Raw genomic sequence first — 264,000 nt, forward strand, 5'->3', positions numbered from 1 at the left:
GTTATATGTAAAAAAGTAAAATAAAATAAAATAAAATTAGTTTTGAAGCCTTTTCCCCCAGTAACGTGTAGTTTAAAGGTAAAATTGTTCTGAGTCCCTCAGCAGTGCAGCCTGTGCTGGGCAGTCGGGACCACTTGGGAAAAGGCCAGGGCGCAGGTGGTGTGGCCCAGGATGCCCCGGGCAAGGGCAGTCCGTGACCCTGGCCGAGACCCTGGCTTCTCCCACTGCCCTGGAGACCGAGAGGTCCCAGGACAGGCCCGTGCCACAGCAGGTGCAGCTCTGTGGGTCCTCGGGTATTCCACGCCCCTGGGCCGGGCAGAGATGCCTGGCCAGGGCCTGGTGGGCACGCTGGCCCCAGCCAAGGCCAGGGAGTCAGCAGCTCCAGGTCCTCCTCATAGTGCCTCCCCATTGGCCGTGGAGGCACAGCTGCCCCTTGGCCCCCCATGCTGGGTCCCATGGAGGGGTGCACGGGAAGGAGCTCCTGTGGGTAGTGGTCTTCTCACTATCCCACTGCCTGGTGAAGCCCTTGTTGAAATCCGAAACTCTATCACCTGCTGTCTGACCAGCTTTCCCGGTGGGTTTGCCTCAAGTTTGCTCCTTGAGCCCACGAAGGAAAAGGAGCCAAGGCAGGGAGGGCCCCTCCCGCAGCGCTTCCCTCCCCCAGCGCATCAGCATCATCTCCACGGGAGCCGCCTGACTGGGGGCCTGTCTGCAGGTACCGGCCCTTTGGCAAGCTCCCGTTGCTGGAGAGAGGGGTTCTTCATTGTTTGTTACAATGAAGAAAGTAAACCGGAACTGCCGAAAGATAAAACAATGACATGGTTCTAAAAGGCTCCCCATGAAAACCGGCAGCACCTGGGACTCGCTTGGCAGTTTCTGCGGGGGCGTCTGGGAGCCTGTGGGTGAGGAGGGCTCCTGCGGGTCCCGGGAGGACCAGGGGCCCGCTGTGCAGAGGCTGTGCGGACAGTGTGGTCCACGCCGAACGCCTGACGTCTCTCTGGGAGTCTGGGCCTCTGGTATGTGCCAGGCAGAGGGCGGCTGTGTGAAGAGCCTCCAGCAAAATCCCTGGGTGCCAGGTCTCTGTGGAGCTTCCCTGGTTGACACACTTCAGTGCGCTGTCCCAGATGCCTCGGGGGAGGAGTGAGGCGTGTCCTGTGTGACCGCCACCTGGAGAGGGCTCCTGGAGAGGGCTCCTGGCGCGAGCCTGGTTTCCTCTGGACTTTGCCCGCCACTTTCCTCCTCCGCTGATTTTCTGGGCGCCCCTGTATTGTAACAAAGCAAAGGCTTGAGTACAACCGCCCGCCCAGGTGCGAGTCCTCCCCACCAGTCAGCACACCTGGGGAGGGTCAGGTTCGGCCTGTCTCTGAGGAATGGTGTCAAGGTGGCCCGGGTTTGCTGTGTGCTCTCCTCCCTGGTTATCTTGCCCCACCTCCTGCACGCAGGAGTAGGTCAGAGTGTTTCCTGGAGTGAAAGGCTCTCTGTCAATTCCCGCGGCAGGGCAGGGAAGGGAGGGCACCCGGCCCAGGCAAAGCCAGGGAGTACAGGTGGGAGTCTGGGCCAGGCTCACTAGGACTATCGGCTCTTAGGAAAGATGGTGACACACGGCGGTGGGCACTGGCGACTTCACATTTCATGCAGAACTATTATCCTGGGGTCTCTTCATCTTCCTGGGGGTTCCCCAGATCTCCCCCGGGGCTGGCTCTCTGACTTCCTGCACTGCTGGCCTTTCTCTGGGTTCTCTCTTGTTTGGGTGGAGCACATCCTCTCAGCTTCCTGAGAAAAGGTGCCTGCTCAAGACCTCACTTGTCCAAAAATGCCTTTCCTGCCCTGGCTGGTGTGGCTCAGTGGGTTGAGCACCAGCCTGTGGACCTGTGTTTGGTTCGATTCCCAGCCAGGGCACATGTGTGGCTTGAAGGCCGGATCTCTTTTAGGGGTTGCGCGAGAGGCAACTGATAGATGTTTGTCTCCCTGTCTTTATTCTTCCCTTCCCCTCTAAGAATATATAAATAAAATCTTCGAACATGTCTTTCCTTTACCCCGATACTTGACTGATATTCCACATGGGTTTAGTTAGAGGCAGGAAGAAATTTTCCTCAGAATTTTGAAAGTATTGTTCTCTTTCATCCAACACAGTTTTATTGAGAACCCAACGTGTGCCCGGCACCGCCTCCCAGCACTGGAGATGCCTCAGCGAGCGCAGAGACTGGGGCGCACAGAGACCAAGTCTGGAGCGCTTGCGGTCCAGCCTGCGCCGGGCTTGCGGCGTAGCTGCTGACTCCGGACCCTTTGTATGACCTTCTCCCTCTCCGCGGGCTTGTAGGGTCTTGTCTTTGTTCCGCGTGTTCTGAAATTTCGCCCTGTTGTGCCTAGTCTGGGTTCCCTTTCATCCCTTTCGCTGGGTCCTTGGTGGGCTCCTTTGCTCTGTGGGCTCACGCCCTGCAGCCCACACGTCGTTGTTGAATATCTGTGGGTGACTCGACGCCCGACCGACCTTTCCGGGCCGTCCTTTCCTATTTCATTCTCCTCTGATTCCTCCGTATCTTGTTGCTCCTTCTGGGAGATTTTCTCCAGTTTCTTTCCCAACCCTTCCAGTCTTTTTACTCCCTGGATAGCTTTTTGAAATAAATATATCCTATTGATTATGTGTTACAGTTGTCCCATTCTCCCCCTTTATTCCCCTTCGTCCTGCACACCCCCTCCCACCGCATATAAGTTCTTTGGCTTCTCCATTCCTCATACTATTCTTAACCTCCCCCTGTGTATTGTGTACCTGACATTTATGCTTCTTATTTCCTGTACCCTTCCCGCCACCCCACTGATAACACTCCATGTGATCCCCATTTCTGATTCTGTTCCTGTACTAGTTGTTTGCTTAGTTTGTTTTTGTTTTTCTTTTTAGGTTTGGTTGTTGATAGTTGTGTTTATTGTCATGTTATTGTTCATATTTTCGATCACCTTCTTTTTCTTAGATAAGTCCCTTTAATATTTCATATAATAAGGGCTTGGTGATGATGAACTCCTTTAACTTGACCTTATCTGGGAAGCACTTTATCTGCCCTTCCATTCCGAATGATAGCTTTGCTGGGTAGAGTAATCTTGGATGTAGATCCTTGCCTTTCATGACTTGGAATACTTCTTTCCAGCCCCTTCTTGCCTGTAAGGTTTCTTTTGAGAAATCAGTTGATAGCCTAATGGGAACTCCTTTGTAGGTAACTGTCTTCTTTTCTCTTGCTGCTTTTAAGATTCTCTCCTTACCATAGCCTTCACTTTTTCCTCTGTTTTGTGACCATACTCAACCAATTCTGTGAGCATCCTGATTACCAGTGTTTTGAACTGTGCATCTGATAGGTTGGCTATCTCTTCATCACTTAGTTGTATTTTTTCTGGAGCTTTGATCTGTTCTTTCATTTGGGCCATTTTTTTAATCTCGTGCCTGTTATGTAGTAAGGGGCGGAGCCTTAGGTATTTGCCAGGGCGGGGTAACCCACATTGCTGCGTTGTGGCGCTGTTTGTGGGGGAGGGGGAGTCTGAGAGGGAACAGTGCTGCTTGCTCCACTCTCAGCCGGCTTTCAGTCACTTCCTCCACTACCCACAAGCAAGTTGGGCCCTTCTGGTGCTGATTCCCAGGTGAGTGGGCTTGTGTACGTTCTAGGCCCCTGTAGGTCTCTCCCATGAACTCTCCTGGGAGGCCAGGAGTTTCTCCTGCTGCTCCAACCCCCACAGGTGTTTTCAGTCAGAGGTTTTGAGGCTTCATTTCCCCGCACTGGGACCCTGGGTTGCGTGGTCTGTCTCGTTCCCCAGTTGTTCCTCTTGATTTGTCTACATGCAAACATGGAGCCACTAGGTCCACCAGCTGCCACCTCGCCCAGTCCGCCTTGCCGTGTGTCCTCTCTGCCCCGGCTGCCCGTCTCTATCCCTCCTACCAGTCTGGACGAATGTTTCTTAACTCCTTGGTTGTTGGACTTCCACACAGTTCAATGTTCTGGGAGTTCTAGTTGTTTTTTGTTTTTAAATTTGTTATTGTCCTTCTTTTGGTTGTGGGAGGAGGCACAGTGTGTCTACCTATGCTTCCATCTTGGCTGGAAGTCTTTCTTGGACAGTTTTTATGCTCCGAGAATTCTTTTTCATTTTCTGAAGTTCCTTACAAAGATGTCATGGACGCAGTCTCTACGTATCTGAGAATAACAGCGTCTGTTTTAAAGTTCCCACCTCCTTGCACAGTCTTTTCCCCAGCATGGCTTTTTCCTGTCAGTTTGTTTTGGCCTCAAAAACTAACAGGTAGAGGCTTTTCTCAGATGTATGCATGACCCTTGGTTGTCCGCTTATGATTAAGAGTTGGGGGCAAACAAAAAAAAAAGAAAAAATCTCTTTGGAAGATCTGGGCACATGGATTTTAGGACTTCTAGACTTCGGGGTTCATTGTAGGGCAATCTGCGTGGGGTGGGTCATTTGTTGGGGACACTCTTATGCTCGTATCTTGGGAATTGTCAATTTTGTTACAGAACAGACCCGGGGGGTGGGGGTGAATGATATACTATTACCAAATGGACCCACCCTTGTGCTCCGGGGGTCACCCACCCTGTACTAGGTTCTCCTTGCCCACCACCAGGAAAAAACATCTCTCAATGCCAGAGATTGGTGAAAAGGAAAGGGATTATGTATTTAAGGAGTTATACAAACTTAAGAGTAATGACTTAATGTCTTCATTGAGATCCCCAAGTCCTTTAGAACACCCTCAAATGCACAGTCCTTCCTTCCCCCTCTGCCCCGTCCAGGGTACCATATCTCAGAAAAAGAAATAGAAGTCCATGGTTCTCTGCCCAAGCCTCGTGGCCCCAAAAAGACCACACCTGGCTGCTGCACTCGGGTTTAAATCCCAGCGCCAATCTTCCTCTGCAGCCCCATTTCGGACTCCTCCCACAATTGGCCCCAGCTGCCAGCATTCCCGTATTCTTCCAGCCTTACTGGGCTGCCATTGTAAGTCCAGTCAGGTGTGGCCCTGTGGTGTGGAGCCAATCATCTCCAAGCTCTTACGCAGGCTCTGTAACCAGGGGGAGTTGCCTCCCACTTACATCATGGGGTGAAGTCACTCCCATGCCCCTGGCTCAAAGCACGGGCACAGCTGTTTAACACATCTATGAGACCAGTTAAAGGTTATAGACATGTTAAATGACCGTTCTAGAGGTTATCTGCAAAACCGTTGCTATTCAAAACAACTCTCAATGGCCCTGCTCCATGTGTCCCATCCCCCAGCTCAGACTTGTGGGGGTGAGGACATCATACACACACACACTTATATTTATATTTATATTTTATTTTTCTAGTATTTCCTGGACACCGAGTTCTGGACCCCATTACAAATCCCTATTTGGCTCCCCCCCTCCCCCCGTCCAGCTGCACCCTGTTACAGTTTCTCCAGGAAAGATCTTTCAAAATTTCTGTGTGGAGCCCTGGCTGGTGTGGCTCAGTGGATTGGGTGCAGGCTGAGAACCAAAGGGTCGCTGATTCAATTCCTAGTCAGGGCACAGGCCTGTCTGCAGGCCAGGTCCCCAGTGGGGGGGCACATAAGAGGCAACCACACATTGATATTTCTCTTTCTCCTTCCCTTCCCCTCTCTCTAAAAATAAATAAATAAAATATTTGAAAATAAAAAGAGAAAGCCATATTTAGAAAAATAAATTTCTGCGTGGAGAGCAAGGATTTGGCTGTCAGTGTTCTGGGGGCCTAGCAGAGGGAAGGGGGGGCAGCATTCAGTAACCACATGCTCACTTAATCCCGTTCTCAAGAGACGACTTGGGACCTTAATTTGGCCAGTACCCCCTGTATACAGAAGCTCTTTGTTTTCCAGAGAATAACCCTTCGGTTCTCTGCTAGGATGAGGCCCCTAGATTTGCCAGGGCGTGTGTGGGGTGAACTCCAAGGAGTGGGACTGCGGGGTGGAAAGGTACATTTTAGATTTGTATCCGTTGTTCTCTATTGAGCTGGCATCAGTTTACACTGTCCCGGGCAACACGACGGTATCTGTTTCCTCATACGTTGTCAACAGTTGCCAACCTCTCCAATTCTGGGAAAAGGGGAAAACAGTTCCTCTATCTACTTTAATTACATTGTTCTTGAGTTTGAGACTGAGAGTCTTTTCCTGGCTGAGACGTTTCCATTCATTCACCGTCGGCCTTGCCGGCGTCCCGCGCCCTCTGGACTGGTGTCTGTCTCTGACTGCCAGGTGCCCATTACTGGTTCCAGTTTCTTGTCTGTTGCTTTTGCTTATAGTGGTTTATCAGGAAATGTTTTTTTTTTTTAAAACAAAGCAAACACTTGTTTTTGATGCAAAGGTGATTCAGAGAATTTATATAAAGTGGGAGGGGACATTGGAGCAGGGAGCTTCCAGCATGGATTGCTTGTTTCTATGTCCTTGGCTTTTTTTCCCTACTGGGTTATTTTTCTTTATAATTGATTTAAAGAGGCATTTTTATTAGGGATGTTACTCCCTTGCTAATATGTGTTACAAATATTTTTGCCAAGTTTATTGTCTTTTTAAATGATGTTTTATACCATGCAAAATGCGGAAGAAAAGTATCCTATGGCTTCTGAGTTTTGGCCTATATTTAGAAAAGCCTTCCCCATTTCAAGAATAAAAATAGATTTATTCAAGTAGTTTCTTTTTGGGTTCTTATGGTTAACTTTTATATTTAAATCTTTGCTCCATCTGGAGTTTATTTTGGAATGAGGAGGGAAGTAGGAATCTATATTTATTTTATTATAAATGGCTAGTTGTTTCAATACCTTTTATTAAATTAGCCCATGGCCATCTTTATCACATGTCCATTTTTACTGGGGTCTAATCTGTACTCTTGTATTCCAAAATCTCTTCTTAAAGATTTTATTTATTTGTTTGTAGAGAGGGGGAAGGGAAGGAGAAAGAGGGAGAGAAACATCAATGTGTGGTTGCTTCTCACGCGCCCCCTACTGGGGACTTGGTCCGCCCTGACTGGGAATCAAACCGGCGACCTGTTGGTTCGCAGACTGGCGCTCCAATGCACTGAGACACACCATCCAGGGCAATCCAGTTCTCTTTTTAGGTACGTGTTCAATCCACTAAATAGCTGCTGAGCACCCATCACCTACAAAGCATTGCTCTATATAAGACATGGTTAAAGGACAATAAATTGTTCAACGTCCAAATTCATATTTTCTTGCCCAGTAAACAGACCTAGAGCCACAACAAATATCCAGTTGGCAGTTTTTTAAATTGACTTTAGAGAGACAGGAAAACATGGATTTGTTGTTCTATTTGTCGATGTACTCATTGGTTGACTCTTGACTGTGCCCTGAACAAGGATCAAATCTGCAACCTCGGCGTGTCGGACAGTGCCCTGACCAGCTCAGCTACCCAGCCAGGGCCTCCCGTTGAAAATTTTTATGCTGTTAAAGTCTTTCCAACAAATGCAATATTCTACCCTATTAAACTGAAGTGTGGTCCTAAAGGACAATTACAACAGTGCTCTGTTTTTTGGGGAGGGGGAACTGGAATGGGCTGAGACCAAGGAAATGACTGAATAGTGGGCATGCTAAATATTTACTTGGAAGCCAAATACATAAAATAAATAAGGGGCTGAGCCCCCCCTCCCCATAAGCTGGAAGCAGAGATGAGTGAAGGCCTAGCAGTGGGAGCCGCAGGCAGAGCGGAAGCTCAGGGGTAAGGGATGAGCAGAGAAAGCACGAAGCACATGTATTCGGCATGTGAGCTGCGATCATGCGGAGCCAACAATCCGGGAGGCACGATCCATGGTACAGTTAAGCATTAACGCAAAGTGCTAACAGCTAGAGACCGTGTCTCAAAGGAGGTGAGCCATTCATTCAGCAGATGCATACTGAGCACCTGCTGGAGGTCAGGCCCCATCTACTGAAAAGATACAAAATGCTGAACAGGAAAGACAGGGCCCCTGCCCTGGCTGGTGTGGCTCAGTGGATTGAGTGTTGGCCTGCAGACCAAAGGGTTGCTGGTTTGATTCCCAGTCAGGGCTCCTGCCTGGGTTGAGGGCCAGGTCCCCAGTAGGGGGTGTGCAAGAGGCAACCACACATTGATGTTTCTGTCCCTCTCTTTTCTTCCTCCCCTCCCCTCCCTTCTATCTAAAAATAAATTAATGAAATCTTTAAAAAAATAAAAAAGACAGCTTCCGCTATGGGGGAAGGTGGATGAAAATGTGTGTTAGAAATTGCAGTAAGTGCTACAGAAAACAAATGAGTGGCATACTTTAGACTTGGGGTGCCAGGGAAAGACCCCCTGAGGAAGCAGCCTGCAGGGTGGAACCTGCGGGATGAACGGGCAGAGGAAAGAGCACACCAGGCTGCAGGGACTTTGGTTCCAGTTTAGAGGACAAGGCCGCTTTCTGTCCCCTCCAATGACGAGGGAGGGGGAGGGAAGCCTAGCTTATGCCAAGGCACGGAAGCACAGGTGTGGCAGGTATGAGGAACCACAGGGTCACAGCTCAGTAAAGGAGCATGCAGGAATGGAAACACCAGGAAGGGAAAGGGAAAAACAAAAAGATGAAAATATGAGGAAGACGGAAAAGGAGAAAACTCGAAATAAATTCAGTGTGTGTTGTGCGTGTGACCCGACTCCAAGATACGCTCGGGCCTCCCCACTCTAGGAACGGACGGAGGAGGAGGAGGCACGGGTCCTCTCAGCGAGCCCAGAGCCTCGCAGGGTGAATGCCATCAGTGGTCCGTCCCTTGGAGAGCTCGTCTCCCCACAGAGAGCACCCTGTGCTGTCTGAGACTAGATCTGTTTAACACCACCAACTACATTTTTATTTTCCCAAATACCAACTCCTAAAAGGGATTTTTAAGGGAACAAATGCATCTTACTTCCGCTCACAGGCCCCCAGACATGACCCGCAGGGGCCCGTGGCTGGAGACCACGCAGCTCTCCCGCGGCTTCCCAGCCCCGTGGCTGAGGCCTGTGTCTGGTCCCCGCTGCGCGGGGAGCACCAGCTCTCCTCTGCAATCTCCTCTCTCTCTCTCTCCTGCTTTTGGTTCTCAGACACAATGGGGTGGACGTTCCCACGCCCTTCAATTCGAATGCCTGTGCTCTCTCTGAAGAGACAAAAAAACACAACATTTACTGGGCTGCTTCGACAGGCTGGCATTGAACTGCTAGCTGGGGGAGCTTAACAACGAAAATCGAAGCCGGCCCAAGTTCTGGCTACAGAAAGTGATGTCCTACTGGGGGTGCGGCTCGAAGGATACTCTAATCATCCAGCCGGTTCTGTGTCCATGAGGGACAGTGTCACATCCTTGGGACAACCGATTCTCTCATTTTCTCCCTATGTTTTCTCCTCTGTCACTGTGGGTTGGAGCCCCCGTTTCTGCCTTCTCTCTGCGTTCTAAGAACATTGAAATAACACGCATGGAGTTGTGTTGGTATGACGGGGCGGGAGTTGGCTGCGTTTTGAGGCTGGGACCCTGGAGTTGGGGCGACAGAGGTTTTGTTTTTAATTGTTGAACGAGAGCAATTCTGTCGACAACCACCAGCCCCACAGCAAACTCCCAGCGCGACTGCCCACCATTTCTTCTCTGCTGCGTCCACTCCTTGTTGGCATGTTTATAGGGCATGGGGGAGGCGGGAGGCAACGCAGGGTGGGCGTCTGCCTGGGCCATAGGGTGGGCAAGGCACTCTGGAGCCTGGTCCCAGGGGACACAAGAGGGACTCATTACAAGGACATGGTGGAGAAATTCGTTTTCAAAACAAGAGGTGTCTTTCCTTTGATCCTAGAAGCAAAGTGTTAGAACAGGTTCAGAAGAGACAAAAACGCAGGTAAAACTTGGAAATTAAGGAGGTTCTTGTCTTAGGGCGGAAACCCCCAGACTGGTTCTCAGCGCCCCGAGCGTCCTGGTAACTTTTTTGGGTCACTCCTAGACCAACCGAATACTAGCAGGTCCATATACTAGGTGAGGTGAAACCACCTAATAAGTATTTATTCCTAATAATTTGGTAGCTGTTTGAGCCATAAGTTGGGCACTATACAGAATGTGCTCGTTTTGATTCCACAGCACACACTCGTTTAAAGTGTATAATTCAGGGGTTTTTAGTATATTCAGAATTGTGCAACTACCCACACAATCAACAGAACATTTCCGTCACCCCAAAAGAAGCCCTGTACCCAAGCAGTCAGCCGTCCTTCCCCTTCCCCTACCACCTCTAGGCAACCACGCACCGGTTTCCTTCTCTGCACACTTGCCTGTTCTTGCCATTTCTCCTAAACGGAGTCGCACAGTCTGGGGCCTGCTGTGTCTGCCTCCTGTCACTCGGCCCTGAGTTCTCGAGGTGTCCCACGCTGCACGCAGCTGCGTCAGGGAACAGTATCCGAGTGTGTGGAGACTGCACTCTGTGCGCCTGCCCGTCAGTCCGGGGACACTGTGTACGTTTCTGCTTTGCGGCTACTATGACAGATGCTGCCGTGGACACTCGCGTACCCGTTTTTGTGTGGACACGTGCTCGCCCCTCCCGGGTGCACACCTAACAGGGGCATGGCTGGGGCGTATGGGAACTGTTTGAACATCTGAGGAATGCCAGGCTGCCGTCCAAAGCGGAGGCACTGTTTTACATTCCTAATGGTGGTGAAGGAGGGCCTGAAGTTTTCCACGTCCTCACCGCCCGTGACAGCCAGCCTGGCGGGTGGTTTGCATTCCCCTGATGACTAATGAAGCTGAGCATCTTTTCATGTGCTTACTGGCCATTTGTGTATATTCTTTGGAGAAATGTCTGTTTAGATCCTTGCCCATTTTAAAATTAGGTTATTTGTTTTTGGAGCTGTAGGAGTTCTTTAAATATTCTACATACAAGTACTTTATCAGGTATGTGATTTACAAAAATTTTACCCTATTCTGTGGGTTGCCTCTTCTAGTTTTGAGTTAAAAAACCCTTTGAATTAAAAAAAAATACGTTTGCTTCACTTAAGTTGCTATTCTTTCCCTTTTAGCAGTTTATAGTACAAAAATGAGTATTTCTAAAATTTTACTCCAAGATGTTTCTCTTTTGAGACCTGAATTCAAATTTTGTCTCTCTAACACTCAGCTCTAGATAGTAACTTTCACGAGTCACTTCATTACTCTGACACTTCTTTTCCTCATTCCTGAAGAAGGGGTGGCGGTTCCCACTTGATCAGGCTGTTCGTGAAATCAGAGCACAGCGCTCACACAGCAGGCTCTCACAAGATGCGCTGCATGTGAACACCTCGAGAGATCCTTAACAAGCGCCTGTATTTCACGATATGTGTGAAATACTGAGTATTGTGTCCACTTAATAATGATTATTTAAGAAGGAATAAGATGTTTGGTACATGATCAATTTTTTCTAAAAACGTAGATACTTTAGCAATCGTGGTGGTGTGCCAGCTTTACTGCTCTGCAAGTCTGAGGCAGAGAGCAGGAGTGGGGTGTATCAAGGACACTGTGTTTTGGGACGTTTTCCAAGTTTGTCTTCAAGTCCCACAGTGGTCTGGTGAGGAAGTACTGAATCACGATGCAATTGTAGAACAAGCGCATCCCACCAGATAAATCCGAGGGGCTGGTTACTTTATGTATGAGTCAGTAGAAGTTTCAAATGCAGCTCCTGAAGACGCCCATCTATGCCTGGTTATCGTAAGGTCATTGCGGCAAACACGTCTCCTCCTCAAAGTTACAAACAAACAAACATGCTTTTCAGTATCTTAATGGATTAATCTCTGAATACGAAAAATTCAGAGGTTATTCAATAAATTCAACCTAAGGTGAATATTCTGTATGTATTAAATTGCAAAAAAAATTAAATGCTTTTCTAGCTAACTTTCTGGATGGTCCCACGGTTCCTACTCATTCCCTCGGGGATGGTACCCCAGCTCTCAACACGGCCTCTCAGCCAAGATTGCCAAATACATGCTGGCAATGCAGCCTTCTTTCTGGGCTTGATTATTCAACAGTCTCCCGGACATTTCCTCTAATGCCCAGCATGTTCAAAAATGCACTCCTGATCTTCCTTTCAAAACTTGCTCCTCCCCAGGCTTCTCATCCCAGGTAATGGCATTTCCACCCTCTGGCTGCTTGTGCCTACTCTGGAGTCTTTCTCTTTTTTTATTTAAGACTATACACACACACACACACACACACACACATATATATATACACACACACACACATATATATAAAGATTTTTATTTATTTATTTTTAAGAGAGAGGGGAAGGGAAGGAGAAATAGAGGGAGAGAAATATCAAGTGTGGTTGCCTCTCATACACCCCCAACTGGGGACCTGGCCGACAACCTGGTGTGTGCCCTGACTGGGAATTGAACCAGTGACCATTTGGTACACAGGCCAGCACTCAATCCACTGAGCCACACCAGCCAGGGGTATTTATTTAGTTTTAGAGAGAGGGGAAGGGAGGAAGAAAGAGAGGAACAGAACATCAATCAGTTATCTGTTGCACGCCCCCAACTGGGGACCTGGTGGGAATCGAACCCGTGACCTTGCAGTTTGTAGGGATGATGCCCAACCCACTGGGCCACACAAGTCAGGGCTCTGGCTCATTCTTGATGCCCCCCTTTCTCTCACAAATCACATCTAATCTGCTGGGAAATCCTCTTGGCTTTACCTTCAGAACACATCTAGGATTCTCTAACCTCGCTCAATCTCCACTGCTACCACGCTGAGTCCAAGCCTCCGTCGCCTCTGGCCTGGGTACTGCAGTTAGCCTCCCCAGTGGCCCTTCCGATCCTGCTTCCTGCCATCTACTCTCGGATCAGCAAACAAACAGATGTTAAACCCTGCAGTGGCTTCCCTGCTCCCTCTGCTGCAGTGGCGCCGGCAGACTCGCCGTTCCTGGAACATGCATGGGCATGGCATGCCCACGTCCTAGGCCCTGCTGCAGCTCTTTCCCCAGGTAGGCCAGGGTCACACCCTCACTTCTTTCAAGTCTTTGCTGAAATGTCACCTTCCCATTGAGGCTTATCTTGATCACCATGATTTAAACTGCAAACTACCCAAACGCGCCCAAGCCCCCTCACCTTGCGCTCCCGCTTTTCCTTGCACAGTCTCAACCTGGGTTGCTTATTTGTGTTTATTGTTATCCTCTGTCTCCTCCTTGCGAGAATACAAACTCCATGTCGGAGGGATTTGTTTACTGATGCCTCCCACAGGCTAGAAGGTTGTTCACCAAGTGCATGCACAGATCGATTGTGTACGAAGCATTTTATTCCTTCTTAAATAATCATTACGTGAGAGTGGCGCATGTGGGCACTCAAACATTTGAAGATACAAAGAATGGGAATGAGGTCCCTCACGTCTGTGAGCGTGCCTACCATCTGGTTGAAAGGCAGCATGTACACACGAAAAGATAAATATCAGTACATGACAATTAGCATGTGCTGATAAATACCAAGGGAAGGTAATGGCTTAGGACATTACACATGACACCTGAAAGCTCAGAGAAGTGCCACAGAAGTCTAGAGAGGTAATTTTTAAATTTGGGGAGAAGATGGTCACACCTCTTTGAAGATCTGATGAAAGCTATAGACTCCAAAAATATAATGAACAGGTATACAAACTTTTGAATATAACTACAAAGAGTTTAAACACTTTCTAAAGCCGGCCATATGTCCTGAATTGAGAATCCTTGGTTTCAAACATGGTTTTATCACCTAGGGCAGGGGCGTCAAACTCATTTTCACTGGGGGCCACATCAGCCTTGCGGTTGCCTTCAAAGGGCCAAATGTAATGTTAGGACTGTATAATGTAACTACTCCCTAACAGTTAAGCGAGAGCTTGGCACGGCCGCTGGGTAGAAACAGGGTGCTGGGCGGGATAAAACAAGGTGGGGGGCCGGATTCAGCCCATGGGCCTTGTTTGCCACCTGTGACCTAGGGTTTGGGAACAGCTTGGAGGAGATGGCACTTACACGAGTTCGGAAGAACCGGCTGGGAAGGGGACAGCAGAAGCAAGGAGGTTCTTTTCAAGCAAGAGGAAGCTAAGGGCGAGGGTGGTGCACAGTGACTGGCGGCCAGGGGCTCTGCAACATGTGAGCACTGGCTGACAGCTGCTGGGTGTGTGACTTAAACCATATGGCTATCGCAGGTGGTTGAAAGTTTCCGGATGCACGAGCACAATGTCTGAAGTATTGTTTTAAGAAAATTATTTTGGGCCCTGGCTGGTGTGGCTCAGGTGATTGAGTGCTGGCCTGTGAACCAAAAGGTTGCCGGTTTGATTCCCAGTCAGGGCACATACCTGCGTTGTGGGCCAGGTCCCCAGTGGGGGGCATGCAGGAGGCAACCAATGTATCTCTCTTTCTCTTTCTCCCTCCCTTCCTCTCTCTCTAAAAATAAATAAATAAAATCTTTAAAAAAAAAGAAAATAATTTGGAACTTGTTTATAAGAGCAAAGCTGAGAGAAAAAGTGAAATAGAGGAAATCATTCGTAAAGCCATTATATAATACTTCAAGTTCAAATAATAGGAAGGGAAACCGATAAAGTTTAGAAAGGAATGAATTTGAGGCACAAATCCAGTTAGAAACTCCCGGTATGAAACTAAAAATCAGAAATGAACTTCAGGTCAAGTCCAGTTATACAAATTCAGGTGTTATTTACTGAATCGTTAAGTGTGGAGTGGTAAAAAAGTACAAGGGAAAAAGTATTAAGATGAGAGATTATTCAAAGGCTTTGGATGGGACAAAGTGAACGGTCTATTTTAATTGTTATCAAAATAAAATGTTAAAGTTATACAGAATAAAACCCTAATAGAATATAGGTATTATGGGTAATTGAAAGTTGTTGTTGAGGGCTAATAAATTGTTTTGTTTTAATGTTTGCTTGCTGAGTTATTTTTTTTCTCCAAAAAGTATTATGATGCTTTTTCCCCCTTGATAATAAGGGAACACAGCTGAATTATTTTTAGATGATTCAGGATGTCAGTATCCCTCAAAGTGATCATTATAGATACATGTTTTCAATGTAAAATAACACAGTTACATAAACTGGGCTAAATCCATGGTGACCACAGAAGACATCCTGGTATTTTAAAAGACTCCTGATGTCTATTTGACTCTTAGGCAAATGCAGATAACATCAAAACAAAACCAATTTAAAGTATTTTAGAGATCTATTAATTAAGTAGAATATTAGTGTTTTTTGCCAACATGTACAAAGGATAAGGGGTGTTAGTGTCAAATGCACTATTACATCATTGGCAGTTTCCACTGGCATCTACCTGCTTTGTGATACATAAGATGATTATAATTTAGACTCCTCTTACTTTAGAACTCACCTCCCTCCCCTTCCTAGGATGTGAACTTAAGGGATAATAGTTCATTCTAGCTGTAACAAATGTTGCCCCGCCCCCATCCCGGCATTCCATCAGAATGTTTCTGCCACTTAAGAAACTTTCTTATTCTAGGGCAACAGGCCAGGAAGCTCAGGTATAAATTACTGTTTCACCTTCAACACGTGTGCTTGTCCTTAGATACCTAGACATAGTACAGTACAGTATATTCACAACTATGTCTGGGAAACAATTTTGCGGATTTCTCTTGAGCCTTTAAAAAAAAAATCAGTGGCCTCTAAATTTATTAAGGGCTCTTAATAAGCGACTGAGCAAGAGACGTGAATCCTGCTTAGATTTCCTCTGGTTCCCGTACCCTCCCCCTTTAAACACCTTGGTGAAGACAAACTTCACAGAAGTGGCGACACAACCTACCTTTCTTAAAATCAGCAAACGCTCACTGTTACAGGTATTCAGATATCTGACTTGCAAACACATGTGCTGTGTGCATATATACACTACTCTCCCGCTACCTCCCCTGAAAACCATGGTGAAGCGCAAAAATCAGGTCCCCAAGGTATCTTGTTGGAAACTGACACAGGTCGGTGCCGAGGGGAACCCGACCGTCGCCCTGGATGCCCGAGGAGAGGCCTCAAGGGAAGGGCACCGCTCTCACTCCCTCCCCAAGGCAGAAGAACACTGGGGCTCCAGCGCTCCTCTCGCGGCAGAAGGGGGCGGCGTCCGAGGCTGCTCTGTTCCCCAGATCCTCCGGGTCTCGGGGCTCCTCGGGGCACAGCCGCACAGGGCCAACCTCCAGGATGCCGACCGCAGCCCGGTGGCGCCTTCCCTCACGCTACTCTAGCCAGGCCAGGGCGGTAGACGCCGGCGCAAGACTACCCCGCCCCGGGGCGGAGCCGGCCTTACCTGCACCGCCTCAAGACAGACTCAGGCCGCGCCCAGGGGAGGAGCCTGAGGACGCCCCGCCGCGTGGAGCGCCAGGTGAGCACGCCTGCGCAGTCGGGCCGTAAACAAGCCCGCCCCTTCCCCTCAGCCTGCCTCTGCCGGGCGGGCTCGCGGGTGGGAGGGGCCACGACGAAAGGGCGGGGGGAGAGCGCCAGCCCGGGACGGCGCCTGCGCGGTGGGCGTGATCCGGGCACTCAGGGCAGGATGAACGCTGCTTTCCAAGATGGCGGCGGAGGGAGGAGGGAAGGAGATGAACGAGATTAAGACCCAATTCACCACCCGGGAAGGTCTGTACAAGCTGCTGCCGCACTCGGAGTACAGCCGGCCCAACCGGGTGCCCTTCAACTCGCAGGGATCCAACCCAGTCCGCGTCTCCTTCGTAAACCTCAACGACCAGTCTGGCAACGGCGACCGCCTCTGCTTCAATGTGGGCCGGGAGCTCTACTTCTATATCTACAAGGGGGTCCGCAAGGTACCGACCCGGGCGTCCCCGGGGCCGCCGCGGCGTGGGCAGAAGCCGGGAGTAGGGCGGTGACAGCGGGGACCTGGTTTGGCCGATCGGGGCGGCCTTCGTGCTTACTTTGGAGTGGGCCGGTAACTCCACTGGGGCGCTGCCGAGGAAGGGGGATTCCGGAGAGCGGGGTGGGGGCGGCGCGGGGGGCCGTGGGGAGCGGGGATCCGTCCCGGAGACGCCCAGGCCGGCCGCGTCCCCATCTGGCGTGTCCGTCGGGATCTGACACGGCCAGGGAGCGGGCCTGCGAGTCCCCGGAAGAGGTAGGGTGGCGGTGTGGTCGCTGAGGCGGCTTCGCCTCCCGGGAGGATCGGGAGTCTCGCTCTGGGTTAGAGAACGGGCGGCGGGGGAAGGAAACAGGGGGCGTGAGACTAGGTCGGAAAGGACCTGCCCCGCATCCAGGCCGCTACCCCTGCCTCCACCCTTGCCGCCGCTCTGACACTTCCCGGGAGCCGCTCCTGTTGGCGTTAACACTCGCTGTTCGCGAAAACGCCGAAGGCGGCTGCTGTCACTGTCTCCGCCGGGGAGCCTCCCTCTGGTCCCCGAGAGTCCGGGACGGCTAGTTTCTGCGGCGTGAGGTCGAAGGGACGCGCTCCGGGCACAAGGCTGGTCCTGAGGGTTCCGTGGGAGCGTGCCCAGGCCCCTAGTCCCGGACGCGGCGGGCGGGCCTTCCACGCCCCGTGCCGGGAACCGGTCGTGGCGGGCGACTTTACGGTGGTTCTGCAAAGCACGTAATCATCCTTTAAACACATCTCTTTGAAAGAAGCGCTTATTAGAGCTCTTCTTTCATTAGCAACATGACTTGGTTCTCTTTGAGATCTGTGGTCTTCGACTCTACTCCCGGGAGAGTGAGGGAGTGGACGCGCCTGCAGCACCGAGGCTTGGGCAAGGGTGGGAACGGATTCATACCTGCTTGGCCAGTGTGCAGATAAAGGGCAGGTATGGAAGCGTGAGCATTCTCCAAGATTTAACATATCCGGAACGGTCGAGAATGACGGTGGTACCTAACTGTAGCAGGTCGTCTCATGCGTTCAAGGGGAATCTTCGTGGTTGTGCTTGTAAGTGTACCACTGTGTCTGAGGTGTGCTGTTCCAAGTTACCGACAGTAGCTCGCCTGGCTTTATTTGCTCTCTTTCGGGACTGGAAGAGTGTGAAGTCATTGGTGGTCTGGGAGCAGAAGTTTTAGCCCTAGTCCCACCTTTGTCACGGACTTGTCGGGTGACCTTGGATATTTAACTTCCGTCTGCACCTCTTTAAAAAGAGAACGTTGCAGTTCGCACATTGTAATTTATAATATGAGGGCTGTAATGAACTTTGAAGCTCCGAGACACTCAGTGGGTATAAAATATAGTGAAAATAAGCAGCAAGGCTAACTGTCACACAGGAAGCTGCTGTCCTGACATTGATGCCAGGACTGAATGGATCAGCTTTTTTTCTGGAAATAATTTTAGAATTTTAAGTTAGTAAAGTCTGCTTATGTAAAATAAGTAAGTGCATAAAAAGAAAATGTATTAGCCGTTGTTAGTGTGGGTGTTACCTTTTAAAACAAGTCTCCTTTGAAAGTATGTTGTTTCTGAAGCGTCCTAGTGGGAAGCCGTGTGTGTGGATCCCATAGCTCCGCTTTGCCTCATAGAAGCAGGTCTCTTGCCGCCAAGTATTGACGTAGTGTTTTCTGCTAGTGGAATGCTGTTCCATACACGGTAAGACTAAGAAAGCTTTTCAGAATTACACTAGAAAATTATTTTAAACAAGACAATCGTAAACACGTAAATTTGCCTTTAGCCCCGTAATTAATTTAAGCACTTTAATTTTTTTGTAAAATTTCATTTTGACATAGTAATGTCTTGTAATACATTTGCATTAGGTGGTAGACATTTCAATTCTCATCTAGGCATTGTAATTCAAATTTTTTTTCCATAAATGAATTTGCACTTATTATTTCTGAGTATAAATGGTGTTTATGTGACTATTTTCTGATTTTAAAATAGAGGAGATAGTGTTCCTTAATTAGAAACTAAACTTTATTTTTGGGGGTTAGGAGTTGGTCATTTTGACTATTTTTTTTTTTCATTTTTTTCCCTTGGAGCATAAAAGTTTTACAACAATTGTTCAGATCACTTAGAAATTAAAATTTGCATGAATACATTCAACTTAAATCTGTGTGTAAAATAAATGATCACAGGTCTCTTAAGCCCCAGCTGGGTGGCTTGTTTGGTTGGAGTGTTGTCCTGTACCCCAAAAGGTTGTGGGCTCCATTCCTGGTCGGGGCACATGCCTGGATTGTGGGTTCGATCCCCAGTCGGGCCACGTATGGGAGGCACGTGATTTATGTTTTTCTCTGTCTCCAAAAATCAATAAAAACATATCCTCTGATGAGGATTTTTTTTTAAAGGTCTGGTAAAAAAACTTCCTGAAGGGAGGTATGGAGTCATGTGGAATGGAGTGGACGAGGAGCCCCGAAGTGGAATCTCAGTCCTTTTAAACCGTGCAGATGGTGTTCTAGAGCGAGACAGGACTCGGAGTGCACGCGTGTCACCCCTCAGAGAACAGCAAGGCTGGCGCGTGTGCGGACCCGTGCCCCCGGGTTTTCTCGTGGTGAGGGAAACGAGGTCCAGAAAGGAATCTACAGAACGCTCTCAGAGAGAAGGGACGGAGCAGGCTTCTTCATCACACAGAGGCCAGGTACTCCGACAGAACTTGCCCCAGCGTTTTGCCACATGGTGCCTCACTGAATCTTGATAGTGGTCCTGTGAGGAGAGGACAGCATCTTTTCACAGCTGAAGTTCAAAATGGGGTTTCTGATGGGAGGAGATGTAGTTTTTGTGAATTTGTGTTGCTTAACTAAAGATAATGTGAACACTGATTTTTTTAAAAAAAATATTTATTTATTTTTAGAGAAGGGGAGGGAGGGAGAGAAACATCCATGTGTGATTGCCTTTCGTGCGTGCCCTCCCGGGGACCTGGCCTGCAACCCCGGCATGTGCCCTAGACTGGGAATCGAACCAGTGACCCTTTGGTTCTCAGGCAGGCACTCAATCCACTGAGCCACACCAGCCAGGGCTGAACACCGATTTAATACTGACACGAATCGTTTTCACAAAGATTTGAGTAACTACTATGGTAATAATTATAGTAGGTAAGGTGATGTGGAGTACCCATGAATCAGTAGAACCCTGTGTCTCCCAAAGAACTTTCAGCTACTACCTTTCAGGCCTCTGTGTAGCATAGTTTGTTTTCCTCTTTAAAAAAGAGGTTGTTTTAGGATAAAGACGCCAAAGGTAGCTGGACTGATTGAACCAACCCTTTCATTTTATGCAGATGGGTTTTACATAAATGTGAATGGCTGCCATCTAGTTCTCAGCCTGAACATCACTTCCGTCACTTCCATCATCACTTCCGCAGCAAACCCTTATTTGCATTCCCAGGCTGGGTCAGTAGTTTTCCCTGTTACCTGTTCTCAGAGCATCCTGGACTTTGCCTTTCTAGCACTTTTTAAAATTTCTGATTCTTTGGGTGATAATCTCTTTCTTCCTTCTGACTGTCTCTTCCATAAACACAGCTCCCTTAGAAGAGACCATGTCTTTTCTGCCTTCTTTGTCTTCCTAGTGCCCAGCAGAGTGTCCAGCACAGAGTAGGTCCCTACTGTTTACTTCTTGAGTAAATGATTGACTAAAACATTCATGTCCATCTATGTCCTACTTTAAAAAGATCTTTAGAAGCTGAAAAACCTATTTAATTTTGGGCCCAAAAGTAACACGTGTTTTTAGTAGCTCACATCATTTTAAAGACATTGAAAATTACTGTTAATAGGTTATAAATTTAACTTTCTTATAACTGGGAAGTTGTGTAGCAAGTGACAGTGAAGTAATGGAGAGGGACAAAATTGCTCAGGTTACTTACATCTCCTGTCAAACCATGTTACCTACCAGATCTTCATAATAACAAACAACTTTGTAAAGCTATACATACACAGAATTACTTGACATTCAAGTCAGAGAGTCTTACGCCCCACCTCCTGTCTAGATTTCAGGCTACAATGTGCTGTCCAGAGTGGTATTGAAACAGTTGCTGCAATAGGTGGGGCACGGAATTAGACGGCTTACAAGGCCTTTTCACCTGTTAATGTTGTATGATTCTGTGTTCAATAATTTTTGAACTGTTTATTTATTTTTAGACAGAGGGGAAGGAAGGGAGAAAGAGACAAAGAGAAACATTGACGCAGGAGAGAAACATCAACTGGTTGCCTCTCACGCGCCCCCAACTGGGGACCTGGCCCACAACCCAGGCATGTGCCCTGACTGAGAATCGAACAGTCGACCCTTTGGTTCACAGGCCAGCAGTCAAACCACTGAGCCACACCAGCCAGGGCTCAGTAATTTTTGAATGAACGTAATTCATTTTTCTATTGGGAAGATATCTTCATGTCTCGTATTCATTGTCTACTGGAGTAGGAATTGGGAATTGTGGAGTGTTGTGAAAGCAAGTGGAACGCGTTGTGATTCTAGGTGGTCTTTATGCTGAAAAAAGCTTTGTACTCCCCGTACTGAGATGAAGTTGGGGCCAGAAGAGTCCATTAATAACAGCAAAAATGTTTTTAGAGCCAGAGTTATCCGGGAAGGTAGTGGTTTGACTTGGGAGAGAGGTGATGGTCACTCTGTATGAAAGATACTCTGGCGAGGGCTGCAGGACCGCCTGGTGGTGCCTGAGGAATTCACGCTTTGTGTGGGAGGGTGAACTGGACGGCTTCTAAAGGCCCCCCCGCCCCCAGGCTAGCTTTAGATACCGGACTGCTCCAGAGAAGGTCACGTTCTTCACACCTTTCTCCCCATTTGTAATTTTCACACCCCCTGCTCCCCATTTACAGTGTTGAAAGAGGCTTAGAAGTCTAGAACTTTTTTATATCAAATTTACTTGGAGAAATTTTGTACTTTAGTACGATACGTGTGAAATTGAGTGGAAACCTATACTTTTTCCCCATTAAGGACTGCTTATTGAGTTTTGAAATATTAGTAAAAATTTAATTATTTGACTGTAGAATCTCATATACTGAGGGAAAAGCATCTTAATTTCGCACGTACAGCAGGCTTGAAAAACTCATGTGATACCTTAGTTCTCTTGACCTGGAAGCAGAGGGTGGTGATGAGATTTCGAAAGGCTCCATGGGTGGATATTGGCAATAGTGAGAACCTCCCAGAATATGTCAGTAAATCCATGGGATAGTCATGAATGTCATTCTTTAATAAGCAGATATTTGTGGGGCACGCCTACCACATACGAGTTACTGTTCTAGATGCTGGGTGTAGACAAAGTCCCCACCCTCAGCCTGTCACCTATATTCATTATCGATGAGTTCATCTAGTGACTTACTTTAAGTGTTTGTGCTCTGGTAGGAAACTTGAGCAAGAATCAGAACATAGTGGATTTTGTCACTGACTAGTCTGGCCAAATGCCTAAAACAAATGCCTTGTTTTAAAAATAAATGTGAAGAGTTTTGTAGTCTGGTATTTGATGTCTTAGAGAACAATCTTATTTATATTTAATGATGTTAGTTTGTGCAGAAATATGAAGTATGACCCTGTTTGGTTATTTAGGAGTAGACATCAAAAATAGAAATAACTTTAATTCTCAATTTTAATTTTCAGGACATTTTTAAATTGCCTGAGAATGTTAGTGACAAGTTACCTTATCCTCTAAGAGTGTAAACACTTGGCATCTGTTTTCTTTTTCCCTAAATATTTTATTTATTCATTTTTAGAGGGGAAGGGAGGGAAAAAGGGAGAGAAACATCAGTGTGTGGTTGCCTATCGTGCGCCCCCTCACTGGGGACCTGGCCTGCAACCCAGGCATGTGCCCTGACTAGGAATGGAACCAGTGACCCCTTGCTTCACAGGCCAGCACTCAGTCCACTGAGCCACACCAGCCAGGGCATGTTTTCAATAATAAAGTAGAAGGAATGTCTTGGTTTAAAAAAAAAATCCTCACTCATCAAGTGTCTGTTGTTAGTTACAAGGCACTGCTGTCTGCTGTGGATAACTTGAAGACAAATTAAGACATTGCAGGTCCATAAGGAGCTTGCCTGTTTGTGCTGATGGTTGTGAGAGTGGAAGCCTGTGCTCTGCATGTGGCACAAGCAATGCAAGTGTCAAGTGGAATTAAGGAGTAAAGGTGAAGTATTTCTCCACCTGGTAGGAGAAGAATGTTGGGCTGGATTTCACATAGATGACTTGCCCTGAAATGATGTGTCCAGGTCACATACTTGTAAATTTTAAAACTTGTGGCCTTACGTTTCTAATTGCAGACATGCTTCATCTTCATTTCTTATTGAGCTTTAGTTGGCAATTACTCTTGTCGTTTAGCATTTTTTAACATCGTAGCTTCTCTATCATTGGTTGTGACTTGAGTAATGTTTTGCATTGTAAATTGTATTTTGTAATGCGGATTTTTAAAAAGTTGGGTAGATTGTACTAAAAGCATGCCAAATCAATCTGTGCTATACTTTATCTTGTTTTGTAGCAGTCAGAAAGTGGAATTAAAACTATAGATTTCATAAGAAAGAAGCAACAAATTCATGAGGAATGAATTTATAAGGTTTTTATATTTTAAAAGTAAGAATAGGAGTAATTTAACATGTCCTCAATAACTGTGCCGTAGGCCAACCCTGTGACCCGGAGCTGGCTCACAGGCGGCTCCCTGCTGTGCTCTGCTTCCCTCGCTGTAGCGCTCCTTGCTCACTGTGATCTGCGTCCCAGAGGCCCTGTCCTGTCTTAGTGTTTCATTTAGTAAACGTTCATTGGTTTTGTGAGCAGCAGTGCACTAGACCAGGAAATCAGAGGATGAGACATGATGCCTGCCCTTGAGAGGATTGCCATGTAGCCAAGGAGCCAAGACAGTCACACGCCCATTCATCCCATCAAGACTGATTGACCGCCTGCTCTATATTGTTGTTGGGGCAGAACCTCTGCCATCGAGGAGTGCATAGTCTGGTGGACTAATAAATGACTTATTCAGCTAACATGCATCGGACTTGTAGACCCAAAGACAGATCAGACTTAGTCCCTGGCCTCCGGTGCCTGCAGTCCAGTGGTGAGATGTGCAGATGGTATCTGTTATTTTCAGCAATATTCACTTACTAGGGCTTTTTAATCTGAATAGAATTTGGGGGGTATTATGTCAGTCTAGATGGGAAGAAATACATCTTTATTTTACAACCTCTACTTGAATTTTAACATGTCCTCCAATTGTGAATATAGGCAACCAGTCACAGTAGTAACAGACCGTGACTTTCTCACCAGTGAAAATCACAGGTGTTTGCATGTCACATGACGGTTTTTGCAGATGTAGCAGATATCATCTACACTCATCACTGCTTTGAAATTACAGTCATTCATGGGGCTGCTACTAGAGCTTGTTATTCTTTATGTGAAGTAAACCTTTTTAAATCCTAAATTTATTTAATACAGTGTAGCTGAATTTTAATATGATTGATCTCCTTCATAATCTTTTATATTTAAAAACATTATTGTGAGGAGTCCATGGTCTAGGAAGTGTGAACACCCTGATTGGATAAATCTTGGCTTCCTTTTTTTTTAAAGAATTTATTTAGCCCTGGCTGGTGTGGCTCAGTGGATTGAGCGCCAGCCTGCGAACCAAGGAATCGCCAGTTAAATTCCTGGTCAGGGCACACACCTGGGTTGCAGGCTGGGTCCCCGGTGGGGGGCATGTGAGAGGCAACCACACCTGGATGTTTCTCTCCCTCTCTTCCTCTCTCCCTTCCCCTGTGTCTAAAAATGAATAAATAGATAATCTTAAAAAATTAATTAATTTTTCTGATTATTAAAGCTTTATAATCACCCACCAGGGACCCAGCCCACAACCCAGGTGTGTGTCCTGGCTGGGATCAACTGGTGACCCTTTGGATCACAGGCTGGCGCACAACCCACTGAACCACACCAGCCAGGGTGGCTTCCTTGGTTTAGGAAGGAAGGTGTGAGTGCATGGAAGAAGGGTTGCTGGTTTCCCATCCGCCATGAAGAGGCCTCTGTGGCCCCTGTGGTGGTTTTATTACTTAGCATCTATGATCTAGAACTCTAAGTTGGCCATGCCGTGCGCTTGTGTTCTCTCTCTTCCTGCTCTCCTTTTTTGCCCATTCTGCTTCACAAGACTCACAGTGTTCCATTGGGTCCAGATAGTGGATGATTACAATGTAACATTTGTCTCCCTTGCAGTGGGAACTTAGAGAGACTTTAACAAGGTGACATTGGAACTGAGTTGTGCTGGGTGGCCTAAAGGGTAGAGCAGCAGTTCTCAATCTTCTTCCTGGCACACATAAACTAGTTATTACAATTCTGTGGCACACCAAAAAATATATTCTATTTTTTGCTCGCCTGACAAAAAAATAGGTATGATTTTGATTCATTCACACTGGACAACTGTTGTTGTATTGGCCGTTGTCATTTTTAAATTTGACAACCTAAGGTTAAAGAGGTCAGTGCCCCTGACAAGTCAGGTATTGCATGTTCTAAACATTCTTGCAGCATACCCATTGAAAATCGCTGGCATAGAGGATTCTAAACCAGGAGACTGAGAAGCCCAAGGCCTAAGAACATGGCCTTTCTCAGCTCCTTCTGCAGGCTGCGAGCTGCTCTGGGAGGGCTAAGGGTTGTGGGAGGCTTGCCGGGCAGGGCCTCCTACCCCAGTGGCAGTTGCTTACAGGATGCAGTCGTTTACTGCCTCCTAGCTGCCAGAGCTCTTAGTGCGGTCTGAATTTTCTAATGGATTTTCTTCCTTTTGGTACTTCTGAGATGCTGTACTGCAGTAGTGTGTCTGCCTCCTTTAGGGTTCCTAGTGCATTGTCCTCTTTCAGGACCCAAGTCGGGAGATCGTATCGCCACCACCCTCACAGGACTTTCATCTCTTCTCAGTGACCTTCGCTCCTGCCGGACTGTCACTCTTCGAGCACATGTCTGTCTTATATGCTGTGATTAATCATTGTAACCACCGACCCCTTGCACTCCTCTGTTCTAACCCTGGCTAAATCTAGTCCTACAGTAAACGTTATTTCCTTCATCTCACAAAAGAGGGGGAACCCTTTCTGCTCACCCCCCACATTCCCTGTGGGTCCTCTGCCCAGGGTACTGTTCCATTTCTAAGCTACTTCTTAGAGCTGAGCTCCTCAAGTTTTCTGGACGCTCAGAATGTGGCCCACAGACCAGCACCGTCAGCATGTCACCTGAGGGCTTTGGAAGCACAGAGCGTGGACCTACTCCAGACTTCGCCAGTTGGAAGCCGTGCTCTCAGAGCCTCCCCGCTTGGTCCCTGCGCTCACCAGAGTCATTGGTCTTTGTTAGCGCTCTCTGATTTTTCACTGCCCCTTCATGCTTATTCCAGTCAGGTTATCGGACGTCCCTGCCATCTGTTTTAAGTGTACAAATTCCGTGGATTTTAGGGAATTTACGAAGTTGCACAACTGTTACCATAATCCAGCTTTGGAGCAGAAGGGATTGTTTTTAAATTTAGTTTTGTGTAAGTTTCATTTATGCTAGCCAGTCAGTTCCAGAGGTCTGCTGTGCTTACAGCATCGTGTTGAGCTGCCAAATGGTTCTCTGCCCTTCGCCATTGTTAAGAGGGTAGATCTCAGGCTAAGTGTTCTTACCACGCCAAACAAAACCAAAGGGACACGGGGAAAACTTTGAGAGGTGTCAGGTATGCCTGTTACCTTGATCGTGGTACACGTTTAATATGTGCAGCTCTTGGTGTATCAGTTATACTTCAGTAAATACTGTATTTAATTACATAAAACATTTAAGTGGTTCCAGCCTCATACTAGAAAACTGTCAGAGAGATCTCACTTCCATTTCTGTCTGCTCCCTCTAATCATTTTATCTGTTTCTGACTCATCCTTTTATTGTTACAAGAACAAGATGATATTTGAGCAGGAATTTGAAGGAATTGAGGGAGCGTGCTGTGTATGGTATTTTGTATCTTGTTTTTTTTCCGCTTAACGATACACGAGTATATTGGAGATCTTTCCATATTAGTAAGTGGAGCGCTTCTTCGTGCTTTCTTTTAATTGCTTTATATTCCATCCTGTGGATGTATCATAATTCATTTCAGTAGGTGATTCTTGATTGTTAATTTTTTATACAGGTGGTGCTGCAGTAAGTAACTTCACATGCAACTATTTTGCAGAGGGACAGGTGTGTCTGTAGGGTTCATTTGCAGGGCAGGCGCTGCTGGGCCCTGTGTGATTGATGGGTGTCATCAAATCGCCCTCCGCTGGGGGGGGGGGGCGTGGTTTGCACTCTGACAGAGCGCCTGCCGTACTGCAGCCTCACCCAGAGGGTGTCATGGGACTTCTGCCTTTGATCTGTTAGGTGAGAAACCAGTGTGGTTTTTGCTCGTTTTCCCCTAGTAACAAAGGAGGTTAATCATCTTTCTGCATACTAAGAGTGAAATGTATTTCTTTGTCTGTGAACTGTTTTATATCCCTTGTCCATTTTTCTGTTGAATTGTTGGATATCCTGATTTTTTAAAAAGGAGCTCTTTATGGATTAGGGAAATCAGCCCTTTGCTATACGAATTACAGATGATGTTTTTCTTCCCAGTTTGTCTTCTGTGTTGTGACTTTGCTGGGGGGGGGGTGTATGTGTGTGTTTTGTTTTTCTTTTAAGATTTTATTTATTTTCAGAGAGAAGGCAAGGGAGGAGAAAGAGAGGGAAATATTGATGTGAGAGAGAAACATCGATGGGTTGCCTCTCCCACATCCCCAACCATGGACCTGGCCCTCAACCCAGGCATGTGCCCTGACCAGGAATTGAACCGGAAACCTTTCAGTTTGTGGGATGATGACCAACCCACTGAGCCACACCATTCAGGGTTGTATGTGTTTTTGCCATGAAGAATTTTCTTATTTTTTGTAGTTAAATTCGTAAGTTAAAATTTTCTTTTATAAACTTACGGGTAATTTTGAGCCACAGCTTTACCGTTTAGGTGTTAACCAATTGACATTGTCTCCAAGGTTTAAATAACAGGGAAAAGATTTACATTTTAATATTTGAGATTAGGTTTAACAATTTTTTTGGAAGCAAGAGATGAACATTAGAATGTGCTGTGAAAGGAGCTGTTGGACAGTGACTTACTAGTGCTTTTTATGGTTTAGCAAACCTTGAATATGTATTATGTTAGGAGTGTTTTGCTTTGCAAATAACAGGAAACCCATCTCAAACTAGTTTAAACTTTAAAGGGGATGTGTTGGCTTATGTCACTGAAAGTTCCAGAGGCAATGTGGGCTTCAGGTGTGGTTTGGTGGGGGTGCCAGCCCTGTTTTGCTGAGATTTGCTTGGTTTTGTTTTCCACTGTGTGTCAGTCATCCTGGCTTAGGTGGCGTTATGGTGGGAGACACGGACCAGAATGAGAGCCAGTATCCAGGATGAGAATGAAAAGTTCTTCTTGTTACTTTCTTGGAAGAATAAGGAAGACTGTTACATAGAAGCCCCCAGCAAACCTCCTTCTTTGATTCATTGCCCCAGATTGGATTCCCCACCCATTCCCGTGGCCAAGGAAACATTATGCACTGGCTGCCCCAGTCCTGGCCAACCCACACCTTTTTCAAGGGGATTGGATTACCCAGCACCCTGACCGCTCTGGAGCAGTGGGTGGATGCCAGGCAGGAGAGTAGATCCGTGGGCAGGTAGATGCTGGGTAGGCAACTGAGACGGGCACACCGTCCTGAGGGCCTAGCACTGGGTTAGTACTGGGGACTCAGACATAATAGACACAGCTCTTTGCTCAGGAAGAGCTTGTGGTGAGATGAGTCAGAGAGTGGGATACAGGGTGCTACTGGCACGTGGGGCATGGCCTGGGCTGCACGGTGGTCCCGCACGGTTTGGAAACCTCTTCTCTTGGCTCTTGCTGTTTGACCACTGCGAATGTCCTCCCAAAAGTTGTGGAATTTGTAGTGTGACTCTCTGTCACCCCCCTTACCCTGTGAATCTAGAGGGTGGAAACCATCTCACCCATCAATGTCCCTCGTGGTTCCTGTGCCTGGTAGGCACGTTGTGTTTGATTTACATGAATGAGTTGGTTGAGATTATAGTCCTCTAAGGGCTTCCCTGAGTAAGTTAATCTTTCACATCCCTATCCCGGCCTGCATATGGTCAGTGTTAGTTACCAGCTCACAGGGATGGTGTTGGCGGTGCCATTTGCATTGGTTGAAAGGCTCTTAGCCATTCATCTCAGCCTCAGATCTTGTACTGTGCAGAGTTTGGGGTTCTCCCGGGAGGAGGCTGTGTCTAGTGTCTTTTTTGCCTCACCTGGAGCTGGCTTTGTTCAGAAGCTACGTCGTCCTTATCCTGGTGTCCTGGAAAAAAGTGCCCCCTCCTCTTTCCGCTTAATTGTAGGGATTGCACAACTCCTCGCATTGCTCTTTCTCCCTCTGTGTTTTGGAATAGGTGTACATGTAGTTAGCAAAACTGAGGGCAGTCCCAGCTCAGCTCGTTAAAGAATGGTGGGCGTTATGCTCAGGACGTTCCCTGATGTGGCAGTTTGTACTTCCCAGAGAGCTCAGGTCGCGGGGCACAGGTTGAGCTGGAAAAGCTTCGCAGAGTCCCACTGCCAGACTGCGCAGTGCAGCCCTAGACCAGGTGCAGGCCCATTTGCCACTCCCTTGGCGTCCTTTGGAGCTTCTGCCCTTAGACCCATGCCACCTTTCCCTTTCTTTCTCATGACTGTGCACGGACTTCCTGGCCGCCTCTGCTCGTTGACGGCTGTGGTACCTGCCTCCCAGCCTTCCTTTCCACTGGAGTTCTGCTCTCCTCTCACATGGTTTCATGTGCACCCACGGCCCATCAGCGCCATGGCTTCCGTCAGTGACTTCCTCTAGTTCACCTCTGGCTCTCTCTCTCCCCCATGGTGGATCTTCTCCGCTCATGTGGCTTCAGCTCCAAAATTGCTAATTCAGGTAGAAACAGTTGTCCCTCTGCTCCCATGTGACCTTGGCTCCCACTGCTCTAATTTCTCCGGGACACTGGGTACTCAGCCTCATGCTGCCAGGTCCACTGGCCACCACGAGGCCCACACTTCCTTGACCTGTCAGCAGCATCTGACACCGCTGATCATTTTCTCTTTACTGAAACACTCCTCGTTGTGACACTTTAATCTCGACTTTCTACCTTTCTGGCCCACATCTCTCAGGCCATTCACGAGTTCCGCCTTTGCCTGTTCTTCTCCTCCACCTAGTCCTCACTGGATTTCCTTACGACAGCGCTGCTCCCTTTCCTGCTCCCGTTGTCAGTCTCACTGTGTCTTTGTCCTCTGTGCCTAAAACCACTGATGCCATTTCTCCCCGTCAAGGAAAAGCTGTTATTGCATCAAGTTAATCCAGTGGGTATTAAAGCTGGAATTCATTAGCAGGGCAATTAAAAGTGAAGCTACATGTGCCCAGCAGAGCTCTGCCACTGCCTTCCAGACAGTGACTTCGGCCAGTCCCTTCCTCTTCTGTTGCCATTTGCTTTTTGGACCATCTAGCTAGGGTCATGGGTCCTGGGCATCACTGCGTTGGAACTGTGACTGTCGTTCCCTGCAGGACCTGCTCCAGAGCCAGTGGGGCACTCAGGTTTCTGCCGCCCTCCGCTGCTGGGCTCAGTCACCAGCTTTGGCTTGAGCTTCTCATTCATATTTTAACTTTTTCTTGAACTGACTTTGCAAGAGTTTGTCAATTAAAATATTTTAAAATGGATTTTAAGGGAGAGAGAGGGGGAAAACATTGATTTGTTGTTCCACCTATTGATGTAGTCATTGGTCGATGCTTGTGTGTGCCCTGACTGGGGATCCAGCCCACACCCTTGGTGTAGCAGGACAGAGTTCTAACCAGCTGAGCAACCTGGCCAGGGCCTTAACATTTTGTTCAAAGAATCAACTACTGGTTGTTTTTTTTTTTCTGGTTTGTTAATACCTGTGTTATCTTTATTATTATTTCTTTAGGTTTCCTCTGTTCCTTTTCTAGCTTTCTGAATGGAAAACAGGTTTTCAGCTTTTCATATGAATAATGTGCTCAAGGCTGTAGAAGTCCCGCTAGGTATTGCGTTAGCAGCCTCCATGTGTTGGATACACAGTGATGTCATTGTCATCGGGATCTAAATATTTTATTTCCATCTGTATTCCCTTGAATTTCTAGGCAGATTTTTTAAGATTTTCTATTCATGGTGTTTAATACTGTTCTTTTAAAAAATTTTTTTTGTTTGTTTTTTTAGAGAGGGGGAGGGAGGGAGAGAAACATCAGTGTGTGGTTGCCTCTCACCCCTGCCCCCCACCCCGGGACCTGGCCTGCAACCTAGGCATGTGCCCTGACTGGGAATCGAACCAGCGACCTTTTGGTTCACAGGCCGACACTCAGTCCACTGAGCCACACCAGCCAGGGCTAATTTTGTTCTTGAAAAACTTATTTGCATTATATAGTCATAGAGTGTTTTTTAAAATCAGGTATTTAAAATATGATAAGGCTTTTTCTGTGTGACCTAGTTAAAATGTTCTGTGTATTTAAAAAAAAAATCCTCACCTGAGGATTTGTGTAACGGGGAAGGGGGAAAGAGAGAGAAACACTAATTGATCGGTTGCCTCCAGTATGCGCCCGCAGGGATGAAACCCGCAACCCAGGCACGTGCCCTGACTGGCAGTCGAACCCACAACCTTTTGGTGTATGGGTCAGTGCTCCAACCCACGGAGCCACACCAACCAGGGCGTATGTGTGCTTCACCTAGTCTTTAATGCCCTTCACATTGTCCATTGCTCTGCAGTTTCTATGGCTGCTTTATTTATCAGTTCTGGATAGGTGTGTTGAAAATCTCACTGATTGTGAACTTACCCATTTCTTTGTCACTTTTAGCTTTGTATTAAATTCAGAATCGTTAATCTTTTTTAAAATTTAATTTAACTTTATTATTACTTTTTATTCTTACCTGAGGGCTTTTTATTTTATTGCTTTTAGAGAAAGAGGGAGGGAGAGAGAGAAACATCGATTAGTTGCCTCCTGTACATGTCCCTACTGGGTATAGGACCCACGACCTAGGTGTGTTCCCTGACTGGAAATTGAACCTGCCACCCTTTAGTTATAGGACGATGTTCCAACCAACTGAGCCACACAGGCCACAGTTTTTTTTTTAATTAAAGTTTTTTCTTCATTGACTTTAGAGAGACAGGAAGATAGAGAGGGAGAGAGAGAAATATCAATTTGTTGTTCCCCTTATTTATGCACTCATTGGTTGATACTTGTTCGTGCCCTGATGGGGGATCCAACCCACAACCTTGGTGTATCAGGATGACACTCTTACCAACTGAGCTACCTGGCCAGGGCTGAATCCATCTTTGTTGTATATTGTTCTTTGTGTTGGTATATTTTTCATTATCTCTGTTTTTGCCCAAAATTCTATTTTGAAGATTGGAAAATCAGTTTATTTTTGTTAGTATTTGCATGGAACATGTCTCTATTCCTTATTTTCAACGTACTTATGTAGTTTCATTTTCCGCGTGTCTTTCAGGTCCTCTTAAATGTTTTCATTGTTATTCCTGTGCTTCCCGCCCCCCACTTGCACTCCCCCAGGAATTCCTGTTGCCTTCATCTCCAGAGTTTGTCTTGGATGTGTCTGGTTCTGTTGTCACTGCCCTCCCCCATCCCACCTGGACCCCGTGCAGCCCTCTGCCTGGTCTCTGGCTTTGCTGTTGCTGCCTTCTCATTTATTCTCTGCCTAGTAGCCAGAGTCATCTTTAAAAACGTGCATCTGGTGTTCACCCCCAGGCTTGATATCTTTCCATGGCTCTTGTTGCTTTTAGCATTAGAAACAGTTATTAACATGGCCGCCTAGGCCCTGCAGGAGCTGGCCCTTGCTTATTACCTTACTAGCCTCTCTTAGCTTCGCTACATCTTTCTCACTCACTGGCTTCCTTCTCATTCTTCTGACAAGCCTTACCCTTCTTGCCACGGACTCTTCTTATGTGCTGTTTTCTTCGCCTCCCCTCTCTTCACGTGTTTCATTCCTGCTCCTTCAATTCAAAGCTTAGCTCATCTAACATTTTTGTCTAAGCCTCTTATCCGGACCCCTGGTCTAGGTCACGTCTCCTGTTAGCCTCTGGTACATGTCCGCTCTCTAGTACATGTCATGATAGTGATAAAATAATGGAATTTGAAATTTAATGTCCCTCTCTCCCCACCCCCTGAACTGGATTACAAACTCAGGGAGGCTGATCTTATCTGATCCATTGCTGAACTCCTTTCATCTAGCTCAGTGCCTTTAATGTGTTATAGGCATGCTGTGAATATTTGAATGACTGGACGAATGTATAAGTGACTTTGACGTTTGTTTAGTAACAGTGGGTAGATTACTATGGTGAGCATATTGTCTTGAGTGTAGTTAGTAATTGATTAAATATTTCAGAGGATCAGCCTCTGATCTTTCTCATTTCTGTCCTGAGATAATGTACTTAAATAATAGAAGCTGTTATGTGTACCCCATTTCTTTGTACCCTCCCCCTCTCCGCCTTCTCTATACATATTTCCCACACATACATCTTACCTTAGCACTGGCAACAGGGAGATGCAAGAAAGAAAGCTGAGAAAGCTGTTGAGTTGAAAAGGTTTTCTCAGGAGGAAAGCCTGCTAACTATTTAAATCACCAGTAAGGTTGGCACATGGGAATATTTCTTTCACCAGTGTCAGTGTAAAGGAAAGACCCCTCCCCCCTTAAAGAGTAGGTGTATTTATGGTAAAAACTTTGGAAAAACCTTACCTCCCACAGCTTTTCATGTTTTGGTGTTTTTCCTGCCAATCTTTTTTTTTCTTCTGGCTGCCAGCCCTTTTTTGGCAGTTGGTTACACCTTCTAAAATAACGTGGGTTCCTCGTGCCTGATAGCGTGCCTGGCGCCACTGCGATGCTCGTGTTCAGAGAGTAACTCCAAGTATGTGTTTTCTTTTCAGTGTGAAAACCTGCAGCTTCCTGATTAAGTCTCTACATAAGCATTGCTTTTGTCGAAGGTGTGCATGACCTGAGAGTAGTTGAGCTGACATGAAGGTGCGATTTTTTGTTTACCTGTGTTAATGAGCCTATTAGATCACTGCAGAAAGCTGCTTGGGCTAAATACTTTGGAGTCACCTGTGAGTTCTTTTTTTCTCAGTCTACATTCACTTCCTCAGTAAAGCCCGTTGGCTCTAACTTAAAATACATGCAGAGTCGGATCACCTCCCGTCTCCATGTCCTAGTCCCGGGAGGCCTCTGCTCACCTGGCCCTCGCAGTGGTCTCCACGGGGCTCCCCGCTTCTGCCCTTGCTGCTCACTGTGTCCTGGAGCAGCCAGTGACCTCTTAAACCACACGGGTCAGGTTGGTTTCCCTCACGGCTCACACCTCTCTGATGCTTTTCTATGTCACGTGGGGTGAGCTCTGGTTCCGTTTGGAGGGTCTAGTGCCCTCTCTCTCCCCGCAGCCCAGGGCACCTTGCTTCTGCTCTTTCTCCTTCTGCCTCCATTCTGGCCGCTGTGGCAGCCTTCAGGGCCGCGGGTATGCCCTTGCGCCTGACGGGAACCCTTTCCCTGGGTCGCCACAGGGCTGCCCCTCGCTGCTTCACAGCTCTGCCCACGTGGGACTCTGCCAGCACAGCTGTCTGTCACCCCGCCCGGAAAGGCGTCACCATCAGCCCGCCACCTCAGCCCCTCGCTTCCCTGGCTTGCCTGGCATTTCTCCATCGTCCTCACCTCCTCCGAAGCTCCCTGACTGCTTGGAGGCTGGCAGTCTCCCTGCTGACGTCCCGTGGGCCCCGCTGAGACCCGCCGCAGTGCCTGGCCCGTGGGTAGAGCGCAGGCAGTGCCGCTGAGTGGGTGGTGGAAGGAGTGGCTGAGTGACAGGTCTCCATTTAGGACTTAGGTTTTCTGGCTTCTCCTGGACAGGTCTGATTTCTTAGGTCACCGATTCCCGCGGCTCAAAACTCAAAGGGCACGACAGAGTTGTTTCTCATAACGCTGCCTGTCCTCAGAAGTAACTAGTGTTAAGTTCTCATGTATTTTTCCGGACCGGCCTGTGGTGTTGCAAAATCACAGATGTAGTTCTCCCTCCATTAAAACAAAATGCCCATTTTAACGTTTGCGCTGTTTCGTACCTTGTTTTTAGCATGTATCGTAACGTGTTTGAAAATAGTCTGTCAGTGTGTGAAGACCTTAATTTTGTTAGGGGTGCATGATGCCCCATCGCCTGGCGGCAGCACCACAGCCCCCCCGTGGACGGTCGTCCACTCCGTCTGCGGCCCACCTTCTGCTCTCGCCAACCCCGCTGCAGCCAGTGCCCGTGCCTGGGCGTCCTGCTGCCCAGCGGCTCGTGTGTCTGAGGGAGGGGTCGTTGCACGTTCCTGGGAGGGAGGTTCCTGGGAGGGAGGTGCCGGGCGGGCGTGTCTGCGGCTTTGAGAGGCGAGGTGGGGTTGCCTTCCACAGCTTGCACCCACCTGTGCTTGCGGCACAGCACGCTGTTGCTTCCTCTCGGCCCATTTGCCAGCTCAAACTGCTGCCCGCCGCAGCTCTGTGTTTCTCCCTCTGCGAGTTACGTGTCATTTCTTATCTTTAAGAGCTCTTTGTATTTCTATTCTGTGAGTTGTTCGTGCACTGTACCCATTTCTACTGGGATTTTGGCTTGTTTGTTCGTTTTTAGAGAGAGGGGGTGGGAGGGAGAAAGAGAGGGAGAGAAACGTTGATGTGCCAGATACATTGGTTGGTTGCCTCCTGCACACCCCTAACAGGGGACCTGGTCTGCAACCCAGCCACGCGCCCCGACCGGGGATGGAATTGGAGACCTTTCAGTGCCCAGACCCGCGCTCAGTCCACTGAGCACACCAGCCAGGGCTTTTTCCCCTACTGACTTGTAGGAATTCTCTTTTATGTGAATTAGTCCTTAATCCATAATCTGAGTTGCAGGCATTTGGTTCTGTTTGTCGGTTGACTTATGGTTTTGCTTGTGGTGATTTTTCTAGGTAGAAATTTTGTTTTATTTTTTATAGAAAAATGTATTAACTTTTCCTCATCGCTGTGGGTTTGGGGTTATGCTTAACCCTCCTAACTTAATTTTTAAGTGTGATCATGGTTTCTTCTTGTACTCCTGAGGTTTCGTTGTTTGCGTTTGCTCTCTTTTTGATACTGCGCAGATTTATTCTGGTGTAAGATGTGAGGTGGGGTTTCAGACCTCCCCTTCCCTTTTTGTGGGGAGCAAGCAGTCAGGACTCCTTGATCTCTCGTGTCTCGCATGGGGATAATCTGTGAGCAGTTTTCTGCTGAGCGTTGTGGTGGAGACCAGTGGGCCACGTCTGGTATATTTTTCGGTATAAGTTGTGGTTATCTTAGCAGTGCTAACTAAAAAGAGCGGATGAAATGCAGTGTACTGGTGAACATTGTTTTGAAACAGTGTTTGGGTTTTAAACAGATTTCCTGGAGTTTTCATTTGCTAAACAGAGATTGATAAGATCAGTAATCATGGATGCAATGACAGCTAGTTAACACCCAGCGCTGCACCTGAGGAGCATGTTTAGTACATTATGTAAAATTAAAGAAAGAAGTTCTCCTCTCTCATCCGAGCGACTCCCGGTTGAGGCCTCTTCCCTTGACTAGTGCCAGCTGGTAAAGAGGTGGGCTTCATGGGCGTGATGCTCAGGAGGCTGTGTTTCTTCTGCCTCGTAGGTGCCCTGTGTGGGCTGTCCTCTTGCAGAAGGACAGCTCTTGTCTGTAGTGATGGAGGGTGTTTGAGGACCACCCGCACCAGAATCAAGATGGTCGGTCTCTCACCGCGTTTGCTTTCCCCCATTTCCACGCCACGCAGCCTGGTCCTACCTGGGGTCCCATTTCTGCTGCAGCGCCGTTTTCACCACAAGCCTAACTTTCCCAAGATTTGTGACGGCTCACGCTCCTAAAGCATCAGACCCAAGCTGACCGTACCAGTGGCCTCTTCAAAACCTCTCTGTCCCCATTTCTGTGATGAACGAGGTGGCCAAGTGGACACTTGCGGCCCCTGCACACTAGTTCTGTGTGTCTGCTAGACTCAGTTTCAAGTGCCACCGCACACCTGTGCCTATACCATTGCTGAAAGGCCGGCTGCTCACGTGCAGGGAAGCCGTCTGGCTTCCTTCTCTTCCCCGCGGCAGTGCTTGTCTGGCGTGCGGCCCTCGCCCAGCACCGCCGCTGCAGTGTCTGCTCGGCACTGGTGGAGGTGCAGGGCCTGGGCCTGCTGCTGGCCAGCGGACGAGAACTGGGGTGCGCGCAGCCCAGAGTGTGCTCGCCTTGCCAGCCACGTGACTCTGAGGCACCAGCGATGGAGACCTACTGCTTCAGTGGGTCTGGTTCAGGGCTCTCCCCGCAGGACACTCTCAGCAAGTGCTCAGTGATTTTTTAATTTGTAGATTTTATTAATAGCCATTGATTATTGATTAATTTGCATATCATCCCAGCTACTATTTATTCAACACTTACTGTGTGCTGGGCACTAAACTAGGTGCTTTCACAAACACAAACCCTCTCTTGGAGCTGGTGCTGACATTTCCCACTTTGTACAGATAGGCGAGGGGAGGCTCGGAGGGGCAGAGCAGCTTGCCAGCGCTGCACAGCTGCGAAGTGTCAGTCAGTGTCCCCCTGGCATTCCACACTGCCTTCCGTGTGGACCCTGGGTTCTGAGCACACGTGGTGTGCGCCCGGCACATGGTGGGGGGACAGGTGACTGTGACACCCACTTTTCCAGATTTCTCCCGTCGTCTTAACCCGTTCACTAAGTGCAACCTTTCAGCTTTTTTAGAAATGGAAACACAAATAATTTAGTTCCTTTTCTTTTTTCTTTTTTTTTTTTGCCGTACCAACAGTTGGTTTTTATTTTAAGAAAATATTAATTTAAAAAGACTTCTAAGAAATTCAATAGGATTCCCAGAAATGATATTTCTGAGATCTATGACATTTGAAACATAATTATAAAAGGCTAAAAACCAAAGGATTCATTCCTACTTTTTCCTTTTTAAAAGAATCCAGACACTTTGCAACATCAGGAAGTTCAGCATGCTCGGCATCCCCAGCGCAGCCTCAGTCTTGCTCCTCATGTGCGCGGAGCACCGCTGTCGACGGGTTTCTTAGGGTTTTCCTCCAGGTCCGTCTTGATTGCTCCAGACTCAGACAATTTCCATTCCAAGTCATCTCTCGTCAGGTTCATGCCACCAAACACTAGAGGTCCAATAAACTGAGCCTTGATATCACCTTCCAGGTAAACAAATATCGTGGGCAGACTCCTATCAGGATGGTTGGGTATGCAGGTTGTCGAAATGGCTTTGATGAACTTGGCGTCAGGAAACTTCCTGGCAAGTCCACTCAAGTGCTGGTTTATCAGGGCACAGAGGGGAATCCCTTGTTTGTAAAGGTGCAAGATCACCCATAAGCCCTGTCCAGCTTTGGTAACTTCCTGAACATAATCCTTTCCTGAGATCTCCAAAACTTCTCCAAATTTACTCTTCAGTTTAGTTGCTTTCCACTCAGCCAGTCTCTGCTGCCTGTACATTTCAATAGCTCGTTCATCTTCCTCATTAAATTTGTCTTCATTTTCCTCCAATTCTTCCAAAGTCATATCTTCATAAGTTTTCACAACTGACTGCTGAAGGATTCGCTGTTCTTCCTCTTCCGCCTCCTTTTCCAGTTCATTCAAACTTTTCTTTGAGGGCAAGATGCCCTTTTTGCGTAAGATGTCATTCCACTCAGTGTCTGCGTTGGGGTCCTGCATCTTGTCTCAATTGCTCAAGCCTAGCCGGTCACGGCGCCCGGGCCCCTCGGTTCTCTTCTCTAGTTCCTTTTCTTAATACTCATTTATTTACAGTACATCAGAGAAGGGGGCACTTTAAGGGCATCATCCACCCTCCACGTTCTCACGTGTCCAGCCGCCATGCTGCATGTGCCCCTCAGCACGTTTCTCAGAAGCTCACTTGTACTTGTGATGAGGTACAGACTGGCATGCTAGACATCTCTGGCCTCTGGACTTCCCTTTACAACCTAAGGAATGACGCGGCGCTGGATTTAGTGAAGTCTGAAGCGGCTGGGAGAAGTACCTAATTGTGCTGGCCTGCCCTTGGTCCTGCTGTGTCAAAGAGACGTGGACGGGTGTCAGCCAGTTGAGCGCTGCTTTGACCCAGGTGACCGTCATCACGTCTGGTGAGAGAGGGCCCCTCGTCTAGGCTCTGCGTGCTTCCCCCGACCTTTCTGACCTTACCCCCTTCTCACTTTCAGATGCCTCCCCCCATATGTATTTATTTTACACGCGTGTTTGGACAGGCAACTAAATACAAAAATGTAGTTGTTTTAAAGGTCTGTGAGGAATCCGGCACTTGTTTTCATGCATTGAACGAACATAGACTGAAGCTACTGACTTCACAAGGGCAGTAGGTAATACTTACAGAGCACTTTGTATTCTGGTCACTCTGCACCTCTGAACTCCTTACCCTTAAGCACTGTCAGAACTGCTTTATTGCTGCAGCCCCTCCTGTCTGCTGGGACGCGTTCTGCAACCCCCAGTGGATGCCTGAAACGTGGATCATACCAATCCTACATACACTGTGTTTTTTCCTGTGCACACGTACTCACGGTGAGTTTTGTTTATAAGTTAGGCCCAGTAAGAGTAACAACATTAACTAAGAACAGTTCTAACAATATGCTGCAATATAAGTTACGTGACTGATGTGGGGGAACTGGAGAGATGAATCATGTCTCAGGTGGGACAGCACAGGACAGCGTGAGATTTCATCATACTCCTCAGAACAGCACGCAAGTTCAAACTTATGAATTATTTATTTCTGGGTTTTTCCATTTAATATTTTTGGACCATGGTTGACTATGGGCAACTGAAACTTCAAAAGCGAAACTGTGGGTAGGGGTGACTGCGGCACCCCATTTTCCTATTTTGTGGAAGCAGTAGTGTGGAAAGGCAAGCAACCCTCCAAGCCCACAGGGCTAGGAGTGACAGATGTGGGTGACCTGTTCTCCTGAGTACTCCTCAAGGTGTGTATGGTACAGGGTTGCAACTGGGGCTTTCTCTGACACACATCATGTACACTCTGGAAATGGCACAGTATTGGGTGTTTTTGTTTTCCTGGGGCAGGCCTGTGTGGAGGATGGGATTGACACCTGAGTTCACACACGGCTGAATTCAGGGCCTTTAGAGATGTAAAGCCTTTGAGTTGTTGGCCAGGGACTCAGGCAGTCCAAGAGTGTCCTGTGGTGCCAGCAGGTGGCCTTCTAGGAGAGACGGTCCTGGGCTTGAGTGCCAGCCTCACAGTGCCTTTCTCAGCCCGGCTTGCACTGGGACAGGCCCTGGCGGGTCTCCGTGCTTGGCTCTGCTCGTCCTCCCCAGGCCCTCGCGTGTGTTGTGGCTGGTTACGCCTGACATGCACGTATGTGGTTTCAAGTCCGAGAACTTGGTGAGAACAGCACAAGTACTTGGACTTGCCGTGGACAAATTTGGGTGCTCTGGAGAAAATTTGGGTGTTGTGTTATGTTTGCCTCTTCAAATGTAAAGACAAATCTAGTTGCAGTAGGCTGTGTGGAGGAGAGATCAGGTGATCTTCCCACACTACTCTAAAGTATGCCTTCTCGTCTAGCCACAGGTGCTGCTTAAGGCACCTGCTGGCATGCCTTGGTCTTGGACAGGCCGAGCTGCTGGCCTGCGTTTCTTAGCCCCGCTGTCTATGCAGCCTTGCTTGTAACCGCTGTCTGTGTCTGCCATCCCTCTCACGTCTGCGTGTAAAACCGGCAGGCATCCCTGCCGGCCAGAGTTCCATTAGTAGGCATTTGGCCCCACTGCAGAGGAAGATTTTCTGGGAGGCAGTCAGGAGTTCGGGAAAGAGCTGTGGGAGTGGGCTGTGGCCTCAGTTCCTCAGGACACAGCCAGCTGGAGACCTTTGAGTTATCAAAGGTGAGCACCTTCTCTCTGCGGTTCTGCCCGCGCCCTCCGCAGCCTGGAGACACTGCCAGCGGCTGGAGCACACCGTGAACTTTGGTTTATGCTAAGCTTAATGAGTTTTGCAAGGTCTTCTGTGTTTTAGGTTATAAATAGTATGGTTTCAAGTTCTGAGAACTAGCTGCTGTTGTCTGATGTAGAAACAAGAAGACCACAGGCGAGATTCAGAAAGGAGAGAGGAGACTGAGAAGCAGGGCTTTGGGTCCGGTTACTCTGGTGCTTCTCCTGTGTACACTGGGTACCGTGCACTTAACAGGGGGGGAGACCAGAGCTTCCAGGTTAGTTGCACTGTGAATTGATTGTCTGATTTTGGGCAGTTTACTTCTTTGGTCTTAAATTGCAGCATCTTGAGAGCAAATGTGCCTGTCTTTTTTTTTAGGTTCCTCTCCAGCTTTACTTGTCCTCTGATTCCAGGAATTGTAGACCATTGTGTAAGACATACATCGCCTAACTCTTCACACTGGGGAATGGATTGCTTCTCCAGTCCCCTTCTTCATGCATAGCTTTCTATTTAACTTTTTAAGTTAGTAATTGCAAGTTTTTAATTATGTATGTTTTATTACATGAGCTAATGAATGCTAAGTGCTTAGATTATGGTTGATTTCAGCCTTCGCTGTGGAGCTTCTCATTCAGTTCCAGGCCGACGGCCTGCTAACCTACATTCAAAATACAGTCTGTCCCAGCTGAAACTATAAATACAGCACCCTCCCCGCTGAGCCTGATCTTTTATTTCAGACCTCAAGAGTTTAACATTTAAATGCAAAAATATTACTGAATATAGAAATACAAGTTGTACTGTGTAACTCCTTTAGCTATTTCTTCTGGATTGAGGATAATTTAGAATTGATTCTCCTAGAATTTCTCAGAAAACATGGACTTGATGATAAATTCTCAGTTCAATTCTGTGAGAAAGATGTGGATTCAATTTTTGATCTACCTTGGAGGGAAATTGGGAGGCAAACTTGGAACAGATTGGATTTCTCCAAGAGGGCTCTGGGAAGAGTCACCTTTGTCTGCCACTGTAGCAAATGAGGAGCACACAGTGGGCGCGTCTGACGCTGTTGGACCATTTGAAGGGTGAGACAACTGAACCAGCCATGGCCGTGTGTGTCCCCTGAATGGCTGGCTCCTTAAAAGCATTTTCCTGTCTTTTGTCATCACACTGAGTGACATTACTGGTGCCACGGAAACAGCAAGAACCGACCTCAGTGGTCCCAGTTCATGTGGAGTGTCACCTGTTGGCCAGACGTCACCCCTCGCACGTATGTACTTGTGGAGCAGCAAGCTTCCTCCTTTGGTGAATCTCACTGTGCAGGAGCCACCCAGCTGCCCCGCCCCGGGCGAGGCCTTGCCCTGCTTTAGAACTACTAGGGTAATTCAGTAGAGTTTTTGCCCTGTGGTTTTTTCTTTTCTCTTTTTCTTTTCAAGATTTTATTTATTTATTTTTAGAGAGAAGGGAAAGGAGGGAGAAAGAGAGGGAGAGAAACATGAATGTGTGGTTGTCCCTCATGTGGCCCCCACTGGGGACCTGGCCTGCAACCCAGGCCTGTGCCCTGACTGGGAGTCAAACCGGCGACCCCATGGTTCGCAGCCCGTGCTCAATCTACTGAGCTACACTAGCCAGGGCTCTTTTTTCTTTTTCTATCAAAAAAATTACACAAGTAAAATATAATTATTGGTGAAGAGGTAGAAATTAAGATAGGCACAAAATTGGCACTTAAATACTACCCCACCTTTTAATAACCACTTTTAATACTTTGGTGAATATCTTTTCAAATTATTTTCTTCACAAATATATACATATAAGTGAATATATGGTCCAAACAGAATTACGCTTTTTTAATTATGGGAAACTTCCAACTTCCACAAAGTAGAGAGAGTGGTGTAACGAACTCCCACGTACCTGTTTCCCGACTTCACCAGGGGTCTCCTTTCCTGCTAGTTCACCCGAGGTGTATACTTTAAAGCAAATCCCAAACATTGTAGCTTTTCTTCTGTATTTTTTTCTATATACATGAACTGTTCTTGAAAAATAAAACTACATTTTCATATGTAAAAAGTTTACATTAGAATACGATCTGGTTTTTGACAGATTCTATATAAATATCCTTTACCATTGGTCTCTTGATTTGTAAGGATCTTTTTATTAACTTGTTTTGCTTTATTCTTTCTACAAGACGTTCAAAATAACAATATTCTGGTATGATCACAGTATGAATACAGTTTTAAGATTTCGTGATTCTTTTTGTCTTTAGAATCCCATTTTTATTATTGCATTTTTCATTTAATGATACAGTAAATGATATAGTAAAATAAGTACATATCTTCATTTTAAGTGGTTACATGATATACTTATCCATTTCCTTCTTAGAACACATAGGATGTTAGTAATGTTTTGTTATAAACAGAGCTGAATTGACTGTCTTTGTACATGTGTTTGCTCATTAAACTTTTTTAACATGTAAGATAACATACACACGGGACTGTGTATGAGTTTAAAGTGCTATTAATTTGTCACAAAGTAGAATCAACCTCTGATTAAGAAATGGCATTCCTGGCCACCCAGAGTCTCCCCTGGGGCCCCTTCCCCACACTTCTCAAGAGTGACCACTGTCCTCACTTCCAGCATCGCAGATGACTTGTCCTTATTTTTGAATTCTATATAAACAGCCCTGGCTGGTGTGGCTCAGTGGATTGAGCACTGGCCTGCAGACCAGAGGGTTACTGGTTTGATTCCCAGTCGGGGCACATGTCTGGGTTGTGGGCCAGGTCCCCCGGGGGCGGGCACACGAGAGGCAACCACACATTGATGTTTCTCTCCCTTTGTCCTTCCCTTCTCCTCTCTCTAAAAATAAATAAATAAAATCTTTAAAAAAATAAATAGCATTATTTAGCATGTGCTTCTCAAGATTATGTCTGAGACCATCTGCATCTGCTCTCAGCGCCTGTGCCCCGTGAGGAGGACTCTGCCTGTAGCCCACTATGCATCAGGCCTGCTGCAAATGGACGTTTGTGTCAGGCCAGTCTGCAGCTATTACAAATAGTTCACACACTTGAAAAGTATTTTCTAAACATAAATTCCTAGGAGTTGAATTTTTGTCTGAAGGAAAGGCGGCTTTTGCTATAAGTTGCCAAATTGCTGTGCACACAGGCTGTGCCAGCGCATGCTCCCACGGGAGTTGGGTGAGGCTGCCCTTCCGCATTCCTGTGTGCGCCCACCGCGCCCGTCCACGTTTTGAAACTGGTGCTGTTGCGTTCCCAGTGCTGTACAGTGCTTGAAACCTTCCAGGTGCCTGCAAGGGCTTGTAGCTCTCATGGGGGGAAACGCCAGAGGTGTCCGAGTGGCTCTCCTGCAGTGGCCTCCAAAGCTGTTGTGCCCTGGAGCAGGCTGGGTTAGTTGGGGGGCGGGACGGGTGAGACAAAGGACTAGCAGCACGAGTCCTCGCGAGTGGGGCGGTGGTGTTCTAAGGCTGTATGTGAAGGAGAATCCAAAGCTTTCTTCGGAGCGTTTCAGGCGGCTCAGCTCTACTCCTCTTGTTGTTTTGAGGCCGCTGCCTTCAGTGGAGGCCTGGCCAGGGCAGAGACTAACTGAATTACACAGGCTGAAGCCAGCGTTCAGGCCGCCGTTCAGTAGCTGATCTCCCTTCATTGTGTAAGACAAGTTTAATGTTCTCTCTGCCTCTCTTGCTTTCTTTTGGAAAATACGGCAATGTACTGGCTCCAAAATGCTGTCATTCGGTGTAAAATTACTGGTACACATTGGTGTCGCTTTTTGAAATTTTCTGTGTTACAGATTCAGTAGTTCATTATCCCAACTGAAGTTGGGTGACTGAGAAGAAGGCAGTGACAGCTTGCTGTGGTTACAAGCACAGTTCTGGGCTCTGAAACCTGGAGCAGATCACCACCCCTCCCCAGGTCTCGGTTTCTCTGCAGGATGAGGAAAGGGGCCAGGCAATGGTGGGCTTCCCGCTTCGAACAGGAGTTCTTCTGCTGATTGTTGCTTATGTCTCTCGTTTCTCAACAACTCGAACATCAGCTCTGTGCTGCGCCACACGGCGTCAGCGCGTGAACTGCCTGCATTTGGGGAGCAGTAGCATTGTTCAGAATTGCATAGGTGCCGCCCTGCCCGAGCGGCCTACAGCTCGCTGGGCGTGTCGCAGCACTTTCAGAGGGTCATGGAGTCCCCACCCCTACCCCTCTTGGCGCAACTGTGAAAAATTATTTTCTAAGAATATCAAGTGAGTGTCTTCTGCAGAAATGAAAGCATCTTGCCTCTTCTTCCTTTGGAGATGTTGGTGTTCCTTTAGGGGTAGGAATGCATGGTTCTGTGCATATTTAACAGGAGGGCTTAATAAAAACAGGTCATTTGAATATGTCAGCGTTTTAATGTGGTGAGATCTGGTGCTAGGGTGAGTGCGCGCCGACCTTATCTGGCGTTCGTTCAGTGTTTCTTTAGTGGGGAAGTCAGTGTGTCACCAGCCTGAACGAAGCCCGTGACAGCCCTGTGGCATCTCGTCTTGTGATAGACTTGCCCTGGACGTGGAGTGGGGCGCAAGGAAATGAAGAGACAGCAAAGATTTTGGAGTTTAGCAGCTTCTAAGTTCATTTTCTGAAAGTTTCTCCGAGGGACGAGGAGTAGATCTTGTGTAATGAACAGTTTTAAGTCGCAGGCTGCTGTGGGAAGAAATGACCCATGGCCGCAGCAAGAGCCTGTTACTTGGGTGCGGCCCCAGAGGAGGCTCTCTGAGTGGCCCTGCAGGTGGTGGCTCTGAAGAGCTCATGGAAGGCACCTTGCGTGGTTTGTAACGGGTGCCTCTTTCCATCGTGGGATGATGTGAAGGTGGCCCCTGATGTCCCATCTCAGCCTTTGCCTGGGTGCTGAGGCTCTTGGCTTTGTCCTCCTCCTCTGTCCCTCGTGGAGGCCCTGCCCCTCTTCTCAGGACCTGGCACATGAGCAGTGGGCACCCCTCCTAGGCTCAGAGCCTCTCAAAGGGACCCGGGATGATTGCTCTGTGTGAGGGGTGGGCCTGCTGTGTTTCTGAGAAAGGAGGAGGGAAGGGAAGATGGGGTCTTGTTTCAGAAATTATATTGGAAGGAAAACATGCCCTGCACTGGGATTTTGCTGTTGTCTGCAGGAAGTTTAGGGTAGAAAGAAATACTCCTGTTTCTCCTCATTTCTGTTTCTTTGTGAGTATTAATGAATGATGAGAATTCAAAGCCTGTATGATAAGCAGCAAATCCTTATGATTTCAGAAGGAGACGTACAAGTTTAAAAGAGGCGAACTAATTTTTCTCAAGTGCCAGGCATCATGCTTGGGATTTTTAATTTTACTCCAGTTTAATAAAAAGGGCTCTGCGAGGTAACTGCATGGTGAAGGTGGTCTGGAATCTGGGCCAGACAGCGAGGCTGGGATATTTGGCTCCCGCTTCAGCAGGCCTGGGAACGTGGGGTCACACATGGTAGCACAGCAGGAGGTGTCAGGGTCATGTCAGCGTGGGGTGCAGTGGAGGGGCGGGGCCCGGACTCCACATAGCACGAGCAATCCTCCCAGCCTCTCCATCCATTCTTAAGGTGGGTGTGGCTGGGGGTGGGACAGCCTCGGAGTGGGAGGTGCTTTGTGAACCCAGAAGTGACTTACTTCTGTCTGCTGAGGAGGGTTGTTGCCCTTCACCAGTGGGTACCCGCAAAAGCAATCCTTGTCAGTTAGGGTCTTGGTCACCAAAAGGATTATATGTTTGCTTTTGTATATATCTGGCTGTTTGTCTCTTTTGGTTCCTAACACTTTTCTTTCCCTCCACTTGCAGAATTGTTTCATGTCTACCGTAGCTATTAATGAGACTGCCTACATGCCAGGCCTAAGATAAGTTTCTGTCCTTTCAGACCCTGAAACTGTGCAACTGATTGACTTGTTTTTTTCCTACTGGGATTAGCGATCTCAAACCTAAGTGACTTCTTAACACCCATGATACCTTTTTTATTTATTTTTGTAAAAGAGTTTATTTACCTATAGAGAGGGAAAGGGAGGGAGAAAGAGAGGGGGAGAAACAACAATGTGTGGTTGCCTCTCACATGCCCCCTCCTGGGGACCCAGCCCACAACCCAGGCATGTGCCCTGGCTGGGAATCGAATGGGTGACCCTTTGGTTCACAAGCCGGTGATGGAGCCACACCAGCCAGGGCCACCCCTGATACCTGTTTTAAAAATAAGGGTCAGACTCTTTACATGTTGTTTGTATCAGTTGTGCAGGGTTTGGGGGTGTAACTATTGAATTGAAGAAACTGAGAAGGGTGGGCTGGTTGTGTGTCTCAGAGTAGACTGGTGGTGTTTCTGTTTCCAGGACAGGAGTCCTGGAGTGGACGCGAGAACCTGAGAGGTGTTGTACAGCCTGTCGCTACCTGTTACGGGGCCGACCTGCGTGTGACGTGGGCAGTGAGATGGTTTAAAGTTGCTGCTGGTGTTTTTGTCATGAGGCCCGAGTTATTTTTCATTGTGTTGAAGAAGATTTTGGTAAAACAGTACTTGAACTGTGTTCACACAGTGAACACATCTTAGCTCTGAGTGGTCAGAGCCTCGTTTCGTTCGGCCTGTGATTTGGAAGTACAGGCCCTGGAAGCTGCAGCCTAACTGGGTGACAAGTGTCCCTGAGAAAGACTGTGGAGCAGCCTTTGGGGTGTGGCTGACTGTGGATCCCGAGTCTGAAGGAGGACTGCCCTGGGCCCTTCTCTCTGAGGAGGTGAGCCCCCAACCCCTTGTTCGCTCTGGACTCTAGCCCTGGTTGTCTGGGAGGAGGGCACAGGACGGCCAGTGGGCAGCACGACCCAGTCCCTCTGGGTTTTCGGTGACACGTTGGAGCTTCGGGCACGGGGCGCCAGCCTGCTCGGCGGAGGCTATGTCACCCCCAGCGGATTGCAGGAGGGTTTGAGAGGGACAGTGACCTGAGGCTTCATGAAGATGGGCCTGGCAGAGTGTGTGGGATGAATTGGGTATGAGTAGAAATGGGTGGGAGGAGCTTGGTGCCGAGCCCAGGAGGCCTGTGTGGGGCCAGGGAAGGGCCGGCCTGGGGAGGGCTCGGAAGCTGTCATTTGGTAAGAGTGCCGTACAGGGGCCCACTGAGGCAGGAGACTTCTAAGCTTGGGTGGTGGGGCGGGGGCACTTAGGAGGAAAGCACGGTGTCTTCTGGTGTGGACGGGTGAGCTTCTGGCCTGGGCTGGGTACTTGGTGGCCATTAGATAGGCCAGGCAGAGGACTCTTGCCGGTTCTGTGGGACTGGTTCTCTCTGAGGGACTTCTCGGATGAGGAAAGAGAATGAGGAGTTTTGGGAAAGTAAAGCCCACCTTTATTACCTACTTTGCACCCATGTATCATAATCTGATGTGCTCTTCTTGAAAGAGATCTTTCTGAGATACTTTCCGTGCTACAGCAAAGGCTTCTGGGTCCTCCGGAGGGTCAGGTGGCAGATTCCCTTGAAGAGGGCTCAACACAGGCCCACCAAGCCTGCAGCAGCCCTTTCCTGTTGGTGGGCTAGACCTTCCCGGGTTCAAGGCCCTCTCTGCCCTCCTGTTGGCTCAGCAGCGCAGCTGTGGCTGGCAGCCCAGGTCTGGGGCGAAGGCGGAGCTGGAACAGGAGGTCTCTTCTGCAGATCTTCGTGGTGTGGACAGGTGGGTGCTCGCTGGTGCCGTGCTCTACCCACCAAGCTGACTCCGCATAGCAGCAGTGTTTGTCCTGAAGAGAATTCCAGGGCTTTTAAGGGTTAAAAGTCCAAGGAAAAGAGAAACACGACATTTTAAAGTTTCTACTTTACTAATTGAGGAGTTTGGCAGTTGGCTCTGTTTCTGTAGTAGGAATCTTAAACCATCATTTAAAATTTTTCTGTGAAGTTGAGAATAAGACACTGACAAATTATTTGTAATTACTAACTCCTTATGCAGAAACTAATGAGCATAATGATAAAATTTAATCTTACTATTGAAAAAATTCAAAACAATTGCAGTTTCATTCATGCAACAGATATTGAGCATGTATGACGTAGTGGATACTCTGCTGGGACTGAACAAGCAAATACAATCTAATTCTTAAAGTCGGTAAATATTTTAATACATGTTTTGGTATAAATTCATACTTAAAGAATTCAGATGATTGGTGCTAATTAGGATACAGAGACGTTTTTAAAAATCCCACAGTGTCTGAAACCCTTTTATGCAGAATCCACCAAAGAGCCGAAAAACAAAAGCTAATTTTGTGAAACAATACAGTGGTTACTGTTTAATAAACAAGTTCTCCTTAAAGGAGTTTTTATTGGAATCTTTTATCATAATTGTAATTTTTATTGTAATGGATGATAGCACACATAATACTGTAATCACTTACGTGGTTAAGACTGCATTTCTCAGACAAATTAAATACTTGAGAGTTGAGATAAAGGAGCCGACACAGAGAATGGTGGGTGGGAAAATGCTCGCCTGGGAGTGGCAGGACTTAGACTGACAGGTGAGAGTCCTGGAAACGGGGCGAAGGAGACCCTCCCACCCAGGAGGGTGGACTAATGAAGCCAGAAAAGAGGGCTGCCTGCCTGCACCAAACTCCTGCCGTGTAGTGTTGAGGGCAAGTGGAGGGTGGGGCAAGACCCTGTAGAGCCGTGGAGCCCTTGAGCCCTGAATTCCTCCGCAGGTTTCTCAGCTGTCGAATGCGGGTAGTGTTCCTGCCGACTTGGAGGGGTGCTGCGAGGTTAAATGACATGATGAGTGTGAAGTTGCTGGTGCATAGAAGGTGTCCTGTAGACAAAGTTGGTGTTGTTAGGGAGGAAGGAAGGGGCCAAGCCACAGAGGGCGGGATTGCTAGGTATGGCATCCTGCTCTAATGTGATGATGGAAATCAGGAAGCCACTTGACTCCAAGATGACAGGGATGAATGAATAGTGGCAGCTACCATTTGAGTGCTTCTACATACTCTGTGCTTTCTGTCCACTATCTGCGGGCCTCACCGCTGCCCTGCAGGGAAGCTAGGGGTAGGGGAGGTTGAGCACCTTGCACAAGGTCACCTGGCCACCGAGAGTCTCCGGGAGGGGAGAGGCAAGGCTCAGAGCAAGGCCTGCCCCATGCCAGAGTCTGGGCTCTTCCTCCTACCGGACTGCCTATTCCTGGGAAGCCGCCGTAGGGGGTGGGGGCTGCTGACCCCATGGGGAAGAGGGTGGCTGGCTCAGGGAGTTACTCCTGCTGCTAAAAAGGTATGTGAGTTCAGAGTGCATGTGGGCACACCCCCAGTCCCCCAAAAATGAGGAGGAAGAGGCAATAGGGCAGTAGCACATCACGGAAAAAGAGAGGCTAGTGACTGGCCTCAGAGGAAAGAGGACAAGACGAGTCCCAGATGTGTGAGCTGGCTCCCGAGAGCTCATGTGTCAGTGGCGGGGTCCGTGGGTTTCTCAGAAGTACGGCTTCTTGTGGGTGCACACCTGGCAGTCACTCAGGCCTCACAGTGACCCTCGCTTGGCGTAGGCAGCATGCTGCCGGGCCAGACTTCTGCTGTCCCAGTAGATCCACGCCGCTGGGGTTGGGGGCAGGGACCTCACCTAGAGGTGCTGGGGTGCCCCTGCGCCCAGGCCAGCCTTTGTTCCTCCCTGCTCCTCCCACCCGTGTCCTGGGGCCAGTTTTTTTACATTTCCAGCCTATCTGGACTGATTAAAAATCTTGTAAAATAAAAAAAGAATTACTAGGAAAACAAACTGAAAAGACACACAGAGTGCAGACTGTTTTTTAAATTAAAATCAGTAGATAAAAAATCACTCCCTCAGACTGCTGTAAAGCTTATTCGCAGGACTGATTTTAATTTTGACTGTAGACTGTTAAACTGTTCACGGACTGGTTCACTGGGAGAGCAGTTATTTAGGAAGAAAGATTGGTGAGCAAATTTGTAAACAGGATGTTTTCAGAATATTTACATGATTTAAGAGTAAAAATAGCCTTTCTGTTGGCATTTAAAATACTTGAGGTGTTTGCTCACAAGTGCTCTAATTACAGATGACATCTTTCCCATGAGGTTCCGCATTCGGGGCGGGGGCGGAGACTGAATACGGGGTGGGCAAAAGGAGGTTTACGGCTGTGCGCATGGAAAATAGAACAATAATTAATAAATAATTCAAGAGTAAAGTCTGTGTTTTGCATACTCACAACCGGAAACCGGCTTTTGCCCACCCCTGTACACTAAGAACGGAAGCTAAGGGATCCACAGGTCTGAACTAGGAGCAGTACTTGGAAAAATAGGTGCTTTTACTTCCTCTGTTGCTTCTGAGAACTATCGTACATTCTTTTGCTCATTGCATTTATGTTAGTATGTTTTCTCTGTTAATTTTTGGCTTACTTTTTAAGTAGATTTTTATATTTCAGTGTGTAACGTTAGATATATTTTTTCAGGGTAAGTTCCTTAAGCAAACTTTAAAAGTCTCCAGAGTTGCATATGCCAACATAGAAACCATGATACAGTTTAATTTGCTCATATTTCAAATTTGAGTTTTGTCTCTAGCTGCCAGTGTACCTTGTTTTGTATTTTGAGCTACTTTAACTTTTTTTTGCCAATGCCTTCCTTGTTTTGAGGTGATTTGCTGCCCCTCCTTGGTGGGGAGGGGGCGCTGTCCAGTGTCAGGGGCTCCTTTCTTGTTCTGTGGCTTCTACCACTTGCGTTGCCCCTGCCCCTTTGCCCAGCACTTACTCCCTCCCCACTGGTGGTCCCCCACCCCCGAGTCAGGACTGCCTTTTGTTCTGCCTCTTGCTATGTACTGCACGCCTCTCCAGGCTCTCCTCACGCACGCCAGACAGCCCCAGGAGGCTGGTGGAGCAGATTCTCGTCTCTGTTGACCCAAGGTGAGGCCAGGGAGGGTCCCGGTGCCTTGAGCTCCACCTTGCACCACTCAGGGCCCTGCTTCCAACGGCTCAGGTTACGCGTTTGCTCACAGATGCCTGTAATTTTGAGGTCCTCTTTTCTTCTCAGTATTTACGTTTGTTATCTGGCAAGTCAAACGTTGGAACACTCAGTGCACAGGCCTCCTTTTGAAGGAAGAGACCCTCAGAACCTGCACAGGGCCAGGCGGTTGGTAGGGAAGAGCTGCATGCCCCTGAGCGGTGTGCAGACCCAAGGGTGTTTAAAGGGTGCAGTCGGCAGTGGTAGTTTTCTCCCCCTGTGATTTTCAAATGTGTGGTGTGGGGGGGGGTTCTCTGTTTCCACAATAACAGCCCAGCACACGGGCTTGCACAGGACATTTCCCACGAAGAAAAGACTCCTGCTTTGAAAGGAGGGAGGCGCCTTGAAAAGGCACATTTTAGCCCACGTCAAAGTCATTCTCTTCTACCTTTGGTGTGTGTGGCTGCGTGTTTTCCCCATGTCCCCTTTACGGTCAACAGGCTTTGGTTTCAAATCCAGCCCTGCCACGTGCTGGGTAGATATGATGATTTTGGCTGAGTTATTTAACCTCCTGAAACTTGTTTTCTCACCTGTGAAATGGGGCAGGATTACCAACTCTGAAGGGTCATTGTAAGGGTGAGAGATGATGCAGGTGCTGCACTCGAGTGAGTGCGGGCTGCAAGCGCAGAGCCGCCTGCGAGAGGTGCGGGAGGGGCCGGCCGGGAGGCTGCTCGCACAGCGGGTCTCAGCACAGTGGGGCAGCGTCCGATCACCCAGGAGGCTTGCAGCAGAGTCTGGGCCCACCCCCATGGTTTCTGAGTTATTTGGTCTAGGGTGGGGCTTGAGAATTTGCGTTTCTGAGTTTCCAGGTGATGCTGCTGCGGCCACTGCTGGTCTGGGGACCACACTTTGAGAACTACTGGGCTACAGGTAACTCACCAACGAGCGTTTAGGTGCAATAGAGCTTTTATGTGGTCAGAGGTACTCTCTTAGAAAATGCTTCGATTGCATTTCGCAACTACTGCATTTAGTATCTCAAGGATTTTTCCTCCTGAGGTCCAGGAATCTGACTAGTTAAACATATTTGAAGTAAGGTGTGCAAGTAACAGTGATAAACATTGTATGGACAGTCTGACAGTGTCAGATTGGCCAAGGTATGTGTAAGTGCTTTGATAAAATGCTAAAACCCGAAACAGTATTGTAAATACCCTTATTTTTAAGATGGAACATCAGAGTGGAGTATAAAGAAGTGTGACTTAGAGCTCTCGTCTCAATGTGCTGTTTACTGTGTGTGTTTTTCTCTTTCTCCTCCAGGCTGCTGACTTGAGTAAACCAATAGATAAAAGGATATACAAAGGAACACAGCCTACTTGTCATGACTTCAACCACCTCACAGCCACAGCAGAAAGTGTCTCTCTCCTAGTGGGCTTTTCCGCAGGCCAAGTCCAGCTTATAGACCCCATCAAAAAAGAAACTAGCAAACTATTTAATGAGGAAGTAAGTAGCACCCGTCTTAGCTGTTAAGAACCCCTTTAAAAATCACATGTCCTTGCCAAGGGGAGCGGGCCTTTCCTTATACACTGAGCGAGGCCCGCTTCCCACGCCCCAGCTGTCCTGCCCAGCACCGCCCCGCTCTCAGTGGCAAACGCACTTGTGGACTTGACTCGTTCTTCCCGGGGGAACTGTTGTGTGTGCTTTTCATGGAGCGTGCTCAGGCTCAGGTATCTGTAGCAGGTGCTTTAACACTGTTACAGTGGAGGTAGGGGTGAGACTATGACTTGATATTTGTAATTTGAATAAGAAAACACAGAATTCCAGAGTTGGTTCACATTGCCAGAAATTCTCATGCAGACCGAAGAACTTGAAGACATCTCCTTTGGCGGCTCCCATGGTACTTAAAGCTTTTTTCGTGGGGGTGTTTGACAGGCCTTTGGCTGAGGAGCAATTACTCTGCTCCTGGAAGTGTTTACTGTAAGTCACCTTTGATGCAGTCAGAGGTCCTGGCACTTGACACTGGATCACACAAGCTAGCCTTTGCCGGTGCTGCAGTGTGTGGGGGGGTCCGGTCTCCTCAGTTTCCTTCCGGAAGGGCCCGAGGGACCTGAGCTGTCTGTTCGGGACACGTCGAGACTGTGATGCGCGGCAGGTGGACGTTGCCAAATAGGTTATGTCTGTGACAGCAGTTGCGGTGGCTTTTCGGCCCCACGCATTGCTGCGACATGCTCCGTGTTCTCCCTTCTGCGTCTCAGTATGGCTCTTGCAGCCTGTGGGGAAGGTGACGCAGGCTGGCTGAGCTACAGGTGCCGGGTCCCTCTCTGCTGTGACCTCAGCCCTGACCTGACAAGGGCCAGGCCACGTGGGACCCCTCTTCTTATGAAGGGCAAGTGGTTCTGCACTGTGACATGGTCTTAATGCCGTTCACTCAGAGCGGAAGCACATTACAGATTCTAGTTTTTAAGAAATAATTTTGTCTGTCTTGACAAATTGCAGCAGAAATTCCAATTCTCCTGCAGCCAATGTGGCCTGTGCTGTCCACACATGTCCAGTGCCGTCCGGGGTGCTGCTGCATGCCTGTGCCTGGGGCTTGGTGACAGCAGCTGGACATGCCGCCGCCTCTTCTAGTCCATCTGGGCTACTGGAAACGAAACTTGCCATTGGGACTGACAGACTGTAGAGGAAAAGAATTTAATTCTGCTTTCTGTTTAAAAACAATAAACAGAAAATTATTGTTTTCCTCCCTATTTTATTAATATCACCCGAGAAAGTGATTTCTAAGTTAGCTGGATGATGTCCCTGGATGGGTTTTTTTTTGGATGTGGGAGACTGGAGTCACAGAACCAGCCCTGTCTGCACTGTTGGCGGAGGTGGGGAACGTGGACTCACTGCAGGTTTCGTTTGTAGTGAGGTGGGGGCGTGTTCCTGAGGGAGAGGCGCTGGAACCCTTAAACAGGGCCAAGAGGCTGCTCGCCCCAAGGATGGCACGGAACGCCACTTGGAGAGTGAAGCATTTGTGTGTCGCTGCAGGGGGAGGGAGGGGCCCCAGAGCACGCTATGAGTCCGCCAGACCCGTCCCTCCCTCTGGACACCTGGACGCTGCAGGCTAAGAAGCACCTCATTGCTCTCAGTGACTGAAGCATGAGTTAGCTCATACTCTTTCTACGTTTGGAAAGTGGCCATTCAGAAGCCAGGACTGTGCAGAGTGTGACGCCAACGTGGCACTTAGAGCTCAGGGCTAGGATGGACTGTCCTTCCCAGGAAGGTCATTTCCTGGCTGTGTGGGTGACATCGTCATCAGGTGTCGGCCAGGAGGACTAAGAGCAAGGCTGGCGAGTTTCTCAGAGAGCTCCAGGAAGGGTGCTTGGCACAGTCCTCACACTCTGCGTGGGTGTGCAAGTCAGAGGGTGCGAGCTCTTTTCACGTTCCCTCTGTTTGGGAGTGTGGGCAGCTGTCCCCGTCTTACAGGTGAGCACCAGTCAAAGAGAAGGTAAGTGAATTGCCTGGATCAAGTGCACCTTGGTGATAGACTTGAAAGCAGAAATTAATTGCACAGGCTCTTACTGGTCCTGGACGCAAGCCCCCATGTGTCTGCAGGTGGGCGGGCCCCTGCCCCCCAGGGCTCTCGTTCAGGAGGACGGCGGCAGGCAGTGCCGGGCGCGTGTCAGCGCCGTGCACACACACAGTGCCTGGGACCTGTGGTGACTGTTCTTCAGGGTGTGTCAAATTTTGTACAACAAATCCACGGTGAAGCTCGGTGGCAGAAGCCCGTGGAGGCTTCCAGAAGGTGACATTTGATACCTGGGTCTTGAAAGACACTGAGGAGTTGGAGGGTGAGAAAGGCCTTTGGGCTGGAGGAAAGCCCATGGCATGTGGAGGAGCAGCACGTGGGCCTTGGAGTGGCAGGGGTCACACCTGGACAGGTGACCTGCAGCCAGCTCATGCAAGCCCTTTTGTGATATGCAGACAGACTCAGGTCTGACCCTGGAGGCTGTGGGGGAACCTTTGGGCTTTTCCTCAAGAGAGTGACAGGATCAAATGTGTTTTTTAGAGCTCTTGTCAGCACTTGTGGAAGGTGGAGTGGAATGAAGAAAGAGAGAATGAAGGTAGCAAGACCAGTGAGGAGGCTCTAGTAACTGTCCAGGTGAGAGCTGAGGGCTTGGACTAGAGTTGTGGCCACTTTTTCATTCATCTGATAGACCTCAATTACCTGCCATGTGCCTTGCACTGGGCCTGCAGTGGCAGACGACCCCTACCCTGCAACACACACTCACACCCACGCATTGCAAATGGCCACGTCCAATGTGAAAGGAGACAGTGGGCCTGCGAGAGAAACGTGGAGGCCTTAACCGGGGAGGGGAGCTCCTCGGAGGGAGTGGTGTGCTTTACACTGAGCCTCTGGGAGGAGGCAGCCAACCAGGTAAGGAACCGGGGCTCCAGCAGGAAGGGTAGTAGGTTCAGGCTCGGGGCTGGGAAAGAACTTGAGGCCGAGAGAGCTGAGAAAGGACAACGTGCCCGGGGAGAGTGGCGTGAACTGGGGGCCGTGCCACTCGGTGTCAGGCATAGGGCTGTGTCTTCGCCCAAGCTGGCAGGTCCCCTAGAAGGGAGCAGGAGCATGAGGCAGTCGGGTGGCACTTTTGAAATCACCCTGGCTGCTGCTTGGAGCTGAATCAGGAAGGGAGAGGGGGAGAGAGGAGCAGACCATGGGTTCCTGGTGATCACTGGACCGCACTGGCTAGGAGAGGGAAGGAGTGTGTGTAGGGGATGGAAGGAGAGATCAGTGGCCCCTCGGAGCTTGTTAACCGGGACAGGCCGGGGGAGGCGAGCGTGAGGGGGCTGTCAGCGTGTAACTAGCAGTCCCATCCCTGAGGCTGGAAGGAGGGTCTGTGGGGAAAGTGTGGTAGGAGCAGCCACAGGGCCGGGGCCCAGCCTGCTTGTCTCTGAGAGCCTGGCCAGTGTGCTGTCCTGTCTCCGAAGGCGCTCCTAGAGCAGTCAGCTGATCACCGAGAAGGGGCGGGCTCAGCCAGGGGTGCAGCACCAGGTGCCCTGCCTCTGACTGCTGGCTGAGGGGCCTGTCACTGGCTGTCCTCCTCGACACCCTCCTGTGCACGGGGTGCAGGCAAGATGCTAGCGCATGGCCGGGAGTGTGGGCCCTGGTGAGTGCTGGGTCAGGTTCCAGCAAAGGGGGAGACTCAACTTCTTGGGAGACAAGATACTGGCATTCTTGAAGGAGAAATAGAATCAATTTTCCAGGATGACAAGGTAAGAGTGGGCAGCCAGGCAGAACCCACAGGCGTGAGGCTGAGGATGGGGCTGCTCATCACGACCGTGGTGTCGATCTGTCGGTCCTTCTGTCTGTCTCACCAGAGCTCTCTCGGCTGCCGTAGCACAGGTGCGGAGCACACACATGCCCCAGTAATGACTATTCTGACCGTTGCCTCCTTTCTGGAGGTGCCTGGTGCGCGAGAACACAGCGTGTATTTGGGCAAGCGCCTGACGTGGTTCTGTGGGTTCCGAAAAGCCACCTGAGGTTAAAGGTAGATGGGAAGTTCTATGTGGGAATGAATCGAGTGTATCTTAACTTTCCCCCATGAATTAAAAAATAAAAGAAATTAAAACGCCTGCTTATAAAAACACTGGGGCCTAGAGAAGTACCAAGAAGAGGGAGAACATCACCTGTAACTCGCAGTGCTTACTGTTAGCTTTATTTCTTTGTAAGACTAAGGTTCACATCTTCCAGCAGAGGTGCTGCGGCCTTCACCTCCCAGTCTGGCCGCTGAGCAGTTGACTGCTCCTGACAGTCCCAGTCCCCTGGAGATCTGGGCTGCTGGGCCCATGTCGGCCCAGGGGGAAGGAAGTACCCAGTCTTTTCTGGCCTCCCTCGGTGAGAGCTGGCGGTAGAACCCCTGGGCCTCTGTGAAGGGGTGGGGACCTGAGCACCTCGGACAGGTGGCCAGACCGTGGAGCCACCCATGGGGAGAGCTCCCTGGACAGGAGGGTGGCCTGTCAGCCTCTGGCCTTGAGTGTGGCACTCCGAGGGGGGAGGGGTTCACTTCTTATGTCTAGTGGTTATGGTGTGTTGGGGAGGAGAGGTTACAGGGCCCGTTCCTGTATGATGATAAACAGCCTTGTTCATTTTTATACAAACTCATTATCTCAGAGTAGTAGCCATAGAATAGGAACTTCAGAGGATTTTCCAGTATGTTGTGATTATTGGGTAAGATGTAAAATCTAAAAAGAACTCGTCATCTTGGCTTCTTTCATGACTGACCTGTGATGAGACACTCTGTCCTTGACTTTCGCTCTCCTTGTCACAGGTTTGGGGCCGGGGCCAGCTCTTCGAGTAGCCTCTTCAGCTCAAGTCCCACTCAAGGGCATGGAGGAGACCTGGCTTCTGGTCCCTGTTGCCAGCCCAAGGCTTTGAATTCTTTCACCGCACCAGCTACGGGCTCCTCCTGTGCCTGTGCCCTGGGGTGGGGGTGGGGCCGTATTCTGTCCAGTTCTGTCACAGAAGAGCAGTTCTGTGCATCCTGGTAATTTTTTGTTGTTGCCTTTTTTAACCAATGGAAGGAAATGAGCAGATAATGTTGTACTCCTTAAAGTTTTAGCATTGGTGAAAGTGACATCTGCTCCTCTCGTCCCTGGCTGTGGAGTCGCCTCTCCTCCTGGCGCCCGCGGGAAGCCGCTGCCCCGCACTGCCCGGCACTGCCCCGCACTGCCCCGCACTGCCCCGCAGTGCTGGTTCTGCTGGTGGTTGCATTATTGGCTTTTCCAGCTGCTGTGGGTTTTGAATTGTTTGCTTTAGTTTCTTTTGTTATAGATTAATAGCTACATTTAAAAATGCATACTCACTCCTCCCAAAATAACTTCTTCCTGCTCGTCATGTCGTCACAGTGAAAGAGAAGGAAACCTAGTGTTTCGGAAAGCTTTGCGCAGTGGTGACGCTTCAGTGTGGTCTCAGGTTTTGTTCTTGCTTCCTTTTGACGGGTTCAGTGTGGTCGAGTCTTCTCTGCCCATGTCGTCAGTATTGGTGGTGCGGGCGCACGTGCGGTCCTTGCGGGGTTCCTGTCCGAAGGGGGGCAGTTTCTGCGGTACTCAGAGCAGGGTGCAGGGGGCCATGGCTGAAGGCTGGGGGGAGGTGTGGGCGTGGGGCCCCCCCCCCCGAAGGGGCGGCGTTGGTACAGAAAGGTCCAGATCTTGTTTTTGGTTTTTATGAAAGTGATTATAGAAACAGGCCTTGCGGCATTTTGGGATTTGACTCTCCTGATTGGAAAGCCCAGTGGCTGTGCCGTGACCTCACAGAGGTCTCAGCTGCTCCGTCTCTCCCGCTGCCCCCCAGCCCCTCCCTGCCCTGTGTCCCCACACCTTGCAGGGCTCCTTCCCATGGCTGTCCTCCCCTCTACTTCTCCCTCCTTCAGATCCCTCCCTGGCCTCCTCCTAAGCCCAGACTTGCTTCCCGGCCTGCCTACCTGCCTACCTGCCCACCTGGGGCACTCCCTCTCTAAGACTCTCATCCAGTCCCCTGACCAAGGGACATTTTGATGCCCAGAGCAGAGCTCCTGGCTTCTCCACCCTGCCCTCTCCTCATGGATTTCTGGGCCCTTTTCTCTGCTTTTTCTCCTGCTCCTTGTAAGTGGGGATTTAGAGTCTCACTCTCATTTTCTTCCTTGTTCCCCCTTCTTCGTTGGAGCTGTCAGGATGCCAGAGATCTGGCTCTTGGCTGTGCTTCGTCTTCCACTCCCTTTCATCAGCTGCCCACGAGGTGAGGGCGCTTGGATTTCTCCCCAGCTCAGTCACCTCGCCCTGTCCTTTTCTGTCACTGCCTGCCCATCACTCAGGCTCGGAACGATGGACTCCCATCGCCCCTTCCTCCACTGCCTCCTCACCACAAGGCCTGCCACCCAGCCACAAGTCAAGTTTCACAGCCGCAGACCATTGTCCTGGCTCTTAACTGGTTCCACTCCACTGCCACCTTCCATGTTGTGAGACTGCAGGGATCCCCGTCTGGTGGTTTCTCTTCAGGAGGCCTGGCACCCCGCTGTGTGCTACAGACCTCCCATAGGGCAGGTGTCAGCCACCTGGGCAGTTTTAACTCTTCTCCTGGCCACAGTCCATCAGTGAAACGTAGGCGAGAGTGAGATTTTCTTTTATCCAACATAACCAAAATACGATTTCAACATGCAGTGGAGTCGACATGAACGCGGGTACTCCAGCTTCCATCATGTTCTAGTCTGCAGAGTCCCACGTGTTCACACTCTGCACAGGTCACTAAAGGCCAGGGACATTTCAGGTGCCTGGGGCCAAGGAGTTGGACAGCACAGGGCTTCAACCTGAGCCGCTTAGCCTGGGACTGCAGGGCCCCGAGACTGAGCTCACAATTCCAGACCTGATTCTCTGCCCCTGTTCAGGTGCTCCAGCCAGGACAGGGGCGCGGTCCTCTCGCCCAGGGGCTCCTATGCTGGTCCCTTCTGTCTCTCCGGGTATCCAGTGCCTGCTTCCTTGGAATCCTTGTAGGAGCTGTTCCCTACGCAGGACGCCTTGCCCGCGTCCTCTCAGCCTGCTGCCTGCCACTGTCCCATCTGCACACAGCCCTCCTCACTGCCCCGGAAAGGCCTTTCTGGGCCTCCTGTTTGAGCCTGAAATCACTGCAGCACCTCCAGCCTGCGCTTTGTCGCCCCACCCCTACCCCGTGGTTGGTTCTCCCTGAGATTTGTGAATTTCCCTGGCTGCTCACCCCTCTAGAAGGCAAATGTCACACAAAGAGGGTATCGGTTCAGTCAGCACTGCTTCAGTGCCTGGCCTGGGGTTTGCATCCAGTAAGGAGCGGAGGGACGGCTCTGTGAATGGATACATGAGTACAGTCATCTCTTGGGATCTGTGGGGCATTGGTTCCTGGACCTCACTCAGTTACCAAGTTCCTCGGACACTCGGGCCCCTTACGTCAAGTGGTGTGGAATGGGCGTGCAGCCCACGCACACCTCCCACAGACATGAGGTCCCCGCTAGGTTCCTTGTAACACCTAGCATGGTGCACAGGCTGCGTCAGTCGTCGCTGTGCCGTTTGGTGTAGGGAATGGTGACAAGACAACTCCACGTCCCGGTACAGACGCAGCCAGCAACCCCTGCAGGCCGGGCGACACGGTCCACGCGGTGAGCAACCACAGAGCGTTTTGTTCAGCTGTTTCCACCTGTACTCAGTCACCTCCTTGGATGTGGGAGGCCTGCTGTGCATGGGTTGGGGGTGGGGGCGTGACTGGGACTTCAGGCCAGTTTCCCGACCTCGCTGAGCCTGTTCCCAGTGGGTGAGATGGCAGTGATACCTGCCTTCCTCCAGGGAAACCGACACCCGTTAACATTGCTGATGTGGACAGAATTGCATCCTCCACGGAAGGTGATTTTTTAATACCGACACGAATTATAAAGGCATATACCTTTCCACCTAGCTCCTGCACTGGGACTCACCCTGCAGGTGTGTCCATACACGTGGAAATTGCTGTGGGTGCGGGTTGTTGGCGGCTGCCTCCTTGTCTGCCAGCGAGGCTCTCACACTACAGGTGTTCGAATCACTGTGTGCTCTGTGCAGGGAGAGGAACGGGCCGTCTCTCTGGCCGTGCTGACATCCTCCTGGCCGAGAGCTCGGTGTGCGCTCTGGTGTGAGACACCAGGGTGGGTGTGGCCGCCTTGCCCTTGAGGGATGGCACTGCAGTGCCTGGGGGCAGTGCTACTGAGGCTTCCTCCTGTACACTTTGTTTCAGCTTGGAATGTGTTACCTGTCCAAAACAAATGAACGCGGGCCTTGCAGGGTTTTTGCAAAGATTAAGGAGCATGTGCAGAGCTTGTGCGTGGCCTGGCACGCAGAGGAGGGCCTCGGGCTAGATGTTATGCTGCTGTCCTGACGTGGCTGCGTGTGCCCCAATGTGGGTGAGACTTCGACACCCCCAGGTGACCCATACTTGTCCCTGTGCTGGAGCACCTGACCAGGCAGGGGACACCAATGGTGTGGAACAAGGAGGAACCCGCGGTTTGGTTTGCGGGTGCTTACGCCGTGTGCCAGTTCCCGGTGCTGAATGTGTGGGCAGGGCTTCTGTCTGTGGGGTGCCCCTACGTGTCCGCCTGGAGCGGTCTCGGTGCCCCGTGTCTGTGCGCTCTGTCCCCGGAGCACTGGCCTTGCTGACTTCATCGTGGTGTGTGGTGGCTCTTCACCCCTCAGAGTCGCAGCGCACTGCCGTTGGCACCTGGCAGTGCCGCAGGTGCACGTTCTAAGGGATTGCATTGTGTTTCTTTAAGCCAGAAACAAGACTTCCTGCTCACTGTGGTGCTGGAAGTTTCTGTGTCTGTCCTGAACATGTAATGTTCACACGTGTAATGGTGGAGTGGTCTCAGGAGAGTGGGTGTGACTTGGTTGTGGTGATGTGGGGGGTGTAGGACTGAGAGCCACGGTACCGGAAGGAGGCCCGGGTCTGCTTTCGTAGCCGCCTGACCGGACCCCCCATGGAGGGTGAGCGAGGTGACCCTTAGACCTGGGCTGGCAGGCCAGTCACCTTTGTAGAGGTCAGTCACTAGGCAGGCAGGGGATTAAAATGTGAGCTCTGGTCCCAAGGCTTCTTGCCTTGTCTCTGTTAAAGTGAGGGCCAGCCATGCTGTCCTGTGGCTGTGGCACTGTGGAGCGGCAAGCCACGACCCCTGCTGTTGACTAACCTTTGCCCAGCCCGCAGCCCCCAGGCCCCCAGGCCTACCTGCTATACACCGTCAGGTCCCCCACTCCTCTCCAGCTGGGGGTTTACTGGCCACTTACCTTCTGGGGTCTGATTTTTCGCAACAGCTTGTGTGGTCACTGATCTCTTGGAAACGACTCAGATGTTTCATTTTCAGTGAAAGTGCAGTGTGCACAGCAGATGCACACCGCTGTGCTGAGGAGGGAAGGCGCCCTGCATGCAGCGGGGTTCAGGAGCCCCGTCCACTTAGGTGAAGCACCGGCAGTGGGGGATGTTTGGCAATTGGAGTGTCTGAGGAGAACTTGGGGACTTAAGGATGGTCTCTGCTGGTATGATTTGGGGACCAGGCAGCCTCGAGAGGGCCAGCCTGTGGAGGCCACCATGCCGTGGCCTTGGCAAGGTTGGCCATCATGGAAGGCGCTGGTGCCTTTGGGTGGATTTTACTTTTGGCCTTTTGTTTTTTTGGTTTAGAGGGAAGACTTCCCTAGTCTGTGCCTGTGAGAGACGTAGGCAGTCAGGGTGCCCACAGTTAGCATGGGGTGGAGTGACGTTGATGGGCCTGTATTGAGTGAGTCCCCTATCTCTCTCTCAGCACTGCCTGCTCCAAAGGAGACATGGAAGGATGGCCTGCGGAGGGGCCGCAGGGTGCAGGCCAGGAGGAGAGCTCCCTGCTCCAGGGCCATGTTGAAGTCCTGTGAGCGGCCGACAGGGGCCTCCCCACTTAGGAACAGCCCACGCAGGGACCGGTGAGGTCTGCACGTGACTGACGGTGACGAGAAAGTGCAGGAACCGGGAGGCGTAGCTGCCCCAGCGTGGGGACTGACAGGCCCGGACCCTGTTGGCCGGGAGAGAGGGCAGTGCTCGGGGCCCTCCCTGTCCAGTGCATCCTGGGGCCTCACACTGGGGGCGGTCGTGACCGTTATCACACACGTGTCCAGAGTGCTCTTCGCTGGCCAGACCGGCCGCAGGAGAGCGTTGTGCCCGGGGACTCATCCCGTCACCCAGCAGCAGCCCGGCTTTCTGCTGGGACAGAGACCGCCAAGCTTCCCATTGTGATAACGTGTTCTCCTTTGTCTTCACAGAGACTAATAGACAAGTCACGAGTAACCTGTGTCAAATGGGTTCCCGGCTCGGAAAGCCTTTTCCTAGTAGCCCATGCAAGTGGGAACATGTACCTGTATAATGTGGAGCACACTTGTGGCACCACAGCCCCCCACTACCAGCTCCTGAAGCAGGGCGAGAGCTTCGCCGTGCACACTTGCAAGAGCAAATCCACGAGGAACCCTCTCCTCAAGTGGACGGTGGGCGAGGGGGCCCTCAACGAGTTTGCTTTCTCCCCAGATGGCAAGTTCTTGGCGTGCGTGAGCCAGGACGGGTTTCTGCGGGTGTTCAACTTTGACTCTGTGGAGCTGCACGGCACGATGAAAAGCTACTTTGGAGGCTTGCTGTGCGTGTGCTGGAGCCCGGACGGCAAGTACCTCGTGACAGGGGGCGAGGACGACCTGGTGACGGTCTGGTCTTTCGTAGACGGCCGAGTCATAGCGCGAGGCCACGGGCACAAGTCCTGGGTCAGTGTGGTGGCGTTTGACCCCTATACCACCAGTGTAGAAGAAGGAGACCCCATGGAGTTCAGTGGCAGCGACGAGGACTTCCAGGACCTGCTCCACTTTGGTAGAGACCGAGCAAACAGTACCCAGTCCAGGCTGTCCAAACGGAACTCCACAGAGAGCCGCCCTGTCAGCGTTACGTACCGATTCGGCTCCGTGGGCCAGGACACGCAGCTCTGCTTGTGGGACCTCACGGAAGACATCCTTTTCCCTCACCAACCCCTGTCGAGGGCGCGGACACACACAAATGTCATGAACGCCACTAGCCCTCCGGCTGGGAGCACCGGGAACAGTGTCACAACACCCGGCAGCTCGGCACCCCCCCCTCTGCCACGGTCCAACAGCCTCCCACATTCCACCGTCTCCAGCGCCGGCAGCAAGAGCAGCGTCGCCGACGGGGCCATCGCATCTGGGGTCAGCAAGTTCGCAACACTCTCCCTGCATGACCGGAAGGACCGGCACCATGAGAAAGACCACAAACGGAACCACAGCATGGGGCACGTCTCCAGCAAGAGCAGCGACAGACTGAACCTGGTTCCCAGAACCAGGACGGACCCAGCCAAGACCCTGGGGACACCTCTGTGTCCTCGGATGGAAGACGTGCCCTTGTTAGAGCCGCTCATCTGTAAAAAGATAGCACACGAACGCCTGACCGTGCTGATTTTCCTTGAAGACTGTGTGGTCACTGCCTGTCAGGAGGGGTTTGTTTGCACATGGGGGAGGCCTGGGAAGGGGGTCAGCTTGAACCCTTAACGCTGCACCGTACGGAGACTCGGTGGGTAGCAACTTTTTCCTGCGGGCGGGGCGGGTGTACCATGGATGAATGACACTTCTTCTTAATGTAAATCTAAATGCATCAGAGCCATAATTTTGGATACTGCATGCCATGTAATTCTGAATCATTTGATAATTCACCTTAGGACGTTTAAAAAAATATAATCCAACTAATTGCCAGCCAAGTCAGTCACCCTCCTGGGAGTGAATAGAGTCCCGAGGTTAGTGCTCCTGTCGTAGACTCTTTGGTTTTAGGGAAATCATGGCAGTGTGGGAACAAGGACGTGAGGGCGACAGTTACAGTGTCCGCTTCACCCGGAGCACCTTCGCTTACATCCTCAGTTAGAGCTGCGTGCGCCTGGCGAGCGCGCGTGTGCGGCCCGACGGCCGCTGGTCGCCATTTCTAGTCAAGTTTTTTTATCTTAATCATAAAGTGTTTAGGAACCTATGAAATTTAACTTTAGGAACAAAGCGTTCAGCAGGGTTGATTGATATTATTTTTACATTGTTCTGGCAATCCACAGAAAGAGAAGAGCCTTAATTTTTAAAACCCATTTTAGTCATTTTATGACAATTAAAATTGTTTAATAAACATCTTTTTTCAAAGAAGCAGTTTGTACCACTTTGATTGAGATTCTGTGCACGGAACAAACACCCACGTTCCTCGGAGCTGCATGGTTCACAGGAGCCGCGGGCCGAGGCCCCTGCAGGCGTCCGAAGTGCCTCTGCCACATAAGCCAAGACCGTTACGTCCCACACACTTTGCTTATGCTTTTTTCCAACGAGGAAAAGGTGGTTTTATTTTCTTTTGTTTTGGGGCAGGTTTTGTGGGGGGTTTTTGTTTCTTGCGGGGGAGGATTTGGTCAAAAAGGCACATGGCTATAGGCCCTCCCCAGCTTTGTTTGTACGGACTGACAGACCCCAAGGTCCTGGCTGGTTTCACCCCGGAGGGGGAGCCTGGGTGCAGGTCCCCTGGTCTTGCTGCCGGTGCAGGCATCCAGGGGTGGTTCAGGGATTGTTCTTGGGTCACCAGTGCTGGCCTGGCCCTCGGGCTCTGTCCTCACCCCAGGCCCAGGGCCTGTGGTGGTTGGGGGCAGGGTGTGGACTCCCCTCCCCGCCCCCCGTCCAGTGTCATACCCGTGGGAAACCACAGTGTTGGATCCGGAGTCTGTAGGACCCTTGCCAGCGGTGGAGGAGTGTCTAATCCCGGTTTTCACACGAAATGGATGGCTCTCTGAGCTGTGTGTTTTATGTCAAGATGATGGTTATCCTGTTTGTTAACTTATTTTGGTCAATTAGGTTTGTTTTGTTTTGCACACTTTTGTAATTAAATATAGAGATACTGATGACGTATGCTGGTTTGCGTAGTGAATGTGGCTCAGCCAGGTGAAGACCTGAATGGTCAGAGAGCTGTGGGGGACCCTGGCTGATGGGGCAGCAGCTCCAAGCCCCCAGTGCAATGCGCCCCGAAGGCCTGGCCTCTCTTGGGCCTGCTCCCCGCTCCACCACCAGGCTCCTTAGTTCGGATGGTGCCCTGTTCCCGTCCTGTCTGCCAGTAAAACAGGGTCCTTTGTTCCTACACGCTGACCGCGCTGAGGCAGCAGGGACAGCAGCCGGTGGGCGTTTGGCTTTACAGGCTCTGCTGGGCCGTCAGAGGGAGAGACAGCGAGCAGCCCTGCACACGCAGCTGTGCGCCCGCTGTCACAGCAGTTCCCTTCCAGCCGCTTCTGAGGCCTTGAGTGCCCAGTTTCCAAATTCAAGACTTTGCACTTGGCCTGGGTGGAGAGTGGCGGCTCCCAGGTAAGTGGCCCTCACGGGGCAGCTGCAGTGCCCTCGTAGCTCTCGCGCAGTCCACTGTGTGACACACACGTGACACTGACAGGCGACCTACCAGAGAGGCAGGCAGTGCGGGAGGTAGGGCAGGTAGGGGGTGTTAACTGTTTACTTAAAAAACAAGCTCTGAGGTGTGGGGCTTGGTCACAGCCTTGCTCTTTCACCTTCTGGCGGGGGGAGTGTCCTCTCTCTGCTGGGGCCCCTGCTGGGGGTTGGGTGCTGGGAAGGCCCAGGCTGGCTCCCTGACACCACCCGGGGAGCAGCCAGCCAGTAGAGTGCTTGGCCTGCAGTCAGGAGGACAGAGCGCAAGGTGTTCTCCAAGGGCTGAGCTGCGAGGAGGGCGATGGCTCCTGCCTACTGGCTCCTGCGGCCCTGGGGGAGAGGAAGGGAGCTAGGAGCAGGAGCTCAGGTCGCACTGGCTGTGGGTGGGGGGGGCACCAAAAGGAACCTGGGGAGCATTTTCCTGGTGTTCTCTTCTAACCTTACGCTTCGTCATTGAAATTTTTCAGAGTGTTCAGCTTGAACATTAGCTTGAGCAGAAATGTCTTTTCAGACCAGCCCTCTCGAAGCCGAGCTGTGGGCCAGAGGAGGCCGCTTCTCGGTCCACGCAGCTTCTCCATCCTGCACTGGAGTGACGGTGAGAAGCACAGACAGGAGCAGAGCTGGGGTGGCACGGACCCCGTGCCCTCCCGGCCTGTGTGCCGCCTGTGCTCCCGACAGCTGGGCCTCAGTGAGCAGCTCTAAACCCACTGGCCAGGCAGGGCCGGGGACTCACCTGACACGGCTGGGGACGGGGCCTGGGGAAAGCCTGGCCTTTTACAGGGGCGGCACGTGTGTAAGAGGGAGCAGGCAGCCGCTTTTCAAATAACCAGTGACTCTAGGTCCTGCAGTTACTTAAACAGTAGCTAAGAGTCTTAATTTTGTCTTTTGTGCTGCTTGACCCTTCTGGCGTTTTTGGAGTGTTCTGTGAGGCACTGGCTCGGGACTCAGGGTGTATGTTTGAGGGCGGAGGAGTGGACGCGTGCAGGAACCAGGAGGAAGCAAACATGCAGACACTCGCAGTTTCTGTGGCGTGTGCACATGTCCCTCCCAGGGGACTCGTGTTGGGCTCCACTGGGTGGCTTCACAGCCGAGCCCGAGACGGCAGATAGCCTGGCAGCCATTTCTCCCAGGCTCCTCCCCTCCTGGGGGCACTTCCTGAGCTGGTAAGAAATCGTCAGGTATGGCATTTGCACTGGAGTTGGTGAAGCCTTTAGGTCCGGGGGCTGCACCTGTGTTCCAGGTTCTGGTCACCTCTGCCTGGGAGGGAGCGTGTGATCTCTTTGTTGGCGAAGCTCAAAGTGTGAGGGAAGCCGCCTGTCAGGAGGGGCTGGGGAAGGCCGGCTGGGGCTCCAGGGCCCCATTCTGTGCCCTGTCTGAAGAGGGGCTAGAAGCAGAGTTTGACTTCGGGATTTGCAGGAAAGATGCGGGAGCACTTGGTTGAGGGCACCAGTGTGGGTGGCCCAGGGGAATCTGTGGGCTTCTGGCTGTACGGTCCCCTTGTGCCCAGTGGGGCTCCTCTTCCTCAGCCGGGAGCCTGTGCGTGCCTGTGAGGAACCTGGGGCCTGCCGGGGAGCCTGTCATCACAGGGCTCAGGGCTCGGCAGTCAGGAGCCAAAGTCCGGGGCTCCCTGAAAGCCCAGAGCCCGCCTGACAGGTGTGAATTCGCCCTCGTGGAAGGAACCCCGTGGGTGTCGGCTTGCCCCTTGTGTCACAGGAACTGCGTCACATTCGAATCTCTGTCTCGCAATTGAAAGTGTACGAGAAAGTATGCTTGCGTTTTTATTTCTGTATACCTAAGTTTATTAAAGATTGATATGTTAAGTGACACTGTATAAAATTGCATATTTACTTTTAGTGAATATCAAAAATTACTTACACGTATATTGTTTTTTCATATTTTCACCTCACTTCTTGACAACTTGAATAAATTTTATAAAGAGCCTTCCTAAAATGAAATGTTGGTAAATTAAGTTCTGAAGTGCTGCAGTAATTAACGGGGCTCTGACACCAGTGTGTCCCTTTGTAATTTTAAGAAAATCACATCTGTTCCCTGTCTTGGTTTTTGCTGTGCCCACTGTCACAGCTGGAGACTCACTGCACGCCTGGCACTCCGAGCTCCGCTGTGGTTGCCCCGCATGCTGACATTAAATACGGCACGTGGGTGACTTGTAAGTGCAGATAATTTTCAGCGGTCACTTTGATGTGTAAGCTTTATGAAATCTCAATGGTTGGAGCCAAGAAGGAAGAGCTTTTACCTGCTGTAAAATTAAGAGCCTTCCTAACGTTTAGAGGGCAGACAGACACAGGAATTGCTGCCTCTTATTACTGCTGCTGAGTGTCTTGGAAGCCTGGCCTGAAATGTCTGTCCTGAGTGGCAGGGGTACGCGGTGTTTTGTGTGACCCTCACCTGTGCCCCGTCCAGTCAGGGGAAGGACGGTGGACTGACTGCGGCCGAGCCGCAGCGCGAGGCCGTGCTGGCTGCCGGCTGGCCGCTGTGCTGGGCAGACTTGGCGTCCCGGGTGTTGGGCTCCAGCATTCTTTAGGCCTCCAGCCAGCAGCGGGGAGATGGAGGGAAGCCACCCGGCTGCTATGGAGCCTTTTCCTGGGAGATTTCCGTTTGCTCAGGGCCTTGGAACCACTACCGTGTTGTCCTGCCCAAGGCTCCTTTCCTGTGCGGAAGGAGCTTCCCAAGAAGGACCGTGGGGCCTCCACATAGGGAGGGGAGAACTGTCCCTGCAGGTGAGTGATCTGAGCGGCCCTCTGCACCTCCGCCCGAGTGCTTCAAGGCAAGATGTCCAGGCCTGGACTGCGCGTCCCAGGCCTGGAGGCTGTGGGAGGTAAAGGTGAGACAGAGTCCCTGCAGGCCCAGGTGCTTCCGCATCATTGTCCCATCCCTGCTGTTTCATGACCTGTCTGAGCCTGGAGCAGGGCAGGCCAGGCCTTCCCTCTGGGTGGGCACCCCCTCCCAGTGGTATGGCATCTTCCTGCCTATGCTGCCCTCTGAGCTTCCAGTGCTGGCGTAGGCACCTGCCTTCCACTCGGAGCTGCCAAGGCAGACACTGCGCCCTCTGACACACCACGGCGGGGCCCCTGCTTTGCCTCAGCACCGTGCACACCGTGAGCCCGAAACACTGCCAGGTTGGCAGCAAGTTCAAAAGACACACACGCATCCTTCTGATCTTTTAAAAATAGTTTGTACCTTGAAAAATTGTAAGTCCGTTCTTCCATGTGTGGCTGTCTGTGAAAAGAAGCAGGTGGCTCTGGACCAGTGGCCTCAGCGCCCCTGCAGCGGAGGCCAGCACGGGCAGATGCCCCGAAGGGACTCAAGCTGGGACGGCTTTGGGAGGACACAGGGGGGCTTCGTCTCTCCGACCTGCTGAGCAGAGGGTTCAGAGCCACAGGCGGTCACCCAGGCCAAGCGTCTGCCTGCTGGGAACAGTTCTTGGAGCCCTCAGCCAGCCATGCCTGAGTCTTTCCCAGAAGTCTGGAGAGAGCGCGATTGATTTCTCCGTGTGACTTTGCTTTATAGTGGCCAGGCCCAGTGGCCTCTGTGGGGAAATGTGCCACTTTCAGTGCGACTTGTCAGTGGGCAGGGCTGGCAGAGGGCCACGGTCAGCTCACAGCAGGAGCCAAGGCCCCAGGCCCACTACGGAGGGCAGGTCTGGGGCTGGGAGGGCCCTGATGCTCAGGAATGGCCCAGAGCGAGCCCCCGGGAGGGGCCCCCTCTCCTCTGAGCCCTACAGCCTCATAGGGACTTTTCTAAATCTGGCTCATCTGCTCGGGGGACCGGCCTCACGCACCACAGAAGGGAATGGCAGTGGCCCTGCCAAGGCGCGCTCAGTGATCTGCGTGGCGGGAGTGGTGGGGTTCTTGTGAAGAATTGGGCAAGGGAAGGGTGTCCACAGCTGGGAGCGTTCCAGGAGGAAGTCAGCCTGGTGGCATTTCTCACCATTTTTGTACCGTCTCTTAAGAGGCATCACTTTACAAATGACATTTTCTCAGTCTTCCAAAGAGGTGAGGCCATGTTGGGGAGCACCTGGCTCAGAGCCTAGAGCCAGTCTCCAGGTGGGCTGCTCTGTGGAAGGTGCTGGAGCCGGGGGCCAGCCTTCCAGGTGAGCCCCATCCAGGTGACCGTACAGCCCCTCAGCCCTCTTGGCCAGCTCCCTGCACGGCACTTTGTCGGCAGCATGGTCTGTCCCAAGGCTGGCGTGCACGCCACTTGTGTCTGAGGCAGGGAGGGTGGCTGTGACCAGAGCCCCGTGTGACTAGGTGAGTTCACATGCAGCCCAGACTTGCCACCTCACCGCACTGCCACCCCTCAGCACCCCCGCAAGGTGCTGAGGGCTCACATGGTTATAGGTGCGTCAGAGAAGGCCTGGGCCAGCAGGGGGGGCTGTCTGCGACCTCCTTGACCTCCGCAGTGCCCACCAGCAGACATGTTCCTTCGTTCTGTGTTGTTTTTCAACTAAGATGTTATTTTTCTTATAAAATAACATTACTCTCCCTGGACAGGTAGCTCAGTTGGTTAGAGCATTGTCTTGGTACACCAAGGTTGGGGGTTCGATTCCCTATCAGGGCACATACAAGCATCCACCAAAGAACACATAGATAAGTGGAACAACAAATCGATGTTTTTCTCTGAAGTCAATAAACAAAAATTAAACATATCTTATTTCTGTGAAACAAGGCTTAATTTTATTAGCTTACTATTATACATAACCAAACCCAAACTAGGTAAGAGCTGGTATTGCATCACTTAATTTTTTAATATCATTTAATTTTCAAGTGAAATCTCCATAGGTAACTGGAGAACAGGACGGCTTACTGAATATTAGGTCCAAGATATGGCGCTATTCCTGTAATAAGCTTCTTCCCCAGGGGCTGCTAGGATATGACGCAGGGTCTCAGCTGGAGACATCTTTGGTTTGGTTGACATTTGTACATCTCTCAATGTGCCAGCTCTCTGGGGTCTGGTGGACAGACCAGCAGCGACCACGACCCACCAGCTGAGGACAGCTGGGAAGGGCAAGGCTGTCTCGTCGGGTCTCCTCCGCAGCTGGGCCGTGATGCCCACCCTTCCCGTAAACAGTAACTGGAGAGACTACTGGGCAACAGACCCTCCACGCTGAAAATGGGCCCCACGCTGTTCCCACGTGTGTCCAGCAGGCTTCCTCTTAGGATTCTGGGGGGTCCTTTGACGAGGCTGTGTTTCCATCGTCCCGGTCCCCACCCACCCAGTAACCTCTGCAGCACAGGCTCACAGGGATCGGGAGACTCTGCCTCCGTCGATGGCAGTGTTTCCCCAGTGCCTGCGTTGCCCACCTCAGCGAAGCGACTCTATCTGGAAGAACAGACAGGTGGTGGGTCTGGTGCTCCCACTCGTTCCAGGGCCCGCCGGGGTCCTGGCCTGGGTGCCGGTGCTCAGCCGACCCGAGACTGCTAGCCCCAGCTTGCCCTCTCCTCACCCTTTGCCGACCGGCAGATGCCTCACTGAGGCCGCTTGCTTCAGACCCTCTGTGACGTCCCCGACCCACGCTCGCATGTGGTGCCAGCAGACACCAGGCTTGGGGGCTGGTGCCCGTGGGCCCCAGGGCAGGGAGCTTGGTCAGGGCCAGTCCTTGTTCCCCCATTTTGTCAACTCGCTCTACTCTGGCAGGGGTGCGCCTTGACCAAGCACCATGGGGTCCTTTGGGCCTTCTCACCCGTGGGCCACATCCAGGCCAGCGCTCCAGGGAGTTGGTCCCAGGGGCGTTCTGCTGTAGGGCCCAGTTCTGAAGTACTGTTCTCCAGGACTGACATTGAAGGGCTGGCCCTGCTCCCTGGCAGGCAGTGGCCAAGCTCATGTAGGGTGGAGCTCGGTGTGCCCAGATGGCCTGCGGGGTCTCTTTCGAACCTGGGCCTCAGGGAAGTGGCATGGGGGCCGGGGGCTGTCCGCTGCTGTCGCTGCTGGGGTCAGGCAGGGCACTAGCCAACACGCCACAGGAGGAGAGCGTTGACTCCATGCAGAAAAGGGTCGGCTGTAGCCCCGAGCATTGGGTGTCTCGTATGGGGCAGGTGGTCATCTAGTAGGCACAGTTGTCCCCACTGATCTCAGGACCCAGGAAGCTGGTGTCCATGTCCCCTGTGTGTCTGCGTACCCACCCGCCCTCAGGACCACAAGAAAAGGGGCCGAGGCCCCCAGGGCCCATGACCCCTCAGAGCTGGAGGAAGTCCAAGGTGGGCGGGGTCTGGGCGGGACAGTCGGGAGCCTCCCTGGCCCAGGTCCAGAGGTGCTGCACGCGCCCCTCAGGCCTCGCACAAGAAGCCTGCGACTCTGCCGTTGGTCATTTTACATTGACTGCACAGTGGGTTAGCTCAACTATGAAAGCTCGTTTCTCCATTTAGTTGTTAAACGTGGTGCTAGAATTTTACTTTTCACTAAACTGGATGGCATTGCCTGGTGCTGGGCATGCTGGTCTGATGCTGCCTCACTGACTGGGGCAGGGCGTGTCCTCCTCGGGCATGGCAAGGCCTTGCAGTCGGGAGGGCTGCAAAGGGGCACAGACCCCGTGGGCATAGAGAGAGGGCTGCCTCTGGGTCTGTCCCCAGGCTAGGCTGCTGTCTCCATTGCTTTCCCCTCATTGGGGGAGGAGTGGGCCCCCACCTGCAGCCTTGACAGCTGGGCACCCCATAGATCGTGGTGACCTCATCCTCTTGAGAGCATCACCAAGACCTTGCAGGCACGCCTGGCCTGCAGGCAGAGCCTGCTGGTGCTGAGGGGTCTTCCTCGTCAAGGGGCAGTGGAACGCCACCCCCCACCAGTTGCAAGTCTGCACTGGTCTGGGCAGGTGTGAGTCCCATGGGGCAGCGGCTCCTGGTCGGTGTGGCCCAGCCCAGGGGCTCCGCTGCTCCCCTCCACTCGCTCCCTGGGTCCTGGTCCTGATCCAGCTGAGAGGAACAGATGCAGGGACAGTGCGCTCCCTGCCTCCCTCCAGCTGCTGCAGGTCCCGCCCAGGGTCTCACCTGTCAGGTGCCCCACACGTGCCCAGTGTGTGGAGCTGAGGCCCAGGCGCCTCCTGTGCACGGCTCTAGCGGCAGCAGCATTGCTCTGGGTGGCCTCAGCATGTTCCAGACCGGACGTTCATGGCTCCAGAGCCGCTCCAGCGGCCTTAGAACCACAAACGAGTGTCAGGTCCACTGTCTGCGTTCCAGCGAGTGCTTTCCACTGTTCGAGGTGGAGCGCTCACACCTGTATTGCCGGGGAGCACCCTCGCCTCTCAGAGGACTCCCCCAAAGGGACAGACTGATGGACTACACCAACACCCATGCCCAGGGCCCACACCCCATGGCCAGACCCTTCTTTCCCACCTGCTGGGCCTGAAGCTGGTGCGCCCCCCAGCCAGAGAAAGCGAGAGCCCCAAGAAGAAGCCACTGCTGGACTCTGTCAAGGGAGTGGCTCCAGCTCTGGGGAGCTGGGGGTGCAGTGCCCTGGGGGCTCTCCCAGGCCCTGAGCTGTGGCCTTTGCAGAAGGCAGTGAAGGGCCCCTGGCAGGTGCTCCTTGCCTTCGGGCTGATGATGTCCCAAGGAACCCAGGCCCTGAGAGGTGCGTCGTCCCCCAGCCCGCCCGCCCGCCCAAAGCCCGGCAGAGGGCTGGGTCCTGGACCCTGGGCCCAGTCGGGCAGGAGTGTCAGGGAGGGTCTGGACAGGAATTTGGCAGGTGAACGCTGGTTCCAAAGCAAAGAAGTCAGTTCTGATCTCAAGAAACCACCGGAGGGGTGTGTGGCTGTGACTCTGCCATGGCCCAGGTTTGGCTGGATGACAGAACCGTTTTGTCTGCAGGGCTTGTCACCACACACCAGCCAGTTCTCCAGGTGGGACTGTAGTGGAGTGACCCCACCGCCACTCGAAAACTCTCTCCCCAGCCGTGGCCTGGCGGGAGCAACGGTGATTTTGCACTTCAGCCACGAGCAGTGGCAGATGTCACCAGAGTCACGAGCAGAAGAGTCACTCGGGAGGTGGGGGCCTCAGCTCACCCAAAGGAGTTGTTTCCACTTTAAATCATTCTTTTGAGGCTGCGGCAAAAAAATAAGAAATGAGACTTTCTTGCTTTTTACTCTGAAATTCAACATAATTGAACTCTCACATACCCACGAACAATATACATACATACATAGCGTACAAGACCCGGCTGTCACGAGCGGCTCTTCTTTGGTTCCGCACGGGGTTCTTCCCTCCGTGGGGCGCGCTCCCGGAGCTGCCGCTGTCGGCCTGAGGCGTGTATGTGGTGCAGGAAGACACACTGCAATCGTAGATTTTTAAAACCACTGTAGTTTAATGCTGTTAAAGAAAATCACTCTGAATACGGGTGTGAAGACTCCCTTTTAATTCCCTGACATTGGTTTGAACACTGTCTTTCCAGTGCGGCCACCTCTGTGATCGTGCATGAAACAATGTAACCCCACCCTCGGAGGGAGGGCTCACTTCCCTAGCAGCTTCCACCAGCTGAGGGTGGTGGCTCCAACTCACAACCGGGGTGGACATCAGACCCCTCTTGAATGTGCCCTCTGTTCGTCTTCTGTGAATGGGCTCAGTGTCCGGTGCCATTTGTTGTTGACATAATCTCTGGTCTGCGGTTACTTGTCCTTTGCACCCCACGCTCCTTGGCGCTGTTCCCCTCGGTCTGATCGGAGACGCCGTTCAAGAGCACGCACATGTGTGGCGGCCGCTGGTCGTTTTCTCCCTGCAGCTGCTGGGCCGTGAGTCCGTCCTTTGTCCCTGAGAGCCCGCGACCACACGTCGCGCGATCTCTCCAGGGAGTGTGGCAGCGCTTTGCTGACTGCGCGGTGGTGAGAAATGGCCGATGGATGACACCGCACTTCCTCTGGCTGGAACCCACTCACGCGCAGTCTGAGCCGAGGTCGTGCCCCCGCCGGCTTGAATCGCGACCATGTGCAGCCCCCAACCCATTTTTAAAAATCAGATGCAGTTGGACCCTTTGAAGTTGTTTTTATTTAGTGAGACTTTAAACTACATCCACATCTTAAGTGGTTTCAGGCCAGCAAAGGGGAGCACACACCTTTCGACTGTTACCACCGGTGGGACCGCAGCACCAGGGTGATGGTACCATTCCAGAGCCCTGCCCATCAGCCCCAATCTCCATCGTCCTCGGAGCCCTGGTCACGGCAAGTCCCTCAGCAGCCTGGGCTCGGAGGGCTGCTGCTCACAGAGCTCCAGCTGCTGGCGGTGCCCCCAGATCACAGCACTTCATAGTGGGGTGAGCCTCCCGGGTAGGTGACTGCAAAATACCAAGACACGCCGTTGTCTTAAGTGAATGAGTCAGAATTCGTATTGTACACGTTCAGAATGACCTCCATGCTAACAGGAAATATTAGCCCCGGTCAGAGTTTGGCATCTGGCATCTCTTAGCCCCAGTCCTGGGTGCAGCTGCTCTCACACAGAATCCCACCCACGCTTGCCCGAGAGACCTCCTGGGAAGCCACGGTGGTTTCTGAAGAGCAGAAAGTCGAGCCTGGAGTTCTCCCTCCTGGGCTCCTCCTTGCCCTGTGCACGTCTGTGCTATCTGCAGGAAGTGCCAGGTGGGACTCTGCCTGGCTCCACAACAGTTCCCTGGCGTTAAAACTCAAGCTCACGCGGTCAAATGACCCAGCCATGCCCCTTTATCAAGATTTTGTTTATTTTCAGAGAAAGAGAGGGAGAGAAACATCAGTGTGTGGTTGCCTCTCACACACCCACAACCAGGGACCCGGCCTGCCACCCAGGCATGTGCCCTGACTGGGGATCGAACTGGTGACCCTTTGGTTCACAGGCCGGCGCTCAATCCACTGAGCCACATCAGTCAGTGCCAAACCTTTATTTCTGTGGCTCTGTTCCTAAGATTGGTTCCTGGCTGAGTGGTCCACGATGGTTTCCAAAGTCAGACTGCATCAGAACTGTCCCTCCCTCGGACGCCGTGGAAGGAGGCAGGTAAAGTCAGCAAACCTCATATGACCCGCATTGGCTTTTCCTGCCTGCCGTGAGCCGCCTTCCGCTTTAGGGGTTGGCGAGTGCATGCCCACATGGGGTGGGTCTCAGGGCAGCTGAGGGGAGGCAGGAGACCCGGGGAGCAGAGTCTAGCTCAGCTCTGCGCCCCTGCAGCTGCGCTGCGCCTGGCCGGAGAGCCCACGCCCGGGTGTGCCCTCCCCGTCAGGGCAGCAGGGCCTGGGCACCGGGGCAGCGCCGTCTCCGCCCTTCCTGTGTGGAGCAGGTTCGCAGTACCAGCACCACAGTCGGAGCCAGGTCCCTGGCCTGGGCTGTCTGCTCTCTGCTGCTGCCCCAAGCCTGCTCCCACCCCGCTCAGCCCAGCTTTCCTCTCCGGCTGGGCGTGGGGTGCCGGAGCACGGCAGGTGCCCCGTGAACACGTGTGAGCGGCGTGTTTGACAGGTGGTGGTGGAGTTCTGCGGAGGTGGTCCAGGTGCTCTGGGAGCAACCTAATAGTGTCGTCCAGAGAGGCTTACTGCTTCAGTGGCCTTACCGCCTCCTTCCTAGCCTTTCCAGCTGGGAGGGCCGAGGCCCTGCCAGGGCTCTGCAGGCTGGCTGAGGGGCGCGCTGGCTCCCCTATCTCCCAGGGGAGCTAGGCCGAGGTGTCTGGTGAGCCTCAGAGCATTTCATCCCAGAGACCGACGGGAACCCACAAGGTTGGTGGACAGCTCAAGTCCCTCTCGGGCCCGGCTCGCCCCAGAGAGCCCCCGCCCCACCGCCTCCTCCGTGGAGGTGATGGCTGTTGGAGAGCCAGGGCCAGTGATTTCCTGCGGAGCAGCATCCACAGGTTTGTTCTCCCAAAAAGGTACAGACTTTAAAGCTTTCTTCTTCAAGTGCTACATACTTGAAAGGCTAACAATTTTCCTAAATGCACCCATTCTCATGTCTTACATGTGCCCTGAGAGCCTCTTTGGGGCTTGTCTCTGGTGGGCCCACCCCACTGGACTCACGTGGGCCCCAGCCTGCAGGACCCTCTTCCGGCCCAGGCAGCTGCTCACACCACCTCTGGGCATCTCACTGGCCCTTCCCGTCGCCGGGCTCAGCACCTCCTGTCCCTGGCCTCCTGCCTGTCTATGAAACCGTCTCAATCCCACATGACCTGGAACTGCCTGGCCCTTTGCGGGGGCAGGACAGTGTCCCACCACAGTGTCCCTGGGGGCCCCACCGATGTCTTGAGTGAGTCTAAAGGAAGCTCTTTCCAGCCCTTCCGCAAGTGTCCCCAGGTCTGCATGTCCCTGAAAGTCTTGAACCTGCCCTTCCTGGGCATCACGGCCCCCACGTGGCGGCCCCTGCTGTGTCTATAGTCAGAGCCCTCCATCTGCCCTGGGTCTGGGAAGTGCTGGGTCCAGCCTGCCCTCCCGTGGCTGCCACGGCCCCCCTCCTGCAGCCCCACTGCCCTGTCACTCTGGTTCTGCTTCACCACCTGTTGGGTGGATGGAAGTGGTGGCCACAGGAGAGCCCATTGTGGGGACTGGTCACAGACCTGCCTTAAAAGAGGGAACAGGAAGATGAAAACCAAGCCCAGGAGATTTGCTGTTAGCGTTGGGAGCTGGAGGAGGTGAGAAAGAGAAGGAACACTCAGTGGTTCGGTTACACCCAACCAAGAGGGGCTCCACGGGCCTGTCCCCGCCGGCAGCCTAGCCAGCACCCCATACCCCTGGTGCCGCCACTGCTCTGCAGCACCCACCCCGCCTCCACAGGGCAGTTTCTTTTCATGCCCAACTTACGCCGGCACCCCAGAAACAAAGCTCAGCGCGCCCACAGCCCGTCAGGAAGCAGCATTCTCTACTCTCAGGAGCGCAAAGTGATGTGGCCACTGCGCATCCAGCGCCACCGTGCCTGCCAAGACTCCCTGGTCAGCACCGAGGGCACCAAGCTCCAGGCCTGGGCTTGCTCCTCGTGGCGCCTCCAGGGAAGCAAAATCAAGCCACACAAAAGGCTTCCCTGCAAGCTCAGTCCCCATGATGTGCTCCCAAAGCTACAAGACAGGCCGGGCAGTCGCCGAGGGCGCGTCGGTTGGAAGGAAACAGTGTGGCAACGGCCCTTTAATGAAAGTCAGCGCTTGTGCACTGCGGGGACACGGTCAGGGGAGGTGCCCAGACCACACGCAGAGCCCGTGGCGAAGCCCTGCCGAAGTCACACACAACAGACGCTAACTTGTTTGGATTCATATAAAAAAGTACAAAATATTTCCAGCCCCAAATTCTTAGCTTATGAAAGTGAAGTGGAACCTCGAATGAGGTGGTTTTACAAACATGTCAGAGCAGGCCGCGCAGCTCTGCAGTTCCCGGACCCAGGGCCGGGGGTGGGCTGGCGGCTCCACCGTGGGTGCCGTTGGTGTGCAGGCTGTGCGCTCCCAGCGCCAGGTGTTGGGGGACCACGGGCCCGCCCAGGAGCCCCGGTGATCGGGCTGGCCGCCGCTCAGCATCCCCCGCCTCTCCTCTCTATGGTAGGCAGGCGGCACTGTTTCAGGTTAGGCTTGACCTCCTTCTGCGGATCTGTCTGGGAAGGAAACGGCCGCCGCTCAGTGCAGGCCAGCGTGGCGGCAGCTGCGCTCAGGGGAGCCCGTGAGGCAGGCGCTACCTTCTGGTTTGCACCCCCGCATTTCAGGGGCCTCAGCCCTGGGACCATCCCGCTCCCTCTGTGTCCAAACACTGAAGGCAGCGCCAGTCTGGAGGACGACAGGCTGGTCACCCCAGAGAGTTTCAGTCGGGGCAGTTCGGTCAGGCTGGCCAGTCCCGGCCTCCTGGGCCGGTCCTCCTCCTGCTTCAGGGGCTGCGGCTGAAACAAGACTCGGGTCAGCGGAGAGACAAGAGGCTCTTTGGCGCCACTTCTGCCTGATGCAACTTCTTGCTTAGGAGGTGCTACCAGACAACACAGGGTTCCCCCGGGCACCCCGAGGTGAGGCAGCCGCCCACTGCAGCCACAGCGGGAGGCGGGGCTCCACGCTGCAGGCTCCCGAGTGCGGGTCTGGGCCTCTGTGCGGCCTCTGGGCCTGCCCACCAGCCCAACCTGGGGGCCGCCTCCTGCCCAACGCCCAGGTCAGCCAGACCTGCTGCCACCTGCTTCGGTGCGGCTGGTGAACTAGGACTAGCTTTTACCTTTTCACGTGAGTGTTTCTACTTGTGGACTGTGTCTGTGCAGACTGTGTGGGCCGGCCTCTGACTGCAGGCGAGGCCCTGGTGGGGACCAGCAAGGTGACATGGTCAGACAAACGTCCGAGCAGCCAGGAGGGGTGGCTGAGTAGGGACAGCAGTTGGGGGCAAATGAGGGAGGCTCAGGCCAGGGGATGGGCGTCTGCAATTTGGGGCCCAAGCAGTTGAAGGGAGCTGCTGGCACCCCGGGGAAGGCATGGAGGGGAAAGCAGTGTGGGTGGCAGGCTGGGGGATCAGTCCTGGGGAGCCGACCGCAGGCGGGTGGGGCCTGGGCAGCAGCTGGGTTGCAGGGGTGCCTGCCCCTCAGCGCCCAGCCCACAGTGACGCTCCGCACGTGCTGCGATGGAGGGCACTGACTGCTGGGGTTGCACCAGCATCACAGGCGTGGGTGCCAGCCCACAGTCGTAAAACTGGGGGACCCAGCACACGGCACGGGAAACGGGGGGTTACTGCAGGGCGACGCCTGAGTGTGAGCCACCTCTGTGTCGGCAGAGTGGTGTGTTCCACCGCGGCTGCCAGGCTCACAGGCTCGGGCCGAGTGGGGACGGCTGGGGGACCAGGGCCAGGGCTGAGCTTCTCTGTGCCCCGCGCGAGGGTCTCTCTGAGGGCATGGGAGTGGCATCTGGGGGGCGCTCTGGCACAGAGCCTGGCCCTGGGCTGGAAGAACCCCACCTCCGCTCTCCCGGCCTGCTCACACAGAGGTCCTTGTCCCTTAGCCAGTGGGGCAGAAAGGGTGGGGCCCGTGGAGCCCAGAGCCCTGGAGCCTGCATCCAGCCTGCTGTCGGCCCTACTCAGAGACACAGGCCTCCTGAGGCGGCTGGTCCTGCCACAGCGGCCTGCCAGCTGGCCGACTCCCTCCGTACCTGCTTTCGGCTCTCCTTGGAAATCTGCCACTTGTTGCTGAGCGGGTCAGCGGCCACGGGCCACTCAGGGAAGATGGCTTTTCTGTGGCCGCCCAGAGCCTGCTTCTCCACTGCCCTACGGGGAAGGACAAGAGAGCGACTGCCACTGAGAGCCACCCGCATAGCGCCTGCCTTTCTGTCTCCGGGTGTGTCTGCCCTGTGCGCGGCCACTACCTCCGCTCTTCCCTGAGAGCTTCTCAAGGACATTTTCACCTTATTGTCTCGGCCCCTCAGTCTCTGGGCTGGGAGCAGAGGGAACTCTGAACCGTGGGTGTGGCCCTGCCACAGGCCTGCCCCCTGCTGGGACTCAAGGTCAGGGTCAGAGGTCAGCTCCACAGTCACACGCAGGAGTGGCCGGAGTTGTGGGATCAGACACCGTGGGCATGCACTTCCCACTCTGGGTACACAAGATGCCCGCTCAGGCCTCACGGCCAGCTTACCCCGCTCGCCCTGGGGCGTGCACCCCCCCCCCCTCATCGTAACAAGGGAGCACTCTGGATATTTCAGAAAAGGGCGGGTCAGACGGGGAGAGCTCTTTGGGGCCCCTCTGGCCTGCCCGCCCCAGTCTCCTGAGCACCCACCTCTGCTCTCGGAAGTAGGGGTGCTGCAGGGCCTGGTGGGCCGTGATTCTCTCGTCGGGATCATAGGCCACCATGGCGTGCAGCAGGGAGAGGCATTGTGGGGACAGACTGGCTGTCAGTAGAGGTATCCCTGATCCCTTTTTAAAAGGAAAATCAAAACTCATAGCTCTCGACCTGTATTGGGAGCCCAATAACAACAAGCGGGCACACTGTTACTGAGAGCACGTGGCCCCTTGTCACCACGACTACAGGGCCCTGCACTGGGGGACCGGCCGCGACCTGGGGGGCCCAGCTGCGCAGCACCCAAACCACAGCACGTGCCACACAAGAGTGGCCCCATGGGGACCGTGGGCTTTGGGCACAGTGCCGGGTCCTCGTGCTGGCAGATGCGCCGTTTGGGTGCCGACGGCGGAGAGGCTGTGCAGGGGGATCTCTGTGTCCCCCCGCCCCCCGGTTTTGCTGCGAGCCCGAAACCGCTCTAATGCGTGCAGTCTTGTATTTTTAAAGGGGGGCCATGGTGAAGCCTGTGGCGTGGTGAATGGAAGTGAAACGCCCTTCCTCAGCCGGACTGACACCACGCTTCCACCGGAGACGGGCAGAAGGAAGTCTCCCAACAGCTGTCCCCCCCTCGCCTTCCTCAGTCGCAGGGCTGCTGGGCGCCGCCCACCCCTCAGGGCACGGGCCCCTGGGAGCCCCACTCCCTGGCTCCTCTTCCCCTTTGACCAGCTCAGTGCCCTAGCATCCTGGCCAGTGTCAGGGTGTCCGCGAGGTGGGGCCGCCACTCGCAGCCCTCCCGCACGGGCCGGGCCAGGGACCTCGCCCACCCAAAGGCCCTGTGCTGTGTCAGTGCCCAGGCTGCTGCCCTCGGCAGGGTGGCAGGGGCTGTTCTGTGATGCTCGCGGCACAGCAACGCTCTATGCCCCTGGGGCCCCGAGGGGCTCACAGCCCCTTCAGCTGCAGGGGGGACCCCAGTGGACTGAGGGGCCCCGCCCCTGCCCCCCGGCTGCCCCACAGGACCCTTGGGGGCGCAGGGCACTTACTGCTTGAACTTGGTGAGGGTCTTTGTGGGAGGGGTGCCCATGACGTCGTGGATCTTTGAGATCTGGTCCAGCTCGTTGGCACCAGGGAAGAGGGGCTGCAGGCTGTAGGAACGTGACGGGGCTGTGGTTAGGACCGTCCCCTCCATCCTGGTCATTCTTAACCCCACAGCCCTGGGACACCTGTCCAAAGTAATTCACAGCCTTGGAGCATGAGAGAGGGCGGTCTCTGGGCACTTTGACTTCAGTGAAATTGGGAGTCTGCTTTCCAAAAGTAAGTCAATTACCGGTCCGAATGATCTCGAATCAGAGGTGTGCACACACGTCTGGACTGATCGAGCAGCCAGCGGGGGAGGCGGGAGGAGGCCTGGGCCCCACCCGTGCTGGGCCTTCCCCCTCTGGTGTGCATCGCCCCCAGACGGCAAGCAAGCACGCCTCCACGCCCGCCCGCCCGCTGTGAGCCGTTAAGGACCCGGCTCGGGCTGCTTCAAGCTGACATCCAGCCGACCTCCTCCCTTCTTGCCACGTCCTGTCCCTGGGTGAAGCCCAAAGGCCAGGTTGTGGGGCTGGGAGGACCGTGAGGCCCAGGGCCACCGCTCACACCCCCATGGCAGGACCCACAGGTGGTGGTAACACATTTCTGCTCAGTTCCTAACTTGGCAGTCGGTCATTTCACTGATGAAGCCGAAGGCAGAGTCCCAGGGCTGGGGGTGCCAGGGGAAGAAGGGACTGATGGCGTTCTGTCCTCCGGTACCAGCAACCAAGGAAATGTGCTGACAGGAAGTACATTTTCTATTCAGTGAAAAGCAGGCACAGCCCCAGGACAACTGTGACATCGGCACCCAGCAGCCCCGTGACTGAGGAAGGCACGGAGGTAAAGGGAGGGCCCAGGTAAGGCCTCACCATGGCCTGCCTCAGCGCGCCGGCACCGCGGCCCTACCTGGCGATCTCGTAGAAGACACAGCCGGCGCTCCACAGGTCCATCTTGTAGCTGTAGAAGCCATCGGTGAGCAGGCACTCCGGGGCCCGGTACCAGCGGGTGGAGATGTATTCCGTGTACGGTTGCTTGGAGTAGACGCTCCGGCAGGACCCGAAGTCCCCCAGCTTCAGGACATCCTGCTGCAAGAGGGGAGGAGGCAGGGGCCGTGCGGCCTGTCGGGGGGCTGTTGCGCTATGGGCCACCCCGGTAGTCACGCCCTGGGGGATCACTAGCACCTGCCTGGCTTGTAAAATACAAATTCCTGGCTTTCTATTTATAAGCATCCGGAGGTGCCCCTAACAGGTAAGGAGGCGGGGCTTCTATTCAGCAGAGCGTGTTGACAGATATTCTGGCTGTGCTTTATGAAGCTTTCCAAACAAACAGCTACAGGCCCTGGAAAATGTGAAGTCACAGTGCGAGGCTGCGAATGCTCTGTGGTCAGCTGCCGCATCACCTGCCCCGCGGCAGCTCAGGCTGGCTCACCCCCGTGGGCTCTTCGGAGCAGGTCGGGCAGACCAGGGAAGCAGGTTTCGGGCTATTCCTGCTGTCCTCTTTACCCCTCACATTTAGGTAATAAGACGCAGGCTGTCAATGACTGAAGCCTCTGGCATTCGCAGCCACGGCAAACATTTAGCTCGGCGCAGCCCTGAGCTGGATGGCCCAGAGAGCCCCATGGGCCTCGCCTCCGTGCCCACTCCCCAGTGTGACGCGTGGGGCTTGCAGCAGAAAGGGTGAGGCGTGTCACGAGGCAAGAGCAGCGCCGTCTGAAGAGACAGAGCGAGCATCGGGGCTGGGTCCGGAGCTGTGGGACAGGGCGCCTCAAGTAACGGGGGCTCCTCTGTTAAGGGCTCTGATGGGAAAAGGAGACCACATGCACGTTCCGATGGGCAATGTCCACAGAGAGATGGAAACTCTAAGAAAGAGTTAGAAGGAAACGCTAGAAATTTTTTTTTTAATTAACAAAAATAAAACATGACTTTGCTGGGCTCCTCGCCAGACAACACACAGCTGAGGAAAGAGTCAGGGAGACAGGCCACCAGCAACTCCCCGCACTGACGAGCACAGAGAAATAACCGGCAGGAACAGAAGAGAATGGCCAGCGACTGGGGGCAGTTTCAAAAGGCGAGGCCCACGGCCTGCAGCACGGCTGAGTCCCAGAAGAGTGACGCTCAGGGGCAGAAGCCAGACCAAAAAAACTGCATTCTAGCTACTTCTATCTATAGAACGTTCTAGAAAATGAAAACTAATCCAGTCACTCTGTGTCTGGAACAAGGGCTGGGGCAGGGGGCCCCTGCGGGCTGTCCCCTCACCACGGTGACGGTCGTGGTGACGGCTTCATGGGTGGACGCACAGGCCGAAGTTGCCCCCTGTTCACTTAAACGTGCCGGGTCCACGTGGCTTTGGGGGCGCAGCCCGGAGCCCGGACCCCGACTCTCCCCCTTTTAGGTCCCGAGCGTTTAGGATGACAATGTGAATGGAGTTTGGTTTTGTGCATAGTCTGCAGCAGGCGCCCGAGGTTACTTTCTTCCACTTGTACAGCCGTCGATGACATTTATTAAATAAACCATTTTTCCCAACTGGGAGGGAAAAAGAAAGAAAAACTGGAGCAGACCCCGTATCCAGGTATCTGGGGTTGAAAGTGCACCCAGTGAAAGCTGTCCATTCCGCCTTTATCCCGATACCCATTTTTCACATAAAAGCCCTTACCTTTATTAATATATTTTCTGGTTTCACATCTCTATGAAATATTCCATTTCTGCATTCAATATAAAAGGAAGGACAGAATTAATTGTGCCTCACTTACTCAAGTTCTTTCAATTGCACTTCCTGTGACGCCCGCGCCCGGCGCTGTTGGGGGCCGCCGCGCCCAGGGCGTACCTGTGCATGTGGTCCAGGGCCTGGCACAGCTGGTACATGTAGCGCGTGACCTTGTTTTCCGACAGCGGGAGTCTTCTCCCTGTGCAGCCAGGAAAGGGCCCGGCACCGTTACCAATGGTACTTAGGCCCTTTTTGGAAATGAAAACCAGAATCCATTCTTACTTAGTAACATGTAAAAGTCTAACTTCCTCTGTGAGAAGCCACGTGAGGTAGTCTTATAGGAAACATGGAGTGTGCCTACAAAGCGAGCCGTTTACATTCTCCCCGCCGGCGGGGCTCTGCCTGGCGCGACAGTGCCCGTGTGCCCTTCGCTGTGGGAGCAGCGTTGGGTAAGACCCCGGGGGCAGCCTGGTCTGACGCACCTGCCTGGGGCCTGGGGGCTTCCCCCAGGATGCCGCCCCTCGGACTGCTGACTAGGGGGCATCAGGAGTCCCTCGGGAACCCAGAGTTTTCCTGGGCCCCGGTCTGGACGGAGAGGTCCACTTAGAGGGGACAGACTGCCGCCATCTGCCAGCAGTGCCTTGTTTCGGTCCCAGAAGACCAATGGCTTCTCTGCTGTCCCGGGCCCCCGGCTCTGACCAGGGGCTGCCTGCCGCCCCCCTGGGCTGACACAGGCAAGCAGCACCTGAGCTCGCACCTAGCCTGCTCCCCAGGCCCCCCACCCTGCCCTGCATGCTTGTGGGACATGCTCAACTCTGACCTCACGCCAGCACCCTCCTTATCCTAGATCCAAGACTTGTCACTGCTCACTCAGTGTTAATGGCACAGGCATGTACTTTAAGCTATTACTTTTTAAATCTGTAAAATAACCATTCTCATCTACTAACCCCGAAAACCAGGAGCACATCCCATCGGCATTGTTGGCCCTGCGTTTCCCCTTTGGTCCCAGTGGAGTTGCCCGCTCCTTCCTCCTAGGCGCCCCTGCCCCTCTGCAGCCCTGGGCGGGGGCCCGGTGCTGCCCCTGCCCCAGAACCCCTGCCTGATGGAGCGAAGCTGCTGGGGAAACAGGCGCCCCGTCTACTTCAACATCCCGACCAAGTTCAGTTTTACCAAGCCCTCTCATCAAGAAGAGTCTAAAGGCTGCCACAGGCAACACTAGTAACATGGCAAATTTTAAGTGAAGATGATGATAACCTATGGCCTTTGCTGTCTGTCCCCACTGAGGGACTGTGGCTGCCAGCATGACCTGCTATTTGACAGAGTCATCCCACACACCCCCTCCCGCCAGAGACCATGGTCCCCAGGCCTGCGCCTGGCTTGGCTGGCTAGGCTTGGAGGTGCCCACGGGGACCACCACAGTGCCCACGGCACCGCACGCACGCTCACCCCCAGTGTCTCCAAAGGACGCCGTTCTGAGAGGCGTGCAGGTGGAAGTTGGGCCCAGTGTGGAGCCTGAGCCAGGACGGCGCCCCATCTCCTTGGCCGTGGCCACGCTCGAGGGCAGTTCTCCCGCTCTGCTTGCCGAGGCTGGCCCCTCCTGCACACGCACTCTAATTTCTCTGCAGTCCGGTTTAGCTTGCCGCTAAAAGGTACGGACCGTGAAACAGGAACAGTGGCAGCGCCCATGTGTGCTGGAGGATGCGGAGCTGGGACGCTCTCGGCGCTGCGCAGGTGTTATGGCACCGACCCCTCCCAATGTAACCACCCGAGAGTTAGACGCTCTGTCACGCCCGCTGAGAAGAGCCCACCAGGACCCGCCGCCGTGGGGCACACACGAGCATGCCCCGACCAGCACGCTGTCCTGCGCTGTGGGACATCCGTGCTGCGTCCCCAGAGCCAAGCCTGATGGCGTCTCCTGGCAGCACCTGCAGAACACCACCGGGAGGGTGTCACTGGCTTGGAAGAGAATCCAGGGACAAAAACGTGACAACACTCACACCCTTATCGGCACAAGACGGACGTGGAAGGAAAGCAAAGACATCAATACTTTGTGCCAGCATGTCCCCGGAAGTGCGAGGAATGCTGTCACAGATGCATTCCACTTTGACTCTCCTTCGTATGTGTGCGCAGAAGGGACGTGGGGGCTGCCTGAGTAGACCCGAGAGCTCTGTCAAGAAGGATACACTCCGGTCGCTGGGTGGTAAGACGGCAACGTGTCAGCTCAGTGGGCAATGTTTTCTTCTTTTTATTGGTACAGCGATGCCGGTGCATCGCCCTGAGTCAGTGGGCCGGGTGTGAGGAAGTGGAAACAGACCGCTGAGTTCGTCTGATGCAGCAACGTCGGGCCGGGGGGTCGGTACACTGCGTGGTAACCCGGCACACAGCCCAAGCCACCCATGGCAATGAACTGAAACACCGCAGTGACAGCAACACTACACTGGTTTTACCTTCTCCTACTTGCTTTGTCCCCCAGTATCGCGGATTCATTTCAGGAAGCCCGCCCCACCCACAGCCTCTGAAAGCTATGACCCATGGGACGAGGCCAACCTGTGGGGCATGGAACAGCCCGCGCCCCCAGAGGTGGCCGGTGACTGGGACATCTGGGCCAGCCAGCCTGCGGCCCATGGACGGTCTCAGAGTCTGGGGGGGCCACATCTGCCAAGAGAGGAGGAGGGGACAGGCAGAAATGCTGAGGCGGGCCCTGTGGCCTGCAGGTGGTCAGTGGTGGCCTTGGCGACCCGAGCTTTCCTGGCCCCGCTTCCAGGAGGCCTGGCTGAGCTTTCCGAAGGAGACCTGCAGTGTCACCATAAACTCCTTCCTCCTCAGTGAACCAGCAGAGCAGCCTGGCTCCTGGCGGTGAAGACAGTCTAACCATGATGCTCAATGTCCCGAAACATCCAGGTAGGCGAGAGACACAGGGCAGTGCTAGGCACTAAGAGGACACCAGGGACAGAGCTGCCAGGGCCCCACTGCCTGAGAGCTAGCGCTCCAGTGTAGCAGAGCGACAACACTACGGAAGCTGGGTGCACCAAAATCGACGAGTTAAAAAACTGTCATGAGTCCTGGCTGGTGCGGCTCAGTGGACTGAGCGCCAGCCTGCGAACCAAAGGGTCACTGGTTCCACTCCCAGTCAGGGCGCAGGCCTGGGTTGCAGGCCAGGTCCCCATTTGGGGGCATGCGAGAGGCAACCACACACTGATGTTTCTCTGCCTGTCTTTCTCCCTCTCTTCTCTCTCTAAAAATAAATAAATAAAAATTAAAAAATAAGTTCTTAGATTAGCTTTCAAACGAGTCTACATACCTCGTATCAGCTCATAAATATTCATGTCCATAAGTTCACATATTAGCGCAAGAGAACCAGATTTTCTGTCGCTGAGGAAGAAAGCAGGATTTTAAGTGTTTTTTTGTGTCTTAATCAGAAAATATAATCAAATATTTAATTCATCTGTCAACATTTCTGGTAAAAATAAAGCCCTCCCACATCAGACAAAGTCTAAGGGGTGATGATTGAAACAGGAGTTTTTACTTTAAATAAATATTCCAGGTAAAATTAATTTAAAATCATAGTAAAACTCTACTTTAAGCAAACACTCTAATCCCTTCCCACCTGCTGTTTTTCAAAGCCAAGGGTCTTGACCCCATAAATTTAGCTCTGGGCAGAGACAAGACCTGAGGTTGGGGGCGTGGCTCACAGAACCGCCCGAGAAGAGGGTTTAGTCCGCGCCCTGTGACTGCAACCTCGGTTTTAATTTACCTGCCTACGTCCAGGTGATTGGGATACACCACAACGGGAGGACAGAGCCCAGAAGCCAGTAGGGAAAAGGGGGAAAAGACGAGAGACATCACCCTTGTGGGTGGCAGACGGGGTACTGAGGCCTCTGGCTGAGCTGCCAACTTCTCCTGAGTTCAAACAGCCCCAAAAGGGACCCCCAACCCCAGGCCCGGCAGCCCGTGGGCCCCGACTGGCTCCAGGTGCCTCCAGTGGAGCTGGGAGGAGGCCCACGTGCTCCTCTGGACAGAAGTGCTTTCTGAAGGGCACGCGAAGCACTGCTCGCATAGGCAGGGCCAGGGCTGTGACCCCCAGACGGCCGTCTCTAGGCCCAGCCCAGACTGACCTCTCAGGACGGCACGGGCCAGGAGGCCACACAGCTGCGACCAGAGAGTTTATGCCGCGTTTAAACCTGTTTGCGCCTCTGGGAACACCTACTGCACGGTAGCTGTCAGAGGCTGCAGTTTCTTGGCGGGTTGTAAAGGCCAGGTCACCTTCTCGGGATCCAGGCTGCGCTGGCCCCGGGGCAGGCGGGACCTGGAAGCCCTGCCGAGCCTGGCTCCGGTCTGGGTCCGGGTCCTGGGTGCAGGGCCCAGTCGCCGTGGCCTGCAGACTAGCTGCACCCTGCTCTCCTGGCCAGTAGGGGAGCCTTATGGAAGCTGCCCACAGTTAGACCAGAAATGGCAAACCTCCTGAAACCAGACCCATCAGCGGGAGAGTGGCTGCAGGCGACTATAGAGCGAGAGCGGCAGGGGAGGGGAGAGCCGTCCCCGAGGTATGATCACAGAGCTGTCCCAGAGGGCCGTGGTTCACACTGGGGGCCACAGTGCCCAGAGCCGCCACCAGCCCCACAGCAACCTCACTGAGCCGCAGGCCAGGACCCCGTGACTTCGTGTGATTGAACGTCGCCTAGATGAAGGCACTGGGGCCTTAGGGGTCGAGCACACGGCTGACCGATAAATAGGCGGCTTAAGATGAAAATTATGACTCTTTGAGCAACAAAGCAAATATCTAAAACGCCTACCATGATTTTATTTTTCTTAAAGAGAGATTCAATCATTGCCATCAAATCTAGATAATGCTGACAGGCCCGAACGTACTTACAAGACCACTTCGTGCAACTTGAGAATGTGTGGGTGCGGGTTCAGGCGCCGCAGGGCTTGTATCTCCCGGAGGCTGTTCACCTGCTCGACACTGTTGCGAGGCAAAGACAAAGCGCGGACTTGTCATTCAGGTCGGCTTCAAAACCCGGGCCAGCACGTCGTCACTAGTTACCCGCCATCACAGCTGAAAAACTCACAACTGCTCCCGGCAGGTTAAGGTGTATTTCTCCCACCGGCAGTTAAAACTTAGCATGTCGCGTATGTTCAAACTGTTCCCACCTAGGCTCCTGGAAGAATACCTTGGTAGTTTCTGCTACTATTAATAAATATAGACACAGATAATAAACTTTCTTGTTAATCAATTTATGGGAACTAACCAACTGAGCAACGTAAATGTCACGTGAAAATGAGCATTTTAAATTTCACGAACAGACCCACCCTTCCTTCCTTATTGTTTCTGAGGGCTGTACATTTTTTCAGCTTCCTTCACCTGGTGACAGGTGTTCTCTCAGCACCTGGGGTGACACCTGATCGCGTGACCTGCTCCGTCACATCTTTCCGTCCCAGAGGTTCTGAAAGGAAGTGACTGTGGGAGTGGCCTTTCTTCAGACAGGTGAAGTCTGTCCCACTGACTTTTGACACGCAGTGCGAGGCTCAGCACGGCCTCTCCACCTGTCTGAGAGCGCATACTATGTAAAATCTCGGTGGCTGCGCGTCTCGGCGTCTCTGGTGCCAGCCGGCAGATGGGGGCCTGGTAGGGAGGAAGAGCCCAAGCCGTCTGAGAGCAAGGCCACCGCAGACTAAATTGTTCTGGCGTCTCTGGACGCACGGGAGGAAGAAGAGTTGTCTCGGGCCACACATTAAATACATTGCGACATGTAATTGCAAAAAAATTCTCATAATGTTTTAAGTAAATTTGCGACTTTGGGTTGGGCCACATTCACAGCGGTCCTGGGAAGCCCGCGGCCCGCGAGCTGTGGGTGGATCACTCCTGTTTTAGACCCTTCTTTCTTCACCGCCCGTACTTCCCCCTCACACCCAGGATGATATTTGAAACGTTAGCCACTTGTGTGCACGGTGGACAAAGAGCCAGAAAAGACGTGACCCACAGCGCAGGAACAGGGTCAGGAAGGAGGGCCCTCTAGTGGCTGGAGAGGGGGTGGAGGGAGGCTGGGGGTGCTGGGCAAGGAGCCAGGCACAGGGCACTGGGGCCACACCCCAGAGGCTCGTACAGCAGCTGCCGACCGCCCAGAACAGGCCACAGCGGGGGGAGTCTTCCAGACGGGGTCGCGGGGACAGCGGCCCTTTTCCAAACACTCACATCCCCTGGGTGGCGTTCTGCTATGTGAATGACTTCTCAATAAAGCTTCACAAAACCCTTATGAAAATCCAAATGATTTGGCATAGCTCTATTTGAGTCTGTTTTTATAATTTCAGATGTTCTCTTTTATTTAGAAACCCTGTACCTCCTTGTTTTGATCAAGTCACATAGCCTGTCTTCAGTTATTTAAAATTTTCTACCTAAAATAGAGTTGCATTTTTAAAATAACAAATAACTACAATGCCAGCTGGTTGAGAGCCAGGGGACTGGGTGCTGCTCACCAACGTCCGTCGCCATTGCTTGGCACACGCCGCAGCTGCCGGCAGCGTCCTCATCCTCCCTTTGCCAAGGCCGTCTATCCTTCAGTCTCAGTGTTTCATGTGCTTAATTTGCCTGTTCCGTCGCCACTCGGCCTTTACCGGCCATCGGCTCTCAGCAGTGACCCCTGCGCCTGACCCTTCCCCATGACTGTGGCCCCTCAGGGCACAACAGCAACGGTTCATTCCGGGTCCTGAGGACGTGGTTTGTCTGTAAGTCTCTCCTCTACAGACATTGAACTTGTGAGTGACATATTAGTGAATTTAAGGTCCCCTGTTCTCACGAGGGGACCGATGACAGAATGCTCTTGCACGCGTGTTTGGCTCTCCCTGCACCAATAAGAGATTTCACAATGGAAGGCAGTCCCCACTCGGTGCTGAGAAGTCAGTCTATGGCTGTGCAAGTTTCCAGAAGCATCTATATGTTTATCTAATACACCAACCCCAAGCACACCTGGGTCCCTAGGGTTTGGGTACTTCTGCTCCGCAGTGGTGGTAGCAGTTTCCCACGGGTGGTCAAAGACACCCTTTCCCAAAGACGACGGCTTTCCCTTTCCCACGCTCCTGCTGTGTTTGTGGACGGGAATTCTCCTCCTGTAAGGAGGACCTGCCCCATCCTCCCGGTGTATTTACCCACTCGGGCATTTGTCCACGTCAGCGTGTACTCGTGGCTATTTGCTGGGCGGGGGGGCGGGGGCGGTGGATGCATAAGTGGAGATGGATGCCAGCGGCGGAGGGTGGGCGCACTGGCTCCGGCCACCGAGAACGCCTGCAGGAGGGGACATTCCCGCAGCAATGGGCGCGCCTGGCCCCGGAATCTTGTCTTCCGAGGTCTTCCTCCAGCGAAAGGTACCAGGACCCCTCAGAGAAGTGGAGGGTCCTAGGCCGGGGAAGTACGGTGCAAGATGAGCCCGGAGAGTCTGGTGGCGACAAGGAGTTAGGAAGTGCTCACAAAAAGGAGGATGGGACGTGTCAGAGGAAAGGGAGCCAACCTGCAGGAGCTCCCGCAGCCGGAGCTGGAACGTCATCAAACACGGCGACCTCCCGGGTTGCCCGACTCCGCCCGCCCCCAGGGCTGAACACGTGCTCCGGAGCAAGTAAGAGCTCGCGGGCCCTGGGCTCGGACTGCACGGCCGCAGACTCCGCCCGCACACACTGAGCTCGAGACGGCCACTGACGGGCCCTGGGCCGCTGGACACCACTGGCCGGGCCAGGGCTCTCCCTTCCGAGGAAAGCGACCAGCGTGAGCGGGCTTCACAGCGCAGACACCGCCCCGCGCGCACGCCCGGGAGCAAAGGGAACGCCGAGTCGGGGGCGTCTTTTTTTCCAGTTGTTGAACGTTCAAGTACAGTTGTCTCCATTTTCACCCCATCCCCGCCCCAACCAGTTTTATTAAAAATCTTGACTTATCGGGGTTTTTAAAAAGAAAAACAGCTTTTAAAGTGCAGGCAAAGAGCGTGAATCGTTCTGAACGGCATCACACGGCGACACGTACAGCCACGAGGCTGCCGTCTGGGCCGCCGCTGGCTCCTGGCGAGCCCTTCCCCGTTCGCTCCGCACGCACGGCAAGGGAGCCGAGTCCCGGGGCTCGCCGCTGGGGTGCTCTGTCCAAGAGCGAGACGCGGTCGTCGCTGTCGCCGTGAGGTCGTCTGTTACTTGCCGCCAGCAAAGGGGCGGACTGACCCCCCAAAGCGCCGTCTCCCCGAAGGGCGACTCTGCCCGGCCTCCGCACTCCTGCGGTCGCGGCACGTTGGTGTCTTCTCCGCACGCGGCTGCGCTCGTCCCAGCTGAGTTCCCGTCAAGTTCACAGCCGGTCTGCGAAACACTGCGCTCTGCTCTGACACTTCGCCAGGGCGCCTTGCGCGGTGTCGGGGACGGACAGGGCGCGGTCCCCGAGCGCGTCCCCGCTGGGAGGCCACGCCCCTCGGGTAGCGCCACGCCCTCCCGCGGTGGGGGGCGGGGTGCTGCACCGCGCGCGTGGAGGAGCCCCCCGGAAACCTGAGTGCCCCGCGCCCCTCAGGGGAGCGCCCCATAGAGCCTCCGGGTCTTCTGTGACAGAAACACTTCCGCGCTGTGCGACGGCGAGCTCCCCCTTCCTGAAGGGACGCGTGCGACCTGCGCGGGCCGGGCGTCGGGCGTCGGGCGTCGGGCGTCGGGCGGACGCAGCAGCAGCCTCGGGAGTGCCCGGGTCCGGAGGCCGTTGGTCCGGTCCTCTGGTCCTCTGCGGGTCCTGCCGTCTGCAGGCACGCCTGCCCCGGGCCTGGGGCGGGACCGGTCCCCTCCCGCGGTGTAGACGCCTCCCCGCTGCGGCTCACGCCTCTGCCGGCGCCGTGGGCCTGTGGCGCGTTTCTCCACGCGAGGCTGCTCAGCACACGGGCGTCAGCACACGGGCGTCTCCTCCCGCACACACCGCGAGTGGTTTAAAGGCGGGGTTGGGGGAGAGAGACACAGAGAACGCGACGCAGGAGGGCGGGACGGGACGGAGGACCGCGCGAGCGAGCGAGACCACTGGCTGCGGTCCGGGCAGAGCCGGGCAGCGGCCACGCGCTCTGGGCCGCGGCGGCGGAGACGTCTGAACGCGGAGCTGGCTCTGCCCCCTCGTGACCCGGAGGGACAACTGTCGCATGACGTCACGTCTCTAAGTACCTGTCCTGCACAAACCAGCGCTGACCGCCTCGATCCTGTGGGGGCGTCACGAGGACGAAATTCCTGTCCCCCACCCTCTGGGACACCAGTAACTGTCTTCCTCGCCCTTCTGCTCTGCGGAGCCATTCTTCCCGCGGAGGCCCTGAAGTCAAGGTCTGCGCGCAAACCCTTCGGAAGGCTCCGCGTGGACGTGGGAGAGCGACTCGGCAAAAACGTGCTTAGGCGTGCGGAGACCTCGCGCCCTCTCCTGGACGGCGTGGCAGCTGCAGCGACGCCAGCCGCCCCCGTCCTGCTCGGACGCAGGGCTCCCCCCCCAGACGCCAGCCCCGGGTCGATTTCCCCGACGCTGAGTCACAAGTGGTCACGTCACGCGGGCTTCTGGTGCGCCGAGACGAAGGTTCGTTCTGGAAGTCCAACACACACGACTCCGCGCAACGGGGAGACTGCTGCAGTGCGGCGCGCGTGCGCAGTGTCCGTCTGGGCGACCGTTCGCCGTCGATGGCACAGTGAACCCAGCGCGGGGACAGTAAAGCCGGCCCGCGACCCTCGCTGCCCGCCGAGGTCAGACTGTGCCTCGCGTGCCGCTGCGTGAATGCAGTCTTCCCGCGGACAAGGCGCTGCCCCGGGTGTGAGCCTGAAGCTGCGCCACTGCCAGACGGCCCGTCGCCTACCTTTCAAAGGGCTGTTTCATTTGCTTGCATGCATAGTAGTGTCCGTCTCGCAGGCTCTGCATCTTCACAACTTCAGAAAACGTCCCCTCGCCTATTTTGCCAATTACTTTGTAGTCTGTAAGTAAAACCATCATAAAAACCAGCTGTTATTTACAAGCGTACTTTGCACTCATTCCCAGACGGCGAGCCATTCTTCTGTGACCAGCTGGCAGCCTGTGTTGAGGCTGATTCTCCTTTTCTCCGAGGTTCAGGGCTCCCCTCGCTTGGTGTGCGGGCCGGAGCCCCTGGGGCCTCTCGGTGCTCCCTGCCCCCGCCCCACAGCAGGAAACCGGGGGGGCGCGCCCTGGTGGGATGCCGGGCTCAGACCTGGAGAGCAGAGGAGCAGGAGGGCTGGCGGGGGTGGCTCTGGGGGACATGGGCCTGGGCATGCGGCAGAGAGGGCGCTGCCCAGCAGCCTTGGGGTCACCCTCTCTGGTCCCATGGAGGCCGGGCAGCTGCCTGCTACTCCTGCAATTCCTGGTGTCCTGAGACTGACAGCAGCAGCCCCTGGCCTTGCCGCCGACACCATCATCACCTGCAGAGGTGACAGTTTCATAAGTCTCTAATTCACTCTGGGTGACCCCTTCCTCCTTGAAATGCCCGGTTGCAGCCTCCCCCCAACACCTTTCAGATACGGCACATCTTTCATACCTTGTGTGAACTCTGATTTGTTCACACCACCAGGAAAAAGGTTAATATTTTTTTAGAAGTAATAAAGGCTTTTAGAAATGATGTGTAATTTTTTAAAGTTTGTATTTCAGTCAATTTCCTACTTGGTGTTTCTTGATAAGAAGCTCTGAAAACAGTCCTGGCTGGTGTGGCCCGGTGGATTGAGCACTGGTCTGTGAGCCAAAGGGTCATTGGTTCGATTCCCAGTCAGGGCACATGCCTGGGTTGCAGGCCAGGTCCCCAGGAAGGGGCATGAAAGGCAACCACACATTGATGTCTTTTCTCCCTCTCTTTCCCTACTGTCCCCTTTCTCTAAAAATAAATAAATATTAAAAAAAAAAACAGCACAAAAGAAATGTAAAAGCAAACTACTATCTGAGAAAATATTTGCAACAAATACAACAACACGTATCATGTTTATGAAGAAACCTCTTTCCTTTTGCACCAACACCTGCCTCATGAGCTTGGCTTTTTGTGGCAACAGGCACCGCACCTCATTTTTGTTTGGTGATGCCAAGACAGCAGTGTAAAGGGACACAGACGAAGCTCACTGGAGGGCTGGGGCCAGCTACTGAAGGTCAGGCTGTGGACAGAGGAATTCAGGTTTGAGAAGAAGAGGGAATTTCACTCAACGAATTCCAACGTGTGCTTCACCACTGATAAGTTGAGCAAACTTTCTTTAAACGACAACAACAGCAGTCAACTGTGCGCTTTAGAGTGGGTTAAACACAAGCTCCGAGTGCGCACCGACACTGTTGGCGCCTCCAGACCAACACGACCGACCAGCAGCGAGTGGAGCCAGTGGCCCTGGAGGGGCTCACGGGGAAAGGGCCACCTCCCCCATGGCTCTTTCCTTGTTCTGGGGATGAAACAAGAATGAAAGGCAGGGGAGGAAAAAAAGAGAGAAGCCCCCATGAAAAAATACCTAGGGAAGTATCTTCCTATTCTTCTCCTACAGGAGCTGGCTTATTTTCACAGGCCTTGAAAGTCAGACAAGACACAAGTGCTGGTGAGGAGGCGGGGACGCTTTTGCACACTTGGTGGGCACGCAGACTGGTGCAGCCACCATGGGAAGCAGTGTGGAGACACCTCAAAAAATTAAAAATGGTTCTGCCTTTTGACCCAGCAATCCCATTTCTGGGAATCTAGCCGAAGGAACCCAAAACACTAATTGGAAAGCACATAAGCACCCCTATGTTCATTGCAGCATTATTTACAGTCACCAAGATGTGGAAGCAGCCCAAGTGCCCATCAGTAGGGGAGTGCGTAAAACATCTAGGGGACATTTACACAACGGAAAACTACTCGGCTGTAAAAAAGAAGAAAAGTTAGTATGGATGGGCCTGGAGAACATGGTGCTAAGTGAAATAAGCCCGTTAGGGAAAGACAAACACCATGTGATTTCATTCGTACGTGGAATCTAGTGAACAAACTGAACTAACAAGGAAAATGGGGACAGACTCATAGATGGAGAGCAGGATGACAGTGAAGGGCGGTAGGGTAGGGGCAGAAGGATCGAGCAAAAAGGAAAAGGACTCATGGACACGCACAACAGTGTGGGGATTGCTGCGGGGAGAGGGGCGTAAGGGGACTAAGTGGTAATGGGAAAAATACAATAAAAACCCAGAAAGTTAGACAAGAAACACGAAGACACACACAGCTGCGAAGGGTACAGAGCTGTGCCAGCAAAGACACCCTGCCCCACATTAATTAATGGGAGGAGAGAGAATAAGCAGTCACCAAAAAACAACCCCCCCCCCGACTCAATGACAAAGAGGACTTATTATAACTGAACGAAGAAGGTGGAAGAAAGGAAGATAAATGAGACCATTTGTGTTCATTAAGAGTCTATTCACTTTTATTAGGCCAAGGCTTGTTTGTTTAAGTGGAACCTAAGCCTTATTTAACCGTGAAAGTGGAGGTCAAATTCACTTTTTGTGAAAAGAGAAACTTGTCACGCCCAAGTGCAAACATTTGTATTCAAGCAAGGCGTCTAGAGACATTTTTTTTCTAAAGGTCTTAATCAAGGCAGGTGGGACGATCGGGCTGTCGCGCTCAGCCAGCTGAGGAGGGGCGGGTTTGTAGGCTGGAGTGGGTTTGGGGACAGGTGGGGGTGAGGTTAGTGACTGTGTACAGCCCCTAACGGCTCCGCCACAGCTGTCGGGAAGGGGACTCAGCTTCTCATTCCCACTCTCTTCAAGAGATTAACCCGACCGCGTAACTAAAACAAGGCCAGGGACCTCCGAAAAAGAGGTCTGCGCCCAGTTTGTCACACGGTGTCCTGAGGAAAACTGTGACCTGAGTTGGCACACATCATGAAAACACAAAAGGACATTATTCCTAAACTCAGAAAACTTTAAATTTAAATCGCACCCTTCAGCCCAGTAAGCCCACTGCTAGGATGGATGCCACAGGAAGAAGCATCGTCCTCGCAGGTTTCCGTACAACATAAATAATCCCGCGCAGTCCGGGGCGTCTGTTCGAGGCACAGACACACGGAATGTGCACGGAGAACGTCTGGGGGGAGCTCGTCTGAGGAAATGTTAACCGGGACTGGCTCAGCCAGTGGGGGAGGGTCCTGAAACTAACTTAAAACCTTCCGTTTGGACTGATTACAAACAAAGCCAGTATTACTTTCACTTAATTTGGTTTTAATTTAAAGGGGAAAAGTTGCTAGTTGATACATCTTGCTATAAAAACAGAAGGCGATGCACACTAGGAAAAAGAGAACGGAACAAGATTATTCGAGGTACCTCGCAGCGTTGATTCTATACAAATACATTCATGAGGGACAGAAAGTTTATACCTCACTGCAATTACAACAGATAATTTCAGAAATTATTTCTGTGATGTAATGCCCTGTGACCGTTTTAAGAGCATGCGCCCCTATCAGGGCACATATAGAATCCACCAGTGGGTCCATAAATAAGTGGAACAGCAACATCGATGTTTTCTGTCTCTCTCCCTCCCTTCCTCCCTCTCTCTAAAAGCAATAAATAAAAAATTAAACAAATAGCCCTGGCTGGTGTGGCTCAGCAGATTGAGAGCCGGCCCGCAAACCAAAGGGTCACCAGTTTGATTCCCAGTCAGGGCACATGCCAGGGTTGCAGGCCAGGTCCCCAGTAGGGGGTGCTCCAGAGGCAACCACACATTGATGTTTCTCTCCCTCCCTTCCCCTCTGTCTAAAAATAAATAAATAAAATCTTTAAAAAAGTTAAATAGATAAATAAAAGTGGGGATAGATACTCATTTATATATATATATATATATATATATATATATATATAAATGTACAGATACTTGCTTAATATACAGGGTGGGGCAAAAGTAGGTTTACAGCTGTTCATATGGAATATACAATAAGTAATAAATAACAGTGCAAGAACAAACTGTCCCACGCACTCAGAACTGTGACCCTGCTTTTGCCGCTCCCTGTACATCCGTTCGTAGACACAGGAAACTGGCCAGAGTGGTTGCCTCTGGTAGAGGGACCTGGAGGCTCTGAGAAGCAAAGAGGAATAAACAGAATGATCGAATGATCAAACCTAATGTCACCGAAACTGAGACATGCTGACATCCCACTTTAGATGGGACACACTGTCAGGGACACGTCCCCTCTGACATATTCTGACAAAAATATTTGAGCTAAAGCTAAACACGAGGAAAGAATCAGACAAATCCAAAGAGAGGAGCATTTAGCAAAACACTTGGCCTGGATTCTTGATAAACGTAATGAGGCTCTGGCCGGGCAGCTCAGTTGGTTGGAGCATCATCCTGACACACCAAGGTTGTGGGTTCAATCGCCGGTCAGGGCCCATATAAGAATCAACCAGTGGCCCTGGCTGGTGTGGCTCAGTGGATTGAGTGCCAGCCTGTGAACTGATAGGTTGCTGGTGCGATTCCCAGTCAGGGCACATGCCTGGGTTGCAGGCCAGGTCCCTGGTGGGGGTATGAGCAAGGCAATCGATCTCTGTTTCTCTCTCTGTGTTTCTCCCTCCTTTCCTTACTCTCTAAAATAAATAACTTAATATTAGTTAAAAAAAAACCAATAAATGCATTGCTAAGTGGAACAAGAAACTGATTTTTTTCTCTCTCTTTAAAAAAAATCAATCAAAAATCGTTTAAAAAGAAAGAAAAATGCTATGAAAGACATGAGAGGCAGGACACCGTGCCAGATTGAAGAAGACCAAGGAGACAGCACAACAAGATGTAATCTGTGCTTTTGATTGGACTCTGGAAAAAAAGAAAGCCAATGATAATGGGCATTCGTGGGACGCCTGGGAAAACCTGAAACACAGACCGCATACTGAACCCACAGGCTAGGTGTGCCGTGGCTCTGCAGGCCGATGTCCTTGTTCTTAGCAGACGCTGGTTGAATTCCGAGTGGGGAAATGTCAGGGGGTCTAGGACGAACTCTCAAAAGGTTCGGCAAAGATAAGTACATGATTTGGAGAGGAAATGCCAGAGCACAGTGGGGCGTCTAGGTGAAGGGTTTGTAAACATTCGAGGAACTCTTCTTGGAACTCTTCTGTAGATTTGAAAATTTTCAAAATAAATAGTTCATATGGAATATACAATAAGTAGTTGAAAAGGAAATAGTTGAAAATAAATAGTTGAAAAGGAAAAAAGGACTATGGTAAAAAGAAAATGTGTGTGTATAAGTTCATATTATAAGCAAAAGTGCAAAGTTTGTGTTCTAGCCACAGCTTTGGGTGCGTTAATGAAGAAGAGGAACACGTAAACACTATCCAACAGGAGAAAATAAGGATGCTTGTAAAGGGTGAATGAGATCAGTTAGTTTTAATGTCTGTGTTACACCATTTATCCCATATACCAACTGACAATCAGGATTGATGCACATCGAACATTCCAACTATACTGGCATCGTTTCATCTTTTCACAGCAAAGGGGATCGGAAAATTATTTGCACCTCCGGCTCACCGGCTCTGACAGCCCAGGGAGGCTCGGGGTCCCCGGTGACGCCGAGGGCGACGAGGCCCAGGCCCGCCTCTTCGGACAGGTGGGTCGCCCGCCCCGGGCCCGTCCAGCTCCCGCCACTCACACTCGCGTCCCCTCCCCTTCCTGGCCCCACTCACTTTTCATCCTCGATGCGGAAGCCGGCGACAACCCCTTGCCGACACTGGACGAAGGAGAAAGGGGCAGGAAAGCTGGCCCGGGGCTTCCACTCCTCCGAGGCAGGGTCCCGTACTAGGACCTCCGCGTTTGTCCCAGGTCGGAGAGCGTTAGGATCGGGCCGCCATGTTGTATCCCTGTCACCCTGGCAACGGTCAAGCCCTGAGCACCCAGAGGCCGCCTCCCGCACGTGCGCAAAACGGTCCGCCGGCGGCCGCCTTGCGTGACCCGGGTGGCGGGACTGTTGGGTCTCGTTGCTAAGCAACCTCCCTGGCAGCTTTAAAGCTTTTCAATGTAGGCGACGTTCGCCAAGATCGCTCTGCACAGCCCTCCTGAGAATTTATGGGTTTGAGACCTAAGTCCTTGATGGACGACAGCCTTGAGCTTTAACTGGGTTGGGGGCTCACTGAATAATTGTCAACTGCAGTCACATCCAACAACTGAGCGCCTACTAACTAGTCTGGCACGCAGCGGTCCATTTGTAAGTTTTTCTTTTTAACTCAAACGTTGAGCTGCAGGCACCGTCGCAGGCATTGAGGGTATAAAGGAGAGAGGTGTGGACAAGGTCCCCGACCTCTTGAGACTTACATTCTACCGTAAAGTTGAAGAAATTACTATAGGAATGAACTATTCATGCAAGTGTGATGACGGAGCAGACAGTGGCTTAGCCCTCGGGGACTGACAACGCAATAAAAACCATAATAATAACCATCTCTGTATCGGCCTAGCATTTTAGGAAGCTCCTTGTCTTTTATGTGCTTATTTCATCCTTACTACTCTGTAAGATCAAGGTATCCCTGGGGTTTTTTTTCCTATTAACTTTTGAAATTAAAGGAGTAAAATGTGTTTGTTGTACAAAAATCAAAGCGCAAAAGTATATAAAGTAAAATTTGAAATAATCCCTTCAAAGCACTTCCATCCTTCTCATGGTCCATCCTTCTCATGGCCCATCCTCCCCAGAGTTAACCTCGGACGACAGAGGGGTGGCATCTTTTTAGAATTTCTGAGGATGAATTTGGATTGATTTTCCCCATAACTGAAAATTATAGATATTCTTCGATAATTTTCTTTTTTCAATTAATAAATCCTAGTCATCTTTTAAAAAGACTTTATTTATTTTTAGACAGGGGAAGGGAGGGAGAAAGAGAGGGAGAAAAACACCAATTGCGGTTGCCTCTCATCAGCATCACCCGGCACCAGGGACCTGGACTTGGCAGGCATCCCAGTCATGTGCACTTTATTTTGCAGGCCAGCACTCAATCCACTGAACCACACCAGCTGGAGATAAATCCTACTCATTTCTAAAATGAGCACATATGGAGCTACCCTATGCTTTTTAAGTGCGTCATAATATTCCATAGTATTCAGATACTCTCAATTTTTAGTCACTCCCCTATTAATGTTTGTTTCCTATTTTTGCTATGACAAACGACACTTCAGAGAATGCCTGTGTGTAGATCTTAGAGCACACATGTAACTGTTTCTGTAGGAAATGATAGGTTGAAATGCATCTACTTTAAATGTGGAGTGACATTAAATCACTCTCCAAAAACACTGTATCAACACACACAGGTCTACATATGAATTCTCTTCTTTCCACGTTGCTTAGACGCTAAATATGATCCTCTTAGGTTGAGAAGCCATTCTGGAAAAGGTCGGAACACGAAATTTTATTTCATCACGGTTTCCAGCTCTCTCTTGTCCTTCCAGAACATGATTCGTCTCTTCTCCTCTTAACAGAAACCCCTCTTTCTAAGCACAGTACAAGGTTCTCTCTACAAATGATCCCTTAACACTTAGCTGGCCTCACCATCTTTCACCCAGACCTACCTTCCTGGGGTCCCATCTCAGCTAAGGGCAAAACCACTGCCCAGGTGTATCCCCAGCTGACGCTTCCTTCCTCACCATTCCCCCTATAGACTCCAGTTTCCCGCTCACCCCTCCTTCTTTTTCTACCCACCTCACCTCTTGCTCGTCCCAGCCTTCTCCTTCCAGCCCCACTGTGACCAAGTCTTTCCAAGTGCCCGTCACAAGATAAATCCAGATTCCTCAACCCATATGCAATCTCCCTCTACCTGAAATACTCACAGCCTAACCCTCGGCCCACCCCATTTTCTCACTTTCCCCTCTTCTCACACCTTGGCACCTAAAGTGATTTTGGTTCAGAAGGTCATTCTTGCCTCCTGGATGCCAGCAGCCTGATGTACATTCCATGCGCGAGAGATGCTTGAGAAATGGAACCACCATCTCCTTTTGTTCTAAAGTAAATCTTTATCAGGAAGTTGTACAGTAATGTGCAACATAGAAGCCATTTCTAAAGAGTCTTGTCCTGTTTGGTGTTCTGCCTATAATAGCAATTTTCTGGTTGTTGTTGCTAATATTACCATTGACATGGTCTTTCCCCTCCTGGCTGTGGAGCACCTACCACGGTGTTTGGCGCAGGCTGTGGGCTCGCTGACAAATTAATAGTGGTGGCTTGAGGTTTTTCTGCCTGACAAATTTCTCTTGGACTCGGGATAAAGGGGTCTGCACACCCTGGCCCTAACTCACTCACTTTGTAGGCTAGAGCTCAGCTTTTGAACTCTGCAGGAACACTGCCTAATTACAGCTACTTGCGGGTTTTTTGGCGCATTCTAGATCTCCTCCTCAGACAGTTGATCCCTGTCCCAGCATCGGCTTTTCGCTATTTTCCATCAGGCTACGTTTAGCAGACCATCTGTTTCCTTCTTAGGGGTGATGCGTCCGCTTAGACACCCTTCCACAAACCGTGATCGCCACCTACTATGTCTTCACTTCCGTACGAAGGTTCCAGTCTATAAACAGAACGATAAATTTTATAAGCTGCGTTTAAAGCAAATGGACCATTTACAATCCAAAGTTATCTTTCATGCGCAAAAGTCCCCCTCTCGAACATTTAAAAACTCGAATAACACTGTACCATTTAACTCTGCTCACGTATCTTTGAGTTTTCCCAGCTCAAAGAATGAAAATTATGAATCGTTTGTTTTGGAAGAGCAGTAAGACGGAGTGAGAACCGGCGGGAGAAGTCACAGCCGGAGTTGGGAGAACACCAGAGCTGCGAAAGCCCGGGCCCCGCAGCACCGCCCTCCGGGAGCAGCCCGGCGCCCGGGTGCGGAGCGCACTGCGTCGGTCTCGGGTGCCCCCTGCCGTCGGCCTTTAATCACTGCGTCTCTCGGACCGCAGGGGCCCCGCCGCCCCGCCCGCTCGGAAGGCGTGGATCGAAGGAGCTCTGGCCGCGGTGCGTTAGGGCTAGACCTCTAACGGACGATCGTCGCCTGAGCTTCATTTGTCACGCCTTCATCGCCACCTACTAAGCGCCAGTCACTGTTCTAGGTGCCCGTGATGCAAAATAGAGATCAGTGCGCCCCTGCAGTTCAAGAAATAAGCCCTGGAGGAAATAAAGGGATTCTGGTGGGGGTCGCGATTGTAAATTCAGGGGTCAGGGAAGCTTGCTGACATTGACGTGACTTTTACGCATTAGGACCTAGAGGGGATGAGGGAGGCGGCCTGGGGAGTGACGGGGGGAGAGGGGCCAGGAAGCAGGAACAGAAGCCGCACAGCCTGGTGAGCTAGGACCGGGAAGGAGGGTGGTGGGGCCGCTGGGGCTGGAGCAGAGGAAATGGGGGAAAGGGCGGGTTAGATGGGGTCTTTCTTCTTAAATTTTTTAAAAATTGTATTGATTGATTTTAGAGAAAGAGGGAGAAGGGGAGAGAGGGGGAGAAACATCGTCTGTTATTCCACTTACTTATATGCATTCTTTGGCTGACGCCTGGTATGCGCCCTGACCAGGGATCCACCTGCAACCTTGGTGCATACAAACGACGCTCTAACCAGCTGAGCTACCCGGCCAGGGCTAGATTGCGGGGCGCGGGGAGAGTTGTCTTTCGAATTGCTGCTACTTTTGGGTGTAGGGTTGCCCACAGGACTCCCAGTTAAAGTTGAATTTCAGATAAACAACTAATACCAGTTTAGTATAAGTATGTCCCAAATATTGCATAAGGCATACTTACATGAAATTACTTGCTAAACCTGGCAATCCGATCAGGGCCGGGCCAGAGAGAAGCGTTTGAACAGAGAAGTGACTTCGTCGTGCAATGTGAAGTGAGTTTGGAACTAGCTCATTCGTCCATCTGACTCCCATTCCAGGCAGTTCTCTAGGCTCTGAGCATTCAGGTGAAAGCGAACGGACAACCTGCCGGCCACCACCGGCAGCTCCCTCCGTCCAGATCTTCCCAACATTTATTATTATTATTAATTATTATTATTATTATTATTATTACTACTGCACACAGACCCTATTCCTTTGGAGTGAATACTGTCAGTTGCCCACCCAACAACTGGTTCATGATTTATTCACGTGCTAGTTAACGCGAGACAAAATGAAGACATTTTCCCGACACTAAAAAAGGGCGAGGAGACACGGAGGAACCATTTGAAATGATATTTGCAATTATTTAGGGATAGGCTTATGATAGAATATTAAGTACAAAAAGGAAGATTAAAAATTATATTCTTTTAAGCAAGGTTACATTGAATTCCAGATATAGATCTCTTTATCTGTACAGTGAAAAAAAAATTGGCAGGAAGGATGCCAAGACCCCAGTGGCGGTTATTGTTGGGCGGTGGGGACTTCGGTGGTTCTTTTGTCCTTTCTCGGGTTTTCTGTTATTTTCTAAGCTTTATTTAGCCATGCCAAAAGCTGTAGATACACGAACTTTCCAAGCTGCAAAGATTCTCGAATATTAAAAAAAAGCATTTAGATTCAATATTTGAAAACCTTTCCCCCGAGCTAAGGCTCCAAAGTGCGATTTGCATTTTCTCTATGAAAGCTTCCCATTCGCTCTAAGAAGCTGCCTCCCTTCTCCTAGAAATCTCCGGGGTCTCGGGTTTTTCTGCGGCTAAAGGGAACCAAGACAGGCACCGCGGAAGTCCAATGGGAACTGGCACCGCAGAATCAGCCTGAACGCACTTGGTTGGCTTGACGCCGCGCGCAGGCCTAGAGTCCTCATAGATGCACTGGCGGCATATTGACGCCAGCCGGCCGGTTAGCTCAGTTGGTTAGAGCGTGGTGCTAATAACGCCAAGGTCGCGGGTTCGATCCCCGTACGGGCCAGTGCGCTTTATTTTTCCCTTTCTAAATCCAATTAGTAGGCGCGTTACAAGTATTTTGAAAAATACTTTTTTTGAGAGCTGCAAGCCGCGTGCAAACGAGAGAGAGTCGCAGGATGATTCCGCACTCCGCCTCGAGGTTGTCTCAGACCGCCCGTGAGGAGAGTGGGCAGGTTCCTGCCCACGCGCGGTCACCCCACGTTCCGCGCGCCGCGGCCGCCCTGCGGGGCTTTTTTAGCACCCCCTGCGGGTGCTCTCGTGGGCTACCACCCGTTGCTTCCCAATGCAGGGCTTCCGAGGGCCCTCCAGTCTTCTGGAGTTCTTAGAGCGGAAAGCCAGGCTTGGAATTCATTCCCCCGCGCCAACGTTTACGGAGGGGCCGGGGGCAGCGCGGCAGGTGGAGACACCGAAGCCAGCCCCCGTGCAGCTAGCGCCCCCACGCTGAGCCAGGCGGTCTCGTTGTGGAAGCCTCTGGAAACCATTTTTGCTTTTCAGGGAGACCTTGGGCTTTTCTTCCTCGTGCGTCCGCAGTTTGCAGCCAATCGGCAGCTGGGTGAGTTTCTCACTCGCGTTCAGGTCTGCAGGTGTGGTCAAGCGTGTTTACTTGAACAACAGCCAGCTTTGTAGGGTCGGCGTCGTTTTATATCAGGGTCCAGCAAGGGCTCTAGCCACTTTTGAAAAATCTCCGGGGAGAACATCTACTACACCACTCATTCCTTTCTCAGACAGGTGTTGGCCCTGACTCAAGTTACAGCTCAGGCCGGCCGACCACGGGCATAAGGCCTTGGCCCGGGCTCGGGGTGTCGTGCAGGCGCCCCGGTGCTCACTGACGCCGGCGACCGGCCCGCTGTTCCCGTGAACGGTCGGTTAGGACAGCCTGGGCTGCTGACACCCGGACAGACTCCTGCAGGTCGCGTCTGTGTCAGGCTCCTTGTCACGTGCAGGGGTGACGCACAGAGGAGGAGGCAGCCGAGAGGGCTTCCCGCAGAATGCACGCTCCCCTGAACTAGGCCTCGAAGGGGTCCAGAATATGCCTCTGGGACAGAAAAAGCATTTTGAGCGGAAGGCGTTTGAGCTCCTGAACAGTCTTTTCTGCCGAAAGGCGGAGCCTTCCGAAAGAACTCAAAAGGATTCGACTGTTGTCAATCACCTTCCCTTGGGGGCCATCAGGGCGAACTGCCTCTTCGCAGGAGACGGCGCAGCGAACCAGGCACGGCCCGGAAGCCAGCCCACCTCCGCGCTACTCCGGTAGGGGCGTGTTCATCTGCCCCAGCAGTCGTGTGTTTCCCCGAGCGCCCTTCTCTCCTTCCCTCCCCCCACGAAGACAGTGCATGAGCCGCGCATTCAACCTGCCTCTGAGTCACATTTTCCTGTGAACTCTGGTAGGTACATTAATAAAAACACATCGTCAAATTTTTGTCTTTTCTCTTGTAAATTTTTCTTTTGTCCATTTAATTTGAAGACCCCTCCCCCCAAATAACTTAAATGGGTACAGGAAAAGTTTTCCCTCCCCAACATTTGAAAAGGTGACAAAATGGGGTCCTGGATGAGTCGGGGGACGTTCTTGGCTTAAGGGTCAGAGGGAACCTTTCTGACATCTCAGGATGGGAGGATGAGGAGGGCTTTCTTGTAAAACTTTATTGAAACAAATTCCACAATCTTACCTCCCTTCTGGCCAATCCTTAGTGAGGCCCCTAATATTAGCGCCCCTCTGAGAGCACAGTGAATTTACCACGGGTACCGATGATGGTGGTGGTGATGATGATGATGGTCCTGTGGAGAGAAAAATGATCGAAAGTCTTCCAGAGCCTTCTCTCCCACCAGCCTGGCCCTCAGCGTCCCCCTTTAGGGGTACGATGGCACTCATAACGTTATACTGCAAATGCCAGTTTTCTCCTTCTATTTCCTGCCAAAACTGATCTACGGAAGACAGGATATCCACCAGACGCTGAATAAGTGTTTGTTGACTTATGGACCTTCTCCTTCCTCTTTGGGGAGAAAAGCTGATACCGACCGATGCACACACCGGTAGCTACAGGACTCACAGAGCCAGGAGAGCAAACGGAGAGCAGAGTGGGAAATGCTGGGCTGAAGGAGAGGGGGCGGCAGAGCTGGGGACTGAATGTGCAGAAGGGTGGGAAGCTTCCTTAGCTGGTCCTCCCGTTCATTCATTCCTATTCATCCACCCATCATTCATTCCCTGAGGTGCACTCTGTGCGGGGCTTGTGCGCCCAGTCTGGGTGAGTGGTTAGAGTGGGGTGGGTCGCCCTGAGAACAGTTTGGGGGTTGGGAGTACTTGTTAGACAAGCACATTTAGAATTCCTTCCCAGATCTATTAATTCAGGTCTGGAGGTGGGGACCAGGAATCCACAAGTCCAGACAGGATCCTCAGGGGACTCTGATGCACGTGCCCTTGAGAATATTTGGATAGTGTGATGTCAGGCCAGGGGCGCTGGCACCCTGAAGATCTCTCCGCAGGAGACCCTGGACAGCTCCTGGAGGAGGTGACCTCCGGAGGTTAAGTCCACGACAGGCGTCTCTTATCAGCCACGATTGGCTGATTGTGTCTTCGATAAAGCGGGAAGGGGCGTGACCACACCAGGCCCCACCCACCACCCACTCCGGCGGCGGCCGCCTTCCGAGGTTTCTTGGCTTGCCGGGCACTCGTAGCCGCCCCTCTTCCAGCTGACGCACATTGGAGCCGCCGTCACTCAGTAGCCACGGTTCGAATCCCTGAGTCGCCCGCCATGGCGGGCGCGGAGCCGGAGGCTGAGGGCGGCGGCGAGGGCGGCGGCGGTGGCGGCCGGGCTCCCCTCGCCCGGAGCGGCAGCGCCGTGCGCGTGGCCCCGCTGGGTCCCGAGCAGCTGCGGCGGGTCCTGGAGCAGGTGACGAAGGCGCAGCCGCCCGTCAAGCCGCCGCCGCCCTTCGTGCTGCAGGAGGCCGTGCGGCGGCTGCGGGACGCGGCCCAGCAGGCCGCCCTGCAGCGGGGCCCGGGCGCCGAGCCCCCGCGCCCGCCGGGCCTGCTGCCGCCTCAGGTGAGGCGCCGGGAGGGACTAGGGGAAGCTGAGGCCGGGGGTGGGGCGCGTCTCCGCGTCACCGCACTGCCCGGAGCTGCCGGGCCGGAGAGGCCGAAGGCGCCCGCCTTAAAGCTCAGTGTCCGCACATTAAGCCGTAGGTTCGGCCCCGCCCCGCCGCCCCGCCCAGCGTCCGCCGAGGCTTCAGCACGCCTCGCCCGCGGGGCCTGTGCTGGACCCCCGCGCGCCCTCTCTGCTCCACGGCCCCTCTCGCAGGCCTTTGTCATCCATTCTGCACGCATTGGGACGTAGTGTGTACACGCCCCACAAGGAGAGCACGGGACAGATTCGGGGAGTGGCGAGGGGCCGCTTTAGAGTGAGCCGTCCCTAGGCCTGACACCGGAGACCTGGCTGGATTAAAAGGAACCAGGTGCCAGGTGCTGCGACGCGGGACAGAATTAAGTACATGGTGGTGCTTGGCGCAGGACTCGGCACCCTGGGTTTGTAACTCAGAGCCCAGCACGGCGCCCGGACACGCTTTGTGTGTGAAATGTGCAGAAGCACTCGGTACACGACGAAACCCCATTTCCCAGTGGCGTCATCTCCAGGGACACACAGCTATTGGCTCCTGGGGAAGGTGGGACTGCAGCAGGGGCTCCCAAGCCCAGAGGGTCCAGTGCAGCCCCGGAGGCCCAAGATAGCTGTTATTCTGCCGAAATGCTTCTCAAAGCTGTGGCTTTGGGTAACAACCTCTTGGGCCTCTGGTTTCCTTGTTTGCAGGAGGGATGGTTCACTGGGTGCGTTTTCTGGGTCTTACTCTGCCGTGGAAACCAATGCCTCCCCATAAGCTGTGCACAGCAAGTCCTTGGGGTCAGAATGGGGACCGTGGCTGCTGTTTGCAGAGACGCTGCTCCGCGCCTGGCACTGTGCTGGGCCGCCTGGTTCTCAGCTTGCACGGAAGCATTTGCATCAGCGTTTTACGGCTGAGGAGCTTGGCCCAGGGTCCCCCAGGTGTGGCTGCACTCCAGGGCCTGTTGAATGTGGCCACCACTTTTTGGGTTTGGAGTGGCACCTCAGGAAAAAGTCCCAGAATGACATTTTCCGTCAAATGAAAGCAAAGTTCATTACAGTTAGGTGGCCCAATCGTTTTCTGTAGCTAATCTAATCAGGACGATCTAAGTTCAGCCTGAATTCACAGTAATGTGATGGGGCAGCCCATTCAGCTAATACTCGGTGAGCCCCAGCTGGGCCCTGGAGGCCTCGAAGGCAAACCAGCTTTGTACCTTGACCCCAAGGAGGTTGTAATCTAACCAGGGAGGTAAAACGGGCCTCAGGTAACTGCTGACCACGGAAAGCTAGAAACACTCGTAGAGGAAGGGAGAGGCTATTTCTGGCGGAGGCACAGGTGGCGTCAGAACTAGATTTGGAAGGGTGGGCGCCCTTTGAAAATGCCCAGCCGAGAGGCAGGGTTGGGGGGAGGGTGGGGGGTCAGAAGACAAAGGCCAAGTGGACACACACTCCCGAGGGTCAGAGTTGGCTCCTGGCCCGCCCCCCTGCCCCCGTTCCTGCCCCACAGAAGCATTGCTGCCTTCCTCTGACAGGCTGTGCCCTGTTCCTCCCTACGCCTAGAACGCCTCCACCCAGCAACAGTTCTGCTCAGCACCCTGGCCCCCGTGGAGGTCGCCTCTCCTGGGAAGCCTCTTGGGCCGTCCCTGTCTCCTGTGTCTCTCACTGCGCTTGGTGCACACGGTGGCATTGTTTCCCCGGCTGCGTTCCTTAGGGGACCTAGTCTGCCTTCAGAATCAGCAGCAGAGCTTTTGAACGTGCAGCTCTTGGGACAGGAGGTCTGATCCAGCTGGTCGGCAGGTGACTGGGGCAGGGCAGGGCAGGGAAACGACCCGCCTCCTCACAGGGGAGGCCGGGCTTTGCTCACGTTGTCGTGTTGGCGCCCAGAGAGGCCCAGTAAGTGTCCCCCGAATGAATCGAACGCACCACAAAGTGCCCTCTCAGACGCCCACCTGGTAAACTAGTGTCCACGGCAGATTAGATACTCAGGCCACGTGCCACTGTGACGGTCCTCAAACAGTAGGGTTTGGTGCACACACGCGGGGTGTGTGCATGTGTGTGCACACGCGTGTCAGCCTGGGTTTAATGGTCTTACCAGGCAATATCCTAAGAGCTCAGAAAAACATTTTAAGTAAGTGACAGTAAAATGAAACAAATGGGATTCTCAAAATGCAATGTAAATCTAATTGTCGTTTTTATTGGCCTCCATTGAGGAAGAGGTGGAGTCTAATGAGGGCCTGTCGGTGGCCCCAAATCAGGGGTTCTCGTCTGGGGACTCTGGCTATGTCTGGAGACGTGTCTGGCTGCCACGACGTGGAGGGTGCTACTGGCATCCCGTGGACAGAGGCAGGGCTGCTTCTCAATATCCTGCCGCTCGCAGGACGGCCCACACGACAGAGTCACTGGTCCCCAGTGCCGGCCGCGCGGGGCTGGCAAAGCCTGCCCAGGCCGACGAGGTTCTTCTCTCCTCTCCCCCCAGAGAGGGACGCTCGTTATATCTGCTCGGTGAGGGCAGGGACGCTGCTGGGCCTCCCCTGCCTTGAGCCTGGGACAGCTGTGTCCCTGACACCCAGACCGTTGCCTCGGGCATGTAGTCACTGCCCAGTAACGATCTGTGGATCGCAGCCCTCCCCTTCAGTGGGTGCCTTGCTGTTACGGACGGTGCTGCCCGGAGCCTCCTCGACGTGTATCTTTGTGCCTGTGCTAGGGTTTCTTACCGGATTCAGGAAGCGGAGGCCAAAAGCACGTGCATTTAGAATTTTGTTAGGTGCTTTAAAAAAAGCTTGTCGAAGATATTACAGCCCCACTCTTACGTATGTGCCCTGGAGAAACACATCCATGCATGAAGGTTCACAGCAGATGGTAGGGTACAGGGCTGGGGACCACCTTTCCGTGCGTGGGAGAGTGCTGTTGTCACACAGCAGGGAAAAGGAACCCCGAGAGCTCCACGCCTCAGCACGGATGCATTCCACAAGCAACAGAGCGAGTGAAAAGCCCCACCAAGTTGCAGGAGATGATATGCACTCATATAAAGTTTAAAAACATGTCGAGACCGAACTACGTATTTTTAGGGATGTCTACACATGTAATATAAAAAGTGCCTGAGGATGGTTAGCCGCACGTTCGGGTCGGGAGAAGGGAAGGGCTGAGGCGCTGGCTGGCGGTGTGGCAGGGCTCAAGGCGGGTGCGGGGGCCTTGTTCCTTGTGGCTGTTCTGGTTTCCAAAATTTCATTAAAAACTTTAAAAAATGAGCCTACATACTGAACTGAGTCCACTTTAGGGTACAGAACTCCAAGTAAATACACATGGGAAACTATAAGGAAGGCTGTTTCTCAGTAGGTCGTGAAGTCAGCTCAGTGGATTATGACTAGTACAGCAGGTGTAATTAGAGGCATGTATGCAGGAGTGGTAAGTGGTTTCATGAGCTTTTAATATTACATGTGCAAATGCTTCTGTCCTAACCTGTGGACGTGAAGGGAAATATATCTCTCTGGTCTGGTCAGAAAGGTTAGGAAACATCCCTATACAGAGTGCAGATACATAGACTTTCATATACATGAGATGCATTTTATAATGTAGGAAAACTTTCGATAGCGGATTTAAGATGAGGACAAAATTGCAGAGCCATTGATAAGCTAAACGCTCTTCTCTCTTTAAGCAACTGGAAGCCGTCGGTATCAAGGTAACACCTGGAGAAACAGAAGGTCAGGAGAGGCCGGTGCCCCAGCTGGCCGCCATCCAGCCAAGGACAGCCTGGCCGAGCCAGCTGCCCGGGCGGCATTGCAGCGTGTTGGGGCCCAGGGTCACCAGTCCTCAGCTGCTTGGGGCACGACTCCTCCTGAGCACCCAGCCACAGCTGCGTGTCCTGAGTAGCTCGCCACAGCCTCCCGTTCAGGCGCTCGCACAGAGGCCACTGCCCGCCCTCCGACCAGTCATGGCCCCCCCAGCTCTGAACGGCCCGGGTGCTACGCTGGCCCCTCGGTCCGCCTCTGACCCACTGGCAGTCACGCCTGTTTCATCCAGTTCATCAAATTTATTTATTTCCAACTTGCATACGAAACACACTGAGAAACTAAAAAAGTCTTTAAAGGTGAAAACACGTTCTGGGCGGATATCTCGACCTCCCAAGTATAAAGCCAAAGATTACAAATTCATAAAAATGGAGGATCTGGCCGACAGCCACCCGTCGGACTCGGACGACTATTCGGAACTGAGTGTGGAAGAAGAGGAGGAGCAGCGGGAGAAGCGGGCGCTCTTCGACCTGCCAAGCTGCTCCCTGCAGCCCAGAACCTTCACGTGTCAGAAGTGTGCAAAGTCCTATATAGGAAAGGGTGGCCTGGCCCGGCACTTCAAGCTCAACCCGGGCCACGGCCCACCGCCACCTGAGATGCTGGCATCTGGGAAGGCCGACGGGAGCGGGACCCAGGGCCTGCCGTCAGCACGGGGCTGCCTGCAGGTAACATTTCTGTTCGGTCACAGTGTTCTTGTCACTGCCTGTCACCCTTAAGTGAACCTTTATGGTGTTTGAGGGGGGTCAGGCAAAGGCTCAAGCAGAAGCCAGGTCATCGTGTGGGGGATCTGAGGCCCTACCCGTCAGCCCCTCTTCCAGGTAAGCGAGGTATGTCTTCTGTCTGGAGTAGTGGGTGTAGAGGGCGCGTTCGTGGGAACGTGGGGCCACTTCTTCAGTCCGGCCGGTTAGACTCCTCGCTGGTCACTCTTGGTTGACCTGACAGCAGGTCTTGGGAAAGGTTGGGATTGGGGACAGCGGGCCACAGGGTTGCTGCCTTGGGCACCAGCAATGACATGCTGGGCATGTCCTTCCTGTGTTGCGCCTTCCAACACCCTCCAGAATGGTCAGTCTGTAGAAGTTGCAGAGGCATCGGTGTCAGAACCAGCAGATGGAAGTTACTCAGCCCTTTTGGGAACAGAGAGACACCCAGGACCTACGCGGGGCTGCGCCGTGGCCCCCACAGAGCCCAGGGCAGCCGCCCTGCAGCGGAGCAGCGTGGCCAGGAGCAGTGCCAGCCTCCAGGAGGTACGTCGCCTTAGACTCTGCTCTTGAAACCTGTCTGGCGTGCTGTGTGGTAATTTGCTATTAGGCTTCTGAATTTAAAAGTAAAATACCCAGATGACTATACAGTTCACCTGGAATGTAACTCGCCGAAGTATGCAATAAATTCCAGGATAGTATCACCTGGAATAATTCAGGTTTACCTGTTTGCAATGACCAGAATGCCTTGCCTATAACGACAGCTGCTTGCCTTTGCAAGTTTTGGGAAAAGTATAACCTGTGTTTTCATGGAGGCTGTCCAGAAAACAACAGAAATGGGTTTTTTTCTTTCTTTCTTTTTCTTTTTTTGTAAAAAGTTTCTAGGTAGAAAAGCATGTTTCAGGTTTGAGCCCTGGAATCTCCATTCCAGCCCCTGGGTGTCCTGCATTAGTTGAACTGACTTGGGGAGGTGGGACACTAAACTCACTCGGGTTGCCCTTGGCCAGGGTGTTGTATTTGCCTGGCCATAGAGTGGCCATGGCGTTCCTGGGACACTCCATGAGGGTCTAGGGGGAGCTGTCAGCCAGGTGAGTTAGCTTCTCTGGGGTTGGGGAGACTTGTTAATGAGCCTGGGGATGACCAGTTTTAGCAGTAGGAGCTGATAAGCCACCCTCGGGAGTTGGGCCCGCTCTGCCGCAGCTCCACCGCTAGCCCCGTGCACGTTCCCGGCGCACCTCGGCTCACTGGTTCCATGGTCATTGTTATCTCGACCTGATGGATGAGGAGCCCGAAGCTCAAAGAGGCTAATAGCTTGCACACAGTCACCCTGTAGGTGGCAGATGCAGAATCTGAATCCAGGGTGTTGGGTGTCTCCACGTGACAGGCACCTGGAACCAGTGGGACCCATCTGGTCTGTATAGTGGTGACTCTCACGTGGCGGTCCTCCACACACCCCCCCCCCCCCCCCCCCGCACGAACTCACAGTGCCGCGTTCCGTACACGGAGAGCTGAGGACCGCTCTGACGGGACTGCTCGGGCTCAGAGCAGGGAACCCGTCAGAAAGGGGTGCACACTGACTGCCCATCATATGTCAGGCCCTGTCCTAGGTGTGGAGGGGACATGTGCACAAGACGGACACAGCCCCCACTCTAGGGGGAAGACAACAGCCACACCAATCAGGGAAAGCTGCCAGGCAGGCCTGAGCGGGGAGCCCCGGACAGAAGAGGTGCCCTGTCTGCTGTGGGCCACATGTGGCAAGGTGGCACCCACGTTCCGACCTCCCGCACCTCGGTCAGTGTTGGCAGCTAGTTGGTCATTCTCCTGTAAGGGCTTTTGCAGGTCATTCTGTTTCCTGACCACCTGCTGCTCTCTGAGCCCCCTGCGGCCCCTGCGGTCACTCCCCAGCCTCCCTGAGCCCCCATGTCCTCACTGAGCCTCCTGAGACTTTCCATCACTCAGCCCTGAGCACTGTGCCCTCCCTGCATTTCCCGATACCCACCCAGCCCTGCCATCACCTGTCACCTGTCACCTGGGTCCTCATCCTCTCCCACCTGCATTTGGCTCAGGTGTCCTGACTGGCCGCCTCGGAACTTGTTTGCATTTTTGTCTCTGGTGCTGGCTGGGAGCCCTGGAGAAGAGGGCAGGCTTGTCCCCAGCACCATGCCCTTGTCCAGAACCCAGTATCCACACATGCTCAGGGCTGCTGCGGGGGCATCAAACTCTCTGAGGCCAGGACCGATCACAGGACTGTGCTGATGGGTGGGCAAGGGGGCTGCTCAATACAGCAGGATGGTTATGGTGAGAGTCGCTTCACCACTGGGATTTGGGGGATGTTCTGTCTCCTGTGTTCTTTATTGCACCAACTTGTTGGCTACTGAGAGATGCTTGTGGGCTCTCAAAGATATCAAACGCTTTCTTCTGGTAGTTTCTCCACCAGTGTGACCGGCAGGATCTGATGGAATTGGCTCTGCCCCAGCTGGCGCAGGTTGTGAGCGTGTATGAATTTCTTTTGATGAAGGTGAGTCTTCTTCATGTTTCTAAACGAGTGAGGGCACAGGTGGCAAACACAAGGCCCACGGGCCGAATGCAGCCCTTGTTTTATTCAGCCCGGCACCTTGTTTCTACCTGGTGGCAGCGCCGAGCTCCCTGCCCCTAGTTAAAGAGTGGTTACATTTATCCAGTCCTAAAATTACATTCGGCCCTTTGAAGGCCACCGCAAGGCTGATGTGGCCCCCGGTGAATGTGAGTCTTGACACCCTACTTTAGGGGATGATCAGAAGTTATGTAGATTGAGCCAGGCCTTCTGGAATCTTTGCCCTCTGGGACAGAGCTGAGGTGAGGCTATTGGTCCTGCTGGATACCTGGGTGGGGCGTCTGCCTACATGGCCACGTCTTGGGCAGGCCCCTCCTGGACCCCCTTGTCTGCTTTAACTTTGTGTGGGAGGCAAACCAAAGGGGAGCAGCAAACCTTGGCTCTCACCCTCGCCGCCAGCCTCCTCCATACCGGGCTCTGCTTCCTGCTGAGCCCACTCTGATGAGGCAGCCTAGCACTTCCCACTTCCAGGCCTGGACCTCCAACCACCCCCCCCCCCCCCACCGGCCCATGAACATGCCTGTCCTCAGGCCCTTCTGCCAGGACACAGCAGGCTCTCACTGGGGCATGCAGGACACCCCTGCCTTTGCCAGGCCTAGGCTGAGGCCTGAGGAACCTGTATCCTTCCCTCCTTTAAATTTCTCTCTGTGTTTTCCGTGTCATTGCCTCAGGTTTAAACATTTTTGTCATCTTTATCTTCACTAAGGTTGAAAAGGATCATCCGGCAAAGCCTTTTTTCCCAGCCGTGTACAAGGAATTTGAAGAGTTGCATAAAATGGTTAAGAAAATGTATCAAGATTACCTCCATAGTTCCGGCCCATGTTCCCAGGAGCCCCTGGAAATAAACAGTAATGAGGTAACAGTCTCACGGGGGGACAGTTTCCTCGTAGAGCTCACAGAAGGAAGGGCATCCGTCGCAAAGGAGAATGTGTTTCTGTAGTGACATCTTCATTGCAGCTTCTTTTTAGCTCTTTTCCCATCAAGCACAGGTTTTTCTCTCCATATAGAGGTGATAAGTGCCTTTTTTTTTTTTTTTTTTTTTTTTTTTTTTTTTAAGAAAACTCAGAAATGCAGATAAGGTGAAAGAAAATTGATAACACCAGCCCTGGCTGGGTAGCTCAGGTGGTTAGTGTGCTGTCCCGATACACCAAGGTTGCGGGTTCAATGCCCGCATCAGGGCACTTGTAAGAATCAACCAAGGAATGCATCAGTAAGGGGAACGGCAAATCGATGTTTCTATCTGTCTCTCTCTCCCCCTCTCCCCCTGCTCCCCCCACCAAACATCAGTAAATAAGAATATTGACAGAACTGTAATCCTCCCCTCACTGGTGATCAGAGTTAATGCCGTGGTTGTTAGGGTTTTCTTCATTATGTAGGTTTTGGGGTATGGGTTACAGAGAGACCAACAATTATTGTTTCTGGTGGTTTTGACAAATTTTTCATTTCAATGTCATTGTCATCATCACATTTCTTTTATCTATATTGGGTCCTTGACAGGAACATGTTTTTATTTTTTTTTAAGATTTTATTTACTTTATTTTTAGACAGTGGGGAAGGGAGGGAAAAAGAGAGGGAGAGAAACATCAATTCAATGTGTGGTTGCCTCTCACGCACCCCCTACTGGGGACCTAGCCTGCAACCCAGGCTGTGCCCTGACTAGGAATTGAACCGGTGACCCTCTGGTGCTCAGTCCCCTGAGCCACACCACACCAGCCAAGGCAGAAACACATTTTTAAAAAGACACAGTTGACTTACCGTGCACCAGTCCTCTGCTGGGCGTAGCATGCACCACGCGGTCAGGTCATGCAGGGGCTCTCACTGGCCAGCACAGAGACTCGGGGCTGCACCCCCGCCGCCGTGCCTGTGAGCCTTCCATTGTCTCGGACAGTCCCCGCACAGTTTGCAAGGCAACCCTGTCAGCCTGGTAGACGCTGAACCTGCTGATCCCCAATCTCTTCTCTAGTCTGGCTCTGCCCTCGCTTCCCCGCCCCACCCCCACATGCTCTGTGTTCTCTCCATGAGGTCCATGCGTGAAAGCTGGCAGCTGTCACTCATGACCTTCACACCTGCTGCTGCACGCGTGGAATCTGATGGGATCCTCACCAACCCCCTTCACGGCCGCTGAGGTCTCAGATAGGCGGCTGCCGAGGTCACCCAGGCCCTGAGCAGAGAAGCTGGGCTCCAGCTTCCGACCCCAGCCTCCCACACCTGTGTCCTTCCCACCAGCTGGAAAAGGAGATCTGGTTCCAGAATAGGCAGGATTATTTTTCTGAAGGAGGCATAACAGGCCAGAAAGTGACGTTGGTATCAAAGTCGCATTATTAAGCTTCTGATGACACTGAAGAGAGTGTTTGACATTTTTTAGAAAACCGTTTTAGTGTCTTCTAAACTGCTGACCCAGAGCGTCCGGCCCTGGTCACGGCCTGTTTCTCTGTCAGCTCCTCCATCAAGCTTGGGGTGGGCCCTCATTTTCCTCAGTGTTCGGGCAGCGCCTCACTGGACAGAGGGACTCCACAGGTGTGCACACAGGCCGTTCGTCCTCACACCTCGTTCTCCCCAGGTCGCAGAGTCCCTGGGCATCACTGAAGGATTCCTGCGGAAGAGAGAGACTCACACAGATGGCGTCCCACACACGTGCAGCAGCCACGGGACGGACTGGGCAGGGCCCGAGGCAGCAGTTCCGAGGAAGAGGGAGAGCGAGGTGGGCGTGGTGCGCAGAGGTGCTGGGGCTCCTCGGGGTGCTGTGGTTTCACGTCTTGAACTCTCAGCCCTTCTCCAGGAGGAAGAGGTGTCGGTCTGCCTGCTTCCTGCTAGTCTCAGCTGTTTGGGTCTTGTCTTCCTAGAACGTAGAGGCGGGGCTGGCCTCAGCGAAAAGGACCAGGAGGGCAGCTCTGCCCAAGGAGCCCATCGCATCTTCTGCTGACAGCGGAGGCCAGCAGACGCCGGCGGGGGGTGCCCCAGCGGCCAGCCAGGGTAAAGTGCTTGTCGTGGTTGGTGCCCCTGTGGCCACGTCTAAGAGAGCCTTCTGGTTCCTCCAGACCTCGATCCCAGCTCCCCCCCCGTTTTAGAGCTGCCGTGTGGTGGAGGGTGGTGTGGGGCCTGAGAAGTTGGGCAGCACGAGAGCAGGACCAGGCCGCAGGGCGCACCGAGTCTGCGGTTGGCTTTCACAGACTCAGCTCTAAGCTGAGATTTAACCTGTGGAAACAAGGCACCTGCTGGCCTTCATTCCTGCACTAGCCAGGACCCGTCAATTAGCCTCTGAACAGATGGCATGCTGAGAATAACAGTAACTTTCTGGAAGCTTCTCGGGGCCACCTCCCTGGTGTGGAGGTCTCTGGTTTGAGGAGGAGGCATTCGCCGTTTTCGGACTATGACCCAGCTCTCTGGTGAGTGGGGCAGTGGGTTCGTTTGCAAGAACAGCGAAAACCCTGGCACCCGGCTCCCCTCGCCTCATGGGCCTGCATTTCCTCTCGCAGCTTTGTCTGCGCTGGGAAGCTCCCATTCCAAGTTGCAAGGAGAGTTTATGTGTTCCCTTTTTTTTGCGGTAAAATTAACTTGGACCAGCCTGTTTGGCTGGTGAGTGCAATGAACAGGCCGTAACCCAGCTCACACGTGACACCTGTTTCCCCCACTGTTTAGGGTTTGCCCCTCGAGTGAGTGGGAGCACCTGTCACCGTCCTGAAGAGGACCACAGGACGCTGGTTTCTGATCTCGACCCCAGCGCGTCCCAGGTGGGCTGGCAGCTGAAAGCACTTTCTGACTCTGCAGCCAGGAGCGGGTCTGCAGACCCCACCCTCTCGCACCAGGACGTCAGTGGGCCCGGTCTCTGCTCTCAGCTAGAACAGCCTGGGACTCCAGCCCTGGAGCAGGCGGTAGTGTTCCCCACAGAGAATGCTCAGGGACACTCTTCAGACCTAAACACTGTGGGCAGCCTGGGGAGCTGGGGACTCTGTAGCAGCTTGATGCCTGAGGGAGGAGTGGCATCCCTGCTGCCTGGTGGGTCTGGACACGCCGGGGCAGGAAAGCTCGGCCAGCACACCATCCTTGGGGAGGCCCTGCCTGCGGGGGCTGCGGCCCCTCCGCTGGGGGACGTCTTGTCTGTGCGTGTTGTGCCGGCGCATGGTGCCTGCACCGCTGAGCCTGAGCCCGGGCCTCTGCTCTCTACTGAAGGGGTTCTCAGAAACCATGCGGGGGACTCGGACCAGGTTCCCCACAGGACAGAGACACATGCTGACCAGAGAGGACTGGAGAGCACCGTGCCTGTGGGCGGAGCCGTGGTTTTGGAAATCACCGATGGGTGCCATGTGTTGTCTCAGGGACAGGAGCAGATATTTATTCAGACTTCTGACGGGCTCCTCCTGCCCCACCCAGGTTCCGTAGTGTCCGGGGAGGAGGACGTGGTCACCGAGGACGTGCTGACCGAGGTGGAGGGGCCTGTCCTGCAGACGTGCCCACCAGAAGGGGCTCCTCATGTAGCCGTGGAGGCAGCACCCACCCAGTGAGGCAGAGTCAGATTCGCAGTCCCAGGCGTGTGTTTATTTTACCCAAAGAGGGTCTGTTTCAAGCGATGCATATTTCTCCGATGTGCACATGGGCACAAACGAGCATTTACAAAGAGTGGTGCCTTCCTATCCCACAGTCTGCCTTTTCTCCGCCGTGGTTGTGGCCGCAGCTGCGGGTCACCAAGTGAGGAATTTCTCCTGTACGTCTGGCTCTCAGAAGCTGCTGGTGTGGCTGCTGTCCTACTACCCACTGTGACTCGACTGACCCCTGCTCTTGGTGTATGCTGCTTTTTCACCACACTTGGCCCATACTAGAAGCTTCTTCTGGGTTCAGTAAAAAAATTAATGAATAAGCTAGTTGTTCTGGGCAGCATTTTATCGAGAAGTAGGGAAGAAAGTTGTCTCTACTTGCATTTCACAAATGAGAAAATGAGGTGTAAAAGGTAGAGCTCCAGCCCTGTGATGACCCATCGGGCAGCTAACACAAGAAGCCGGATCAAATCTGACCGAGGTCCAGGCCTAGGCCTGTCGAATGCACATTTATGCCCGACTTACAGGATGTTACTCGACTGAATATCCCAGCAGGTCTTCACTTCACCATTGTGTATGTGCCGCTGTAAATGGGCGGCGAATTTCCCGATGGAGTAAAAACTACCCCCGCCGCGCTGTGCGTGGTTGACTGCAGGAGGCTCTGGCGACAGCAGCCACGGATTACCTGGACACATGCCCCAGGTCGGTGGGCACCAGCGGGACTGACAGCAGCTGCCAGGGCCTGTGCCTTCTCTGCCAGGGCAGCGTCCGCAGGGCCCCAAATACCGAGATGGACACTAGCCAGCGTCATCGTCGTCACCACATCACACTGACACATGTGACCTAATCACAAACCATGTGGAAATGTCCCCTTCTCACCACGAATTCTCTCTTGTATACAGAGTACTTACTACCTGAGGTACTGAGATTGAGCGCAGGAGCAGAGAGGCCTCGGGCAGCGACACCAGACGCACACCGCCCGAGGGACCGCCCAGGGTGGCTGCTGTGGGCCTTTGGGGCGGACCTGTGTTTTCAGCACTTACCATGGCACCCAGGCCGGGTTCAGCAGCTGCGCCCCATCAGGCTCCCGAGGCACCAGGTCCACCCACGTTCACCAAGTCATGGAGGTGCGGACTGCTGAACAGGAAGCGGGGGACAGTGGGAGTCAGTCTTCAGTGTCCTCTGAGGTTTAATTTAATGATTTTAGACAGAAACATCAATCTGTCATTCCACCTATCTATGATTCGTTGATTCTTGTGAGTGCCCTGGCCAGGGATCGAATCTGCAACCTTGGTGTAGCGGGACAACACTCCAACCAACCGAGCTGACCGGCCAGGGCTAAGGACCATATTTTTAAGACAAATTTTTATTTTCATCTCGGGAATAACATGCCCACAGTTTAAAACGTCCAGTGCTACCAAAGGGCCTCCATGAGCAGTGCCAGCCCCAACCTCAGCCCTCGGTTGCCTCTGACCGCAGCTGCCCTGCTGCTTTGATTTGCTCATTAGCCGTCGTCCGTGGATGAACCACTGACACATGGGGATGGTGCACACACCTTCCCCTCCTCATTCAGTCGTCTGTCCCACACGCTGGTGTTAAGTCAGGACTTACTTCGTACACTGGATGTAAATATGTTCACCGCTGAGCCTCCGTGTTATAAGGACATTTTCTTGTAAGCTTTTGTTTTTCCTAGAGATAATGGTCTTGGATTTTTTTTCGTTTGCTTTTCTTTTTCGCTATTTGATTTTTCTTTAAATTAACTTTTTAGAGAGGAGGAAGGGAGAAATCGAGGGAAACATCCGTGTAAGAGAAAAACATAGATCAGTCGCCTGTTGCACCCCCCATCTGGGGGCCTGTTCCACAACCTGGGCATGTGCCCTGACCGGGAATAGAACCAGCAACCCTTCAGTTTGCAGGCCAGTGCTCAATCCACTGAGCCACACCAGCTGAGACTGCTCTTTGGTTGTTATTTCTAACAAAATCACACATGCATATAGTTTAAAGTGTCAATTTTCTATGATTTATTTTTTTTGAAAAGAAAGCAGCCCTCCTTTTTCATCTATGACATGCAAATGCTGTGCACAGCTGAGCTCTGTGTGGTACATTGTGATTACTTTTCTCCTTAAAGATTTAATTAATTTTTAGAGAGGGGAAGGGAGGGAGAAAGAGAGGGAAACATGAATGTGTGGTTGCCTCTCGAGCGCCCCCTACTGGGGCCCTGGCCTGCAACCCAGGTGTGTGCCCTGACTGAGAATCGAACCAGCAACCCTTTGGTTCACAGGCTGGCACTCAATCCACTGAGCCACACCAGCCAGGGCCATTGTGATTACTTTTATGCTTTTGTATTTCCTGGAGTTTTATGTATATGATTTACATAGGTATGTTTTTAGTTTTAATTAAAGGTACTTTTCGTGAATTCATCCCCAAACCTTTCCCCAACCCCATTCTGTTTTGTTGGTACTTTTATATTCCTTCACTGCCTACTGGGCAAGATCTCTGGGCGCAGAGGAGAGAGAGCTGTGATTCAGCCACTGTGGTCAGAAGTCTGCTAGTGGTTCTCTCAGGACTTCGTGGCTTCTCCCGGGTAGAAACCGTTTTGCAGACTATTTCTAGAATTGTGCGGACCTTGGAACTCAGCAAATTGAATAACTGGAGATCTCTTCCGCTAACCTGGTGCCTCTATGCGAGACCTCTGGGAGAATCCACTGGGTAACATGTTCCTCACTCAGCTCTTTCAGTCCCGTTTGTCCTTCGCAGTATCGATCCTTTCCATTAACTCTCCTGGGCAACTTGGTGTCCGGGGGATGAGGCATCGAGAAACACGAAATGTCCTAGAAAGGCCTAGAAATCATAGAAATTGTCCAGTGTCTCCGCTGAAGAGCATTTGTCTCTGAGTGTCCCCCCCAAACATAAAACTGCTGATGGACCCGTGCCTCCGGGGGCCCTGCCCACCTGCCCCGGCTCAAACGCCAACCATGTGGTTTCCAGCCTGCAAGACATATGATGGGCAACTTTTATATGGATGGACTTTAGCAAATACTGCAAAGGCAGAGGCAAGAGAAATTCTAAAAATTGTTGCCTTTAAACGCTTTTGATAGGTCAGCTTGCACAGTGAGAGTGCCTGACTTCTTAAAATAACCCGTCAGGAACCAAGCCTCTCATTTGTGCCATATGTTCTTTCCTCCCCTGGGAAGCCCTTGTTTCTGGGGTGCTGGAACCTCAGTTTCACGAGGCTCCACCCCATATCCCACAGCGCAAAATTTCTTAGACTTCTGTTTCTGGGGAGCGTGGCAGAATTGACCCTCCCACCCCCGATGTTTGTCTGCAAATATTGCCAAACTGTAGGATTTATGCCAGGAGAGCCACACGGAAGAAACATCACTCGGTTGGTTGCAAACAGGCAACTTTTTTGTAGGGGGTGTTGTTTTCCATGATGCCATTGCTGCCCAGGTAACCCTACTGTATTTTAAACATCAGCTGTAATTACAAAACTAATAGAGCCTCAAAAATTCAAACAATACAGACAGGAACACTCCATTGCTCTGGTGAGGAACTCATTTATTTTGCACCGAGGTCCTCGTGGGTGACAGGTTCACAACGGAGACAAATGACACCGAGTGGCAGACAGCACGCAGCAGTTAACAAGTGTGTCTGGAGAGGCCACAGGGAGCTGGTGAAAGGGTCCCACCTGGAAGACCCCAGACGGTGGGCGGGTGGCCGTGCCAGAGCCTGGGCGTGGGTCCCACTTGCAGGACGGTCCGCGTGGGGGCTGCAGAAGCCAGTGGTGCAGGCGGCGCTTGGAACTCACGTGCGAAGCCATGGTGGGAGGTCACAGAGCTCGGTGCCCCGTTTCGAGCAGCATGCTTTCCAGAAGCAGCTTGCTGTCACTCCGTATGCAGGGCTGGTGCAGCCACAGGGACAGGTAGGTCAGGGTGAGGTCGTGGTCCGTGGTGTGTGCCAGCTCCCCCACAATGGTGCGCTTTAGGAGGAGCTCCTCCTGGTACATGGCCACGAGCCGGCGGGCAACCTCGCCTGTAATACGTGCGTCTCCCTTTAATGGCAGGAACAAGGAGGCGCCCTTGCCTGGGAAAGGCCGCCACTGGGACACACTCCTTGCTGCCCACCAGAATCAGCAACAGCACTGGGACTAAGGACTGACCGCTGGTGCCCATTAGCAGGACATAATGCGGTAAGTACCGTGAATGAAAAGTGACTGTGACCTTTCTCAACTACTAGAACCTGCAATGATTATAAATAGGAGGTTAACCTCAAACTGACAATATTTCAATACACATCAGGCTAGCTGACTTTACCCTTTCCTCCCTCATTTAAAAGTGAGATCTCACATCGATATCAAATAGCTTAGCCCTTCTTTTGAACTAATAAAGCTAAAAATGACACTGTCTCATAGAGGCTATTGAAGTAATGAATTCCATTTTCTAAGCAGTCTTCTTCCATGAGGTTCACTGAAGTTTTATTTTTTCATTAAAACAAAACACACCCCCGCCCCCCCCCCCAAAAAAAACCTTCAAAAAAAAGTGTCAAGATTTCTGTCTTTGCAGAAGCGGCAGACTTCCTTCTACACGTTGGTTTTAAAGGGCCAATCGTGGCAGCGTGCTTCATGGGTATCTAGTTACGTTTTTAACATTCTTTGGCGATTAGGTGACTAAAGCCAAGAATAAATGCTCTATTTAAGATGCCCCATCTCCATCCCTCCGCATGGATCCTCCTGAATTAAATTTCAAAGCCTGTCAGCTTCTTAGGTATAGGCTCTGTGATGCCACAGGCTCCCCGACCTGCCTGCAAACCCCCGCAGGAAGTACTTACAAAAGCGGACCGTGGGCCACGTGTGGAACAGGGGGGGCCGTTTGCTGTCCTCCCCATAGTGGTAATTTTCCAGTTCACAAATTCCCTTGGTAGTTGAAGAGAGCTTTTCCATTTTCACCTGTATTTTCGCCTGAAAAGATAATTTGGAATGTAATAATAAGATGTGAAATCTCCTCCAGTCTCAGATTCAATTATTCTAAGATTCCAAAGCTAGGAATTGTAAGTCTGTTGAGACCAAAAGTCCGGTAATTCAACACCATTAACTCCATGTACAGCAAATTTCCAGACAGACAGTTGCTATGATTAACCTGGATTACTCAGCAATAAACCCGATTTCCAGTCCTGGAACAGACGGAGCTCACTGAGAGTTCCCACAGGCACTGATTTCTTAGCACCAGAGATGAGGAGGAACTGACCACACGGCGGGCTTCTGCCGCTGTGGAAGGCAAGACGGGACAGTCATTAAATGAGCTCACTTCTGACTCTTACTGACTGCCTCTGAGTTTCCACTCTGAGGCCCGGTTTCCTTGTTTATCAAATGGTAACGATGAAAGGCAGCCCCACACACTTCAGGAAGGAGCTCAGGAAGGAGGCAACAAGAACTTGACATTGGCAGTGCCTTGGAGTAGCCAGCTAGGCTCCGCAAGAAGCCGATGCCCGATGCGGACACCATCCCCGCTGTCTCCCTCAGCAGGTCTGACAAAGTGCCTGCTGGCCCTATGGAAGGGTTTGTTAAATAAAGCAAATGGGTGCTTGGCTGTAAGAAAGAAGGAAATCTTACCATTGTGACAGTGTGGATGGACCTGGAGAATATGATGCTAAGTGAAATAAGCCAGTCAGAGAAAGACAAATGCCTTGTGATCTCACTCATATGTGGAATCTAGTGAACAAAATAAGCTCACAAACACAATAGGAACAGACTCATAGACACAGAGAACAGGACTGACAGCTGGAGGGGAGGGCGGCTGCGGGGCTGGGTGAAACAGCGAAGAAGGCAAGCCAGTAATAAAAACCTCTTTGACACAGACGACGGTGTGGTGCTCACCAGAGGGGTGGGGGGAGAGGGCAAAGGGGGATCATGTGGTGGAAGGAGCCTCGACCTGGGGTTGTGAACACAGAATACAGCGCACAGATGATGCATGATAGAGCTGTATGCCTGAAACCTGTATGATTTTACTAGCCAGTCACCCCAATACACTCGATGAATACACACACGCATACACACATACGTAAGACGGGCGAAGCCACCGAGAGTTCGGGCTTAGGTGGCACAGGTGTCAAAGACCACATTCCCGACGCCTAAGTATGGTCAACTTCATGAGCGCTTCACGTGCACGGGGCAATGAAAAAGATCTGTAAGTCGTCAAAGGCTTCATCCCTTGCACTTGGTCCTCCTGCCACCCTCCAATGACATCTGAAGCGGCTCACACTGAATTCAGCCAACATGAATTTTTAAAGAATGGCACTCCTTTCCCCGATCCTTTCAGGCTCAATATTTCCCTTCGCTCAACCCCAAGAGGCAGGACTCCCTTCCCGTCTGACAGCTGGGCAAGTGCCCAAGGTTGCTGAGCTCAGGAGGGACGAGGCCGGGACCCGAGACCTCGCTTTCTGACCCCAAGTCTTAACATCCAGTGCTTGCTCTCTCCACACTTGGCAGCAGCTCCCTGGCAAGCGCCCCCGTCTAAGAAAAGCTCCTGCAGGTCAGGACAGCAGGGGTCCTGCAGGCCTGACACTATTCCTTTCATATGTACTTGCCATAAGCAAACAAGTTATGGGAAGAAACTCCGTAAAAGTGTCCAGTCTTCAACAGCTTATTAACTGTGAACTTCAGTGGGTCACTCTGCCTTTCTTATGCCTACTGGTCCAGAGTCCAGAGCTCGCCCACTGGAGACACAGTGTGGATAGGGAGACAAAGCCAAGAAAGCAGGAATCACAAAGCCCACCCACGTTGTCCCCGCCTTCCTGGAGTGGGGCTGACAGATGACACTGCTCGCCTAGGGCCAGAGGGAAGGCAGAGTCCCCAAACAGGACAATTACAAAACCCTAATTGTTTAGAGGAGACAAACAGCCCCACCCACATCCAAATGGCCTGAGTCAGTGTTGCCTTTCAGTCTGAAATAAAAGGCTACATTACCGAGATGTCCTCAATGCACCGTTTATTTCCCCATTTTAGTCTTTCCGACACCATTCCGCATCTCACTAGTGACGTGGTATTTGGGAGGGTTAGTGTTGTTTCCTGAAAAACTCTTTTGAATCCTAAATCTAAGTCAGTGGTATCCTGAAGAAACGTAATTACAGTCAGCATATTCTGTTAAAAGAGGCGGGGAAGCATGTAAAGTATAGGAAACATCTCCATCAGCAAAGGTTGAAATATAAAGATTTTATGTTCACAGGTGAGCTGTAGTTATCACCTGTGAGTTCGAACACGCGCAAACCCTCATTCCTGTGCCCAGCGAAGAGGTGCCGTGTGTTGTCCCCGATTGTGGCCAGTGTGGCAGGCACTGAACGTCAGCCACCAGTTCATTAAGCAGCCACTTACCAGCCTGGGGCCCACTGGCCGGCCAGCCTGCAGCCTATTTTTGTATGACTGCGACCTAAGAACGGGTTCCACATTTTTAAGTGGTTGAAAAAAATCCAAAGAAGAATATCTGGTGACGTGTGAAAACTGTTCGAACTTCAGGGCCCATGAGGAAAGTTTTGCTGGAACGTAGCCCAGCCATTCGCCTCCGCCCTGGCTCTGGCCGCGTCTGCGACACTGAGCAGAACCGAGTGGCGACGAGACGCAGGGGGCATACAGAGCCTTAAACCAGTTACTGTGGGGCCCTGCAAGGGGGTGAGATTGCCCCAGACGACACATGGGACCGAAAGAACAAAGGTTTAGGACAGTGTCTTGGGGACACCAGGAGTTGCGGACCAGGCAGAGGAGGCTGAGGAGGGAGAAGCCCAAGTCCGAGCCAGAACGACCGCCTGGAGTTGAGCACGGCTGAGCAGGACGAGCCCAGAGGCGCCCGGGAGTCAGGGAGGTGGTGCACAGGGGCTGGGTCCTTGGGCCTCACCAAACTGTCTAAGGTGGCCCGCAGCTCCTCGCACAGAGCCTCGAGCTCCACGCTGTACTCCGGAAGCCTCCGCTCTGCACTTCCATCGCGGGCCGGGGTGCCGCTCTCTGGCTCTGCCTCATCTTTACTCCTGGACAAAGCAGAAGGGTGGGATCAAGTGGCGTTCTGTGAGCTCGCCTTGGCCGGTTAGGGTAAAACCGAGACAACTCAATATCCAGGGAACGTGTCAGACGTTTCCCAAACATGCCGTTTTGTGCCATTAAATGTTGACTCATTTACATATACAATGAATACATCCATCAGTTACTCAACTCTGCACTAGAATAAGCCAGTTATATTCAGCCCCAGGGCCTCCTCGGTGCGGGGTGTAGTGCCCGGCACAAAGATGGAAAGCCAGGAACGCACTCTGTAAACTGAAGGCTGGACCCACGGGGCAAGACAATAATCACGTGAAGGCACAGTGAACACTGGGGGGAAGAGCCCCGTGTTAAAATGGGGCAAATGTCAGAGCATCTCATGGGACAGGCTGAGCAGGACTCCACAGGAAAATGCAGCCGGGGCCCAAAGTGCCCCACGTGCTTGAGGACAATGGCGAGAGCCAGCGGACAGGCCAGGAATTCGTCTCCAGACTCTGGCCTAGAGACGCATAAGCTGGAGGGTATCTGTATAGAACTGTAACTTTGAGAAATATGATCTAACTGGAAGACAGCACTGGCTCCCATGCGTGAAGGGCTCAGTCCCCAAGAGTGAGCCTCTCAGGGGTCCAGGTTGTTCCCTGCCCGTCTGACTGCTGTAGTCAGAGGGTCCCACGACCCCCTGCTCGAGTTCGGTTAATTTGCTCGAGTGATTCATAGAACTCAGAACAGTTCACTTACTACATTACCGGTTATTGCAAAAGATACTAAAGAATATGAAAGAAGAGCCAGATGAAGAGGTACATGGGGCAAGGTCCGGGAAGGTCTTCTGTCCCTGTGGAGTTTGGGGACACCCTTCCAGCACATCAGGTGTTCTTGTTTACCAACCTGGAAGCTCTCCAAACCCCACAGGCATGGTGGATACAGCCACTGGCTGCTGCTGCTGGTGATTAGCTCAACCTCCAGCCTCTCTCACCTCCCACAGGGGTGGCCCTGAAAGATCCAGCCCCCTGTTGCTTGGTTGGTTCCCCTGGCAACCAGCCTGCATTCTCTGGGGCTTCCACAAGTCACCTTATTAATATAAACTCAGGCACGGTCAAAAGGGGCTTGTTACAAATAGAAGATACTTCTTTCACCTTTACCACTCCGAAGCTATTTCAGGAATGGGACTATTTGAGGACAAAAGACCAAACATTATAATGAAAGATTCTCCCATTGCTCTTATTAGGAAATTATAAGGGGTTTGGGAGCTGTGTGTCAGGAACAGGGAGGAAAACCAAAGAGATATTTCTTACTATAAATCACAATGTTGCAAAATAAGGCGCAACATCATGAAGACAAAGTCCCATTTACCAACCCGCCCCGACACTCACTCTTCCTAGAAGAGACCAAGGTCATGAGCTGAGCCTGAGTCCTTCCGATCTGTTTTTATAATTGTATGTATTATGTGTATTTAGATGAAACCAGGAACAGTATACAGGGTCCAGCAGGAGTAAGGTCTGCTTGAGTGTGGTGGTAGGGTAATAATATGGGTGTGATAATTTGTCATTTTAATTTGAACATGTCACCTAAGATGTGATATGGTATGCTTGAGTGTGATGTTGTTATGTTACAGAATTACATGCTTATGGTTTTGTAATAAAAGAGTGTGATTAAAAAAAGGGGCGTTATTTGTGCCAGACCCTGTACAGTGTAATTTTGTATTTAAATGTACATTTACACTTCATATTTGCATGTATCATTTTACCATTTGCTTTTCTGCTTAATGTAATTTAATTTGTCCATGTTGATGGAGACCACCCTTCCCCCACAAAACACTCCCACAAAACTTTTGCCCAAACATTAAGGATGAAGAGCTCGGAAGGGTGAAGGGGCTGTAGCTGTACTTACAATAAACTGATTTTCGTGTTAGCAATATTATTTGCAATAGCAAAGCCTGCATCATTGAGGGTTTCCCACTTCAGGATTAAATTATGCCAATCAGCTGCATTGTCCTTAATTTTTCTTGCACTGACAGATAAGACAGGCTTTCTGGGCGTTGCACTTCCAAGAGTCTTTGCTGGTGGGCAGTAAAAGAAACACAGTTGTTACAGAATTCATGGCCACAGCTGGAGGGCAAGGGCTCTGAGAACTCTCCACAGAAAAACAACCTGAGCGCTGTGTGGACTGGACAAATAAGTCACGTGGACACTAAGAAGTCTGGATGACCAGGAAAGTTCCTGGAACAAAAAAAAAACAGAAGTTTTTACATCTGAAGACTCGCTGGAGATGGCTGGATCCTTTCTCAGCTTAACGGGTCCGCACAGTTTTGCCTTAAGCACTTCAACTGCTTTCAAAGGCTGGAAATCAGGTGAAACTGTGACTTTCTGCTAAAACCTCCCAGCCCTGAGTCTGGGTACTCTCGTCACCTAGTGTCAGGCGCTCTGGTGTCAACCCCTCACCTGGAACCCCCGTAATCTACAGCTAAAATGAACTACTGGCAGCTCCCAAAGTGGAGTCAGCTGCAGACCTTCACACATGCAGTTCTTTCTGCTAGAAAGTTTTTTCCTTTCTTGGGCTAGTGCTGCCCACGCCCCAAGATGCACCCAGATCCCAGCTCCTGTGGGAAGACCACCCAAAGCCCACTCAGGCTGTTCGGGCTGTTCCAGCCCTCCTGTGCCCTCTCTCCTTCCCTACTCGGAACCCGTCAGAGGCTGCTCGTCACCCACAGGAGGACGTCCAAACTCCATGAGAGGCCCTGAAGGGGTGAGGCGCACACAGAGTCACACCGTTCTGAGTCTGGGCTCCGAAGACCATCCCGACTGGATCAGAATCCCAGCGCTGCCCTCGCCAGTGGTGTGACCTTGGGCACGCTAAGTAACCTCTCAGAGCCCCAACGTCCCCATCTGTAAAATGGGGACAAGACCTGTCTACTTCAAAGAGTCGACGTAAAGGTTAGGTAATACAGGAAAAGCTGCGAGGGCCTGGCATGTTGTAAGTGTCCAACACAGTATCTGTAGTCACGAGGACCTCTCCAATGCGTGGTTTTCCATCACCACCAAGCAATACACTCAGTTCTGACCGCATTACCTGGGGACAGCATCAGATCCCGCAGGTTAAGGGCTCATGTTCTGTGTTCCCTCTCATAGCCTCAGCACACAGTAGGTGTTGAATAAAATGTGTTGACTTAGAGAAACAGCTTGTACCACCCGTGCTCTATCATCCTCCAAGGGGTTCTCTCCCCCAGTAGGGGCTCCTTAAGGGCCAGGATCACATCTGATTCATCACCTGTCAGCCCCACCCCCAGCACACACTTAGGAACCAAAACCAGTTCTGACTCCAAGAATGTCACAGGCCAGTAGGAAAGACAAACCAGTGACAGAGGACAGAGCAGAGTGAGGCACAGGACGGTGGGTGGCTCCGTTATCTAGCCCTCCAGCCTCACTCCCCATCTGTTGACATCACCTTATGGGATCGCTGACGATCCCCGTCAAGCCCTCCGAGCACTTCGGGGTACACAGGGAGCACTCACCGAGTGACAGCTTTTCGTACAAGCGGAAAGGACTGTGCCCGGTAAGTCCAACCGAAGGCCGTTCAGGGAAAGTGCTCCGCTAATTCATAATGTCAAATACGATTTGAGCGTCAGGATCCGCTGACACTTCTTTTGAGTTCAACTCGTTCTACACACGGAAAAACTGAGGCTCGGCCTAACCGACCGGCTCCCGGGCCGACAGAAGGGCCCGCGCGGGGCCAGCGGGCTGGGCTGAAGCGACGCAGGGACCCCGTTCAAGCCGGAGGCCCCGGGCCTCCCGCCCAGTCCCCACTCCCGCCCTCCCCGCCCCGGGAAATTGGCCCCTCTCACGCACCTTCCATGCGGGCCGCTGATCTCCCCGGAAAGAGACCCGAGGCCCCACCCACGGCGCGCGGAATACGTCACTTCCGGCTCGCCCCTCCCGCCGCCACTTGTGGCTCTGCTGCTCTAGCCACGGGAGGAGCCGGCTGTCGCTCGGCGGGGCGGGCCTGGTGGCCCAGGGGACGAGCTCCCGGCAGCCCGCTAGGCCCGGAGTCCATCCCTTCTCCTCCGGCCCGGCGGGCCCGACGAGTCCTGAAGGGCTGTCGCCGGAGGTGAGTCCGGCGACGCGGCTGGCGTCGACTTCCCCGCCGCCGCCCCTCGTCTCAGCGACTCAGAGTCGCCCTGCCCGGTTCGCCCCCTTTCCCGCTCCCATCTCGCCCGTGCGGGTGGCCGAGGCTGAACGTCCGACCACGAAGCGCCCGCCTGGCCGACGCGGGCGACCCGCTGAGCGCGGCAGCTGTAGCCCTCCCTCCTCGGCCCCCGCCTGGCGCGCCTCGGCTCCCCAGCTCCCCGGCTCCTCCCACGGCGCGCCCCCCGCCTGGCCTCCGAGCGCCCTAGTCTCCGGACTGAGCGTGCGTGCAGTCCCTAGCCCTCTCAACCCCCGGGCTTCGTGCGCCCCCCGGGCCTTGGCACGTACCCAGGGGGTGCGGAGAAAGTGGTCGTTCTCTGGGTCCTGCTTCAAGGCCCGGGAGGCAGGATAGGTCCTGCAGGCTCAAGAACCGGGTTCAGGTCTGTGCTCCAGGAAAGTGCTGCCACGGCTTGGAGAGTCCGTCCCACAGTCAGCGAACAGGAGGTGACGCTGGTTTCTGCCTCCGTGTCCGGCGCGGGGGAGGGGTGGTTAAGGGGGTCGGCGCTTGGCAGGCGCTGCCTTCCCAGGAAGGACAGCTCTCCTGCCGTGGCTCTTCTCGGCTCTGTGCGTCCTCACTTTTCTCGCGGAGGCGCTGCCGTTTATTCTGTTCCATCTGTGGGCGGCGTGTGGGCGCACACTTGCCGGGTCTGCTGGAGTGACCGGCTGCCCTCGGGTTGGACTTCTTCTTGACCAAGCCTGGAAACTTTAATGAAAGGAGTCCTGGGAAATCCCCAGACCCCGCCACGCCCCTGCCAAGGCGCCTGGTTTCCTGAGCTGCAGGGCTTCTCTGCAGCCACCCTGCGACCACGCACCTTGATAAACCTCTGACCTTGCTGAGTTTTGCAACCCGACCTGCGTCCTGTGTTCATTCCTTCAGCAGGTAGTTATTTGGGGTCCACTGAATGCCAGCCACAGGCCCAGGCTCTGGGGTGGACCAGACAGACACAGTCCCTGCCCGCGGGAGTCCTCTGGCTTGGAGGGGGCGGGCAGACGGGCTAAGGATAGTCCTCTACCAAAGGAGCGACTGGGAGGTAGCTTCTGTTAGGTTTCAGTTGTTTCGCAGCCACATTGTCTCAGTAGGAAGTTGGCCCTGCTGGGTGTGCAGTCTTCTCTCAGAGGAGCTAAGCTCCGAGGTGGAAGCAGGTGCCACTTCACAGAAGCCCCTGTGTAGTTGGACGGAACAGCAGCTGGGGCTCCGTGGGGAAAAAGAGGCGACACCTCAGGTGGCAGCAGGTTGACTTGGAAGAGTAAGGAGCAGATTGGGCATCCAGCGGGGGTTTGTGGGCTGTGTCAGGGCCTGGCTGGGGACTGGCCGCCGCAGAGGACGTGAGCTGCTGTTCAGAGTGTGGTGCCCTTGTGAGTGGCGGCTGCTTTGGGCCTGGACGGGAGACCAGTGAATGTTTGAATAAAGGTGGCGGTGGCTATGGCAGGGCTGTCTCCGCTCTTGGGCTGTCCTGCTGGGGGAATCCTGGTAGTGTTTTGAGAGAGAAGATGATTAAACAAAAATGCGTGGAGCGTCGGTTGTACCACGCGCTCTGTCGGTCTTTGGAGCCCCGTGGAGTGTACAGACTGGGCGACGTGGGCAAAGGCACGAGGGAGTCCACCAACAGGGCAGAAGCAGGCGCGGCGCCGTGTGTGACTGCCGTCTCAGCGCTGTGCTGAACAAAGGCCAGCACGTGTCCGTGTCTGAGGGCGTCTGCACAGGCTTCCTGTGGAGAGCTCGTCCTCCCGGGCATGCGGGGTGGGAAGGGCCCGGCGTGCTCAGGGGTTGGGGTGGCAGGCCCCCGCGATCCAGAGTGGGGTGTGCGGAAGCAGGGCGGCCTGGGAGGAAGCGAGATACGGAGCACTGGCTGGCCAGCAGGCACTGCCCGGGCGGGGACCCAGTCCCGACTGGAAGCTACATGACTGCATCGGTCTCATTAGGTTCAGCCATGAGGTTCTCACACTCGAACATGCCATAGCTGTTGTGGCCGGACTTCAAAAATAGACCGCACCGCGGAGTGCTCCTCACCCTTCCTGGAGGTTTTGGAGGGAGTCCTCAAACCACAGGAGCTGTCAGAGTCCTCTGTTCAGCCAAGGGAATGACTGGGACTCCAGGTTACTGGTCTTAGCTCTGCTTTGGAAACGGCGCCTGCCACTGGCGTTGGGCGCCCTCGGTCAGAGTGGAGGGCGGCCCCCGCTGTGTGGGGGTGACGCCCGTGGAGGCCGGGGCTCCCCACCTGAGGAGCAGGGTTGTGCGTGCGGCTCGGTGCCTCTGGTGGGAATACTCGTGAGGAAGGAAGCATCAGGCCCTGCAGCAGCTGGGTCGGCTGTTGAAACGGGAAGTTTCCACATCTGGGAAAGGGAGGTGACAAAGGCGCCGACCCCATGGGTGTTCTGTGAGGATTTCACAGCAGTGCGCCAAGGACAGCTGTTGTTAAGTAAAGGTGGGAGTTGTCACCACTGTCGCTGTCACTGTCATTGCTGTTCCCGTGGACCTGGTGTCCCATGCCCTTAAGTGATCCGCATGCTTTCCCAAGGTGTCTGCCTGGGCCCTTCTCACCGGAGTTGGCCCCCGTTGGAGTTCTGGGTCATGTGGGCCTCCTTTTGGAGTACGTACACAAACCAAGGCTTCGTCTTGTTTTTAAAAGATTTTATTTCTTTATTTTTAGAGGGAGGGGAAAAGAGGGAGAAAGAGAGCACGAAAAACATCAATGTGTGGTTGCCTCTCACGTGCCCCGCACTGGGGACCTGGCCCACAACCCAGGCCTGTGCCCTGACTGGGAATCGAACCAGCGACACCTTGGTTCTCAGGTCCGCACTCAACCAACTGAGCCACAGCAGCCAGGGCGGCTTGGTTTTGCTTTTAAAAAGTTACAGACTTAGGCTGTGCTGCTGTGCGGACAGGACCAGCACTCACCATCATGATTTCTGTCACACTGGGCACCTGAAACTGTGTCACTTTGGGCAAATTTCGGAAAAACTCCCAGAGTTTGAGCTTCTGTTAAAAGAGGGTGGTCAGTGTTGGTAACTGCTACAGAGGGCGGGGCTTGTCATGAGTACTTACAGGAAAGTTCTGGCAGGTTAGCCTGCCTGCCTGCCTGCCTGGATTGGCTGCTGTGACTCTGAGGCGACAGAGGAATCAGAAAATGCTTGAGAAGCTGGATGTGCCCCGCAGATCTGGGGGTTATTGTTTCAGCATCAAACTGGGACCATACCGGCGAGAAGATGCTGCTTTGCTGCTCTTCCCTTCTTGCCACTCATTCCTTCCTTGCAAATTTTCCTTTTTTATAGCTCGTTCCCTTAGTCAGTACACACTTCCTGAGCGCCTCTGGTGCGCCGACCCTCTCGCAGGTGCCGGGGGTGGAGGGGAGGCAGGGGGGCTCTGCTCCTGTGGGGATTACAGACCCGGGGTGAGGGGGGGATCAGGCAGAATGGCAGAGAAAGGGGGTGTGTGGAGAGAGCAAGGGGGGGATGTGGTGGGGTGCTCAGCGGGAGAAGGGAGCCACCTTGGGGGATGGTCAGGTAAGGCCTTGTGGAGGAGGGGACGTTCTAGCAGAGACTGCATGCTGAGAAGAAGCAAAAGCTGAGTGAGAAGGAGCCTTCCAGGTAGGGGGAGCAGCCAGCGCAAGGGTCTCTGGGTGAGTTTTCCAGAAGGGGGCTTGGAAATCAGTGAGTCAGCTCTGTAGAAACAGACAGCCCACAAACAGACTGTAAATCCAGCGTCCCAAGAAGGTTCTACTAAGGGGTTCGGAAACCTCCGTGGACCTGAAGGGCTGGGGTGCCCTCCAGATCTAAGCAGGTACAGAGCATCCACCTGCAGCTGTTATTGCCTGTCTGTCAGAGCTGTGACCGTGACCGTGACTGTGGAAAGGGCTCAGGACTTGGAGGGGGCAGACCTAGGCTCACATCTCAGCCTCATGGTCTTGTGAGCCTCTGGCCTTTGGTACCTTCATCTAACAGTGGGGAGTGATGCCCCTCTCCCCGTCCTGTAGGGTAGGGAAGGGTTAAATGAAGGACCGAGCACCTGTAAGTTATAACGTGCGGTGTGAGGATTGAGTGTCTTTTGAGGGAAGCCTTGAACCCCAAGAGCCAATAGTAGGTCTCTGAGGAACAGAGGAGGGGCCCTGTGTAGCTGAGGCTCTGAGCGCTGAGGAGGCTGCAGGCTCCAGCCGGGACCCTTGCCAGCTAGCGCACTTGTGCCTCTGGGGTTGGTTCTCTGTTCTCCTAGGACCGAGTGTCCTTCCTGGCAGCGTCATAGTGGAGGCTGTTCCCAGCGAAGCCTTTTCCACTCTCGGATCCACACCGCTCTCCTCCTCATCGAGACCCACAGAGTCCCACCTCGTCCCGTGCTGGTTGGAAATGTTCAATTCCTTTGCCTCCCTGGCTAGATCATAAGATTCTTGAGAATAAGAACTGTTTTTTACTATTCTTTCCACCTCTCCATAATATTTATCACAATATAAATTACAGGGGCCAGCACATAGGTAAGTGCATTTTGAATTAAAATGACAGCTGGTTTATTGTCTCTGTTTAATTAAGCTCCAGCTGTAGTTTTTACCCACCCAAAAAAGTTCCCTGTCCCCACTGTTAAAGATGACTTCCCTTTGGCACGACTGGACAGTGAAAGAACGACCATGCCTTGTTCTCCAGCCCCCAGGTTTCCCCAGATGCCAAGTCACCACTCCGTGTCCTCCCGGAAGACTGTCGCTGGGCACCCTGGCCATGGCGTCCACAGCAGCACCTGTTACGTTCAGGGAGTTCTGCCCCTTGTACTACCTCCTCAACGCCATCCCTGCAAAGATCCAGAAGGGCTTCCGCTCTGTGGCGGTCTACCTGACGGCCCTCGACGCCAGCGGGGACTACATCGCCGTGGGCAGCAGCACTGGCATGCTCTACCTGTACTGCCGGCGCCTCGGCCAGATGAGGAAGTACAACTTTGAGGTGAGTCCCGCTGTCCTCGGAACCTCGGCTGGTGCTTGCCGTGCTTGTGAGTTCCAGCATGGGGCCATTTACTACCGATTTGCTAGAATGTGGCCTTAGAGTCTCACCCAAACAATACTTTAAAACCGTCTCTAACTGAGGTGGAGTATGGATAAAAACATTGGTGTGTTTAACTTCCTTTTCCTGCCTTCAGAAATCTAGCATCACTTTCAATGAGAACATTTTGGTGTTTCATACTCAGCAGGGAACTTTGGAAGTAGGTGTTCTTTCCGAGTGTTTTGTTTCTCACGTTACCTTGACAGATGTGCTTGAATAACCATGATCGCCCTGGTGAACTTGTTATGGAACAAGGACTGGAGTCAGTGCCAGCTAGCCGCCAGGGCCGGTGCGCCTAAACCAGGTCACTTCCGGAGAGCACTGGCTGCCATGGGCCCGGCCAGCCTACGTTTGAATCGCTGCACTTGGGGGGGTGTCTGTGTTGTGGGGGCTGGGAGCACAAGTGTCCGTGGATGTCCCTGAATACACCCATTTCGTTAGTGTCCCTGGCTGTTTCGTGAGAGCCTCAAAGGTGACCCGGTTGCGGCTCCTACCTTGTGGCTGTGCGACTCTGCGCTCAGTGGGCTTTCACAGGCGGAGTTGAGGCTGTCGTGTTTAAGAGAAGTGTTCCCAAATATCTGTGTTTGAATCAGTATTCAACTTCTTAAAGTCTTCACTTAAAAAGTTAGTTTTTCTTAAGCCTCTGTACTCAGTTTAAAATAACAAAAATGCTTTGCATGCTGCAGCACTTACTATATGCCAGGCATTCCGTAACCTTTAGTACACGTATGAGCTCATTTCATCCACACAAACTCGGCGAGGTGGGTGTTGTTTTTATCCCCACTTTACCAGGGAGACAGGTGAAGCACAGAGTGGTTAAGGGACAAGCCCAAGGTCAGGAGTTAGTAAGTGATGGCACCGTTGTCTGAACTTGGGCAGATTGGCTCTAGAGTTTATATTAATATTTTTTATTATATAAAAATTAAAACTACGCTGTTTCTTTTCTTTGATTAATAGCTTATGGATTTGACTGATCAGATTTCCCACACCTTTAAGACCATTACATAGTTCATCTTTACAACTGTAGTTAGGAATTAATTTATCTGAAACCTCTCAAATACTTCAACACTTAACCAGAAAGACGGATGGACCTGACAACAAACCCCTAACAGGAAAAACCAAAGAAATCTGTGCCCAGACACGTCATGATTAAACTGCTGAAGAGTAAAGACAACGGAAATTCTTAAAAGTAGCCAGAAAAAAATAACACGTTACCTGTAGGGAAGATGACTGGAATGACTGCAGATTTCTCATCAGAAACCATGGGGGCTGGGAGACAGAGGCACAGCATTCCGACGTGCTGAAGGAGAACTGTCGGCCGTTCTTCTCCCAGTGAAAACGCTTGGCAGGCAGGAAGGTGAAGCACACGTTCCCCGCTGGAGGAAGACCAAGGGGTTTGCTGCCAGCACACCTCAAAAACCATTGGCACATCCGTGATGTGATGAAGGAAGAACAGTAAATGAATACCTGGATAAATAGAGTAGGCTAGTTCTCTCCTCTTGAGTTCTTTAACATATATTTGACAGGTAGCAAGAATTTAAAGACACATCGCCTGGCCAAGGTCTTAGTGTGTATAGATGCGGTAATATGTGAGAGAACTTTAACGTCGCAGAGGAGAGTAAGGAACCTCCGTGGTGGTAAGGTCTCTACATTCTACTCGAAAAGGTGGTGTTGTAATTCCTCAGGCCACCACTGAGACAACCTGTACAACAAGGTGTCGTAAAAATGTTTCCAGGTATATCGAAAAGGAATTTTTAAAAATGTACGCACAACTCACAGGAAAGCCAGGAAGGGGAAAGAGAAGAAGGAAAAGCAGAAGGAACAAGCAGAAAACAAACGCAATGACAGATCTAACTCAAAACGTATCAAAAATTACATTAAACGGAAGTCATCTCACATGTCAACTAAAACACAGAAATTATGGGAATGGAGAAAAATCACGAAACAACTACACGTTTCCTCTAAGAAAATCAGTTTAAAATAAACGGTATAAGGTGAAAAGTAAGAGGATGGAGAAGGATGTACCATGCAAACACTAATGGAAAGAGATTTGGAATGGCTATATCAGTGTCAGAGTAGTCTCAGCCAGGAAATAACCAGGGACACATAATGGGAGAGGGGCCAGTTGACCAGAAAGACATAGCAGTCCCAAGTGTTTGTGTCCTTAACACCAGAGCTGTGTAGTACACGGAGCAAAACCGACGGAACTGAAAGGAGGAACAGAGGAGCCCATGATTATAGCTGGAGACTTCAACACCCCTTTCTCAGGAATGGAAGTGGTGGAGAGAAAACCTGCAAGGACACGGAGCCGGGCAACGCAATCGACCACCGAGATCAACTCGCTGTTTTCAGAACACTCCGCCGAGCGGCAGCTGAGTGCTCACTCCTTGCAGGCGGACACGGGACGTCCACTGAGACAGGCCGGACTCTAGGGCACAAAACATGCCTCGGCGAATTTGAATTACAGCAGGCCTTCCTGGGGCCTGTGCGTCACCTCAGCTGTGCTCCCACTTTTTAATTGAAATAAATCTGCATCAAGTATACTGATACCAAGCGCACAACTCGACGAGTTTGTGTGTGTACACCCGAGACATCATCCGGGTCAAGACACAGAGCGCTTCCAGCAGCTCAGCCAACTCCCCGGTGCCGCCGCCCATCCGTGCTCCTCCCCAAGGTGCCTGCTCTTCTGGCTTCGAACTCTGCAGGGCGGTCATGTGAGCCCCTTGGGCTTCAACTCACTACTGAGTCGCTTTGGTGTTCAGGCTTAGTCTCTGAGGGGTTGTAGGTGGTGGTGGTTCCAGAAAGTGTGTCTGGAGGGAAAGCAGGCCTTATATGTGATCAATAGAGCCTGGCATGTGTTTTCTTTCTTTTTTTTTAAGATTTTATTTATTTATTTTTAGAGATTGGGGAGGGAGGAAGAGAGAGAGAGGGAGAGAAACATCAATGTGTGGTTGCCTTTCACGTACCCCCTACTGGGGACCTGGCCTGCAACCCAGGCATGTGCCCTGACTGGGAATCGACCCAGCGACCCTTTGGTTTGCAGCCCACACTCAGTCCACTGAGCCACCCCAGCCAGAGCATGTGTTTTCAAGAATAATGCTTTTGGAAACCCTTTCCTTTCCTATACAAGTTAGTAGGAGAGAGCAGATGGAGACACAAGAAGTTCTTCCTAGTGGGTGCCGAAAGCACGAAGAAATGTTGTGAGGAGCTAATAATAAGCACAAAAGTGTTGTAAGCCTGTTAAACAGATGGCTGTGACATATGAGGTCTGTCCAGAGGTATCCAGCCATGTAATATGAAAAATGGAGAAATGTACTGAAGAAGATACAAGAAACATTGTACATAGGACAACAACGCCTGAGTCCCCTTCAAAGCAGGCACCTTGGCACCTCACACAGTTCTCCCAATCGCCATCAGCTGTCCCGTGGTATTTTCCTGGATCTCATCAATGGCCTGAAATCTCTTCCCTTTTGAAGGGGATTTTAGTTTTGGAAAAAGCCAGAAGTCACAGAGCGCCAAATCCGGGCTGTAGTGGGGCTGAGTCACCTGGGTGATCTGATGTTTCACCAAAAAACTCTACATGAGACATAATGCATGAGTGGGCGTCTGATGAAGCTGCCAGTCACCCGTTGCCCAGAGCTGTGGCCTCCTGAATCATCGGAATAGTTTCCGCGGAGGAATGTTCAGGCTAAAGCAAAATTTGATGCAGATTCATTGCTCTACTTGCCCAGTCATTTTGAATGTGACGGCCACACAGTGCACACGCTCACTCAACAGAGTCCGCCACCCCCACTGACCAGTACAGTGAAGTCGTCACTGTTCACACACGCGCATTCCAGTCCCCTGTCCTTGGCTGCCGGGTCACATCGATGTCGCACACACTGTCCTCCTTATATTCACAGTGTCTGGCGGTTTCCAGACAGACCTCGTGCATCAGAATAGATGAGAAGGACAACTTGACCTGGGTTTCTGATTTCCTGTTGGGAAATCACGTCTGTGATCTGTGGTGTCTCTTGTTAGCACTCAGAGGGTTGTTGAAATTTCAAGGCTTTGCCACCAAACTCCTTGCTCCAACCACAGCTAGGCTGGTCCACATTTCTGCCGCTCTGCCACACTTGGCTGTCCCCATGTGCCCATCTTATTTGTCCAGTGCTCACCGTGTGCCAGGTCCAAGTGAGGTCCTGGAGATGCAGGAGAGAGCACAGCAGGCCGGGTCCCTGCCTGTGTGGGTCTGGGCGTCTGCGGGGACAGCCAGGAACAGGAGGGAGAGGCTGGTGGGGAGATGTGCTGAGGGGCAGATGAGCAGGAGATGGGATGAGGAGTGCCCGCAGGGCTGGTTCAGGTTTAAAAGATTTTATTTATTTTCAGAGAGGAGGGAAGGGAGGAAGAAAGAGGGAAACACGGACGTGTGAGAGAGACATCGACCTGTTGCCTCTTGCACGCTCCCCACTGGGGACCTGGCCCACAACCCAGGCGTGCGCCCTGACCAGGAATTGAACCTTTCAGTTCACAGGCCAGTGCTCCATCCACTGAGCCACACCAGCCAGGGCCTGGTCCAGTTTTAAGCAGGAGCTGCGGGGAAGGGCCGATGGAGAAGTGATGGCCGAAGAAAGACCTGAACAGAGCAAACAGCACGCCAAGCTGACGCATCTGTTAGAAAGCTTGTGCTTTAGAATGTTGTAAATGTTTACCTGACTCACACCTAGTGTGTGCACCTCGTGCATGTGTGTGCATGTTGCACCTAGTGTGGTTTTATATTTCATTTTAGACTTTTAGAAAGATGGGAAGGCAGGGAGAAAGAGGGCGAGAAACATTGATTGGTTGCCTTCTGCACGTGCCCAGGGGACTCTAGGCAGGTGCCCTGACTGGGAGTTGAACCGGCGGCCTTTTGGTTCACGGGGCGACGCCCAGCCCACTGAGCCACACTGGCCAGCCAGGGGCGCACCCAGCATGTCTTTGACAGCAGTGCAGAGACGGGAGCGTTTGTCTCACCATATCAGTCAGAGGCACACTTCCTAGTGCTTCCTTGACCTTTCCCTGGGAAAGGGGCCCTGAGGTCCGTCAGTCAGCAGCCCGAGACCCAAGTTCTGGGGTGTCCGGAGCGTCACAGTACAGCCTTACTTTTCAGCCCGGGCGCCACAGCACACTGGTGCGCTACAAGAATGTTTAAAACATGCAGCGCCTGACTGTTTAGTCAGCAGCACTGACCTCTTTTCCCTTGGATTGTCAAATTTAAAAATGACAACAGCCCTGAGAGGTCGCTGGTTTGATTCCCAGTCAGAGCACATGCCTGGGTTGCTGGTTCGGTCCCTGGTTAAGGCGTGTACAAGAGACAACTGATTGATGTTTCTCACATCAGTGTGTCTCTCCCTCTCTTTCCCTCCCTTCCTCTTTCTCTCTAAAAATAAATAAAATTTTTAGAAAATGACAATAGCCAATACAGTAGCTGTCTGGTGTGAATGAATCAAAATTATACCTATTTTTTCGTCAGATCAGCAAAAAATATTTTTTTGGTGTGCCGCAGAATTTCCATAATTAGCTTGAATGTGCCGGGAGAAGGAGGCAGAAAACCGCTGCCAGGCAGGGTTCACTGGTGTTCTCGGCGGGACTGCTTCGGTTCATTCGTTGCTGGAAATTGAGCTTTACGGTGACCCATAGTAAAAATTATATTTTATTAGATGTCCATTCTCCCTAAGTTGACCTAAGTTCAATTTAATTCCAACAAGTTTTTCTTAATGGACAGGGTGATTTAAAATGTGTGTGAAATTGTAACGAGTCCAAGAATCCAGGTACTGGCGAAGACAGAACAAGGTGGGAGAATATATATCCGCTCTCCAGGGATATAAGACAAACCTTCAGGAGTCCAGGCGGTGTGGTGTTGGCAAGATTAGACCCGTAGATCATTGGAACAGAGCAGGGAGGCCAGAAACGCCGCGCGTCTGTATGAGCACTTGGATACCTGCAAAGGCTTGTGTCCAGTCAGTGAGGGGCGGCTGGACTCAGATACGGGGGAAATGAAACTGGAGCCGACCCTTCTGCGTGTTCTTCTGTCTCTGCGCTTGCAGGCCCCGCCCCGTTGTATGTTGACTGCGGAGAGGGCAGGCCCACGGGCGCCCTACTCCGGACTACACGGTGGAGTGAAGGAAGACGCTCCTCTAAAGCAGAAGCCTTGGTGTAATTTGTGGATCGTCGAAAAGTTACATCACTATTCAAGCTTTAAACTGTGGTTCTTTGTTACTAAGAGAAGGAATACAGTGAAACAGTTCTTATAAACCTAATGAACTCATATGTCATTTGAGTCTCCTTAAATGTTTTGAAATGTTCCAACCTGACCTGTCGGTATGGTCGTGTTGCCGCGCCCAGAGAGGCTCACGAAGAGAGCTCGTCTGGTCTCCCGGTTCCCGTGATCCTGTGCATGGAGAGCACACTCCCGGTGCACTTTCGTCCTGGGCATGGAGGGAAGGCTGCCTGTCAGAAGCCCGAGAAGAGAAGCTGGGCTGCGTGCTGTCCTGACGGGGGCGCGGTTGTCCTGGAAGCCGTCCCCTGCTCCTTTCCAATCAGACCCCCCCTGAGTGTTCTGGTTATTGGGTTTCTGTTGCGGAAGTGAAGTTGAAGTGCCCCTGAGGAAGCTGGAAATGAGGGGACAGAAGAGAGCCAGACACCCAGTGTCTCCTGACAGAGATGGGAGAGCGGCTCCCAGGCCAGAGAAAGACGCAGCCGTCTCCTCACCCGGAGAAAAGAGGGTGTGACAGGGGAAGTGGGCAGTCTGCCGCAAAACAGGCCGGATTCCCCGTGCAGCTGGGTACGGCGTCCCTTTGTGAGCCGTGACCCCCTTGCCTCGGCGTGCTGGCTCCGCCGCGTCAGTGGTCCCGTCAGAAATTGCTCCGTGCCTGGCAAGCAGCCTTTGGACTAATTCTGCTTCCATGTCCACCTGTCGCGGGAACGTATATATATAGTTCACCTACTTGAGCGTCTGGTTTGTTGGGCCATCCATTCACTGCACGATAATCAATAATAAGTTGGCTTTGTGGCTTCAACTTGCACTTGTGGGCTGATCAACAGCTGGACACTAAAGAGACTGAGAATCTGGGACAGGAAGGCTGGGGGCCACACCTCCCGGTGCTGACTCCCCTGTGTGACGGCGTTCGGCGTACCTGCCTACTTGGGTTGTGTAAGAATGCACATGTGAGTGGTGAAGCTCTGAACCGGCAGGGCCACGTGATCAATCCCAGTTTCAGGGCAGTGATGCTGGGGGCTGGGGGCGAGTCAGCGAGAGGGGCACCGAGGGTTCGGAGCTGCTCTGGGTGTCCCCTTTCCCGCGCTGCGTGGGGCCTCGCGAGGGCTCATTTAGGGTAACCCTTTAGCCTGTTGTGTGTAGTTACGACATTGTAAATCCTCTCGGATGTGTGATCATCTGTCCTTAGTTTAAAACAAAAACAAGGCCAGCGCCATGCTGGGAGGCATCCTGAGGGCAGCAGCCTTGCCTGCCCTCCCCGCTTCTGCACCTGTCGGCATGGACCTCGTCCTTCCGTGGCCACCTGCACGTGTGTGCCGGTGCCGGCAGTGCCCGTCCCCGTCGAGGGCCCTGGGTCCTCCCAGGCTGTGAGAGCCCCTGAAAGCAGCCCCCACACTAAGCAGAGCAAAGCTGCCGCACCCACTTAACTGCTTACCCCCACCTCACTGCCCGTGTCATTGGCCCTGGCCACCAGTCGATGTTAGGGAGGCCCGTCTGCGCTTGCAGGCTCGTGGGGAAAACAACGCCGGGTGGGGTTTTAACGAAGTGAGTGCAGCAGGACCCCCTTTTAAGTAGCGTGTTAAAGGAAGGAGTGCGTTTATGAAGTAGAAGCACTGCTCGAAGGGTATCAAGAGCAGTTTTTAGCCGTGAGTGTCTGGCTGTCCTGAGTCGGCTTTGTGCGCCCCGACGCAGCCGTGGAAAGCCCCCTCACATATTCGGTCTCTTTAAATCGAGGGGCGTGTTTGTCAGTGTCTTTTTACTGTGTTGCTTGCCAATGACCTGATCTCATAAGTCACTGTCCTGCGGCGGGGGGACCATAGCTGGTGGGTGCTCAGCCCACCACTGTGCTTGTTCAGGACCATGCTTCCTGCTGCCGCTCCCGGCCAGTGCCCGAGTGCCGCGAGGACCGCAGGCAGACAGATGCACACCTGCGAAACGGGGCGGTCCTCTGACAGGTGGCTTCGGCTCGGGTGTCCCTGTTGATTTGGCCAAAACTTCCACAAAGCGCCCTGCAGCCTGAGACTGGCCTTCCCCACCTTCCTTCCCACCATCCCCCTCCCTCCTGTAGACTGTGCGCTGTGGCCTCCCCGTGCTCCCCGCCCCTCCCGCAGGCGTTTGCCCCAGTCCCTGTCTCGCATGCCTGCTGCCAGGTCAGGGCCTGTTTCCCAGTGGACACGGCTTCAGGACTCCTGCAGCCTCGCTACTGTGTTCGCTGCTCATCCTGCTAAGTGCCGGGAGAGGAGTGTTGACATTGCCAACCAAGAGCGTGTGCTCACTTTTCTCAGGCCCGCAAGTTTTTGTTTCAGGTACGTTTGGTGTTGTGGTCGAATATCCATAACGGGAAAGTTCTGACCAGTGCCAAGCGTCCCGTCCGGGGGCACTACGCGCATTCACACTGTCATGCTGCCCCGTGAGCGTGCACTCTAGACTGGGCCGCAGACACCTGTGCAGGGAGGGTGGCTCCGTCCTCCCGTCGCGCTGGCCCTTTTACCACTGCCGACTGTCTGCACTCAGTCTCTGGCTTGTTCCTTTGGCAGTAACGTAGCTGCTCCTGCCTCTGCACAGTTCGAGTTCTCATGGTGTGTGTTCGCCGTTCTTCCAGACGTGCTGTTTTACCTGCAGTGCTTTTCCTTCTGTCTCGGGTAGGCAGCCCGAAGTTGGGTTCTGCTTTTTCATCCAGAATGACAAGCTCTGCCTTCTGATGGCGTCTGTAGGCCATTCATGTTTAATGTCATTGTTGACGTGATCGGGCTTGAGTCCAGGTTTCTCGGCCGAGACGCTGTTGGCGTTTTGGTGTGGGGACTCGGCCCTGTGTTGTCGGGTGTTTAGCAGCTTCCCTGGCTTCTACCTACTAGGCAGCAGCAGTGCCTCCCAAGCTGTAGTGGCCTCCAGACATGGCCCGATGGCCCAGCAGTGGGGCAGGACTGCCCCCGACTGAGAACAGTTGACTACGACTTGGTCCTTGTTTTCTACTTATCTCATTTATTTTTATACCTTGCTTGTTTTTCTTCCTCCTCTGCCTTTTGGATTATTTTTTCATACTTTATTTTACATACAGTATGTGTTACTAAACACTATGTTTTCTTTTTATAGCACTTTTTCTAGGGTTTGCGGTATGTGTCCTTTAACTTAGCGTGATTGTGAAATACTGAGAAGAAATGTACGCAGGGTCCGGCACAGATAAGCCCCCGTCGTGTTACAGACTTTTATTACAAAATCATAAGCACGTAGTTCTGTAACATAGCAACATCACAGTCAAACGTACCACATGACATTTTGGGTGAAGTGGTCCATAAAAACTACATCACAACACCCTATTATTACCCCACCAAGCGCGCTGCGGCGGGCCTCACTCCTGCTGGCCCGGAGCATGTCTGTCTGTGTCGCTGGTTCCTGGCACAGGGCTCCTAAGACCCTCCTGCAGTCGGAAGAGGTAAGAGCGCCAGGAGCGTCTCTCTCCCTGATGTTTGGTCTTTGACCCCATTCCCGGCTCCAGAAACCCTTGCAAACTCCTGAGGAACAGGAGCACTGGGAGCACCTTCGTTCTGTTGAGCAAGTCTGAGCGGAGTTCACTTGGCTCCTGGATGAGGGCTGGTCACCAGAAAGACGGAGCCGTGGTTAGACGCTTGGAAGGAAGCGTTTCCCTGCGGTCCCTGAGCCTCTCGAGCAAAGCAGTCGAACTGGGGTGGGGGCGCTGAGACCTCTGATCCCTGTCAGTCAGAAGCACTGGCGCCTGAAGGGGGCGATTGAGCCCCTCTCCGGTGGGGTCAGGTGCTCTCTCCAGGTGGCTGGTGTCAGAATTGAGTTAACTGTAGGGCATCCAGCTGCTGTTGGGGAGTTGCTTGCTGTCGTGGGGAACCCCCCACCCATCGGGTGACCTGAAGTGCCAGAAACGAATGTTCTGTGCAGAGAGAGACTCAGAGGTGGAGCCGAGTTTTCCCTTTCCACCAGTCTGCTGTCAAGTGTTCTGTCACTCCCCGGCGGCTTCACTTCTCGGGCATTTTCGTTGCTAGTGCACGGAAAGACGATTGGTTCTTGTATATCTCATTATGCCCTGTTTCAAATTTCTCAAGCGCTCTCCATAGACGACCCCCTCTGCCTGTGAACAGAGTTCCGCTTCACCTCCTCCAGTCTGCCTGCCTTTTAGCTCCTCACCTGGACCTGCGCTCTGGTGGGGTGCCCTCTGTCCTGTCCCCGGGGCAAGTGGCATCTTCGCCCAGCGCTTAGCCTTTCACTGTGGCTGTAGCTGTGGCTTCCACTAGATGCTTTTTGTTTCTACCCCAGTGTTCTGAGCGGTTTTACCATGAGTGGGAATTGAAGCTTGTCAGATGCTTGTTCTGAATCTGTTGACATAGTAAAGTCTGTCCCCTGTGTTCTATGAACATGTTGTTATGTGCATTGAGTTTTGGTGGGTAATCCAACCATGCATCGCTGCTGTAAGCCCCGCTCTGTCACGCTGTTTTCCCCAAGGTTTTATTTGTTTATTTTTAGAGGGGGAAGAGAGAGGGCGAGAAACATCAGTGTGTGGTTGCCTCTTGTGTGCTCCCTGTTGGGGACCTGGCCCTCAACCCAGGCATGTGCCCTGACTGGGAATTGAACCAGTGACCCTTTGGTTCACAGGCAGGTGCTCAATCCACTGAGCCACACCAGCCAGGGCTGTCATGTTATATTATCCTTTCTAAAAATCTTGCTGTATTCACTTCAGCAATATTTTGTTAAGGTTTTTGTCTGTGTCCATGAGGGTATTGGTCTGTACCCTTGCACAACATGGGTCTGAACTGCGTGGGTCCACTTACACGCAGATATTTCTTCCCAAAAATACGTATAGCACTGTGAATATATTTTCTCTTATGATTTTCTTAATAACATTTTCTTTTCTCTAGCTTTATTGTCAGAATATGGTATGTAACACATATAATGTAAAATATGTAACTGTTTATTAATTGGAAAGGCTTCTGGTCAACAGTACGCTATTAGTAGTTATATTTTGGGGAGTCAGAAGCTATGTATGGATTTTTGACTGCATGGGGGACGGTGGGGGTCAGCACCCCATGTTTAGGGGTCAACTGTAGTTTTCTTGTGGTGTCTCTGACCTTTCTCGTCATACGTGTAACTGTCTAGTATTGTAGTTACATTTTTTACTGCTCAAGTTGGACATCGTTACTGTATTTTATAGTCATTGTTCATATCCCTTGTGTTTCTACCAACTTCTTCACTCGTCATTCACTCACCATTGCATCTCAGCTCTTCCCTTTGTGACCATTTTCCTTCTTTCTGGAGCACATCCTTTAGTAGTTCTTGTACTGAGGTCTTTGGTGGTAAGCACTCCAGATTTTTTTTGTCTGTTTGAATGTCTCTCTGTCTTTGAATTTTTTGGCAGGTATACTATACAGGCCAACAGCTTTTTTCTCTTAGCACTTTTGAAGATGATATTTCACTGTGTTCTGGACTGCATTGTTGCTATTAAGAACTCTGTTGCTCTGTTTTTTTAATAATTATTCCTATTTGCTTATTTGCCTTTCTGTGACATACTGTCTTCTCATTGTCTTTGAGGTGTTACTGTCTCACTACGAGATATATTCGTGTGTGTGTTTTCCCGCGAATCCTGTCCAAGCTTCTGCCCCTGAGCGTGCAGGTCTTGCGTCAGTCCTGGATCACTGTTAGCCCTCATTTCTGACGACGCTGCCTTCTCTTTTCCCTCTCTTCTCTTGCCGTCTGGCAGCCCAGTTAGATGAGGTTGTAACTTCATACTCTATTCTCTGTGACTCTTAACTTCTCTTTCATATTTTTATCTCTTGGTGTCTCTTTGTTGTGCAGATTTGCTTCCAGCTGTGACTAATGTGTTGTTTAATCCACCACTGCGGTTCTAAATTCTTTCGATTGTTTTTCATTTCTCTCTGATTGCTTCTGGTAGTAGCTTGCTCTGTGCTTTCATTTCCTTTTATGTTTCTTTAAAATTTTATACATATTTCTTTTCTGTTCTGGACTTCTTCAACCTAAAAGGAATACTTGGGTGAGGGCGAGGGGCGGTCCTGTACCATTATTGCTTTTTCTAGTTGATCCTTCTTCACGGGCCTGATTCCCTCTAGTCGTTGCTAACACTGAGATGCATGGCTGACCTGACGTGTGTGGATGCTGAGGGGGCCGGCCCAGGGCTGCATCCCACTGGTGGGTTAGTTCGCTCGGCCAGGCACCCGGGTGCTACTCACAGGGAAGCTCGTCCGTTAAATCGCCTGGCCAGAGCTGCTTCTGAGTGGAAGGAAGATCCCGCTCTGATGCTGAGCAGGGCAGGCTTGGGACTGCAGATCCTTAGGAAGAGTCTGTCTTTATTCACTCCCATCAGTGCCAAAAACCAAAAAAGAAAATGGGGCTTTAACAGGCTTATCTTTCTGGATTGTACGCATTTTTCTCGGTAATACGCAGAGGCTATAGCCCGATGAAGCTTTCCAGTCCACCAGCCAGGCTCTCCGTTTTGAGAGCGGCCTCCAGACAGGTTTTGTTTCTGGATGTTTCCTCTTTCAGGGAAAAATGGAGTCCATCACCGTGGTGAAGCTGCTGAGCTGCTTCGATGACCTGGTGGCCGCAGGCACCGCCTCCGGGAGGGTGGCCGTTTTCCAGCTGGTCTCATCACTGCCTGGGAGGAACAAGCAGGTCAGCACTAGTCACGGGACACGGCCGAGCTTCCTGGTGGATTCCAAAGTGAGAAATCCTCGGCTGCCCAGAAGATAAAAGTTCAGAAAAGCTGAACACTGTTCTTTCTAATCAGGTAGCATTCTCGTTCCCGGTAGGACACTTGGCAAAAAGCATACGTGGGCAATTTGACTTCCGCTCAGCATTCGCTGGCTGTTCCCCGGGTTTTGCAGGAAAACAGGCAGATGGCACCCAGCCCGTCCTGCGTGAACAGGAGGCTCCGCCCCACCTGGTCCATACCGCCGCCTCTCACAGTGCTACCCTTCTTTTGTCGTGTGTGTGTGTGTGTGTGTGTGTTTGTCCTTGACGCACAGCTCCGGAGGTTTGACGTGGCCGGCATCCACAGAAGCAGCATCACAGCCCTGGCCTGGAGCCCCAATGGGATGAAGCTGTTCTCCGGAGACAGCAGAGGGCAGGTTGTCTACTCTTCTCTGGACCTGGACCAGGTAAGACTGTTTTCAGCACGTCGTCAACGCTCCATTCGGAGAAAGGATGTTCATAATTGTGTCTTCAGTTACTCAGCTTGTATTCTTCATTGTCGTCCTGTTACAATCTCAGTTGTTATTTGTAGCGTTTTCTTTCAAGGGCTTTTCTAATGTTTCATAAGCTTAGACTTCTGTGATTAAAGAGTGGCCTTTGTTTCTCCTGGGGTATTCACTTTTTCATTCTCCTGTTGTCTCTTCCGCTGCTTAGCAGAGAAGTCTCTGTCACTGCTCATTTGTTGAAGGGCTTGTAGGAGCGGAGTGACGCTTTTCTGAACCGAAACGATGGACGGAGCTCGGTGGTCTCAGTGGGCTGGCAGCCCGCCCTCACCCGCCCTGCCCCCGTGAGATGGCCCTGTGCACCAGCTAGTGGCCGGCGGGGGCGTTCAGTGGGAGCATCTACCCAGCCCCGCCCTCATGTTTGCTGTTTCATTGAATCCTCCCAGAGCGCCCTGAGCTGCGTGTTCTCCCCCATCAGTGCAGGGAAGAGACCGCTCTAAGGGACGTGGTCATAGGCACGGCTACAAGCTGTAGCCGGCGGAGTGCAGCTGCGGACTGAGTTTCCGCCCTGAAGCCTTCCCTACTGCACGCATGGCCTCGTGCCCGCCCGTGCCCAGCCGGACTGAACTCCTTGGTGGTGCACGGCCTTTCGTGTTCTTATCAGTAGCCTTCATGCCTAGCACGTGTGGTTTTGCATGAGTTATATCTACTGAGTGCCCTGTGTTAGGAATCAAAACTAAGCCCTGGCTGGTGTGGCTCAGCAGATTGACTGCTGGCCTGCGAACCAAAGGGTCACCGGTTCAGCTCCCAGTTAGGGCTCGTGCCTGGGTTGTGAGCCAGGTCCCTAGTAGGGGATGTGCAAGAGGCAACCACACATCAGTGTTTCTTTCCCTCTCTCTCTCCCTTCCCTTCTCTAAAAATAAATTAATACAACACTTAAAAAAAAGAAAATAAAACAAGAAACTTGAAAATATTTATTAATTTTTTTTGGAAGTAATACGCCTATTACACGTTAAGACCAGCAAGAGTGGCATTGCTTTACATTTCTGTACGTCTCCGTCGCGCCGGGTCAGTAGACGACGTCTGGACTCTGCACTCAGTCTGCCGTGAGTGCACTGTGCCGGCGGAGGGAGTAAAGGACCTGGCCCCTCTCAGGCAGGGCCTTGCTAGACAAGTGTGGGCTCTCTCTAGGGCTCTCCCCAGGGGACTCACAGCGTGTCTTTAAAGGTCAGTCACAAAGCAGACTGAAACCGCGTGGACGGGTTTGCCGTGCTCTGCCACCGTGAAACCCGCAGCCCGCTTTGCGCACACATGCTGGCCCACAGGGCGAGGCCGTGGTGCAGATGGCGACACAGTCTGCTGCACAGTGTGGAAGAAAGCACCTTTGTCAGTGTCGCCGTTGTTCTGGTCGGGAGAGTCTTCAGTGACTGGGAAGCTCCCAGGCCCACAAGGGTGGAATCCCGGTTTCCGGTTCTGATCTTCATTGGAAAGCCTGCATTTCATCATCAGCTACAGACTCTGTCACTTTTCCGTGAAGAACAGGCACCCTTTGCTCTTCCTGGTGAGTGTCCATCGAACGCCCAGGCTGGACCAGCCACAGTGCCCCTGGTGAGGAGGTGTCGGAAGCTGGCTGTGCTGGCAGCACCAAAGGCCGTGCGGGCGCTTGCTGCCTGACAGGACGAGCCCTCCGGCGCGCAGTGGCGAGTACACGGCGTCACGCATGCCCGAGGGCTGGGGCTCTGGGACACTGTCATCTCTGCATCAGAAGTACTCGCAGTGAGATGCGTGTTTTTGCTGCGAGTGCATGGTGGAGGGCACAGTGAGATGGTGGAGTTGGGTTTCCAGTCCAGTGGGCCCCCAGAGGCTCCCAAGCTCCCCCGGGCATGGCTTCTGTGCCATCAGTACCAGCGTCCCCTCCGAACGAGGCTGATGCAGACCCCTTGAGAGGGGCTCTGGATCCCCAGAGAAGAGGAGAACCACTGCCCCGCAGGAGGATGTTCTGTGACGGGTGCCGAGGGTCCCCGTGCATGCACTCGACTGCGGGCAGCACGGAGGACGCTGCCCGCACCGGAAGCAGTGTCTTTGGCAGGCTGGTCATGTTTCCCCAGCTTTAGGGAGGCTCTGATCATTTTCTTAAAAGACACAACCACTCTGTGAGATTTACAAAAAAGAAAAAAAGACATGGGAGGACGCGTGTTTTAGCAAAACTCAGTACAGTAAATGTCATTGCGTTCATTACAAGGTAAGCCAAGAACTGAAAAGCTACCGCTGGCATAACTGCAAACGTGGGCAGGAAATCTGCCTAAAAACCCATGACGTTTGGGGGGAATGGGGTCTCCGTCTTCGTCGTGGTGGCCGTGAGAGCTGTGGCTATGAGGGCGGGTTGTACGCCACGTCCTACTGCTGCTCGCTCTCCCCCAGAAAGGCCTGTGGTGGCACATCGGCGTGTTTCTTAGCGGGAGGGGCTGGTCCTGGGGGAGAGTGACCTGCGCAGTCAGAGCTGCGACACCGAGAGGGGGGTTTGTGTCAGCAGTAAAATGCCTTCCAGACTTCTGCGTTTCTTCTTCTCTGTATTTAGTGCTGTTTTAATTTTCATTTATGCCTGTTTTCTTTGACCCTTCCAGCTGGCAGGGATGAAATGTCCCCAGAGTTGCTTTGTGGGAGGAGAGTGTGAGATGGACTTAGCTGGTGGCCGTCACAGTGATTTTGCAGAGAGCCCCAGGGGTCCCTTTAGGACGGAGGGGACAGTGCACGGGGCGCAGCACGTTCCCCGCAGGTCTTCCTGGACTCTCCTCTGATGCGTCTGTGAGGACCTCGGAAACGGAGCTGTGCAGAAGTGTCCGTGTCCTCGGCAAGCTTCTGTTACCGCTGGGCTCTCAGTAGCGAGGACTCCTCCAGCTAGTCCCGCGGCAGAGGGCCGACACTGACTCTAACGGGAGCTGGGGCGTGCATTTTAAGGGGGGCTTGACTGGCAGAAACGTGACGGAGGAGTGCGTGCTGGTCCTGGAGGGGGCCGGGTCACGGTGCTCCCACCTTTGCCGTGGGTGACGGGACTGCCTCTCGCAGGGCGCCTGCAGCTCCCACCTGGTGCTGGAAGAGCCGTCCTCAATTGTGCAGCTGGACTACAGCCAGAAAGTGCTGCTGGTGTCTACCTTACAGCGCAGCCTGCTGTTTTACACCGAAGAACAGTCTGTCCAGCAGGTTGGAGCCCAGCCAAGGAAAAGGTAAGTTCTCAAGTATTCCAGCTGGGTGGTGGCCAGGGGGATTTAAGTTTTCCTACGTTTCCAGTTTGCCGAGTGCAGGTCCATAGCGGCTCGAAGCCTGGGGTTCCCGGTGGGTCTGCAGCCTGCCTAGGACGTGTTGTCCCAGCACCAGAGGACGAGCCTGTCCCTCTGCGGTGCAGCTGCTCTGCCATAAGTACCAGGGTCTGGAGGGCAGGGCGCATTGGGAAGGGGGAGGGTTCCAGGCTGAGAGATTGTCCCTCCTTTGACCTGACGCCTGACAAAAGGACAGTGACCAGATTAGTTGGGCCAAGTCCACCTGCCTGCCAGCCGAGTGGGAAGAGGCAGCGGCAGCATGTGGGTGGTGTCCGTTCATGGTCCCACTCGGAGGCTCCTGGGTAGGACTCTGTGCAGTGTGTGCTTTGGGGGGGGGGACGGTGAGGAGGGTGCATGGAGAGGAGTGGGAGCAAGTGGGCAGGAGCTGGAGGAGTCCCCCAGAGGGGGGCACTGGCTGGGCTGGAGGGAGGAGCAGAAGGTGGGGTGTGGAGAGCGGACAGCAGGCTGCCCTGAAAATGTGGTGGCCTGGCAGGTGCTGAGGGGGGCCCGCAAGGCTGGCAGTGCCAGTGGGAGATGGCAGCTGAGGCCAGCTGGGTGGGGGAGGAGCCAGCGTCTTCCTGGGTGCCAAGCTCCCTGGCAGCCCTTAACCACACAGGGCACTGCCATCCTGTCCCTGGCTCCTGTCCACCCTGCTGAGCACCGCCAGCCCCATCACTGGTCCGACCTGCATAGAGCAGTGAGCGCCTGTCGCCACTGGAGGATGCAGGGGACCCTGTGGCATGGGTCCTGGTTTCCCTCGGCCGGTGTTCGCTTGGCCTGGCGTCCTGCCCGAGTTTGTCTGACAGTGTCTTGCTGTGCTGTGACTTTTTGGAAGGCAGGTGGAGTGTAAAGACATACCAGCCCTTTCCTTTCACCTGGGCCTGCTTCCTCGCAGGCTTTCTCTCCTCACACCTGGCCTTCTGGGCGCTTCCGGAACCCCAGCACCTTTCTGTGAGCCTCGCCTGGCTCGCTTGTGTCAGGTCCTGGCATGGTGATGACAGGTACCGTGCGCCGGGATGCAGAAACAAATCAGAGCGTCCCCTTGTTGAGCCTTTGAGAGGGGAGATTACACCGAATACGTGCCTTAAGTCTCTTCCTATTGTGTGCTATTTGGGATCATGGTTAGGAGGGCGTCAGCCACCACCCCTACATGTGGTGGCTCATTGGACTCCGTCAGATGAATGTCCACTGAGGATGGGGACAGGTCTGTGCCTCGGGCAAGAGGCATGTTCTTCGGGCTGCGGTAAACGCCGTGGGGGAAGCAGGCGGGGTGAAGCGCGGGGGGGTGCTTCTTTGAGAGGGGTCGGGAAGGCCTCGGCGGATGACACTGGAGTCCACCTGAAGCGTGGGCAGAGCACTCTGGTCTCAGTAAACCTCCGAGGCCAAGGCCTGGGACCAGACCAGGGCTTGGAGTGTTTGCGGACGCAGAGGGGGGCCAGTGGCTGTGGAGACGTGGGTCGGGGACCGGCGGAGCTGGTAGGGGACTCAGTGGTGGCAGATGGTCATGGTGGCCTCTTCTGATCAAGCCTGAAGCTCTTCGGGTTGGACAGAACAGTTCGCGTTACTCCCAGGAGTCCCCGGCCCCAGCCGTCCCTGAGCGTGTCACGTCTTTGCTCTCGGTTGTGTGTCTGTGGCACTTCTTTACGGCAGGGCCTGCTCCACACCTACTGCCGTGTCTCCTGCAGGCCCCGCAGCGGGGGTGTCCTGTGTCGGCAGTGACCGCCTGTAGCAGTGGGTGCTGGGTACGCAGTGTGGAGCCTACGCCCCGGGCAGACCCAGTGTCAAGTTCTGGGACAGTGCCACCGCCTTGCCCCCGTTGGTGGTCTTTGGGTGTCTGGCTGTGGAGATTGTTGTCACGGCTTTGGCTCACTCCCTGCACCCACTGCAGACTCTCATCCTCCCGTGCTGGCCTCTGCGGCACCGTAAATTATGTATAAAGTTAGAAAACACTATTTCGGGACTAGAATTTATGAACCAGAAAGCACCCCTTTCGTATTGAGGTGGCTCATAAAGGGAGTCAAGTTACTGTTTGCCTGCGTCAGCCGGTGTTCGGCAGTCGTCTCCCCCCAAAGTAAGGACCAAGGTTAATCATTTATGCTTTTAGAACCCTGCTGTGCTTGGACGTGGCGTTCAGTCAGCGACGCCAGCAATGCTGCAGGGGCACTGCGGGTGAATGGAGGGTGGCCCAGTCAGGCTTCAGGACAAGTCCCGCCTGGCTCTAGCGAGTCACCCCCAAATTCTGTGCCTTCTCCTGACCTGCTACCTGCCAGCACCCTGCTCAAGCATGTCCCTGCTCAGAACGCCTGTTCCCCTCTTCCCCACCTGGTAATTAACTGTCCACTCAGTGTCCAGGTCCTGCCTTCTTATGCAGTGGTCACAACCTGTCCCCATTGGCCAGCTCCCTGAGCTCGGGCGGTCCCTCCCAGATGCTGTCATAACCATTCACACCCACACACAGTGTCCCACGTGATGCAGGGACTCACTCAGTGTCCGTTCAAGGTAATGCTTTAGTTTCCCACCGTGAGCAAGTAAGATGGAGGTGACGAGTTCTTTCAGGGGCCCTGTTCCTGGAAGGAAACAGACTGGCACTCGGGTCGCCAGGTGGAGGTTGGTGTGACAGGAGAGGCGGGAGGAAGAGGGGAGGCGTCCTGCGGCCTCCGTCAGAGAGCCCCCGAGCAAGCCTGCCAGGGTGGCGACAACTTGCGGTGCTGGGCCACTGTGTGCGCTCTCGGCTAGCCTGGCAGTCTTCGTCTCACACGGGGTTTGGTATTCGACGTCCTCCCCGGTCCCGTGCACAGGGGTAGTCACCAGGGGACTGAGTGAGGCGCCAAAGTGCGGGGAGACCCCCCAACCACTTGATGTGTGTGGCTGTGGGGGTGTGCCGTGGGCCCACCTGGGGTGTTGTAAGGGGTGTAGGACAGACGCCTTGTCCTCTGGGCACAGGGGTGGCAAAGTGCTTCAGTAGAAAAGGGTTCTAAAAATGGACCTTGTTTGGGCTTAGCCAAAAAACTCCTGTTACTTTGCATCAGTCAGCATCTGTCTTATTCCTTCTTCCTCTCAATTTCAGCACTGGGAAATTTGGTGCATGTTTTATACCAGGGCTTTGTAAGCAAAGCGACCTTACCCTGTACGCGTCACGGCCAGGGCTCCGGCTGTGGAAGGCCGACATCCACGGGACAGTTCAAGCCACGTTCATCTTAAAGGACGCCTTCGCCGAGGGAGCCAAACCCTTCGAACTGTACCCACGCCTGGAGCCCTTTGACGGGGGAGGTAGCGGCGTGCCTGAGAAACACCTGGGGCTTGTTTCGTGTTTCTTCCAAGAAGGCTGGGTGCTGAGTTGGAATGAATATAGTATTTACCTTCTAGACACCGTCAACCAGGTGAGTGACAGGACCGCAGCCATCCTGGGGTCCAAGGGCTTCCCAAGGGCTGCCTCTCACCATGGGGGGCAGGCAGGGTAGGCTCGCCGGCGCTGCTCTTCTTCTGGGCCAGTCACGGACATCGAGGGAAGGCCTGGTTGTTGTAGTGGACTGGAAAAGATACTTGGTTTGCTATTTGTAGTCCTCACCCTGCGGAGAAATTGGGTGTTTGTTTTTGTGTGTGTGTTTTGCCCCTGAGCACAAAATTAAACTTGTCCTTTATAGTCCATTTGGGTCGTGTTTTTCCTGACTACCAAATGACTGAGCTATCAAATGCAGACACGAGTTTGACAAAAACACTAACAGGGACTCACTTCCAAAGCCCTCCCCAGGGTGACGTGAGCAGGACAGGGGTCTCTCTCCAGCTTCCTTTCTACCCTCAACTCTTCGGCTTGTTCCCTGTGCCCAAATGGAGGCACGGTGTTTTGCCATATGTATTTTGGACAACTTTCAGCATCATTAAATTGTGGTAGGAAACAATTTCTGTTTAAATCAGGGTAGTAGTAGAGTATTACCCTTTAGAGTCGGATACAGGAACTTTAAAAAACACAAAACAAAAAATCTTTCGCCCTGGCCAGTGTGCCTCTCAGTCAGTTAGTGTTGTCCCGTAACCAGAAAGTTGTGGGTTCGATCCCTGGTCAGGCCGCGTTCAGAGGCAACCAATTGATGCTTCTCTCTTGCTTGATGTTTTTCTCTCTCCTTTCCTCTCTCTAAAATTAGTGAAGAGATGTTCTCAGCTAATGATAAAAAATTAAACAAAAACTTTCATTTTAGTTTCTTCTTAAGAGTAGAGCTGTGTGAGGCTGCCAGGCAGGTCCCACCAGGGAGAAGGGGCTCCCTGTCACAGGGCGTGGGCCGCAGGTGAGGACGTGGTCCCAGGAGTGGCCGAGAGGTGGGGCGAGACTGCTCCTCATTCATGAGAAGTTGCTGGCGAGGAGCGTGACTCCGGGTCACACAACTGTCAGTGTCGCCGCTCTGCGGGTCGAGTCGCCCTGAGGCATCCCAGGAAGTTGTCATAACCGCTGCAGTGGCCTTCTGCCCTCCCTGGGTGCCTGCACCTGCTCACTTGCTCAGGTCTGTTACTGTTGCCGGTTTGGTGAATTTACTGTTTTTTTATTTTTGAACAGGCCACGATCGCTGGTTTGGAAGGATCGGGTGATATCGTGTCTGTTTCTTGCACAGAAAATGAAATATTTCTCTTAAAGGGAGACAGGAACATCATAAGAATCGCAAGCAGACCAGAAGGACTGGTGTCAGGAGGTTTGTATTTGCGATAAAGGTGCTGGGCGTGTAGCTGGGTTTCGTTTATAAGACTGACGTTTCGCTGGCTAAGTGATTGTAGCCTATCTAATCAAGGAGGGTTCTGGAGGACTTTTCACAGTTCTTAAAATACTGTCTACATACTTCCCTTGAAGGTGACCTCTCGGCCTACGTCAGACAGTCCCCCCGCCCCCCCAGGTAGAGTTGCTTCCTTGGGCCCGGCAGGGGGCGAGGCGAGTGAGGGGGAGGGAGAGAGAACTCTGCGCCCACTTGGCTGACTTCTGATGCTCTGGACAGCAGGTGGGGTTAGGACTCCGGAAGACCTGTATTTGCATAAGGTTTTAGAGCATATAAGTCTGTCAGCTGCGACATCTTTTACTCTTAGTGCAGTTCTTGCCTGTAGAATTGGTTATTATTCTGCGTGCTTTTGACTTTCTTTTTGTAATCCACGTAAGCCCAAACTCCAATGAGCAAAACTAGAGTTTCTCTTGCACACACCCACGGTACTTAAGGTTTGGGGCTGCTCAGTGACCTTGTTCCTGGTGGGAACCAAAGCTGCTGTGCAAGCCCCACCCCTTGTCCCGCCCCCTCACTCACTCCTGCTCACTGTGCGCCAGAGACTGTGCTAAGCACTTAGCATTCACCGTCTCATCCTCAGAACTGCCTCTGTGGGAGGCACTGAGTGACCTGCTGAGGACGCTGAGGCTCAGCAAGGTGCCGTGAGGGTCCTGAAGACACCACTGCTGTGATGTGTGAGCGGCACCCCGGGGACATCTGTCTGGCCCCAGAGCCCCACATTAGTGGGACCTCTGAAGTTCACAGAGCAGGTCCACAGGTGTTCTGTTTGATTCGTGTAACAAACCTGTGGGAAATGTGAAACCCGTCACCCTGCCACCCAGCACCCTTCCTCATCCTTCCTCCTGGGCTTGGAGTAGCCTTGTCCCCTCCTCGCTCTGTATCTGCACTGCCCACACATGGCTGCTGAGTGCCTGAGGTGTGGCAAGCACAACTGAGGAGCTGAATTTTAAGTTTTGTTTCATTGGAATTAATTTGAATTTAAACAGCCACGTGACTGATGGCTTCTGTAGTGGACAGTGCAGCTCTAGGTGAGATCTGCCATTAGCTGTGTGGCCTTCCACGGTCACTTCCCTGCCCAGGACTTCACTCAGCGGCGTCCTGCCCTCTGGTCCCCGGTACGTGCGCGGAGCCCACAGCCTGCCCCTGATGGCCCCAGGAGAGCAGGAACTCTGTCTGCCTGGCTGATGGCCATGTCTCAGCACCTGGATGGTGTCTGGCGCTCAGTAGATCGAAGGGCACTGTGGCTGGAGCCGTTCTGGCCCTGGTCACCTTCTGGTGCCGTGGTGAGAGAAGGACGAGTCTGTGGAGGCGGGACACTTGCTGGCTGTCCTCCGTCTCAGCCAGAGCTCGGGATGTGGTCTTCCGTGCCCGCTCCTGTCTCTGCCCCTGCCTGAATTGGGCACTGGCTGCTTTAGTGAACATCTGTCTTGAGTTTGTCCCAGTGGAAAACTACCTTTCCTCCTTGGATTCTGAGAAATTTAATTACAGGTGTACAAGGTCTGTTCAGAAAAAGTCCAGCCACTGTTAATATAACGAAAACAGCCTGCACGACATGGACGTAACCTGGCAGCCAAGGAGAGTAGACTGGAGTGCGCATGCGTGAACGACGACGGCGTCACTGCACTCTTTAGTGGGGGCAGTAGACTGCTGAGTGAGCGTGTGCACTGTGTGGCCGTCACATTCAAAATGTGTGAGCGAGTAGAACAACGAATCTGCATCAGATTTTGCGTTAAGCTTGAAGATTCCTCCACAGAAACTATTCGGATCACTCAGGAGGCTTCCAGGGACGATGCAATGAGTGCAGCGCAAATACAAGCGTGGCACAAACGCTTCAAAGATGGTCGAGAATCTGTAGAAAGTGATCCACGCTCCGGAAGGCCTGCACCAAGCAGAACACCTGAGACTGTTGAACGGGTATGGGCTGCAGTCAGCAAAGATCGGCGACTGACAGTGTGAGGACTGGAAGCAGAGCTGGGGGCTCCAGAAACTACTGTGTCCGAGATTTTGTCGCAGGATCCTGGCACGAAACCCGTCGTGGCAAAATTCATTCCGTGGCTTCTGCTACCAGAGCCGAAGGAACGTCGTGCTGCAGTTGCTAACGACTTGATTCAAATGACTAGCAATGAACTGGATTTCCTCAGGAAGGTCATGGCTGGAGATGAACCGTGGGTCTGCGGCCTGTGTGACCCGGGCAGGAAGGCCCCGTGGTCCCAGTGGAAGTCGCCTGGTTCTCCAGGCCCGAAGAAGGTGCGGCAAGGTCGCAGCAAGGGCAAGACCATGTTAACTGTGTTTTTTGGTTGGGAAGGTGCTGTCCATCATGAGTCCGCTCGCCCGTCTGGGCCAAACAATTAGTAAGGAGCACTGCCTCAGTGTTCTTCGTCAGTGGAGAGATGCAATATGATGAAAATGGCCGCAGCTGTGGGCAACTGGTGACTGGCAGCTCCACCACATGACACACTCATTCATGCATCACGTCTCGTGCAGAGTTTTTTGGTGAAACATCAAGTCACCCAGGTGACCTGGCCCCCCTGCAGCTCAGATTCGGTGCCTTGCCACTTCTGGCTTTTCCCAAAAGAGAAATCACCTTTGAAGGGAAGAGATTTCAGACCATTGATGAGATTCAGGAAAATACGACAGGGCAGCTGACGGCGACTGGGAGAACTGTGTGAGGTCCCAAGGAGCCTACTTTGAAGGGGACTGAGGCATCATTGTCTTTTGTACAATGTTTCTAGTATCTTGTGTCTTCAATAAATGCCTCTATTTTTCATATCACATGGCTGGATACTTTCTGGACAGACCTCGTATTCATATATATATTTTTTAAAGATTTTATTTATTTTTAGAGAGAGGGGAAGGGAGAGAGAAAGAAGGGGAGAAATAACAATGTGTGGTTGCCTCTCACCCCTTACTGGAGACCTGGCCCACAACCCAGGCATGTGCCCTGACTGGGAATCGAACCAGTTACCCTTTGCTTCACAGGCCAGCACTCAATCCACTGAGCCACACCAGCCAGCGCGAAATACTTTTCAAATGCCCATTGAGTAATACTGTATTAAAGTGCATTCAAGGCCTTGGGTGTGTGTGAGACAGCATGAAGGCCTGTTTTAGATGAGCCTCTCTACCTTGTAAGTCATTTGAGAATCAGAATGAGAGGTGCTCCGTATGTAGTGGTGTTCCCTTCCTGTTCAGTTACTTACAAGATAGCTGTGGGGACTTAGCGTGCTGATACTGATGTATGAACTTCCGGAGAACAAAAACTGTTGGTTGGAATCTTCCAGGTGAGCCTTTGAATTTTGCTCATTTTTCTGAATTCAGCGGGTTGGTGTGTAGGGCAGGTTGACGTCAGAGCATGTCGACTTTCTCTCAGACAAACAGTAGTAAAGCTGACTCTTCTTTTTTAGTGCGAAACGGTCTGGAGATGCCAGGATGCGCAGAGCAAGTCCCCACACAGCGTGCAGAGAGGCCGCCAGGGGCCATGGCCTGTGGCGAGGCGAGGCTCAGGGGTGCTCCCGTGGCCAGCTCTGTGGCCAGCTCCTTGGCCAGCGAGCCCAGGAGCAGAAGCAGCTCGCTCAATTCTACTGACAGCGGCTCTGGGCCCCAGGCAGCCCTGGAGCTTGGCAGGGGCAGCCCGCCCACCTCTCAGAGGTTCAGTGTCATTAGCTCGGAAGACTTTGATCAGGAGCTCGTGGTGAAGCCTCTCAAAGTGAGAAAGAAGAAGAGGAAGAAGAGGGCAGGTACGTCCGGTCAGCAGCAGGGCACACGCTGGTGCCTTCCACTCCTGGCAGCCCAGGGAGCACCGTGTCCTGCTCCGTGGGCGCCGCCCTCGGGGCAGCAGAGAGGGTCTTCAGAAAGCACTGGCTTCCTTCCTCTCGCAGGCTCTACGCGATGCACACATGTGGGGCTTATATAGTGATACGCACCTGTTGCTTACCAGCCTGCCTAAGGGGCCTGGGCTGGACACTTTTCAGCCCTTAAAGTGGTGGTCTCTCCCGTGCACACCACTTATTAGGCCAGAGATGTTGCGACCCTATGCGGAAGGCCACGGAGACAAGACTGATGCCCGTGTCAGGATGGGTCACTTTGTCCTGACTGCTGGACGTGTTTGTTACCAGATTGGGATATGACATTGAACCCTTCAACTTTTTACTCCACGGGGCCCATCGAGCTCTTAGCTAAAGATCACTGCAGTATTGGAGGACATTTTTATCATATTCTTGAGCGTTTTGATAATTTTAAAAAGTTTGTCTATAGTTTGTCCTTTTGATTAAAGATTTTATTTATTTACTTTTATTTATTTATTTATTTTTAGACTGAGGGAAAGGGAGAGAAACATCAGTGTGTGGTTGCCTCTCACACGCTCCCCACTGGGGACCAGGCCTGCAAGCCAGGCATGTGCCCTGACTGGGAATCGAACTGGCGACCCTTTGGTTCACAGGCTGGCGCTGAATCCACTGAGCCACACCAGCCAGGGCGTGTTCTTTATTTTCTTAGTTAACATTTCATGAGTGAGGCCTCAGAACCCATTGTGTGTAGGATATTTGCATCCATTTAAAATATCCCTGTGTTGGCATAATTTGTGCTTACGTATTCCTCGCCAGTTTAAAACATATTTTTCATTTATTGAAATTGTATTTTTTCTTAAGCCAAAATTTTGGTTTTTAATTCGTATCTCTGTGTAGAGCCACGACTCATTTTAAACACTCTTATTTTAAAATAGAAGGCGGAAGCAGTGATGCCTGGCACAGTTCCCTGGAGTCGACTCCCTGCTGTGAGTTTCCTGGTGACAGTCCCCAGTCCTTGAACACAGACCTGCTATCTGCGACCTCGAGTCTGGGTCAGCTGAGCACAGAGTCTCCCGACCCGGAGAGCAACCTCAGTGCGGAAGTGAACGGCGTCCTGCAGGACAATAGTGACCTGGAAGCATTTAGCGTCCTGGAGGTGCCTGAGCCCACCCCTGACTTACTCAGTGAGGATGACAACAGAATGGGAACCCCACAGTGGAACCAGGCAGGCGAGATGGAACCGCACAGTGGAGCGCTGAGTTTACCGTTGCAGCCGAGGGAAGATGTGGAAGGTGGTGACATCACAGAACCCAAGGAGGAGCCTTGTCCTGCAGACGATGGACCCAATAGCAGGCAGTCACCTTGCCAAGAACAGGATGGCTCTGCTGAGGCCCTGGGGCTGGGGGGCCTGGAACCTGAGGCCCCCCAAAGCACTTTGTGTGAGGCCCCCCTCCTGGACTTGCCCCCAGTGCCTTCCAGCCTCAGCTGGGCTCCCAGTGCTGAGGGGTGGCTGCTGGAGACCAGAGCTGACCAATACGGCACCGAGGGGACCAGCCAAGAGCAGGGCCTCCTGATGCACATAGAGGTTCCTGGCCACCTCGGCTCAAAGCCCGGGCACACAGTCATTGGCAATGACACAGGCCAGAGAGCAGGGCCTACCTCCGAATGTGACTTGGGGCGTGGGGGCAGGGGAGGAACGCCCCCAGTCTCTACCTTGGTGACCAGCACCCATGAGCCTCGCCTCGAGCACCCTTCACGAGATCAGGTGCTGACATCCAGTGACGAGGAGGACATCTACGGCCGTGGGCTGCCCTCTTCATCCTCAGAGGCTAGCATGGCGGAGCTTGGAGGCGGCCGCTCCCTGCAGGACCTGAGCCAGCTGGCCCCAGAGGACGCTGGGCTGCTGAAGGCAGATCAGGTGCGTTGGCTTCTTTCTTGAGGAAAATCACTGGCAGGCTGGTTATTTTCCTTCTTATGGAAAGAAATTCTATTTCCCCTGCAAAACCTGCAGGCTGAATGTTCTGAGGTCTGGGTGGGAGCATTTCCGTAAATGGCCTGCATCATGCTGACCTATCGCCTCTGCTCTGTAACCACTTCTTCAGCGGCCTGCCCAGCATGGCGCTGAGTGTTGGTCGCCTCCCAGAGGGGCTGGGCCACCTGGGGGCCATTCCAATGCCAGTGGGCAGAGGACCTGGTCGGGGGGGAGGCTCTGAGCAGGTGGGAGGCAGCGACTGTCCTCACCGCCCCTTCAGATGGGTGTGGGCACCGAACCGGCCACGGGAAGCAGCCCTGTCCCCGTGGCTGTCTCCTCCACCGGTGGCGTGGACGCAGGCCCTTGGGGGCCGTGCGGAAACGGGGCCTGCAGCCCGAGGGCCTCCCAGCCCACACCACTAGAAGAGGGTTGTTGACTGTCCTGGGCCGTTTCCGATGAAAAAGTGCTTTTTAATTAGCGCCTACTTTCCTTAGCAGGCGATCGCTATTGGAGGGACTTGGGTTGAAAACGAACTGTGCGTGGTAACTCTCCCTGCCAATAGGTGTGAGGTGCGGAGTACGAGTCCAACTTACAGCCAGCCACCTGTGCTTTCCCTGCGCATCCGCTGGCCTCTCAGTGCCGCCAGTGGGTGACGTGGGCAGCTTTGGCTGTGGGCCACCATGCCCAGCACTTCCAAGTTTAGCCCGTTCACTTCTCTGAAACAGAGCAAGCCAGGAAGGGCGTGCTGTTGTCACCCCACTCTCCAGAGAAGGGGACCGAGACTCGACGGGTGGATGGCCTGCATGTGGCAAGTACAGGGCGAGGCCAGCCCCAGGACCCCCCTCAGCCTCCGTGCTGTCCTGCCTCAGAAGCGAGCCGTGCGGCGCACTTGCTTTGCCCAGAATGGCAAAAGGCCTGACCTCGCCAGTCTGTGTGCGTTCACCCTTTCTTGAGGCCTTGGCTGCGGGGACGCCACCATGCACGGGACAACCGGTCGTGGACGTCAGTGTCGGGTCATTCGGCTGAGTGGGACTGGGGCGACAGCGGGGAGCAAAGTGCAGGACGGGGGTGGGAAGCCACAACAGAGACGCCCAGCCAGAGTCGGCATTGTCAGACACTCGAGGTCCCGGGTGGAGACTAGGGGGACTCTAGGCCAGAACTTGAGAACAGCATCCCCCCAGGAGAGAGGGGCCCTGGTGCTTTGAGTACCTCTCTGCTGCCTTCCTGCCCTGCCTCCCCCGTGCCCCTCTGGGTAGCTGGAAAGCCCAACAAGTGTGGGGGGGGTTGTGGGTGGCAGATATGGCTCATTATGGTGAGCAGGGTCCTCTTTGAAGCAGTTAACTTCCACATGAGGACAGTTGTGCAAATATGTTGATTTCTTTTGTAGAAGAGCCGAGGCTTTATTTAGCTTGGTTTTTAAAAGAATCCTAGCAAGTAAACCCTGGTTCACAAAATCCAGCCCAGCGGTGCATCCTGGCCGGGTGTCACAAGGCTGGGCCTGGAGGACGACGATTGGAAGTGTTTGCAAGTGTGGTTAACACACACACGCTTGCACACAGGGAGTGGCAGAGCAGCTTCGCCTGACCTGGGGGCAGGGCTCTGGCGTACAGAACACGCCTCTCGAGGCGAGCTGTGCCTGTGGAGCAGAGCCCCGCCTGTGAGCGTCCCGCCTGTGAGCGTCAGCGTGACTTTAGGGAGGACGTCACACGTGCTCTGGGGCCTTCAGAGCGGGCGGTCTCTGTGGGCTTCCGAAAGACCCTCGCAGCTCCGATTTTAGCAACATCCTGTGGGCTTCTCTTGTTGACAGCAGCGCAGCACATGCAGCCATGCTGTCTGCCACAGAGCTCACGGGGCGCTGTCCTTAGTTTGCAGAGAGCTGGATGGGCTACTCTGGCCCCGGCTACGGCATCCTCAGCCTGGCGGTCTCCGAGAAGTACATTTGGTGCCTGGACTACAAGGGCGGCCTCTTCTGCAGCGCCTTGCCAGGCGCCGGGCTGCGCTGGCAGAAGTTTGAAGATGCCGTCCAGCAGGTGGCAGTCTCGCCCTCAGGTTCGCCCTCACCTGTCCCCCGGGCCCAGGGGCCTCTGCCCATTCAACAGACTTGCCTTTTCCCACAGGTGTGAGGGGTTTTCTCCAAACAGGAATTGCTTCATTTGGTATCAACTAAATAGTGTAAATGAATGTTCAGTTTGAGTTTTTGATTCTTTGCTAATTGCAGCTGTTAACATACTCCTTATAAAAATGAAATGCATTTCTGTTTCTTAGTGCTGCTTTAAAGCAGCTAAACTGAGGGAGTCGGCTGTGCCTGTGTTGGATACGTTCAGGCTGTTTGGTTTCCTTTTTAGAAATTGATTGTGAGCGAGCTGTGTACGTACGCTCTGCGTGATTAGCATCCTCCCTGACTGCAAAGAGAAGCGTTCGTTCTCCGACGCCGCGATTAGGCCGTTGTCACTGGTCTAGAGCCGGCATTTCCTGAGTGCCGCGCTGCCTGGCTGAAGCGCCTGCTCGACCGTCTTCCCCTGTTGGCCCCTCCCCCTGGCTGGGCGGTGGGCAGGTGGAACAGGTGCTTCTCTGCGTCTCCCCCTCGCAGTACCTGGTGCATCGTTGGCACGGTGGAAGGGAAGTCGGTCAGAACCATGCCTGACCCGGGCTGGTGCCCTGTGATTTCATCCTGGGTCCCCTCACTCTCCCTGGTCTTCGTCACTGTTTAAAGTAGGAGTTTGGCAGGTGGCTTAATTTTATTCTTTGCTGGCTTGAAAAATATTTTTCCTTAGGGGACTGATAGATAATAATAATCTCCTCCATTAGTTGGTGTTGTATAATTGTGAGTTGTAACCCTTTTTGTCCATTTACCTTGGGTCCATGTCCCCATCTGTTTAGAAACTTTGGTTCTTCCTGATTACGTTACTTACCTTGTGTTTCGAAAACAGTTCAGTCTGTCTTGCTCGAGTGAGAGCTCTGTCTCCAGCAGGTCAGTGTTCTAGGCCGAGATGCCTTGAGGCCATGTCTTCGGTGAGCACCAGAGCCCAGGGTGACCAGAGTCACTCAGGGTGACGTGCAGGCGTGGCTGTCTCTCAGGCTTCCTCTCCTCGCTCTGACCCGCTAGTGCTCGCGGTGATTGCCCTCGGTGCCTGGCCTGCGCTGCACCCTCCACCTACAGAGCGTCTTCCTGTCTTCCCTTCCTCCGCCTCTCCCCTCTTCTTTTGCTATTTATCAGAATCTCTTTCTGAGTGGAAAAACCCCAGCCCAGCTCAAATGCTTCCTCCTCATGCATCTTGTCCATTTAGCTGGCCCAGAAGCGCCCCCTCCCTTCAAGTCCCTGTAGGACCCTCAGCTGTCCCAGGACACTAATTGTGCCTCACGGTGTTAACTTGGGACTCATCTCGGCAAACCTAAGGGTGCCGGCCCTGCTCCTGTTCCGTGTCACCCACACCTGTGAGGTGCCCAGCTCCAGGCTGTGCCATTGCTACGCTGTCACCTGCATTTCACAGATGAGGACCTGAGGCTTGGAGATGTTAAGTGACATGATGCCGGAAGCCACACAGCTGACAGGTGGTGGCCAAAGGTTCAGACCGGGGCGCTGCAGGGCTCTTCCCCCAGTGAGGGCCGTGTTTCGTGGCCCCTCCCCCCGCAGCTCCCAGAATGGAGTGTGCGTCTCCATCACTGACTCAGTTTCCCTCTACGCAGGGGCTCTCCTCTGGAAGATTGAGCAGAAGTCTAACCGAGCTTTTGCTTGTGGCAAAGTGACCATCAAGGGCAAGCGGCACTGGTACGAGGCGCTGCCCCAGGCTGTGTTTGTGGCGCTAAGTGACGACACCGCCTGGGTCATCAGGACAAACGGAGACCTGTACCTGCAGACAGGTAATGAGGCTGCACGCTCAGGTGGTGGCGGAGCTGGGGTGACCGCGTCTTCCTGCACTTTGCTCTGTTAGAAGCTCAGATCTACTTAAATTAGCACAATCTAGAAAGAGAGGACTTGTCATTGGAATATATTAGCAGTTTCCTACTTCTCCTTCACATCCAACCCAGGACAAATTTAGGGCAGGAGTGAGCAGGGTGACTTAGTGAGGTACAGACACAACCTTGGTCTCACAGGAGCCACCGTGGGGCACGTGTCCTGCAGGGTCTGGCCTCAGGAGGAAGGAGTGACAGAGGTGATGCCAGCACTGTTTCCCCGTGGCCTGGCTGGGACTTGCTTCTCTACACTTGTTTACATGTGGGTCAGGAAAAACAGTGAGAAGTAATTTGCTCTAAATAGCAGTTCAGTTTGTCCTGGGAAACGGCCCTGAGGGGAAGCCTTAGCGGCTGGAGGAGACCAGTAGGAGTGGTTTATTAAAAATAGACTGTGCCAGGCCGTGCCTGTGTGCCCTCGGCACTGTGGGGCATGAGGGTCTGGGGCCGTGGGGCTGGAGCTCTCTGTTGGCTGTCCAGAGACTGTCTGGGGTCGGCATGAAGGTCACTCCCCACAGTCCATGCTGCTGATGCCGAGGGTTTTCATATCTGTCATGAACTGTCAGGGCTGACTCCTGAGGGTCCGAACCTGGCCACTGGCCTGGCCCCCAGCAGTGGGAGGGCTAGCCCAACTCAGAAACTCCTGCCTGAGCCCCATTGGGCAGCCTCGCCAGGTCCTGGGCAGTGGGCGGCCCTGGTCTCTCCAGCCTAATTCCTGCATCTCCCTCCAAGTGAAAACAGCTCTGGGGTGTTTAAGTTTGTTCCTGGTGGGAAAACGGGGCTTCTGGCCCCAGGTGAGGAGTGGGTGCCTAAGAGCAATGCCCGAGGAGTCACCGGGGCAGGCGTGTCGGATGAGCCCTGCTCCACGCAGACCCACTGGGTGAGTGTCTTGGGGCTGGCCCGAGGGTTTGCAGGGTAGGAAGTCCTGCACGTGAGCCCCGCCTGGTTGGTGCGAGGAAGTGTGCCCCACGGCCTGCGACTCAGCAGGGTGCGTGCGTGCGATCAGTCAGACGCCCACCTGAGGCCATGGTGTGTGGGGTTTGCCAGTCCCCCAGGAGTGGCCTTTCAGGTCATCGGACAGAGGCTGCCAGGAGGCAGGGAAGGAGACCTGCATGGGGAGTCAGGGGTATTCAGGGTTTTCACTTCAGCAGTGGGACCCCCCCACAAACACATACCCTAGGGGAAAGCAGGGTGGGGGACGCTTTGTTGGAGCTGCTCCGAGAGATGGCTGGAGGCCTTGGGCTCCTGCCAACCCAGCAGCAGCTGGGCCCCTCTGCTGGCACTGAGGCTTCAAGGGGCACACAGAGAGGGGTGTCCCTGAGTGTGGCTGCTGTCCGCCTGTGCCCTCTTGTTTGGGGTCTGGCTGTTCCCCTGCTCTGGGAGTTACGTCCGAAGTCTGTACGCTTGATCGACACTTTGAAATGCCAGAACTTGCGGGTTTGGAGTGGGGGACAGCTTCCTGCTCAAGAAGGCCTAGAAGGTGGGGCCTTGGTGGCACCTCAGACCCATCCTAACCAAGGAGAGTCCAGGTGCTTCTGTGTCAGGGAAGGGGGAAGGGGCGGGGGGCAAGAGGTGGTGGATGGCCCAAGATATGTGGGCACCAGTAGGGGTCAGGGAAGGTGGAGCCTGGCATGTGGACCCTGGTCAACGTGAGTCTGGTCAGGAGGCTCCCGCACATCTTCGATAACCAATCATTATTTTTGCTCGCTTTTCTTATCTCCTTTTCGGGTGAGGGGCTGTGTCTGTAAAACTCAAGGCAAGCAGGTTCCCGTAGTGATTGGCACGTCTCTGGGCAAGAAGCTGTTGGCCTGAAGGCGCGGAGCAGCCTGCACAAGCTGGAGCAGAGGCCGCGCCTTCCCTCTGGTGCGAGGCCTCTCGGGGCCCCTCAGGACGTCTTAAGGGACCCAACTCTGAATTGTTACTCCTTCGGGTTTTTCAAAGGGCATCTAAAAATGTTTCAGCTGAATGTTATCTTTAAGCCTAGTTTAACCATTGTATGTTGTCTACACCTTTTTTTTTCTTTTGTATTGAATTTATTGGGGTGACGTAGGTTAATAAAATTATATAGGTTTCAGGCCTACAGTTCTGCAATACGTCATCTGTATGTGGTGCTGTGTGTTCACCATCCCCGAGTGAAGTCTCCTTCCATCCCCTTTCATCCCCCCATACCCTCATCTGCCTCCCCGACCCCTCCCCTCTGGTAATTGACCAAACAGTTTTAAAAAGTACGTTATTACGAAAGGATACAGCCAAATGCCAGAGAAGAGAAGTAAGTACACAATGAAAATGAGGTATGAAATCCCGATCGTGTGTCTTTGGGGACTTCTGTCCGTCTGCCGGCAGGTCTCAGCGTGGATCGCCCCTGTGCCAGAGCCATGAAGGTCGACTGTCCGTACCCACTGTCCCAGGTGGCGGCCCGCGACGGCGTGGTGTGGGCGCTGACCGAGCAGAGAGCCCTGCTGTACCGCGAGGGCGTGAGCAGCTTCTGTCCTGAAGGGGAGCAGTGGAAGTGTGACATTGTCAGGTACCATCAGGGAGGGGCGGGCATGCCTTCAGCGTCTTGTTTGCCCCACCCTGTTTTTTGTCAGCGGGTCTCCCCTCGGGGCACCCAGGGGAGCCCCTCCTGGGCAGAAGTGGCTCCCTGATGGAGGCCTTGGTGAGGTATCCCCTGCAGGGGTCTGAGCCCGTGTGAGCGGCCCGGCCTTGGGCGCACCTGCTGTCTCCCTCTGACCCGCAGGCTGGGCGTTGGGCCTGTGAAGCGCTGCTGCCCTCGGTGTCACCTTGAGCATCGCTGGGTTACAAGTCCCTTCCGACTGTCTGTTCAGACCTGCCCTGTGTCGCATAGTTTCACTTTAGAATCCCAGGTGGTTTAGAGCCAGATCGGTTTCTTAATCATCATCCGTGTGAATTGAAATCGATCTCTGAATTGTAATTTGGTTATATTATATCACTCAAAACTTTAATTACACAATTAACATCAAATCATTTTGCTAATGTGAAATTCTTAAAAGTCCTTACAAAAATATGGTTAGGATATTGGTTTACACTTAGCGACCCAGGAAACTCGAGCAGGTGCCAGTTGGGAGCCTAAAGGCTGGGCTGTGTGTATGAACCTGACGGCCCCAGCCCTGGCCTCACGGAGCTGCTGGGCCGAGGGAGTCTAGTGAACTGACTGCTGCCAGTGAGCACAGACACTCCCGACCCAGAGGCTGCAGCCCGCAGCCCTGAGGGCACCTGGGCTCCACCTGCAGAGGCTGGGAGGGGACCCGAGCCTGGAAGCGGGTGAGGTGGCACTGGGTGGGGGAGGGCATGGCCCAGAGGCAGCAGTGTGTGCGCAGCTGCAGCGTCCTGGCACAGCCTGGCACACTGGTGCGGGGAGTGGGGGGGCTGCTCACTTTTTTCTTCCTTTATTTCCCCCCAAGAGCATTCCCTATCATTCTGGGTCTTCAGTATGTCTTTCAGAAGCCAGGACACATTGGAACAATTTATGTCGCCCAGTAATTTAACTCAAAGCTCAGGCTTTCTTCCTTGGACCTGGTGGGTAGGGCCTCGACCGGAGGTGCCGACTCCCTGTCTTCCTCTGTTCTCAGTGAAAGGCAAGCTTTGGAGCCTGTCTGCATAGCCCTCGGGGACCAGCAGACTCTGTGGGCACTGGACACCCATGGGAACCTGTGGTTCCGGACCGGCATCGTGTCCAAGAGGCCCCAGGGAGGCGACGAGCACTGGTGGCAGGTGGGTGCTCTGCTGCGGGGCGCGTGCGGGGCCTCCCCTTAAAGAGCTCGGGGAGGTTGGGCTAAGTGGACAGTAGTCACGTTCCCTGACTGGTGAGGCAGACTTTGCTGGACCCCAGCCCGCACATTGGAAACACCAAGGACTGCACATCTTAGAGAGTAACGCGGAGCGCGCTCTCTGTGCCCGAATGCACGGGCTCTGCTTGCTCATTTAGGTGTTAGGTGCTGTCTAGAAGTCTGTCACGTGTTAAGTGGACCCGGGACACCTGCGGGAGGACCTGGATAACAATGGCCTTTAATTCTGAGCAGACATGCTAAGAGAAGAAACTAGACGGTAGGTTTGGAAAAGTCAACCCACAGTTAAAATCCGTCCGTCTCTGCTTGTCCAAGACACCTCTGAGCAGGTGGTGTCTCAGCAAAGAAAGGAGAGTTTCCCCACATGCTCCAGGAAAGGAAAGGCTTTGGGGAATAAAAAGGTATAATCACGCAAATTTTTAGTGACTTGGTGCCAGCCAGAGTGGCTGGAACACGTTTTCAGAGGGGTGTCTACTTCCCCCCTTCGGTGCCAGTGTGACCGGAGCCCCCCGGCCCTGCCAGGGGCCGGGGAGGGCGCACGGGCCCTTGGCGGCTGTGGGATGCGCAGCATCTCTGCAGTGCTGTGTCCGTGGGCTCAGTCCTCACTGTCCGTGAACTTGCCTTGTTGCTCAGAGGCCTCTTCAGTGAGGGTGTGAACAACCAAGGTGCTTTTGCTCCCGGGGGAATGAGTGCGTGAGCGCCTGTGTCTCTACTTCAACGTGCAGGTCCTGCTTGAAAAGTTACGCAAATGGCTTTAAATTGCCCTCTCTGTGCTTGTCATCGGGTTATGTGGCTTTACACACACGGGCTCACGGGTTTATGGGGCTAAGTTCTGTTTTTAAGTAGCCCAAAGACGACTAGAGAGCAGTTTATCCTGTTCAGAACGTTATCTTTAGAGAAATATCCACAGAACCGCCTTTGAGGTATTTGAAAGCAGTTAATTTAATTACTGTAAGATTGATTCTTTGTAGTCAGTGCTTGAAAGCCAGTATTCTGTCTGGCTGCTAACCTTTCTTTATTTAAATTTGCATTCTGCTTATCTGCAAATGTTGGGTGCTGGAGCCGGGTCTGTCACAGACTTCCGTGTGGCCTTGGCAGTGTACACACCTCGGCAATGGGCAAGCTCCCCAAGTGGTGGCGCGGTGGGCATGTGCTGAGGCCCAGCACCCTGTGGGCCCCACAGTGGGGCCTCAGGGTCCCCAGGGGTGAAGCCCTCGCTGGAACTTCAGTGAGGGCAGCGGCTCGCCCTGACACAGGCGGGCAGTGCTCGTTTTTACTGGCGTTTCCTCCTTGTTTCTGCGTCCTGGAAATTGAGGCCCCTGTGAGAAAGGGCGTCCCTTCCCCCCAGCTCTCCGTCGTGTGTGACCGGGTCTACACTAGGCTGTGCTGGGCCCTAGCGGTGGCACCCGGTGCCCAGACCCAGCGGGAGATGTGCTTGTGAAAGAAAGTTAGCGCCACCAGATGGGACCGCCTTCCAGAAGGCGTCGGGCGAGGCCGTCTCAGAGGGAGGCGCCCTGGGCGTGTGCCTTCTGGAACTGCAGGGAAGCGAGGGACGGGCCTCTGAGCCAGGGCATCTGCTGTGGCCCAGCTGGCCCCGCTTCAGGCTTTGGCTCGGCCTAACTGGTAGCAGTCCTGGTCTAGACCGTAAATTGCTTACGATACCGTTTTAACCCATGTTATGAGTTTAAGTGCTGGCATTGTTGTCCCTGGGAAATACTTACACTTGAAAGCAGAGCAGCTCTTCCTCTCTGGTCAGAACAGAAAACCGAGGGCGTGTGGGTGGTGGTCAGTCACAGGCTTGCGTCACGGGTCCATGTACAGAAGTGTGCAGGAGAGAAAAGGTGACCATTTCACCCATCCCTCCGCCCCCACCCCCCGGGGGTGCAGTCACCAGTCTGCTGGTGTCCTGCTCCGCTCCTCTCGTTCCTCGCACTGACGTGCGCGTGCGTTGGGGTGTTTGGTGGACGTGCGCTCTGTCACCGCCCTGACAGCCGGCGCCCACCTGTGCCCCTCCAGGTGAGCATCACCGACTACGTGGTGTTCGACCAGTGCAGCCTGTTCCAGACCATAATGCACGCCACTCACTCCGTGGCTACAGCGGCCCAGGTGCCCGTGGAAAAGGTGGCGGATAAACTGCGCACGGCGTTTTGGTCGCAGCAGCTTCAGTGCCAGCCGAGCCTTCTGGGGGTCAACAACAGCGGTGTCTGGGTCTCCTCAGGCAAGAATGAGCTCCATGTCGCCAAAGGAAGTCTCATCGGTGGGTGAATCACTTCGATTTTCCCATTGGCTTGATAGGCGGCTTCCCGGGAGGGCCAGCACGTGCAGGAACGCGTCCAGCTCGCCGCTGGAGGAGAGCCCCAGTGCCGGTGGCAGGAGTGTTTTCGTGCCGTGTGCCCGTTTCCTCTCCGTTTCCACTGCCGTACCTTGGGTCCCAGTGTCCTCACGGTGTGTCAGCACGTTCCACTGGGACCCCAGTGTGATGTAAAGCAGACGGAGCTCGGTTTTATCTTAACAGTTGTACATTTAAATAAAAAACGCCCACCTAAATCTGAAGGACCTAGGAAGAAAGAATAGTCCGTTTCCTAGAGGAAAATTGTCATGCCGTCGAAAACGCAAGGCTCTGCCAGGTCTGCCACGGCAGGCGCACATCCACACGCACTGGCCGGGCTACGTCCTGTAAGTGAACCCTTGCTCTGTGGCCTTTCTCCTGCTCTCCTCCCTGCCTGGACAAGGCTGTGGCTCTGCCCGTTGGTGTCTGCCGAGAAGCGGGCCGGCCTCGCCGTGCTGGCCGGGAGCTGCGGAAGACCTGCTGCAGTCTGGGACTGACGCTCTGAGGTGGGGCTCACTCCTCCTCTCTAACGCGCTCTGTCTGTCTCCCCTGTCCAGGCACTTACTGGAACAGTGTTGTTCCCCGTGGCACAGCCTCTGCAACAAGATGGGCCTTCGTGCTGGCCTCCGCTTCGCCCACAAAGGAAGGTGGGTGGGGGAGCGCGGCGCCCTGAACCCCAAGGTCTGCTGCGGCGTGTTGGAGTGGGGGGTGGCGTCACAGGCAGCTAGCCCTGGTTGGCTGAGCTGAGGCCCCTGAAGTTGGACAGACCTGATCAGGAGAGAAGGGTCCAAAGCAGTGAAGCATCCTGAAGGTGGGGAGCATTCAGTGTAGCCACTAGGGCTGGCAGCCCGTGACTTTGGCGACGGCACTGGGCCACAGCACCCAGGGTGCACCCGACTTCTTTGGGCACCATCCCACTTCCTCTTGTGAATCTGGTCACCTCCCAGCAGTCTCTTGTCACCTGTTTACAGTCTCTGGTTGGTGGGACCCATCAGGGTAGACCGCCTCTCTCGTCAGAGCTCAGCTCCGCTGTCGTGCCACGTGTGGTTCTGGGGAAACGGGCGGTTCGCTCAAGCCTCCGCGCCCCAGAGAGCGGGCACGTGGTCAGGACAGTAAAACTGGCACTTTTGTGCCAGGTTGTTCCGGCCCCAGCTCTGAAACCTGTAAGCCCCGAAAACAAGAGGCACATTCCAGAGTTTGGCACAGACTCCTTCGGCAGCAACACCGGGCCCTACCTGCTGAGAGCCGGTGAGGGCAACTGCCCACTGACTGTGACCCGCACGCAGGGCTATGGCTGCGGAGCTTCACAGGGGCTGCGGCTCCCTGGGGCCCGGACTTAGAAACGGGCACACCCACTACCACAGGTTTTCAACGTCCAAAGAAATGTTGAATTCCAAAGCATACCTGGCCGCAGGTTTTAGATAATATTTTAAATTACACCTGTGACCAAGGTTTTAATTTCCCTGAGGGTTATTTGCATTTTAAGCTGAAATGACAATCCTAAGGACTCAAAAAATGGTGGAGGGGTGGGAAGAGCCTCGCCCAGCAGCTCCCTGCCACGCAGGTCCACCTCGGAAGGGCCAGGTGGAGGGCTCCAGGGCCCTGCCTCTGAGCGGCCCTGCCGACCCCTCCCTCTGAGTGCTGGCGAAACGCTCCAAGTGAGAGACCTCCCAGGTCAGAGCTGCCAGGCCAGCCCTGCAGCCTTCGTAACATCTCGTATGCCCTGCTTGCTCTCATGTCGCTCCGACAACTCAGGCTGGCTTCTTGCTAAGTCACAGGGCGCACGGCCCTCCCCCCCCCACTGTAAGTTAAAGCACACAGGGCTTCTGTGAGCGCGTGCTGAGCGAGCGCAGGAGCCTCAGGGGTCAGCTACCTGAAGGCAAGGGCTGCTTGGCACTTCCATCTGCGACCTGTGTGAACTCTTCCGCAGGAAGCTCCCTGTGGCTGTGCCAGGGCAGCAAGGACCTGTGCAGCGTCAGCGCCCAGCATGCCCGGTCCCGCCCGTCCACACTGCAGCTGCCTCCCGACGCCGAGATGAGGGCCTACGCCGCCTGCCAGGACGCTCTGTGGGCGCTGGACAGCCTGGGCCAGGTGTTCATCAGGACGCTGTCCAAGACCTGTCCCACCGGCATGCACTGGACGCGACTGGACCTTTCCCAGCTAGGTATGCCTCTCATGCGTCACGACGGCCTTTACGCCGCATCCAGATGTGACCGCTAACAGGTTCCAGCTGCCATGTGGTTTCCCGTGTTGGTCAGCTGACAGCCAGTAGTTTTGCCTGTATGAGCATTTGGTGTTTGAGAATTCAACCCCACATACTCATGCCCACGCAGAAAAGGCGGAGGGGAGAGAGAAAGCAAGAAGGGAGCGAGGGGGGCACACTATCTGCCTCCCTCCCGGCAGCCCTGCTACATCTCCAGCCACCAGGGCCACTCGCCCCGCAGCTGGGCCTGGCGCGTGCAGCCCCTCCAGGGTGCCGTGCAGACGTGTCTTCGGTCTCATCAGGCAGGTCCCGGCGTCCTGCGGTGCAACTAAAGGAGTGGGTCGGTTCTCAACGGGCCGAGCGCACTCGGTCCAGAGCGAGGCGTTTTCCAGGGTCATTTTGGTCACTGTGCTTTTGGCCTCATGCACTGTCTTTTGAACCTAATCGCAGCCCCAGGGCTGGTCACCCTGCAGCCTTTGAGGGCGTTTGCCCGCTGTCTTCACGACAGTGACTGACCCCTTGAGGCTGTTGGCCGAGGCTACAGCTGGGTGTGGCCCTCCTCGCCCTGCCTCCGTTTCTGTTCTCAGTCCTCCCAGCACTGGGTCACTAGGGTAGTGGCCATCCTTCTGGGGAGAAATCAGCTTTGGTAGGTGGGAGTCTCCGTCTGAGAGTGGGAGGGAGCCGGAACAAGGCCCTCCCGAGTCCAGCCTGGGCCTGGCTGTCTGAAAGCACAGGCGGCGGGTGCATGCTGCAGGCGAGGTGCAGGAGCAGAGGCGCTGAGCTTCCCACAGAGCCGCCCTGCCTCGTGCCTGCAACATCAGCATTAGCAAATCGGTGCCAGGACCCATTCAAGGCCAGAGTGGGTCACACAGACGGCAGGTGGCCGGTGGCCGGTGGCCAACCGGAGGTGCAGGACTCACTGCAGAGGCCATGCTGCCCACGCAGAGCTGGGCCTGGGCAAGCTGCTGGCTTCTCTCCGACCCCAGTTCTTCACCTCTCCAGTGGGAACAGCACTGCCCCCTCCCTGTCCCGAGAGATGGTGCAAGCGAGTATCCTGTGTGGGTGGCTGTCTCGGGCAGGTGGGGCTCGCCCTCGGGCATTGCTCCCAAGCCCTCCTCAGCGGCACAAGGGGACCCCCTGTAACGGTGTGCATAGTGGGGCGATCACAGGATTCACTGCCCATCTCGCTCTGCACCCCGCTCCAAGCTCTGGGTTTTGGCGGTTTATCTGGGGAGCTGGCTGGCACTGAAATGACGGACAAAGACTCCTTTCCGCTTGTTCTGAACTCCCAAGTCCAGAATTGTAGGGTTTGTGTGGGGGGTGGGAGGGATGCTGGCCTTCCCCTGAGCCAGGGTGGGGCAGAGAAGGGAGGCAGGGCCACCAGGTGTCCCTTCATTGGGTTCTCTTCAGGTATGGTAGCATAGCTAGTAGGACAAGCAGGTGAATCAAGGTTCTTTTAATTAGGATTTAAATTGGGGGTGCAGGCATGAGTGGAGCTGTGTGCGCCATGGCCGGCTGTCCTCGGGTTGTGCAGCCGTGTAGGGAGCACTGCTGCCGCCTGTGGCACTTGGCCGGCCAGCGGTCCTGCTTCGCTGCTGCATTGCCAGCTGGCCTGAGGGGTGCTCACAGCAGTCGGAGAGAGCAGAGCCTCATCAGGACTCCGCCGTGCGTGTGAGGACTCTGCGCACTGTCAGACTTCTCTTTCCCAGCCACTTTCTTCCTGATGCCACTCCCCGGCCCCCACCCCACTCTGCGGGAGCAGGATGGCTCTGCTCCCTGGCCTGCACAGGCAGTGAGTGCGCCTCTTCCTTCACCCAGGGGTCTCTGGTGCTGCCTCATCCTGGCTTCCCTCCGCCCACACCTGCACTGCCCAAGTAACCGCCTGCCTGTGGTGCCAGGAGTGCCCCCCTTTGAAGCACACTTGCAGGGCTGTACCTTCACCATTCAGTGGCTCCACGTTGCCCCGAGCATCGAGTTCCCGCCTCCGAGCCGCAGCTGGAGCCCTGCAGCCTGGTCCGGCCTGCCTTTCCCAGGCACCACTTGCCCCTTCCTTCTCCCTGTGGCCTGGGATGTTCTCCCTGCGCTTTCCTTCCTCAGCTCTCCCTCCTGCAGACCTCAGCCAAGACTGTCCCTCCCCTCAACTCTCTCCAGCAGTCTCTGTCACGATGCCTTGCCCTCTGTGTCCCCCGAGCACTCTGCTCCTGCTCTGTCTCAGTAGGCATTTCAGTCAGACTCTGGGGGTCTGCACCCGAAGGGTGGGGGGCTCTGCAGGCAGGGACCACGTGCTGAACCACATCCCGGCCCTTCAGGAAGTTAAGCTGTCAGGGAAAGTGGTCATTATGTGTAGCTCCATTTCTAAGTAATCCTGGCATGGGAGTTTCATTCCTCGTTGCTGCTGATCACAAATGAAACTGCCCGACACGCGGGCTCAAGGTGCTGCCACACCTGACGCACTGGCAGCCGCCAGCCTGCCCAGGGCATGGGGCCGGCGGGGCCAGGTCCATCAGAGCGGCCCGGAGATGTGTCCCACCCCTTCTCCTCTCGGTCCTGGCTCTGTGCCAGCGTTCCGACCTTGCAAACATTCCAATGAAGGCCTGTCTTCCTGGTGCCGACAGCGCGTGCTGGCACCGACCTTGGACGGTGCAGGGTCGTTGTACAGTCTGGAATGTCACTGCTCTTCTTGCAGACAGAGGTTACATTTTCAAGGACGACTTTAGCAAAGTGTCCAGTCAGGAACAGAGTCGTACCTTTAGTTTCTTCTTTGAAGACACAGCATCCCTCTGCTCTGCCCTGTACAAACTGCCGCGTCAGTGACTGCTCGGAGCTGAAATGAAGGGGGCTCTCGAACGTCTAGCGTTGAAGCCAGGTACAAAGGCAGCATGGGAATTGTGGTTTAGCACAGCCCTAGTTTTTGGAAGGAGAGTTGCATCGCTTGCAGATATTTACAGCGTCCTGGCACGGACACGTGCGTCACGGCAGGTGCTGGGAGGCTCAGCCGGGGAGCGGTCTGCGAGGACGGCTCCCCGGTCTCCAGGAGGGTGAGGAGGTGCGGCGTTGGGTCATGCCTTTGGTAACGACAGGACTGTGTTAGGCAGTAACTTAAGCAGAAAAGTGTTTTATATAAGTAGTAAAACGCCAAGGAGATGCCACTTTTTGTTCAGGGAAGATGTTTGATGTGTTGAGTAAAATAATTAAAAATTTTTAATGGGAGGGAAAGAGGCAGGAAAGTTGCCTCAGACCTGGTCATTGGGCCCGCGGCAAGGCGAGCCCAGCCTCAGTGACCCAACCGCACACAGCCTTCCTCTCCCCTGGCTTCGCCGTAGACCCGTCAGTCTTTCAGGAGCCTTGTCCCCTGCTGGGCAGCTTGCTGGTCCGCCTGTGGTGCTCTGGCACCAGCATTGTGTTCCCTGCAGCAGGGGACAGCAGAAAAGCCCTGGGCCAGCTGTCTCGTGCTTCAGTTCAGAAGGGACAGGTCACTTCTGCTCACGGCCCATTGGCCAGATTGAGACCCTGCCTAACTGAGGGACTGTGAGAGCCATGGAGTGTTTGGGGACGGCAGTGGCGTCTGCCTTTTGTCTTGACCAGCTCCTCTGGGACGCCAGGCAGCGAGGCAGGCCACGCAGACGAGCCCTCGCTGGAATGTTCTCTTCCTCAACCTGTCTCCTCAACCCAGACAAGCTGGTTTATACCACACAGCTTATAGTCTAGCAGCCTTTGGTATTTGTTCTAGAGAAGTGAACATTATGCTCTGGCTGGTGTGGCTCAGTGGATCGAGCACCAGACTGTGAACCTAAAGGTCACCAGTTCGATTCCCAGTCGGGGCACATGCCTGGGTTGCAGGCCAGGCCCCCAGTAGGGGGGTGTGAGGGGCAACACACATCGATGTTTCTCTCTCTCTCTTTCTCCCTCCCTTCCCCCCTCTCTGAAAGTAAATAAATAAAATCTTTAAAATAAAAGAATGTTCTCCTTGTGACGGGAACACCGGGCCTGGCAAGTGGCACCATCCTCGCTCATCAGAGGGGCCGTCCCCGTGCAGTCCTGCGGCCACATGACTTCGCAGGTGCTCTATAGGCGACCCTCCCACCTGCAGTTACTTGTCAATCAGCACTTGTTTCTCGGCTGTTTCTGGGGCTTCCTGCTGAAGCTGCTTTATTTTGACTGGCAGAAATCTTTTAATGCACAGTTTAGAGACCTAGGGAGCCTGTCTAAACTCCCGGGGAGACGTTCTGTAGCAGAGTAAGGGAGGAGACTGTCAGAAACCCTGTCCTCAGGCACTGCCTGAAGGGGCGCTGGGGCCTTTCCTACAGTGGCAGTTGATACTGCTAAGCTTGTCTTCTAATGGCATGTGACAAGATTGCCACATAGCAGGATCCGTGCCTGTTGGTACAGACACATGGGCTGTCATCCGATGCCAGTGTCACCTGGGTAGGGTGGCCAAGAGCAGCACAGCTGGCAAACCTGGCCGCACCCCCTTTTCCTCCGTGAGCAGCTGAAATGACCCGCCCTCTGACTCAGTCCTCACCAGGCAAAGCGTGCCGCCTGGAAGATGGGCAGCAGACCTGGCCCGACGCTCACAGGGCACGGCGCACGAGGGCCCCGTAAGCACGTTAGGAGAGTCTCAACGCCACCACCTGTCGGGGAGATGCCAGTTACACCCACGACAGGTCACCACTTCACACCTACCGGAACGGCTGGTGAAAACGGTGCCACAGTGCAATGCCGGTGAGGGTCACGGACACCTGGGGACACGGGCAGTGTCGTACAAAGTCGCACGTGCATCTGCCCCGTGGCCGAGCAGTTCCACTCCTAGGTGTCATTCCAGAAAAATAGCACACGTCCCCAGAAAGTCTCCTCCAGGAATGATGGTAGCAGCTTTACTTCTAATAGCAAAAGTTGGGTGGATGAACTAGCCGTGGTGTTAGTGCAGCGGAGTAACCCTCAGCCATGGAGAAGTGACAGTGACGAAGCCGCACCCAGAGTGCATACCTGTGACTGTGTCTGTGGACACCTACACCAGGCCGGCTCACTGCTGCTAGACATCATAGGGAGTGACTGGACGGGGTCCGCGGGAACTCTCCGGGGCGGGTCACCAGGCATGCCGTTTGTCAGAGCTGAGCAAGGTGGCTGATGCAGAGAACCCGGACTGGCCTGGCCTCGATTTTCAGCTCACCCTCGGTCTCCTGGCTTCACCACTTACGTGCCGAAGGGGAACCTTGGGCAAATGGCTTCACATCTGCGTCTCGATGGCCTCTGAGGACTGGGGTCCCGGCGGCTGTGCAGCCCTGGCTGTGAGCTGTCCAGCAGATGGTCAGTGACGGCTCCTGCGGCTCTTCTGCCAGATAGACTGTCGGTTAAGTGCAGTCACTTTTTAACAGCTCCTCCCACTTCCCTTCCTCTTAAGATCAGCTTAATCAACAGGGAGTAATACAAACAGAAAAGCAAGATTCAGGGAGGCTTCCTTAGTTCACATTTATTCCATTACGATCAAGATTATCTGTAAAGAGGATTTTCCTCTCCCCTAATCCAGAATCTGCTGGTAATAGTCAGTATCTGATGCAGCAAACGATGGCCCCAATGGAGATGCCTGTCCCCATGCTTGGTGACACAGGGCACTGCCTGGCCCGTGGCACAGAATGGCTGCCGAGTGACACCTGGCAGGTAGAGGGCAGCCAGTGGCCTTGGCCACTCTCTTCGTCCTTTCCTTTGGAGTAGACAGTCTGAGCTGATGGATTCGGTGAGAGAGCAGTCACTTCACAACGGTGACCGTGTCTGTGCCTCTCCTTCCTTATCTGCAGGAGCCGTGAAACTGACAGGCTTGGCATGTGGGAGCCAGCACGTGTGGGCCTGCGACTCCAGGGGAGGTGTGTACTTCCGTGTGGGGACCCAGCCTCTGAACCCCAATCTCATGCTTCCGGCCTGGATAATGATTGAGCCGCCCGTCCAGGTGAGTTCAGGTTAACTGATGCCAACCTGCTCCTCAGTGAGACAGAGGCTGTCGGGATGCTGCTGTTGGGAGAAGCGCCACGGCTGCCCAGGTGGGGCTCCCAGCAAAAGGGGGCAGGGTGTATGTCTGCAAACAAGGGGGGCCCGTTCACTGGCTCCGCAAACTTAGAATTTGATGTTTGTGAAGCTGAGAGCTGAACAGATTGTTAAAATTATCTCAACCAACATTGAATTGTGCTCCCCCCAAAATTTTATTTCTTTTTACAAAGTGAGCATTATTTTTTTTTAACCAAATGATGCAGCCCAACACAGATGCCGGCTGTGCCGCTGGCGTCGTCGAGCGCCATGGCGCACGGTGACAAGGAAAGGCAAGCCTACGGTGCTCGGTTCCGTGCCCACTCTCCCATTCTCTTTAGAGGAGGCGCCTCTTGTTACCTGACTCCTCGGTGTATTGTGGTCAACACCTTCCTTTCCGTTTCTTCTAAGGGTTGCGTATGATTTTGTTAAGAGTTATAATTTGCCCTTTTACAGAGTACAACTCTGTGGGTTTTAGTGTATCGACAGAGTTGTGCAGCAATCAGTACTACCTGGCTCCAGAGCTTTTCGTCACCCAGCAGGAAATCCGGGACCCAGGCAGTCACTGCCTTCCTCCCAGAGCCTCCGCTCCCCTTGGCCTGTGGCAGCGTGAACCTTCTCCCTGCCTCTGTGCGTCCCCATCTCGTGTGGACGGGCTCACGCACTGCGTGGCCTTGCCCGCCGTCTTTCACTGAGCGTGCTAGGTCTGCAGTTAACGGTGCAGCGTGTGTCGGCGCTTCCGTCCTCTTTGTGACCGCGCAGTGCTCCCCGTGCAGACAGCACATTTCCTGTATCCACTCGTCGGCTGGGGGGCCTTGGGTGTTCCTCCGTCTCGGCGGCTCTGAATGACGCCGCTGTCAGCGTTCATGTGTGGTCTCTGTGTGGGCGTATGTTTTCAGTTCTGCTGGGTATGGAGCTGTAAGTGGAACTGCAGAGTCATATGGTGATGGTGTGTTTGACTTTTCTTTTTACAGTTTATTTATTTATTTTTAGAGAGAGGGGAAGGGAGGGGGAAAGGAGGGAGAGAAACATCCATCAGTTGCTTCTTGGACATGCCCTGACCAGGGATCAAACCCACAACCCGGGCGTGTGCCCTGACCGGGACTTGAACCCACCACTGGAGCTTTGTGGGATGGCGCCCCGCCCACGCCGGCTGCACCACGTTTTCATTTTGATGAAATCCGGTTACTCTGGCTTTATTTCGTTGTGATGCTGTGGGTGCTAAGAACCGTTGCTTAGTCCTTGGTCAGGAAAAATCATGCTTGGGTTTTCTTCCAGTTTTGTAGTTTTAACTCTTACATTTAGATATTTGATTCATTTTGAGTTAATTTTTGTATATGGTATGAGAAAGTTGTCCAAATCCATTCTTCTGCAGGCGGGTATCCAGTTACACCACCACCGTCTACGGGAATGACTGTTCTTTCCCCAGTAAATTGTCTTGACAGCTTGTTGAAATCATTCGATCCCAAGTGCGAGGGTTCGTCACTGCGCTCCTCACTCCGTTCCAGGGGTCAGCAGCTGTGTGTCATCACGGCGGTACCACACTTCCTGATCACGTAACTTTGTCATCGATTTTGAAATTAGAAGTGATTTGTTTTCAAGATTGTTTTGGCTACTCTGTGTCCTTCTAATATCTGTGTGGATTTTAGGACCACTTTGTCAGTTTCTGCAAAAAAAAAAAAGTCAGCTGGGATTTGGATAGGAATTGTGCGGAATCTGTAGATCCACTGGGGAACTCCGCCCTCTTAGCCAGCACGGGACCTTCCAGGCCAGGAGCATGGGTGTCTCTGCATTTATGTCAGTGTTCTGTAATGTCCTTCAACAGTTTTATAGTTTCCAAAGTATGCATTCATATTACTTTTGTTAAATTTATTCCTAAGATTTTTATTCTTTTGGATGTTATTGTACACGGAATTGTTTTCTTAATTCCATTTTCAGACTGTTGATTGCTAGTATAAGTTTTTGTATATTGATCTTGTGTGTGGAGACCTCAGTAAACTTGCTTACTAGTTCTAATAACTTTTTTTTTAATTTTTAAAAAATTTTTATTGTTATTCAATTATAGTTGTATGCCTTTTCTCCCCACCCCTCCACCCCACCCCGTTCTAATAACTTTTTTGTAGGTTCTTTAGGATTTCCTATATACAAGGTCATGTCTCCAAATAGAAATAACTTTACTCTTCCCTTCCTACGTGTACGTCTTTTAGTTCGCTGTCTCGCCCCGTCGCCCTGGCGGGAACCGCGTGTGTGATGTCGGTCTCGTCTTGGTCCTGGTCTCAGGGGAAAGCATCCTGTGTTTCACCATTAAGTGCGCTATTATTAGCTGTGGGGTTGTTTTTCTTTTTTTGGAGAGAGAGAGGGGGAAGAGAGGGAGAAGGAGAGGGAGAAAAACATCAGTGTACAAGAGAAGCATCAAGTGATTTCCTCTCGCACACCCCCAACCAGGGGCCTGGTCTGAAACCCAGATGTGTGCCCTGACTGGGGGTCCATCCAGCGATCCTGCGGCTTTCGGGGCGACGCCCACCCGCTGAGCCCCACCGGTCAGGGTTGGCCGTGGGTTTTTTCACAGCTGCTCTTCTGCAAATTGAGGAAGGTCCCCTCTACTCCTACTTTGTTGAGTGTTTTTGTCACGAAAGGGTGTTGAATTTGGCCCAGTGTTTTTTCTTCATCTATGGAGATGACCGTGTGGGTTTGGTTTATTAACATGACAGGTGAAGTCGACTGACTTTGCATGTTGGGCCGCCTTACGCTTCTGGGGCAGATCTGACTGGCTCACTTGTGTGTGTCGCGGGGTTGGTTGCCAGCGTTTTGTTGATGCTTCCGCGCCCTCGTTCCTGAGGGTGATCGGCCTTTGCTCTGCTTTGCTTGTCCCGTTTGTCTGGTTTGGGGATCAGGGCCGCGCTGGTCCTTTAGATGAGTTGAGAAGCGTTTTTTCTCTTGTATCTTCTGGAAGAGTTTCTGAAGGATCGGTGTTAACCATTCTTCAAGTGTTTGTTAGAACTTATCGCGTGGGTTTGGGTTTTTCTTTGTGGGATGTTTTCGTTACTGACTCAGTCTGTTTCAGGTCTATTGAGAATTTTCTGTTTTTCTCGATGCGTAGTTTGTGTCTCCCTAGGAGTTTGGCCACTCCACCTGTGCTGTCTGATTCATCGGCACCCGTTGTTCCTGCTCCCCGTGTCCTTTTTAGTTCTGTAAGGTCGGTGGGGTGTACCCCCTGCTTTCTGATTTAGGTAATTTGAGTCTCCTCCCCTTTCTTCTTAGTTAATCCAGCTAAAGGTTGGACAGTTCTGTTGACCTTTTTAAAAGCTGTCTTTTGGTTTTGTTGGTCTGCCCCCTTTTTCCATTCTCTGTTCCATCTGTTTCCACTTGGGTATTTTTCTTCCACGCTTTCTTGCCACACAGCACTCTGCTTGCTGGTGACCCCTCTGATGCCCCCAGCAGTGTTCGTCACCCCTGCCACACCCTGCAGAAGACTTGCAGGGACAGCAGGCGGGCAGTGGGGCCTGGGCAGCCTGCCTCTGCTGTGCCCTGGGGCCCGCGGCCCAGCCCAGCCCCCGGGCTGTGTCACAGACCATGACAGTGCACCCCCTTGCTCTCTGGGAGTCTCACAGAACCTCTGGGGAGCAGCGCTGGGGGCTGTACTGGAGAGCGCTGCTGACAGGACTGGCAGCAGCTTTGCCCTGGAGCGTGGCCCGAGGGGAGCAGATCCCGTGGAAGGGCCTGGAAGCTGTGCTCCACGTGACGGGCGGTGGCCAGGCGTGGTGTTAAATGGCGCCGTGTCCAGCAGGCTACGGAGCGGAGCAGGGCTGCTTCCCTCTCGGGCCACTGGGAGTGTGCTGCAGGAGAAATCCGCTCCCCCCGGGGCTGGTAGACACACATGCTGCTCACGCGGATTCCTGTGGGGGGAATCAGGCCTTTCCACAGCGCTTCTCCCGGCCCCCAATCCTATTCTCCCTAGGGGTAGGGGTCCAGAGGTTCCTCCCACTGGACAGAGGAAGAATGTTACTTGGGACAGCTGAGTGACTGACAGCGCCAGTGAGTGACCCAGCCCCCTCTGGCCGGCTGCACTCTGTAAGCCCACCTTCCCATCCCGTCAGCGGTCGCCCCAGAGAGCAGCTGCTCCTGCCCCTGCTTGCGGTCACCCCTGCTCAGAGAGGGTCAGAAAGTGGCTGGAGGCCTCGTGGCTAGTAGGTGGCAGGGTGGACTCCATGTGTGTGTCCCCCAACTGGGTGCTGAGGAGCAAGCCTGGGCCAGAACACTGACTGTGTCCCCGCGGTGGGCCACCGGCCGGTGACCACACACACACACACGCAGTGGTTTAGGACAGAGCTGCCCCAATCTTGAAACTAGAAGCTCTGAGAAGATGAGCCCAGCACTGGGATGGGGGGCGGGGGGGCAGATGGGGGCTTCATGAAAAGGATGTAGAAGTTCAGGACGACCTGGGACTTACGTGTTTTCCTTGCCACCCACCTCTTTGCATTTCGTTTTCCTTGTTCTTCGCCTGAGCTTCCTGGTCTGCATATAGGAGACATTTGCCTTTGGGACAAGGGGAGAGGAGATGGGTGCTGCAAGGCATGACGACGTGAGCCACAGGAACCTTCTAGAATAGTCACAATTTCTCTATTTCTGTTTCCTGTTCTCATCTCTCCCTCCTCTAGTAGTCTTGGGGTGAAGTTTTAACAAAGCATTCAAAACAAATGACTCAGTTTTCAGACTTGCTAACATTTAGAAGGATTTGGAGAAAATATTTATAGTTGTGTTTAGCATCTTTTTTTGGAGTTCACTTCATCAGTTGCAGAACTTTCTGTGCACGTTAAAATTAGCTCTGAAGCTAATAGCACAGCTGACTCGGTTTCCTGGTGCTGCCGGTGCGGCACAGTGCACAGCAGAAAGGAAAGTGGTCCAGCAGGTGGTCTGGCGCCCGCACCCCAGCAGAGCCCTGCCTCTTCTTTCACAGATATCTCTTTGCCCCTTACGCTCCATCCCATCCCTTCCTGGCCCTGGTCCCCTCCAGGCCTGGCCCCCTCTGTCCCCTGAGCAGACCCTGCTCTTCCTTGGCCTGGGCATCCAGGCTTCACGTGGTAGGAGGCTCCAGCTGCCCCTTCCTGGGTGGGCTGGCTCCACAACCAAGACAAATATGACTGCAGGTAGCCAGACTAACATTTGAAAAATTATTTTGAATTCAGCTGCTTCAGTTATATTTGGCTATATGAATAGTGGAATAAAGTAAATACACAAACACGGTCACAGATAGTACCCATGAGGATGCCATGCTCAGAGATCCTGCCGGGGGGGACGGGCTGGAACAGGGTGTCACTTCACATGTCCAGATCTTTAGGGAAGTTCAGCCCTGCCAGCAGGAAGGACCCCTGCGCTGAGCCTTCCACTGATTCATCAGAATGAAACGTCACCTCAGGATACCAGATCAGGGCTCAGTTAGATGGATTTTTATTCTTTGCTCCCAGGCCAAGGCAGTGCTACGTAATCCTCAAAGTCACTGCTCCTTCCACCCTCTGGTGGCACCCACTGAGCTGGCAGAGGTCGCTCACACCAGGGCACAGAGACAGAGGCAGGAGAGTCCGTGCCATAAAACCAGCTCTGTGGGCGTGATCAAGCTCCTGCTGCTGAGGGTCTTGGGGTGCTCCCTCCTGGAACTGAAACGCTGCGCCTTGAGTCAGTCCGAAGATTGTGGGTTATTGCCAGGCTGGTTAAAACACTGGGCCTTGGGGCCGATGAAAGGAGCTCTCTGACCTCGTTTGGGAAGCCACGGGTTAAATCCCTCGTGAACAGCACTGAAGGTCTCATCTCCGGATGGTACCTTCCCCAGCACGGCACGTCCTCCCCGCAGCGTGGCAGTGCCGGTGTTCTGGGATAGGGAGCAGAAAGCTCCTGTGCCAGAGCGGCAGACAGAGTCCCCCTGCAAGTCCCTGGTTTTCGATGAGAGAGACAAACCACGGCTGGCAACATGGTCAGGGGCCCAGAGGCCTTGGCTCTGCCACGGTGACGCGGGCACACTGGGGAACCCGCTACAGCTCGGACACATGGCCTCACGCTCCCCTGGGGATACGCTCGAGGCAGCTGCTGAGGAAAACGGCAGTTCCAAAGCGTGTCTGGTGATTCTGTTTTTGTGTGAAAAGCACGCACTGCACAGGGCGGGAAAGATACCCAGCAAAATACTGATAGTGGCGCTACCCGGGTGGGGCTGTGGGGCTGCCGTGGCCGGCGTTTGCCTTCCTTCTGTCTTGCAGTTACCATATCAGTTACTCGTAGCTCCGAGTAATCTAATAAGAACTGGTCTTCGGAAACGATCAGAAATCTCCTAGCGCTTTGGTGTCACTGCGTACGGCCGGGACCGCGTGACCCAGTCAGAGCCTGTGTGGTGAGTGCAGCCAAGGCCCCGCCTTCGTGTGAGGAGGCCACGGAGCTAGCCACTCACTGCAGCGGTCACTCCAAACAAGGAAGGGTGCGCTCTGAGAGGCCGTTTGAAACCGCACTCTAGCAAGTGCTGATCTGAAGCCCTAGTGGAGCGGGGGCCTCCGCGGCTTTGGAGCTGGCCTTTGCCACTCACCGGAAGCGGAAGCATTCTGGGGTCTTCCTGTGCAGGCCGCAGGGTGACCCGCCCCCAGCTGTTGCCCTCGTGCAGGGTGACACACGCACGCAGCTGCTCAGCAGCGTCGGTTCTGGCTCGCTCGTGGCGTCCTCTGGAGGGCTGTGTGGTGTGGTCCCGGTTTGGTGAAAAACAGAAACCAGTGGTGACAGCGTCCCACTTAAATACCTAGAGAACCTACAGCCCAGTTACTACTTGGGTCAAGGGACCACAAGCAATTATAATGTTCATTTCTGTTTTCCACGTTCACCCATAATGGGCAAAGAACTCTTTTGTAACCACAGAGAAAACAGCATATTCTACAAAGGACCCAGGTTCGGGGCCGGGGCAGCCCTCTGCCCCAGGACCCCTGCCCGCCCACCGTGTAAGCGTGGGTCCCGTGGGTCCACTTCCCCATGCCTCCACCACACACCGAGCATTTCAGACATGGTTCTGGCTGGTGAGGGGCTGAGCCAGGCCTCCTCAGCCCTGGTCCTCGAGGCCACGTGGTACAGGCCGTCCTGCCTGGAGAGCGCTCATGGCCACTGTAGCCACACACGCAACCTCAGCTCTTAAAGCAGAAATTCCAGCCTGTGCTTGGGCACACGCCGGGGAGCGAGGTCCCACCCGGGTGTCGAGGTGGCCAGCGGCTCTCACAGGCAACACTGGTGCCAGAAAGGGAGAGTGAGTGGGAAGGGGGCAGGCAGACCGGATGGAAGCATGTCCCCAGCCACAGGGACCATGATGCATCCGCAGTGACCAGAGAGCACCATCGTGCTGAGCAGGGAGGGGGCCTCCCAGACAGGCTGGGCTGAGGCAGCTTGTCTCCAGCGCGGGGCCCGGCCGAGTGGCCTGTCAGGCTCAGTGTTAGGAAGGTGGCTTAGGGGCTGTGACACAGTCCCCAAAGGGCTGGTGAGAGGAGGGAGACACGGGGGCCGTGGGAGGCCTAGGCCAGGGCCAGGCCTCGCTGCAAGTCACCAGGAGCCACACCCGGCTCCAGGCTGCCAGACTGTGCAGCGGGCCCTGGAGCTGCGGCATTGTAGACACGGCAAGGTTGCCGGCTGGAGGGCCACGGCGGGTGGGTCACCCTGCAATTACTGAGTTCATCTCATGGGCTGGGGTGCCTCAGCGTACGGCCGGGGCGCAGCGGGCTACTGACCTCAGGACTCTGTTAGCCTCGTCGTGCTGACCGAGCGCCGACGAAGCACAAGGCCCCACTACCCAGCTAGTCAGTGAGCCACCAGGCTCGGTGCCAGCGCCTTCCTTGAGTGAGGGTCAGCACAAGCACTGGTGTCCAGGGGCCACCAGCTCCCACTGGCCATGGAGCGGTGCTGGCCCAGCCTGTAGGACTAGGGCTTCTTCATTTGGGGAGCAAGGGGCAATTCTAAAACTTCCACCAGACCCCTCTGCTCCTGGAAGGAGAGATGTCTCTGTGAGCCAGGCCACGCCCTGGGCAGGGGTGGCAGGAAGCGGGAATGGGAGACACGCTCCAAGCTGGCAGCCCCTGGACCAGACCCTGTCCGGGAGAGGCTGCGGGGAGTGGGGACAGCGCGCTGGTCGAAGGCTGGAGCCACCTCCGGACCTTTGCCGCCAGCTCGGTAATGACAATAGATACACGGGGTGAAAGGGGGGGCTCCCACAGAATGTCCTCCTGAGAAAGACGACGGCTGCAGAGGTCACCCTGTGTGACCCCACACACACAGCACTCTAGAACGGGCCAGGTCAAACAAAGGAGGCTCTGGGGGCAGAAATCGGCCCATGGTTGCCTCGGTCAGGGGAGCGACTGGCGGGGGCCACGAGCCTGTGACCCACGAGCCTGTGGCCCAGGGTGACGATTTGTCAGAACTCAGGATGGCACGCCTACAGCGCACGCACTTGCTGTGTGTAAACTTCACCTCGAATTAAAGCACAAGCAGACGCTGAGGTCAAGTCCATGGTGTGCGTGTGGGGGCACCGAGGGGGGTCCGTGCTGATGTCACAACTGATTCGGAGGAGCCCCCACTGGTGTGGCCCAGTGGATTGAGCGCCAGCCTGCAAACCAAAGGGTTGCACGTGCCCGCGGTGCAGGCCAGGTCCCCAGCAGGGGGCGTGCGAGAGGCAACCACACAGAGAAGTTTCTCTCCCTTTCTTTCTCCCTCCCTTCCCCTCTCTCTAAAGATAAGTAAATAAAATCTTTTTAAAAATATGCGGTTGAAATCATGGAGGAAAAGGGAGAGTAATGGTGACATGAAAAGAATTTGAAGAAATACAGCTGAAATTTTCCAGGTTTGATCGAACGTTAGGTTGAGTGAAGCTGCCAGACCAGCAAAGCACACCGTTTTTTTAATCGGGGCCACACGCGTGAGCCCGTGGGTTGACATCAGCTAGCTCCACAAGGTGTGTCACGGGCCCCCCCCCCCATTTACCCTCTAGAGAACTGCTTTCTTTCCGCTTTGTAGCCCAGAGTAACTGACTGCTCAGGGAGCTGCTTCTGGGTCTTTCTAGCTCTTGTTTTTAGTTGACCCCCGCTGGATGCAGAGCTCCTTCATGGCCACCACCTGGCCTCCTGGCCGCTACCCTTTCTGTGGGCACAGTGCCTCCCAGAGCTCGTAGGGCGGCAACAGACGCAGGCTTCCCACAGCTGAGCCGGGGAGGAAGCCACACTGCGTTTTCCCATCGGTACGACTTTGCTTTCCCCTGGACCTGATCTTGCCTCATCTTTCCATCTATTTTTTTTAAAGATATTTATTTATTTTTAGACAGAGGGGAAGGGAGGAAGAGGGAGAGAAACATCAGTGTGTGGTTGCCTCTCACACCCTCCCGACCACTGACCTGGCCTGCACCCCAGGCATGTGCCCTGACTGGGAATTGAACTGGCGACCCTCTGGTTCACAGGCCAGAGCTCAATCCACTGAGCCACGCCAGCCAGGGCTCCATCCCATTTTTCCATTTGGTTCCATACGTTCAGGCCCAGCTCTCCGCCAGTGATCTCAGTTTTCCTCTCCTGCGCTCAGGGCCTCTCCTTGGAGGGGACCCTCCTGGGCGCTTTGGCCGCTCCTGTCTGGCCTGGCCGCCTTCCTAGCTCCTGGATCCCGTATCTCCCTCTTTCTTTGTTTTGGTGGAATTTATCTTCTTAGCTCCTTAGGAGGTCTTGTAGCCGATGACTTCTGGAGACATTGCATTCTGAAGAGCCTTCCACCCGTGTTGGCTCTGACCTCAGCTGGACGCAGCACTCTGAGTTGGAAACCGTCTCCCTGAGAAACCTGAAGGTCTTCCTCCAGCACCTCCTGGCACCCAGGGTTGCTCTCGAGAAGCCCAGAGCCATTCGGACAGCTGCTCCCTGATACTTGACCTGTTTTCTCTCTGGACGGTCAGGAGCGCTCTTTGTCCGCAGTGTTCCGAGGACACTCGGTGAAGTGCCTGGGGCGGCCTTTGTTCTGGACAAGTCCTGTTACCCGGCAGCCAGCCTCCTTCCGCCTCCGCGCCCCCGTGGCTCTGTGCTCTTTCTAGGGGTCATGCTTTCGTCTGTGGGCTTGCTCAGCTGGCCTCCACTCTTCTTACCTTTTCTCTTCTATCTCTGTGCTTTTGTCCTACTTTCTAGATGTCCTCGACTGCACCGGAGGCGTGGGGATCACGGTGTATTTTGTGGAAGCTCCTGTTGCTATTTGTGCGCGTTGTGTCTCCTTCTGTCCCGGGCGCGTGCAGCTCTCTTCTCCTGGGCGACCTGCTCGCTCACACCTCCCTGTGCTCCGTGGCAGAGGCTCTCCTTCGGTGACAGCGTCTTGGCTGTTGGGGTGGTGGCCAGTGCAGAGCCCGGCGGAAGCCCCAAGCGCCCGGCGGAGCGTGGACCTGGGTCTCCGGTGCCGACCCGGCTGCGGGCTAGGGGGCTGCGGGCTAGGGCGGGCACACAGCCTGTTGCTTCTGCCTCCAGGCCCTGCTCCAGCCATTCCTCCCCCTCCCCCCTCCAGCTTCCAAGTTGAGTGGCTCTTCTCTCCTCTGAGTCTGTCTTTGTGGGATTTGAACTTTGTTTTTTTAATTATTTCCCTCTCCCTACAGTGTTACCTCAGGAGTGGAGGGCAGGGGTGTGTGTGTTGGTTCTGTCGTCATTTCCTGGTGGCACAGGGTGTCTCAGATCCCACAGGAGACCGGGACACACCAATGCTGAGAGCCACGTGTGGGTCACCCCCAGCCCACACTCGTAGGACAGGCCCGCAGAGCACATCCCAGCCCCTGGCTCTTCCAGCCCGCAGGACCGGCTGATGCAGCAGCCCCGTTTGGAGGGAAATTAAGTCGGTTTCTGGCACTTTCCTGACTTCGCCCACGTTGCCTTTCTCCTGTGACTGCGCCTGAACACTGTTCTGAGCCGGCCTCTCGCCCCTCCTGGGGGTTGTGCCCTCACCCTCTCCTGCCGCTCTGGAGGGCGATACTTCCCAGTAAAGACTGTCAGGGTGCAGGCCCCTGTCACCCAGGTGACCCAGTGGTCCAGGCAGAGACCCAGGGCTCCCCCAGAACTGCCAGCACCGGGAGGGTCTGCGTGCACTCCCGGAGGAGCGAAGGCCGCCCGGCCCACAGTGGCCCGTGCGGCGGGGGGTCAGGTCTCTGTGGTCTGTGTCACAGGGCTGGCGCCTGGACGCCGGCCACGGGTGCAGCCGTCCGAGTGGCGTCCGGGGCAGGGTCTCGCATGGCGGACAGACAGATGGGGCACCGGCCGCTGCTCAGGAAGGACAGGATGTGGCTGCTGCCCAGGAAGCCTGTTCCTGAGCGTCTCTCTTGCGGGTAGCAGGCGCAGAGGCTCTGCGGTCACACCTCAGCCCCAACGCGGGGGCTCTGCCGACGATGAGAGGGGAGCAGTGGGAGCCTCTCTCCTGTCCAGACCTGGCAGCAGGGGCCTCGCTCAGCCAGGTCTGCATTTCCCAACATTCTGAGCAGAAGTCATTCTCCAAATAAAGTCTGTACTTGAGTCAGACGCGCTCAATACTCCCAGGAAGCTGGCGCCGTGCCTCCCGCAGGGACCCAGGCAGCAAGCAGAGCCAGGGCTGGTGACCCCAGACAGTCCGCACAGCAGGCCAGGGCGGCCCGAACCTGCGCCTGGCTGGAATGTCATCTGGGCGACACAGCCTGGTGGGGGCATCGGCCCGGTTACAGGCTGGGTGGAGAAAAGGTCTCCAGGCCTCCTGTCTGGTACTTTATTTTTTTAAGGTTTTATTTATTTTTACTTTTAGAGAGAAGGGAAGGGAGGGAGAAAGAGAGGGAGAGAAACATCAATATGCGAGAGATACGTGCAACCCAGGCATGTGCCCTGACTGGGAATTGAACTGGTGACCCTTTGGTTCTCAGCCTGCACTCCATCCACTGAGCCACACCAGCCAGGGCTCCGCTGGTACTTTAAATATAGGCCCTTTTAACGTTGGAACCTGGTTTCCAAACTTAACTGAAATTTGAATAGACCAGAAGCCACAGAGGATCTGCCACAGAGAAAACAGGAGAACTGAGAAGACCAAACACAAGTCAGAAAGTGCAGCCACCATGTGGGCCAGGGGACACGGGACTGAGCAACCCCCGCACATCGGCCCCGGGGTGCACAGCACTGACCCTGAGCCCTCAAGGAAGAGTCATGTTTCACCACAAGTCACGAGTGTGAGGGGGATTGAAGGTGGATGGAAACAGGGAGGGAGGGAGGCAGCCTGGGGGGAGGAGTGGCCATCTGGCAGCGCCGCCTCTTTGATACCCATAGCATCCGGTTACAGGCTGTTTCCAGAAGAGTCTTTCTGGTGTGATTCCTCCTGTTGGTCTGCAGGATCTCAAGTAATCCACCTTGTGTTCCTGAGATGCTCCTGCTGAATTTTCTCCAAGTTCACATAAGGTCCCCACCAAGATAATCTGTCTAGCACACATGCCCTTTGGCTGTGACATTTTCTTTGTTTTGTTTTGTTTCAGCCTGGGGGGGTGTGTTCCTTAGGGTAATGGCTCGGCCTGCTGGGAGCTTGGAGAGCCCTGGTCTGAGGCCCAGACACCTCACTTCTAGACTGAGCTCAGGCAGGCGCCTCCCCTGGCAGCATCCGTTTTGTCCACTTGTGTGGCACTGAATGTGCGCGGGAGGGAGGGAGGGAGGCCGAGCCATCTCATGGGTTCCTTTCAGGCCAAAGCGGTTTTGGTGAGTCCTGGAAACCGGAAAGCCAGAGGTTTTGTTGGGAAGAGGCATTGCTTTCTCTGGAGCCTGACTTGGTTTCGCTGTCCTCTGGCTCTGACCTCTTGTTCAGGGTCACCTGGGCCTTGCTGTCCCCATACCGGTTTTGTGAGCAGGGCTCTGAAACCTGCCGCACTCAGCACTCTGGGGCATGTGACCCTGAGGGGCCTGGCAGCTCCCTGTGAGTCTGCCTGGGCGACGGGGTCGGGGTGGGCGTGCTGGGGAGTGCCCAGCCGAATGAGCCTGAGCATCACCACTTCGGGCTGACAGAGGGGAACCACGGTCCTTCAGAAAGCTGAGGGAGCCAGCGGCGTTGGGGGTGGGCCTGGCAGAGCAGGGTCCTGACAGCAGAGTCACGAGGAGCCCAGCAGGTGGGGTGAGAAGCCCCGTTGGCTTAGAGCCCACACCCAGTGCTGTGGGGCCTGGCCAACCGGGAGGCCAGGAAGGAGGTGGCACCTGCTGGGGAGGGTGGAGAGGCAAAGGGCCAAGGAGACCCTGCAGGTGGGGGTATCTGTGGCCTAAGTCACCTGCGTGGTGCAAATTATTCTGCAGTCCAGGAAGGATGGTGTGGTGTGGGGCACCAGTTAGGAGGCCCCCGAACCAGTCTCGGCAGCCCACAGTGAGGGGCTGAGTCCAGACATCTACATCTTCACACACAGGATGCGCCGTGCGAGGCACAGTCCTGTTCTCCTGGAGCCTGCTGTCTCACCAGACCAGATCAAAACAACCCAAGTGAAATTCCCTGTGTGCGGGGTGGCCGGTGCGGGGCTGTACTTTTCCTTGCCTGCAGCCTCTACCAGCTGCCGGCGGCCAGGACCCTCATCTGCAGTTACCAAAACCACCGCTCCTGGGAGCATGTGGCTGGAGTCGGGATTCTTGGGGGGATACACTCCACACATTCTTGGAGTCAGAAACTCGGAAACGGGCTTGTCTTGTCCAGGAAACCCCGAACGAGTCACTTTTCGAGCTCATGGTGTCTAAGCTCAGCCATGTTTCCACAGCACCTGACAACTAAGACGGGTCCCCTAACCCGAGGACAGTTGCTGGGGGCCTGGGCAGCAGCGGCCGGCCTGGGCACACAGCAGCAGGGCCTGGGGACCAGAAGTTCAGAAACAGCCCGTCGTGTGGGAACTTCACCTCTTAACTTGAACTTTGTGTCTCATCAGGGTGGTTAAATGTGTAGGAGGTGGAGGCGGAAGGAGCCCGATGACCTGATCCCAGTGCCTTTATTCGATGCTGCACTTGCAGGCGGGCTGAGTCCGGACAACTGCAGTCCCGGGGGAGGCAGGAGTGGGGATTTTAAAAGAAAAAGCACAGCCCTGGCTGGTGTGGCTCAGTGGACCGAGTGCCGGCCTGCAAACCAAAGGGTCACGGGTTCAATTCCCAGTCAGGGCACATGCCTGGGTTGTGGACCAGGTCCCCAGTAGGGGGCATGTGAGGCAACCACACATTGATGTTTTCCTCCCTCTCTTTCTCCCTCCCTTCCCCTCTGTCTAAATAAAATCTTCTTTTTAAAAAAGTGCAGTGTTTGTCAGGGGGTAGGGGAGGGACTAGTCTCTTGCTCTTCCAGGCAGGTGCCTCAGGGCTCCAGGATGTGAGCCGGGACAGTGGGTCAGGTAAAGGGCCGGCCATTCCCAGGCACAGGAAGGTCAGTCTGACCACCGGCCATGGTGGCCAGCACCAGAGGTCTTCTATGCACGGTGGGAGAGGGTTCCAGGGGAGCCGCGGGCTGCCAAGCAAGTCGGGACAACTGAGTCATGGGCACTGCAGCAGGTTGGGAAACTTCCTGGCCCTTTCACGGTCTCAGTGTGTAAAATAAATCCTGGCTGGAGAGGCTCTCAATTAATGGGAAGGAGTAATGGTTTATGCTGGGATAAATAAAATGTGGTCTGTCTTGCTTATCATAATTGGTAATGAGCGTTTGTCTTTTTAGAACACGAGTTGGCAGCTTGGCTTTTGTTCCCCCATGAGGTCTTGCTTAAGGGACTTCACAGCGCAGAGCACCCCTTGACACTGGAGCACCCAAGCTTGTCCACGGCTGTGATTAAGTCCCGCCCTGCCCCTCCCCCCGGGGCACGTTGTGAAAGGGCACTTACCCCACACTGGCACACACTCACTGTCACACACACTTAACACGCACATACACATATGCACACTCTTGCACGTGTGCACACTCACACACTCGTACACTCACGCTTACAGTCTTTGGAAGCACACCCAGACTATACATAACTTCTTACCATTTTTTTTAAAGATTTTACTTATTTTTAGAGAGGGGGAAGGGAGAGGGAAAGAGAGGGAAACATCAGTGTGTGGTTGCCTCTCGTGCGCCCCCTACTGGGGACCTGGCCCGCATCCCAGGTCCTAACCCTAACCAGCCACCCTTTGGTTGGCAGTCCTGTGCTCTATCCACTGAGCCACACCAGCCAGGGCTCCGCATGACTTTTAAATCTTAAATTCCTTATTTACTTCATTTTACAAGTTGCATCCTTCTTTTTTTAAATGAAGCTTTGAGTATGAACAAGCCAAAATTTTAGGCTGCTTTTTTTAATTGAAACTTTTGAGGTAATTGCCCATTTACTTATAAGAAATAACGTCCTGTGCGCCCTTTACCCAGTTCCCATGATGATGGCGTCCTGCAGAGCAGCAGGACACTGTCACAAGGAAGGCGTGTCAACTTTCTGTTACCAGTAGTGACACTCAGCCCTCAGCACCCCTAGTTCCGGGACATCCCTGTCGCCCCTAGAGGAAGCCCTGCGCCACGCAGCGGTCACTCCCCCAACCCCCAGCCCCGGCAACCTCCGATGCGCTTCCTGCCCATGGGTTTCCCTCCCTGGCTACGTCCGTAACTGGCATCACAGAACGTGCGGCCCTCTGAGACTGGCCGCTGTCATGTCGTGTCGTGTCTTGGGGGCTCATCACGCAGTGTCGGGGTCAGTCTGCACCCCTTTCCGCTGCTGAGCGCCACTGCACCACAGGCAGACCTGGGGGTGTGGCGCTCCGCAGCCGCTGCCTGTGCGTCCAGGGGCGCAGACCACCTCCCCCGCAAAACTGGTAGACCCGTGGGAGGCCTCGGCGATGGCTAGTGTTGCTTAGCAACCAAGTAGTTTTTCATTAAGGTATGAACGTTGGTGTTTTTGTTTCTACTTTTTTTTTAGACAGGATGCTGTTACACACTTGAGAGACCACAGTGAGGTGTAGACATAGCTGCACACGCACTGCGAAACCAAAACGTTCGCGTGGCTCACTTTATCGCCGCAGTCGCTCTGTGGCGGCGGCTTAGGGCGGACCTGTGGCGTCTGCCGGGGCGCCTGCACACCGGTACACTGCATTTGGGTGCCCATGCGGCAGCCGACGGGGCTCTTGGGTACTGCCACTTCGGCTACTGCGAAGAACGTCTCTGCTGTGATGTGCGTGCAGTTCCCGTGTGCAGTCTGTTCCAGTTCTTCTGGTGTATGCCCGGGAGTTGGAGAGCTGGTCACAGGCGCCTCTGCATCTCACTGTGGGGCCCTGCAGGCGCTCTTGCACGCAGCTGCCCCAGGTCACGTTCACTTCAGCAATGCGTGAGGGCCCTGTTTCCCCCCACCCTCTCCAAGACTCACTGCTTTCCCAGTGGTGCTGCCCCGTGGTTCTGATTTGCCTTCCCTAGTGGCTGAGGAATGGGCCTAGCACCTTTCCTGGGCTTGTTGGCATTGGCCTATCTTTGGAGAGCTATCTCTTCCAGTCCTGTGCTCTTTTAAAAACTCAGTTGCTTGTCTTCTTGTTGGATTTTAGAAGGTCCTTATTTACTGGGGATGCAGACTCGTTAGATGTAGGACTTGGGAATGTTCTCTCCCTTCCGTGGGCTGTCTCTGCACTTCCTTTACAGTGACTTTCGGGTACGAAAGTTACTCTTTTCGATGAAGTTCAGTGTACCTTTTTCGCTGTGTTGCTTATGCCTCTGGGATCACATCTGAGACACCATTGCCAGGTCCAGCTGTTAGAGTTGTCTCTGACCCATTTGGGGTCATCTCGGACGCGGCAGGAGGCGAGGTTCCAGCCCGGTCTCTGCGTGTGGGTGTCCCGTTGTCGCCGCACCATTTGTCGACAAGGTGCTCTTTTCTCACAGAGTGCACTCAGCAGTCCTGTCGAAAAGCACGTGACTGGGTGGGTTTATTTCTGGACTCTCTGCCCTGTTCCATTGACTTACATGTGGGTCGTTAGTCCAGGCCACACTATTTGATTACCGTAGCTTCAGAATAGTTTGAAGTCAGCAAGTGTGAGTCTTCCAAATTTGTTCTTTTTCAAGATTGTTTTGGCACTCAGGGCCCCTTGCAGTCCCACATGAGTGTGAGGGTCAGCTGTGATTTCCGTGAGACCGCTTTTAAATGAGGCCGCCTCGTGGGGTCCGCCCTGCCTGCTTCTTCACGGAGGGGAGAGTGTAGTTTCTGCAAGAGCAGAAATCAGAACCAGACCGCTGGGGCGCAGGGCTAAGGGTCATTTCTGGGCCCCAGCCCATAGTCGGATGCACAAGGGCTGGCCCCAGCCCCGGAATGTGCCGTCTTGACACCCCAACAGGAGTCCCGGGACTCTTAAGATTGGGAACCACGTGGCCCAGTCTTCCTCGGGAGGGACTTCCTGGGGTTCAGCAGAGCGAGCTTCGTGCTTTGGAACAGGCCTGTGCTCGCGTAGGGCAGTCTGCACAGACTACTGGCTCTCACCCCCGTTTGGCCCTGCTTGACCACTGGAGTAAGGTCACTGGGACTTGTTCCAGTTGACACTTCTGAAGCGACATTTCTCGGGTGGTGTTCAGGGCTCGGGGCGGGATACAGAGGCTCAGTGACATTTGTGGAGCCCTTTGCTGCCTTACCACCCTGAGTCTTTTCCATATTGCCTTCCCCTCCTCTCCCTGAAGCCAGTCCTCAGTCCCACCGAAGCCTCCTGCACATGCGTCCTGTTTCCTATCTCTGCCCTCGGGCACCCTTCCAGACCTCCCTCTGAGCGCCCCAGGCTCAGTGCCCTGGATCCCTGCAGGCCCTCCACAGCCTCCTGAGGAGCTGCCCTGCCCCTGGCCCTGTCCACTCGGGCCACTGTGTGCACTGCTCTGCGGCCATGCCTCCCCCGCCTGGCACATCCTCCCCTTCCCCTGGCCATTCCTGTTCATCCCAAGGTCTCGGTGTAGCTGTGGGACCCAAGGCAGCTTCCCTGACCTCTGGGTCTGATGCCCCAGTTATGTGCCCTCGGCGCCTCGTTTGCCTTTGAACAGCTGCCTGTGGTGGCCCTGTATTTCTGTGTGTGACTGTTTGACCAATGGCCTGTCTCACACCAGACTTTAAAATCCAGGAGCCAAGAAAACGGATTGCTAGCTCTGGGCACAATGCCCGGCACAGAGTAGATTCTCAGATATCTGTTGGTGGGTGAGTGGGTGTTGGAGGCGTAGGTGGGTGGGTGACGGGTGGACGCCAGCTGGCAGCTAGCAAGCAGCGATTGCTGAAATTTTCTGGAACCTCCCGGCCCACACCACTGACCTCAGTTCTCCACAGCTCTTGACCTTGCTCTGCCCAAAATCACATGCCCACCCCTCCTTCTCTCCCCACTTCCAGCCTGCAGGGCTCACCTTGGTCAGCATCCACTGCAGCCCCAACGACCAAATGCTGTGGGCACTCGACAGTAGGTGCAACGTGCACGTCCGTGTGGGCATCACCGAGGAGATGCCAGTGGGGACCGACTGGGAGCACGTGCCAGGTAGAGGCGCGCGAGCACGTGGCACTGCCCCTCACGGGCGGCTCAGGGGCCCTCGTCTGCCGAGCTGAGCGGCCAGGGTGGTGTGGTCTGTTCTCACCCCTCCCCCTCCCAGGATGCCACTGTGTTGCTCATGGTTGAAAGGGTCACTGGTGCAGCAGCAGCCCCAGGGGTGCAGCCTGAAATGGCACCAAGCTCAGGCGTGGCAGGCGCTCGAAGGCAGCGTGCTGTGGTTGTCTCTGCGCTGCCTGGGCCCTCTGTCCTTCAGCCTCGGGCTCTTGGCAGCTGTGCCAGCCCTGCCGCTAGGCACCCTTCCCAGGGTCCCGCAGGCGCGGCCCTGGGCGGGACTCTGTCACTACAGGGCGAGCTGGCTGACGGGTGCAGAGTCGGGAGAGCTCTGGCTCTTGGGAGGGGGTGGTCCGTCCCGCTGCCGCCGGGGTCTCTGGACAGACGGAGGCCCTGTCTGCCCAAAGGATTGCAGGCCTGCCAGCTGGCTCTCAGCAGCCGGACCGTGTGGGCCCGCTGCCCCAACGGTGACCTCGCCCGACGCTACGGTGTCACTGACAAAAACCCTGCTGGAGACTACTGGAAGAAAGTCCCGGGGAGCGTGACTTGTCTCGCAGGCAGGTGCCGGGGGTCTGGGCCGCGCGGGGGGGCCCCCAGGGGAGTTCTCAGTTGTCTGGGGCCACGTCCGCAGGGCTGTCCCAGGCTGCTCCCATGCACTCAGCCTCCCTGCAGGAACCCACCCCAGGGTCACACCTGAGGGAGGGGACCGGACACCTGGGCTGTCAGGGTCTCCCAGGAAGGCGGCAGGGCACTGTACCGCCTGCCTGAAAGCTGAGGAATCCAAGGCACAGGTCGGCGCGGTGTGTCTGCACGTGGACCAGCGCAGGGCTCCATCTGTGCCCTCCCACCAGGCAGGGTGACTGACAAGTGTGTGTCCCTGTCACTGCAGTGACCTCGTCAGATGAGCTGTGGGCAGTGGGCCCCCCCGGCTACCTTCTCCAGCGGCTGACAAGGACTTTCAGCCACTCGCACGGTGCCCAGAGCAGCCAGGCTTCTGCCGTGCACCCCGAGGACCTGGAGGACGAGTGGGAGGTCATCTGAAGGCACCGGCCCGAGGAGCTGCTCAGGAGGGAGGAGGCGGAGATAAGCAGCAGACCACCGGCTTCTCATCGCTCACTCTTGGACACGCCTCGTCGGCTCTGGCCCAGACACGTCCATCCACGGTGGACACCCACGCTTGCTTTCATCCATGTTTGTTTCCAATGTGTTGCAGGCCCTGAGGCCTCAGCCGAGCGGTCACAGCCGTTGCTAGAGCAGCAACGCCTCTGAGCCCCGGGTGGCCACCACCAGGGGCACCCACGGCAGGGGCCCCTGTGCTGCAGTCACGTTCCCCTCACTGACCATGCCCGGTCCCACTGTGGGACGGAGTGGCAAACCGCCCATGGGCAGCATGAGTCAGCTGGGCAGGGCTCTCCCACCACTGCCTGTATCCCCGCAACAGCCCACCGCCTCCCGTGAGGGACGCGGGCCCAGCACACATTCCGTGCCGGACACCCACGGGGTCCCCAGGCCACATTTGAGAGGTGGGTGCCGGGCGCGCCAGGAAGGGGCCCACAGCGCACCCCGGCCAGGGCACGCTCGCCGCTGGGGGCGCCCTTCAGCCACGACACTACAGGCCAGTGGGCAACTTGGACCTGGGCGTGCGGGCGTGTCCCCTGGGCAGGGACAGCAGGAAGCCGACGTAGGGGAGCGTGGCCGTGCTAGCTGACTGAGACCTGTCTGCAGAGTGGCGTGTGACCGGTGGGCATTGTGGAGACCAGAGGCATCCTTAGAGGGTGAATCCACTAACTATTGCCTTGTTTCCTTTAGTGTACTACAAACCTGCATAAGATACCTCATTAGAAGTCGAATGTTACAAATTTAGAAGAGATGTATTTTCTGAAGCCAGTGGGAGGCCTTTCATTCCTTCCCCTGATTTATCCTGAGCCTGCGCCATCCTCGGCTGCACCTTCCCAGGTGGTGGGCATCACCCACCTATGCTCCTCGTGTGGGACAGTCACAGGACCTGCCACTGGCAGCCCGGCACCGTGAGCGGGCACTTGGGTCGACCACCCCCCGAGGAAGTTGAAGCTGCGCCTGCTGCGGCCCCACCAGATGCCCATCTCGGGGTCGGCCTGCAGTGCCCGGCACCTCACTGGCATCCGCCACCTGAGTCCTTCCCCTCCTGGAAGCAGCTGCGAGGCAGAGTCTGCAGCCCACCCAGGGCCCAGCCCAGCCCTGCTAGGCCACTCTTTTCTAAGCAAGTACGTCGGCCCCTAGGCCACAGGTGGAAAGCGATGACGGGCCAGCGGGCTGTGAAGACAAGGGTCTTCCAGGCCTCAGTGAGGACAAGACACTGATCCCAGACTTGGCAACACACTTCATCTTGACAGAACCCTTCTCTCACAGTTTGGGGACAGCAGAGGCCACCAGGTGACTGTGGCGCCTTGGCTGCACACGGTGTGCCTTGCCCCCACCCCTCAGCGCCGAGCCCTCCCTAACCCACGGGGCCTCCGTGTCCAGTTCAATGCAGCTAAACCACTGTCAGCTCCAGTGCTGTGTACGGTGGTTTGGGTTTTTTTTTTCTTTTTAATACTTTATTTATTTTTAAGAGAGAGGGAAAGGGGGGAGGAAGAGGGAGAGAAACATCAATGTGTGGTTGCCTCTCACATGACACCACTGGGGACCTGGCCTGCAACCCAGGCATGTGCTCTAACTGGGAATCGAACCAGTGACCCTTTGGTTTGCAGGCTGGCGCTCGATCCACTGAGCTGCCCCAGCCAGGGCTGGTTTTAATTTTTAGTTGTGCTGTGAGACAGTGTGATAAACTAGACTTTTTGCAAGCCATGACAAGGTGCCCTCCAAAGGCACTCATGGAGGCCAACGTGCCCGCCTGTCTGGGAAGAACCTGCCAACCAGACCTGCTGCCCGGAAAGTGCGGTGCGTGTGATCATGTGACCTCCACGTTTACACGCGCCCCAGCCTGCCCAGGGCGGCAGTGCTGCAGACAGGGTCACCCCAGAGGCCACTGTCCACCCTGGTCACTCCTGAGGGCGGAGTACAGGGTCATTCCCCCCTGGGGCCCCCTGAGGCCGGGCCACTGCCAACAGGCTTTGGAGGAGTTCAAACCCCGGAGGCCAGGTCTCCCTCCAAGAAACAAAACCAAATGTCAGATATGCCCTCTGGAACCCAGCATTCAAAGAAAGATCACATCTGTAACTGTAGGACAACCGTCCCCAGGAATGGCTGAGTAAGAAATGTCACACTCAGGTCGGGACACTGCCCAGCTCTGCCATGGCTGGGTAGCCTAGTTGGTTGGAGCGCCGTCCTGATGCACCAAGGTTGTGGTTCGATCCCCAGTCAGGGCCTGTACAAGCATCGACCAGTGAGTGCATAAGTGGAAAACAAGTCAATGTTTCTCTCTCAAAGTCAGTTTAAAAAAAAAAAAGTCTTTAAAGAAATGGCCAAGCTTTGCAGAAGACATTCAAGAAGACCTGACTCTAGTCTAGGAAGGCTGCCCCAGACCCCTGTTGGAGGGGTCAGCTCCCTGTGAGACACCAGTCCTTCCGTGAGGGAGTTAGGGGTTTAGCCCAGTCTGTCAGAGTCCCACTGGGATTTTTATGTTGGGGGCAGGCAGGGAGGAATTCTAAAAACAGTGTCCCTCCAATGCCGCCCAGCCATGGGGGACGTTTTGCTGGGTGCTCACATGCAGCCTCCTGTCCTCACCAGGGCCCCGGGGGTGTGCCCTTTATCCTGCGGAGACTCGGAGGTCCAGGAACCTGCTCACCGTGACGCAGGGAGCCCCGGCCTGGAGCCGGGTGCTGGAGCTCTGACCTGTGCTGTATGAGGCCCTCGGGGTCCTGGGGGAGGGGTGACGCCAGAGGCCAGCCTGGGCGGTGACACCAGGCACACCCAGCTAGGCCCTGGGGAGGTTGTGTGATGCGGGCAGCATCAGAGATGAGGGGATGGGAGTGTGACTTCACAGCCCGTGTCCATAGCTCAGTTATTTGCACAATGTAAACATTCAATAGACTAAAGAATCCCAAGCCAGGGGGGAAAAGGTACCTGATTTCTGGATGGCAGGGCTTTCTAAACAAAGTGGTGGAAAAAGCCAGAGGGAGACAGATTTCTGTTCAAAGTGTCAAAATGCTGTAAATTAAAAACCGCACAAAAACCAGAAGGGGAAATACCATCACAAACGGGACGTGATGTTGCACGAACCCCCTAAGCACTGGTTCACTGCAGAAGAGCTTCAGATGCAGGTGGGCAGGGTGCGGCTGTGGCAGGGCCCAGGCAGCGGGTAGGGATCCCGATTGGCACTGTCCTGGGGAAGCCCCTGGGAGTCCTGCAGCGGCAAAACCTTCCAACCCACACGCTCCCCCCCCAACCCCTGTCCTCCAGAATAGCGCGCGCGGCCTCGTTTCTCTTTGTGACCCGCTGAAACACGTTCGCGCGTCTACTGGTGACATAGCGCCACCGCGCCACGCTCCCTGACCATGGCCAGGGGCGGCCTGTCCCCGGGCTCCAGGGCAGGAAGGTGGACTCTTCCGGGTGTGGCGGTGATGGTGCGGTTCTGGAGACCACCGTAGAGATGGGAGCGGAGAGTGCAGGCGCGCAGGCTGTCCGCACCGCCCTCTTACGGGGCGGGATTTTGGTTCATGGTCTGGGGGCGCAGGTGGCGCACAAACAAGCGCATTCACCACACCAGCAGCGGGTCGCACTGATTGCCTGGGGTACGTACCTTTTTGTATCTTGTGAATTTTGAGCCACGTAAATGTATTATTTATTCCGAAAATAAAACTTGCGTTTTAAAAGCTCGGCCCTCTCTAACATCAGCTCCGTGGCATGACACTAGCGGTGTCAGCTGTCACAGAACAGTCACCAAAGGCTTCTTAAAAGTCGCGTTCACAGCGTTCATCACACGAGGTGGTGCGCACACGACAGCAGATGTAAAGATGATGAGTTGTGTAGTGACCGAATGCCATGTATGTAAAAGCCATGCAGACAAAAATGCACGTATGTGTGCACATAGGAAAACGGGGAGGAAATGCACCGGAGCGCCAGCGGGGTGTGCTGGGTAGCGGGCAGGGGCCTGCAGGCGCCTCTTCGGTGGGAGGCCGCGCAGCGGGCAGGAGCAGCGAGCGAGGTCTGTGCAGCCGTGGGGGGGGGTGCCCTCTGCGTAGCCTGAGGGCACTGCGCGTGTTCAGTGCACAGAACTCTCCATAAATCTCCCTCTTCACCTGTCTTGATGGGGCTGGTGGCTACTCTTGTGTACACATTTGTCGTAACCCCTCAAACTACACACGCAACGTCTGTGCATTTATCACACACCAGCTGCGCCTCCATTTTAAAGTATAGCCAGACCCAGCCCCTGCAGGGTGGGCTTCGTCACCGTCACTCTCTCCTCCTGAAACAGGCCCACACGCTGTGCGGCCTTCCCCTGGCGGCGCTGTCGCCTCTTCCCGACGCTGGGGAAGCCTCCTTGTTCTGCACTCGACTTAGGGCAGCTCAGCTAACTGCTCTCAACACAAGACTGGAAAGTGGCTGGAGAGGGGAGGAAATCAAGGCAGGAAAACCAAGGTAACCTCGGAATGAGGGTGTCCTGCAAAGGCGGCGCAGGGAGGCCGGGCACAGGGCCCTCATTGGGGCCAAAGGAGGGGCAGCCAGGGGCCTTGCTCCCCTGCCCTCCTGGCCATCCACTCACCAGGCCTCCGCTACAGTATTTGATGTCCTGTGGTGTCCTTTTTGAGCTCTGGGGACGAGGTCACGATACCAGTAGGCATCTAGGGTATGGATCCCGGCCCAAGCCCTAACAGGCCGAGGCTCGTGGGTAGCCAGTGTCGGCCACTGTCGGTTTTCCTTTGAGAGACTGGAGGCACCAGTGAACTGAGCGACGGAACCTGCGCCCTTCACCACAGAGAAAAGTGGGCCTGTTGTGGGCGGGGCCTTTGAGAAACCATCCAGACCACCTGCCAGGGGCCAGGAGCAGAGGTGGTGTCTGCCAAGGGCCCTTAGGCTGGGCCTGGCCGACCCCAGCGTCCCCAGTCCTCCGAGCTCATTGCCAGGGTGATTGCGGTGATGGCGTTGTTTGGTGACCGTGTTTGCTGCCCTTCCTGGGGCTGCAGGGCCCAGGAATCTGATAGGCCCAGCTGGGGCCCACCTCCCTCCCAGGGCCAGCAGCAGATAACTCTTATCCGCCCTGCACCTTTCTGTCACAGAGCCAGGCACCAGTCCCCAGAGAGGCTCAGTGGGAGTCACACCAGGAATCAGGCCCTGCTCGGCGTCACAGTGCTGTGACGCTGGCCTGGCCTCGTCCCCCAGCCTTCCCTGCAGCTCTCAGCAGTGCAGACTCCTTTAGCCAACCCCACCCTGTCCCACCCACCTCTTAATGTCCTGACTGCCAGCCTCCTGCCCTCTCACCCCTCCAAGGGGTCCTCAGATGGCCCCAAGGCCGCCTAGTGAATGATGGTGCAGACCCCTGCTCACCCCCATCCAAACCACACCACTTCGGCCCTGACCTTCCCCACTTCTATGGTACCCGCAATTTCTCTTGCTGGGACCAGCCCAGGTGCTACCCACTGCTGGCCTGACAATAGGTGTCCTGTCCCCCTTCCAGGCAGGACAGCTCCCCAACCCCTGCATCACCCCACCCCCAGCCTAGGGAGCTCAAAGGAGGTTGTCACAAAAGGGGCAGCTGTAGGCCTGGAGGGGAAGTGGAACAGGACCTAGTCCTGGGCCTTGCGCCAACCTCACAGGGCAGAGCTGGGGCTGGGGAGACAGGAGACATCTGCAGGCCCAGGTCCTCTGCCAGGCACCGGGCAGCAGGGCTCCGAGGGTTCCCCAGCACCTCCCCAGGCCCGGCCTCTGCAGCCACTGGGACCTGAGGCTCTGGGCACTTTCCATCTCCTCCAAAGCAAAGGTGCCCTCACCCACAATGGCACCCCTGGCTGTGAGGGCCTGGGACTGCCTAGAAGACCCAGTGGCTCCCGATGCCCCAAGTTTTAAGCTGGCAGATGTGGGTGTCCACTCCCCCCAAGAGTCACAGCTCAGAGAAGCTATTTAACTGGCCCGGGACATATACAGCAGGAGGGGAGGGTCCCTCACTCCCACTTGGAATCTAGGATCAGCCACTGGGCTGTGCACCCACCACCCCACACTTCCCAGGAACTGGGGTTACATCCATTTCAAGGCAGGTAAGGAGCTTGGAAATGGTCTAAAACCCTTTAAAAACATGGAGACACAGAAGCCCCAGATAAGGGTTTGTCCCAGGTCACCCTGAGAGTAGGTGGCAGGTGCAGGCCAGCACCAGGCCCCCCCCAGGCAAGACCTTCCTGCTACCCAGGCCCCTCTGTGCCCTCCTGCCTATGGGCCACCACCCAAAGCCCCTTTGGCACTCAGGCCAAGCACGATCCCTCGGGGATACTGGGGGCAGGGTGGGCAGTGGGCACCCCAGCCAGACTGGTCACTCTTCACCACACAGACCTTTAGCTCCCTGCTTCTGGCAGGACATCGTGGCCTCAAATCCCTGCAGTCACGGGTTGGGTTTCACAGCCCAGCAGAACGCCTGGGTGGTGCAGCCTGGCCACTGTTCCTGGCCCCCAGGCTCCTTGGGCAGGACCCCTCGATCCCGAAGGGTCACGATGTGCCTGCTAACTAGCCTCCACCTCCAGAACCTTCCTGCAGAAACCGGCTCTGCTGGCTGGACAAGAGGGCTCCCCACGGGGTGATGTGCCACCCACCACCCACAAGCACTAACACCCACGGGGGGTGGGACCAGGGCGAACTGCGAGCAGGCCTAAAGCCAACCTAACTCCACCTGAGGGGGCACACAACTGGGGCCTGGAGACCCTGGGCTAGATGCCTGCTCATTCTCAGGAGACAGCAAAAGGGGTCCCAGGGATAAGGCCAGGCCTGGGTGGACTAGCTTTGGCAGGAGCAGTCACACTGACACCCAAGGAGGGGCAGGTGCCAGTGCGGGCCAGGAGAACCCAGGAGGCCCAGCCACCGCCACACCAGCCCCCTGCAACACAGCAGCTTTCTGCCCCCTATCGGTCAGGGGCCACGGCGGCCTCAAGGCCTGGCATGCTGATGGCTTCAAGAGCCCCCTAGACCCGAGAGCTAGCTCTTGGCCTCCAGGCCTTGACACTGCTGTCAGTCCTGCTTAGACGCGTCAGCCCATACCCCTGAGCCCACCCTCTCCTTCTGCTTGGCCAGCTGTCACTCCCAGGAGACTCTGGATCAAGGTGGAAGGCTGGCCCTCACCTTCCTCCAGCTGGGATGGAAGCTGAGGTCAAGGCCTGGCTCTTGGGAGCCATGTGATCCTTCAACCCTGCTCTGCGCTGAGGTGGAGCACTGGGCCCAGCCAGACCCAGGGATCCTCTAGCCGGGGCCTACCTGACCACCCTGGCCCCGCCCCCCATGCACACAACAGGCAGATTCCAATGTACAGAGACCAATATATGTAAAGTGCTAGTTACAACGCTCTGAAAAATAGTATTCTCCGAAAATCCAGTGCTCAGGGTGCCCCGTGGGCTAGCCTTTGCCTGTGAGGTCCAGTGGCTGCAGGAAGGGTGGCAGCGGCAGCTCATCCAGAGCCTCAGGGAAGCGGCAGGGCGAGATGGACGCAACCAGCACCTGCATGGCACGCACGAAGAGTGAGGGCGGTGCCAGGCCTGCTAGCCACTGGAACTTGTCTTCGCCCAGCAGCCGCTGCCAGCGTGGTCGGTCGCCCAGCAGCTCGCAGCGGGTCGGGCCGGCGGTGCCTGCAGGGGCATACAGCACCAGCAAGTCGAGCAGCAACAGGCGGAGCTGTCGTGGCTCCCCAGGTACAGCGGGTACGACCCCAGGGGCAGTGGTGGCCCCGGAGTCCAGATCCAGCCGGCGCAGCAGCAACTCCAGTGGTGTGAGGCCGCCGCCATCACGCAGAGCAGGCGATGCGCCATGGCCAAGCAGCAGAAAGAGGCACTCTGGGCGGGCCAGCTCGCAGGCCACGTGCAGGGACGTGCCACCGCCCTCCACGCGGCTGCAGCCACGTCGGTCGAGCAGGCGTGCGCGCTCCTCTGCCGGAAAGTCACGCACGGTGCGCAGGATGCGGCGCAGGATGCCTACACGGTTGTAGCGCACGGCCAGCGCCACATGCGGCCCAGGCGCGGCACAGCAGCGGAACCCGGCGCTGGGCGGTGCCAGCGCGCGCCTCGGGAAAGTGGCCAGCAGGTAGTGGGCATAGGCCTGGTGGTCATGCACGAGCGCGTAGAGCAGGGCCTCGGACGGCGAGTAGGCGGTGGCGCGCCCACGCTCGTCCCAGTGGAAGGCCTCACTGGCGCGCATGTCCTCGAGTAGCCACACAGGTAGTAGGTCGCGCACAGCTTGGTAAAAGGCGAATGAGGACTTCCGGCACTGCTTCTGCGCCCGCGAGCGTGCCGCGCTGCCGCCTTCGGGCCCACCAATAGCACCGCCCCCTGGCCGCTGAGTGTCCCACGGCATGCTGGCAGAGAGGCGACTCCTGGCCTCACAGCTTGGGCACTGCGGCCCACCACCTACAGACGTAGGGGACCGTGGTGAGGCATCTGGGCCCTGACCCCACCACTGGGCTCAATTGGGGGAACCGGAGGGCCTTAGAGGGGATTCCTGGTCCCCCCTTAAAGGTCCCCACGGGGTCGGAACAGTGGACCTACCACCAGCCTCGGACAGGCCCTTCCCGTCACTCCTCACAGCTGCCTCCTCTCCGGGATCCTGAACGGCCTCCCACACCCAGGATCTAGCTGCGCTGGCCTGTGGACAGGCCCTTCCCAGACTCCCCCACAGCCCCACCCACTGACGAGACCACACCCCTTCAGCCCCGGGAGCAGGGGAAGAGGCCCTCCTCCCACCTGGTCCAGGCACGCCCAACCCCAACTAGAGAAAAGGGCAGGTAAGGAGCCGGAACACTGCACCCACGTCTCACGCTGAGCCCAGTCCCTTCTGTACGACAAATACCTGTCCCAGCCCTACCTAACCTTGACCCTGTCATCTGATCCCGGGCCACGGGTGCGGACCCCTAGACAGGACCCGGGCAGAACTCTAGCCTCACAGGCACCTGGTTCCTGCGCGGAGCTCACCTAGTTCTGCAGACGTGGGCCTATCCTCGGGGCCTCAGCTTCTTCATCTGCAGAAAGAAGGAGGATGCACGGTGTGAACCCCAGCAGGATGCGTCTGGGGGTGGAGATGGGACTCTGGCCTTCCACCCAAATGGGATGTTTACATGATGTCCACACCCCTCCAGCTCCTGGGAGGAGGCTGGCGAGCGGAGTCAGCACAGAGACTAGTGTGCGGCACACTCCACAGCCTGTGAATCCCAAGTCGCCCACCGCTCCTGACCTTGCCTGCCACTGGACGAAGCAGGCCTGTCACCCCACTTTCCAGCAAGGGACAAGCTTGTCCAAGATCAGTCAGCAAGTCTGTGTGGAGCCAGGCCTACAACCCGGATCTCCAGCTGCCCGTTTTGGGCTCATTCCACACTTGGGGTGCCCCAACCCACAGGGAGCCCTGACCTTGCCCTCTGAGACCCCGGCCTCAACCTGAGCCCTGGCCTCGGACCACGGCCCCAGGTACCCTCTGCTTTCTCTCAAGGCGAAGTCCTTGGACACAAAGGGTCTGGGTGACTAAGTTACAGAGATGGGCGCGGTGGGGGCGGGCTGCAGTCACAGCGCCCTTTTGGGGAGTGCTATGACTAGAGCAACCCCCCACGCCTGGGCCTCTGCGCCCCAGGTGTACCCAGTGTGGACGTCGTGGGGCGCCGGGCGGGTTACGTAAAGTTGGGCCGCCCCACGTCACTGGGCACTGAGTCACGGCCGCGGCTGGGTGACTGGGGGGATTGGGCTGGCGAGGGCTGGGTGCCGCGTCCCGGGCCTCCCGTCCGCTCCTCCCGATCCCCTCCCGGAGGCACCGGGGACCTCGGGGCGCCGTGAACGAGGCCAGCGTGTCTGTGGGCCGGCAGTGAGCGCAGCGAGGGCTGCACCTGCGGGTGCGTGTGCCCAGGGGGCGTGAGGGGGGCGGCGGCCAGGGCAGAGCGCCCGGGGCTGGGGCTGAGAGCTAGATGAGGGGGACTCACCGTGGGGGGCGGCGGGGCCGCGGGTCTGACGTCCCCGCTGAGGGCCGAAGCGCGCGCTGTCCCTCCGCAGGTAGGCGCGGAGGCGAAGGTCCCAGGACTGACGGGAAGGAGCCGCCGCCGCCCGCTCCCGCCGCAGCCGCGCTCTGAACCGCCGCAAGCCGATCGCTGGGCGGCGGTGCAGGCGGCGGCGGCGGGCGGGCAGCGGGCAGCGGGCGGCGCAGTGCGGCCCCGGCCGGGCAGGACCGCGGGACCGTCCGCAGCCGCCATTGGCCCGCGCTGCCGGCCCCGGGCGCCGTCCATTGGCCTCCGTGCTGCACCATTGTTACGTCACAGGCCGGGGGGCGGGGCGCCCGGCGGGACCCGCGGAAAAGTTCGGAGAAACTTGCGGGCGCGCTGCGGGGCGGGGCTTCCGGAAACGCGAACAGCGTCGAGGAAAGGCCCCGGGCTGCGGGCCGCCCGGGCCAGGAAGCGCGTCTGGCCCCCCCCCCTTGCCGCGCCGCCGCTGGGTGAGAGTCTGGGCGCGCTCCTACGTGCCCCGGGTCCGCGGACCGGGATTCTCCTTGTCACCCTAGGAGTCGTATTCCAAGTCCCCTTTGCATTGACCGTCTGTGACCTTGAGGAAAACCGTCTGTACAAGGAGGGGTCAAAATGCAGGAGCTGTGACTCCTAAGGGCCCTGACCCTCGTTCTGTCCGGCAGGGTAGGAACACAGGAGCCCCAGCTTAGGGAATGGATGAATGGCTACAGACAGCAAGTCATAAGCGCCTGCTGTATGCAGTTTCTGTGCTAAGCGTGCCGCTTTCACTTCGTTTTCTCATGTCACATGGGTGCTAGGAATTATGACCCCCCAATTCCTGCCCTGAAATCGGGGCTCAGGAAGGTGCCCTCCAAGTGAGGAGCAGCCATTTGTGGTGGAATGGGCCCCAGCCTCCCCACAAGGGATCCAAGGTTTGGGCACCGCATGTGCAAATCAGGTGATGCTGAGACCCAGCCAGATAGCCCAGCCCCAAACTCTGCATCACCCCAGTGCACTGTGGCCTTGCAGGCCCACACCTTACCTCACAGGGCCTGTGACCACCATCATGTACTAGGGCGTGAGTCAGGTGGGGACTGCGTGCGGGGAGCATTTACCTGGCAGGCTAGGCTCCGTTTCTGCATCACCTTGGCTTTAGTGTCCTCCCCTAACCAGGTGTCAGTTTCCCTACACTTCCTCGCCGGCCAGCTGTCCTGTTCTGGGGGTCTCTGAGTACGATCCATGGAGGTCCTTGGGTTGACACTTGGCCTGGGGGAGCACCAGGCCCTGGGGCATATCCTAGGAAGGTGGTGGCTCGGGCGAACGCTCAAGACCACAGCCGGCCTGCTCCGCTGGTGCCATGCTGTTCCTGCAGGGCCGCAATGGAGACCTCAGGTGTGTCCATGGCCCCCCGTGGAATGAGGGTGAAAGGGCATTGCTGCAGGTGCCAGGGTATTCAGCTGCCCTCGGGACAGGTCTCCCTCCATCCATTGGCGGCCTCCTCCTCCTCCTCCCTTCCACTAGCCCTCCTTGCTGGGTTTCCCAAAAGCCTCTCCCTAAAAGTCACATCTGCCCCTCTTCCTCTGCTGCTTGGAAGGCTGCAGTGGACGTGGACTTCATTAGAAAGACCAGGTGGGGAGGAGAGGGCACCTTGGCCCGGTGCATAGCTGGAGCAAAGGTCTGGGAGTGGCAGCGGGAGGTGGCAAAGGTCAGTCAGGGCAAATCACACAGGGTGAGGAGCTTGGGTTTTCCCTGAGGACATGGAGTGGGGGGGGGTGTGGAACTCAGTGAGTTGTGTCCTATTCAATGCCTGGGTGTTTCCCACGGTGGCTGCCGACATCGTAGTGCTCTCCGTCATGGTGGCAGTCATGCTCACTCTCAGCAGCTTGTCTTTTTCACCCTAGGTCACCCGTAGACTCATCCTCTGGGGCACGTGCCACTCTGGGTCACGCACAGTCTCAGCTGAAGTCCTCCGCTGGCGGAAACTGTCCCCCTTGCCCAGCAAGTGCATGGCCAACCGTGCTGCTATGCCCATCCCTGCCCACAGCTCGTGGGGTCCGTGCCCAGGTGAGTGGGGGGTGCGGGGTAAGGAGTGCAGGTTCCCTCAGGGAGGTAGGGTGGAGGGGAAGAATCCCCAGGGAGGTTAAGGAGGCCTTGGGGGGACGACCACCCTGCCCAGGCCCTGATGACCAAGGGGGCAGAGGCCGCTCACTAGCTCCTGTGCAGGGGGAGCCTCTTTGGAAAGGGCTTGGTTCTGGAGAGAACCGGTGCGGGGGACTGGAGAGAGCTGTTTGGGGCCTGGAGAGTAAGAGGGTTACAGAACGCTGGAGTGGGACTAACACACGTGTGCATCTGTGTGCACAGTTTGCGTGTCACGTGGAGACACATGAGCATGCGCCCTTCAGGTGTGGGCAGCCTCCTGTGCGTGCCTGTGTGTGTGCAGTATGCTGTGTGTGTCCATGCATGTGGCCCACTGATGGACCAAACCGCTGATGATGCAGGAAAGACCTGTTGGACCAATGACCTTGAGGAGGCCAGCAGGGATGGGCTCCCCCCGCCGGGGGGGAGGGGGCTGGGGGCATAGATACTTCTTCCTGGGGGGCTGAGTGTTGGGCATGGATGCAGGGGAGGGCCCAGGGGGAGGTGAGTCTGCAGAGTATTCTGATGGCTTCTATTTTCAAGGTCATCCCCGAGTGACCAGGGGTCGAGGACAAAGCTTGAGGAGAGGGGTTCGTTACCCGACCACTTGGAGATCCTCCCTGGCCTGAGCACCAGCTGCCCCTGCAGGGCCCGCAGAGCCTGTCATCCGTGTGGGGGTGCAGCAGGTGGCCGGGCCCAGGAGCGGCCTGCCTGGTACCTTGGTGTGGGACACATTGGGTCCAGTCAGCTACTCAGCAGCTGTGGGACTCAGGCTGGGGGACTCCACCTGTCTGAGCTCCAGCCTCTTAACTGTCAAATCAGCAGGTGGATTTTTGGATCTCAAAAGGAAGGTGGTCCATCCGGGGCAGGACTGGGCAAGGCCAGTATGGGAAGTAGACAGGACCAGGTGAGACATCCTACCACCTGCCCATCCCCCACCAGGTTGGACCAGGACAAAAGCCACCTGGCCCCCAGGGGTCTGCTCCTGACCCCTGCAGCTTCCCTCCAGGAGGGCAGACCTGGTCCTCACCTGTCCTTGGCCCAGCTCTTCCCACCGGCCTGCACCCCCACCTAACTGGTCTTTCAGGGACCAGTCCCTGTACCAGTTTGAGGGACTGGTACAGACCAAAGACAATGAAACTAGTTGAACATTGGGACATCCTAGGAGCCAAAGAGTCCCACAGAGCAGAGGAGTGACATTGAGAACGTGTAGGGGGTTCCTGCCACACGGTTAGAAAGATTAACTGGAAAGTAGGCCAGGGACACCAACAGGCAATTCATGTACTGGCCAAGGAAAACACAGGACAGTATTCAGCTTTGCAGGGAATCAGCAAATGTACAAGCTCTTGCTTTGCCTATTGGCCAGAACTGGGGAGACTGACACCACGTGTGCTGGTGAGGCAGGAACCAGGCCTCCCTCTCATGCCGGGCACAGGGCACCTCGGGAGGCCCCAGCAGCGGGGACAGTGCTCGTACACTTTTGGGTCCCCCAATTTTTTTAAATTACATTTCATTGATTATGCTATTACAGTTGTCCTGATTTTTCCCCCTTTGCTCCCTCCACCCAGCACCCCCCACTCCCTCAGGCTGTCCCCCCACCATTGTTTATGTTCATGGATCATACATGTAAATTCTTTGGCTGCTCCTTTTCCTATGCTGTCTTTACATCCCCATGGCTATTCTGTAACTATCTGTTTGTACTTCTTAACCCCCTCAGCTGTCACCCCCCTCCCATCTCTTTATCTGTAACCTTTGGCATTTTACTTATGATGTGACTTGGGGTGGGCCCCTTTGGGTCCAACGTGTTTGGGACTCTCTGTGCTTCTTGGACTTGCATGTCTATTTCTTTCACCAAATTAGGGACGTTTTCTTTAATTAGTTTTCAAATAGATTTCCAATTTCTTTCTTTTTTTGTTTTTAAGATTTTATTTATTCACTTTTAGAGGGGAAGGAAGGGAGAAAGAGAGAGAGAGAAACATCAATGTGTGGTTGCCTCTCACGTGCCCCCTACTGGGGACCTGGCCCACAACCCAGGCACGTGCCCTGACTGGGAATCCAACTGGAGACTCTTTGGTTTGCAGGCCGGTGCTCACTCCACTGAGCCACACCAGCCAGGGCTATTTCCAGTTTCTTGCTCTTTCTCTTCTCCTTCTGGCACCCCTGTGATGTGAATGCTGGACCTCTTGAAGTTGTCCCAGAGGCTGCTTATACTGTCCTCATTTCTTTGGATTCGCTTTTATTCTTGTTGTTCTGACCGATGGTTTCTTGCTTCCTTATGTTCCAAATCATTGATTTGATTCTCGCCTTCATCCAGTCTACTGTAGATTCCCTGTAAATTGTTCTTTATTTCAATTAGTGAATCCTTCATTTCTGACTGGATCTTTTTTATGCTGTTGAAGTACTTATTACATTTCTTAAACATCCTTCTAACCAGTGTTTTGAACTCTGCATCTGGTTGGCTATCTCCATTTCATTTAGTTCTTTTTCTGGAGTTTTGATCTGTTCATTCATTTGGGCCATGTTGTTCTGTCTCATCATTTTGGCGGCCTCCCTATATTTTCTTCCTATGTATTAGGTAGAGGTCCTTTGAGTCTGTGTCTTGGTAGCATGGCCTAATGTGGTAGGTGTCTTGTAGGGCCCAGTGGCACAGCCTCCCCTATCACCCAAGCTGTGTACTCGAGGTACGCCCTTTGTGTGGTCTGAGTATACCCTCCTCTTGTAGTTGAGCCTTGGTTGCTGTTGGCAGATCAATGGGAGGGATTTACCCAGGCCAGGCAGCTGCAAGGACTGGCTGGGACCACTGACCGCCAACCTCTGCCCTCCATGGAGGATCAGCTGTGTAGGGGCAGGGCGGTGCTACTCCAAAGTGGTCTGTAGCTGTCCACTGGGTGCACTGGTTCTGGGGTTTCCTGATGGTGCAGGCCAAGGTCAGCCCCCACCTGTGTTTTGCCCAGGGCCACCCTACCTGAGCTATAAAGCAATCTGAGGTGGCTGCTGCTTGTGCTGGGCTTAGAGATTCCCAGGAGAAGCCAAGCTGTGAATCTAGGCTGGCCACTGCTAGTGCCAGGCCTGGGGCTCACTGAGGCCAGCTGCTGCTCGTTTGAGAGGATTTAGGACTCAAGTGGCAAACACAAGGCACGCGAGCCGAATCCAGCCCTCCACCTTGTTTATCCGGCAGTGAGCTCTCACTGAACTGCTAAGGAGTAGTTACATTTATACAGTCCTAAAATTACATTTGGCCCTTTGAAGGCAACCGAGAGGCTGATGTGGCCCCCAGTGAAAATGAGTTTGACCCCCCTGATTTAGGAAGTTGTGAAGCAGGAGCCAAAACTAGCCATTCGTACGGAAAAGCAGCTTGGACTGGCCGGTAAGTTGGGTGGGATGGGGTCTGAGGATCTCCAAGGCAGGTCAAACAGTGTTACCCAGGTTGATGGAGTCTCAGATATGGCTGGATAGGTGGGGGGAGGGGGGCTCAGAAAAGGGACAATGGCCTCTGCTCACCTTGATGCCAGACACCTCAGCCTCCCCCTACACACCACTGGTGCCTCTCAAGCTGCCACCCCAGCGCCGGAGCCTAGAGGGAGTGAGTCCGAGTAGGTGAGTCTGTGTGTAGGTTCTTTAAGAGGAGCTGCTTGGGGCTCCAGCAGTTTCTTCCACTGACTCAATCTCCACTGGTTTTTGCAGCCAGAAGTTGTGGGGACTTATCTTCCCGGCACTAGCACCCTGGGCTGGGACCACGATAGCCCTCCTGAAACTTCATCTACCACACGTGGGTGTGGGACCAGCCTGTTCCGTGTCTGTGCCCCTCCTACCAGTCTGGATGGATGTGGTTTCTTTAATTCCGTGGCTGTCAGAATTCCATTCAACTCAACTTCTGCCGGTTCTGAGCAATGGTTGTTCTGTGTTTTAGTTGTAATTTTGTTGTGGCTGTGCGATGGGGCAAGTCGTGTCTGCCTACGCCGCCATCTTGGCTGGAAGTACAAGTCTAGCCATTTCTTTTGTGGGTGTCTTGTCCTAGATGAGCACTTGCCCAAGTGCCACACTCCATGTACAATGCTCAAGACTGTGGTTTTGTTCATTTGCCTATTTTTTAAAGTTTTATAAAAATGCAGCCCTGGCTGGTGTGGCTCCATGGATTGAGTGCGGGCCTGCAGACCAAAGGGCCACATTCCGAGTCATTCCTGGATTGCCGGCCAGGTCCCCAGTAGGGGTGTGCAAGAGGCAATCACAATGATGTTTCCCTCCCTCCCTTCCCCTCTGAAAAATAAATAAAATCTTTTTTTCAAGTGAAAAAAAGTTTCAACATGAAAATGTTACGAGAAAAAGCATACCTGTGTTAACAAATGCAGGAAGCCATGCACTAACCTGTTGCTGGCAGTTAGTCTGCTGGGGAGAGAGTCAGGAAAGAGGAGGAAGGGACCCTTTGAGTCTTACTCTGTCCCTTCTAGTGGTTTGACTCTTTCACAAGGGACACACATTGAAATATCATTTGTGTGATTAAACTAAGTTTTCCAAGCGACAGGTCCCATTGGCAGGTACCTCCAACCCTGGGCCCGGGAGTGAAGTGGTCAGCCCGCACCTCGGAGCAGTTCCACTCATTAATTTATTCAACAAATGGGCCCCTGGAGCCTGCTGGGAGGACCAGAGGTGAGTGGGCAGGAGAGGTCCCCTGGAAGAGGAGTCACTGCACCCCTCAAACCCTCAGGTCCCAAAGGCTCTGTGTCCAACCACCCTGACCCCACCTGCCCTCCCTGCTCCAGCCCACTCCCCAGGTCCAGGCTGCCGTGGACTCTCCCGCCTCCTGCAGCCTGAGGGATCCTGTCAAATCCCGTCAGCCCGGCCCCTCCTCTGCTCAGAGTCCTGCTGGCTGCCCATCTCAGACTCAAGCCCCTGGTTTGCCTTAAGACTGGACCCTTCACTGTCTACTGGGAACCTTGGCCTTGGCCCTTAGGGCCTCCAGGTCCTTGCCCATGCTGTCCTCTCTCCCCAGCCACCAGTCCCCAAAGTCTGCATGGCCTCATTGCAAGCATCACCTGGCTAAAAAGCTTGCCCAGCCTCTCTGGGTCCCTAGCACAGGGTCCTGTCCTCCTGAGGGTTTCTCCGGGGCCAGCCCACCAGGTGGGGCCTACCTGTCCCTGGGGGACGATCGAAGGTGCCAAATAAAAGCTGATGACTAAGCGGAGCAGGAGTTAGTTAATCATACTGGGCAGGTGGGGTCAGGACTGGTGGGGCAGGTCAGGGAGCGGCCCCACCGGCCTGGCCAGCCTTGGGAGTGTGGGCAGGTGCGGAAGCCAGGGTACACCGAGGGCAGGGCGCCTGAAGCACAGGAATAGTCCCTGTTGTGTCAGGGGCCCGCCACTAGGAGTATTGAATGTGGGGGTGGGGTGGGGTCCTCACAGTGGCCCAGCCCAGGTCCTGGCCCCTGCCACGTAGGACCCTGCCGGACACAGATCTGGCTTCTGGGTGGAAGCGGGCGCTGGCCGCCTGGGGGCTTCGGTGGAAGGAGGGGACGTGGCAGCTGCTCAGGAACCCCTGCCTACGACCCCGGAGCCATTGGGGCCTGGTCCTGGCGTCCTCACGAGCACTTTCAGGTGACACGAGGGGACACCGAGGTTCAGGGAGGAGTAATTGCTCCACAGGGGGCCATAGCAAGTGTGGGGATGGGTGGAGTCAGCTTGTGGGATCCCTGGGGTCCAGGGCTTGGAGGGAGGCGTCCCTTTATCAGTCACCGCTGCAGGCCTGGGGCAAAGGGGCAAGGCCCTGCCAGGGCTGGTGGGGGTCTGGCCTCAGGTCCGCATGTGCTGGGTGGGGGGGGCGGGCAGTGTCCAGTCGCACCCCAGCCACTGGCTGCCCAATGCGGGCCGACGCCGCCCCCTGGCGGCCAGGCGCGTCCTCACAGCCGGAGGTCGGTCACGTGGCCCAGGAAGCCTGCAGGGCCAGGTCTTCAGGGAAGCAGGACCGCTGTGAGCCTTTGCGGTGGCTTCCGAAGCCCTGTTCCCACTCCGGGCCCTGCGCCACTTCCTCTCCTCCCTGAACCAGCCATGAGCCTGCCTGCCTGCCCCCGAACCGTAGCCACTCGGCAGCTCCTGGGACTGCTCGCACCCCTCTTCCCGCAGACCCAGCAGAGCACAGAGTGGGAAGGGCTGCGCTCCCCGAGGGGAACAGGCCAAGGGGATCTTCAGTTTCCCAGGCTTTGAAGTGGGGGACGCTTGTGTCCCCTGCCCCCATTGGGAGACAGATGCAAGCCCCCAACCCCGCCTCTGCCCTCCCAGGGCCTGCCCTCCACAGTGGCCCTTGGCCCAGCCCCACATGTCCTTGGTCTTGCCCCAGGCCCAGCCCTGCGTACAGCCCTACCTGCCCCAGGGGGACTCCGCCCAGAATGCCGGCTACCCTGCTGGCCTGCTCCTGCAGTCAGCCTAAGGGCCCCTCGCCGGGCACTTGTATGGGGCTCCCAAGTGCTGGCCAGGCCAGGGGTCAGCACATTGGTCCGTTTTACAGACGCAGACACTGAGACCAAAGGGTCCGAGGAGCCGGCCACAGGCCCGCAGCTGGGGAGGGGCTGGGCAGGAGCCTAGCCTGCCTTTGTGACCTGCTGCTGCGCCACCCCCAAGTGTCCCTGTGTCCAAGCCTGCCCTCTGCTCCCCCTGCAGGGACCCTCACCCCCAGGACATGCCACGTGGAGCCCACTGAGGATTCAGTGCAGTCTGGGTGGGGGGCAGGGCTCCCTGGGGGGCCTTCCCTCACTCCAGGCGTCCCCCTCCTGTCCAAGGGGGAGCTGAGGCCCTGGGGGGCTGGAAGGGCCCTGCCAGACGTCACTCAAGTCCTGAGTGCCCCTGGTGCCCCCTGGAGGGAGCACTGGACTGGTGAGCAGACAGATAGGCAGGGGAGGGGCTTGTTGGCCCCAACGAGGAGGGGGATTAGGCAAACTGCCCACCTTGAAGGTGATGGACTGGAAGGGGAAAGCGGGTGGGTGCGGCAGTTAAGCCAGTGAATCCTGAGAGACCTGCAATACTCCCACACGTGTGCCAGCTGCCTGCCGCTGTTAACAAACCCACGACAGAGGCTTCACACGGCAAGCACGTCTCACTTCCCAGTTCTGTGACTGACTGGACAGTTCTGCTGCAAGGGGCAGGAGGGGCCAGAGCAGCGGACATTCGCTGCCCCTGCTGAGATCACCTGGGCAGGTCCAGTTAGTGGGGATACGTCCAAGGTGGCTTCACCCACATGGCTGCTGTTGAGGTCAACTGTCACCTGGGAGCTCGGCTGGTGCCAGTGTGGGCTGTCACCCCAGGTACATGGCCTTTCCACACGGCCGACTTGGGCTTCTTCGCTGCGTGGCAGCCAGGTTCCACGGAAGGCAAGGCCTGGTATAGAAGCTCGTACCCAACCTCCACTTCCCTCACACTTGCCGGTCTCTTATTGGACAGAATGAGTGGCATGGCCCCGTCCAGGCTCAGTGTGGAAGGAGACCTCAGAAGCACCTGACTGCCAGGGAGCATAGTTCCTTAGGAGCCACCAAAGTTCCAGCTGACCACAGTGGGGAAGGAATGAAGATGGGACAGGGGAGCTTCAGGGGCAGTAATAACCAAGGATGTTTCCTGAAGGAAGAAAAACTTGGCCAAAGGGGCTGGGAACTCTGTTCTCCTCCTTTAATTTTTTAAAATTTTCTATTTAGGATTTCAAAGAGAGAGAAATATCAATTTGTTGTTCCACTGATCGATGCCTTCATTGGTTGCTCCTTGTAGGTGCCCTGCCCAGGGATCAAACCCACAACCTTGGTGTATCGGGACGATGCTCTAACCAGGTGAGCTGCCCAGCCAGGGCTGTCCCCTTCCCGATTCCCACTGCGCAGGCTGCAGGATAACCGACCACTAACAAACACAGAAACTGGAAAGATGTCTGACAGATCAGTGCTCTGTGGACAGCAAAACCAGGGTAATGTTATAGTGTGATGGGCCGTGGGGTTTGGGGCAGCTGCTTTAGACGAGGTGGTCAAGGAAGGCTTCTCAGAGGAGGTGCTGTGTAGGCTAAGCTCTGACCCACAGAAGGAGCCAGGCTTGGGGAGAACAGGGGAAGGCGAATTGCAGGCAGGGGACCAGCTAAAGCAGAGGCCTTGAGATGGGAATGAACTTAACACACGTGAGGGTTAGCGAGATGACCACGGGGCAGGGTGGGCAGGGCCAGACCGTGGTGGGACGGTGAGGCTGGACTTTGTCCAACCACAGTGCAGAAACGCCAGCAGAGTGGTACGACCCAACCCAGCACATACCCCCTCGGCACCTGCTTGGCACCCCCTGCCAGGCACTGCTCAAGGACCTTGGGGCTCACCGGTGACTCATCAGAAACATCCCTGACCTGGTGGAATGTGATCTGATTTGGGAATTTAAAAAAATAAACACTGCGAAAGCGGGGGGTGCTGAGTGGGAGGAGAAAAAGCTGAGGCATGGAACCAAGAGGCTGAAGAAGCAGGGGGGTGGGGGGGTGCAGGAAAACTCAATTCGAGATGATGTTCATGACCTTGGGTTAGGCAGGGAGGTCTTAGGTATGTTTTCATTGAAGGTAAAAATTCATAAATTGGACTTTATTGAAATTAAAAACATTTGCACTTCAAACAATACCATTGATTAAATGAAAAGATAAACCACTGAGATAAAATATTTGTAAGTCACATATCCAGAATATATCAAGAGTTCTTTGAACCACTCCTAAAACACACAACTCAGTTTTTAACGGGGCGAAAAATTGGAGGCGGGGCTCCACCGCACAAGGCGTGCGCATGGCCAATAAGCACGCGCAGCAGCGCCCGTCCTGTCAGCAGGGAAGTGCAAGAGAGAGCCGTGAAGTGCCACTTCACACCTACTGGGATGTCAGGGTTAAAAAGACCCCCCCTCCTGCCCTGCACTGTTGACAAGCCTGTGGAGCGACTGGAGCCCTTGTGCCCAGGGTGGGGTGGGGTGGGGAGGGCATGTGCTGTGACCACTTTGGAAACCAGTTCAGCCGTTTCTCAAACTCACCAGGTGACCCAGCAATTCCATCATAGGGATCGACCCCAGAGCAAGGGCGACACCCCCAGGAGACCTGTGCCACACATTCACAGCCGCTTTATCCCTAACAGTGAGGACGGAGCCACGTCCGCGTGTCTGCAACAGTGAACAGTACGTGGAAATCACTCAGAGTAGAAAGGGAGGCCGTGCGGGTGCACGCCACGGCAGGGGCGAGCCCCAAACACGCCTGCAGTCAGCAGGAATGAATCGCGCACTCACCTCGGTGCTAAGAGGGTCAGTCTCAAGATGCACTCTTATCGCAATAAACATTTTTTAAGAGAAAGAGACAGGGGACTCAAGTTGGAAAATGTTAGTTGAGGCAATCACTCATAAGCTTAGTCATCTATGCCTGCGAAAAGCTATTGTTCCGGGAACTGAAGGTAGGACCCGCCCTGACTCCAGGAGACCATAAGCAGTTCCTCCTTTGTGCCTCCCTTGGGAGGACTGCAAGCAGAGAAGATGGTATCTGAGCCACTGTGCTCCCCCGGGAGATGCCCACCACCACCCAGGACACAGATGACAGAATGCTGCGGCTTTTATCTGATTAACCTTTTCCCTGAACTCTAAACCCCTGACCTACACTTTGTTCTTATAAAAAGGGTCGGTTTAAAGTGAAATGTAAGACGGTCTGTTAGGGGCCAAACCCACCGTCTTCTGGGATCGAGGGCCATGAAGATTCAATCCCTGTCTCTGCTTATTGGGTCTGGTAGTGACAGGCAGCAGGAACGCCAGCTTTTCCCGTTTCAAAAGAAACTGTCGCTCCCCGCCTTTTGGATACGAGCAAGTGAAGCAAGAAACCAAACACAAATGGCTATATACTGCCTGATTCCATCTGCAGGGAATGCATGGAGAAATCAAATCCACACACACACACACACAGCAGCTGGGCGGTGGCAAGGGCTGGGGCAGTCACCCAACTGTGTAAAGCGACCAAAAGGCATTGTGGTGTGTGCCCTTAACAGCGGGCAACTTGATGGTATATAAATTCCACATCAATAAAGCCGGAGGGAGGGGGGAGGGAGGAGGGGAGCCGAGCAGTGCTGGGGCAGCCCCGAGCCTTGCAGCTGTCGGCTCCAAAGTCTTGGGGCCTGTGTAGTGTTGGGATCCCGAACCCTCTGCTCAGGGAGCCCCAGAAGGGCTCGGCCCGGGTGATGCGGGGCACCTTGTGAATTGTTTACAGAAAACTTCCGTGAGCAAGGGGGGCGTGTTTTGAATGATAAATGCTCCAAACCACAAGTCCAACCCCCAAAGCCTGACTTCTCCAAACTCGGGGAATCAGGCTCCTTCCAATAACAAGCTGCGGGCCCAGGGGAGGCCGCGCCCAGCCGCCGCCGCGGAGCCTGCAATTAGTGCAGCACAGCCAGGGACCTGCTCGGCTGCGGTGGGACTGGCGCCGAAGGCGCTTCAGGGCGGGACGGTGCACGGGGAGAGGCTGACCGAGGGTGCGCCCGGCGGGAGATCCCCAGCCCTGCCGCCCATCCCCCGCTGGAGCCGGAGCCAGTGGGCAGGGTACCGGACTGTGAATCCGGGGCCAGGTCAGGAAAGGCACGGAAGCTGACATCCTCCCTGTTGGGGCCCCTCAGTGATAGGGGATGCTGGGAGGAGCATTGAGCAGCTTCCGGGAAGCTCCCGGGTGTCCCCACACCCTTGCCCCACCAACCGACCAACTCCCCCGAGCACAAAGGCCCAGCTGCCTCGTTAGGGGAAGAGGTGCCAGCGGGTCTCAGCCCGGGGGGCGGGGGGCGGGACTGCTCCCCAACACAGCTCCCGCTCTTCGTGGTTATCCAGCTTGGGGCATAGAGGACAAGCAGCTTGGACCTTGACCTTCACCCTCAGGCCTGCTGGGGGTCCTCCAGGCCTCTCCCAGCAGCCCCCATCGGACCACTAGGGGGCGGTAGTAAACCCGCCGTTGCCCAGGCCCCGGCTCCCGCAGCCACAAGGCTGTGCAGACGGCGGGGATACCTGCCCCCCTCCACGGCCCCACGTGAGTTGTCGCACACCGGGGACAGGACCGAGTACGAACAGCCGACTGAGCAGCGCCCATCTGTGACTGATCAGTGACCTTCCAGGGGCGGCCAGGGAGAGCAGGGCCCACCCGATGCCTTCCTGGGGTCCCGACCCAAACCGGACCCAGACCTGGGTCACTGCCCACGGAGGCTGAGGGCCTCGGAGAGGAACCACAGGGGCCGAGGCCGGACTCCGCCCCCACCCCCGCCCCAGCTCGGACTTGCTCACACTCACTCTCACACCTTCTCGGTCAGCCCCAACGTCTGCGGTTAAACCACCCACATCACTTAAGCTGTTCCAGCAGTCAGGCTTGTGAGCCACGGTGTATTTCTAGTTCGCCTGAACATGTGTTAAAGTGAACTCACAACCATCAAAAGGATGCTCCTCGTCTGCACACCCATGTTTACAGCAGCGTAATCCACGGCAGCCAGAAGGGGGAAACCGCGTCTATCCACAGATGAATGGATTGGTCATACAACAGAATGTGAGCCTTAAAAGGGGAGGAGGGTCCTGGCCCGGTAGCTCGCTTGGTTAGAGCCACGTCCTAATGCGCCAAGGTTGCAGGCTCCATCCCAGGTCAGGACACATGCAAGAATCAACCAATGAACGCATCCATAGGTGGAACAGCAAATCGATGTTTCTCTCTCTCCCTTCCTCTCTCTCTAAAATCAATACATAAAAATAAGTGAAACAACAAATAGATGTTTTTTTTAAAAAGGAAATTCTGGCACATCCTACAATATGGAGGAACTTGAGGACATCATGCTAAATGAAATAAGCCAACCACAAAAGACAAACTCTGTGTGCACCCACAGTAGTCACATTCACAGAGACGGGAAGTGGAATGGTGGTGGATGCCGGGCGGGGGGCGGCGAGGACACCAGTGTTTGTTGGGGACAGAGTTTCTGGTGGACAAGATGACAAGAGTTCTGGAGATGGATGGAGGTGGCAGTTGCAGAACCGTGTGAATGTACTTAGTGCCACCGAACTGGGCATTTAAAGAAGGTTAAGGTAGTAGATATTGTGTTAGGGATATTTTACCACCATTTTTGAAAACGAAACTCCTGCATGCACCTAGGAGCCCGTGTGCACCAGGACCCAGGCACAGAGCCAACCTACAACCAGAGAGAAGCCTGCGTCTCCTGGGTGGGCTAACCGTGGCTCCGGCCAAGCCAGAACAGCCTCACCCAGGAGGCCCTGAGACTGCCGAGTGACATCCGGCACTCCAGTCACCTGCAAGGGGACATCACAGTGGCCAGTGGGGAAACTCAGGATCCCAGTGGCTGGGGAGGCTTGGACGCGGGGCCCACCAGGCCTAAGCGGAGCCTGAAGTTAGAGTGCCAAGAGCTGGGGAGGGGACCTGAATGTCGCCTGGGTCCGCTGGACCTGCTACACGCACACCCGCTCGGACAAACCTGCCAGAAGGAGAAGGACGCCTCCCAGGGGCCCCACTGAGGCTCCCTTCCTGGAAGCTTCGAGGGGAGGCTGGGCGCGGCCAGTTCTGCTGGTTGCTGCTCAGCCAGGACTGTGAGTGCATGCGCGCGGGTCAGCGGCCACAGTGCAGACACAGGGGAGCACCTGAGGTGAGCTCTAGAGTTTGGGGTGGGAGGCGGGGAGTTAGGTGAATGCGTAACCCCTGCCCTTGGTGTCACCCAGGCGTTTCCCTGTGCTGGGGGAGAGCATAGCACCCACACTGGGCTCCCGGTGAACCGAGGGGCTTTCTAGGAGCAGCAGGCCCATCGTCCGAGCTCACGGGCCTCCACCATTAGGGAAGCGGTGGCAGAAAAGTTCGAGAAGGCTGTGCTCCATCTGCTGCTTTGGGGACAAAGCAACAATGTCATATGTGACATGCCTCCTGATGACACACCCAGAGGAGGGATGGGTCCCCTGGAATGGGTCAGCAAGGGTGTCATTTGTGGCTGCCCCCCAGGTCCCCCAGCCCCACCAGGACCCCAGGTTGGCAGCATGAATGCCAGCCCCTTGCCCCAGAGTCCTGATCGTCTGCTGTTAACTCAGAGCCTCAGAGCAGTGTGGGGGCGGGCAGGGCGCCAGGTGCCGCTGCCCACTCGACAGAAGGGAGCACCAAAGCCAAGTGGCCAGGGACCCATTTGGCCGGAAAGAAAGGCAGGGCCTGGCAGGGGCCGTGGCTCTAGCCCCTGGCTCCTCTGGGCTTGAGCCGGATTCCAGCTGCCCAGCCATTGCCAGCCAGCATCTTGTAGAGATGTGGGACCTATCCCCACAGAGTGAGGAGGGCTTGGGGAGGGAGGCAGCTACGCCCTGAGTCCCTGGAGCCTGGGATGCCGGGGGTGATGGACAGGCTGCCCAAGCTTCCCAAGCTGAGACACCTGCAGCATTCCACCAGTTGGTCTGCCTGACACCCAGGGGGCTGGGCCCAGCCACCCAGGGCAAAGCGGGGGCGGGCACGGAGGTGCTTCTGAGAATTCAGCCCTGGCAGAGGCTCTGTGTGCTCAGGGGCTTGGGCCCCATGAGGGGAGGCTGAGCAGTGGGGGGCCCCACCCCTTCCTTTCACCTGGAGCTCCTCTAGGCTAAGAAAGGATTTGTTGTTGTTGAGCTTCTGAACCCCAGGATCCCAAAGGTCAAGGTGCACCAAGACCTTGTCCCTCGTTGGGCCTCCTGGGAAGACACCCTGGGAAGAGTGAGAGGAGCATTGGACGGGTTCAAATAGACGCAGCAGAAAACCCCAGATAACCTTGGTTTGGACAAGATACAAGTTTAGTTTTCTCTCACGCTCAGGATGTTTAGGGGTGGCCAAGGCTTGTGTAGCGAGCAGTGTCCCAGGGTCAGGACCCTGCTTCCTTCTGTCCTGTGGCCTACCGTGCATAGATTTATTTCCAAGATGACCTTGTGGTTCCAATATGGCTGCTGAAGCTCCTGCCATTGTATCTGCATTACTGGCAGCAGGGAGAGGAAAGGGGAGCAGGGTGTGCCTGGCCCCTTTAAGGACCCTTGCTGACATCAAGCACTTTGTTTACACCCAGGTCTCAAAACTTAGTCACATGGCCACACCTGTGTGTAAGGGAACCTGGGAAGTACCTTAATTCCAAGCTGCAAATGCCCAGATAAACAGGGGTTCTGTCCCCTGGGGCCCCTGGGGTGAGGGGGGCCAGGGGACAGGAGCCTGGAGGATGCTGAGAGTCTGTGCTACAACCACGGGGGAGCTGGGTCCCCTGGGCAGGCCCGTTCTGAGTACCTGTCCGGGTCCGTGAAACAGGCAGGTAGGAAGGCTCCCTGAGAGCAAGGAGAGAAACAGCCCCTCTCCATAAGTCTCCCGTTCCAAGGTTTACAGACCCGCAAGAGCACAAAAGTGATCTTTGATTTTCAGCCTCAAACTGATCCGCACGGTCTGGCAGACCCAGGCCTGGGGGACTGGCCAGGGAGGTGTGTGTGACCACAGGGTGACACCCGGGCAGCAGGGCACTTCCTCCTCCCTGCCCCTGGGCCCCACCTCAGGGGGTGGCTCCTGCAGTGGCGACCCAGATGTCCCTGTGACGAACCGAGCAGACTTCGGTCTTTCTCCAGGCCCAGGTGGCCCAGCAGCGTCTAGACTCACTGCCCGGGGAGGAGCCTGCCCCTGACTCCAGCCGACCCCCTGGGGCCTGCCCTCAGAGCCTTCCACAGCCTGGGGTGGGCACGCTGGGTCCCAAACCCCGCCCCAGTGTGAGCCTGGGTTTTGTAGAAGGTTCCAGAGGTTTGAATGCCACCCTCCAACCCCAACCCCACCTCTTCCATGTTCTGGGTGCCACTTCCCCAAGGGCACTTGGCCTAACGGGGGAGGGATGGCAGGTGGACTGGCTGGCACTGTCCCAGGGTTATCCTGTCCCCACCACAGTTGAGGTCTCAGTTCCACAGACTGGAAACTGAGGCTCCGAGGTCGGGGTGGGGCGCTTGTGGGAGGCCAGGGCTTGGCCGCTCCTCCAGGGTCCTGGTAGCGCTGACAGGCCTCAGAGCAGGGCTGTGCCAGGGTTCCTGCTGCCTCAATCTGGGCTCTGTGGAAGTCCAGGATCTGATAGGCCATCACCCCGTGGATGCCCCAGTCGGGGAAGCTCCTCCCAGAGCCCCCAGAGGCATTAGGGTGCGCCAGGCCTGGGGCGGGCCCTGGGCATGCCCTGCGTGTCCGCGGCCATGGCGGCCCCGAGGAGGGCACGAGCGGGCTCCGCAGCTGCCCAGGCAGGGGGTACGGCCCCTGCTTCTGGCAGACTGAGGGGCAGGCTGGGGGCGTCCACCCCGTCAGTCGTGGAGCCGGGGCTGCAGCGGAGGGCACGCTGGGAGCGGGCTCCACCCGTCCTGGCCTGAGGCCGCGGGGCCGGGGCGGGCGGTGAGCTCCCTGCCCCATCTCGCTCCAGCACAAGGTCCAGCCCCCTCAGGCGGCAGGACTCACTCCGCGCGTCGGAAGCTGCCAGATTCCGGAGGGGCCCCAAGACTCCGGGGAACCTGCTCCATTGCGCCCAGCCGTGCGCCTGGGGCCGAGGGCCTGGGACACATGCGAAGTGGCTAAGCCGTGGGAAGGACAGCGAGCAATCCCTCAGGACCCCCCACAGCCCCGCCCAGGGGCCCTGCTCTGGGCCGCGACAGCCAGGGAGCCGCGGAACCGGGTTGTGAGGTCCCGGGTCCTCGTGTCTGGAGTGACCTGGGAAGGAGGCGAGGGCAGCCAGGAAAGGGTGGGGCTGGCGGGGCAGCGCTCAGAGTCCACCCACGGCCCAAGGCAGCGACCCTCCAGCCCCTCCCACCCACCAGCCAGAGCCCGGAGCAGCCGGGCTCCGGAGCAGGCTGCGGGCTGCCCTGGCGGTCAAGCCGCCCCAGCTGGGGAGGGTGGGCCTCCCAGGGCGCCCAGGCTGCTGTCCTGCCTCAGGGCCGGCTGCCTCCCACTAGCTGCGGGCACCTCCTCCAGAGTAGCGGACTGGCTGGCTCCCGCCGGGGACGCCCACAGCCTGCTGGCCGGGTGGGAACCGCACATGCCTGTCTCCACCCGCATCCTCAGGGGTTTCTCTGGGTTCTGGGCCCATCTTCCTGGGAGAAACCGAGGCCCAGGGGATTCAAGGCCCTCCCCCTCCCCGCACCTAAATGCTAGCAGGAGTTTCCAGACGCACTTTGGAGGCTGTGCTTAGGAGGGGTCTCCCCGCCCTTTCTCAGCTGTGAGTGGTGAGGGAGGCTGCCAGGCCTGGAATCAGGGCGGGAGGGGGAAGGGGAGTTGGCAGGGGTCCCAGCAGGAGGCCGGGCTGGGAGAAACCAGGGCGCCCCACTCCTCCGCAGCCCCCTCCGGGCCTTGGTTCTCCAGGCAGGCCAGGCACACTCCCAGGCTGCACAGAGGAGGGTCCCGGGATACCTGGCCGTCCTGCCCGGCTCCTGGGAAGTGTGAGCCCTGGCCCCTCCGCTGTGTCCCGGCTGTCGGCTTTGGTGTCCAAATTCAGAATGAACGAGGCCAGAAATGAGAGTGTTGGAGCATCTTGTTCTGTGTGCCATGGGTTACGTATGTGAGTGTGTGTGTGTGACTGCACCCTGAGTGTACATTGTGTGGGGGTTGAGTGTGTTCCGTGAGGACTGCGCAGGGGCGTATGTGTGTGTGGTGGGTAGGTGGGTGTGGGCTGGGGCTGTTTCTTTAGGTGACAGATGTCCCTCTGTCAGGAACACATACTGGGTGTTGGGATATCTGGGGCAGACTTCCTGTCCCATCCCCCTGGCCCTCCATCAACTTGTTTGAAATCCCTCCATCTGAGCATCTGGGCAGAGCAATGCCTTCCCCGAGACGGAGGGGCCAGCCCAAGCCTGGAAAAGGGCCCCTGGACAGATGTGCAGCCACTGCTTAACTGCTGCAGCTTTCCCACCTGGGAAGCAGGTGGATTACCTGCTCCCACCTCCCAGGGACACAGTGGAAGCCTGGGTGTGTTCAGCCGGCCTGCCAGGACACAGGGGCTGCGGTTGTGATTTGAGGAAGCATCTATCTGTCCCCTGCTCTATTCCTTCCTTGGGGGGAGGGGGGTGCCCGCAGCTCTCAGGCACCTGGGGGTGGGGGCCCCTGTCGAGGCCGCTCCAGCTCCTGTGCCCGTTTCCCCAGCTGGAGAAGGAGGAAAAGGGCTTCTTCAGGCCCAATTGTCCTATCGGAAGGGTTCCTGGAGATTCAGCCCCCTCTCCCTTTCTTTCCCTTTGGGTCTTCCTAATCTTAATCCCTTTAAGGCCTCTGGAGGCCTGGATCTTGTCTGCTTCTCTTAAGCTGTGTCCCAAGGGCCAGAGCAGCAATCAGAGGTCCCCACTGGACCATGCACAGAGGGGCTCCAAGGCCAGACCCCCTGTGCCAGCTCTTCATTCCCATGTGGCTCACAGAGGCACACCCCTTCTGAAGGTGACAAAACTGAGGCTCACTATGTGAGACCCTGCCCGGGGCCCATGGACAGTCACGCCAGAGGCTCCTTGCCTGCCTGGCTCCTTCCTCCATGAAAAAGAGGAAAGTTCTGTTTTCTGGCTGCGTTGGTTTAAAGAGGAATATATTAGTCACATATATGAAAACATTCTTCACGGGGGGGGGAGGGAAGGGGAGAAAAGGCATACAACTGTAATTAAATAACAATGAAAATTTAAAAAAACAACAAAAAACAAAAAAAGAAAAAAAAAAGAAAGTATGTGAGAGTTCTGTGCTTTTTAGGGGAAAAGGATTAACTGATACTGTAACTAGTTTTGTTATAACACATGTAGAGGAAAATAAGGACTCTTTAGAATATTACATAATTTACAGAGAAAAATTAAAAATTATGTAGGTTGAAGTACAAATATGGCATATGTATATTTTTCAAGCCTCTGTGTGAGGTACAGATTTTGTTCTCTGAAGAAAATATTTGATTAAAATCATTAAAGGGCTAGAAACTATTTCAAAACTTTTTCTTTTTCTGATGGATATGTTGTCTTGGATGATAAAAAGCTTAGCAAAAGTTCTGGATTATGACATGTTATTTATGGCTAGAGTGAAGTTTGATGTAAAGTTTTCATTTTGCTTTTCTAAATTTAATAGTCTGTGTCCTTTATAGTCGAGAATGCAATAAAAAAATTTAACAAATTAAAAAAAAAAAAAAAGAAAACATTCTTCACCCTAATAGTTCTTTTTTCTTTTTGATTTTAAACTAAGTTGATATATTTTGTGGGTCTCTAAAAGTATGAGGGTGGACCCAAAAAAACTCCATAATTATCTTCTGGAGGGTGGGCCCCTTGTCCTACAGGCTTCGCTGCCTAGGTGAGTGCTCTGGGAGCCCATCTGTGTCAGTGCACCAGCTGGCGTTATTGTGAGAGGCTGTGTTCTGCTTCAGTGGGGTTTTTAAAAAGATTTTATTTATTTTTAGAGGAAGGGAGGGAGAAAGAGAGGGAGAGAAACATCAATGTGTGGTTGCCTCTCACCCCCATACTGGGGACCTTTCCTGCAACCCAGGCCTGTGCCCTGACTGGGAATCAAACCAGCCACCCTTTGGTTTGCAGGCCGGCACTCAATCCACTGAGCCACACCAGCCAGGGCTGATTTCTTTTTAAGACTCTAAACACATTTGTGCATTTCAGGACAGGTGATTCACCAGCGCACCTGCCCGCATGCACTGAGTGTTCTGCAGCTTTTGACCAAAAATGGCTTGACCCCCATGCCCTATCCTCCCTTCTCCCTATTCACCCCCAGCGACCTTTTTTGTTTGTTTGTTTCCCTGAATGAGAAAAGTCCTCACAGGGAAATGTTTTGCCGATGGGGAAGAGGTGAAACAAAAAGCATCGGAAGCACTAAAAGGCATCGGAATCGACCAGTTTGCAAAACTGTCTGCAGCAGTGGGAAGACGTCTTCGCGGGTGCGCTGCATCAAGTGGAGATGCTCTGAAGGTGCGTTCCCTGACGCCGACTGAGTGGGCCTTGAACGCAGGTCTTCTGCACCCCTCCCCACGACCTGCCACTCTGGGGGGGGGCAGGTAAGGTGTTAGCGACTCTGGCAGTTCTTAATAGCCAGTCTATGGCTTTGCCTGTCCTGTTTCTGAATGCTTCCAAGCACAGCCATGGTGGTGATGATGGCAGTCCTTTAAATGCCCTTGATGCTTTTCAAGGCCTTTCGCTGTTATCTAATCCCCCAAGAATCCAGGAAGGGCTGGAACAGCCAGGTGGCTCCCGCTTACAGCTGAGACAGCTAGGACACAGAGGACGGATGCCTGGCAGGACCAGAGCCCAGGCTCTGCTCATCTTCCACCTGCTGGCAAGGAAGGGCCTGGCTTGGAGTCACACCTGGAGGTGGGAAGCCCCAGGTGAGGTGGGCAGGTTGGAGTGGGGAGGGGGGGTTGTCAGCAGGGGAGGGAGGAGCACAGGACAGGCACTTTGGGCTAAAGCCTCTGGAAGGAGCTGAACTTGGGGGGAGGGAGGTAGCACCTGTAGGTAATAAAAACAGCAACACATCAGAAGCTTTTTAAAAAGATTTTACTTCCAGGGAGAGGGGGAGGGAGAGAGAAAGAGAGTGAGAGAAACATCAGGAAACACCAGTTGGCTGCCTTGCGCACACCCCCAACCAGGGACATGGCCCACAACCCAGGCAGGTGCCCTGAGAAGTGAACCAGCGACCTTACAGTTCACAGGTCAGCGCTCAGTCCACTGAGCCACACCAGCCAGGGCCACGTTGGGAGCTTTTTGATCCCAGCTGCACTTCACCAGCTCAGCGCACTGAGCCGCTCCACACCCTCTGAGGTCCACAGGCAGAGAGCGCAGGGATGCTACTGGCCCTTCCCGAGACCCGCATGTTCCAGGAGCTCCCTGCACTTGAGGCCCAGCTTCCCAGCCCACCCCAGGTTGGGACCCCTGACAGAGACTGCTCTGCCCTTCCCCCAGCTCCTGCCCAGCCCAGTGAGAGTCACACGTCTGTCCCCTAACCTCTCTCTACCTGCCCAGTGTGTTAATGTGAGTCTGCTCACTGAACAGCTCACACAAACGGCTGAAATGCCAGTGCGAGTCGATGTTCTGGAAAGACCTGTTGCAAGCAATTCAAAATCGCTACTGCTTGTCCCGGAGGTAATGTTCCCCAGCCCATGTCGTCAGCTTGACTCAAGTAAAGGCATAAAAATTCTCTTCAAAAAGTTGCTACTGACTAGGTGTAGATGAGCCAGTTGCCAAGACTGGGAGGCAAACATAAAATCCTAGAAGGATCCTGAGCACAGATCTGCTTCCAGGCCCACCCACCGGGCCGCCAGGCCCTTAGGTCCTGGCTGCATGGGCCTCTCCACAGGGCCAGCACCCAAACTGGAGTCAGTCTTGTTCTAATCTAACCCCAGAAGCGACAGTCCCTTCTTTCTGCTCTTCTGCTCACTGGGAGCACTCGCCTCCTGCCCACACTGGAGGGGGTGTCAATCACACAGGGTGTGGCGGTGGCACAGGGTGCGGCTGTGGGAGGCGGCACAATTGGGGGCCTTTTGAGAGGCTGCCTTCCACCGTCTCCAGCGGCAGAGCCCACCGAGCAGGGTAAGGGTGTGTGTCTTTCTCCTCAGACACACACTCCTAACCAAACACCTGCTCTGGGCCAGGAGGCACTGTTCCAAGATCTTTGCACCCTGCCCACTATCACCCCAAAGTCGGCACTATCGTGCTCCCCATTCTCTGGGGTGCAGGGAGGGCATCAGTTTGATAAAAGCTGGCTGGAGCTGGCTGGGATTTCGATGCCCAGAAGGAAGTGGCACTGGGCGTGGTGCGTCTGGGGACTGCCAGACAGGGCCAGCGAGTCCCCTAGGGAGCGGTATTTGGTTCTGAAGTTCAGGAAGAGGCAGGTTGGAGCCGGCACTGTGCACCCCGGGAGCTGGGAAAGGCACAGGGGCAGGACGGTTGTTGAGGAGGCGTTAGGGTTGGCCCGGTGGGGGCGATGCGATGCCTTCTGCTCTCTCGGCAGGGCCAGTGCTGCCCAGACCTCGCCCAGGCTGAGGCCCGGGTGTGCCCTCCCAGGGTACAGCCCCAAGGCATCCAGTCAGGAGTGTGTCACAGGTGCCCCACCCAAGGCTGTGCCCCCCTCCCCAGCCAGTCCAACCCGTTTGCCCTGCTGGCTGCCCTTGGCCTTCAACCCCCCGCTGCCCTTGCTGCCCTGGAAGCTACCACTTTTCATGGAGTAACCCACCCTCTCAGAGCGGGCTGTCTACTGCCCCATGCGTCCTCCTCCAGGAAGCCCACCACACCTCCTAACCATGCCCTGACCTTGAGAGAGTAGAGGAAGGATTTGTGCAGAGAGATCTGTAAGAATCCAGCCTGTCCCCCAGCACCCACAGATACTTGGTGTCTCCCCAGAACCGGCTTCCCAGCATTCTCCAGGGGCCCACTGGTCCCCCCCAGGCCCTCCTGACCAGCCTCAAAACCTCTCATGCAAACACGGGAGAGCCACCCCCTGTTCCCCATGTGCCCAGCTAAGCCCCCACTGCCCCTTAGGCAGTTGGAATCCAGTGTGCTGGGGACTGCCACCTGGCCTCACCAGCCTTTGTCGCTGCCGCCTGCATCCCGGCCCACCTACATGCCTTTGCCCAAGCTGTTCCTCTGTAACACACAACCCTCCCTTCTCCGAACGTCCAGATCTTTCCCATCCTTCAAGGCTCAACTCAAAGCCAGCTTATTCAAGCGACCTAACCCCTCTGGATCTCAGTTTCTCTGTCTGTAAGAAGAACTGAAGCATTCCTCTGTTGCAGGGGGCGCAAGGAGAAGGGAACAAGACTCGGCTAGTAGCGGGCCTGGCACAGTGGAAGGGCCCCTGAGCCTCGGCCCTGCTGGCCCATCCGCCCAGCCCCTCGTCCTGGCCAGGTGCTCGCTAAGCCTTGCCAGGTGGCGATGGCACCGCCGCAGGCGGCCCATACCCGCACCCCAGGAACCAGCCTAGGGCCCCTGAAATGCAGCCCGGGAGGCCCCGCGGGAGAACATCTGTGCGGAGCCGCAGGGAACAGGGGGCGGGGTGAAACCCGAGAGGCCCAGGCTCCTCTCCCCGCGCGGAACCCCCCCACCCAGCAGGCAAGCGAGGCGGAGGCGCGCTCAGCCGGGCCCGGGCCCGGGCGGGGCGGCGGTTCTTGTCGCCCATCACCCCCGGCCCCGCCCGGGAGGACCCGCCACGTCCCCGCTCGGAGCCTGGCTTCCGCTCCTGTGAAATGGGACGAGGGCACCGGCTCCCAGCGCGCCCCCCGGACGGCGTTCTCGCGTCTGAGATGGACGCCCAGTCAGCGGAAAGAGAGCTCGTAAAATACTGCGTACACGTGCACTTCTGTGGCCCTGACCGCCCCCTGCCCCGAGAGGGCCTGGCCGCCGCCGCCCGGGGCCGCGCCACGGCGTCGTCCTTACCCCGGGTTCCGGGGAGGAAAGGGAAGCGCAGAGGGACTCCGTGGCCTCTCGGGTCTGGGGGAGGGGAGGCGTAGCAACATTTGAACCCGGACCCGAAGGTCCACGTTCATCGCCCGCCCCATCAATGGGCCGAACCGGGCTCCTAGGTAAAAATGTCACCTGCCCCACCTCGGCCTGGGTCATCACGACCTGCGCGATCCGGGACCAAGCGGCCGTTTGGGCTTCCCCAGGGCTTGCGGGTGGGGGTGTCGGGTGGGGACGAGAAATCTGTGGACTTGGGGCCCCTCCTGCACCTACCCCAGCCCACTGCGCATGCGCTCCTCCTCCACCCGCCCGCGGAGATTAAGTGGGAACTTGGAGCCCTACACGGAAGGATTAATCCGATTGCTTTTCAGACCCTGCTATCACCTTGCAACCTTCCCCTGCAGCCGCACTGCCTGCCTCTCTCAGGCTGGTCTCCACTCTTCCCTGCAACCACCCCTGGCCATAAGGGAACAGGGACTGTGGATCCATTTTACAGGCGGCAAATCAGGGTGGGCAGTGCCTTGACGGGGGAGCCTGACTCTTCCAGTGTTCTTTCCGTTCTTCCCTGCGCACGTGGACCCCCTCCCCAGCTCCGGTGTTGGAGCCCCAGCTCCGGAGGCCCCTTATCCCGGAAGCCTCTCCACTTAGTGACTCACCACCCAGCAGGGAGTAGGTTCTTTGTTTAGGTCCCAGGGCGTCTGACAGTTTATTCAACTCCCCAACCCTGCTGGCTGGCCTGGACTACGTTGGGGCCTGGAGTAAGGCCCCCCTGCAGCCTCCACGTCCCCACCTGCAGAGGGCGCAGGGCTCAGAGTTGGGCTGGATCTCCTGGGGCCTGAAGGCTGTTCCCACTCTGTATGTGCACCTTGACGGGTCTTCTACCCAGCTTCCACACCTTCTTCAGATAAGAGCACCCTGGTTTCCCAGGGGAACTCCACCCAGCCACCCTGCAGGCATGTGGATTGGTGGGTGGCAGCCCTGAGCCTGGCACTCAGCAGACTCCATACACTCAGCCCAGCAGGTAAGAAGCAGCCAGGGCCACCTCAACCAGGGATCTCACCCAAGGGGGCAGGACATCGAGGAGGGAGAGAGGCAAAGAGCATGGTCCTGGTGTGGCAGATCCCTGGGCGCCACCAGGTCTGAGGCTGGGTCCCCACAGGAACAGTCTGGTTGAATTTTTGGCTTCAGGCTGCTTAGAATCTTCAAGTCCGCACCTGAATCTGATTGCCCCCGGACATGGTTCAGCTGCTTACCCATGGTTCAGCGCAGTGGGCGTTGCCGTGTCTTTTCCATCCATACCCTTTGTTCATTTGGCACCTAGGCACCTACTTGTTGAGATAGCCCCGGGGGCACTTCCTGGGCGCCTGACACAGCCCTTTCCCAGGGGCCTTCAGCCTGAGGCCACACCCCACAGAACTAGGGGGAGGGGGCAGATCACCCTGGGGAGACAGACTCAGGCCTGCGGGGAGTTTGGACAGGACTGGGGCACCGGGATAGAACGCGCTCCAAGCCAGTTGGCCCCGAGACTGGCAAGCACTCCTGGGCTCACTCCGGTGAAAGAACAATGAGGTGGGGGCGGGGCGCGGAGAGGGCCCGTGGTGCATTGTGGGCCGCACTCAGGCCTTTGGATTTCAGCCCAGCAGCTTGGAGGAGCCACGGAGGGGTTCCCAGCAGGGGTGTAGGGCGGTTGAAGAGGATTTTGATAGATCCCTCCGGCCCCCATGCGTTTTCTCAGGGCTCTCCCAGCTGAAGGAGAATCCTTGCTTCATCATGCAGCACCGCCAGGATGCCTCCTCGCCCTCGCGTGGCGGTGCGGGCGGCCGGGGGGCGGGGCCAGGCCTGTTCTGCAGATGTTTGTAGACTGCAGTAAGACCCAGGCTGTGTCGGGCTGGCCCGGACAGTTACAGAGGGCTTCCCAGGAGAGGGGGCCCTAGGCTGCAGGCAGGTAGGAATGGTGGAGGGCGGGGAGGAGGGAGGGTGGAGGAGGTCCAGAGAGAGGGAACAGCATGTGCAAAGGCACAGGGGCAGGAAAGAGCACAGTGTGAAAGGATAAAGCCAGTGCCATTCTGCCTAGGTGACTGCCATTTTACTTTTTTTTTTTAAGAGTTTATTTATTTATTTTTTAGAGAGGAAACATCAATGTGTGGCTGTCTCTTGCACGCCCCCTACTGGGGACCTGGCCTGCAACCCAGGCACGCGCCCTGGCTGGGAATGGAACTGGAGACCCTTTGATTTGCAGGCCAGCACTCAACCACTGAGCCACACCAGCCAGGGTTTAGTCTTCTGAGCTTATGTCCCCAGGATTGGAAATTACTGGAAAGCAAGAACAGAACGTGACTAACCGCTCCCTACATCCAAAGGCAGAAGGTAACGTTGGAACAAACTACAGCCTCTTTACAATGCTGCCAACAGCGGAGGGGCCTCACAACAGCACGCCCCCCACCCTATTTAATCCAATTATAATCGATGAAAGCTCAAAGCCCCGCCCCTCAATGCTGGGGTGTCTTTCCACAGCACGCCCCTCTCCTTTCTTGGAGAGTGAGTAAAAACTTTACTCTCTGCACTTTCTTCTCTTTGTGAATTCCTTCACACCCCGTGTCGCCAACCTCGCTACCACAGTGTGCCCGGAAAACTCCTGGGTCAGACGGGGCCGGAAAGAATGTGGAGTCTGCCTGCCCATCTGTCAGTGTCTCTCTGAGGCCGTTCAGGTGCATGCAAGGAGCCCGGCCCCGGGCTTGGGTGGACTTGGTGGTTGCAGGAGGTGGCTGGTGGAGGATGGGCAGGGGAGGGGCAGGGAAGACCACATCAAAGCTAAGGCTGTGCGGGGGGGAGGGTTTGCTGGTGGACCGACCTCCACTTCCTCTGGAAACTTCATAGAAATGATGGCAAAGAATTCAAAAAGGCATAAACACAAGAGAAGAGACAGCCTTGGGCGAGGCATCCAACGCATTTTAGGGCAATGGAAACCGAAGGCACGCAGCAGAGGAGGGGAGCAGCCGCCAGTGAGCCTTCCCGGGGTGCCCATGGGAAGCACCCAGCTACCCGCAGGAGCCGGTGGGGCTAGGTCTGGGCACCATAGGAGGCAGGAGTGACATCTGAGGACAGCCCCTTCGGTAGACAGATCTTACGGTGACCCCAATGACTTCCTGACCCCCATAGATACTCACACCCTCCACTGTCCCTTCCCCTTGAGTGACTTGCTTCTGACCAATCGAATACAGCCACCCTCTGTCTAAGCAGACCCAAGGGAGGATCTCGTTGTGGGCTGGGTGATGCCAGCAGCCATGCCCGTGTGGCAAGGGACAGTGGGCGGCCTCCGGCACAGCCAGCCAGAAGCTGGGGCCCTTGGTCACTCGGCCACAACAGCATAAATCCTGCCAGCAACCCAGTGAGCTCGGAAGCAGATGTGTTTCCCCAGCTAACCCTCGTGCACAGTGGGTGGCACCTAGGTGGCAGCTGCTTGAGGCCCGGAGCAGAGGGCCTGCTCAGCCAGACTCCTAACCCCAGGGACTGAAATAATAAGTGTGTGTTGCTTTTAGCTACTGAGCACAGAAAACTAATACACTCCCAAAGATTCCCACAGCTCTCAGCTGAGCAGGTCCCCCCAGCCCACCCCTGCGGGAGACAGGACGCATCAGGCTGAGGCAGGGACAAATGTGGGGCTGAAAGAGGGGCTTGAGTGACCACAGCCTCCCAACCCTTCTCTCTACTGCTCCCAGGATGCCAAAATCTGAGCATGTAACCCCCAGGCAGAACATTGGAGGGGTCTTCCCTCGAGTCCAACAGCGCCACTTCTGGAAGGTTCCCCGTGACTCCTTGCCTCTCACGGACCGGCCACACGACTTGCTCTGGTGAAAGGAAAGAGAGTGGGTGTGACCTGTCGCACTTTCCGAAAACTTGAAGAGTCACCTGCGGCCCCACCCTTGCTCTTTTCCCTCTGCCACGAGAAGAGCACGCCCCGGGGGACTGCTCCTTCTGTGTGTGGCGGGGGGGCAGAATGACAAGGACACAGAGCGGAGCTGCAGCGACCCGCAGGTGCCATGTAACGTGGAGCGGACATAAGGCTTTGTATGCCCCCGAGGTTTGGGGTGGTTTGTTACTGCAGCGTGCCTTTGCTGCACAGCTGACAGATATGCCCAACGGGCCCGTCTGGCTGGGAGGGGAGGGGGGCCGTGGCGAGGACAGGCCTGTGAGGGCTGGGAAAGAGCGCTGAGAGGCTGTCGGAGCCCCCGAGCGCACAGAGCTGGGTGGGAAGACAGCTGTGTGTTCTCTGTCGCCACGCAACCCCACAAATTTGTCTCGCAGCCCCTGTGGTCGACAGTCTGGCCGTGACTGAGCTGGGTCCGCTCTTAGGGTCTCCCAAGGCTGCACACGCGGGCATGCTGGGACCCGCGCCCTCCTAGAGGCTCCGCTGCGCTGCAGAAGGTCTACTTCCAGGTTCCCCTGTGTTGCTGCTGACATTCAGCGCCTTGCTGTGTAGAACCGAAGCCTTCCCTGCCTGGCCGACTGTGGGCCAGAGGCTGCCCTCAGAACATGGAGGCCGCCTCCCCGCCCCCCACACTCCTCGGGGTCAGAGCGAGGCCTGCTGCGCTCTCACGCAGACCCTTCTCCACCTCATCGCATGGGCCCTTTGCCATGTTCTACTGGTGGAGTGAGTCACACACAGGTCATGCCCCCACTCAAGGGGAGGGGCTCCCCACAGGTGTGAACGCCAGGTGGGGGCGTCCCTGGCTGCCATTTCCTGCTGAGACATCACTGACGTCTAAGGTGAGCTTCAGGTGCCCGGCATCAGGAGCGGGCAGCGGGGTCTGCTGTGAAGTGAGCGTCACGATGAGTCTAGTTAACCCTTGTGATGACAGGAGCCATTCTTTGTTTTTTAAAGATTTTATTTATTTACTTTTAAAGAGAGGGGAAGGGAGAGAGAAAGAGAGGGAGAGAAACAGCAACTGAGAGAGAAACATCAATCGGCTGCCTCCCGCACAGGCCCCACCCGGGACCGAACCTGCAACCCAGGCGTGTGCCCTGATTGGGAATCGAACTGGCGTCCTTCTGCTTTTTCGGATGATGCCCAACCAGCCGCGCCACGCGGGTCAGAGCAGGAGCCATTCCTGAAGCTGCCTGACCAAAGGTAATAATCAGCTCCGTGAGCAACTGAAAGTGAGGTGGTTCTAGATGGTTGCAGTGGGTGGTTCTAGATGGTTGCAGTGCCTGGCGCGGTGGCAGACAAAGCCTGTAGAATCGCTCTGATGAAACGACTGAATATTGGTTTAACCCAGAATTGTTACGTATTGGTAACGGCAGACAGAGGTTGACAGGAAGATGGTGAGTGGCAGGGCGGGGTGTGAGAAGGCTCAGCGCTCATCTTCCCGAAGGAAGAGGAAGTCCACAGGCAGTGGCTCAGATTGGTGAGTCCAGGGACTGCACCACCACCGCGTTCAAACAACGTCCAGAAGAAGCAGCCAAGAGTTAAATGAGTTCGCCCCTGGGGAGGGGTGGGGTGGGGGTGGGGCAGGTGGGAGGGGCTGCTGCTTTTCCTTCTAGACCTATGTTGGTTTTTTAGGCCTATTTATCCTTTAAAATTCTGTGCATCTCATGTGGGTATCCTTTAAACTAATGCCTGACTTGGATAAAAATACACATTAATGAATAGAGAAAAAATAAAGGGGAAGGAGAAACAGCCTCAAGAGTGAGAAGTCCCCAGGGCTCCTGAACGGTCCCGAGCTTCCCCCTGGGGGGAGGGGCTGGAGAGTCGGGAGGGGTGGTAGCCTCTGGGAACACCGAAGGCACGTCCACGGGGGAATACGGGAATACGGTCGGAGAGCTTCCGCAGAGAGAATAGGTAACTGCTTGGGGACTGCGACGCCGGCGTTCCGGGGCTGCAGGGTTTGGGGAGCTAGGGGCAGAAGGGGCCCCTGCCGCAGGGTGGGGGCGGGGCCGCAGGCCCAGCGGGAGATGCCCCCGCGTGCCTGAGAGTCCCCTTCTCCGTAGACCTTTCTTGGGAAGACTGAAGGCTCTGATCAGGGCGTTAGTTTTTAGTTCAGTCGATCTTCTATACTTTGTTTTCATTTAAGTAAGGAACGCTCCTGGGAAAACCATCAGGAGGCACAAGGTGTCTTGGAAAAGCACCGCCCAACAGTGACGAGTGTTGGGTCCCCAGGTTTCCCAGGTGTGCTTCCAGTGCCTCTGGATGTCCCCCCACCTCTCTCTCTCTCTACCCCCCTCTCTAAAACACACACACACACACACACAGCCTCTCTGAGCACCCACAGGCCCAGCCCTGTTTTATTCACCCAGCCGCAGGATAGCCAGTCGAGGGCTCTTGCCATGTCACACTACCTGGGGACCCAGGGAGGGACACCTTACTCCTCCTCCAGGCCTCCGTGCAGAGAGACCCCCACTGGTGCAGGCAGGAGGGGGTGGGGGGTGTTCAGGTGCAGGATGTTGCTTTTACTAACCCAGCTGCCAGTGGTACACCTCTGCACACCATGCCAGGCTTTCTTTGGCCCCCTCTGGGGAACACAGCTGCCCTGGGAGTCTAGGGGCGCTGGTTGTTGGCTGGAGGCCCAGGCCCAGCAGCTGTGCAGCCTGAACCTGGGAGGAGGGTTCGGTGGAAAGGAATGGGGAGACAAGAATGGTGGGGCAGTTGGGGGGGAAGGGGCTTCTGGAAGGGCCTTGGAGCCTGACAACATCAAGGGCACACCTAGCAACCGGAGGGGGGTGTCAGAATGTGGGTCTGAGCTGCCCCTCCCTGTGGCCCCAGCCCCTCTGCGGTAGTGCTGGTGCACCCGATCTCCAAGCCTGTCTCCTTCACCAAATTCTGGGCCCAGCAGCCCCCTCCTCGAAGGGTCGTGGCTACCAACTCACACCCTGCCTGATTGCTGGCACCCAGCCTCCCGGAGCACACCCCTGCAGGGGCAGGTCTGGTCTGTCCCGCACCCTGGACATGTGCTCAGGGACAGAAGGGACACCCCCACTTGTGGAGCAGAGCCCCCCCCCCCCCCCCCCGCACAGCAGCAGGGCTTGGTTGATTTATTTAATTCCTTAAAATTATTCCTAATTTTATTCATGTTTGCCCCAAATGGAAACAACCCAATTACCCAGCCACTGGTGAACAGGTGAACAAACGTGGTGTATTTGTACAAAGGAATGCTGCTCTGCTGTGAAGAGGAACAAATTACTAAATACACCCTCCCCCACCCTGAGCACGAGTCTCACAGACCCTGCGGTGCGAGGAGTCCTCATACGATACCACGAGCAGTCCTGGACCTGGCGAAGTCAGTCTAGGTGACGGAAAAGGGATCAGTGGTTGCTGGGGGGGGGGGGGGGGTTGTGAGGGGGGGGGTTGTGGGGGGAGGGGCACTCCAGCGGAACATTCTAGGGTGGTGGAAATGTTCTGTATTGTGACCCGTGCGTACGTTGGTCAAAACTCAGAGCACCAGATACTCTAAAATGGGTGCATTGCACTATATGACAATTGTGCCTAACAGAAGACAAATGTCTGGCATTTCCATACCTTGGCTTCAGGACCTGCTAAGGAATCCGTGGCCTGCAATGCGGGCCCGGCTAACACTGGCGAGGGGCAGAAAACGTGGACGTGCACCGGGCTGGGGTGCTGGGGAGGTCGCTTTGGGAACGTTAGCCCCCGGTGGTGATGGGAGGGATCATGCAGACAGGGGCCTGGCAGGGGTCCTGAGGTGGGCAGACCCTGACACCCTCCACCAGCACCTGTCTGTTCCCCCACCCCCACCCCTGGGGTGCCTCTGGGGGCAGGTCTTGTGTTCTGCGATGGACCTCAGGGTCTGACACGGATTGGTTTTTACAAGTGAAACTCCATTTTATTTTATTATTCTTATTTTTTCAAAATATAAGAGAAAGTTGATTTTACCCTGGCAGGTGTGACTCAGTGAATTGGGCAACTGCCTGCAAATCAAAAGGTCACTGGTTTGATTCCCAGTCAGGGTACCTGCCTGGGTTGCAGGCCAGGTCCCCAGTATGGGGCACGTGACAGGCAACCTAAAAAGAAAGAAAAAGGAAAGAAGGAAGGAAGGAAGTCACAGAGGTAGAAGTGAGCTATAGAAGAAATGGGCTCAGGGAGCAAGTTACAGAAGCCAAAGAAGGGCCCTTGGAATTCTGTGGATGCACCAGGGGGAAGAAGAAGGGGACGGGAAGGCCAGGCAGTGTTCCCAAGAGGGAGAGCCGTTTATTATTATTTTTACATTTATTGTTACTTTGTATCAGTGCCATGTGTACAGCACAGTGGTTAGACAATCATGTGCTTTACACAGTGTTCCCCTGGTATTTCCAGTACCCAGCTGGCCCCACGCATAGTTATTACAGTATTACTGACCGCGTTCCCTGTGCCGGACTTTACATATATTCCTTTTTTTAAAAATGAATGAACGAAAGAACAATGACAGCTGAGAATGAGGGAGGGTAGTGTCAGGTGAGGCTGAGGCTGGGCTGGGGTGACGGTGAGGGGCTCAAGGCCACGGGGAGCCCACTGGCTTTACCCTCTGGGCACTGGGAAGCTGCTCCTCACTGAGCCTGGTGGAATCCAGCTAAACTGGAACCTCTCTGGGCAGCCACTTGTCCCTTCTGACCCAATCACTGTGCTCATAAATGCCTCATACTGATTGGCTGAGGCCTGGTTCCTGATTAGTTCTCTGAGGACCCGCCCACCCTGGAGCTGGGGACACTCCCAGCCCCACCTGTGTAGCTGCAAACTCCCGGGCCTGTGGCACCTGGAGCCCAGTGGTCATTGTGAATGGCTGTGAGGGCCTCCACATGCAGGAAGCAGAGTGAAGCAAATAAAACTCACCATTTAGCTCTGCTGGCCGCATGACATCCACCTGCCCTTGCCAGGCCTGGCACTGGGTCCACAGCTTTGCCTTCTGGTTGGGCAAGAAGGGCCCCTGCTGTACCCACAGAATTACCACCCTATGTTTGTATAAGCCACTCTCCTACCAGCTTTCCATGACCAGTTCTGGCCAGGGGGTGGAGGAGATCTGGCAGGTCCCCCCAGTGTGGAACTTTGGGTGCTCACATGGGCTGGAGAAAGAGCCTGCACTGCTGTGCCCAGCCCCGCCCCCGATGGAGGCCCTGCCAATGACGACAGTTGCTACTGCGCCACGCACAGCCTTAAACTTTGGTGCACAGTAACTCATTTAACCCCCGACCCGGCGGGGTCTAGTGCAGTCGCCCATCTGCACGCAAGGACGCACAGGGCAGAGTGGAGTCTCCCTGCCAGGGCCCCGCATGGCAGGACTGAGTCACACCCCGACTCCAGTGTGTCCCCAAGCCACGCTCCAACCACAGGGCACCAGCCTCCACCATCAATTCGCCACCCAGCCAATGAGTGTCTTTTTTTTTTTTTTAAGATTGTGTTGATTTATCTTTACAGAGAGGGGAAGGGAGGGAGAAAGAGAGGGAGAGAAACATCCACGTGTGGTTGCTTCTCACACTCCCCCAACTGGGGACCTGGCCCGCAACCCAGACATATGCCCTGACTGGGAATCAAACTGGCGACCTTTCAGTTCTCAGGCCGGCGCTCAACCCACTGAGCCACACGAGCCAGGGCCAGTGAGTGTCTTGATGGCCCCATCTGACCACAGCAGTCTGCTGAGAACCCGCCCTCCCTCCCTTGGTTAGAAATACCATGTGACCCAGCAGTTCCACTTCTAGATACCTAAGAACTGAGAGCAGGGAGATGGGGACAGATGGCTTCATACCTGTGTTTATAGCAGCGTCATTATGCACGATAGCGAAAGGCGGGAAAACCCAGATGTCCATTGACCGTTGAATGAACAAACATACATATCCACATAATGGAATATGCTCAGCCTTGAAAAGGAAGGAAACTGACAGGCGCTACCCCACGGCTGGGCCCGGAAGACGACATGCTAAGTGAAATAAGCCAACCACAAAAAGACAAACGCTGCGTGATCCTTCTTGTACGAGGTCCCTAGAGTGGTCAAATTCTTGGAGAGAGAAAGCAGAAGGGTGGTCGCGGGGGGCTGAGGGGAGGGACAGCACGTCGTGTTTATTGAGGACAGAGCTATGGTTTTGCAAGATGAAGGGCGAGTTCCATGGATACGCGGCGGTGATGATCACACAACAACGTGTATTAATGACACTGAACTGTACCCTTAAAATGGTAAATTTTATGTATATTTTGACACAACTTAAAAAACAAACCCTTCCTTGGCTCTGCATTACCCTCACTGCAGTCCCAGCCACACAATTTGGGGGGTGGGGGGCAGTGTAAAATGAAACTGTGGAGCCCCTTGTTCAAAAATTACGAATTTCAAGATGCCACAGCAGGGCATTGGACCCAGAGTGGTCTGTTCCGAGCGCAGGGCCCTGGGGGACCCTGGGTGCTGGGCCCTGGGTGCTTTTGCGGGGTCCTCCTGTGACAGAATTGCACCTTGGGAAAGGCCCCCAAGACGTCTGGCCTCTGGAACTCGGACTACGCCGTTCTCTTAGCACGAAAAGCCCTTCCGGGCAGCTTCCTACATTCTCAGATCCCGGCTCGCCCCCTTCCCTACAGCCCGCATGGGGGAGGCTGGGGAGGCTGAGCAGCTGCCCGCACCGCCCAGCCTGCCCCGATGACTGAATCGGCTGAGCTCGTCACCGCGTTAGATTCCGAATGATGAAAGTCGCTACCGCTCCGAGTACTCAGCCAGGTCCCAGGGCTCCCCTGACCTCCCCGCATCACGTGGAATGGCACCCATGTGACATCATCGGGACACAAAGGCCAGGGACCGCCCAAGGACACTCGGTCAGCGGGCGTGCGGGTACCCGCGGGGGCTGGGAGTGGGCGGGGGGACCTACGGGGCCTCCCGGCCTGCCCTCACCTCCCAAGGGGAAAAAATCGGGATCTCTGCTTCCAGCGCGATTGCAGGGCATTTCCTCTACGGGGTTCCCATTTGCCTGGTGTGGAAACTGAGGCCCGGCCTGGGGTGACCGGGGATCTCACTAGGACGTGCTGCGCTCCGGGGCGGCGTCGAGGCCGCTGCCCACCCCGCCTGTCCCCAACCCGGGCCAGGTCCTCGCTGCCCACGTGGCGGAGAAATCCCGGCGGCGGAGGGAGGAGGCGGCGGCTGCGAACCGTAGTCATGGTGACCAGGAGAGACAAAGAACAAGCTGCGCGCGCAGAGCATGGTGGCGGGAGGAGGGGCGCGGGCACGCGGAGACCCTGGTGGAAGTCTGGTGGTCCAGCTGCATGCAGGCCTGGCCTTCAGGTGGCCTTGAGCTAGTCACGGTCTTTCTGGGCCTCAGTTTCTGAATCTGGACAAACAGTGCAGGGTCCCGACGGCCCCCTGGGTTCTCGCTGGGTTTGGCTGTTCTTTTCTTTCGCCTCTTCCTTCGGCAAAAATAAATCTGGAATGTCCTTGCAAGGGGGGTCTAGGGTGTGCATGCCGAACTTGGCGGGGCCCAGGCTTCTCCTTCTACCACTCGGAAGAGGAGACTAAGGCCTGGCAGGGGGAGGGGAGGGTTACCTGGCACTGTGGAGAACCGAGACACTCCTCCCAGCTTAAGGCCAGGCCCTGGGGGCACGGGAGTGACACGGGTGATTCCCCTCTCTTGATCAGGCCCTCTCTCAGCATTGGCCACAACCCAAGGTCCCTGACAGGACCAGGCACGACTTACCTGGTGGCAGAGGCCCAAGTCACTCCACCTCCAAGACACTCATGCCCTCCTGGTGGGTAGGTAAGGCCCTCCCCCCCCCCCCCCCCCCCCCCCCCGGGCCATTAGTCTGCAGTCACAGGCTGGGGACACTAGTCATCCCCTTTATCTCAAGACGGGCCTCCGTTGCCCCACCTCTAAAAAGGGGATCAGCAAAGGTTTAGAGTCCAGCAGCTCGTGTGGTCCTAGGCTCCCCAAGGCTTGTTCTCATCACGGTGAGCTGCTCTGAGCTGCTCTGACCCCCAGGGCAACCAAAGAGTGTCTGTGGTGGCAGGTGGTCTCCTTCCCTGCCCAGCTCCCTTTGGCTGGACTCTAAGCCAGGGGCCAGGGAGGGCTGGGCCTTATCCCTGCCCCCTGCCCCTGCCCTCCAGAACACTCAGAGCCAGGATCAAGCAGAGCAGGCCAAGTATGGGGTCAGCAGGCTCCCTAGTGCCTTTGGGCCTGGGCTCAATGCCTCATCTCATATTCTGGCGTGAACCCAGTTCCTCCTGGTGTCGCGGTGATTCTGACCATTGGGGGTGGGGATGGAGTGGAGAGGGCATTCGTAAGAGGATGGGGGTGTCATCCAAGAGGCCCAGCCAGCCCTGCTGGTCCAGCCCACCCTCAGGAGGCCCATGGGCTCAGTGAGGGCCCCAGGACCCCCTGCCGGGTGTGATGTCCTCTGTTTCTCTCTGGGTGCAGGACCTGGCCGACTGTCGCCACACATGGTGCAGACCAACTGAGTCAGGCAGCGAGTGTCCTTGGCCCTGCAGTCCCTCTCCCCCTGCTGTCCTTAGGCCTCCCGGATCCTGGCCCTGGGCCTGGAGTTCCTTCTTCTTCACATCCTGGCCCCTGAGCCCTGTCTGCGATGCCTGCCGTGGCAGCCCCCATGCACCCTGGCACTCCTGCCCAGCCCAGGGGCAGAGGCTTGGGGGGCTTTGGCGGCAGCTCTGACAGGGAGCAGTTAGCCAATCAACAAGCTATACGGGAAGTATGGGAGGCAAGGAGGGCCACACCGATGGGGGGAGGCAGGGAGTTCAGAGTGCCTCAGCCCATTCTCCCTGGGGTGGGAATTCCCTTCCGGATGAGGGGCAGTCCTGGGCCCCAAGCACTGCCCCACCACAAAGGCCGACCTCTCCGCACATGCCCAGGTTGATGTCCCCTGGTGCTTTGGTCCAAGCTGCTATGAGGAAGACCTCACCTTGGAATCACTTCTGTGAGGACTCAGGAAATGCCCACGATGTAGGCCTGTCCACCCCTCTCACAGTGTAATGGAGGGAACAGCTCAGGTCACCTGGGCTCGGGGGGTCGGGGGAAGTGGCTCTGTGATGGAGAATGCCCTCCAGCTGAGCCTGAAAACTAGACCAAGATAGAAGGAGCAGGAATAAGAGCATTATCCTGATACACCAAGGTTGTGGGTCTGATCCCCAGTCAGGGCTCATACAAGAATCAACCAGTGAATGCATCAGTAAGTGGAACAACAAATTGGCATTTCTCTCTCTCCCCTTTCCTCCCCCTCAAAAAAAGGAAAAAAGAAAAAGAATGTGGAAGACATGCACTGACCCAATTCCAGTGCAGTAATGATTGGTAACTAAGCATCAAATAGAGCTATGAGTTTCCTGGCAGGCAAGGCATAAAGGGAATGAGAATGGGCTGTTGGAACTCCACTCTCTGCTCAGGGCAAGCCTATCAGGCAGTTAGGATGGGGATTCTATTTGGGGATTCAGCTGTCTCCTGCACAGCAGCTGCTAGGCAGTTTCTCTAGGAAGCCACAGCTGTCCCCTGCAGGGGGTGGGGGGACAGGTGAGGTGTAGGGGGCCGCTTGTGCACTCACTCAGGAGCTCTCCAGGCCACGGGTCCCACCAAAGTCAGAGCCCTCATTCCACACCCTGGGGTCGGGTGGCCAGCCCAGCTGCCCACTGGCTGTGAGATCTGGGCAAGTCGCTTTCTCGTTCTGAGTTCTGTCACACAGGACGGGCCAGGGTATGTGACAGTGCCAAACACCCTGCAGATACTTTTGCCTACCAGCTTTGTTGGGGTATAACTCACATATCATTAAATTGGCCCATTTAAAGTGTGTGACTCGGCCCTGGCCGCCTGGGTCCATTGGTCCGAGCGTTGGTTGTGGGTTGGACCCCCCCCCATCCCCGTCAGGGCACAAAGAAGAACCAACCAGTGAGTGCATCAGTAAGTGGATCAGCAGACGGCTGTCTGTCCATTTGTCTGTCTCTCTTCCTTCCTCTCTCTCTCAAAGGAAATAGTTAAAAAATGTGCAACTCCGCAGCTGTTAGTCTGGTCCCAGAGTCGTGCCCCCGTCACAAGTGCAAACATTTTCGTCATCCCTGAAGGAGCCTCGGGCCCATTAGAAGCCACTATTTCCCCCTCCCCGCAGCCCCCGGCAACCGTCGATCTCTCTGCCTCTGTGGGTTTGTCTACTCTGGGTATTTCACGTAAATGGAATGATAGATAGCACATGGCCGCTTGCGAATAAAAAATTCCTCTCACTTAGCAGAGTGTTTGAAAGGCTCATCCATGCTGTCCTTCCTTTCTTTTAGTGGCCGCGTAGCACTGCACCGCGTGGCCGGACCATGCCTCATTCACCGTTCTGCGGGGGCTGGACGTGGGGTGTGCGTACTTTTCAGCCATTAGGAAGGGTGCTGGGTGTGTACTGAGAAGTGGAGTTTCTGGGCCACAAGGCCGCTCCGTGTTTAACTTTCGGAGGAACTGCCAGGCTGTTTTTTGAAGCGGCGGCAGCAGTTTTCACTCCCCCCGGCAGTGCGTGAGGGGTCCAGTGTCCCTGTATTCTTGTCAACACTTGTTATTGTCTGTCTTTTTGGTGATGGCCGTCTTACTGAAGTGATGTCTCCCTGTGGTTTGGATTTGCATTTCCTGGTGACAAAGGATGTTGAACATCTTTTAATGAGTGCACTGGCTGTTTGCTTATCTTTGGAGAAACAGCCATTCAAGTCCTCTGCCCATTAAAAATAATAGACTTTGTTTTTCAGAACAGTTTTAGGTCCCACACCAAGTTCAGTGGCAGGTGGAGTTTCCCCATACACCCCCTCCCATTTGTTTAATGGTGCAGCACAGCCAGGGTCCTCGACTTACTCTTGGTTCCTGTCTCTCACAGGCTGGCAGGGCCTCTGCTCCCAGAGTCCTCACTCCAGGACCCAGGATGATGGAGCTTCACTGGTTGCCATGGCAGAGAGGAACAGGACGTGTTAAGTCACCCGCTTGCTCTTTAAGCTTCCACCCAGAGGTAATATGTGTCACTTCCACTCACATTTCAGTGGCAAAGTGAGTCACCCAGCCATGCCTACCTCCAAGGAGACAGGCAGTCCTCCCATGTGCATTGAAGAAGAGGACTCAAGTATTTGTGGGACACCTCGAGTGATTCACTGGAGTTAAATGAGATTCTGTCCTGCAGGACTCCCCGGTGCCTTTTCAGCGCCATCAGTCACTGTCCCTCCTGGGAGGGAGCTGGATGCAGCAGGAAGAGCGGCCCAGACTTACTGTCCCGGAGCATCTCACAGGATGCATGTTCCTGGAACCCCCTTTGGGATTCTGGGAACCTGCCTTGGCTGGTGGCCACTGCCTAAAGTGGCGGCAGTGGCGGAGGGGAGGTGGCAAACTTTCTGAAAAGCTCTCCAGAAGTTCATGGCCCAGCTGGGAAAACAGGTCCATTTATTAAAAATCTGAATATAAGACAGAAGGGCACCTTTGGAGTGAAGGAGCCAACAACGGTGGAAGCTCCTGATTCTTCCCAGGTTCAGCCAGCGAGGCCTCAGGTTTCCCCAACCAAGAAGAGCTGGAAGGGCGCTCCAGCAGGAGGAACAGCCTGTGCAAAGGCCCCCAGGACCGGGAGAAGGTGATTTGTTCCTGGAAAAACATGCCCCATGGCCTGAGCGCAGGCTCCGAGTGGGGATGTGGCTGCAGATGAGGCGGGGAACAGGCAGGAGCTTGAGTGGCAGGGGAAGGTGTTGGGTGTGCTTTGTCCTCTAGGGTGCGAGAACAGACTGCTGCCCATGGCCAAACTCAGCCCACCACCTGTCTCATACAGCTCAGGAGCTACGTATAGTTTTACATTTTTTTAGGTTGAAAAAAAAATTAAAAGAAAGATATCTTGGACACAGGGAAATTGTGTGAAATTCAAGTTTCAGTGTGTGAAGTGACATTTTATGGCCACACAGTCATGCGCATGAGCTCACACAGTGCCTGTGGCCGCCTTCGTTCCACCACCGGCCCAGCAGTCAGAAGGCCCCGGTTCCAGGTCCGGGTCTGCCGTCTACCTTCCTGCGGCACCTTGAACATGTCTCTTCCCTTCTTGGGGCCCCCCTTTCCACGTGTAGCAGATGGGAACAATAAAACTCAAAGTAATAGAACATTGAATGTCACCTGTAATTGAAAAGTTAAAAAACTGTTAAATGAAAAATGAATAAAAATAACTTAAAAAAATGGGGTCATTAACCCCTGCATCGGAGGCCCCCTGGGGTTTCTCGGAACATCACATAACACCTGTCTCAAAGGGACAGTGGCTGGCCCAGAGCCGCCCTGGATGGAGGGTGGCTGACCCCACCCGACTGTCCCTCGTGGGCACTGACACTGTGTGGGACACCGTGAGCGGTGGCTGGGGCCGGGAGGGGCAGAGGCCCCGCAGAGGGCCGACCTTGATGTGAACTCTCGTTGCCAAGTCCGAGCGCCTAGCACAGCCCAGGTGCCCAGGGGTGTGGGGCTGGATGAAAGCCACCCAGGCCCCAAGATTGTTCTGGAGAACCACTTGAACCCACAGCAGCACCGGCGCATGCTGCATCCCACCCTCTAGGAACTGGGGGATGCTTCCTCTGCCGGATAACACTGGGCCCTGAACCTGAGCTGAAAGCCCCTCATTTTACAAATGGGGAGACTGAGGCCAGAGAGGTCTGGGCACGGGCTCGGGGGCTCTCAGGCGGCCAGAGGCAGAGACAGTCCTGTGGCACCGCCCTTTTCCCCTGGGGGTGGGGGGTCTCACCCAGACACTCCCGGGTCTCCGCTATGTGTCCCCTCCCCAGGAGACACAGATGCCAGGACGTGTGGGGAGCTGTGCCCCTAATTAGTCACTTCATTTTTGGCATCTCACACAGCCTTGGGGAACTGCAGAATGTCATTGTCAAAGTATTTTTGAATATTTGCCTTCTCAGCAAGAAGATGCTGTGGGAACACTCTGTCTCCCATACGGGTGGATACTAACAAAAACAACAGGCACTGGTAGACGGAAGGATCTGGAGCCTGGGGGAGAGGTCTGGAGAAAACCGGTGCTGCCAGCCGCAGCAGCAGTGCCCCCTGCCCCGCCAAAGCCTCGAATTTGTACCCGAAAATGGCCTGTTCCCATCTCAGCTGGTTAACGAAGCCCACTGCGTGCCACACACTGCTGTGAGCTTTGGAGAAACTGCAGCGAACAAAACAGACGGGTGGGTTGCCCTCAAGGGGCTGCCATCCTAAGGGGGAGCCGGTCAGCACAAATCAGTCGGGCTGCTGGCGGAGACACATGCGAGGGAGAAACTGAAATGCGGGCATGCGCGTGTGTCGGGGAGTGGCTGGACGAGAAGGTCAGAGCTGAGTCAGGATCTGAAGGAGGTGAGTAGTGAGCCCCGGGGGTTACTGGGGAAGAGCCTTTCTGGCACAGAGAACAGCAGGTGCCAAGGCCCTGAGGTCTGGGTTGGGTTTGTTCCAGGACCAGCAGGGAGGCCATGGGACTAAAGCTGAGGTGACATGGAGAAGGCAAGGTGACAAGACGGTCTGAAATCGCTGGAGGCCTGCTGGGTAGGGCCTCGCATACCGCTGGAGAGCAGGGTTAGACACGGTCTGGTTTCCATCTTCATGGTGCTCCTCTGGGGCCCGTAGGTCCCAGGTCTGTGGCGGGAGCAGAGTGGCCAGTGGTGATGATGCAGGAGAGGTGCTGGGGCCACACCAGGGTGGGGACAGTGGAAGGACCCGAGGGGGCTGGTTTCCAGATGTGTCTGGAGGCAGAGTGCATGCTGGATATGGCGTTTGGGGAGGAGAGGAGGCAAGGTGCTCCCAAGGTTTTGACGTGAGCACAGGGGAGAAGAGGTGACACGTCCCCAGGTGTGGGGGGGGAGGCTCAGTGTCGCGCCCTTCAGTTTCCATTGGGCAGCCCTGGGCAGACCAGAGCAGGTGGCTGGAGTGGAGGGATGAGTCTCAGCTGGGGACACAGACTCGGGAGTCAGGGGAGTGAAGTGTCTTCAAAGCCACGAGCCTCCCTGAGAACACCAAGGGGTGAGCGAGCGGAGGGGCCGGGCCAGACAACAAGAGCAGCCGTTCTGGCCAAGGCACAGGGCAGCGGAGGGCTCTGGTTGCTGCGGGGCCTGCACCTGCTGGGGGCTCCTCGTGGTTATTTCACTGTTACTGTAACAGTCGTGGCTTTCGCTCAGGCCCCTCTGTGAGAGACCATTTCCTCCTCTGGGACCTTCTGTCATAGTCCCAGAATCCAGGGCTTGTCATCTAGGCAAGAGCTGGGGCGGGAAGGCCGAGGGACAGAGCATGGGGTACGTGGGCACATCTAGACCAGGGTCTCCCCGAGCAGTGCGTCCCCTGTGTGCTGTCCCCTTGGGTCCTGTAGGTGGGCCCTGATGTCGGATCTGAAGGCTGGGCTCCACCTTTGGTTCCTCAGTGTGTGTGTGTGTGTGTGTGTGTGTGTGTTAAAATACACATAACACAACGTTGATCATTTTAACCATTGAAACGCACAGTTCGGGGGCAGTTAGTACATTCACAGTGTCACGCCACTGTCTGGACCACCTAGCTCTGGAACTTCCCGTCACCCAGACAGGAAGCCCTGCACCTGTTAAACAGCCACTCCTATTCCCTCCGCCCCCCAGCGCCCGACAACCATGCATCAACCTTCTGTCTCTATGGATTTGCTTGTTCTGCACATTTAAAAAAAATCTTCACCGGAGGACATGGTTATCGATTTTAGAGAGAGAGGAAGGAGGAGAGAGAGAGGGGGACAAACATCCCTGTGAGAGAGACATCGACGGGCTGCCTGTCCTTTGTACCCTGACCGGGATCACACCCACAACTTCTGGGTGTAGGGGACGAGGCTCCCACCCACCGAGCCGCGTGGCCGGGGCCTTTCCTGCACACTTCGCACACCTGGCACCAGACCCCATGTGACCTTTGGGGCTGCTTTAGCAGGACGTTTTCACAGTTCCCCCATGTGTAGCCTGTGTCTGTACATAGTTCACTCCTTTCTGGGGTCCAGGCACCCCACTTTTGCACAACTCTGTGACCCTGAGTGGCCGAGTCCCCCATCCCATTTCGTGGGGTTGTCATGAGGGCACTTAAATACCCCTGGAAGTAGTGAGTCCACTTGTCACTGGGCCGAGGGGGCAGGAAGGGTGAGTGTCTGGGGGTCTGCAAGTTGGCTGACCCCGCAGCCAGATTGAGAACCAGCACTACCTGGTCACCCCATCAGTGATGTGATTTTGGCTTCCAAGACTGCGTTGCTTCTGTCTGTCCTTCTGTGCTTCTGGTGTCATTGTCCCTGTGTTTTTATTTGGTGGTGCTCCAGGCAGGACTGAAGTCAATTGAATGGGCTCTCCGCTGCCTTGCCATCTTTCCATTCCTTCTAAGAATTTCTGTGACCTCTGAAGCTGCCTTTTGGGAGAGGCTGCAGCCCCTCTCTGAAGAGGGAACAGGGGCAGGGAGGCCTGAGTGGGCGGCATCCACACCCAAGAGGCAGAGCCTCTGGCCCTGGTCAGCCTGCTTCCTCCACTGGCTCGAAATGTCTGGCATTTGGTAAAGTGTTATCTGTGTTGTCCCCCCACCTATAAGGATGCCTCCCTCGTGGTCCACCCATTCAGAGCCCCAAACTCTTCTGGAGGCCCACTGTGTGCTAGTCCAGTGGGAGTGGGGTGAGGGCAGCTGCCAGCAGGGCAGATGCTAGGGCTGTAAGGAAGGGAGGCTGGTGGGACAGCCCTAGCAAATGGGAGCAATGGGACACCTTCCCCAGGCCCACCTTCCCCTGCAGTGCTCCGCCCCCCTCTCTCTTGGTCACCACAGGGAAGACACTGAGGCAGGGTATTTGGGTTCTCCTCTGGGCCAGGCACTGGCCTGGGGCAGGGCCTGGTGGGCTTCACAGTGTAGACAGGCAGCAGGCCCCAGTGCCTGGGCGGAGTCTAGGGAGGGAGCCCCAAGAGAACAAAAGGTGCCACAGCAAGTCTTGGAGATAAGGCTGAGAGCTGGGTGGGCAGGGTGGGGCGGAGGCCAGTGGGGTCTGCTGCAGGGGCTGGTGGGGAAGGCTCTGGAATGACGAGGAGGCAGCCTATAAAATGGGGAGAGGTGTTCGGGCTGAGGAACAGCCTATGCAAAGTCCCCAGGAGGTGAGGAAGAGGTCTGGAGAGTGGAGATCAAGGAGGGAGATGGGGCAGGGGGGATGGCTGGAGTGCAAGGAGAGGACTTTGAATTTTCTGCTCAGCAGGAAACCCCGGGGAGTGGGGGGAGTGTTCTAAGCCTGGAAGGACCAGATGCAGTCCACTTTTCTAAGATCTCTGTGGGGAGGGGGGAGGCTTGGGAGGGGCCAGGGAACACACAGGTGGCTGCTGTGCTGTGCTGCTGGGCCCTGGGGAAGGCCCCTCCTGGCTCTCCTGAGTCTGGCACCTCTGGGTGACCTGTCCCCAGGACTGAATGTTGACTGGCCTGTCACACCTGCAGCCCCACCGCCAGACTACCAGTCTCACTGCCCACCTCAGGGGGCTCAGTGGGCGCCCCAGGTCCAGCATGGGGAGGGACGGGTGGTCACTCTTGTGAATCTTGTGGATATGGGGTGAGTGGGTCACAGACAGGGCACCACACACTGGAAGGCCGCTTCCAGTCCACAAGAGGCACACTCCTCCTCAAGGGGCTAGACGTTGGGGTGCAGCCAGAGGCAGCCTGAAAGTTGCCGCATCTGCCAACCGCACTGCTTGTGAAGCCAGAGCCGGGCTTCGCGTGTGAGACGTGTGTGCTCTGACTCAGGATTTGCTTAAAGGGCCCGGTGTGACTGACGGGCCCTTACAGCTGTGGCCGGTGCCAGGAGAGGAGTGTCACAGGGACCGGGGCTGGGGCAGGGGCCTGAGGTGGTCAGGGGAGTCAAAGGGGCTTCCTGCAGGAGGTGGCCTGTGAGCTGAGACGTGAAGGACGGGTGGGCACAACTCAGACCATGTGTACTGGTGGGAGCGGCATGCTCTGAGCCACTCCCACAGGAAGAGAGAAGGTCCCCAAACTAGGGAATCTTGAGACTGACCTGGGGCTGGAGGACGGCTGGTCTTCACCCTGGAGACTTCCTCCAGTCATCTCTCAGGGCTGGGGTCTGTCTCAGTTGCCATCCCATGAGCCTGTGGCCCCTTAAGGGGGGCACTCTGGGCAGCTGCCCCCAGGCCTGTGGCCAGCTCCCATGCCCACTGGGGAGCTTTCTCAGATAAAGAGTAGAACATTCCTGAAGGTATTCGGGTAAAGAGGCAGGAAAGGGGCGGGCCGGTGCTTCCCTCCCAAGCCCTACCCCGATGACAGACTGGGGCCCGGCCTCCGTCCCTCATCTGTGCGGTTTAAACCATGCGATTCAGTGGTTTTCGGTATAGCCACAGTGCCGAGCAATCATCCCTGCAATCAACTGTAGATGATTGATGGTATCACCTCCAAAAGAAACCCTGTGCCCGTCTCCAGTCACTGCCTGGTCCCCTCCTCTTGTGGCCCCTGGCGACCACCAGTCCTCCTTCTGTCTCTATACATTTGCCTGTTCTGGACATTTCATGTAAATGGAATCATATAATATGTGGCCTTTTGTGACTGGCTTCTTTCATTTAACATAATTTTTTTCAAGGTTCATCCACATTGTAGCCTGTGTCATTACGTCATTCTTGTTATGGCTGAATACTGTTGCATTTTATTTTTATTAAAACATTATTTATTGATTTCAGAGAGAGAGGGAGTAGGTGGGGGTGGGGAGAGACATCTGCTTGTTGTCTCACCTACCTACGCATTCACGGCCTGCTTCTTGTATGTGCCCTGGTGGGAGCTCGAACCCACGGCCTTGGCCTACTGGGAAGGCGCTGTAACCAACTGAGCTGCCCAGCCAGGGCTGTAGACCACATTTTAAATTAAATTTTATTTCTTTTTCTTTTTTTCTTTGTCTTTTTAAAAATTTTCTGTCTTTGTTTTTTATATTTGTCTTTCGTAGACTACATTTTGTTCACCCATTCATCGGTTGATGGACATAAAGTTGTTTCTACTTTTTGGTTATTGTGATTAACACTGCTGTGAACATCGGCGTACGGGTGTTTGTGCGCTCGTGTGTTTTCAGCTCCTTCGGTTACGTATTGGAGGGTGGAATTGGTGGGTCCTACGGCAGCTCCACGTTTGACCCTGTGAGGACCTGCCGGCCTGTTTCTCACAGCAGCCGCACTATTCCACACCATTCCACACCCTTCCACACCCTTCCACACCCTTCCACACCCTTCCACACCCCCGCCGCCGGCGCATGCGGCTTGGTTTCTCCACATCCTCTGCAACACTCCGCACCATCTCTCCTTTTCGTTCTCATCATCCCGGTGGGTGGGAAGCGGTGTCTCACTGTAGTTTTGATTTCATTTCCCTGATGGCTAATGTTGAGCATCTTTTCATGGGCTCATTGGCCATTTGCATGTCCTTTTTTTGACAAATGTATATTCAGATACTTTACTCATTTTAAAACTGGGTTATTCATCTTTTTATTATTGAAGAGTGAGAGTTCTAGGTAAAGTCCCTTACCAGTGATGATTTGCCATTGTTTCCCATTGTGAGGACTGTTTATACTTAAAAAAAATGCTCAATATACTTTTTTAAAAAAGATTTTATTTATTTTTAGATAAATTTTTATTTATTTTTAGGAGAAAGGAAGGAGAAAGAGAGGGAGAGAAACGTCAATGTGCGGCTGCCTCTTGAACGCCCCCCACTGGGGGCCTGGCCTGCAACCCAGGCATGTGCCCTGACTGGGAATCAACCTGGCAACTCCTTGGTTCGCAGGCCCGCGCTCAGTCCACTGGTATGTGTTGAGCTACACCAGCCAGGGCTCAATATACTTTTATTATTCTGCGGCCTTTCCCAAGGAATTACCCTCCCCACCCTCCCACCCTCCCCTGTTTTTACTTTTTTGATGGATCCTTTGAGACATAAAAGTTTTTAACTTTGATGAAGTTCAGTTTACTTATTTTTGTTGTTGTTGTTCCTTATGCCTTTGGAATTGTGTTTAAGAAGCCTTTGCCTAACTCAAGGTCACAAAGATTTACTCCTGTGTTCTCTCCTAAGAGTTAACCGGGGACCTGGCCCCCAACACAGGCACACACCACGGTGACTGGGAATCCAACCGGTGGCCTCTCCTTTTATGGGATGACGCCCACCCCACTGAGCCCCACCAGCAGGCCTCTCCCAGTTTTATGGTTTTTAGTGCTTAAAGTTGGGTTATGATCCATTTCAAATTATTTCTTGAGTTATTAACACTTTGAGTAACAAGATCTGGCAGAGGGCCTAGCATCTCCTATGATTTTGGAGAAAAGGGTACTCACTGTCCTGAGGTCCCTCTCACTGTAAGGTGACAGTACCATGACTTCTGAGGGGGATGCAGGTAGTGGCAGCCATTGCTAATACCACCTACATTCACAATTGAACAAAACGCTGGATTTCAGTTAAAGATTCATTTAAATAAAGCTGTAATCACTCTCCCAGGTTCATGGTCCCTTGGAATTCTGTCCCCGACTTCAGGCTAAGAACTCCTGCGGTGGGCAAAATCCCCGCCCAAAGCCTCTGTTTCTGAACTGTGTTTTGGGGGTTTGAGCCTTCCAAGACTGGCTCCAGAGTTGTCCTCCTGGCACCCCCAGCCCAGCCTGCTCCCCTCGGCCTGGCTCCAGCCGCGGGGAAGCTATTCCTTGCCTAGAATTTTCTAAGAAGCCATCTAACGATAGTAACATTAAAACTGAAACAGAGCCCCAGTAAGCACGGTAAACACTGTACTGCAGTCGGGGCATCGGCGCACACCTCCCTCCGCGCCCTCCCAGCTTCGGAGGTCTCCCGGGAGAAGACCTGCCGCCTCTTCCGCACGCCAGCTGCCCGGCGTAGGCAGACGACTTCTCTAGCAGCCTCAGTCTCCTCTATTCAAGGCTGGATGAGCCAGCCGTAACCGTTCACCTGGTGGGATTATCAGGCGGATTAAAAGGGCTCCAGCTGAGAGCAGAACCAGGCACAAATTGAAGATTTTAGCTATCGCCCGTTAAGCTTTCCACAGGAGAGGGGAGGGTGCTATTTCCTTTGCCTGTATAGACTTTCCTTGTTCTGCACCAGGTCAATGTCTAATAATTTGCATCATTCTGGATTCTCGGAGTTGTAACAGAAACTCCAATGGCTCAATTTAAAAGTCCAGGAATTCAGGCCTAGCTTATGGGGAGGGTGCACTGGGGAGAGAGAGTACAAAGATCCTATCAGGACTCAACCCTCCTCTCTCCACGGACTGGCAGAAGAGGCTGGGCTCCCTGGAGCAGGGCCCAGACTGGAGTAGGACAGCGAGGCCCGGCGTTCAGGTGCTCGTGCAGGCTGCAGGAGCCTGAGTGCAGGAACCTCCTCCGGTTCCCAGCACCTGGCCCCGCCCTGGAGGACCCAGGTTTCTGTAGTCCTTAGGTCCTGAGAAGCTCTTCCTTGAAAGCTCCAGAAAAAGTTCCTGAAAGGGCCCTGATTGGCCTGGCTAGGTCATGTGCCCAAACCGGAGCCAATCGCTGCAGTCAGAGGGCTGGGGTGCTCTCATTGGCCAGGCCTGGGGCCTACACTGGTTGGGATGGCATGGGAAGCCTCAAACCAACCACCTGGATGAGGTGGTTGAGGAGGGGCTACCTCTGGGGAGATGCTGGGCTGGTAACCCCAACCCCCCATCGTGAGGCATATTTTATATCTTGGTTAGACCTCCCTTATCCCAGGCAGCCACCCCTCATTGGGAATGGCTTCTGCTCTGTGCATCCACAGCAGCCTGAATTCCCTATCGTTCATTTCTCCACAGATATTTAACATGTTCTAGGCACAGAGCAGTGGGTCCAGGAGGGGCCCCAACAATCACAGGTTGGGAGGAGGGAACCAAAGGGGATTGCTTTGTGAGCTAGGAGAACTAGGTCCGGAGAAGTGAGGGAGTTTCTGGGAGTGGTGGACTCAGGTGAAACCAAGAAGTGACCGCTGGATTGGGCAGTGGGGAGGTTGTGGGTGACCACAGCAAGAGTTGAGAGTGGAGACACAGCCCTGCTGGGGCAGGGTGAGGAGAGGCTGGGAAGGGAGGGGATGGAGAAGACAGGTATAGGCCAATCTTTGGAGTTTTCTGTTAGGGGAGTAGAGAAATGGGGAGGAGGCAGAAGGACATTTAGGAGCAAGGGAGAATTCCCTCTCCCCCTTTTTTTAAAATGCTGACCAAGGGGACAGAGGCTGATAGCACAGGAGAGCATAAAGGGGCCGCCAGCAGCAAGAGAAGGGTGCCTGCAATCAAGGTCAGGGCAGGAGAGCCTGAGGGGCAGGTGGGTGCCAGTCAGGGAGATGGGTCAGTTTGGGGCCTGGAAGATGACAGGGATCCTATCTGATGGCTTCAGTTTTTCCACTGAAAAGGGAGATGAGGCCGGGGGCTGGGAGTGAAGGCAGAAGGGGCCATGGGAGGTGTAGAGAGGGGAGAGAAGGTGTGACATTTTAGTCCCAGAGAATGTCACCAAAAAACATGGCAGAGCTGCTGACTCTATAGAGTGCCTGTTTGAAATTTGAGATCACAAGTTCCCAATCAGAAGTGTTGTGTGTGGAAGCCCCCACCCCAAGCAATAGCAGAAGCAGGAAGTGGGGCTTTTCTTCAGGTTGGAGAGCTTCCTATTGTGGAAGGAGTGAGGAGGTGGGATGATGAACTCAACACTGCCCCGCCCAGGAGGAACATACTATTATCTGTTTTACTGATGAGGAAGCTGAGAGGGTCAAGGCCAATGTAATATCCACATGGTCTTGGGGTCTGACAAACTAATACAGGGACTGGTACATGTTAGGTATTAATAAATATTTGCTGAAAAATGTGAGTAGCTGGAACACCCAGTGGTGCACCCACAGTCTAATCCAGACAGGAAGCAGCCCCAGCTTTGGAGTAGGTGGGTGGTTCTGATGACTGCGTGCTGTGCCATGCCTGCTGCCCTAATACATGACTCAGTATTACCTTTGAGCTCTTATAGGCTAATCTTTCCAGTGCCTAGTGGTAGAACTTCATAGACACTAGCGAGCAGAGCATCCTGCTCTGAATCTCATTTCTCACCTCCAGATATGTCACAGCCTTTAGCCATGTGGCCCAGCCCCAGGGGGAATGCCACCTGTGGTACCTAACCCTTCGCTTTGCTGTCTACATCCTACACAGGCCGGCTGGCAGGGAGTATGTCAGGGGTCCACACCTGCACTACCTTGGTCTCTCCAAGGAGAGGGCTCTACTTTTAAGGAGAGTCCAGGAGTATGGACTCTAGGTGGGGGCAGGGCTCCTCCATGGGAAGGGAGGGCCCCCAGCCCCTTTTCTCAAAGGCCACGTAAGCAGAAATGAACGTGGTCACTTTATTGAAGTTAATGATAATGGTTCGTGCTGGAGAAAACGTGGAAGCGAACACCCTGCTTATTTACTCGGGCTTTAAAACCATAAAACTCCAGATTTCTCCCTGTAGCTATTTATATCCTGAGCTGGTGTAAACTGTCCCCATAATAAGCTCAGGTTTGAAGTAACTTAAAAGGAAAAATGCCACCGCTGCATTAAAAAAAAATCATTTTCTTTTTTCTAGACCTTCTTTCGCCTCCTAATTATGGACGAACACCATCAGTTTTGGGGTGGGGGCGGGGCAGA

General features: G+C 54.5%; 6 protein-coding genes, 1 long non-coding RNA gene, 1 other non-coding gene and 1 pseudogene across 35 annotated transcripts; 5 read left to right on the plus strand and 4 right to left on the minus strand.

Annotated features, from left to right (window-relative positions):
• The first annotated feature begins 16,418 nt into the window (after positions 1-16,418).
• WDR20 (WD repeat domain 20) lies at positions 16,419-65,346 on the plus strand. Of its 12 annotated transcripts, XR_011651456.1 has the most exons (5): positions 16,419-16,721; positions 52,518-52,578; positions 52,963-53,145; positions 55,694-55,786; positions 63,439-64,699. XR_011651456.1 is itself a non-coding variant. In XM_024568529.4 (4 exons), the coding sequence occupies exons 1-4, from the start codon at positions 16,473-16,475 to the stop codon at positions 64,714-64,716; spliced, it is 1,803 nt and encodes a 600-aa protein (XP_024424297.1). In that variant the 5' UTR covers positions 16,419-16,472; the 3' UTR covers positions 64,717-65,346. The 12 variants fall into 12 exon arrangements, 10 of the variants coding, with proteins under 10 accessions (XP_024424297.1, XP_045058084.1, XP_024424290.1 ...); XR_011651455.1 differs by lacking the exon at positions 55,694-55,786 and having other exon boundaries at positions 63,439-65,346; XM_024568529.4 differs by lacking the exon at positions 52,518-52,578 and having other exon boundaries at positions 63,439-65,346.
• On the minus strand, positions 37,857-38,584 carry LOC112312006 (phosducin-like protein 3 pseudogene; annotated as a pseudogene).
• An 8,816-nt stretch (positions 65,347-74,162) lies between the features above and the next one.
• On the minus strand, positions 74,163-100,797 carry MOK (MOK protein kinase). 9 transcript variants are annotated; one of them, XM_053927517.2, is made up of 13 exons: positions 100,672-100,797; positions 94,868-94,982; positions 89,914-90,003; positions 88,342-88,412; positions 85,161-85,239; positions 84,990-85,038; positions 83,244-83,422; positions 82,307-82,408; positions 81,267-81,440; positions 80,647-80,761; positions 79,212-79,409; positions 74,761-79,126; positions 74,163-74,662 (listed from the first exon to the last, which is right to left on the minus strand). In XM_053927517.2, the coding sequence occupies exons 1-12, from the start codon at positions 100,676-100,678 to the stop codon at positions 79,097-79,099; spliced, it is 1,209 nt and encodes a 402-aa protein (XP_053783492.1). In that variant the 5' UTR covers positions 100,679-100,797; the 3' UTR covers positions 74,163-74,662; positions 74,761-79,096. The 9 variants fall into 9 exon arrangements, with proteins under 9 accessions (XP_053783492.1, XP_053783491.1, XP_071078189.1 ...); XM_053927516.2 differs by having other exon boundaries at positions 74,761-79,130; XM_071222088.1 differs by having other exon boundaries at positions 74,757-79,130.
• A 4,971-nt stretch (positions 100,798-105,768) lies between these two features.
• Positions 105,769-105,842, plus strand: TRNAI-AAU (transfer RNA isoleucine (anticodon AAU)). The gene has a single exon. It is a non-coding gene; the product is annotated as a tRNA-Ile (tRNA).
• Positions 105,843-108,492: 2,650 nt separating this feature from the next.
• On the plus strand, positions 108,493-126,012 carry ZNF839 (zinc finger protein 839). 5 transcript variants are annotated; one of them, XR_008427313.2, is made up of 10 exons: positions 108,495-108,873; positions 112,577-113,374; positions 113,768-113,953; positions 115,833-115,925; positions 116,707-116,856; positions 118,561-118,701; positions 118,844-118,973; positions 119,640-122,204; positions 124,596-124,721; positions 125,635-126,012. XR_008427313.2 is itself a non-coding variant. In XM_053928250.2 (8 exons), exons 1-8 carry the CDS (start codon positions 108,586-108,588, stop codon positions 120,500-120,502), a joined length of 2,649 nt encoding a protein of 882 aa, XP_053784225.1. In that variant the 5' UTR covers positions 108,495-108,585; the 3' UTR covers positions 120,503-123,554. The 5 variants fall into 5 exon arrangements, 2 of the variants coding, with proteins under 2 accessions (XP_053784226.1, XP_053784225.1); XR_008427312.2 differs by lacking the exon at positions 125,635-126,012 and having other exon boundaries at positions 124,596-125,365; XR_008427314.2 differs by lacking the exon at positions 125,635-126,012 and having other exon boundaries at positions 119,640-121,659; positions 124,596-125,365.
• Positions 124,074-132,531, minus strand: CINP (cyclin dependent kinase 2 interacting protein). Its single transcript, XM_024568540.3, has 5 exons — positions 132,395-132,531; positions 130,440-130,608; positions 128,416-128,545; positions 125,360-125,489; positions 124,074-124,564 (listed from the first exon to the last, which is right to left on the minus strand). The coding sequence occupies exons 1-5, from the start codon at positions 132,399-132,401 to the stop codon at positions 124,362-124,364; spliced, it is 639 nt and encodes a 212-aa protein (XP_024424308.2). The 5' UTR covers positions 132,402-132,531; the 3' UTR covers positions 124,074-124,361.
• Positions 132,485-205,855, plus strand: TECPR2 (tectonin beta-propeller repeat containing 2). Of its 4 annotated transcripts, none has more exons than XM_024568536.4 (20): positions 132,485-132,653; positions 137,363-137,653; positions 150,507-150,635; positions 150,989-151,120; positions 154,223-154,380; positions 157,541-157,853; positions 159,020-159,152; positions 162,632-162,964; positions 163,948-164,930; positions 166,850-167,033; positions 168,672-168,845; positions 171,279-171,459; positions 172,526-172,667; positions 174,758-174,998; positions 175,628-175,717; positions 177,001-177,234; positions 183,069-183,217; positions 201,626-201,767; positions 202,238-202,387; positions 202,720-205,855. In XM_024568536.4, the coding sequence occupies exons 2-20, from the start codon at positions 137,435-137,437 to the stop codon at positions 202,869-202,871; spliced, it is 4,239 nt and encodes a 1,412-aa protein (XP_024424304.2). In that variant the 5' UTR covers positions 132,485-132,653; positions 137,363-137,434; the 3' UTR covers positions 202,872-205,855. The 4 variants fall into 4 exon arrangements, with proteins under 4 accessions (XP_024424304.2, XP_024424303.3, XP_024424307.2 ...); XM_024568535.4 differs by lacking the exon at positions 132,485-132,653 and adding an exon at positions 133,008-133,174; XM_024568539.4 differs by lacking the exons at positions 132,485-132,653; positions 137,363-137,653; positions 150,507-150,635 and adding an exon at positions 150,656-150,750.
• A 4,398-nt stretch (positions 205,856-210,253) lies between these two features.
• On the minus strand, positions 210,254-213,165 carry ANKRD9 (ankyrin repeat domain 9). Its single transcript, XM_053928252.1, is given in 3 exon segments — positions 210,254-211,345; positions 212,899-213,097; positions 213,100-213,165. Coding segments are annotated over 3 exon segments (1,269 nt in total). The 3' UTR covers positions 210,254-210,341.
• A 25,912-nt stretch (positions 213,166-239,077) lies between these two features.
• On the plus strand, positions 239,078-242,282 carry LOC123480447 (uncharacterized). Of its 2 annotated transcripts, XR_008427437.2 has the most exons (4): positions 239,078-239,388; positions 239,570-239,810; positions 240,063-240,151; positions 241,163-242,282. It is a non-coding gene; the product is annotated as an uncharacterized lncRNA (long non-coding RNA). The 2 variants fall into 2 exon arrangements; XR_011651457.1 differs by lacking the exons at positions 240,063-240,151; positions 241,163-242,282 and having other exon boundaries at positions 239,570-240,006.
• The last annotated feature ends 21,718 nt before the right edge of the window (positions 242,283-264,000 follow it).

Source organism: Desmodus rotundus, chromosome 7 (genome assembly GCF_022682495.2).
Source record: "Desmodus rotundus isolate HL8 chromosome 7, HLdesRot8A.1, whole genome shotgun sequence".
Classification (NCBI taxonomy): Eukaryota; Metazoa; Chordata; class Mammalia; order Chiroptera; family Phyllostomidae; genus Desmodus; species Desmodus rotundus.

Coding starts and splice junctions, on each gene's coding strand:
- WDR20 (XM_024568529.4), top strand. CDS start 16,473: ATGGCGGCGGAGGGAGGAGGGAAGGAGATGAACGAGATTAAGACCCAA. Junction 16,722..52,962: donor TCTACAAGGGGGTCCGCAAG/GTACCGACCCGG, acceptor TTTCTCCTCCAG/GCTGCTGACTTGAGTAAACC. Junction 55,787..63,438: donor AGGCTCTAGTAACTGTCCAG/GTGAGAGCTGAG, acceptor TTGTCTTCACAG/AGACTAATAGACAAGTCACG.
- MOK (XM_053927516.2), bottom strand. Junction 85,240..88,341: donor TATTTATGAGCTGATACGAG/GTATGTAGACTC, acceptor CTGGCTGCACAG/GGAGAAGACTCCCGCTGTCG. Junction 80,762..81,266: donor CCCTACTTCCGAGAGCAGAG/GTGGGTGCTCAG, acceptor CCTTCCCCGTAG/GGCAGTGGAGAAGCAGGCTC.
- ZNF839 (XM_053928250.2), top strand. CDS start 108,586: ATGGCGGGCGCGGAGCCGGAGGCTGAGGGCGGCGGCGAGGGCGGCGGC. Junction 108,874..112,576: donor CGGGCCTGCTGCCGCCTCAG/GTGAGGCGCCGG, acceptor TCTCTCTTTAAG/CAACTGGAAGCCGTCGGTAT. Junction 116,857..118,560: donor TGGAAATAAACAGTAATGAG/GTAACAGTCTCA, acceptor CGTTCTCCCCAG/GTCGCAGAGTCCCTGGGCAT.
- CINP (XM_024568540.3), bottom strand. Junction 128,546..130,439: donor AACACGAAAATCAGTTTATT/GTAAGTACAGCT, acceptor TGCTTTGTCCAG/GAGTAAAGATGAGGCAGAGC. Junction 125,490..128,415: donor GGGCCACCTTAGACAGTTTG/GTGAGGCCCAAG, acceptor TTATCTTTTCAG/GCGAAAATACAGGTGAAAAT.
- TECPR2 (XM_024568536.4), top strand. CDS start 137,435: ATGGCGTCCACAGCAGCACCTGTTACGTTCAGGGAGTTCTGCCCCTTG. Junction 154,381..157,540: donor GGAGCCCAGCCAAGGAAAAG/GTAAGTTCTCAA, acceptor TCTCAATTTCAG/CACTGGGAAATTTGGTGCAT. Junction 183,218..201,625: donor TGATTGAGCCGCCCGTCCAG/GTGAGTTCAGGT, acceptor CCCCACTTCCAG/CCTGCAGGGCTCACCTTGGT.